Below are 208,346 nucleotides of genomic sequence, written 5' to 3' on the forward strand. Positions count from 1 at the left end.
CTCACTAAAAGAATGTAACTGAGCTATCGCCTCATTTTAATGGGACAATACAATGATAGCTGAGCTGCCATTCATGGTTAGCAAAGAATAATTGTTTCATTGGTTTTGCCCCTTCCTTTACATGGCACATGGCATGCACTTTCATAGCTTCCCCTCAACGGCACTGATTATTCTTTCCTCCCTTTGCTGCCTCTCATCCAAAAGTGTCTTGGTGGTCAACCTGATGAAAATTGTGGGCTCTCTGCTGCTTCTTCTATTATTCTGCTGTCTTCCTTTGAAGTGTCTGCCAATCTCCTATTGTAGAAGTACCGTAACATTTAATATCAACCATAATGCATTTACTGACAATCACTGTAGTTTAGGAAACTGTTGTTAATATCTTCTGCCATTCTAGATTTCAATTTCCTTTCTCCCAACACCATAATCCTGTGCTACAGAGAACTGAATGCAACTATTGCAATTAGCCTCATGATGTGCCATGTGGTCAGTGCTGGAGAAGATTGATGATTGGAAGTGCCACTTCCACAGATCAAATGATCTGGTACAGTTTCATTAGGCTTACTTGAATTATGAAGAGCACACAACAGTTTGAACAAAGATTTTGAGAGACTGACTTCAAAAACAGAAAGCCAAGTTGAGACGTTAATGGCAATTAATGCTAACCCACTCTATTCAGTCCAGCCTCCACCTCTTAAATAGAAGGTGCATTATAGTTGGAGCAAGCACTGAAAGTCATCCAGCAACTGAATCTGATCTGGAGAAGACAGAAGTGTGACACTACATGGGAGAACGTGGGCTACAGTAATTTCAGACACTGCACTGAAGTATTTTGTGGAAGAGGTACAAAGAAGAGACAGTCCCATATTCACAAGGGCCAGGAGACCATCCTGATTCAAATTAAAAAGGTAGTGGATGTAGATAACCATGGAAGGCAATTCTAAGTGTCAAGGTCTCAGGACCAAATGGAGATCAGATGTGATAACCAGACTGGGGTGGGGCAGCAGGGGTTGGGGGGTGGGGGAGATGCGGGGATGTGGTTTTGAAGCACCCAGTGGCTGGAGACTTGGCTGGGCATTACCCAGCTGGCAATGTCAACTGTCGCCCTGGTGGTGCACTGGTACTCTGGATACTGCCAGTGCTAGGGCAGTGCCAAAGGGGTTGGGGCATGAGGGGGTAGTCATGAAGGGAGCATGAAGGAGAGGATCATGAAGGAAGGGGTCATGAAAGGATAGATCATGAAGGGGATCATGAGGAGGTCATAAAGGGTGTGCGTTCATGAATTGGGGGATCATGAAGAGGGTCATGAAGGGCAAACCACTGAGAGGGCCCTTATGCCCTGGTGCCAGTGATCTTTATGGGAGGAAGGGGTTGGGTAAATATCCCTTCAATGAGGGGAGAGTGGATGGGGGGTGGGGGTGGGGAGGGGTTCCTCACTTTCAATTTGACATCATGATGCCCTTTACCAATCTAAGGAAGCTGGGCTTACTGGCATGTAGAGGCCCCACCTCTTTCAGAAACTGTGCAACACCCACCACTCTCTCAAAAAATGGTTAAGTGTAGGAAAATTGTGACTCACGCAAATCACATTGGTTTTTTCACCCAAAATGATATTTGCACCCAGCCTTCCTTCATCAGGAGGATACAGTGATCTTAACCTGTTTACTGTGAAACTCGCCAGGCCCTGTTTGTTGTTGTCTGAGTCTATGCCCAGATTTACGAGGGTGCTGACTAACTCAATGTGTTTCATCTTGCAATAGAGTGCATTCATATCCATATTAAATGAACATCTGATGGGAAAACCTTTACCACAAACTTCAATTGCACAGAAACGTAGATCTGCAGTCATTGTTTGTGAGGATGTTTCACCAACATCTTCTCGAAGCGAACTTTCCAAAGAGAACTGACAGATTCCTGTGTACTCTGTTTCACAGAGATGTGACTCACTCCTGCTTCACTGGACGGTGCCCTACAACCAGAGGGCTTCTCAATCTATCGAATGGACCGTACAGCAGCCTCAGGCAAGGCTAGGGGACATGAGGTCTGCTTCCTAATCAACACCTCATGGTGCTTAGACTTAGCAAAACTGGCAACTTTCTGCTCCCCAGATCGAGAAGACCTTACGCTAAAATACCACCCCTACTACCTTCCACGGAAGTTCACCTCCATTATTCTGATGGCAGTTTACATCCCACCACACGCGGATGTGAAGATCGCACTAGACGCAATATACACCACTGTGAATAGTCTTGGGACAAAACATCCCGAGGCCTTGTTCATCGTGGCCGGAGACTTCAATCAGGCCAAGCTCAAGAACGTACTACCAGGTTATCACCAACACAATTCTGCTCCACCAGAGGCCCAAATATCCTAGATCACTGTTACACAAATATCAGATATGCCTACCATTCTTTTCCCACCCACACTTTGGCAAATCAGGCCACAAGGAAGTGGGAGAATCCATCAAAGAAAGTTGTGCATTATTGGTCTGAGGAATTGGATGATCTCCTATGGGACTGCTTGGAGTCAATGGACTGGTCTGTGACCAGTCTAAATGAGTACGCCACCACAGTAACTGACTTCAAGAGTAAGTGTGTAGAAGACTGCGTGCCAAAGAAACAAATCCATGTGTTTCCCAACTGGAAATCATGGATGAACTGTTTGCTGAAGTCCAGGTCTGAGGCGTTCAACTCAGGTGACACTGACCTATACAAGAAAGCCAGATAGGATCTAAGGAGATCCATCAAAGATGTCAAAAGACAATATTGGATCAAGCTAGAGTCCCAGGCTAGCTGCACCGGCACCCGTCGACTGTGGTAAGGTCTGCAAGACATAACAAGCTACAAGATGAAGGCATGTAAAATCGCTGGCTCCAACCCCTGATGAGCTTAATGTATTCTATGCCCGTTTTGAGCAAGAGGTCAGTGACAGCGTGCCCTCCACCCTGGAAGCCCTGGATGAACCTGTATCTGAGGTCACCATTGCAGATGTCGGAGCAGTTTCCTTGAAGGTCAATCCATGGAAAGTGATTGATCCGGATAGGGTACCCGGGTGTGCACTCAGATCCTGTGTGGATCAGCAGACGGGGATAATCACAGGCATCTTCAAACTCTCTTTACAAAAATCTGAGGTCCCTATCTGCTTTAAGAAGATGACCAACATAAGAACATAAGAACATAAGAAATAGGAACAGGAGTAGGCCATCCAGCCCTTCGAGCCTGCCCCGCCATTCAATAAGATCATGGCTGATCTGTCGCTGCTCAGTTCCACTTTCCCGCCCTCTCCCCATAACCCTTAATCCCCTCTCTTATCAAAAACCCATCAACCCGCGTCTTAAAAATATTTAGCGAGGCAGCCTCCACCACTTCAACGGGCAGAGAATTCCAGAGATTCACCACCCTTTGAGTGAAGAAGTTCCTCCTCAACTCCGTTCTAAACCGCCCCCCTTTTATCTTGAGGCTGTGCCCCCTAGTCCTATTGTCTTTTTTGAGCGGGAAGAGTCTCTCCACCTCTATCCTATCCATCCCATTCATCATCTTATACGTCTCAATGAGATCTCCTCTCATTCTTCTAAACTCTAACGAGTACAAGCCCAGTTTATTCAGCCTCTCCTCATAGCTCAACCCCCTCAACTCCAGTATCAGCCTAGTAAACCTCCTCTGCACTCCCTCCAAGGCCAAAATATCTTTGCGCAGGTGCGGCGCCCAAAAATGCACACAGTACTCCAGTTGCGGCCTCACCAATGCCCTATACAGCTGCAGCAAGACCTCCCTACTTTTATATTCAATCCCCTTCGCTATGAAGGCCAGCATCCCATTCGCCTTCCTGACCACCTGCTGCACCTGCAAGCTGGGTTTTTGCGACTCATGCACAAGGACCCCGAGGTCCCTCTGCACCGTCGCCTGCTGCAGTTTTTCGCCCCGTAAGTAATAGTCCTTGCTACCATTCTTCCTACCAAAGTGGACCACCTCACACTTGCCAACATTAAATTCCATTTGCCATTTCCTGGCCCATTCGCCCAGCCTATCTAGATCCTTCTGCAGACTCTCCACACCCTCCGCACAATTTCCCCCGATCTTGGTGTCATCAGCAAATTTCGACACTCTACACTCGGTTCCCTCCTCCAGATCATCTATATAAATGGTAAAAAGCTATATAAAAATCTATATAAATGGTAAACATCCCGGTATCTAAGAAAAACCAGGCAGTGTGCCTTAATGACTATGGGCCGGTGGCTCCGACATCCATCATTATGAAGTGCTTCGAAAGGTTAGTCATGTCATGAATCAATTCCAGCCTCCCAGACCACCTGGACCCACCACAGTTTGCCTAGCGCCGCAACAGATCCATAGCAGACACCATTTCCCTGGCCCTGCACTCAACCCTGGAACACCTAGATAACAAGGACATCTATGTCAGACTCCTAGTTATTGACTAGAGCTCAGCCTTCAACCCTATTATTCCCACAAAACTCATCTCCAAACTCCGTGTCCTGGGCTTTGGCACCTCCCTCTGCAACTGGATCCTGAACTTCCGAACTCACAAACCACAATCAGTAAGGAACGGCAACAACATCTCCTCCACGATCATCATCCTCAACACCAGTGCCCACAAGGCTGTGTTTTCAGCCCCCTACTTCTTATACACCTATGACTGTGGCCAAATTCGCCTACAATTCAATTTTCAAGCTTGCAGACGACACCACCGTAGTGGGTCAGATCTCAAGCATGACGAGACAGAATACAGGAATGAAGTAGAGAATCTGGTGAACTGGTACAGCAATAATAATCTCTCCCTCAATGTCAACAAAACAACGGAGATTGTCATTCAGGAGGTGTAAAGGAGAACATGCCCCTGTTTACACCAATAGGGACAAAGTAGAAAGTGTCGACAGCTTCAAGTTTTTAGGTGTCCAGATCACCAACAACCTGTCCTGGTCCCCCAAAGGCGACACTATAGTTATCAAAACCCACCAACGCCTCTACTTTCTCAGAAGACTAAGGAAACTCTGTGACTAGTGGTGTGCCGCAGGGCTCAGTACTGGGACCTTTGATATTTGTAATATACATAAATGACTTGGAAGAAGAAGTAACTGGTGTGATCAGCAAGTTTGCAGATGACACGAAGATGGCTGGACTTGCTGATAGTAATGAGCAGTGTCAGGCAATACAGCAGGATATAGATAGGCTGGTATGTTGGGCACAGAAATGGCAGATGGAATTTAATCCAGATAAATGCGAGGTGATGCGTTTTGGAAGAAATAATGTAGGGGGGAGTTATACAATAAATGGTAGGACTATTAAGAGTATAGAAACACAGAGGGACCTAGGGGTGCAAGTACACAAGTCCTTGAAGGTGGAAATACAGGTGGAGAAGGTGGCGAAGAAGGCTTATGGTATGCTTGCCTTTACAGGAAGGGGTATAGAGTATAAAAGCTGGCGTCTAATGTTGCAGTTGTATAGAACGTTGGTTAGACCGCATTTGGAGTACGGCGTCCAGTTCTGGTCGCCTTACTCCCGGAAGGACATGAAGACCTTGGAGACAGTGCAGAAGAGGTTTACCAGGATGCTGCCTGGTATGGAAGGACTTAGCTATGAGGAGAGATTGGGCAAATTGGGGCTGTTCTCCTTAGAAAGATGGAGAATGAGGGGAGATCTAGTAGAGGTGTATAAGATTATGAAGGGTATAGATACAGTGAACAGTGGTAAGCTTTTTCCCAGGTTGGATACAAAAATTACGAGGGGCCACGGGCTCAGGGTGAGAGAGGCAAGGTATAATTCAGATGTTAGAGGGAGGTTTTTCACACAGAGGTTTGTGGAGGCCTGAAATGCACTGCCAAGTAGGGTGGTGGAGGCAGGCACGCTAGAGTTGTTTAAGGCTTATCTAGATAGGCACATAAGCAGACTAGAGATGGATGGATACAAAAGACTGTTCTAAATAAGGATCAAGAACCTCAGGACGTTCCTGGGAATCAATAGATTCCTATGGGCAATCCAACATATTTTATGGCTCACCTGTCTTACGTTTGAGCTTCTGGGGATTCTGTGAATGTCTGTATAAGTTGTGTATGTTGATTGATGTCTTTTTTTTTACATCCACAGGTGATTCGGTCCGCCTTGTTGTCCAACAAGGGGCATACACGCGGTGGGTCGTGCGAGGGCTGCTCTTGGATGTTGCTTCGAGAGTTGCCTAGTGCTTCACGTCGTTAGTGTACGCTTAAACTGGACCATCTGACAGGCAACATGACAGCTCAGTGACTATCACTGTTTTCTGTGCAGATACATGGATTTGGGCCGGTGTCTGTGGGAGTTTGCACATTCTCCCCGTGCTTGCGTGGGTTTTCTCCAGGTGCTCCGGTTTCCTCCCACACCCCAAAAACGTGTTCTTAGGCTGATTGGTGTTAACAAATTGTCCCTAAATCAGGCATCCCTCAATCTGGTTGTAATTCCTTTATTGTGGAGTCCAATAGGCATAGACAAAAGTCATAGGTAGAAGAGGGCACTCACAATGTTAAAATGGCGGAGCGAGCTTGTTGGGCCAAAGGGCTTGTTTTCTGTGCTGTGTTGTTCTTTATTCTTTGCTCTTTGAAATTTGGCATGTCAGTTACGACACTCACCAACTTTTACAGATGCACCATAGAAAGCATTCTTTCTGGTTGTATCACAGCTTGGTATGGCTCCTGTTCTGCCCAAGATGGCAAGGAACTACAAGAGGTCATAAATATAGCCCAATACATCACGCAAACCAGCCTCCCATCCATTGACTCTATCTATACTTCCTGCTGCCTCAGCTAAGCAGCCAGCATAATTAACGACCCCACGCACCCCGGACATTCTCTCTTCCACCTTCTTCCTTCTGGAACGAGATACAAAAGTCTGAGGTCACGTACCAACTGACTCAAGGACAGCTTCTTCCCTGCTACTGTCAGGCTTTTGAATGGACTTACTTTGCATTAAGATGATCTCTCTCTACACCCTAGCTATATCTGTAACACTACATTCTGCACTCTCTCGTTTCCTTCTCTATGAACGGTATGTTTTGTCTGTATAACGTGCAAGAAATGATACTTTTCATTGTATGTTAATACATGTGACAATAATAAACCAAACCAAATCAAAAATCAAATCAGGACAAGAGTCTGTATTAACCAGGAAATGTTAGAAATACTCAATAGGTCAGGCAGTATCTATAGTGAAAGAAGCACAGTCCAAAATCTTCTGTCCTCATTCGCAGCTGGGATTTTCCGGTGCTGCTGAGAGTTAATGATATTTGGCCAGAATACCAACTTTTTCTGGTCTTGCTCGCAGTGAGTGCTGCCATGGTTCAGACTGGAGAAATCTGCCCAGAGTTAATATTTGTTTAATAACCTTATCATAATCAAAAGACGTTACAGACTCTCTAATTTTTTTGAGTTCTGACGAAAGGCTATTGACCAAAAACGTTGGGCTGAATTTCACTCTGGGCCTTAGGACCCCGGTATTGGGACTAGTTATGGGTTATGAACTTTGCACTTGGCAGCAACATGCCCACAGGTGTAATCTTCCCAGAGGCAACCTCCTGATAGGCAGCCTTCTCCTTCACTAGCCCTACAAGCTCTCAATGTTGTAGACCAATCAGAAGTCAACAGCCCTGGAAATATGGATTGATATATATTAAGTAGTGGCATGATTGCTTTAAGAGCAGATCACATGATTTAATGTTGATGGTATTGGGGTGTTTCAGAGACTCCTGCTTTAAGTTTCAATTTATGCTCTATATAAGCAACATCTCTTTCAAAAAACCTGTTGTGTGCTGCTCTGAATCAATATTTGCTTTTTGTTTAAAACCCACAGCTCCTAACATAATTCGGACATTGTGTGGTTGCTGCTAAGTCAAGCTGGGGACCATGAGGCCTTCTCAACCTGGAAGCACTCGTAGACAAATTCATGAAATTCATAAGTGGTGAGTACCAAAATAGGAAGGCTCTCTGAACCTTCCCTGGAGTAATCTATCAGGCCCCAGGTGCATACTTTGCTGCCCACAGCCCTGACATTGAGGTATGGAGCTTCCGATTCTGATGGTTAACCCGTCTGCCAGAGAGAGGTCACTTTGTCAGGGCTGGCGGCTTACATACATGGTAGGGCAGGGGTGCCCACTCTGATGTCAGTAAGAGAACTAAATCAGACTTAATTGGGTCTTTAATCACCTAATTGACTATCTGCCTCTGGAGTGGGTAATCAGTCTGGTTCCACACACAACCCTGGGAATGTTGGGAATTCATTCGGGAGATGTCCCAAAGCAGGATCCTCTGATCAAAGCGCATCCCAATCTAGCGCCCCTTCTCCATTGGGATGTGAAAATTCAGTCTGTCCTTTTTAACAGAGACTGCCAGACATGCTGAGTATTTGCAGCACCTTCTGTTTTCAGATCAGGTTTCCAGCATCCCAAATACATTACTTTTGCATTAGATGAAAATCTGGGCAGTGTTTAAAATGTGTACACATACTCTGCCAGCTGCTCTTAATAACTTGCACGTATTGGAAGGAGGAGATGTCATCTTGTCCTCTACAGTTACAATATTCAAGAAGATCTAACTGGAGCCAAGAACATCCAACCACATAGCAAGTCCAAAATGCAAGCTAAAAAGATGTTTACTGACCCATTCCCCTGATGACTTAGCTCTGGTTATTTTCTACTTTGAAGTATGCACCAATGAATGTCCTTTCAGTAATCTAATTAATTCTCTTCCTCTTTAAGAAAACGCACTTAATGGTCACTAGTTGGTAAAATCTCAATTTATCAAGGTTTCCGCAGTATTGATGAGCAGAACCTTTGGGGATGTGATCGAGTCACTTTGGAACAGTCCTTGTTTTATTATTGAGTGTGAATGTTCTTCTTTCTGTTTTTCCCCCCAGAAGACACGTTGCTTCCTGTCTTTTGATGCCTCATGACATAGTTTTCTTTTATCTGACAGTCATGCAGATCTCCGCTGTCAAGGTGCTGGAGGCTCAATACAGCTGATCTCAGCACCCCTGGGGTAGGAAATAAAAAAAGAATCCCAGCTTGGATTTCTGCTCCTGATCAATGTCTAGTGGTCTTTGTCAGAAAGTGCACTCCTTAGAGGTATAGATATTGCTGGAGTGATAGAATCATAGAAACCCTACAGTGCAGAAAGAGGCCATTTGGCCCTTTGAGTCTGCACCAACACAATCCCACCCAGGCCCTACCCCCATATCCCTGCATATTTACCCGCAAATCCCTCTAACCTATCCATCTCAGGACACTATGGGACATTTTTTTTTAGCATGGCCAATCAACCTAATCCGGACATCTTTGCACTGTGGGAGGAAACCGGAGCATCTGGAGGAAACCAACGCAGACATGAGGGGAATGTGCAAACTCCACACAGACAGTGACCCAAGTCGGGAATTGAACCCAGGTCCCTGGAGCTGTGAAGCAACAGTGATGACCACTGTGCTACCATGCCACCCAAAGTTAGAGCCATAATGAGAAAGTCAGTTAGAGCCATAATGGGAGAGAATCTAAATCACACCTGCAGCCGTTGGTTATTTTTGCCACCTCTGGCACTCAGAGGCACCAGACATTTCCCGTTTTTAATGTGCAATTTTGTGTGACTATCAGGTGAAAACAGGATTGGATCAGACTTGGCTATAATCGTGTACCTCGGCTCTCCCCCGAATTATATCAGAGCCCTCAGATACTGTCAAGCCTCATTGAAACATTTCAGAATTATTTTTTAACTTCTTTAGCAAAAATAATGTTTAAAGGAGTGCTGGAAGAAGCACCCCTGCTCCTTCAGGCTCCATTTTAATCTGAAAAGATATCTATTTGCTTTTCTGCTGTCAGATGATATTTTGCCATTGAAGAATCCTTATCAAGGTAGGCCTCAGTGACATCCAATTTAGAACAGAAGTTTGAAAGCAGACATTCAGTTCTTAGTTTATGTATTATTTTCATTAGGTACAGGAAACAGAATGAATTTGAGTTGAATAAGTAATTCAAACTGATGGTCTAAATGTCCATGTGCATTTTTTATCTAGCCTCATCTGATCAAGTATTCACCTGGTTAACTCCTGGTGAATTTGAAGGAGTACATGCATGAAAGACATGAGTACATGAAGGCTTAAATAGGGCGGCATGGCGGCACAGTGATTAACATTGCTGCCCCACAGTGCCAGGGATCTGGGTTCGATTCCCAGCTAGAGTCACTGTCTGTGTGGAGTCTGCATGTTCTCCCAGTGTCTATGTGAGTTTCATCCAGGTGCTCCAGTTTCTTCCCACAGCCCGAAAGACGTGCTGGTTAGGTGCATTGGCCATGCTAAGTTTCCCTCAGTGTACCCGAACAGGTGCCAGAGTGTAGCGACAAGGGGATTTTCACAGTAACTTCATTGCAGTGTGAATGTAAGCCTACTAGTGACACTAATAAATAAACTTTAATATCCAGTCAGGATCATAATCCTTGAATAACAATATCATCCAAGTGTGAGTCAATATATTCAGGCTGCTTATAATGCTTGTGAATCCTGTTCATTGGTATTTGTGAATATGAGGTGAAAATGGGATCATGTTTCACACATCCCAGCAATCCACATAACCCCTCTCCACCAATTCACGCCTGAATCAAGAGCCCCGTGGTTCTTAAGGGAAAAGTGGAGCTCACACAACAGGTGGGAGAAGGGCAATGCTGGCTAGGTAACATTGTTAAAAATCTGCAATCCTTCATTAACCTGCTTTGAAGGTGACAGTTTCTGATTTCAAAAGAGTTGGTTTTGGGTTTGGGGGGGAGATGGGAAAGGATTGGGTAACTGGTCCGCTTTTAAGAGACAGTCAGTCCCTTAAATATATTGATGGGGCTGCATGCTTCAAATATTAATACACTTTTAGATTTAATGACTGCAGACAAGAGTATCTAGGGTTGGGAAATCCAACAAAAACTGGGTAAGGCTGGATCCAGCAGTTAACTGGCCTGCAGGATGGTCGGGGGGCCTTGTTAACCTCAATGTGGGGAGGTAGCCCATGGTTGATGAGAAAGGGAGATGTATCAACAGTACTGTTGTGAAAGGTTGCATCATTATAACAGATGTGATAGTGATGAAGAAACTGGGAGAGTGTAATGGATTCCTTATAGCGAGTAGGGTGTGAGGAGGTATAGTCAAAGTAGTTATGGGTGTCAGTGGGGTTATGGTGAATGTTTGTTGAAGTCCCCTGAAATGTAGCCAGAGAGGTCAAGGAAGGAAAGAGCTGGAAATAAACCAGGTGAAGGAGAGAGAAGGGCACATATTGGAAGCAAAAATTAATGAAATATTCTGATTCATGGCAAGACCATGAGGAAGCACCAGTATAGTGATTAATGCATTGGAAAGAGATGAGAGGGAGGGGGCCTGAGTAGGACTGGAACAAAAGATGTTACACATATCTCTTAAAAAGGCAGGCATAGGTAACGTTGCGTCTTTATAATGATATAAAGCCACCAACCAACTTGGGCAAATACAACATGGGTTCATTATTAAGTCTTGTCACATGAGAGCAGATATATAGACAGAAAACTTGAAGACATCAGAGCTGCAGAGCTGTGCATATGTGCTCTGTTGAAAATCAAAAGTGAAGTTGAACAGCATCGCATAACATACCTCCCTCCTAGTGATATGATGCTCCTAACCCTTAACAGTACATTACAACAGCCAGGACCAATGCAATACCCATAGCAACAACTTTTATTGGGAAGAATTGAGTGGAGTTAAAGGAGAAATTATTCAAGGTGAGACCAATTTGGACCAGTCCAAGGAGGATGATGGTGGATGGACATTAGTTTGACCTTTGTTCAAGGAAGAAGCAAAGAGGTCACAGGCAATATTGGTGAGGGATAGAGATGTGGGAGGATTGAACATTTATAGTGGAGAAGGGACAGTTGGGACCAACAGCTTGTGAAGTATTGAAGTGAGAAGGATCGCAGAAGGATCATGGATGTAAATGGGCAGTGACTGAGTGAAGGATGAATAGAGCTGAGATAGGAAGAGATCAGTTTAGTGTGCCAGTAACATGCTGAAACAATGGATCCACCAAAGCAATCCTGTTTGTGTAACTTGGGAAGGAGGTAGATACTGGCTGTTTGAGATTGGGATCAGTTAGGTTAGAGGCTATGGAGAGAAGATCTTGAGAGATGAAATCCCTGACAGTCCTGAATACAATGGCTTGGTGTTCAGTAATGAGGTCATGGTCCAAGGAAAAATAGGACAAGGTGTCAGAGCATTGGTATTCGGCCTCATCAAGCCAATTCACCAGACAACAACAACAACACCACCCTTGTCAGCAGATTTGATAACAAATTTAGAATTGGACATGAGAGAATGCTGCAATTTCAGGGAGAGACAGGTTAGAGTGAGTGAAGGGATCAGATATACTGAGATGGCTGACATCATGTTGGCAGTTCACAATGGGTAGATGCGAAAGGGTAAGAAACCAATGAGAGGAAAATTACTGGAGGCGGTAAAAGAATCCTCTGTGTGGAGGCAAGACTCCTGATCAAAAAACTGGGCATGGAAGGGAAAATGACTGGAAGTTCATAGAGATGAGGCTGTAAGAGGATGAAGCTAAGGCCTTTGCTAAGGCCATGATGGGCCAATGGGCTTTTTTCAGTGCTGTATACCTCTATGACTCTATGACAGATTGTTCAGTTCAGAGATTGAAGGTTCAAAGCTATTGTGAATACAAGGTGAAGGGTAAGATGAGAAGAAAAGATGGGGTTCATAGGAAAGTGAAGGCAAATAATGTACCAGAGAGGTGTTGGGTTGTTAAAGATTGCAATTATTCAAATCTAAAATAATAGTGACAAAGCTTCAGATGAGACAAAGGATGAGGTGAAACAATGGGCCAGGATATCTTTGAATAGAGTGAGTGTAGCGCTGCTGCAGAGGTAGTGTGCATGTGGTGCTACATGGCACTGAGCTTGAATCTTAGAATTTTGTTTTATTCTCAGGTTTTTCTTGATTTTGCTTGCAGATGGCAGCTTTTCATTATTCTGCCATTTATCTGTCCTATGGCCCTTCTTTTGTTTCTTTACTTGTCCAATTACCACTCTGTTTATCCCAACGATATAAACCTTTTAAGATCATAAGGCCATAAGACATAGGAGCAGAATTAGGTCATTCAACCCATCGAGCCTGCTCCACCATTCAATCACAGCTGATATTTTTCTCATCCCCATTCTCCTGTCTTTCCTCATAATCCCTGATCTCCTTATTTATTAAGAACCTATCTATCTCTGTCTTAAAGACATTCAATGACCTGGTTTCCACAGCTTCTGCGACAAAGAGTTCCACAGATCCACCACCCTCTGGCTGAAGAAATTCCTCCTCATTTCTGTTTTAAAGGACTGCCCTTTAGTCTGAAGTTGTGCCCTCTGGTTCTAGTTTTTCCTACAAATGGAAACATCCTCTCCATGTCCACTCTATTCTAGCCTTGTAGTATCCTGCAAGTTTCAATAAGATCCCCCCTCATCTTTCTAAACTCCAAAGAGTACAGACCCAGAGTCCTCAACTGTTCCTCAAACAACAAGCTCTTCATTCCAGGGGTCATTCTTGTGAACCTCCTCTGGACCCTTCTCAAGGCCAGTACATCCTTCCTTAGATACGGTGTTCAAAACTGCTCACAATACTCCAAATATAACAGATTTTCCCTTTACATCTTTTTCTAATTCTCCATACCCACATGCGCCCCCTCCTCCCCCCACCTCACCCATCCTCACTCTTCCACCCATTCATTTACTTGAATCCTGTTACATATCTAACTTTTCCTGGTTCTGATGAAAGGGCTTTAACTGACCAGAAACATTAACTCTGGAAATTAGTGCCTAAAATTGGTGGTTGAGTCTGAAACGCTCACCTCATTGAAAAGGTACTTGGATCTGTATCCGAGGATTGTCAAAGAATACAACAGGATATGGATAGATTGAAGACTTGGACACAGAAATGGAGGATGCAGTTTAAGCAAGACAAACGCGAGGCGATACATTTTGGAGCATCTAATTTAGGTGTGAATTATACTGTAAGTGGTAGAACCCTTAGGAACATTAACATACAGGGGGATCTGGGCGTGCAGGTCGACAGTTCCCAAAAGGTGGCAACACAGGTGACCAAGATGATTAAGATAGCATATAGCATGCTTGCCTTCATCAACCAGGCCATTGAGTACAAGAGCTGGGAAATCATGTGGCAGCTAAATAAAATAAAAACAAATTGCTGCGGATGCTGGAATCTGAAACCAAAAGAGAAAATGCAGGAAAATCTCAGCAGCTCTGGCAGCATCTGTAAGGAGAGAAAAGAGCTGATGTTTTGAATCCTGATGACCCTAAGGGTCATGTACCCAAAGGGTCATCTGGACTCAACATCCGTTCTTTTCTCCCCTTACTGATGCTGCCAGACCTGCTTAGATTTTCCAGCATTTTCTCTTTTGGTGGCAGCTATATAAAATCTTAGTTAGGCTACATTTGGAGTATTGTGTACATTTCTGGTTGCCACACTATCAGAAGGATGTGGAAGCTTTGGAGAGAGTGCAAAGAAGGTTCACCAGGATGTTGCCTGGTCTCGAGGATGTTGGCTATGAAGAGGGGTTGAATAAACTAGGATTGTTTTCACTGGAAAGAGGGAGGCTGAGGGGCAATCTGAAAGAGGTCTACAAAATTATGAGAGGCATAGACACGGTGGATAGTCAAAGGCATTTTCCTGGGCTGGAAATGTCAATTACAAGGGGGCACAGGTTCACAGTGAGAGGAGGAAAGTTTAAGGGAGATGTACAGGGGAAGCTTTTCAAGCAGAGAGTGGTAGGTGTCTGGAGCACACTGCCAAATGAGTGGTGGGAACAACATTTAAGAGGCATCTGGATGGGTTCATGAATAGGGGGATACGGACTGAGTAAGGGCAGAAAGGTTTTTTTTAGTTTAGTTAGAGCATCATGATCACCTTGGGCTTGAAGTGCTGAAGGGCCTGTTCCTGTGCTGTACCTTTCCTTGTTCTTTGTTCTTTTGTATATAAAGTGCTGTAATCTGCAAGGCTGTTGACCAAGTGCTAGAAAGTGGGATTAAAATGAGCAACTTGCATTTGTTTCTCTCCTTTGGCCAGTGCAGACATGATGGCCTGAATGGCTTCTTCCTGTACCATAACTTTTCTATGGTTCTATGGTATTAACTCTGTTTCTCCACAGATGCTATTGATTATTAGATGCTCTGAAAAAGATACAAAAGTCTGACGTCACATACCAACCAGCTCAAGAACAGCTTCTTCACTGCTGCCATCAGACTTTTGAATGGGCCTATCTCGCACTAAGTTGATCTTTCTCTACACCCTGACTACGATTGTAACACTACATTCTGCATTCTCTCATTTCCTTCTCTATGAACAGTATGCTTTATCTGTATAGCATGCAAGAAACAATATTTTTCACTGTATACCAATACATGTGACAATAATAAAATCAATTTTAAAATTTCCAGTATTTTGTTTATTGTACAGCCCTCACCATGTCTGGCTACTTGCCAAGGAAATGGAGATCAAAGAAAAAGAATCAAATTAAATTCTGCTGTTAGGTACGCTAACATTTCCACATTAGCTGCACTTCTAGGTTTCCCAGCAACAAACCCCCCCCACCAGCCTCCAATACCAACTCTCCACTCACTCCTCACACCCCATAAATAATGAAGCGTTATTGTCAGGGTATACGCACAAGAGAGATCACTTGGATGGAATCCACTGGCACATTTGGAATCGTGAGTCAGAATCTTTAGGAGAGAACAGGGTGAAATTGGAGAAAAAAATACAAGAAATTAAATTTATTTTGCAAAGCATTTATGTATATATATCACATAATTGCTACATGTAGTTCAGAATAACATTCATAACTAATTTTTCTTCCAATTCTCTGAATTTGCAATATACTTAGTTTTGAGAAATAATCCATTAATTTAAACCTGTGTCCAGGAAGTGAGAAGATCTGCTTTCCTCAAGCATGTTATTTTCCCATTGTACCAAAGGAAGCAAAACTGGGTGTCATAAATCACTTTGTGGAAGAAAAGTGCAGAGTACAGTCCCACCGATAACCAGTGGCCTGCCTTACGGAGCAACCCATCTGATTTAAAGAGTGTCGCTCATTCTTTTTTTATCTCTAATTCACAATCTTCCACTCTGATCGAATAATCCATCCAAATTACTAAAATATTGGCAAAATCTCACTTAAAGTTTATTTATTAGTCACAAGTAAGGCTTACATTAACACCACAATGAAGTTATTGTGAAACTCTCCTAGTCACCACTTGTTTGGGTCAATGTATCTAACCAGCATGTCTTTCAGACTGTGTGGGGGGGAAACTGGAGCACCCCTGGAGGAAGCCCACACAGACATGGGGAGAACATGCAAACTCCACACAGATAATGACCCAAACTGGGAATTGAACCTGGGTCCCTGGTGCTGTAGAGTAGTAGTGCTAACCACTGTGCTACCATGCCGCTTGACATTGCTCATGAGTGCACCAGATCTTGACAACATGGAGCAGTCAAATGCAGCAAGGAACAGAGTTAGGGCAGTGAAGTGATGCCGAAGAAAGGGGGCTGAAGATATGATGTCAGGAGGTATAATGATCTCTTTCTTGTTATCTGGAAACTAGCAGCAAAAAGTACCATGGTTCTAAGATGAGCAAAAGCATCTTCTTAGCTCTGCTCAGATCTTCAGTTCAGGAATAATTCCAGTTAAAGTTTAATGTTTATTTATTAGTGTCGCAAGTTGGTTTACATTAACACTGCAATGAGGTTACTGTGAAACCAATTGTCAGTCAAGAGCAACAGCTTCCTCCAATCTCAGTACAGAAATGCCTCCCATGCTTGGTCTTGGCCCTTTGCTTCTATTTGAGCTAGTATGGTTTTTCTCAATAGTTCTAGAGTTTAATCCACCTGTGATCAGAATCATGATAGTCACTGGCAGCAGCAAGTCATATTTGTCAATACTAAGTGGTTAGAAGGATTGGAAAAAAATCTTTCCAATAGAAGTTACGTGTCTTTACATAGCAATCTTCCCTTTGGTTTCCCACGTTGCCACAGATGCTGCCCTCATTATTGCAAATAACCCTGGAAAGTAAGTCTGAGCTGCATATTTTAACAGCAGAAAAAAGACCCATTGTTCAGTCTAAAAGTCTTCTAATCCTCTTGAACCTAGAAAAGAATCCAGTCCATTGGAGTCTGCAAAAAAATCCCATGGGAATTGGGGATGAGGAAGATCAAATCTAAGTAAAGGCAGTTAACCTTTTAGTTAAAAAGATAACCTTCATTGACAATGTGCCTGAATTTTTGAAAAAACATGTTTGAGGATCGATCTTTGCCTCAAACCCTATTTTTAGCTATTCAAACAATGAGGTACAGGAAAGCAAAATCCTTAAAACGAAAGTGTTTCTAAGATATTAACACAGACCTCAATCACAATATAGCATTGTTTTCCAAAGAGTACGTTCATTAATAATGCTGCTTAATAGGTTTGGCATACAGCACACTGCTTACTAGTAACTGCTTCTCACCATTTCTAAATTGGGAACTCTTGACCAATTTGGGAAGCTGTCACACGCAAAACTGATCTTAATCATTCTTCCACAGGATGGGAGATCCCTTCCTGCTGCCAATCCCATGCTTCCTTTCCCAGGATGGCTGATTTCAGTTGATAGCCCCCAATTTTTCCTTCCAAATGCACGGAATATGCGTAAAACCCTGTGGAATCATTGGCCATGCTGAGGGCCCACCCCATGTCACCCATCCTGTGCGTATTTCCTTTGTACGTACCAGCACATGGTCAACCAAGCCATCATCAGTAAGTCAGGCGGTCGCTATCGGGAATAGTTGACTTCTGCACAGTTGAGCTGGGTTCAACTCAAAAAGACTTTTAGGACAAAAAACCAAAGGTATGTCATTTTTTCTGCAACCATTTATCAGAAATAAGTCATGCTTATTTTTAAATCAAACATGTGTATATACCAATAAGCTCCAAAACAAGGTGAAGCACAGAGATGTTCTGATGTGTGCAAGGGTGTGATCAATCTATGAAATGATTATTATGGAAGAAGCTGAATTTTAAAATAGGATATACATGATTTCAAATCATTTGGATTGGAAGTAAAGCTAGGTTTTAACAGAAAGCATGTGGTTATGGAATTTAGATTTTATAACCCCTCCCGCCCCAATATTTGTTGTGTCCTTTAAAGTTCAGCTTGTTGCAGTATTGGATATTTTATACATTCTAAAGGAACTGTTAGAATCTTCAATGGGATGACCTGATTGTTCAAAGAAGTCCCAGATAATTATTTTGGACCAGATAATTATTTTGGTTGGCACTGCATCCTCACAGTCCAAAGATGTGCAGGTTATGTTGGCTGGCCATGATAAATTGCCCCTTGGTGTCAGGGGGATTAGGAGGGTAAATATTGGGTTATAGGGATGGGACCTGGGTGGGATTGTTGTTGATGCAGGCTCAATGAACCAAATGGCCTCCCTCTGCACTGTAGATTTTATGATTCTATGACCCATTGTCAATCATGCAGAGTAATAGTTTTTTTAAAAATTAGCGTCACAGGTAAGTTTACATTAACAGTGCAATGAAATTACTGCGAAAATTCCCTAGTCACCACACACTCTGATGCCTGTTCGGGTACACTGAGGGAGATATTATCATGGCCAATGTATCTAACCAACACGTCTTTTGGACTGTAGGAGGAAATTCATGCACACAGTATTGTGTCGTAAGTTATGATACAATCATAAAGTAAGCAACAGTACTTCAATTTTTTTATAAAGAACTCATTCCATCTACTTTGGTCCATTTTCATTTCATAGAAACTAGAAACAAGAGTAGGCCATTCAGCCCTGATGCTTTTTATTCCGCTTTTTACTAAAATCCTCACGTTATAAACAGATTTTATGTTCAGTTTGGTTTTAAAATGCTTTGGACTTCAAAATAAAATGTCAGGATGGAGGGTGGAGAGGAAAACATAGGAAGGGCAGCTCTTTCCTGTGTTGCACACTTGTACAGTTTCAGAAAGGGATGTACTTGGTCTGGGACAGGCGAGCAGAGTTAAACGCAAATTCTCAGGGTTTATACTGGACATAATTCTGGCCCAAAAATCTGCTCCAGGAGATATCAAATTAACTGCCTGCTGCATCCTGTAATATATCCGGTTTAAGGATTTACAAATTGAGGATTTACACGTTGATTATTTATGCAAGTTCCAATTTACCACTTGAACCTGCAGCAGAGTCAGAGCTGGAAGTTTTTCTTTAAAGGTGTAGTTGTAAAAAAGCCCACACCAGTATCCCAGGTGATGTGAGGTGCATCAACTGTAAATAAGCCAAGAGACTTTGCATCTTTCTTCCCCTGTGGCAAAACTGAGCTGACCGAATGACTTTAGCTCAATTTTCATTAATATCAGGTGGCAATCTATTGATTGAATATTAGAAATAAGTGGGTAAAGCTTTGTTTATCTTGCAGTTTCTGCAGATATTTGAGCACTGCGTTCTGCCATTAATCATCTGAGGGAGCCACAGTATGTGCAGGGTGGATCTGCTGTGCAAACACTAGTAGATTTTTCTAATTTACCATATCCTGGTGGGCTGATAATTTCTATTCTGAAATTGAGGCTTGGCTGATGGGGAGTCTTGCTGTGCATGACTAACAGGTGCAGGCACAGATACATTTCAGTACAGAAGTTATCATTACAGAGATCTCTCATTACAAAGAGTCGTACAGATTTGTCATTCTGAATAAGTGCATTATGCACGTGAAGAACGAAATGGGATCACTGGCTTACAATCTACAATGGCAAGTAAGAAAAACCATTAGAGGGAAATGTCTGTATGCCCCTGCATTAAGTATTGAAATAATTAAAATGGCTGCTGATACATTAAATGATTTGTAGTTTTTATTTTGATAATTACCTAGCAATGATGAGGTCATTTGATGGGAGCAAGTAAAGGCTGAGAGGGCTATATCTGAAGAAGAAATTGATTGTTAATCATTTATTCATCAAAACGCAAGAGAAACATAATACATATAAGAGCTAGAAAATTGACTGTTAGTGTAGAATATTTGAAGTTTTAAAGAAAGAACTTGAGAAATTTCGACTCTTCAGGCTTGAGGAGATTATAAAGCTCTACAATACATTTCATAATATAGAAAAGATACATGCAGACGACTTAATTTGTATCATATTGTAATACTGGAACAAGGGCTCAAACTGATAAAAAAGCAGACTTAAGATTTATGTCAGCAAACTTATCGACTTAAAGTGATTAGCACATAGGAAGAACTGCTGGACAGGATCATGGAAGGAAACCATAAAGTCATTTAAGGGATATTTGATGGTCAGGGAGCTGGGATAGTGGATTAAATTTTTCTCACAGAATTTGATTCCTCAACTATCTTCCAGCATTGATTATTCTGTTGTGTTTAGTACATTTAGCACTTCGACTAGTGTCACAGCATTTCCTGCAAGTGGAGTCGTACCTTGAAACAAGAACAGGACAATTAGTTTTACATGTTGAATACATTACTTAATTGATTAATTAACACTATTCAGGTCACTACTCTACTGAATTTAATATGAATTCTGTCATTTCAAAATTAAGACTTAAGCCAAGAAAAAAAATAGTGCGTTGAAAAACCATTTACAAATCTATTAGGATATGTTCAAACATTTGTCTAACGATTATGCAGCAAAGAATTTGTTGGTTGTCTGCCACAGCAGGAGTTCTGCAGTGAAGGGAATAATATTTGTGGGTTTTTTTTGCTGAGTGGTTTCACTGGGGAAACTATTGTTTGTAAACAGAAGGCATGGAGTAGAGACTTGATTATTTTTTTACAGCACCGCTCGATTGCTGTAACAGTCCTTTTTGATTATTAATGCTGGATGCCAACAGCATTTTACCTTCAAGCCAACATATTCATCTGGACATGTGAGACAAATGCAGGAAAGGCCATCGTTAGAGACATTGGGGGTGATTCTCTGACCTCATCACAACTGGTGCAAATCATGCCAATCCCAAAAAATAGTGTGCAGGTTAAAAATCAGTTTTGAACCTCATGCCAGTTTGCAATCACCCTGGTCCCTTTCCAATGGCACAAATTATATTGCGCCCAGAAAGGGCACAAAGCTTATTAGCATATTCAGATTAGCATTTAAATATGAATAGCCCCTTCGATGCCAGATTCTCCCAGTTTCTGGGATCTCTTGATCTTTGGGCACAGCAGGAATTAGTACTGGTCTCCGTTAGCGAAGATCAGGTATGATGTCCACACCAAGGGCATTCGGAGGATATTGAAGCCTGTGATTGGCTGGAGGCATCACCAGGAAGTGCCCATTGGGCACACTGGTAGTGCCTATTAGGCAGCCCAGCACCCCAACGATGCCCACCTGATACCTTGGCAATGCCGGTTGCGCACTGCCATGTGCCAGGGAAAAACCAAGGTGGTGGGGTCTGAGTGGGGGCTATGATGGGGAGTTATGATGGGGAGAAATGACAAGGGGCTATGAATGGGGAGCCAAAGTAAAGGATAGCAAGGGAGATTGTGCAGGGGTGGAGCATGAAGGGGTCAGGCAGGATGAACCATCGGGAGGGCCCCAATTCTACAATGCCAATGACCCATGTTGGAGAGTGGGTGGAAAGCATGCCACCAATGAGGGGGATCCTGACATCTGGGGGAAGTGGGGAGAGGGGGGTGTCCCTAAGATCAGGATGCCCTTGTGAAATAGCAAAATGGCAAAATGGCTCTGCGGCCAGGGTCAGTGACATGTTTAGGCCAACCGCTTTCCTCAGTACCGGCGCACAACTCACCGGGGTGGGAGATTGTGAGGAGTGGGAATTGGAGGGCCTAATATTCAACCACAGAACTCAGAAAAAAATTCTCAAAGCATCAAGCCGTACCTTTTAACCAGCCTGTCTCATTACTCAGCACCACTGTGACTGCCTCCAAATTGGTTCCAAGGCTTGACTCTAGCACGTATCCATGTCCCAGAATGAAAATCCCAACTGCTCGGAGCACTTTCTCTTGAGTTGAGTTTGCAGAGTCAGAAATCTTCCCAATTCTGTGCTCCTGTGTCTGACCTGCTTTGGTGGCCACAGCATTTATGTGGCTGGTTCAGCTCAGTTTCTGGTTATTAATAACCCCCAGGATGTTGATGCTGTGGGATTCAGCAATGGTGATGCTATTGAATATCAAGGAGAGTTGGTTAGAATCTCTCTTGTTGGAGAATATAATTACCAGGCACAAATTGTGTGGCATGAACGTTTCTTGCCACTTATCAGCCCAACTCTGAATATGGACTAGGTCTTGCTGCATATGGACAAAGACTGCTTCAGTACCAGATGTACTGAACAGTAACACAACCACAAAGGGTTCTATACTCTTAATGTGCAATTAATATATGATTATGTTCAACATATCATGCAGATGAATCCCTGTTATTCTGACAGAAGTCATAACGCCTTTCATTTGCACCAGTATTAGAGCCCACATATCAGTTCAGAGGATGGCCACCGGGTGATAAATTCTATCCTCTGACCACTTGGCTCATGACTCTAGAGCACAACTCATGCACATGTGGGCAGAAGACATAAAATGACAGTCTCTGTCATACAAAATCTCAGCAAAAGAACCATAAGGTTGCTTAAACAACACTTCCATGAATTGAGTATCTCTTGAGTAGCCTGGCAGCAGACAGCAGAGTTTGTGTCACCAAGCATTATGGTCGGCTGCATCTTACATAAGCTCATCATCATAAGGATACAATACTTATCATCAGGCTTTTTTAATTCATTTATAGGATGTGGAGTCACTGGCTAAGCCGGTATTTTTGCCCACCTCTAATTATCCTTTAGAAGGAAGTGGTGAGCCAATTTCTTGAACCACTACAGTCCATGTGGTGTTAGCACACCCAAAGTGCGATTAGGAAGGGAGTTCCAGGACTTTGACCCACCAACAATGAAGGAACAGTGATATATTTCCTAGTGTTATGATCAGTTGAGGAGACGTGTGTTGGTTCCCATTCATTTCAGCCCCCTTGGTTAGCCACAACGAAGATCTGAAAAATTTCCTTTCCCCATGAATACCTTTTCCAATCCAAATCAATTCCTCGTGAATAAGGAGCTGATCAAAACTGGTTTTCTTGAGTCACACAAAGTTTATTAGTTAGTAAACCCTAGAAAAATAATAGTTACAATTATACATACAAATCTCAGAAATAGGAAAGTAAAGTCCAAATGCAAGGTTTTATGATTGAGTCCTGTGCTTGTCTTTGAGGTTTAAATTATTGAATGTTGTAACCATTTAAATTTAGCGGGGTTCCTGTACAATCCTGGAGTTGGCTTTTTTCCAGTGAGCCCTTTGTTGAAGACACCTTCTAGCTTCCAGGGAGATAGAGACAGAGAGTGGTCTTCCTGCTTCCTTTCAGCAGCCTTTTCAGATGATTATGTTATTTTTCCACCCGCTTGCTCTTTATCTTTTGGTTGGCAGAATATGTTTTAATCCCTCTCCCTTTATTGAAGGGAGTTAAATCCATTGTTGTAGGTCCTTGCCTCTCCGAAACCTTCAATACATTTGAAGATATAAATCAACAGGAGGTGAGATTATTTCATCCTCCTCAGGGGGATATCTGACAAGTATCTGATCAAAGTCCAGCATTTTGCATTTTTCAAGTCTTACTTTAAGAGTGTTTCGGTTTGAAGTGGATCTTGACACCCTACCAGATATGAAATTTCATCTATTCAGTCAGCAATGCAATTTATATAGACTTTTCAGAGATGTACTAAACATTATAGTATAGACCATCAGATGACTCATGGCAGCTATTTTTGATCAGTGTCTTTACTTTCATTTATTAAAAGAAACAGGTCTTTTTTAAACATTCCAATATGTTAGTTAGTTGGTGAAGTTGTGGGTGACTGTCACTGGATATCTAAAAGAATAAAGGTGCATGAATTGGACACAGTGAAAGAAGAGGAGAAAGCAAGATGCACAGTATCCTTTCATCATGACACAAGTCAAGAAGGGGAACTTGCAAATGGTGGTGTTCCCCTGCATCTACTGCCCTTATCCTTCTAGGTGGAAAAGTCAAACTTTTGGAAGGTTCTATTAAAGAAGCTTTGGTGAGTTGCTGCAGTGCATCTTGTGGATGATATACTGTGTAACAGTGATGTAGGGAATGAATGTCAAAGCTGGATGCGGTGCTTGTCAAATGGGTTGCTTTGTCCTGAATGGTACAAATTTGTTTGTGTTGTTGGAGCTGCGCTCAACCAGTTAAGTAGACAGTATTCTAATCAATTCCTGATTTGAGCATTGTAGATGGTGGACAGGCTTTGGTAAGTGTGGAGGTGGATTACTCACTACAGAACTCCCAGCCTCTGGTTTGTTCTTGGAGTGATGTGGAGATGCTGGCGTTGGACTGGGGTAAACACAGTATGAAGTCTGACAACACCAGGTTTAAGTCCAACAGGTTTATTCGTTTGTAAACTCACAAGCTTTTGAGGTGAAATGTCACCTGACGAAGAGTTTAACCTCGAAAGCTTGTGAGTTTACTATCAAATAAACCTGTTGGACTTAAACCTGGTGTTGTCAGACTTCGTACCTTGTTCCTGGAGTCACATTTTCATATGGCTAGTCCAGTTCACTTTCTGGTCAATGATAACCACAGGATGTTGATAATGGAGCAACAGCAATGGTACTGTCATTGAATACAGTAAGAAGTCTCAGAACACCAGGCTAAAGTCCAACAGGTTTATTTGTAGCAAACGCCACTAGCTTTCGGAACTGACCACTCCTTCATCAGGTGGGTGGGAGTTCTGATCACAAACAGAGCACATAAAGGCACAAACTCAATTTATATGAATAATGATTGGAATGTGAGTCTTTACATCTTATCAAGTCACAGACAATGTGAGTGGAGAGAGCATTAAGCACAGGTTAAAAAGATGTGTATTGTTTCCAGACAGGAAAGTTAGTGAGATTTTGCAAATCCAGGCAAGTTGTGAGGGTTATGCCAGACCATAATCCAATTCTCAATTGAACAAGTGCCCAGCACCACCTTCCTTCTGTTACTGCTCTTCAAAACAATCTCTTAGCCATAAAACTCAAATCAAAGCCACAACAGAACAACTATTTTGAAGGAACTTTACTGAGCAGACTATCTAACATTCCATTAAAAAGTCAATTAATCAGTCTTGTGTAATCTTAGTGCTTATCTTCCAAGTGCTTTAGCTTGTTTTTATGTTCCTAGAGTGCTATTTCAGAGGCTGCAGCATAGCTTTTGGAAGGCTCCTCATTTTCAGCGGAGGGGACTGCATACTACTTTGCAGCTTAATCTAAAACAGTTCATTTTATACCTCAGCATGGACAGCAACAGTCCTGGTTAACTTTGAGAGAAGACGGCAAGGAAGTAGTGTCATGTATGTGCATTTCCCCAAATGCCGCTTGTGCCCGGTGATTTGACAGGTTCAAATTTTATATTATCTTTTACAGTAAGCACAGCACGAGCATCTGAGCTGATGACTGAGAGCATGAGATTGAGTACAGCGTTTCATCATCATCAGCCTCTTCTGTCTCTCACAGTTCATGCTGCTGCACATCTGCCTGGCCAGATGCCAGTTCTCTTGGGTATCTGAAAGAATAAAGGCACATGAATTGGACACAGTAAAGGAAGAGGAGAAAGCAAGATGCACATGCTTCCACCATCTGCAGTGGGATTCAGAAGAGATTGTGGGATGAAAGGATTGTGAAAAGGAGGATTAGATAGAAACATACCACCTTCAATTCTTTCAGTCCCTGACATTCTCACTCCAATAATGGCAAAAATTTTCTCTTCCATTGTGATAAGGATATGCCTGCCCCCCGCCACCCCTCCCAGTTAGCTGTTGCTGTCTTCACTAATGCATTACATTATTCTGCAAGGGAAAGCAATGTGCGTCACTGGGCATTATACAATGTCTTTGGGATGTATTCGTCATGGTTGAAAAACTAACTTTATCAGGGGACAAAATAACGTGGGTTGTAAAACAAGCATCTGTTCCAAACCTTTCCCCTCCTGCTGAATATTTATTCTGAAACTTTCCTGCAGGGATCAATGGATAAGGAACAGACCCCACCCAGAAGTATGGGAGTGTGCATATGGGTGAACATGGAAAACGTTTACTTATTATGCCTCTTCCACTTCTGGTTTAAGTAACCTGCCAAGACTGATAGCTAAAGCTCACATGAGCAGTGGGTAGTAAGATGAAATACTCGAGGATTATCTGAAGCTTATGAAACCATATTCCAGTAAAAGATAAGCATCTTCTCAATGCTGAAAGAGGGAACAAAGTTCACAGCAGAAAGAAAATTAATTCCACACTTTAAACAATTCCTTCATGAAATTGTGCAAACAAACTTTTCTAAAGCAGAGCTACATAGTACATTTAACACTTTTGTGGTCAATTGTGACAGATGCTTCTGATTAAAGAATAAAGCATTCAAAGCTTTTAATTCTTTTAACAATTACTTCAAAATCAGAAATAATTAAAGCCACCAGCCAGTTGGTTTAATTAGGAATTCAGTCAGTTTTGTTCTACCAAAGACTTGGGTTTAGTCATTGATGAATTTGGCATATTTCTGAATGAAACCAATAACCAAAAGAAAAGGTTAACAATACCTTTAAACTAAGAGTAATGTACAGTAACAATGCAACAGATGTGGTTTTTCTGACCATTATAATGGGATTGACTACAGGGACTTTTTTTTCTATTCCTCTACTGTTTCTCTCAGCTGGACAGAGACAAACAAGTACATCACCCACAGTCTTTAGTAAAAAATACTGAATGCAACCTGATGGACAATGGAATGGACAAGTTCCGGACATGTGGCAGTCCTGTCCACTATTGTCTTGACATGAAGGGGGCTTGGCTTGGTGACATGCAATGTTCATGGAAAATGTGAGTGGGGGTAGCAGGAAGGGGAGGAGAGGAAAGACTCAACAAATCTCAGTGAAGGTATCTGGGAGATAATGTGGGAGAGAAGGTTTAGGCCATCCGATAAACTGTGAGATAATACTTTAACTCTTAAAGGAGCAAACTCAAGTTAATAGTACATTTTATTTTCACTCTTTCCTGATAATCATTAATCTGGACCTACTGGCAATGGACTGGGGATGGGAAGGCTGGGTAAATGGCACAGGAAGGTGTTAGAACATAAGAACATAAGAAATAGGAGCAGGAGTAGGCCATCTAGCCCTTCAAGCCTGCCCCGCCATTCAATAAGATCATGGCTGATCTGTCGTGGCTCAGTTCCACTTTCCCGCCCTCTCCCCATAACCCTTAATCCCCTCTCTTATCAAAAACCCATCAACCCGCGTCTTAAAAATATTTAGCGAGGCAGCCTCCACCACTTCAACGGGCAGAGAATTCCAGAGATTCACCACTCTTTGAGTGAAGAAGTTCCTCCTCAACTCCGTTCTAAACCGCCCCCCCTTTATCTTGAGGCTGTGCCCCCTAGTCCTACTGTTGGGGAGACACTTGATGCCTAACAACAAGAAAGAAGGCTGATTGGTTGTCCTTCGGGGGCCCAGCTGAGCCACATAGATAGCTAGCAAATGACCACTTCCCAGCTCCATGGGTATTTTACCATGGTTGGGAGGGACTGTTGTCGTGTGGTGAGAGACTGTGAAGCAAGCCCTGGCAATATCGCAGAAGGTCTTACAAGGTCTGGGGGTTCTCCTTCTTGAACAATCCATAGCTCACAGTAAGATACTTGGTAGCAATGGCTGCCTTTGTTGTAACAGCATCACCTACTCTCAGCAAACCCCAACAGCTCACTAGTACCGGCCAGACTAACTCCAACAACCCCAAATCCCATATACCAGGGTATGTGGGTGCACAGCTATCAATGCACCTTCATCTTTCAGATGAAGCCCTGGCAGTGCCCACCATTTGTTCCCTGATGAGGCCGTTGAACAGCAAATACTCAGAATTTTTTTTATTGGCTCACCAGATATGGACATCATTTACTATGCCAACACTGGGGGTGGCACGGTAGTACAGTGGTTAGCACTGTTTCTTCACAGCTCCAGGGACCTGGGCTCAATGTATGTGTAGAGTTTGCACATTCTCCTTGCGTCTGCGTGGGTTTCCTCCAGGTGCTCCGGTTTCCTCCCACAGTCCAAAGATGTGCGCGTTAGGTTGATTGGCCATGTTAACATTGCCCTTAGTGTCCTCAGATGCGAGGTTTGGAGGGAATGGTGGGTGAATGTGTGGGGATGTGGGGGTAGGGCCTGGGTAGGACTGTGGTTGGTGCAGACTCAGTGAGCCGAATGGCCTTTCTGCACTGTAGGGTTTCTATGATTCTATGATTATTGCCCATTCTTAATTGCCCTTGAGAAGGTGCTGGTGAGTTGCCTCTTGAAACACTTAATCCACATGTGCAGGTGCATCCACCATGCGGTTAGAGAGGATTTTCCAAGATTTTGACTGAGCGATCGTGAAGGAGCAGCGATAAATTTCCAAGTCAGCATGGCAAGTGGCTTGGAGGAGAACTTCCAGGTGTCAGTATTCCCAAGTGTATAGTGTGCTTGTCCTTCTGAATAGTAGTAGTCATGGGTTTAGAAGGTGCTGTCTAAGGAGCCTTGGTTAGTTCCTGTAGTGCATGTCCTAGATAATACGCACTGTGCATTAATGGTAGAGGGAGTAGATAGGGTGCCAAGCAAGTGAGCTGTTTTGTCTTGGAAGAGTCAAGGCTGAAGCTGCACTCACTCAGGCAAGTATTCCAGTGCCCTCCTCCTTGTGCCTTATAGGTGGTGGACAATTTTGAGGGGGCCAGGAGGAGAGTTACTCACAACAAAATTCCCAACCTCTGACCTGCTCTTATAGTGACAGTATTTACATGGCTGGTCCAGTCAATGGTAACTCCTCAGGATGTTAATTGTGGGGGCTAAGCAATGATATAGTACTATTGAATGTCAAGGGACAATGGTTAGATTCTCTCTTGTTCATTGCCTGGCACTTATGTGGTGTGTAGATTACCTAACACCCATTATTGGTGAAAAACAGGTGATGGGATTCAAATTGCTCTGAATCCTAAAAGGAATGAAACTGAACACACCAACTGGCATTGACCTAGGCCAGGATGTGATGGACTAGCCAAAAGTCCATTGTCTTCCAGTCCATGGACCGGGAGATCCTGCCAGTGGGTAGGGTCAGAAAATTCCTAGGCATCGAAAAACAGCAAAACCTTCCCTATAAACCCTGCAAAGCTTACTAACATCTGTGGTTTGTACCAAAATTAAGCTATCTCACAGATTAGTCAAGCAACAGCCAAACATTGTCATACTCCAGGAATCATACCTTGCAGACAATATCCTAGACACTATCAGCACCATCCCTGGGTATGTCCTGCCCCATCAATAGGACAGGTTCACCAGAGAGGGTGACACAGTAGCAGTCAGAGGGAGTTTCACTAGGAGTCCTGAACATCCACTCTGGGCCATCATGAAGTCTCATGAAAGCTTGCCACCTACTAATCCCCCCGCCCTCAGACAATGAATCAGAACTCCTCCATGTTGAACACCACTTGAAGGAAGGACTGAAGGTGACAAGAGCTTAGGGTTTATTTTGAGACTTTGGATGGGGGCCAGCCATGTCATTCACCAAGACTGGCTTGGTAGTAACAAAACTGGCTGAGTCTTAAAGGGCATAGATGCTGGATTGGGTCTGGAGCAGGTGATGAAGGTACCAACAAGAGAGAAAAACCTACTTGACCTTACCCTTACCAATCTACCTATCGCAGATGTAATGTCCCTAACAGTATTAGTAGGAATGATCATCATACAGTCCTGGTGGAAACCAAGTGTGATCTTCATATTGAAAGTACTCTCCATCGTGCAATGTGACACTACCACCATGTAAATAGGAAAGATTTTGAACAAGTCCAGCAATTCAACTCTGAGTATCCATGAAGGGCTCTGTACCATCAACAGCAACAGAATTGTACTCAAAGATGATCCATAACCTTCTGGCTTGGCATATCCTCCACTATAACATCAAGTAGAGGGATCAACACTGGTTCAATGTAGTGTGCAGTAGGGCAGGCCAGGAGGACCACCAGATATACCTAAAAATACCTAGTGAAGATACAACATGGGACTACTTGCACACCAAAAAACTAAGCAATATCACAACCAATGGATCAGGTCTCAGCTCCACAATCCTGCCACATCCAATCTTAATTGTTCTGCAAAATAAGTCTGTTCACCTTCCAACTTGAATCAGTTAAATGAAGTTGAAAGTTCACAGCTCTGTGCATTTATATCTGCAGAGGCTAGTCAACATCAGATATTTGAACATTTTTTCCAAAGCATAACGCTGATTTTTTCTTTTCCTAATCTATTGGCATTGAGATCAGTGGCGATGCACTGTTACCCCCACACGTGAGATCAGCTCAGTGATCAAAGGTGGTTCCATGGTCAAAGATGGCCTCTCCAGGCCTGTGCACTTTAAATCACAATGAGCATGTGTTGTTACCCTCCAGACAATTGGGGAAGTAAGCTTGAATTATTCAAGTTAACAAAAAATTCAGGTTTAGGTTCAGCTCGCACGGGGTAATTTGATTAATTTGACTCTACTTCTTTTACAATGAATAGTTTAGGTCAGTCATATATTGACGTTATAAAATATTGGACATGACCTTTTTAGAACTGGTCTCTAACATGAATGTATTTTAGTGGTGTGGTTGTCTATCAAAATTCTATGTAGCTCAATAAACATCTAGACAGAGCTTGGAATTTGATTTAAAAGTTTCAAGGCCCAAGTCTTTACTGAACCTAAATTCTACCTCACACGATACTCCTATGCCTGACCAGTGAGGATTTGTAACACACTCTAATTTTTGCCAGATTCAGAAGCTTGTCTTGCAATTCATTAGAAAGAGGCCTGCTTTTAGAGTAGAACGCCAGATTCAGATTGGGGAGATATAAGAATGTCAAAGAGGATTCATTAGGGAAGCAGGAGCTGAAGCACGGAATGATCCGAGATCTAGGAAAACCAGTCAAGTGGCAGGAAGAAGCATTATGGAAAAAAAGGAACATGCTCAAGGGAACAAAGCGTATGGATGAACACCCGAGGATAATTGATAGTACCAATGGGAACATAGTAACAGCTAGAAGCACCTTAGGAAGACAGAACAGAATAGCAAGGCGGAGCACCTACAGGGGATTGGTAAGTGCCACAGGGAGCAAAGTGACTTTTAAAAATTATTTAGTTAGTCGTCACAGACATATTCCAGTTATGAGGAGAGAGCATCAAGAGAAATCCTCATTTTTACAACAGGGTATTGAGAACCACAATACTTTGTGGTGCAATATAGAGTCACTGATGCTGACGTTTCCAATACTATACACATAATGTGCCAGAACCAAGCATATCTCCAGGCTATATTTCATACTTTGTCCAACTAAAACAGAAAGTTCCACTTTGCAGGAAGGAAAAGTGCAATCATTTTCAGGAAGTGCTGATGGAAAGGTTAAAAGACCATTGTATGACCCAGCCAATGTGATGGGTTCTGTGACACTTCGTACTGAACCGCTGGTGTACCGAGGGAATATCACATTGTAACATAGGTACTTGCATGATCAGCACAAACATTAAAATAAATGTGAACTAATTGCCAGTGAAAAGAGAGGAGCTTAGAAAAGCTGCCAGTTTTAACAATGTAGCAAATTGGGCTTATTAGATGTATTGTGCAGGAATTTTTTATAAGATTTTGTTTTCCTGCCCTGATTATGCACACTTGCAACTGCTCTGTGCTTTATGTACCTAAAAGCTGAAAAAAATGTGTTTGCAAATCCTCAAACACATCATACTCTGAGGATCCCTCAGCAAACCAGGTGTTACACGTAAGTCTTACACCCGCCTTCACTGTTTAATTGAAGAATGTCTGTCTCTGCTCCCCTTGGAGTTTATTCAGTGACTTGTGAGACCTTGCAGACTGAATAGGTTCTCGACTTAAACCTTGCAATCTCCAGCTACGGAATTGGAAGCAGTACTACAATTGACCTTAACGCTCATCGAAGTAGATTTTTGTCACTACTACCTGGGTAGTAATCTAATGGTGCAAACTACATTCTCTTCACAATGATCAATGGAGTGAAAATCAGAAAAACCTTGTAAAAGCTGTGAAATCTTACCTATTGAGGATGAAATTCTATGTCATAGGTCAGGAAGAATAAATTTGGCCAATTATTCAGTGATTTCTGCTGGAAGTGTATCGAATTGTCAGGTGAGTACAGGACTGGAATAAGTTGTAAAGCTTCCTTGCTCATATACACACAAAGTCCACAACTAAGTACTTGGCCATGATAATGGAGCATCACTATGGAAGGTGGCAATGTCTCCAGCAGATGCGCTAGCGGAGAAAATAGCATAGAAAAAGATACACCTGTCTCCTTCTGGAGACAGCCCAAAATGCTTTTAATGGAACAAGAAAGGTAAGCAACAAGATATGCAAACATAAAGAAATATAAGGCAGAATTTTCCCTGAATTTGGCAAAAGCAGCAATAAGTTTTTATCCATTTGATGCTGGACATCGAACAAACCTCACAGCATGGGTCTCACATCATAACACTGGTGGGGGCAGCACTGATTTTCCCACCCCACCAACAACTTAGTCCCTTGGAGATTGGGGCACCATTTTTAAAGGCTACCCCAGCAGTACTTCTGCCTTCCTCATTCTGGCCACACAATCACTGGGGACGAAGTTGCAAGTTTTTAGGTGTCCAGATCACTAGCAACCTGTCTTGGTCCCTCCAAGCCGACGTTATAGATACGAAAGCCCACCAACACCCCTACTTCCTCAGAAGACTAAGGAAATTTGGTACGTCACTACGACTCATACCAACTTTTACAGATGCACAATAGAAAGCATTATTTTTGGTTGAATCACAGCTTGGTATAACTTCTACTCTATCCAAGACTGTGAGAAACTACAAAAGGATCATGAACGAAGCCCAGTCCATCACTCAAACCAACTTCCCACCCATTGACACTGTTTACAACTGTTTACACCGACAAATGCCAATGTCCAGGCACAATTCTACGACTCATCCGCTTCATCCTGGACCACAACATCTTCACCTTCAACAACCAGTTCTTCATCCAGACACATGGAACAGCAATGGCGACCAAATTCGCATCTCAATATGCCAACATCTTCATGCACAGGTTCGAACAAGACCTTCATTGCACAGGACATCTTCATTGCACAGGACCTTCACCCGACGCTATACACTAGATACATCGATGACATTATCTTTCTTTGAAGCATCACTGAAACAACTACATGATGACATCAACAAGTTCCATCCCAACATCAGGCTCATCATAGACTATTCTCCAGAGTTGGTTTTAGTTTTGGACACATGCATCTCCATCAAGGATGGTCACCTCAGCACTTCACAATACCATAAATCCACAGATAACCTCACAATGCCCTGCTTCTCCAGCTTCCACCCTAAACGTGCTAAAGAAGCCATCCCCTATGGACAAACACTCCGTATGCACAGGATCTGCTTAGATGAGGAAGAACACAAGAGACACCTACGGACACTAAAGACACCCTCGTAAGAACAGGATATTGTGCTCAACCCATAGACAGTTCCATCATGCCATAGCGAAAAACCGCAAACCTTCGTTCCTCCCTGCCTAAGGTGCAAACTGACCCACAACCCCTCGCTCCCATTGCTGGGGTCCCTGATTATTCCCTGTCCAAAATGCCAGACTTAATTCCCTTCAGTGACATGTCCTCTTCTTGTGTTCTAGAACCGCTATAACAGCTGCCAACCTATCAGATTGGCTAAGGGTGCTTGAGGATTAAACTTGCTCTTACTGAGGGTTGGGATCCCACTCACGCCTAGTTCACACTGCCCACACGGAGCTACTACTGCAGGACAACCTCATTTAACATGGATCCACTGACGTCCAGTGTTTTTTCTGGGGTGGGCAAACAATACCTCCAACCATCCCCCACCATAACATTCAACCCCAAGTTACAGAATAATTCTGCTGCCTCCAACATGGGGCATCAAACCACTTAACATTGCAGGGTAGCCATCAATTGTGCTGTTGCCTCAGGAGACAATCCTGTAATATAAAGGTGGCATTAGTAATTTGGCAATTCCATCAACCCTGTAAGAGTGTTATTCAATCCCCTCTACATAAAATGACCTGCAAATTATATTTTAATCTCAGCCAGTGTAACAACAGGGTCACTAAAACCGGTGAGTTAATGGAACTGTATCACAGCAACAATCGCTACATCAGGAGTTGTAAAAATAAGGAAATAATATTCTTATTTATTCATTGGATTTCAAATTCTTGCTCTGAACATTTATATTTTAAAGGTTACCTTTTTCATTTCCTTTGAGGGCTATAGTACCATTTCTCTTCAGATGCACAGCATATACTCTAGAACAGTGACATATTACATGTCATTCAAGGCCAGCCTGCCATCTTCAAAAGAATGAAAAAATCAGCTTTGAATCCCAGTCTCTGAAGTGGCTCAAAATATTGTCAGTGTAACGTCAGACAAAACAAACACAGATGGTGGTGTGTTGAAAGTAAAGAGACTTCCATTAGAAGGCTTGCTGTTAAAATCTCTTCAATCTTAGATTTCTAAAGGGCCAACCTCCGAATCACTGCAGACGAAGCCCCATTTTCACCTCAGCTGATTTGTATCTGCTGATTTGTATCTGACACAAGTTTCCTGCTCATTGACAGCAGAATCGACGGTCAAAAAATACGAAACTTATTCACGTAAATGGCGGTGACAAATAGAAATTATAAAACATTGTTAATGTAAATGGTAAATGTTACTCATGTTATCAAAGTTGTTAATGGAAATACAGATAGCTATTCATGTAAGCAAATGAATCACCTGCGATGTTGCTCTCAGTTAAAATGAATGCATATAGTTTGCCAATAGTTTGTTGCTCTCATGTTTCAGATACATAAAGAAAGGAATATATTGGTAACCGCATACCAAAGTTAGAAAATGGATCGGTAAATCAATAAAATGGACAGGTAAATCATGTGTCAAAATTACAGAGGTGTACCCCTTCTGTTATGTAAATTTTTTTTTCCACATTGCTTAACTGTAAAATTTCCTTCAGTGGGAAGAATCTTCTCCCCTCTTTAGTGGCATGTTTGGGAATGGGGGAAAGGTTTAATCAGGATGAAGGGTGACAGTTGAGAACCGAGCCATCTTCCCAATTCCACCCTAATTAAGTCCAAGGTGGGAAGGCCAGTGGTCGACCTTTCTGTTCCACCACCAGTTGAGGTCCTTAAAATAGACAATTAGTGACATCTTAAGGACCTTGTTCCACCACCACTGATACTTATCTAGCTGCAGGAGGGTCTGTTGTTATATATCAAATGCGAGAAGTACAAGTTGCTTGTTGTCGCCAATGGCTGTCATTCCAGGAGCAGCTATCACTTCCCTAGTGGTGCTGCAGAGCAAAAACACTGCCAGTCTCTACTTGGCTGGCAGGTCTCCACAGGCAGGAATTCTGCCCCTGAGGTCCTGATCCCGGAAAAAGGCCCAGTTTTGGCCTCCTGGCTGCCTGATCAACTCATGGATAGACAGACCTTCCCTAAAGGAGGCAATGAGGCCCTCCTTCCAGCCCTCCGAACAGCCCTCCACAAGATCCCGTCTAATAGTTAACAATCTGTTATTAAAAATTGTACTTCAGAATAACAAATAATAAAGGGGATTTGCGAAGGCTTTGTGATTGATTTTGTAAATGCAGGCTTTCAAAAAGTTCAGCAAACATGATAGACTTACTGGCAAAGTTAATACTATGGAATAAAACCAACAATGGCCATGTGAATATAAAATTAGCTTTGGACAGAAACAAAAAGTGGTGATGAGGTATGGTCTTTCAGAAGCACAGTAAGGAGTCTCATAACACCAGTTAAAGTCCAACAGGTTTATTTGGTAGCAAAAGCCACCAGCTTTCAGAGCGCTGGCTGCCCCTTTGTCAGGTGAGTGGGATTTCAGTTCACAAACAGGGCATATAAAGACACAAACTCAATTTACAGAATAATGATTGGAATGCGACTCTTTACAGCTAATCAAGTCTTAGAGGTACAGACAATATGAGTGGAGAGTGCGTTAAGCTCAGGTTAAAGAGATGTGTATTGTCTCCAGACAGGACAGTTGGTGAGATTTTGCAAACCCAGGCAAGTTATGGGGGTTACAGATAGTGTGACATGAACCCAAGATCCCGGTTGAGGCCGTCCTCATGTGTGCAGAACTTGGCTACCAGTCTCTGCTCAGCGACTGTGCGCTGTTGTGTGTCATGAAGGCCGCCTTGGAAAACGTTTACCCAAAGATCAGAGGCTGAATGCCGCTGACCGCTGAAGTGTTCCCCAATAGGAAAAGATCAGTCTTGCCTGGTGATTGTCGGGCAGTGTTCATTCATCCGTTGTCATAGCATCTGCATTGTCTCCCCAACGTACCATGCCTCGGGACATCCTTTCCTGCAACGTATCAGGTAGACAACGTTGGCCGAGTTGCATGAGTATGTACCATGTTCAATATCTGTAACCCCCACAACTTGCCTGGACTTGCAAAACCTCACTAACTGTCCTGTCCGGAGACCATACACATCTCTTTAACCTGTGTTTAATGCTCTCTCCCCTCACATTATCCGTACCTTTAAGGCTTGATTGGCTGTAAAGAATTGCATTCCAACCATTATTCTGTAAATTGAGTTTATGTCGTTATATGCCCTGTTTGTGATTAGAACTCCCACTCACCTGACAAAGGGGCAACCAGCAGTCCGAAAGTTAGTGACTCTTGCTACCAAATAAACCTGTTGGACTTTAACCTGGTGTTGTGAGACTTCTTACTGTGTTTACCCCAGTCCAACATCGGCATCTCCATATCATGACTTTCAGAAGCAGACAGTGGTGTTCCCCTGGGAACAATATTAGCACTACTGATTTGTTTCATATACTATAATCAACCAGACTTGAGTAAAGAGGGCTTAATTTCAAATTTTGAAGGAACACAAAACTCAAAAACATCGTAAGCATAGTAAACATAGCGAGGAAATAGTGACATATTTCAGGAGGACACAGAAACACTTGTGAAATGGGCAGATGGTTATGTCCATATTACATGCCAGTGAAGATATGAAGAAGATGGACATTTTGCTGTTAAAATACAATTGGATTAGACAAGATGGACTGCAGGAGGTCAGCTGGCCTTTTGTGTTTCCTGTATAGCAAGAACTGACTAATGTCTAGGCATTTCTCTGCAAGACCACTCAATACGCGAACAACCTTCCCAGGTGCTGATGGCTGTCCCTCTACATTTCAATTGATGAGATTCAGAGTGACAATTGTTGATAGACTTGCGGACTTTGTGAAGATTGAAATGAAGATAAAGGTATTCAGAGATTATTTATAACTGAAATGTTATGGGAATATCAAACATTCTCCATGGTGTGACAAATGCTCAGCTCATCAACCTATTGGTGTGGACAATCAGAACATTAATACTGTGGTCAAATGATAGAAACAAACTTATGATAGAAAACACCTTTTGTTCATAAGAATAGCTCCTAGGCAGGCTTTCTGGAACACAAAGATTATAGAAGCATTCTCAGCCAGAAAAAGAAATAACCCTGCATAGAAACTCACCCACAGATTCAGAAGTAGGACTAATTCCACAGAACCAGAGAATGCTTACAGTGCAGGAAGAAGACATCCAGCCCATTGAGCCTGCACCAACTCTCCGCAAGATCATCTTTCCTAGGCCTATTCCCTCATCCTACCCCTTAACCCTGAACATTTACCATGGCTAATCCACCTAACCTATATATTTTTGCACATTAAGGGGCAATTTAGCATGGCCAATCCACCGAACCTGCAGATCTTTGGACTGTGGGAGGGAGCTAGGGCACCCAGAGGAAACCCACACAGACATGGTGTGAACATGCAAACTCCACACAGAAGACCAGAATCAAACCTGGGTCCCTGGTGCTATGAAACAGCAGTGCTAGCCATTGTACCACCATGCTACTCTGCATCTGCAGAACTATATGTTCACTACAGGTACTTGACCACAATTTTGACCAGAAAAAACAGAAACATGCTGTTACTTGAAGTAAAACCACTGTGAATTCATAACTAGAAATACCCAGCCTCCATTGTCTTCAGGGAACTAGGAGAGAATCCTCAGACCTCTAGTGTTTCCAATTACCTTCTCAAGGACTGACAATAGAAGTACTTTTTGATTCTTTAAGTAATCTAAATGCATGTTACGCTTTTTAAACTATTCTTTTCTTTCTTAACCATTGTTTCCTGTGTGAGGGTCTTGTGTGAATGAGACAAGGGGCAGGATTTATCTTCAACTTCATGGTTTGCTTTGCGGTAGCAGGAGATGGCGTGCACTCGCTGGTGGTGGGATCTTACAGTCCCACTGTTGTCAATGTGATTTCTTACTGAATGCACCCCTTGACACCACTGGGACCACTTCTGTGCCACATATGCAAAATCTAATACATTGGCGTTATGGAATAATGCCCAGCTGGAGTATTTTGAACAGTTCTGTGGACCAAGTTTTAGCAAGGTTGCCAAGGCCTTAGAGGTGGTGCAGAGGTGGTTTAATACAATGGCACGAGGGATGAGGGACTTCAGTGATCCGGAGAAACTCGGATTGTTCTTCTTAGAGCAAAGAAGGTTAAGCAGAGATTTGATAGAGGTGTTCAAAACCATGTTGGTTTTAATAAAGAAGAATCTGTTTCCAGTGGCTGAAGAATCAATAACCAGAGGACGTTGAGTGAAGGTGATTGCCAAAAGAACTAGAAGCAACATGAGGAAACTTTTTTAAAGTAGGCTGTCATGATTCAGAATGCATTGCCTGAAAGGGAATAGATTGAATCATCACTTTCAGAAATGGAATTGGATAAACACTTGAAGGAAATGAAAATTACAGGGTTATGGAAAGAACAGAGCGCAGGATTTATTTTTTAGGTCTTTCAGATATCTGAGATGAGCATGATGAATGGCCTCTACCTCTGCTCTATTATTTTATGATTTTATAATTTATTGATTGTCAAACCCAATATTGTACACATTATTCTTTGCAATATCATAATAAAATTGGAAACATTAAACCCACAGGGTAGATTCATTGTTCCTATAAATGATATTACACTTCACATTAAATCCCCCACAGATATGTGAACCCTACAATGGTTAATGCTTTGCTTTTGATGGACCTCATTGAATCAATCATCAGGTCATTGGTTTCATTTTAAAGCTTCTAATGAGATTCAATGTATAGAAGAGGAGAGATATGGCGCTGAGCAAACTCCATGCTGCCTACTCATGACAAACAGCAAAGAATACAATAGGAGCACTTGCGGTAGTCTATAGAAAGGAAGTGCAAAGCTAGAGCACTCAGGACTGGCCTGGTAAAAGTAGGGAAGAACTGGGTCTGGAAGACTTGATTAAAGTTATGTTGGGAAGAAGTAAGTGGAACATTGGGCTGGCATGTGGACAGCTTATCCAGAGCAAAATGATTAACAAAGCAGAAACTGAGAATTAGCATGACAAGCAAAACAGGTTGACATGTTTTATCTGGCAAATTTATTGTTCTGTTGTGGTTTGATAGGCTGTGTGGTATGATTGGTCCTTCATGTCACATGGCATGACAGAAACATTAGAAACTTCCTACAGTCCAATATGACAGATGCACAGATACAGCTTTGTAGTAATCCCCAGATAATATAGATATTGATGTAAATATCAGATAGCTACCAATGTAGATGTTGCTGAGTCATGAATGTAAATGATATGAAGCCATGATTCAAGCCTGGATCATTCAGTGACTAACATGGCCGCTGTCACTGGTTATTGATACAATAGTGTTTAATAAATGGAAAGATATAGACTACCGATAAATGACAGAATGGGGATATAGGGTATGAAAGGAAATTAATAAAGAAAATGACAGGATAGTGATGAAGGGAATGATAGGATTGAGATAGGGATTAACAGGATTGGAGCATAGGGAGTGACAGGATGGGGATATAGAGAATGGGAGGAAAATGAAAAACAGAATGAAAGGCTGGGAACATAGAGAATGGCAGAATAGCATTAATGGGCATGCTGTGATAGGAATATGGGGAAAGTTGGGATAGAGGTTACAGGAATGACAGGATAGGGATATTGGAAATGACAGGATAGTGATGAAGTGAATGATGGGATAGGAATATCAAGATTGACACAATAGGGGTAGAGGAAATGACAGGATAGCGATAAAGAAAATGATTGAATAGGAGTTTGGGTAATGGCAGGATGTTTTAAAAAGGAATGGCAACATAGAGATACAGCAGATCAGGCTAATGGCCACTAGTAATTGACGAGATGGTGAAAAAATGAATGATAGGATAATGAAGTGAAAAAGTGAATGACAGAATAATGAAATATGAAATTATAGGATTATGATTACCAATGAACAAGTGCAGAGTAAAATGAGTGCACTTCTGCTGAAATTAGCATTTGTTAATTAACTATCATTATTTGGCGTGAGCTAGCTCACATCCTTATCTTTAAATACTTTGAGGTCTCAATCACCTAGCTGACTCCATCTAATATTAAACATAGAATGGAATATGACCAGCTACACTGCAGTTATCATCAAAGAGTAGGTGAATAATTATTATATTACACTTTATATAATTATATAATATATTATGAATATATATTAGACATATAAATGTATGGAAAGAAGCAGTTACTGCCAAGGAAGAGCAATTGAGTTACCAGCAGTGAAGAAAACATGGTTTTTCATTGCTGTAATCAATTTGTTGTACTGATCATCCCAGTTGTCAGTGCTGCAACATTGACAATAACTCCATTGACCAATCAGATAAGTGAAAGAACAAGCATTGGCCTTTCACTGTGTAAAGAACTTTACCTAGATTTTTAGAGTCATGGAAACTTCACACCTTATCCAAAAGGATGCCAGGTTCCCAGATGTTGAAGCCAACACTTCCCCTGCACCCCCTGCTCTGCCCCCACCTACTCCCGCCTCACCCTGCTTCCAATAGATCTGATTTTTGCCAGTTTGAGAGGGTGGGATGTGATACATGAACATGGGAAACCTACACTCAACAGAGCCATTGAACTTAGTGCTGAATTTAAACAGACCCCATTTTTGCTGGAGCATGATCCATTTCCCACAGTGTGTGACTTAAGGCTAGACAAGAATGCTTGTAAAAGATAGATTAGATCTGTGGAACTGTAAAGCTGTCAAGTTATTTAAATGCCCTGCCGTTTAAATTTTGGAAAAAGCCTGCTTTGTTTCTGAGTTGGAAAAATAGGCACCTACCGTTTCAATAGCAGTTTGTTGACATCATGCTAAGGTCTATAATTCTACAATTATTATTTCAGGATGCATTCCACAACTTATCATTATCACAATGTGGGGTGTCGGAGAGGTGAGGGGGCAGGGGGGTTCTGTAAATTTACAGTTTGATAGCTCCAAAAGATTATTTAGAATTAGTTGCCTTTGATGCGGGCTATGAATATTAATGGTTGTTTTAAAAGATATTAAGCACTTGAGAGGACTTAAATGTATTAAATAGTCTTTATTCAATTTTTTTTAATATTATGAAGTATAATACATGCTTCAAACTGTATTTTATTTCATCTCAGCATGGCTCCTCAAGTATGCCCATAGTGGTTATTAGATGCTTTGGCATGGAGGATGTAAAGTTAATGGAGAACATGGATTGCATGAGTTAGCACAAAGCCAGATCAGAATTATTAGAGGTCACATGAATAAATGGGGATCATGGAATGGCATGAGTTGGCTTTAAATTGGCACAGGGGCTGTAAAGGGCCATGGAATCATTAGTTGGCATGGAGGGCATGACTGGCCGTTGGGGTAGGTGGGAACACAGTTTGGCATGACATAGGATGGTGCCTGGTGAGTTGGTTGGGATGGGAGTTTGGATAAGCAAGAGTAAGGTTTGAGGGTTAGAAAAAGTAATATTCAATCACAGATCTAGTACAAAATCCCAGAATACGGAGGCGGTGGCCCTTTCGATCAGCCTCACTCAGCACTTGGCAATCTCTGTGGCTGTCTCTGAACTGTTCCTGGACAGCAAGCCTGAGTCCAGCATAGACCCCATTCCACTTTCTCACCCCTCTACCTTTCAGTGAAGGGGTAACTATCAAAAGTTTTATGTCCATGATGATAAGAAAAGGCTAATTCTAATATTATTAGCTATTTTGTGATCTCTTAATAGTTACAATATCAAAATTCCCAGTCAAACAAGTAATAAAGATTAGACATTGCAATTCTTTCAAATATCTAAATTTCACATTTTTATCGACAATTTTAGCTGTCCTGGCCGTAAATGTGCGTGAGAAGTATACTTGAAGGAATAATGACAAGGGAGAGTCAGAGCAGCTGTTAATATCTCTGCGCTCCTCCAGTTCTGGCCTCAGTGATTTTAATTGATTCACCATTGATGGCTGGGCTTTCAGTTGCCTAGGGCAGGCCCTCAGCTCTGGACCACCCTCCTCAGGCCTCTACTACCTCCACCTCCTTTTCCTTTGTAATGTACTTTCAAATCTGCTAAGCATTTGGGCACCTGTTCTGATGTCTGCTGATGTGGGTCAGTGTCAAATTTAGATTGATGACACTCCTGTGAATGGCCTTTGGCTTTTTTGTTATGCTAATGGAACTACATAAAATCAAGATGTGGAGATACCGGTGTTGGACTGGGGTAGGCAGGATGAGAGGTCACAAGGCACAGGTTATAGTCCTGGTAGTTTATTTGAAGTCAGAAACTTTTGGAGGGCTGTCTGACGCAGGAGTAACAGGCTTCACCTGATAAAGGAGCCGCGTTCCGAAAGCTTGTGATTTCAGATAAACCAGTTGGACTATAACCTGGTGACATATGACCTCATATAAAATCAAGTTATTGTTATTGCCTGTTATGTGAAGGGGTTTCCACATAAACTCAGTAAACTTGTTCCTTTTGCTATATTCAGGTGAAGTACTCAGAGTTTTGAAACTGTCAACCTATCATTGGGATTTCTATCAGTAATTTAATTCTCAGTATCTACTTGTCTATAGCTGTTAATTTTTTATTTGGTGAGTCAAGTGCAATTTTAATTCATATTATTTGGTTAAGTGCTAGCATAATCCTAACAGACTACTGCTTTGTGATTAATTAATATGCATGTCTACTTTTTATCCAACCTTAAATGAGAGCATCTATTTACCTATCAAACCAACAGCTAGATTGCTCACAGCCAGCCATCACAGGTGGAAATAAATATAATTTAAATGAGAGAAGTATGGTTTGTAATTGTCGTCAGTTTTTTTGAATTTGCAGTATTCTTTCATAATGCACATTAAATTATGATGCTTCTGCTTAGAGCTAATGATGCAATAAACTTGACACCAATTAATTGAAGTCATATACAAAAGGCTGACTGAAAAAAAATTCAATTCAGTCAAATTACCATTATTTTAGAGCTGGAAAAATGGTACTTAAAAGGATGCTGTCTGCAAAATAAATGTTTGGCAACACTCCCAAGATGGCTCAGTTGGAGTAGGCTGATCTCACCCACAGTCCTGCACATTATAATTGGCCTCAATTCTCCTCAATAGATCTGAAATCTAAGAGTGGTATAAAATGCAAACATGTTTAGGGAAGGAATTCCCTGAAGGAATTAGGGCCGTGCCAATTGAAGACCATCGGGGCGGCAAGGTGGCTCAGTGTTAGCACTGCTGCCTCATAGCGCCAGGGACCCATGTTCAATCCTGCCCTCAGGCCACTGTTTGTGCGGAGTTTGCACATTCTGTTTGTGTCTGCATGGCTTTCCTCTGGGTGCTTCGGTTTCCTCCCACAAGTCTAAAGGACGTGTGGGTCAGGTTGATTGGCCATGCTAAATTGACCCTGGTGTCAGGGAGATGAGTAGGGTAAATGTTTGAGGTTACAGGAATAGGGCCTGGGTGCAATTCTGGTCAATTCAGGCTCAATAGGCTGAATGGCTTCATTCTGCACTGTAGGGATTCTATTAAGACATAACCTCGAATGATAGCATGATTAAAGTCAGGGATGCTTAAGAATTGGTAATGAACAAGTATTTTGGAGGATTGCTAGGCCTGAGAATGTTATAGAGATAGGGAGAAATGAGGTCGTGGAGGGAGTTGAAGGATGAGAACTTTAAAATCCAGAAGTTGTCAGACCAGCAGCTGATAAAAGTCAATGAGCTCAGGGATGGTGGGCAAGATGGACTTTGTGCAAATTAGAATACAGGCTACAACTTTTGGATAGATTCAGGTGAGATACTGGTCAGGAGATCATTAGCATAATCAGGCCTGAGGCTAACGAAGGTAACATAGCCATTGGTTTTTACTGAAGTTTATGAAACTTAGCTGCTTAAAAATGTTTTAAGAAAGAGTAGGCAGTTCCAAATTAGGATAATGCATAATACTTAGACAGTGATACTCTTTGATTTTTTAATATATATGTAGCCACAGATTAACTGAAACTGTTGAATATGCGCAGTGATTTTATCTCATTGTTTAACATCTCTTTTCTAATGTTCTTCCTTCCTTTACTAATCTTATCAAAAGTATTGCCTCATGCTGAAGTAGCTTCAGCAGAAGCCTGGCGATACAATAGTTACTCTTATATGCAATTCAACTCAACAGAGTAAACATGGTTTTCACATTTGTAAGACTAGAGGCCCTCAAAGGATTGATTTTAATTACTTGGAAAGGCTCCTTTGTATTTCTCTTATGCCTATGCTTTGTGTTTCATATCTGCTGCAGGGCTGATGAAACGCTTCCTTAGGAGCATACCCACCCTAACATTCTACACTATTCTTGCAAACGCAACAAACCTTTGCTGAACTGTCACCAGTTTTAAGCCTCTGTGGTAGAACAGTCACTGACTGTTGATGAGGGATCCAAATACATTTACTTTGCCTTTCTCAGAAGAGTATGAAAAATCTCCCAGACATTCAGTATTGAAAATAACCTGGCAGTAACAAGTGATTGGAGACAATATCGTTTTTCAAGGCATGTTGTTGATGCTCCCAGACCCATACAGAGACAGATACTTCTCACATTTATCTTCAGTGCCTTTATTGTGCTCGTTTCCTGTTACAAATCAGTGAGCTCGTCTTTGAGAATTTATCAAATCACTGGAATAGAGAAAGAGAGCTGTGCAGTACCAGGCAGGTCACTAAGTACTGAACAATGAATTCAAGTTTTCTCTTAAGGAAAGCTGCTGATTGACCTAATCTGACCAAGTATTATATGTTGTGTTGTCATATGCTGTTAACACTGAATAGTCCTCAGCTGACATTTCAGAGATCTGAACATTTTAGACATTCTTTTATCAATAAGCAGAAGTACAAATGTTCGTGTAACAACCCAAAATAGTTTCTTAATTGTAAAAAATTCTGATGCCAGACAGTCTGGTGTTATGCTGAAAGATAGGAACGATGTAAATAACTATAGATTTCAAAGGCAGCAAATTCTCTGTGTACTTTTCGCTGTACACTAATACATGTGACAATAATAAATCAAATCAAATGCAGCAAAAATTTCAGATTATGTAATAATCCACGGGAACAATGTAATTAAATGGATCACAGTTATCACCTGAAGTCTAAAATAATCTCTCACTCTTTCCTCTTCTTTTCCTCCAACTCTGTTTCCTTGTCCTCCCCTGAATGTGTTGATCCTTTGCCAGAGTGATTTGTACCAGTCGTGGGCATCAAATTAATGAGTGATGATATCTTACTGAAGGGAGGAAAAGAGGAACTAGGTTTCACTACAGACTTGTCAGTTTAATATCCGTTGTGAGGAAATTACATGAATCAACCAAGTAGCTGAGCACTTGGACACATTTGAGCTGAGCAGAAAGAGTCAGTGTGGATTGTGATGGACAGGTTGGGACTGACTAATCTACTTTAACTATTTGAAGACCATACTATCATGGTGGACAGGGGGATTTCAATGGATGTTTGTTCAAATGGACTTCTAGAAGGAATTTGATAAGGTTCCACACAAGAGTTTATTAACAAAATTTAAAGGGTGGGTTCTCCGGCCACTGCTGCCAGCAGAATCTCCCAGTCCTATCAACGGTGACCCCTCATCACAGGTTCCCCAGCAATAGAGGTGCAAACAATAGGAAATCTTGTTGACAGGGGCAGGAATGGGAATTTGCAGGTGATGGATTCCCTTGCATCTGCTGCCCTTGACCTCATACGAGGTAGAGGTCCCAGGTTTGTAAAGTGCTGTCGAAGGAGCCTTGGTGAGTTGCCGCATTGTATTGTGTGAATAGTACACACCGGTACTACTCTATTCCAGTGGTGGAGGGACTGAATGTTAAAATCATGAATGGGATATTTTAAAGTTTATAGTTTATTTATTAGTGTCACAAGTAGACTTACATTAACAGTACAGTGAAGTTACTATGAAAATCCCCTAGTTGCTGCACTCCAGCATCTGTTCGAGTACACTGAGGGAGAATTTAGCATGGCCAATGCACCTAGCCAGCACACCTTTCAGACTGTGGGACGAAACCAGAGCACCCAGAGGAAACTCATGCAGACATGGGGAGAACATGCAAACTCCACACAAACAGTGACCATGGCCAGAATTGAACCCGCGTCCCTGGCACTGTGAGGCAACAATGTCATCATGTTGATCAAACAGTTGCTTAGTCTGTGTTGCTGTCAAACTTCTAGAGTGTTGTTGGAGCCACAATGATCCAGGCAAGTTGGGAGCATTACAACACATTTCAGACTGGTACCTTATAGATGATATATAGGCTTTGAAAGAACTTACCTGATGAATGTACCCTCTTTCAGCTCCCTGACTTGCTGGGATTCCCTATGCCAGGAAAATCGCACTAAAATAAGTTAAATATAGATTTTTTTTCTTTTCAGTAGAAGCACACAGCCTCCTCAAAAGGTTTCAAAAGCATATCCACCTCCTGAGAGCAGCTTGATCACATGCTCTTCATCCTCTTGCCTGTACAACCAGAAGTTGGCAAGTCAAAGATAGGTTGCCATTATTTTCTTCTACAAAACACAAACCCACCCATTCTTCGGGATTAAAGCCACCTCATGTGGCCTGGGTTTTCATTCTTAAACTGGATAGGAGAGTTTGAAAAATTCCAGGCTTGGCTGCTTGCTCAGGTGAAAGTGCCTACTTTGGTGGGATCTTCATTGCTGGGGCTGGGTGCAGGCTGAAGTCAGGCCAGACAACCCAAGAGGATGAGCGCAGGTAGCCACAGAGTAGGTCAGGTGTGGAGGTGGGCTGTTTAAAAGGCTTGCTTCAGCCCTCATTCTTCACATCTCCTGCACCCTCCAAACACTCCCCATGCACAATCATTATACCTCATGACCCCCATCAATCCTATATCCCCTCTTTCCCCATATTCCGGCCTCATTCCCCTGCCCCTCCCCCACCTATCCCTATTTCTCCATGTGCCCCATACACTGATCTCTGCCCCCTACTCATCCATTTGTCCCCTCATGGCACCTATGCAAGTATCTGCCCCCTACTCACCTCATTGTTCCCTGATAGCACCAATGCCAGGCTTTGGAATTCCACCTACTCCCATGTTCCCTAATACTCCTATTCTAGACTTTATGCCTCCACTTAATCCCTCAGGTTCATCATTGTCCCATATCAAATCGAATGCCCTCCATGTCCATTCTAGAGACAACGAACGCCACAGTGAAAAGTTATTTGTGTGAAAAAAAAGCTTTAAAAATTATAATTTGTTGATCATTTTGTTCTATGAAGGAAAGGCTGGGTGAAAGCTAATAAATGTGAATCATCCAGGTCCTTTGAAGTTTCAAAAACAATAGATATGTCAACAAACATTGTGAAATTGACTGCAGAGATCAGAGAGCTTACATGCCAATCAAATAATGTTTCCTCTGGGGATCAGGTGTTCTGTTATTCTAACAGATGTATATAGTATGTTTGGGGGCATGTGGGCCTGAGGGGGTGGCTAGAAGGGCAGAACTTGCCATAGGTTGAATGAAGGATATAGGTGTAGGTGTGGGAGCAGAGCTTGGCATCAGGTACTCAGGGGATGTGGGGGAGGATAGGAAGGTCAAAGATTGGTATATGGATCATGAGGGGATATGGGGGTATGTGGGGAGAAAGCGATATACATGAGGGCATGGGAGGTTGGTGGGGAGCAGGGGTTGGCATAAGGGAAATTAGGGAATATGGGAGTGGATATAATTTGCATAGGGGGCATGAGGGATCATTTTGAACTTACCTTTTAAAAGGTACACTCATGTTCACAACTCCTCCAAGAGGAGCAGGTGACATCAGGTGTGCAGGATGTGGACTTCTGACAGGAAACAGCCTACACCCTTTAAAAGCTGTATCAAAAATCGCACAGACTAAGAATGGGTCTGAAATCCTGGAATGGGACCTGCCTGTCAATTTAGAAAGGCTCCTGAATCAGCCCAAATTGATATAAATCTAGTACTAGGTTACATTTACATAGATCCTTGGTCGGACATCTAGAATTTTGCATTTGGTTTAATACAGGAGTGGCAAAACCACGGCTGGCATTAAGCTGCGTGCGGCTCTTTGACACAGAGAGTCCAGCTCATTTGCTGTGCTGTGAAATTGCACATTGGAGGATTGTAAACAGCTGGGTGTAGTCTTGACCACAAACATCATCATAGGAGAGAACCAGAGAGCAGGCAGCAGCACTTGGGGGAGGGACGGAGAGAGAAGTGTTAGGATCAATTCAAATACAACATCATTGCAAGATTTATTTCCTAGTTTCCTGACAGTCCTATAAAGGGCCACATGACTCTCAGTGCCATTCTCTCTGGCTCCTTAACCCACCCTCTCACTGCTTTGCCACCAAATGTCTGAAAAGGTAGGAAAAACTTTAACTCAGAACACAGTTATAAGAATCTGTTGCATTGAGACATGCATTTGATTCAAATTTGTTGTGCAATGATGATTACAATTTTTTTTGAAGGCAAAAACCAGTTTCTTTTAACTCTCTGAACTGATTTTTCACATTGGAAGTGCAAGGCTGTCAATGTCAGTTAAGCAGTGAGCATTTGGTAGCTCTGATGTGCATCAATGAAGCAAGCTTGTTTTTTGCCATGATCTGAATTGTGTGCAAAGGAAGCCTGGAAGATGAGAGAGCTAAAAATTAAAGGTTTCTGCACAGAAGTGTACATGAAAGTAATTTGTGTGTAATGATTGTTCATGTCTTGCGGCTCTCAAATGTCCGAAGATTATTGTACATACATCTAAGGTTCAGAAGGGTTGGCTACCCCTTGTTTAGTCAGTAAACCCAGGAAAGATATCTTGGTCTTGGAAGAGGTGCAGCACAGTTTAACCAGAAGCATATACAAATTAAAAGATTGAATTATGAGAACAGATTATAAAATTTAGTTTGTATTTCATTGCATTTAGACAGTTGAAATGTAATTCAATTACGATACTTTAAAGGACTAAAAAGAGGATATATTGAGAAACTGTTTTCTCTGGTGAGAAAAACCAAAACAAGGGGATATATTTCAAATATTGGACAAAAATCAGGAAGAATCCTCATACAAATTTAGGTTGTGTAAATCTGGAATGCACTCCCCTAAAGGGCTGTAAATCCTGGGTCAATCACAATTTGTTAAGTAAGGATATCAAGGAATATAGGAAAGAGACAAATAAATGGAGGTGAGTATAAATTGGGTAAAGTAGCCATATTCCCAACTGACTTAGGTTGCTCTCCCCTTTGAAAGGGAGAGCTGACTGATGGTGAGTCAACCTGAAGATCATTATATCTTAGGCAAGACAGGCCTTCATAACTTCAGCCGATACAGGAATTAAACCCATGCTGTTGGTATCACTGTGTATCATTAACCAGTTGTCCAGCCAACTGAGCTAAACTGAATAGCAGAATGTGCATTAGAGACTGAATGATGTAGTATTGATGGTATGTTGCTCGTCCTTAATAACTGGTTTCTGAATTAACCCAGTAATAAGTTTGAAATGACTCATCATTAAATATTACATTGCAAAACGAGGCACCAACATTGATGTTTCAGACTCAATATCTCCCATAATATTGATAACCCATAGGTTAACCCATTTGAGAATTCTGCCTCATTATTTTCATACCTCAGCTCAAAATTAAGAAAGCACCAGATTTGTTGAATGTAATATGTAACCCTTTAATTTCAACATCTAAGTATGCACACAAAATCCTATTTGGTCTGGTGTGAGACAGAGGAAGGATATACTATTAAAGTCAGGAAAGCAGGTTAAATATCTCAAAATGTTTTACAATGGTACAAGTAATATTTTTAAAAATTAATAGCAGTGGTGTGGGGTTGTGGGGGAAGTGGGGAGGGAATAGTGGATGGGCATTTAGCAATACATTTGTGGAGCTGAACGCAATAGAATTTTTTTTTGAAGTAACCTGCTGAATCTTAGCCAATTCATTATTCCTTACCTGCAACGATAATTAAATCGATGTCAGAACAATATTGGCTGATCGATGGGAAGCCAGACCAAAATTGGAAGCATTTTTATGACGTTGTTTGTTCAGTACATGTTAACTTGAAACAGTGTTTGGCAGCTCTTTCCACGTCTGCTCACAACACATGATAGAAAAAATTTGCATTTATATAATGTCTTTCCCAACCTTAGAACTCTGCCAATTACTACTTTTGAAGTGCGGTCACTGCTTTAATGTGGGAAACGCAACAGCCAATTTGCTCAGAACAAACTCCCACAAACAACAATGAAATAAATGAATAGATCACTTGTTGTTATTAAGCGCTGGTTGAAAGATTAGTGTTGGCTAGAATGCATGGACATCTCCTGTGCTCTTCTTCAAATAGTGCCATTAGATATTTTGCATCCGCTCAAGAGGATGGACAGGACCTCAGTTTAATGTCTCATCTGAAACTGGAACGTGCATGAGTGCAGCACTTCCTCCACACTGCATTGAAATAGTAACCTAGCTTATAAAGTTCAGGTTTCAGGTCAGGGACTTGAACCCAGATCCAAGTATTTGAGAGGTGAGAGTGTTACTACTGAGTCAAACAACTCCAAATATTATTATGCGACTTCATAGAATCATAGAATGTTTACAACACAGAAAGAGGCCATTCAGCTGGTCAGTTGTCTACACTGAAGGAGCAGTTCACCCTGTTGCCATTCCCCTGCCTTTTCCTTGTGGCCCTGCAGATTTTTCCTTTTCAGGCAATGATCCAATCCTCTTTTGAAAGCCTCAATCCATATTCTGTGCATTTCAGACCCCATGTGAAAAGGTTTTTCCTCATGTCATTGTTGTTTCTTTTGCCAATTACCTTAAATCTGTACCCTCTGTTTCTTGTTTTCCCAATCAATGGGAACAGTTACACCCTGTCTGCTTTGACTAGATCCCTCAAGATTTTGAATACTTCTATAAAATCTCCTCCCAACCTCATCTTCTTCATGTAGAACAGTCCTAAATTCTCCAATGTTTCTCATCCTTGGAACTATTCTCATGAGTCTTTTCTGCACACTCGCTAATATTTACACATCCTTCCTAAAGTGTTGTGTTCAGAACTGGTTGCAAATACTCCATTTGAAATTGAATCAGTGTTTTATACAGGTTCAACATAACTTCCTTGCTTTTGCACTTTATGTCACTAGTGATAAAGTCAGCTTCAATGATTTATGAACAGGGGTAAGATTTTCCTCCCTCTCCACATATTGTTTCGCAGCAGCGGGAGGTGGTACACTGCTCACTGGTGATGGGATCTTAACCTTCCGCCATTGTCAATGGGGCTTCCTGTTGAACATACTCCTCGCTGCCAGGAAACCCGTGATGGGGGTACACCATCAGCGGGACTGTAAGATACCACTGGTGTCAACGGCAGCAACGTTTCAGCACACATAAACCACACTTGAGTTAAAGATCTACTTTATTTCCCACTCCCAATGAATAACAGTGCAAACATAATTTTTGCAGAATATTTTTTCAGTTACTCTGAAGATTCTGCAACATACTATTTATCCAACTTTATCTTTGGCTTTGGTTTACTATTCTTATCTCTAGCACTGGTGACCATGTAATTTCCTGCATGATCATGAAGGGTTGATTTTAATTCTCATATGGGACGAAGGGGAAGGTAATATTTCAGAAATAATTAATAGTTAACTCCTACCTTGCCAAATAAAATAAGAATCTAAATACCATTTGCACCAGCCATTTGATGACAAGTTTTCTGAGGATATACAGTGGCAGGCATCAAATGCGTTTATTCAAAATGAATAACATTTCTCCCAGTGACTGAGTTTAGTTAGCTGTTGTCAGCTAGGGTAACATCAGGACCTTGCAATTGGCTTCACTTCCCAGACCTAAGCTAAAGAGGGAAGTGGTGTTGGTAAGGTGGGGTGACAGCAGGATTTGGTAAGCAATCAGGAATAATCATCGTAATTTCTCCACAGGGATTCCTGCTGGAAAGTGCACAGGTATGGATGTGGGTGGCACGGTGGCACCGTGGTTAGCATTTGATTCTCAGCTTGGGTAACTGTCTGTGTGGAGTCTGCATGTTCTCCCTGTGTCCACATGGCTTTCCTTCGGGTGCTCTGGTTTTGTCCCACAGTCTGAAAGATGTGCTGGTTTTGTGCATTGGCCATGCTAAATTCTCCCTCAGTGTATCCGAACAGGTGCTGGAGTGTGGTGACTAGGGGATTCTCACGTAACTTCATTGCAGTGTTAATGTAAGCTTACTTGTGAGACTAACGAATAAATAATGACATGGGGTGAGAAGGACATTGGACTTGGGAATGATTCTGAGATTAAAGAAGGATTAATTGAAAACCAACAAGTATTTTTGAGTACTCATGTCTATAGGTGCGTGTGTATGTGCGCATTTGTCTTTGTGTGTATTGTGATATATGTGCATGTAAGTATTTGTGTGTGTATACTTGTTTATGTGTGTGTATTTGTGTGTGTATATTTGTGTTTGTGCGTGTGTACTTCTGTGTGCATACTTGTTTATGTGTGTGTATTTGTTTATATGTGTGTGTGTGCATGTGTGTTTTTGTTTACGTGTGTATGTGTGTGCATGTATCAGTATGGAGGATGATGCAGCAGGGGTGGGGTGTAATGGGGATAGTAGTATTCAGAAGTCGGCAGTGTAGTCAGAAAGTTTATAAATTGTGCTTGCTGTGTCTCGGCATTTCATGTGGTTGCAGGAAAAGAGCAATCAAGGAGACTATTTCACTGATGTGGCAAACTATAATTTCCTTTCCTCATGAACAGACCTTGTAAATAAGTGCAGATGCTCTCACTCTCCTCTTTCATGATGCTTTAATTATTATAGTTCCTCAACTAAAAAGAACTATATCAAATCTTTCTACATACAGCAAGACAGGCCAGTAATCCTTTCATGTAAGTATATGGAAACAGTGAAAAAGATCCTGTGGGTAGAAGCTAAAAAGTACTAAGAAGGTACTAAGGAGGTACTAAAAAAACCTACTTAAGCCTTGCATCCTACTTAATATCTAAATGAGATACAGTTTTGCATGTGAAAAGAACTGATTTTTTTTACAAATATTGCAAACAGTATATGTGTCACAGAAATCTAAGATATCTGAGGTCCACTGGTGCCCTAGGAGACCATAGGAGTGGAGCATTGTCATTATTTCTGCTTGCCCAATATATCTTTAGGTTGACAGTTTAATGGATTATGGAAGAAAATTTGACAAATTGCTTAATCTCTCAGTGTAGAATTTTCAAGGACCTCTTTTAGTTTCCCAGCATGTATAAAGTTCTATGGGTTTTGTTAAACTTATGTTTATTAAATCCTTGTACATTTAAGCAAAGAGCAGACTCATCATTACTGGCACATATCTCGCACATTTGTATTGCACTATTCAGTAACAGAACTTAAAATTCTGTTGCTTACGCAGGTAACACCAGGTGTATTGTGAAGAGATTTTGTACATGTTTTTTTTCCGTCTAACATAACTATCATTGATAGGTCCATTTTAAGATTTACTATTCCAGCAGGATATTCAGAAGCTGAGCTTTTGTGCAGCCAAAGGGCAGCTGCATGACTTTTTCTTCATTAATGGACTGAAAATCATGCGGCTGTGAATCAGGTGCACTGACCCCAATGCTCAAATTCTTGATTTATATCACATTTTGTGAAGCTCTGCACTGGGAGTACTAAATCATCACCTTCTCCTAATGTATATTCTATCAACATTGTTGAAAATCAAATTGAGTTACTTTGTAGCAGGTGAGAGATGTCAGTGCTGTCTCACAATGTCACCATCAACCACATTCAGATCAGCTATAATGTGATCAGATGTAAAGTTCCCTTTCAGTCTGCTCAATAGCACAGTAGAATCTCTCTAGCAATAGAATGGATAGGAATGCAAGGGCAAATGACAATTACTATGAATATGTCATACACATACTCAGGATTTGGAGGAGGTTTGTTTCTTTCTCAGCTTCTCTCAATCTTAGGATAGTGTTACACAGACACCAGCAGTTCTTGGTTATTTAGCCAAATAGTTATTCTTCAATGTTGAAGTCCAGGATATTAGTATTGAGTTTGTCTATGACTGTGAGGTTGGGGCCACCACAACAAAGACAAATCATGGCCTTCATTTGACTTCCATACACATCTTTCTGGAAAGTATCATGGTGTAGTGATTATTACAGGAACAAAGTTGTGTTTCCCCCCCAATTCCAGCATCCTCCATTACTGTCTTAACTTATGTTCGCCTGACTCAGTAAAGATCATGTGTGGGACCTCAGGCTTGCCTGGTTAATGTTACAGCATATTGTTACAGAAGGCTGAAAATTTAAAGGTTTACCTAACAAAGCTGATTGATATAGATGGGAGGGAAAAGGGGGTGGGGTAGCTCTGCTGATTAAGGATAATATCAGGGCGGTAGTAAGGGAAGATATAGGCTCCAAAGAGCAGAACGTGGAATCGTTGTGGGTGGTGATAAGGAACAGCAAGGGGAGGAAGATTCTGGTGGGTATGGTCTTTAGGCCCCCAAATAATGACTTGGAGGTGGGGCAGGCTATAAACAAGCAAATAAATGATGCGTGCAGGAATGGAGCGGCGATAATTATGGGGGATTTCAATCTGCATATTGATTGGATGACCCAGGTCGGACGCGGTGGGCTTGAGGAAGAGTTCTTGGAATGCTGCCGGGATAGTTTCCTTGAACAGTGCGTGTTGGAGCCGACGAGGGAGCGAGCTATCTTAGATCTGGTGTTGTGTAGCGACGCAGGAAGAATTAGGGGTCTTGTTGTGAGGGATCCTCTTGGGACAAGCGATCATTGTATGGTTGAGTTTTTGATGCAGATGGAGGATGAGAAAGTAGGGTCCCGAACCTGTGTCCTCTGTTTGAACAGAGGGGAGTACGATAGGATGAGAGAGGAATTGGCAAATGTAGATTGGGGGCGCAGATTGGTTGGTAGGACTGCTGAAGAACAGTGGAGGATCTTTAAGGAGATCTTTTTCGGTGCTCAGCAGAAATATATTCCAATGGTATAGAAGGAATGTAGGAGAAGGGATAACCACCCGTGGTTATCGAAGGAAATAAAAGGGAGTATTAAATTAAAAGCTGATGTGTTCAGAGTGGCTAAAAATAGTGGGCGAGTAGAAGATTAGGAGAGGTTTAAAAATCAACAAAGAATGACTAAGAAGTTGATAAAGAAAGGAGGAATAGACTATGAAGCTAAACTAGCACTAAATATAAAAAAGGGCAGTAAGAGTTTTTACAAATAAAGAAGAAGAGGCTGGCTAGAGTGAATGTTGGGCCCTTAGAGGATGAGAGGGGGGATTTAGTGGTGGGAGATGAGGAAATGGCTGAGGCCTTAAATAAGTTTTTTACCTCGGTCTTCACGGAGGAGGATGCAAATAGTTTGCCGGATATTAAAGATAGAAGGATAGTAGGAGTTGAGGGCCTGAATGCGATTACTGTCACTAGAGAGGTAGTGCTTGATAGACTAACGGGACTGATGGTGGACAAGTCCCCAGGACCAGATGGAATGCATCCCAGGGTTCTGAAGGAAATGGCAGAGGTGATAGTAGATGCCTTAGTGATTATTTACCAAGCTTCGCTGGATTCTGGGGAAGTGCCGGAAGATTGGAAAACGGCTAATGTTACGCCGCTGTTTAAATAAGGTAGCAGGCAAAAGGCAGGGAATTATAGGCCAGTTAGTTTAACATCTGTAGTTGGAAAAATGCTTGAATCCGTCATCAAAGAAGAAATAGCGAGGCACCTAGAAAGGAATGGTTTGATAGAGCAGACGCAGCATGGATTCGTTAAGGGGAAGTCGTGTTTGATGAATTTATTGGACTTCTATGAGGATGTGACTAGTGCGGTAGACAGAGGGGAACCGGTGGATGTGGTGTTTCTCGATTTTCGAAAGGCGTTTGATAAGGTGCCGCATAAAAGGTTGCTTCAGAAGGTTGGGGGCATGGAGTTGGGGGTAAGATGTTAGGCGTGGATAGAGGATTGGTTGTCTAATAGGAGGCAGAGAGTTGGTATCAATGGGTGCTATTCTGATTGGTGGTTGGTGCCGCAGGGATCGGTGCTGGGACCTCAGCTATTTACCATTTATATAGATGATCTGGAGGAGGGGGCTGAGTGTAGGGTGACGAAATTTGTTGATGACACAAAGATGAATGGAAAAGCAAATTGCACAGAGGGTGTGGAAAGTCTGCAGAGGGATCTGGATAGGCTGAGCGAGTGGGCGAGGACCTGGCAGATGGAGTACAATGTTATAAAGTGTGAGGTTATCCACTTTGGCAGAAATAATAGTAGGAGGGATTACTATTTAAAGGGCAAAAAGCTGCAGCATGCTACAGTGCAGAGGGACCTGGGGGTCCTTGTGCATGAGTCGCAAAAACCCAGTCTGCAGGTGCAGCAGGTGATTAAGAAGGCGAATGGAATGCTGGCCTTTATAGCGAGGGGGATAGAATATAAAAGCAGGGAGGTCTTGCTGCAACTGTACAGGGCACTGGTGAGGCCGCAGCTGAAGTACTGTGTGCAGTTTTGGTCGCCGCACTTGCGCAAGGATATTTTGGCCTTGGAGGGAGTACAGAGGAGGTTCACTAGGGATGAGGGGGTTAGACTATGAAGAGAGATTAAATAGACTGGGTCTGTACTCATTGGAGTTTAGAAGGATGAGGGGGGATCTTATAGAGACGTATAAGATAATGAAAGGGATGGATAGGGTAGAGGTAGAGAGATTCTTCCCGCTCAGAAAGGACAGCAGGACTAGAGGGCACAGCCTCAAGATAAGGGGGGGTGCAGTTTAGAATGGAGTTGAGGACGAACTTCTTCACTCAAAGGGTGGTGAATCTCTGGAATTCTCTGCCCGTTGAAGCGGTGGAGGCTACCTCGCTAAATATATTTAAGTCACAGGTAGATAGGTTTTTGACAGACAAGGGAATTATGGGGAGAAAGCGGGAAAGTGGAACTGAGCCACTTCAGATCAGCCATGATCTTATTGAATGGCGGGGTAGGCTTGAAGGGCTAGATGGCCTACTCCTGCTCCTATTTCTTATGTTCTTATGAAAATTATTTTCACAAGTAAAAATTATTCTTTTTAACAGATGTCTATGATGTCCAACTTGGAGCTGAAGGAGAAACTATTTATTCTGTAGTTATTGTTATTTTCAGAATGTGCCATGTTAATCCACCAATGTGAATCAAAACCCAATCAACCACAGTCCCAAATGTAAAATGGTAATCAAACAATATCTCCATGTGTCTAGACTTCCATGTAAAAATGAAACAGACCTGCTCGAATTCATACTTTAAACAGAACCTATTAAACATGTCCCCAATCTGAAAGGGAATGCCATATGCTTGATGGCACAAACACATGCAATCTCCCGTTTTAACTTGCAGAGGTTTGTGGGTGGATTCTTTGGTGGTCTTAAACTTCAAATGCTAACTCATTATCAACCTTACCACCAGAAATGGGAAATTTGAGATAGTGCAATGTGGGCTGGTGATGTCATCATTTTAAAGCTTTTGATGGTTGACTCAGTAGTCTTTGAAGAACATTAGTTCAGATGTAGAGATTTATTCTATCTCAAGCTTTGTCAATAGTATTCAACTCAATCATGGGAATCACAACAAATTCAACTGAGCAGTGGAAAGTTTATCCTCATTACAAAAATATTGTATCACTACTTCTCATGAAAGTATCTTTGAGTTAGATTAGCCAGTTTGGATTTAATCACTGTCACTCCTGGAACTGATGAGAAATGTAATTTGCAGGCTCAGTTGAAAACTGTTAACTATTAACTAAATGTTTTATCATTTTCACAGAGTCATGATGCCCTGCAATCTTATACAGCAGTGAACAAAGGGCTATTATTTCTAATCAATGTTGGTCCATAGTTATATACTAACACTTAAACTGACATGCAAAGTTTCTGAAAAGTACAATTGGAGGTTTTTCTTGGGAAAAAAAGTGAAAGAGGTTGTTTAGAACAATTAATGAAATGTTTAATTGAAAGAAGATCTAGAACTTGCTGTTTTTTCTGATTATCATTTCAATTTAATCTGCAAAAGAAAGTACTTCAACATTATTTTAGAATTTAAAAACTTTCTTTCGTCCTATCCTGAGAGCACACCTTCCTTGGATACGCTTGTATGTCAGCAAGTAAACAGCAAATGTTGACTGTGACAAGGATTGGAATGTCATAGCTGTGCCTAATCTTGTCACACAAGATTAACACACAATCGTGCTTTTATTCAGGGTCACTGATTAGCAATCAGACAGGAATCCTCATTCACCATTTTCCATTCTAGAATTGAGATGCAACACCTTTGTCACTATGTCTTCTGAGTTCAGCTAAATGAGACCAGACATCAGACCTGGAATCTTCCTGGTCTAATTTGGTTCCATAATGGGCAATGCATTATCATTTGGAACCATCAAAGCCACTGATTCCAAGAGACATTATAAGTTTCCCTTTGTTGTTGCAACCTGTGCTACAAGCTATTCTTGTTTTATTTCACAAGGGAAGATTTTATCATAGAATCATAGAAACCCTACTGTGCAGAAAGAGGCCATCTAGCCCATCAAGTCTGCATGACCACAATCCCACCCAGGCCCTACCCCCATATCCCTACATATTTACCCACTAATCCCTCTAACCTACGCATCTCAGGACACTAAGGGGCAATTTTAGCATGGGCAATCAACTTAGCCCACGCATCTTTGGACTGTGGGAGGAAACTGGAGCATCCGGAGGAAAGAAACACAGACACAAGGAGAATGTGCAAACTCCACACAGACAGTGGCCCAAGCCAGGAATCGAGCCCAGGTCCTTGGAGCTGTGAAGCAGCAGTGCTAACCACTGCGCTACCGTAATATATTTTACCTTTGCTTTCTTCATGCCCATGAACAAAGCATTTACTGGTCGAGCTATCGATGAGAATTTCCACCTGAATTACATCTTGTCTACGTTAATACCTCAGCTGTAATGTTTAAACTTTTCTTCAATTCACCTCATTCCCTGAAGATTCTGATTGCCCTACAGAAGAATAATTACATGAATGGTGACTATTCCCAGGTACCTTGCTTTTACTCTTGAGACCAAAGGTATAATTTTGACATTTGTGGATAATGTAAAACATGCAGTATCATTTTGGCCACCCTTTAAACAGCTCCCTTGATTTTCCTTTCTGTTGAAATTAGAGGAACCATCTTGGATAAAGCCTGAAAGGATGTCTCCTCTGCCATCTGCTGCACATCCTCTGAGGAGATTTGCAATGCTTTGATATGGTTTTGATGCACTGCAAGCAATTGTTTTCTGATTTTGCATTTCTGCTAAATACAAGAGACTCATCCAGAGTGTGAGAATCAAATAAAGAGAAATAATATCTGATCTTTAACCATTATCAGTTAATCAGTACAATCTTGTCCCAGGCCTAACACCATTAACTTCTTGTAGTCAGTTCTTCTCAGAAATCAAATGCAATGTTCCCTGCATGACAAAACGTTTATTATCAGAAATAGACAGTTAAATTTGAAAATTATCAGTGAATTCTCATCATTTTTCTTAAACACATCTCCCATCTGTTTCGACAGTATATGCATTTTTGGACGTTGTATACACAGATGTTTAGTGTTAAGGGCCATGCCCTTTGAGAAATGACTGCGCTTTCAGGATAAATATAATTTTACTGTCTGAAACATCCCAAATATACATTAATAACAGCTTGCATCTATTATACTTATCTTTACTGACCTTGCAGGTCACTAAACTTCATCCTAGTAGTTAGGAGATTGCCACTCATTGCTTATACCACTTCCTTTACGTGGAACTGTCAAGTCTCTTAGCACTCAGTCCCATTATTGCATCCTCACCCCAATCCTTTGTTAACTTTCAATAAGAAGGATCTCTCTGACATTCTCTTCTTCTTTCTGTTAAAGCCATGTCTTCATGTTGCAATATGCTAGTTCAGCTTTGATAGCACCCCTGTTTGAAATGCTGCAGCTGTGTCCTCGCAAAGGCTTCCTCATAAACTACCTTAACATATTTTCTAAACATCACAGGCACAGTGCTCAAATTGTTAGTGCAACTCATGCTTTTGTTCCAGCAGCCATCAATACTGTAACAAGAAAAGAAAGTGCTGAAAAACTCAGCCAGTCAGGCAGCATCTGTGGAGAGAGAAGCCAAGTTAATGTTTCGAGTTCAATATGACTCTTCTTCAGAACTGTTGTAAAAAGCTAACCTCGTCAGTGACCATTGGCATGGTCAGTGACGGAACTATTTAGGGATAAGTCCATGCCCTATAGCATCTGTGGGAGCATTTCAGAGTCCCAGAATTTATCAGTGCACAGCCTCACAAAATGTCCTGTTAAAAACTAAGGAACGCAATTCTCAGAGCCCGCTAGAGCAGTGCAACGAGCTGGGAGACGTCAATGGAGGTCATGTGACAGGCTCCCCGCTGGGCGCCACAACCTCCGCATGTCTCTGGCTGCCAAATTTCCAACATCAACAGGTCCACACAAACTGGTGCAGGACTAAATAAGTTATTTAAATGGAGACATATATCTCACTAGCAGGCCTGGGACTGAAGCCTCCGGGCCCGCTCGCATCTCCCCCCATCAGGAGTGTTTCACTCCAGAGCGGTTTACAACAGCTCGCCACTAGCGGAGGGCTGATGGCCAGACCCCGTTGGAGTGAAGATGCTCTGTAGCACCCCAAGCAGAAGGGGATAAGGGGGGTGCCCCTTGGCATTGCCAGCTTGGCAGTGCTAGCTTGGCCCCTGGCATTGCCAAAGGGGCAAAGTTGACATGCTTGGGGCACCTTGGCACTGCCCACCAGGCAGTGCCAAGGGAGTGGAGCCTAATGGAGTGGGGCTTCTGGGGGGAGATCGGTGGGGGTGGGGTGTCCTGCTGCCACTCTGCATTTTGGATTTGTGACAGAGGGAGGGAAGGGCTGATCAGGGCGAGCCATCAGAGTGGGGAGGGGCGGTTGGCCTGCCAGGCAGGTTTGAGTCTATGGGCTGCAGCAGGGGGAGGGGGGCTGGATGCGTGTTGGTACCGCGTGCAGTAGGGGTGTGGGATCAGGAGATCAGGACTACTGGTGGGTATGGGAAGGAAAACGAGTCAGGGTGTGGGGGGTGGGGGGCGTCGAATGGCCAATGATGCAGGGATGTGGGGCTGGCCAGGGATTGAGCTGCCCAGCGATCAGGAGGCTGGAGACTATGGCGATCTCGGCACTGACAGATCAGCGTGTGTGCAGTGGCCCCGGGCTGTCCAGCTGGAATAGGCCCCAGCCACTGATTTTTAGCATGATTCATGCTAGGGCATTCTGTGATGCACAGAGTACGGGAGATTCATTTTGAAAATCCCATTGAAAAAGCCAGCCTGCTTTATTCCAGTTTTTATACAAATTCGGCACTTAGAATTTTTTTTGGGAGAATCCCACCCTCAGTTTAGGCTGTAACTCTCAAAGGATTGAAGCACTAAGAACGTGCAGAGCTTTGTTATATATATATCAGAGAGCGCTTATACAATTAAATAGCTTTTTCCAAGATTTAAGCAGCCTTAAAAGCAGCTGTTGTGAAATGTTGTGATTTATATTTGTCAGAGAGAAACATCAATCTAGATCTAAGAGTAATGTACATTCAGAGTGAAAGAGAAACATTGGTTCCAATGTTTCAAAATATTTTTGAAGGAATCAGATGCTCAGTTCCATTTAGTACTGGTTGAAAGCCTGATTGTGCATTTATAATCTAACACTGCTAGTGACTCCAACAGTTATGTTGTAATACAAATGAGGTAAAACTAGTTTCTGGCAACACAAAGTGACCACATCAAGACTTGCTTTCTCCTCAGGCTGCCAAAAGCATAGCATTCCTAATAGCAAACATAAATGGAACTGAGGGGAACTGAGAGGAACAAGGGAACAAGAGTAGTTCATTCAGCCCTCGAACTTGCTCCGCCACTCAATTTCGATCTTTGCTGATCTATATCTCAACTCTATTGATCCATGTCCATTGTACCCTTAGCTAACAAATATCTATCATTCTATCAGTCTCGTAAATTTCAATTGGTGCTGTAACCACAGCCTTTTAAGAGAGTGTTCCATATTACCCCTACACTTTGTATGAAGATGTGCTCACTGATATCTTGCAGAATTCTGTGTCTGTGGCACCACCCTGTCCGAAGGCTTGTGTTACTAATGCAACCCCCTTTCTATCTATGGGTGGCACGGTGGCACAGTAGCACAGTGTTTAGCACTGCTGCCTCACAGCACCAGGAACCTGGATTCAATTCTGGCCTTGGGTGACTGCCTGTGTGGAGTTTGCATGTTTTCCCCATGTCCATGTGGGTTTCCTCGGGTGCTCTGGTTTCCTTCCACAGTCCAAAGATATGCTGGTTAGGTCGATTGACCAAGCAAAAGAAAATGCCCCTTAGTGCTGGGGGGACTAGCCGGGTAAATACGCGGGGTTACGGAGATATTGCCTGGATGGGACTGTTGTCGGTGCAGTCTTGATGGGCTGAACGGCCTCCTTCTGCACCATATAGATTATAAGATTTATTATTATACATATCACATCTCAAGGGCCTAGCTCTATTTGTATTTGTTCTGAATTCCCTTAACAAATGAAATAATTTATCCACATCTGCTCTATCAAATTATTTTATTATTTAGAGGGATCAAGAACCAAAGGACACTGATTTAAAGTGATTGGCAAGGGAAACAATGGCAACATAAGGAAAATCTGTTTTAATGCACTGAGTGTTTAGGATCTGGAAAGCACTGCCTGAGTATGTGGTGGAGGCAGAGACACTCATGGTTTTCAAAAGAAGATTGGATAATTATAAGAGAAAATATTTGTTGGCTGATGGGGTAATGGCAGTATAGTGGCACCAGGTGAGTTGCTCTTGTTCTCACAGAGAGACAGAGAGACAGCACACATATGATGGACCAAGTGGCTTTCTTCTGTCTGTCCATTATTCTTCTGTGATATTACAATTTTGAACGTCACAATTAGATCACTCTTCAGACTTCTAAGTTTAATTTTTTTGGGCTGGAGGAAAGTCTGTAGTGGCGTTCCCCATGGTGTTGATAATGAGAACCTTGCTTTTCCTGATATGTATGAATGATCTAAATCTTTGTGGACAGGGAACGATTTCAAAGTTTGCAGATGGTGCAAAACTTGGAAATATTATAAACCATGAAAAGGACAGTGTTGAGCTTCAGAAGGACATAGAGTGGAGTGGGCAGATAGGTGGCAAGTGAAGTTCAATGTGGAGAAGTGTGAAGCAATGCATTTTGCTCGGAAGAACATGAAGTGATAATATAAATTAATGGGTAAAATGCTTAAGGGCTGCAGGAGCAGCAGGACCGGGGTGTATATGTACATAAATCATTGAAACTGGTAGAACTGGTGGACGGGGCAGTTAATAAAGCATATAGACTTCTTAGTTTTATTAATAGGGGCATAGAACACAGGAGCGAAGAGGTTATGCTGCACTTATACAAGACACTGATGAGACCTCAGCTGGGATATTGGGTACAGTTTTGGGTATCACACTATGGAAAGGATGAAAATGCATTGGAGAGAGTGCAGAAGAGATACACAAGAGTGTTTTCAGGATTAAGGAACTTCAGATATAAGGGTAAATCGGAGAGGTTGGGACTGGTCTCCTTGGAGAGAAGAAGGCCAAGAAGAGATTTGATAGAAATGTACAAAATCGTGGAAGTGTTGGACAGAGTAGATAGAGAGAAAATGTTCCCACTCGTAAAAAGATCAAGGCAGAAACTCTACCACCTTGTCCGCCATGGAATTGGCATGGCCAGTGTCCGACAATGGAAATCTCCGTTGACCTTGGATGGAAATTTCTGGTCTCGCTCGAGTGAGGCCATAAAATCCCGCCCCAAGAATGAGAGAACATAGAATTACGAGTGATTTGCAAAAGTTGCAAATATGACATGAGTTTTTTTTTAACACAAATGGTTCAGGTCTGGAATGATGGGTGCTAGATGCAGGTTCAATGATGACATTCAAGAGGGAATTAGGTGATTACTTGAATAGAAGCAGAGGTGTGGGAAAAAGGCAAAAGATGGCATTAAGTTATGATGCTCATTTGGTGCATGTACAATGGGCCAAATGACCTCCTTTTGTGTCAAAACAATTTTATTTCTTGAAGAATTAAATGACACAGTGAAACATTGCAAGCCATATTTTACTCTAAGACTGTACCTCTTTTTAAGTATGATACATTTTTTAAAACCTCTGATGTAAATTGTTTTTGCTAAATTGTATTGATACTAATAATGTATCAAATGCTCCCGTTATGCTGTGTTCGAGCATTCAATCAGATCAGGAGTTCCATGTAATCTGACCTTCAAAATTCAGCACATCCAATCTTTCTTATGGATTCAAAAGGTACCAGTGCGAACTATACCAGCCTCACCTGTGAATTTTTGCCAGATTTGCACAAATACTGAGATGACATCACCAATCATATCTCCCTCCCCAACCCCCCATCTTTTCCCCTTTATTACCTCTTCTGATATTGTGTTCTCCACGCAATTTGGGAGCTGTCCTGCTTGAATTTCACCTTTATTAAGATAAAGACTGACTAAACAGTCAGCGGATTGATCGCTTTATCATAACTGGGACACACCATTTCACTAATTCTTGTATTGTTGAATATATTTGAACAATGTCATTATATCAGACAAATTCCTACTTTTTGGTCCATTAGCCAAGCTGGCAATGGGGAAACTGCAATTACTGCAGAATTCTGAGCTTGGAATCAGCCAGGTTTCCCATATCTGACTGGCCCAGCAAACTGCTACTCACCATCTGTGATCGTACATTAAAGCTACTTTAATGCAGTCACTGTTTTAGTTCAGATTCCAGGAGGCAGTTGTCCTCGGACATCTCTTAGCATTATATTAGTAAATCTAGCTCCCTTGTCAACTAACCAGGCATACTCATAAGTTCAGCTTCTTCTATGCCAGTAATTCTGCCGCTGAGTTAATGGAGCTTGATTTAACAATGTAAACTTTTAGCTACCAGTCGTTCAGAATTCAGTGAAAATTCCACTACAATTGGACTCTGGAATGTAGCATCTGTAGACAGCTCCATGTGACTATCATCATTCCTTAAGAGATAAAAGAGAAAAAAATTGGAATATTGGAGGGAAATTACCTAAAATAATAACTCTGAATGTTATAAGGCCACATCGATTAGAGTGAAATTAGATCATGTCACTGATGTAGCCAAAATATAAATATGCCTCGTCCAGGATCTTAGTCCACTGCTAGTTTAAAACCAATATTTCTTCAACATCATTCCTATACAGGTCAACTAGAAAGCTGGCAAAAGCTGACCAAGAGCCTCAAGGTACTAACACAGCCTCCAAAAGGCTAACAATTTAACAATAATACTGATAACAAATCGTTGATAGAAAGCTCTGAATCTATATAGACTTGTTCAAGACCTCTGGATGTCTCAAAGCACTTTACACTCAGTGTTGAAAGTTCTGTCATCACTATTGTAGCGTAGAAAAGACAGCAGCCAGTTTGTACACAGCAAACTGCCACAAACAATGTGACAATGAACAGATAATCTGTTTTGGGGATATTTTTCCCCTTTTACAGGGTATGTGTGTCACTGGCTAGATCAGCGTTTATTGTTCATCCATTATTCTGCATAAGAAGGCAGTGATAAGCTGTCTTCTTAACACTGCATTCTATGTGGTGCAGTTAGCCCATGGTACTAATAGGAAGTGAGTCCCAGATTCTTAACCCAATGATGGTGAAGGAAAGACAGTGAAGGAACTCCCAAGTCAGAATGGTATGTGGCTTGGAGGGGAACTTTCTAGTGGTGGTGCTCTTATGCATTGTGGAGGTGATAGGTTAGCCGTGTTATTGCTAGACTATTAATCCAGAAACTCAGCTAATGTTCTGGGGACCTGGGTTCGAATCCTGCCCTGGCAGCTGGTAGAATTTGAATTCAATAAAAAATATTTGGAATTAAGAGTCTACTGATGACCATGAAACCATTGTTGATTTTTGGAAAAACCCATCTGGTTCACTAATGGCCTTTAGGGAAGGAAATCTGCCGTCCTCACCTGTTCTGACCCACATGTGACTCCAGAGCCACAGCAATGCAGTTGACTCTCAACTGTTTTCTAAAATGGCCTAACAAGCTACCCTGTTTCAAAGGCAACTAGGAATGGGCAATAAATGCTGGCCAACTAGTGGTGCTCATGTCACATGAATGAAAGAAAAATCTGCTGCCCTGTCCTTCTAGATGGAGGAGGTCATGGATTTGGAAAGTGCTGTCAGAGCGACTGGTTTTCAGATGGTGTGCTGTGCCCATGAAAAGGGTGTAAGTGTGTTGCAGCCACTGGCACACCCACGTGCACACCTTTGCATCAAGCCACCTGACAAACTCCAACCCTTCAACTGGTGGTGCAATCACACCAGTTATTTCTCCCCAGTGGGAGCCATTGGTCTAAGGAGCATAGGTGAGTTGCTGCAGTGCATTTTGTAAATGGTACCCATTGCTGCTACTGTGCATTAGTGGTGGAGGGAGTATGTTAGTGAAAGGAATGAAATCAAGCAGGTTTCTTTGTCTTGGATGATGTCAAGCTTCTTGAGTGTTGCTAGAGTTGCATTCATCCAGGCAAGTGGAGATTGTTACTATCACACTCCTGACTTGTGCCTTGTTGATTGTGGACAGGCTCTGGGAAGTTAGGAGGTGAGTTATGATCAGCAGAGTTCCCCACTTGCCCTTGTAGATACTTGGCAGAACCATTCCAGAATCACACTAAGTGTGGTAGTGGGAGGGACAAAAGTCAGTTAACCTGATTGTTCCAATGGTGGGTTTCTGTGCTGTATTGCCCATCTGCTTCCAAGAACTAGCTGGTTCATTAATAATGCGTTAACAATAAACATATCAGTGGAAGGCCACTGCAACATCCCCTATCCCTGCTGTGGCCACAGGAGATTTACCAGAATCACCCAACCAGGAGTCTGGAAAGAGTCATCCAAACTTTAAATGTCAGTTCTGTTCTCTGTCCACAGATGCTGTCAGATCTACTGAAATTTTCCATCATTTTCTCCTTTTGCTTTACATTCCAACATCCACAGTAATTTATTTTGTCTTATATGAGACCATGAGAGTTTAAAAGGGAAACCCAAATGCTGAAGATACAAGATCAGTGATGTTTTGTTTTTAGGGAGTCCATAGGAATGCTCCAACAGCAAATTCCACTGGAGTGGTAATTGAGTCAGATTGTACTCCACTCACAATCATTTATCTTGAAATCCAGTTACTCTTATCTCATTCAGTCTTCCAACTCAGGGTGGGGTAGTGGGAGATGGGGGTAAGATAGGATCCTATGGAGTGGGGGGAAGGTGAGGTAATAGGGGAGGGATAGTGGGTGAAGTCCAATCAGGGTTGGGGAGAGTGGGATGCACCCTTGATGTTTGGGATGTTCAGCACAAGTTACTGAGAAGCTAGAAGTGGTTTAAATTCTTTTAACTTTCTCTGGCTAACTATTTTATATGACAGTCAGAAACATCCAATGTCTGGAAATTTCAATCACATTTTTGATGGTTCCTAGTGCAGGGCAATTGCCCTAAAAGAAGTTGGAATTTCCCAGGAAATTAACAGTGCAATCCTTACCTGGCACTGTCTGAAGTGAAGTGGAAGTGGAGGGTGGTAGGGGGGAATGGTAGTTTCCCGGAGCACCTTTGAGGGCCACCCCAGACACACTGCCCTGGAGCTCAGGGGTTATTGCCCACATCTAGAATCACAGAATCCCTACAGTGTAGGAGGAGGCCATTGGGTCCATCAAGTCTGCACCGACCATAATCACACCCAGGCCCTATTCCCGTAACTCCACATATTTACCTTACTTATCTCCCTGACACTAGGGTTAATTTAACATGGCCAATCAATCTAATCCACACATTCAGAAACCGGAGCACCCGGAGGAAACCCACACAGACACAGGGAGATTCTGCAAAGTGACCTGGGGCCAGAACTGAACGCGGGTCCCTGGTGCTGTGAGGCAGCAGTACTAACCACCGTGCCATCATGCTGCCCTAATATTTCAAATCCTATGTTAAGGCTTTGAACTGTAAGTGAACCAGATGGATTTTTATGAAATGGTTTCATGGTCATCATTATGCTTTAATTCCAAATTTTTAAAAAATTCAAATTTCACTATCTGCTGCGGTTTTGAAGCCAGTGCCCAGAGCATTATCCTGGATCTCTGGATTGCTAATGCAGTGTTAATACTACTTCTCCACTGCCTCCAACTAGTACTTTTACTTTCTAGTTCATTTTAAAGACTATTGTTTTTCAACATTTCTGAAATTATTTAATTGACAAAAGAAAAATCAGAGTCACTCCTGATACTCAAACTTCTCTGGGGGTTGGCATTTTGATTTATTCTCATGCATTTTCCTTTTCCCTCTGTCCTTGTCTCACCTGATGAAGGGGCAGCGCTCTGAAAGCTAGTGGCTTGTGCTACTACATAAACGTGTGGGACTTTAACCTCACGTTGTGAGACTTCTTACGGTGTTTACCCCAGTCCAACACCGGCATCTCTACACCTTGTCTCATGGCCATTCATTTTTATTTCCTTGTCCTTTCTGCGCCACTCCAGCCTGAGTCCTGGACCTAATTCCAGGCACTCTTTTGCTCCCTAATTCATGTGGTGGGTGAGAACTTCTACCTACAGTTCACAATGGACAGCATCATTAGCAGCAACTTGGGGCCAGAGGTTCTGATCTATGTTGGTCTTTGGCACAAAGCACCGATGCATATCGAATGCATGGGTTATGAAGCTGCCCACATGTATGCATAATTAACCGATGTCTTCCTTGCAAATACATATTATCTTTGCATATATGTGTAATGAATATTTCATTCCTACCAAATAAAGCAAAAAAAGGCTGTGGATTTGCATTGAAAATAATAGAAATTCCTGCTTATTCAAGAATGCCAGAATTGCATTGCTTGGTATCTGTACATGCATATTTGAAATTTTAAATTGCCCCAAATTAAATATCGCATAGCAATGAAAATGAAGTTTTAATAACTAAAGAGGTTCAGGGAAAGTTACCAATCTGAAGATTAAATGTTTCTCTCTCCACAGTTGTTGCCAGGCCTGCTGAGCATTTCCATAGAAACACTACAGCGCACGAGGAGGCCATTTGGCCCACTGAATCAGCACTGACAACAATCCCACCCAAGCCCTATCCTTATAACACCGCAAAATCCCCTTGACCACTAAGGGACAATCCCGCCCCGACCGGTTTCCTTTAACCCCCAAGTATTTACCCCACTAATTCCCCTAACCTACACATTTTGAAGCACTAAGGGGCAATTTAGCCAATACATCTAAGCTGCACATCTTTGCAGTGTTTCCTGTTTTTATTTCGGTTTTGTTTTAGCATCCGCTGTATTCTGTTTGGTGATTGTAGTAAGAAGTCTCACAACGCCAGGTTGACACCGATACGGCAAACATTTTGTGTTACTGCAGCATGTGTGCTTTTCACTGTTTACCAATGCAGTGCAATAATAAATCAAATCAGTTTAAATGTAGAGGTGTATTTCTGTACTCGGTCAGTTACCCTTGCTGTGTGCTACAATCCGGGAAAGCGGATGCCTTACAGCAGTTTGAAGTGACCGCGGCCAGGTACCAATACAATGAGAACAGCGGAAGGCGAAACTATTCAACATTTACCAAGAGTTCTCTCCGCTGCAAAAAGTACAAGTTGACATAAGTATGCAATTTCGGGTGTGCTGAATTTGCAGTTTGCCGATTTGCGCTCTCTTTCTGTCGATGCCATTGTCTCCCCTGTCTTTCCACCTTTCATTATTTGCCCAACCTCCCGTTTCTCGCCTCATTTTTTGTCTGAAGCAGTCCGCAAGTCGTTCACTCATTTATCGCCCTGTTTAACCCATCCCCCCTCTCCATTCTTTAAAACCTAATTGAAACGCCTGGTTAGGTTTGCAGTTTGAGGAAATGTGCTGCATCCAAAGTGTAAATTGAAATAGAAACAAGACAGGAATAAAGTTAGAGGGATGTTTGCTAATTACAGTCGCTGACTGACCCTCTGTTTGTTTTCTCTCTGTTTTCATTTCGGATTTCCAGTCATTGAAGTTCCGCCCCAAGTTTACATTAGATCTCTTCTGGTGGATATCAGAGGAAGGTCCGGATTTGAAGTCAACCAAAAAAAAAGCCCAGCTAGTAAAAATATACAAACCAAATTAAGGGAGGGTTGGAGAAAAAATTGATGGTTTTTGTTTGTTCTTCGACGTGTATGAAAAAACAAATAAAACTTTATTTTGAATGAATATATGTAATTATTTGAGGAGGGATTGTTGCCCGTACCCTGAAATTAAGAGTCTATTATTAATAGAATCGATCCTGACCGTTCAAAACGGATTGGCTCTCGGGCTAAGCCCAAGCTGGCAGTCGTTTCCAAAATGCCAGTGGACTATCCAGGATCTCTGATTATTCTCTTGGCACCGAGTGAGTGTTTAATTCTCAAAAACGCCGCCCCATAAATGTTTGAGCTGACGGCGAATGGGATGTGGGTGCGACTCCGGAGCGGCGGAGCCCACTCCCGGGTGCCTGAATAAAGCGAAGAAGAAGCTGCAGTCCCGATCCCGGGGAGGAGTCCAGGCCAGGATTTGAGTGTTGCCTGCCTCCAAATCGGATAGGCAGTGACAGCTGGAGTTGGGAGGCAGGGATGGGGGTAGGAGAGGGGGCACTTACTGGCTCTGCCTGCCCCGCACTGCTCCACATAAGATGAGTCGGAGCTGGTGTGTGTGTAGCCAAGCCCGCGGTTGCCTGCTGTGACAGGGAACCCCCCGGGCCAGGAGGCTTCTTCATAACCTTATCCAGCAGCCTTGGAGGAGAAGAGAGAAGCCGGGACTTGACCCAAGTTCTCCCCCCACCCCACACACACACATACACTGCCTCCCCCCTTGGTAATCGGGTGGAATTGCTGATGCTTTCCTGAGTGGATTTCTGGGTCATTGTGAAAAGAAAAGAGGGTTTTGTTTTGTTTGGAGCAGCAAAAGTTCCACATGTTTGTTGGGCTGCTTGGGGAAACAGCCGAGTTACTCTGCCCCTTGTCAAGACCAGGCACATGTACCTTCAGAGCGGCTGACAAGCGCGGTGTGTGTGGATCAAATTGGCCAGAGATAGCCTTAAATGGATTACTAATGAGACAGCCGGTTCGTTCCCCTCGCTTGCCTTTGCAAAGCCAGAAGGTAAGAGTGCTGAACGCGGCTCGGCATCTTTTTGTTTGTTTCTGCAGGCTGCGAGCACCGGTTCTTTGTTATTTGTGAGTGCCCTTTCCTTGGGATTTGTTCTTGCTAATTGTTCACCCTCGGCAGTGAGCAGATCCACAGGGAGCCCGAGTGTATGGAGCTGGGGCTGGAACCTGGAGTCTGATTCTCAGCTCCTGTGGATTGCTGCTCACTGGTGTTAAATATCGCTTCTGGATTCGTGTTTTCTCCCGATAAATGCTGAGTCTGGTTTTAACATCAGAACCTCAAAGCATAAATCACAGTTTTCTATCTGGTAGACAATGCATAAACCACATCATTTAAAAAAAACTGTTCCGACGGGCGGTTTCTTGCTATTTATTGAAGTTGCCTTCAAAATTTTTGTATCTTGTTTGCTTCTTTAAATTAAAATATTGCCTTTTTTCAACTGTTTTTACCGCCCGGGCGTACAAAGATGTTTTGCTTGGTAACTCTAGTAAGCGGCTCGAGTGTATTTACAAAGGGCTTTGCACAGACGTACTTACTGAGGCTCCAGGATTTGGTGGAGCAAGCGCTCAGATTTGTGCTGTGTGTGTATTTACTCTCTGCTCTGAGAGTAGGGGGTGGGTAAGGGGCTGCAGCAGCAGACCCTATTGCTGTGCTGTGTGTACCGAGCTATTCCCCTGATCAACATTAGAAACAGTCTGAAAATTCCCCACGTGTTTTTTTTTGGAGGGGGAGGGCGGTGGATGGTGTTCTGATCTGACAGCAGTCTAGTTGGAACATTAAACACCTGGAAAGCAGAGGAGGGTCGCCTCTGTGAGGGGGGCAGGGAGAGAGAGGGAGAGAAGTTTGGATATGCAGCTGCTAAAAAGCATATAGGAGCTGGTCCGTTTTCTCTGCATGACAAGGGTACGGGAGTGTCTCTCTCGGAGTTGGGGGGGTGGGTGGTTAGAAGCGTGGAGCACGGGGGTCAGGCCAGAGGTTACAGTCCAACAGCTGCTTTAGCGGGAAGGCTGTGTGGCAATAACACCCAGCAGATTTCATACAGTGGCTGGCGGAGGAGACCCTTCTTTTGGCCCTCACCGTTTATCTGTTGTGAAAGGGGAGATGAACCGCGTTTACTGCTCAATATGTAGTGGGTTACACAAATCTGCATTTTAAGTGTGTCTGTGTGGCTGGCGGGATACCTTGACTGCAGTGGAAATAGTCCCCAGAGACCCAGCTCCCCATGCATCACAGAGCTGGTGTCAGAATTAAATTGGCCTGAGCCAGTATATATTTCTGCTTGTTGGTCGTGTGGTCGCGCAGATGCTTATCAGTGCGCGTACAGAAAGTATAAATGCATATCGTGGTTAGGCCTGTCGGACCACAGAAATAAAATGCAATCACTGAGTGGGAAAAAAATCTGTACTTCAAAATTGGCTTTGTGTGCGTGCGGATCCTAGTCTTGAGTTATGGCTCAGCTAGGGATCTTCATCTATTAATCATGGAAGCTACTTATTTATTCAGTTTCCATAGTTTCAAAGCCTCTGATAGTGTTTTAGTGTCTTGGGAATGGCTTGAAATACAGTAGGGCCACATGCTCACAGCCTTTCTGTAGTATGGACCTTTTTTATTGAAAAAAGGCTTCAGTGTTTGACGACAGCTTCCTTCCTTCTGTTCCTGCCTCTGGTGTGAACTTTGGGTACAGAGACTTTGCTCAGTGTTGCTGCTGCTGGTTTAGTTTGGGCAGTAGAAGCTTTCTATTTATCAAATGACACATGTAGAGTAAAATGATGGCCTCTCCAATCAGCATTGAGTATTTGCAAATGCCAGTCATGATTTCATGATTATTCATCAGCAGATGCTATGTTTTCTCATTACAACCTTATGCCGGAAACAAATATTCCATATGGATGTGTCTGACACTTGGAAGTGTTAACCCAGTTTTTTTTATATATCAAACTGCTCTGTGGCTTTCCCATAGGCCACGACCGAGTGACAGACTGCCTCGTTTTGTTAAGCAGAGCAACGTAGGTGTCTATGAGTATGTTGATGTTTGTGTACACGAGAGGGTGTTTATATTTTCTACACGTTAACGTTCTTGTCACAATGCTGGTCTAGGAATCGCGATTCCTCTTTCAGAAAGGGCTGAGTGACAACGTGGGGGGTTAGGAGCATCCAATCAGTCCCAGCAGCATCCACAGTCCCCCTCAGCCCCTTCCCACATACTTCGCAGGAAGGGATGGGGCTTGCTGCTCCTTCCACTTTTCCCTCCTTTGCCCGCTTTTTGTTCTGTGCTCCATCTGGTGGCCTGACCAAGAATTGGAGCAACCAGTAAGGCCAGCTGAGTTCAAATCTCCGCCGAGATGAGGATTCAAAGGTGGGACCCTCTTTGAGAGTGGGATTCGTGCATCGCGCTGTTTTTGAGATATCGCCTTACCTTCGGAGTGAAAGGTGTTATCCCAAGCCTGGCATTGTGCTAATGTATCGGGTTGCAGAGGCGCAATAAAAATGTGTCCTCGTAAATCCTTCCATTGTGATTTGCTGGGAGGAGAAGTGTAATGTTGTGATCTGATATGAGTGAAACATTACTGGATCAAAGGCTGGTCATGCTCACAGGACTTGCTACACAAACCTGATTGTCTGCCGCTCCTGGCTCTGCAGGATAAGGACTTGGGCTGGCGTTGGAATGTAACAGGGCAAACAAAACGCTGTACTGTCTCATCAGAAAAAGTAAGTTGAGTTTTTGTGTAGCTGTGATTTGGATTGAATGCCTTTTCACTTTGAAGCTTACAACTGTTTGCCAAACATTACGAATGATTGTTGGATGCATCTTTATTTTGCTCTCTACATTTGACTGTAATTTGGGTCTGATCCGTGCAACAACAATTTTCTGTGATGAGTGAGGTGTCTGCAAATGTTAGCTTTACTTTTAAAATATCTTGATTTGCTGATGATTTGTTGAAATGCAGCCAGTGGAGAGTTTTAAAATTTGAACACGTTTCCTGAGTACTTCCATGTCTTCCAGTCCGGTATTTCACAGCTTACCTTGAGGTGCCCTGGCGGATTTCCTTTGCCTCCATATACCCCACATAATCATCTTCAGTGAAAAATGTATTTATTTTTTCATGATTAGCCATAGGAAACTTGTTAGTTTTGCTTGCTTGTTACATAACACTGCAAGAGTACTGCTGAGTGTCAGCACTACACTCGGAGAGTTAGGACTGGGGAAACTGCCATCTGTAAGCAAGGTTGCAGAAACCCCTTTAGCCTAGAGATGGAAAGAAAGCCTATGGCACTGCCTCTGAAAACAGCACTGAACGTGTGAAAATGACTGGCTAATGTCAACATATGTTCTGTTTTGTTGAGTTTTTTGACGCTTTATTTACTAGTAATAATGAAATTGCAGCATATGGTCTAATATTAGAACTATGTTTCTTTGACAAACAGCAGTATGACTAATTTATCTTATTGTGTACCTTTCTTTGTATAAATCAGCTTTTGGCTTCCCTTCCAAGCAACACTAGGAGGATCAGATTTAATCAAAGCCTCTGTGACTGTCTGCACTTTGTTCATTTGTTAAATGCTGAATTTTGGCACCAGATAACTTTTAATCAAATGCAAGCATCGCTAAATCAGATTTACCAAACATCAACAGGCAGAATCCTTAGCAGCAGAGCAAAGCTTTTTAACATCCCACTGAGTGAGAATTTTAATCAAATAATGAACTCGAACCAATTCACTGGCAAGATGAAAGAATTCACCCCATCTGTGCGCGAGATGCTGCAAAGTCACTGCACAAGAAATCTTAAACACATTTTTTTAAGTGCTATGCACTTGAGTTGGTATTGCAAACACGTTGCAAATGCTGTAACTAATGTAATTCCCATCTAGCACAGTAGGCATAAAATATAGGTCGCACAAAGATGGTAGAACAGGAAGAAAAGTCACAACTTTTCCAACAATTTATAGTTAATCTTGTAGGCTTTACAAGGAAGGACGGTAACTAAATGCAGCCATTGACAAGACTAACAAGGAAACAGCACATACATAGAAGGCCACTAAGATCAATTATTAGTAGCAGTTTTATTGTGTTGTCTTGAAAATCAGCTGAATAAGTGCACCCATTAATAAAACTACATTACACAGGTTTTTGTTCAGATTTTATTGAAACATGATGACGCTCACATTGTCTCAGCTACTAAAAATGGAAATAACAATCAAGCATCCAAGTAACAATCCAAGAAAAGCATAAATTTATGTATTTGAAGTTAGGATCAGGTAAAATGTTCAGGTAAAATGTACAGTGGTTCAAAAGACCAATTCAGTTCAGAAGTTCAAAAAATGTAAAGCACAAATAATTTTCCTAATAAATTAAGCTTAATGTCCTTTGAAGATGTGAAGGTTAATTGCCTAATTTAAACTGAGTTAACTGAGCTCTGATGAGGGGTAGTACAGTTGTTACAATTGGCCTCAATGTCTCCGCGCTGAGAAGAGAATATTCTGAAAGGGTGCATTGTACAGGATGGTGGGGTTGGGACTGGATTAGGTTCAGTTGCGATGTCTCCCATGGCCAAATATCATGCCAGTGCTTGCTCTCAGGAGATGATTTTGATTGATGGCTACAAAGCATTGGCACATGTAAATTTGTACCAGTGGAAATATCTGTTGAAATCTCTTTTCACACAGGGGAAAGAGGGAAAGAAGGTAGTATATACATAAAGGGCAGAAAATGATAATCTGTAGGTTTGATGCATCTGTCTATTCTGTACATTTCAGAATGAAAATTGCAAACTTTATAGAATGCTATGTGGTATAAGTACTGGAACACAATTTTTGTAAATCATGAAGGCAGTGTTGTGTATCTTTCTACAAAAATACAGTTCCCTAGCTTGTTGTGAAGAATATAATGAGTAAAATGTCAAAGATGTGTGTCTGGTTTGCAGGTTACTCGTGAAAGAGGAAATTTCTCAATTGGTACTGTTCACAATAAAGATGTCAGACAAATGTTAGTTACACTTGTAGCTATTAATCAAAAGTATAGACCTTGAGAATTGGAAGCAGTAAATGAAAAGAGATGGGAAGGGATTTGTAATACTGATTGAACTCTGCTAGTGATCACACTGCCCTCTAATGTTTGAATGTTTACACTGCAGCTGATTGCAGGGACACTTGGCGCTGAAGCTGTTACAAAAGGTTGTACACGTTGATTCTATCCTAACTTGTTAAATCAATAAAATAAATTACATTACAACAATAACGAGGGAATCATTGTGCACGAATTGCAGAATGGCTGTCCTGTTTACTTACATAAATCACTCAATTCAGGAAAGTAATTTGTTGGTACGCTTTGAGATGTCTCTGCAAGATACTTTGTAAGTCAGTACAGTGTTAAGTGAACACTTGTTACATTAAAAGGACTGGCATGAATTCCCAATTCCAATCATGAACATTACTTTTGCAATTTCTTTAAATATTAGCAATTACCAAAATGCATACTTCCTGAAAATGGTTATGCTACAAATTGATTCACTTTGATTTCTAATATTCTTATTCTTGCCCCAGCAACCTATTTTTTCCTGATTTTGATGTTGGGGTTTGGGGGAACTGCAAGGTGTTAATCTTGGATTGCCTTTCTGGTTATAATACTTTTCTTAAGGAACTGTTGTTATGGGATTAGACACAATGGGTGTTGTGGGGTGGGGAAACCAATCAGACTTTCACCCAGTGGCTACATATGAAGTCTTGCCAGTAAAAGTCCAAAGATGTGCGGGTTAGGCTGATTGGCCATGCTAAAAATTGCCCCTAAGAGTCCTGAGATGCATAGGTTAGAGAGATTAATGGGTAAATATGTAGGGATATGGGGGTAAGGCCTGGGTGGGATTGTGGTCGGTGTAGACTCAATGGGCCGAATGGCTTCCTTTTGCACTGTAGGTTTTCTATGATTCTATGAAGTCATTGGATGTTGATTTTGTGTGAACCTTGGCTGACTGCCCCCCACCCCCTGCACAACTCACACCAAGTCCCTTCTTCGCCACAGCCAACAGACCGATGTCAACTGTAACATACCAATACTAGGTCAGAAAATTGAACACATATCAGTTCTGAATATGGGGCAGTCTTATTCTTTAAGGCTCAGTAGTACACCAACAGTGAATATATCCTTAAAACCATCTGAGAAATTCCTTTATTCTTATCTATGAAAAACTAATTATACCCCCACTGGGGTATTGCTGCAGTAGTGTTAAGTACCAGCCACTTAAATGTAGAGTAGGTTACAGTTGGGGTTCCTGGGCAACAACAGCCCAGATTAATTTGGTGGTACTCGGAGAAACACTCCTGCTTCTTTAGCTTTCACAAAAATAATTTAAAATGTAAGTTTGCGGTTGTCCCTCCCACTCTGTTGCCTGTAGAATTGATCAATGTGCATGGGTCATGCTACAGTTTCAACCTAAAATGGAAGTCATTGTGCTCAGATCCAGCATTGTCATCTGAAATAATCAAGTGTTTTGACAGCTCAGCCACATTAACACCAGCAAAACAAATTGAAATTGACCCCATTGAGTTTTAAATAAAGAAAGAACTTTCAGGGAACTGAAAAATAAAAGTTACCATTTGACAGTTTGATAAAGTCCAGATTGAAATCATATAGGATTTATTGTGATTCTTTCAGGATATGTTTCTGTAGGCAAATAAACATGCAAGTTGATCTAAATTATTTTAGTTCTTTTAGAAGTTTAAATTTATCTTATTTAACTCAACCAGCTTCAGCTCACTACCAATTTGCAATACTATGATAAGCAGTTGGATTCCTTTGCTCAGGCACTGGATCCTAGATTTTCTGATTACAACCATGGTGCTAATCTGTTTAGGATAGATTGGTTAACACTAAGCTGAAAATCTAGTCTTCAGTGTCAATATCTAATACTACAGACAAGTATCCTTTTATAATTAACACCATTCTGGTTTATTTTGAAGAGACTAATTCTCTCTGCCTGACCTCTGAATATGTGTCAGATTCAAACTGATTACATATAGGTAAATTCATCCAGGCAATTAGTGTGCCCTCTGAAGTGTGGCAACTATAGAGTTAAAAGGTTGTTATGGTTGCTCAGAGCTGGAACTGCTGCTCCATCATAAATCCATCAATTACTGAATGACACAAAGTTAATGAAGGGGAGAATAGAACCTGCAATTAATTCAATCTGCACCCTATCTGTGTTTTCTGAGGTGATGTTTTGGGCATCGGATTTGGGCATTAAGTGCTGACCTGAATTTTGATTTGTGATCAGTCCGAATTGGCCTTGCTCAAAAAGATTCAAACATTAGAGGATTTGGATTAAGATAAATGTGCCTCTTAATCCATTGATTGCAGTCCCTCATGCATGCACACTTCCTTATTTATTGCTCACATAAATGGCACCTACTACATTGACTGTATACTGCCCGTGTACTTTCATATTTCTGAGATTTCTAATGCTGGCAGCTGGCAAGTCTCTCTTTTGAGGAAATTTGTCTTGCAAATGAGCACTTAATTTCAGTGGTTGTGCAGTGTCTGGGGGAGAAGTCTTCATCCACTCGTTTATTCTTTGTAGTTTAGAAGCTGATGCTGCTTTCCAGTGATTTTCTCTAGGAAGGTTCTTCTCTCTAGCCATTTATTCACTGGCTGTGTTTTCATTGGGTGGGTGTCAGAGCTTGAACAGCAGCTAATCGCAATTTATGAGGAAAGGAGCCTGATTATGACCTGAATTTTAAATGAATCTGACTTTCATTCCTAGCAACCACTTGGGATCTGAAGACATCCCGAGAGCTAGCTCAAAAAATCGTCCTGTAATTGCCTGGGCTGAACACAAGATTTTATGAGTTGGAAAACGTGTAGAGATTGTCCAAATGTCAGCAATTTAAGGAAATATGAAATGTGAAGTGGCTGCTTGAATCTGTTTTACTTTATACTCACTCAACTTGATCACGTCTGCTAGGAATTCTCAGCTGGTCAGACAGCCTCTATAGAAGAACATGCTGCCTGACCTGCTGAGTATTTCCAGCATTTTACGTTTTCATTTTAGATTTCCAGCATCCACAATTCAGCTTATTGATAAGGTCCGCATTGGTTGTCAAAATATTATTCACGTCTTGTGTAAAATTTCACTTCCTACTGATGCAGCCATCTGAATGTGTATACGGGCAAAAATGCCCTTTTGTGTGCAAGCTGCGGTGAAATTATAATGTGTTCTTTGTAGATGCTTTTGATTTTGCTACAGTTATTGAGCAGGGGGAAACTCCTTATGTGTAGCTGATAAAATGCTTGCATACTTGCTTTATGTTTATGTACCAGAAACACTTTGCACAAAACAGTTGCTGCAGTATTCTGTCATGAGGATGTTAACTCCTTGCTGGTATACTGTAATTGACCTCTGATACCTTGCTGAAGTGTCCATTATTTGTGTGTAAACACTGATTTTTTTTTTAAAAATTGTTTCTTTATATATTCATTGGATATGGTTATCACTGCCAAGGTCAGTATTATTCCCCATTCCTAATTTTACTTGAGTGGCTGATGGTGAGCTGCCTTCTTGATTCACTGCAATCCATGTGGGGAAGGTACTCTTTTGGTGCTCTTTATAGAGCGATTCCAGGATTTTGACCCAGTGACAATGGAGGAACAGCTTGGTGGCTTATTTCTAAGTCATGATGGTGCATGACATGGAAGGGAGATTGCAGATGCTCATGTTCTTCGTGTGCCTGCTGTCCCTATCTTAGATGGTAGCAGTTCCAAGTTTGAGAAGTGCTGTTGAAGAAGCTTTAGCAAGTTGCTGCATTGCATTTGTAGATGGCTCACATTGCAGCCACAGTGTTAAGTGGTGTTTGTTCAAATAATGGATGGAGTGCCAATCAAATGGGCTGCATTGACCTGGATGGTTTTGATCTTGAGTGTTTTTGGAGATGCAATCATCAAAATAAATGGAGAATATTCCTTTTCAACCCCTGAATTGTGCCTTGTAGATGGTAGAAACACTTTGGAGAATCAGGAAGTGAGTTACTTGCCACAGAATTCCCAGCCTCTGACCTGCTCTTGTAGCCACAAAAGTTTTATGACTGTAAGTTTCTGGTCATGTTGATCCCCAGGATATTGATGGTGGGGAATTCAGTGATGGAAATACCATTGAATGTCAAGTGGAACTAATTAGACTCTATTTTTGGATTTGGTCAATGACTGGCACATGTGCCACACAAATGTTACTTGCTATTTATCAGCCTAAGCCTGAACGTTGTTGAGATCCTGTTGTAAGAAAGGAGTACTTAATTATCTGAGGAATTTGCTACATTCAGTGCGCTCAGCTGTTCCTTGATGTCACATGGGGTAAAGATTCAAATTGGCTTCCGCAATTGTGGGGACTCTTGGAGTAAGCCAAGATGGATCATTCACTTAACTCATTTGGCTGCAGGTGTTTGCAGCTGCTTCAGCTTTGCATTTTGTACTTGTGTGCTGAGTTCCATCATCACTAACATGGTGATATTCATGAAGTGCCTTCTTCTTTTAGTTGTTTAATAGCCCATCACCATTCATTATTGAATGTGGCAGGACTGCAGAGTTTTGATCTGATCCATTGATAAAGAAATTGATTATCTCTATTTATAGCATACTGATTCTACTGTTTAACATACACATTGTCCTGTGCTGTAGCTTAACCAGGTTGGCACCTCATTTTTCGATATGTATAGTGCTGCACTTGGCATGTTATCCTAACTCAACGAATCAGAGTTGATCCATTAGTTTAATGGTACTGGTAGATTGAGGGATATGCTAGGCCAAAAGGTTGAAGAATGTGGTGATGTACAGTCTTGCCACTGCCAGTGGCATATTATCCTTTACGATTAGCGAGGTTTCAGTTGCTGGGTCTATTCTGAATCTGTCCCAATTAACTTAATAGTGGTATCACACAATATGATGGATGATATCATTAGTGTATAGACAAAGCTTTGTCTCCAATAGAACTGTGCAGTGGCTACTTCTACCCATCCATCTGTGACAGGTAAACTGGTGAGGACAGGGTAAGGTAGGGTTTTATATAAACATAAGAAATAAGTGCAGAAGTAGGCCACTCAGCTACTCAAACCTGCTCTACCATTCAAAAAGGCCTGGCTGATTTAGCTCCGTTCCACCTTCTCTTATTCCCCATTGTACCCAAAAATCTGTCAACAATTGTCTTTAATGTATTCAATCTCTGATTATCCACAGCTCTCTATGATAGAGAATTCTAAAGGTTTGCAGCACTTTGAGTGAAGACGTTTTTCCTCATCCCAGTGCTAAATGGCCAACTTCTTATTCTGTGACTGTGATCTCTTGTCCTGGATTCCCTAGATAGGGGAAACATTTCTTAGCATCTACCCTGGTCCCTTAAGAATTTTATATGTTTAGATGACCTCTCATTTAAGGGAATTTGGTCTGGTCTACACAAGCTTCTCCTCATAGGAAAATTCCCTCATTCCAGGAACCTTCTAATGAATCTTCATTGCACTCTTTTAAGGCCATGTATAATTTCCTTAAGTAAGGAAATCAAAACTGCACACAGCACTCCAGATATGGACTCACCAGTGTCCTGTATAATTCCTTACTCTTATACTCTAATACTTTTGTAACAAAATATAATATATAAGTTGTCTACTTAATTGCTTGCTTCATCTGAAAGTTAACTTTGTCTGATTTATGAACAAGGATACCCAGATCTCTCTTAATGCAGATATTTCCCTGTCTCTCACCATTCAAAAAATATTCTGTCTTTGTTTTTCCTACCAAAATGGATAACTTTATACTTCTCTATGCAGTGCCTTGTTCTTACCTACTCACCCAACCTATCTACATCTCTCTGCAGCCACCTTATGTCCTCCTCACTGCTTACTTCCCATCCTCACATTGCATTATCAGCAAACTAGGACACATTACAACCAACCTACATTGACAGTATAGATTGTCAATAGCTGAGGCCCAAGTACTGATCCTTGCAGTAAACCACTAGTTATAACTTGTCAATCTGCAAATGTCTTGCTTATTTCAACACTCTGCATTCTGTCCATTATCAATTCTCTGATATATTGATGCTAATATATTATCTCCAATCCCATAGTATTGTAAAATAGTCTTTTGTGTAGTACTTTATATAGTGTTTTTTGCAAATTCAAATGTACCAGGTAGACTCCCCTTTATTCATCCCAGTGGATCTTTAAAAAATGCAAATCTTTTAGTTTGGGTTTTTTCTCTGACCGTGTGTCACAAAGTAAGAAGTCTCACAACACCAGGTTGAAGTCCAATAAGTTTATTGGATAGTAAACCCACAAGCTTTCGGAACACTGTTCCTTTGTCAGGTGAGTGGAAAGTTCTGATCAGCGCGTTCCGAAAGCTTGTGGGTTCACTATCAAATAAACTTGTTGGATTTTAACCTGGTGTTGTGAGACTTCTTACTGTGTTTACCCCCGTCCAACACCGGCATCGCCACATCATAACTACCATTGACACCGCATGTCACAAACCCAGTCTGACAGATATGTCCTTCAGAACTTGGCCAACCTAGTCAGAAATGGTTATTCTGAATCAATCTTGGTGAAACCCCCTCCTTACCACCCTTGCCCCCCGCCCCCACTGACCTCCACCTATTTCTTGCTGTCCTCAGTGCTTCTTTCAAGTGGTCTTCAATATGGAGAGGCACTAACTCATCAGCTGAGCGAGGTGGTAATCAGCAGATGTTTTTCTTGTCAGCGTATAACCTGATGCCAGTTGACTTCATAGTGACCAAAGTTAATGTTGAAGACACCCAGGGTCATTTCTGTACTGTATATCAGTGTGCTGTCACTGCTGGTGGGGCTGCACAGCCAATATAACAGGACACGCCAGGCATGGTGATGGAGACATTGGCTGTGAAATATGATTTTCGTGTACGACTATGTCAGGTTGTCACTTGGGACAGCTCTCCCAATTTTGGTACAAATCCCTAGATATTAGTGATGAGGACTTTGTCGGGTTGATTGAATGGGTGTACCTTTGCAATGTCTGAATTCAATGCCTTAACCAATGTCAGGTGATTTGTCTGGTTTTACTGTCCTCTGTTGTCTGTACTTTGTTGTAGACATTTGGCAGAACTGAGTAGCTTGCCTTTTTGAGAGGGTAGTTAAGAGTTAACCCCATTGCTATACACGTGAAATCACACATCAGGGCAGCTTGAGTAAGAATGTTAGATTTGCTTTCCGAAATGACACTCACGAGCCAGACAGTTTTTTTTGTGGCAATCCAACAGTTACATGTCATCTTTACTGATATTAGCAATTTATTCTCAATATTATTCAATAAATTGAATTTGAATTTTCTCGATAACAGGATGGGATTTGAACTGGATTACTAGTCCAGTAACTTGATGACCACTTTTCTGTTCCTATTGAATGGTGCTTGTCAGCAAGCTGATTAACTACAGTAGCAGGACAGTCAAGCTTGGTCCATCCATTTGTGGTTCAAGTGAACTTTTAATAGATGTTGCTGGATAGTTAACTAGAGTGGAAATGTTAGCTGACTGCTTCATCTATGGTCATCCAGACGCAAACTATTGATCACTTGACTGACTGAAAGTTGAAACACTTTAAAGTGAAGCTGGGGGCTCACATGACCTATATAGCTTGGTTACTCGCTGGTTCAATTGGTCACTGTGGGTTAAAGTGACCATTTTACACTGACCAGAATAATATGGGATATTCTGGTCTGTGGCCTGATGTCACATGGCTACATAGGCCCTCTCTATGGCTCTATTCTGTGGTATCTTTTGCATCCTAATTGGATACTACAGTTATGTAAACCAATATTGAGCAAAGTGTAAACTTGTACTTTGATTGCTTGAGAAATTATTTATCAGACAGTGTCTTTGCATGAAAGCATGATGTGATTATGTTTGAGGAAAAGTTAAAGTCTGTTTATAGGAAGCCACATGTGCATGGGACAGGAAGTAACTGCAGGCTAATAAAATATTGCCTTGGTGTGTGTCTTTTTATGAAGTATTTGCCTTGTGTTAAGACACTTTCAAGGGGCTAAATGTTTTTGTTTGGGACCATGATGTCATGCATTTTGGGGTCTTGACCCCTTGTTACATTGGTGCTTGATGCCAAATTTGGTTTTTGATAAGCAGGCCAATTAGTGACCATGGTGCATGCCCACAGCCTAATTATGGAAGCTGGCAGGCATCTGAGGGAGGGGGGCAATAGGAACCGCCCCACCAAACCCCCCTACCCCCAGCACTAACGGATCGGAAACCTCATTGTCAAAGATGGTGCTGCCAAAATAGGGAGGAGAGTGAGAGAGTATGCCAAAATGGAGGCATCCTGTGAAAAGCTTTTTTTAAAAAGTTTGTACAGCAAATCCCATGTTTGGCAGAGCAACCCTCAACTGGATGGCAATAGCCACAGCTGCATCTCGATGGCAGGTGCCAGTTGTCAGAAGGCCACCTCCATCTCTGGACCACTTTTCACCCTCACTTGCAGACTGGAAAATTCCAGTCAGAGTTTGGGCAAGTGGCCTTAAAAAACCCTTTAGTTGTCCTAAAGGGAGTCCTGCTTCAAGTAGCAAGTAGTCATCTGGTGGGTAGTCATCAACCGCCATCACCCCACCCATCTTTCCAGAACTAAATAGTTCAGAGGCGGGATCATAGGGGGAGACCAGTGGCAGGAAATTATGGGTCCTCTGCTTTTGAAAATTCAGGGCTGGATTGTACCACCCCCAATCAAGCAGATTTTCAGCTAAATCCCCCCTCCTCCCATTCTCGCTACACTCTCGTCCTTGGCTGCCGGAGCTCTACCCACCCATAAAGGTCTGAATTTCCTGATTCAAGAGTCCATCTCCTTAATGAAGATGCTTAAAGTCCCCGTGGTGTCAACTATTGAGGTCTGGTGCTGCTGTGACTGTGAGAGCTACCAACCTGACTGATTAGCTGGCAGCTCTTGAGGGGCACAAGTCCTGTTTAGCCCACTGGCAGCACCTTATACGACTATGGGATGGGCTTTTTGGGGTGTTGGCTGCCAATTGACTATTGTAATGGGGGCCAATCAGTACAGGCACCCTTCCCTGGACCCCCACCCTCCCCCACTTTTTCAGGAGGCTGTCCAGTCTTGTATTCCTGAAGATAAAAGCAAAATACTGTGAATGCTGGAATCTGAAACAAAAACAGAAAATTCTGGAAAATCTCAGCAGGTCTAACAGCATTTGTGAGGAGAGCTGACCAAGGGTCATCTTGACTCAAAAAGTTAGCTCTATTCTCTTTCATAGATGATGTCAGACCTGCTTAGATTTTCCAACATTTTCTGTTTTTGTTCCTGCATTCACCAGCACTCACTATTAGCAATTGGCATGATCTAGGTTGTAATCACAAGTTTGGATTTGCCAGCCTAGGTACAGGAACTGCGCAAGTCTTGAATGATCCAATTCAAAGCAACTTTACATAGTGCCATAGGTATTGTAAAAGAACCCAGGGCACTTCACAAGAGAGTTACCAAACATACTTTGACAAGGATCCACTTAAGGGAATGTTAGGTCGAGTGACTAAAATCTCAATCAAAGCGATGGATTTTATTTTAAGGAACATTTTGAAGGAGAGGAGAGAGTTAGAGAGGTTTTGGCAGGGAATTTCATAATTTAGGGCCTGTTCAGCTGGGTGAGACCTGAAATAGGAGAGAGCAAGAGTGTGGGCTGTGTGTGTGGTTGCAGGTTTGAGGATGTGAAGGGAATTGAATATGAAATGGACACACATTGCTACACTGAACCATACCCACCCTGGCAGTTTCGACTAGCAGTCAAATGGGCAAATCACCCCAAATGAGATTCCACCTCCCCTCCCATTTCACTTCCTGAAGATCAGTGAGTGCAATTCCACAGCACAACAGGGTCAGCAGTTTCTGGCATGGAAGAGGAAACACTGAATGAGAACCTCAAACTCCTGAGTGCCTTTATATGCTCTGTGTGTGACCAGAACTCTCCACTCACCTGACAAAGGGGCAAACCCCAAAAGCTAGTGGGTCTCCTATCAAATAAACCTGTTGGACTTTAACCTGGTGTTGTGAGACTTCTTACTGTGTTTACCCCAGTCCAACACCGGCGTCTCCACATCATGTCTCCAAAGACAGTAAGAAGTCTCACAACACCAGGTTAAAGTCCAACAAGTTTATTTGGAGCAAGTGCCACTAGTTTCAGAATTGGCTGTGCCTTCGTCCGGTGAGTGGGGAGTTCTGTTCACAAACAGGGCATATAAAGACACAAACTCAATTTACATGAATAATGGTTGGAATGCGAGTCTTTACAGCTAATCAAGTCTTAAAGGTACAGACAATGTGAGTGAAGAGAGGGTTAAGCACAGGTTAAAGAGATGTGTATTGTTTCCAGACAGGACAGTTAGTGAGATTTTGCAAGTCCAGGCAAGTTGTGGGGGTTACAGATAGTGTGACATGAACCCAAGATCCCGGTTGAGGCCGTCCTCATGTGTGCGGAACTTGGCTATCAGTCTCTGCTCAGCAACTGTGCGCTGTCGTGTGTCGTGAAGGCTGCGTTAGAGAACGCTTACCCGAAGATCAGAGGCTGAATGCCCGTGACTAGGCTGACAGCATTCACATTCTATGTTATAAGAGTGGGGAGGGGAGGGGAAACATTCATGGAGATGTGGAAAAGACCTGCAAAGGGAATATCCCACAAGTGGTGCTGGGTCCAGTTTGGGCTGTTGATTGCTCTGCCCCAATGTGTATTTCAACTCTGTGAACTGTTCCTGTGTGGGGGTGGGGGGACGGGGGGGGGTTTGTGGGGAGCGGTTATTGAGCGCTCAGAGCGGGGCTGCAAATTGTACTGGGTCTAAGTCTTTCACTCAGGACAACAAGAAGGTCTTATCCCACCTTATGGGGCGGGATGAAGTCCAGTCGTTGTTTTCTCAAGTCGCCTTGTGTGCTGGAGAGAATTTATTTGAGGAGGAAATGTTTCTGAAGGCTCCCTTTTCATATGGTAATTTCTGATCATTTACAAACCAGCAGCATCTTCTAATGTGCTTTGTGTGATCCGAGTTGTCACTCTGGGAGGGCAGTGCTGGAGGCAGTGTGACAGGTTTGCAATGGGAGGGTCTCCCTGGGAGGACAGCACTTGCTGGGGATGGGGAAACGTGCTGGCTTTTTGTAGCACTGGGCGCTGCCGCTTCCTTTGTTCGCGGCTTTGCTGAGAGCCTCTCTCGGAACGTGAATAGCACCAAAGTCTGAAAGCTGCCAGGACTGAAAGCAGCAGTGGAAGGTCGCAGTTTGGCACCAAGAACAAAAAGAAAAGCTGCTGTGACTGGTTCACTCATTAATTATTGAGAATGGAGGGGATTCAGTAATAACCCCGGCCTTGGCTTGTTTTCAGAAATAAGAACGATGGCACATCACCATAATCCCTTTTTACCCAATTTTTTTTACAACGATACCAAAATGAAATGAATTTTGTGCTTCTCTTGATTCTTGATTCTCTGCATTCATCAGATAATCCAAACAATTCAGCCCGCCTCAGGCCCCTCACCCTTCCACTGCAGAATCCACTGCACATTGCAGAATCGCCTGATTAAAAATCACAGTGACTGAGAGGGTGTCAACAGTGAAACCGACTGGGTGACCTTGGCTGGGTCCTTTTTTTGTACCAACACTATTCATATCGATTTGAATCGACTTGATCCGGCAAAGCTGCAAGGCGGAGGAGAATTGAAGAAAAACGCAGTCGTACTGTCCCTTTATTTAAAGGGAAATCATTAGAATGCCTTATGGTCCCTTCTGAGTGCATTTCACCAGCCACTGCTCTTCCTAGGGTGCTTCCCAATTAACTGTTAAAAGATTTTCAGTTCCAAAAAAAGCACTGCTTCGGAGACCTGTTGGAATTTAACTGATTTGAAATTGACAATTGGCAGCGGGAGGGGGAGAAGGAGAGACCTGTAATCAATCCTATCAAAAGTTTATTTATTATTTATTAGTCACAAGTAGGCTTACATTAACACTACTGTGAAGTTACTGTGAAAATCCCCTAGTTGCCATCTGGCACCTGTTTGGGTATACTGACGGAGAATTTAGTATGGCCAACACATCTAACCAGCATGTCTTTTGGACTCTGGGAGGAAACCGGAGCAAACCCATGCAGACACAGGGAAAACTTGCAAACTCCACACAGACAGTGACCCAAGCTGGGAATCAAACCCGGACCCCTGGTGCTGTAAGGCCGCAGTGCCAACCACTGTGCCACCCCAGTTGTCATCCTAGACTATCGCTGAAAATCCCACATTGGCACACATTTTGGGCAGCAGATGTGAAGATCAGTGGTTTAACTTTGGGCTAAGATAAACTGCTATCGATGGTTACTGAGTTTGGACACTACTGAATCTGGTAGAGGTTTTAATCAAATGTTCTGTCGCATCCCTCTACCTGACCATTTACCACCGCACTGGTTAACAAACAAGTCAAATTGGGGGAAACCCAATTGTAAACCTTAAACAATAGGCCAAGTTCACCTGCTTTTAGGGAAAAGCAGACTATCAATGGATTCAACCCTTCTGAATCAAGGCAGATTGATTTTTGCCAATACATAATTTAAAATCGACTGAGGCAAGTACAATAATTACTTGTGGCAAGGACAGGTTTAGAGGTTAATATGCTTTCAGTTGATGCAACATGTTTTTCAAACATCTAATCACATTAGTAACTAATTTGGACTCCTGTTAAATCATTAAAGGCAGCATGCAATAAGAGACAGCATTGCCTTAGAACTCCTTATCTCCACAGGTTCAAGGTTCCACTCGGATTCCCAGATCTGGAAAGAGATTTGAATGCAGTTTTTTAATGAATGGGTGCCAACATGAAGAGACCCTCAAAAGAGGGTGGGCGAGAACTGACTGCTTTTTTTAAATAAACATGCATCCTTTTCCTTTGAGTCCTAATCACTTATTTAGAACGAGCAGGGTCAACTGGACAAGGTAAAGTTCCCTCGATCGGCGAGTACACCACCAAACGTCTGCAAGGCAGTAGCACTGTCAGTACCAGTAACTCATTATGCATCTTTGTAGAGCTCTTCCTGACTTTGTCATTAATAATTAGTACTCTAGCCTGACAGCTAAATGCAATTTGCAAGTTTAAGTTTGTCACATGACATGGAAGACCCGGACAGTAAAACATTGACAAACCTTGTATGAAGATACCCCTCCCCCCACCAATGAGAGGCGGCCATTAGAGTACAGTAACGTGGAGCCTTTAAGTCCAAAGCGTTAGGTATTGCTGACCTAGATATTCATTCATGTGTAAGTTGTACCTGGATTTATTTATAGCTCTGCACTTAGTGTAGTTACCGGATGGTGATAAGTGCTGTGTGTACAAGTATTACTTCTGTTTGATTTTACAAAGTAATATTACACATCAAGTGCTAGTAGTTTTTGTTTTTCCTTTTGCTTTCTCGGTCTCTAAGATTGATTGATTAGAATTGAAATTTTAATTACTGGAGCTCCTGTTCTTTTTCCATTCATTTATTATGATGTGATCTAATGAAACATCATTTACTGCCCCCAGGACATCACAAAAGTACTTCCCAACCAGGAATTATTGATTGAAGCACAGCCACAGTTATAGAAAAATGCAGTAGCTCGAATAGCAGATGAGGTAGATAACCACATCTCACTTTTTAAAGGTAGTTGAGCAGGGGAGTTAAATCTTGACAGTGCTGTGGGATCTTTTAGGGCCATTAGAATAGGTGGACAGGACTTGAGTTTTAATATTTCATCTGAAGAACGATGCCTTCAGTTGTCCAGCACTCTTCCACCTACTGTGCTAATGCTAGCCTAGATTCTGGAGTGAGCCCTGAACACACAGCCCAACTGAGCCATTTCATGTAAAAGTAATTACATGTGTTATTGTGGGGCTTCTCCAATGGCTCAGAGGTAAAAGTCGCTAGCTGTGTGACCCATGCAGTGGTCAGGGTGCACACAATTCGATGTATTACGAAGCTCAATGCATGACGTGTGCAAATCAATGCATGGCTTTTGTGTCTGCTTCAAACCCAAACTTGCCAAGCACTTTTAGTATTATTTTTACCCATTGATTTTGGAATGGTTCCTTTGGATCCTGAAAACCTGTCTTCTAATCTCTGTGGAATTTCACTGACCATGTTGGGAAAGGTACTCATTTCTTTCATGTGTAGTGGGATGATTTCTTACATTTTCTGTTTACTTACCATCGAGAAGGCCTTACGTGTGTGAATCACATAACCTCACAGTCAAATGCTGTTTCTGCAGCAGCATTTGAGAACGCAATTGGTTTTGGGAGCCTGTTTAATTCATTGTGTTGTGGCTTTAAATCAGACCTGTTATACTGCTTGTCCATGCGCCAGCCAGAGAAATAAAAAGTATTCAGTATTTCATTACAGTTTCAGAAGCAGTACATTAGCACTCTCACTCCACTGTCTTCAATGAGATCATGATGAACTTTGATTGGGTGCTATCCATGCAAGTTGCATAATGTCATTCCCATCACAGAGGTTTGCGTGTTCTGAAACCTGGGACAGGAGGGCTTATGTTCTTTCTGAATTCAGGACTGGAAGTAGATGGAGAATTTACAATCATGTTAGGGCTCGTAGACTGGCCAAAACTGTTAACTGCTGCTGATGTTTGGTAACAGTACTGTTGGAAGCCTGCCTGCCTATTATTCTGGTAATGGCTTGGGGAACACATTTCTAACCAGAGAACCGTGCAAGCGGCTGCTGTCATGCTATCTGCAACAATATATTCAACAGCTGATAAGGCATTGCTATTAACCAACTGGACATCTAAATCCAATAACTAGTGAGAAGCCAGGAAATAAGCTTTCTTTTTTCAATTAGTTTATTTGAACAGCCAGAATAAGACATGACTGACATTCTGTTCTAAGTATAGTAGACTATTTTAATGGTTGAGAATTACTGGTTAACTCTTATCTTGCTTTTTGCTGGATTCAATGCTGCTTAATTTTTTTTGCTGCTGGTGTTTGCTTGAATATATTCTCATTAATGTTAGGGGTTTGTTATAGTAAACTGAATTTTATGTGATTTCGGCAGTTTGATGTGGAGCAGGTCATATAGAAGCAGCTGAATCATGCTGAGCACTCTTGGCTTATTTGATGGCACCATCTGGCTTGTCAGTTTCAGCCTGGATTATCTTCCTCTGATATTCCCATTTAATGTCACAGTTTATCTGGATAGACACTGCAATGTAATGATACTCTTCAGTCAATATTGCATATGCAATGGTTTGCAAATAACTTTATGTGTGTAACATTATAATACAGACTTTTAAAATAAATAGATATTCACTTTTTGAAACATATGAATTTGTATGGTTTATTTTAGAGACATTGAAGATTCACATCCAATGCTTTTTGTTAAGATAAAATTACTCAGAGAAGAAGAAATGTTCTGGAATTAAAGCCCTCGATCTGTATTTAACATCTTCAAAGTTGATTTTGTTTTTCTTGTTCCCCTCTTGGGTTCAAAGCTTCTCTTTCTATGCAGCGTCTTTTGGGAGAAGGTTTGCTCTGGGCAGTGGACTCTTCCTCCTCTCCCCCTGCACCTCCACTGCTAATGGTTCGGTTCTATCATCCTCTTGAAAACAACGACATTCTTTGATGAGGCCAGTCAGTCACTGTGTATCCTTCACCTGCTGGTGTGGCCAACAACTGCCAATGCTTGTCCCAACTGCAGGAGGCAAATTGGAGCGACTGGCCTCCCTCCTGTTTGACCCGCAGCCATCTGCTTGAAGAAAAGAGAATTTTGCTGCCAACACCAACAAACTTCTTACAACTTGTCTTTTTTTCAGGGAAGTGTCTATTCAAGGCTCAGTGTAAAACCAATCCACATTATACATTTCTCTGCATTTCAATAAAAATAGGAAATCTGCAACCAGAATCAGGTCTCAACCAGAAGCAGGACTAAGTGCAACAAATTTGACAGAATAGTGTAAAACTATAAGCAAAGAGGAAAAATACCTTGGCAGTCAAACAGGATCTAAAGAGAAAGCGAGGTCAGTTGGTCTAAAGCCTTTTTGCTCATAAGATTTTGATAGGCTCACTTCTTTTTCCCACTGATGCATTCTAAATCTTTGACTATATACAGACTACTGGATTTTCTTTTTGTGTTATGCTGCATATTTTAACAAAACATTTATATTTGGAATTTCCAGCAGATGGATTATTTTGCTTTCTTTGTAAAGCTACGATAGATTATCAGGGATTCTGAATTGCAACAGTCAGCTTGTTCTCATGTAGAAGACATTAACATTCAGATCTGTAAGAGATGTACGTCAAGGTTTCTTTGGCAGTTATGGAAATTTATAGCAGTGCAATGTTAGCAGGAACAGTATCAACTTCTTTTACTGGCCTGATATATAATACAAGATCTCCACAATCCTCAAAATGTTTCATGTTTATCTCTTTAAACAATTGGAGTGTGCGGAAATGTTTAAGTTGACTAAGATAGCATAAATGACACATCCCAAAAACCTCTCTAATTATACTGCTTTGGTAACTCCTTTAAATTGTTATAAAATGGCTAAAGTGTTGGAAACTGGCAAATATTTGCACTTGGATGAATCAGAAACACTTTTCAAACAAGTCAACATTGCGCAGATTTTTACGGAATTGTAAACGGAAATTTATCTCGGGTGGTATCAGGTTGGCCACCCGTCCTACTCAGTGCCTGAATCTTTAATTTCATTGACAGCGATGGAATTGAATATCGAGCATTGTGTTTAACAGCCAGCTGATCCAATACTGCGTGTTTTGTGACATTTTCCAAGACAAGTTTCTATTCTCACCTTCCAAATAAAAGCTAATTTCTTACTGCATCAATTTGGTTAATTGCTGCAATGGATGTGAATTAAATAGATGTCTCCAAAACTGATCTTTAAATAATTCATTATCTAATACTGAAAAATGCTGAACTTGCTGCACTGACAGTACTCAGTGTAAAACATTACAATGCAATTAATTGTGAAAAGTAAGTTCTGTTCATGGGAACATTTGAATGGATCAGCAATTTTACACAATGAAATGCACTGGAAGGAGGATTGGTGCTTTTTGATTCTGCACATGGATCAGAGGAATGTCTATATGCAGTTATTGTGATGTATTTTCACAATGCATGCTAACATTGAAGTTTTGTGGAGATATTAGTGATAATGCTGAGTGAGTACCAGGGAGAAGATCAGATGAAAAATCCTGTGTTCCATGGGTGGTGTTACTCCACTCCTCAGTACAGTAGAAACCAGGTCATTTGCAATTATGTTAATAAATTGCAGACAGTCCAGAAATGCCATGTTTCAGTAATGAGGACATAATGTCAGCACTGTTTCCTACAGGCTGCTGAAGCTTTTATTGTGGATACACAGTGATGTGTGTTGGCATACCCCTGATTCAATCTGAAAAGACATACTTTAGGAATAAGCATATAGTGCGGATTAAGAGAATGTCCCTGACTTTAGACAGCATCCTGATAAAGGTAGCATTGTTTAGAGGTTATTTTACAATCTGAATCTTATACCACAGCTAGACCAGATTGCCTATTTTGTTACTCTGTCTTTACACAGTGCATAGTAAACTGTATAGATGAATTTATGTATTATTTTGTGAGATGTTGGTGTCAGTGGCAAGGCAGATTTATTATTCTTCCCTAATTGCCCTTGAACGGAGTGGCTTACAAGGCCATTTCAAAGGGAAGTTAAGTTGCTGTGGGTCTGGAGTCACAGGTAGGCCGGATTGGGTAAGGATGGCAGATTTCCTCCCTAAAAGAGATTAGTAAACAATTAGTTTTTACAAAAATCAGTGATAGTTTCATGGTTACCAGTACTGAGACAAGCTTCCAATTCCAGTTTTATTAATTGAATTGAATTTAAATTCTGAAAGCTGCCATGGTAGAATTTAAACTTGTGTCTCCAGAACATTAACCTGTGCCTCTGGATTATTAGTTCAGTGGGATTACTACTATGCCATGTCTACAATATAAGAGGCTCCTTCTGGTAGACCCAGTCACTGGTATAAATGAGACCAGGGACTGCACATTATGGTGGAGGGGGAACCAGGGGCTCTATATTATATGGGGAAGGGCAAGCTGCATATTATGGGGAGGTGGATGGCTCCCCCTCCCCAGCTCCTCAGAAGCAAAGTGGGTGAGAAGCTGACTCACTCCAAACTGCCCCTCAACCGTAATGTGCAACAGGCAGGATACATTGCCTGACAATGGGACTCTGCCCTCACTGGGTGGTGGGGGAGGGGGAGGTATTCCTGCCCACCAGAGCTGCTGGCCAATACAGCAGGCATGACAGCGCCAAGAGTTCTGTAGGAGGTGCCACCAGAATTGCAAGCAGTCCCAAAAAGAATACCCAATGGATCCCAGAGTAAGGTCAGGAGGCTTCAGCAAGTGTGGGGATGGTGAGGAGGGTGGTGGGTTTTTGCTGAACAGGTGAGTAGGAAGAAAGAGGAGTCACCAGCTTATTCTCCAATGGGTGACAAATGTGGCATCTGCAAACCACTGTGTTATGGGAGTGAGCAAGGGGGTGGATGGGAAGGGCAGTCAGATGGGCACTCGGCCTATTTCATGTGCACCCCCCGCCCCCACCTGCAAAAAAATGTTTGGGGACTTCAGCAGCCGGTCCTCTTGGAAATTGGGTAACATTCAGCTGCCAGCTGACAACTTTTGTGGGAAGCTGGAACTGCGTATTTGCACTTTTTTTTGTAATAATGGAAGAGTGCAATGTACCAGAAGATGCTGGTATCTGCTTGAAATAAAAAAGCTGAACTCTGGTGTATGCAGTTTGTTTTCTCAAAATTAGGTGCAACAAGAAAGCACTTTATGCCAAATCATTCTTCTGGCAGCTTTGACACTTGAATAAGAACTCAAATCTGTAAAAACAGCATAATCGTACATGGTGGCATGTAAGCATGAAGGCTTAGGGCATCACGGTGGCTCAGTGGTTAGCACTGCTGCCTCACAGCACCAGGAAACCCCGTTCATTTTCAGCCTTAGGTTTTTGTCTGTGTGGAATTTGTACATTCACTCCATGTCTGCGTGGGTTTCTTTCTGTGTTCCAGTTTCCTCCCACAGTCCAGAAATGTGCAAGTTAGGTGGATGACTATCTAAATTGCCCCTTGCTGTCCAAAGTAGGTCAGGTGGATTAGCCATGGTAAATCGTGAGGTTACAGGAATACGGTGGGGGGGGTGTAGATTCTGTGTAAGATGCTTTGCGGAGCGTTGATGCAGACTCGATGGGCCTCCTGCACTGTAGGGATTCTGTGATTCTGTGACTGAAGCTGAATTTTATTGAAATAGTTGTACAGATTAATGCCTCTTTCAGCTCAAATTGGAAACTTGCTCTTAAAGTTTTGCTTACTTAGGAATTAAATGAAAAATTCTAATGTATGAATAAATTGCATTTGTTCTTTAAAGAGCCACTCTTCAGGAATGCTTTTCAGCAATTTTTACATCGAAACATGGAATGGAATACGACTGAAATGTATCCAATGTTGTCATCCCCCAAATCAAATATTACCCAATTGTTGAAGGCAGTGACATTACTTTTTATTTTCCCTCACCTAAAGAGCAGAATCATAGAAGATATTGCACCAAGGAAAGAGGCTATTTGTCGCTTAAATGGCTGTGATAGTGTTAATTGTTCAACTACAGAACTGAAAGAAAATATAAGGACTTTTGTTTATACCGTGCTTTACATGACAACAGGATTACATGTTAGATGGCACAGAAACAGGCTCCTTCATCAGGTGATATCACTCCAGGCTATTCATTGAAGCTGTAATGATTCTTGCCCTTCAACAACTTGAGTCTTATACATACCTACCTTCTAGCTTATTGCTTATGTGGACCACACCTCTTAATTTGGTAATAATGTAAAGACTCACATTCCAACCATTCATCACATTCCAATCTGTAATTATCTTGCAATTGTGTCTTTGCCTATATATGCTGTGTTTGTGAACTGACCTCCATTCACTTAATGAAGGAGCTCTGAAAACTCATGATTCCAAATAAACCTGTGGGACTTTAACCTGGTGTTGTGAGACTTCTTATTTTTGGTAATATCAGAAGCCTCAACATCACTGTTCATTATATCTCTGTAAAAACCATGTATGTATAAACAGGAAAGGAGAGAAGTCCAGCCCATATTTCCAGGAGACCATTGAAGTATTCGTAAACTGAATGGATCAGAAACAGCTTCCACTGCAGGAGGACTTTGGGTTGGCAAGTAACTTGAGTCAGGAAATTTTTACATGTCTGACCTTCCTCAGTAACACGTGCCCAGAATCGCTCCATGGACTTAAGGGACACGAGGTGATATTGAGCCAGGCTAACCTAGAAACAGATGCTAAGAGGACACAGGAATGACTGAGTGCTGATGTGGGCTGGTCAGAAGGTCTACCTTTGTTCTCTGAGACTTAGTTGCAGTTGTTCTGGAAGATTTTTCAGCCCTCTAGTCCTCACCACCTCGACCCCCAACCAACTCCTCCCTTTGCCCCAAGCTTGACTGTCAATCAAAATATTCCAGCATCTTTTAAAAAAATGACAGCTGCAGCCAGCTCTTTTTTGCAGTTTAAAGAGCAGGGGATTTTAAAAACAACTTCAGATCATTAAAGACCATCAAACAGACCTTACCACTCTCCAGGAGCTTTTATGTATACTACATCAACTTTTGCTCCCAATCTGTGGTGAAGGCCCTTGGGGTTAGTAGTTACTTCAGATGGCCTTGCTAAGTTCAGGTTTCCCTCCTCTTGAAAGTCACTCCCCTCCCTCTTCCTCCTCCCAGCAAAAGCAGAACCTGTCGGAAATGGGGACAGGATGTCTGCATCTCGGGCCTCCCGTTAGTTTTAAAGGCCCTTGCAGTCATCCTAAAAGAAACCCAGTCATGTGCTTTTTTTAACAGATCTCATGTTTGTATGTAAATAGTGCTTTGTGTACATTTAAACCACAAGGTAAAGCTGGGATTAAGATTTGTGGAAATGCAAACAAACTAAAGAGCTGTTTACACACATCTCTTTGAGTTTCAGCACTGCAGAATTCTGTTGGATTCCTGAACTTAGCCTGGTTGTCTGTGGAAAGAGATTCCATTATTAACTGAAGGAAGTGGTATAACAAGTTGTAAAAATGTTGATGAGGTGGGATATTTCATCCGACTTGCCGAGGGGGATTTTGAGAGAAATCATTGAAGTGGGTATAAAAAGATCCCTTCCCAATACCACTATTGACTTTACACTTCACAAATCGAAATATGTATTGCTTGAAATGACGATTTGTGTGCTTGATTTAGAGAATGGACAATGGTTTGTTAAAAAAAAGAGGAGAATGGCAGAAGTAGGAAGAATGTGCAAAGACAGATCCAGCAGGCATCTTGATTCTGTGACCAGAATTTTTACTAGCCCTTTGGTGATGGGCTGAAGGGCAGGAAGGCTGGAAAAGTGGCATGGGAAGTCTTCCCACCACTACTTTGCCACCAGCAAAAGTATTGGTAGACCAGCCAATCACCGGGGCATGACTTTTTGGGAGGTCCATTACTCATGGAGGGGCCCCCCAGATGTCATCAGCACTGCTGGTACTTATGGAGCTCTCCCCAATTGTTGGAGCCTGCCTGCCTGACCCCTGGAATCTTAAAATTCCACATAGCACTCTTTAGGCCCCTGCTTATTGTGCTATCCTCTCCCTGCAGTTGATTGGGCTTTCGACCCTGGTAGCATGTCCTCTGCCCTTCCAGTAAAATTCTTAGTGGCTGTCTGTCTTCTTTAGCCTGTTTACTAATGCAGCAAATTGAACTGAACAGGTGTCCTGTGAGATCCCAGGGGGACCATTTGCAGTAAAGGTTACAAACAGAATTGATTGGCTGACTGAGCTTCTCTGCTAGAGCAGGGATATTGGACTTCAATCTAACGGACCATGCCGTAACAGACAGTTTCCTATTTAGAGTGTAGTTATTAAAAGTGTTGTGTAGGTCAGGAGAGGGTTGGTTCAATTTAAACATTCATTTGTGCTTCAAAGTTGTGCTAACCCCTGGAGCGATATTGGCCCAGTGGATAATGCTGATGTGTCTGACAGGTTTACAGTTTTGTATTGTAATGCTTGTACCCTCCAGATACAGCATTAGACCTTGTCAGATTTCCCTCTCAGCTGCACTGGCTTATGATTTGTCGAAAAGGATCTCTCTGAAGCTTCCTATTACCTATATGGTAAGATGAAAACTATCTTTGCACCACTGATAGTGTCATTCAAAAGTGCTAAGATCAAACCATAAATGATTGTTTTTTAATTCTTTAAAAAATCCTTTTTAAAAACATTTTTATAATGACCAAACATGCCAAAGTGCAGCTGTCATCTGTTTTGGCTTAATTTGTTTCAAATTCTTTGAAGTTTCTGAAAAGATTGAGATAAGAGCGAAATGTATAGAAAGCCTGGTGCTGCCAAAAGATGGTAACAAAGGCGGCATTGTCTATTTATCTACTTCTTGTGAGGATTAACCCTCGTGTGATTGATTCTGTTTTTCTTGCTGCTTTTGAATGGCTTGCGTAGTGATGGATTGATACAGTACTTACATTGAAAAGAAAGGTGTTCATCTGCTCGTGTACATATAAACACAGAGAGTGGCTTATAGAATGCCAAACTAATGCAACAACCCAACACTTTGGGCTCTGTACTGATTTCACTGCCAGTGGCTCTTAAGTATAAAGTGATGCGTGAATCAGTGGAAGCAGCAGAAAGTTACTCTGCCTGGGACTTGCAGCAGCTTGAAATGAGACAGCTATAAATACTAGTATGAACTGTCTGGAACACTGGCTTAGAATTATGTCATTGAATGCTCATTTGTTAAATGAGAACTCAACCAAACAGATCAGGTAGGTCCCAGCTTCTGTTCTTGGCTTAAAATTTCATGCTCCGCAACAAAACTTCATTTGTCTTCTTTGTCTGTAGATCAGAGTTTCTGCTCTCAATCATTATTCATTAACCCCTGCTGAGTGTGGCTATTGGATTAGAACAACATTAGGTTTGGTCTTGTTGATGCCTCTATAGTTCAGTTGCCCATCACCATTTGTAAAGCAAGTCAGGTGGCACCTGGAGAAGCTTTGCACGAGTGAAAAATAAATTAAGGGGGAAGGGGAGAGAAGTAATATATAATTAGTTACAGTTTTAAAGGACTGTTAAAACCATAATCGCACTGTGGAGTGATGATTTTAAAAAAACACATAAGACAGCGGAATTTTAATGGGGATAATTCTTAACTGTGAAGTCTAGACAGTGACCTCTGCCTCTGTTGTGTAACGTATTCTGTGGTATCTCCTTTGAGGTCTGTTTCTCAGCCCATTCCCCCCACTAGCTTCAGCTGCTCTCGCATAAGTGCTGTTTATTCCCGCTGCTCCCAATCTTCTGCAAAAAGTAATTCCTACAGTCCTTGCCTGAAAGTCATGTTTCATTTATTGGTGATTTAAAGTTGGAATTTTAACACAGGAGGAAGACCCAGCAACAACCTTCCCAGTTAAATACAACAAGTACAACCTCGCTCAACCCGAGACTGGAACATCCTGCAGAGGTCAATGGACACTTCCATTGTCCGTCCCTCGCCCACTCCAATTCCATGGCGGGTGGGGCAGTAGAATTCCAGCAATGGTTTTTATTTGATGTGAAGGGTTGAAAGAAGAAGCACCCCATAGATATAGAATGAGGAGAGGAATAATATAGGAGCTGAAGAAATACTTGAAAAAAGGTTGTTGAAACAATTGGACAGGATGAGGATGGGGTTGGGTGTGATAGTAGAGAATAACTACAATCTTTTATCTTCTGAAATGATTAATGATTCATGGTTTAGACACACAAAGAAGAAAGATGATTGCTGATGTAAATGTAGGAAGAAACTGATTCTGAATTCTCTTCTGTTCGCTATCATTATAGGAAGGATGTGGAGGCTTTGGAGAGGGTGCAGAGGAGGTTTACCAGGATGTTGCCTGGTATGGAGGGGAGGTCCTGTGAAGAGAGACTCAGGGATTTGAGGTTGTTTTCGTTAGAAAGAAGGCAGCTACGAGGGGACCTTATTGAAACATATAAGATGATTAGAGGTTTAGATAGGGTGGACAGTGATAGCCTTTTTCCTCGGATGGAGAAAGCTAGCACGAGGGGGCATAGCTTTAAATTAAGGGGGGGTAGTTATAGGACGGATGTCAGGGGTAGGTTCTTTACCCAGAGGGTGGTGAGGGATTGGAATGCTCTGCCTGCTGCAGTTGTAAATGCGCCTAGTTTGGGGGCATTTAAGAGATCCGTGGATAGGTTTATGGATGGTAAGAGTTTGGTTTAGGTTAGAGGGTCATTGTTTTTTAACTGGTCGGTGCAACACTGTGGGCCAAAGGGCCTGTTCTGCGCTGTAATGTTCTGTGTTCTATGTTCTATCATAATATTATCATTGTTTGCATTCATTCACAATTATCAAACACCTTTGAATAAAGTTGTAAGGTATTTCACAGAGGGGAAACAAACACTGAGGAATGGTGGAAGAATGAAGCAGAGTTGACAAAAATTATGGTGGAAAAAAGTGGCAAGGCAGGCTTCATGGATCGGAGAGAAAACAAGAGTACTAATGATATGACTGAATTCAATATTTCAAGTTACTGGTGGGATTAGAAGTAATTTGCAATCAGAATTTAGTGCAGGATGGGATGTAGGCAGAAAATTACAAGTTACTGTTTGTTTCTGGAGAAACTCAAAACAAGCGTTGGAAAAGTCAAATCTGTCAAAAACAAAAATGCAGACAAGGCTTCATGATACTGGAGGTGGGATGAGGGTGGTACTGGAAATAAACAGCCGCATTGATGAATAGGCTATGAAATTTGAAAGTCAGCTCTGGAACAAGTAGCACACAGCAGATTTTTTCAAACCATCTGCTGCAGCCTGAGCAAGTAATTGGAAGGAAGGACATCACCAGACAAAGGTACAGAATTTGTAGCAGGAAACCAATAAGATGGTTTCAACTTTCTTGATGCTAATTTCTGGGGCATTCTGGCTCCTTCAGTAGGACATTTGGGGCAATGAGTGGTGAACTTTCTTTAATGAATACAATTCATCTACTATTGGAAATATTACCAATTAAATGTTTAAAATTTATTTTATGGTTCTCAAATCATGATTGTATGCTAGAGCGATGATTTATTAAAATGGCCTTAGGAATCAATCAAGATTCATCTAAGAAAAGTAAATGCTATGGCAACCCTTGAATACTGATGGTTACCAGGAAGATAGCCTTAAATTTTCACTAATTATACTAACAAAGCAAAGAGTAAAGTACATTAAGATTAATAACTTTTGAACAGAATTCATTTGTAATTAATGTAATGCTCCATTAAATGAAGAATGATTATAGTACAAAGTTGGATAAAATTATCATTTATGTATCCAAACTGCGGCAACCTCTACTTAGAAATTTAAGCACAGAAGGAAGTAATTCAGCCCATTGTATGATACCAGTGCTGCTTTTACAATAAGGTTATCTAAACCAATCTCATTGCTATCCCTTTCCCTCAGAGTTGATGTGTGGTGGTGGCAAAACGATGTGTGTGTAGTCTATGGTATTCAGCACCAGAGGAAAGCCTGCAATACTAGTCAAGCTGCCTGCCAACTGTCCCTGCTTTTCTCATAGAAGAGAGAATGAAGTTTGGTTAGCTTCCGATGAATAGACGGATGGCCTCAGTGATTTGTTGTAAGACGTTGCAGCTATCTCTAAATTCAACCCGGCAGGAATCACACACATGAAAGCTTATCACCACTGTCACTGTCACAGTAATTGGTATAGGAGTTCTGTCCTATTCAGAATCTGCAGTTGTAGCCACTGTCGGGTCAGATTTCATTGAGGACCGAATATAGAAACACAGATGCCCCACATATTAACTCTCACTGAGGTTCAGGTCGGAAAATTGCTCACTGAACATCCTCGATGAGCATCTCCTACCAAGACCGCTTCTCCCACTTCCCCTCTCCCCACTTCTAGTATCTTGCCCTGCTTTCCATGGCTTCTGTTCATTCTCCATTCCATACTCTATTCCCGAATGCCTATAAGTTCGGCCATGTCTGAAAGTAACTGATTAATTCCAAAACCTTAAAGTCAGCAAAAGATTCATCTGCCGCACCACTTGCTGGAGACATTTTGCAACTTGGAAACAACTATGGACAATACCAAGCACTTTTAAAATCATAGCAGGAGCCAGAGAAATCAACTGCGTCTACTCTCTAGATAGTTGATGATTTCTTTAAATAGTGCTGGTGTGAAGTCCTTCCTGTTGCTGAATGTGTATTCAGCTATGCGGGGTTAAGAGAAGGTGTTGGTTGGAGTGCTAAGCTGTTATTAAATCACCATTGCACAACCTCTGGTGGCCATTCACTGCATGGGAAGTAACACCTGCTCCAAAATAGATCTGGCACAATTCGCCCCACAATATGCACACACGCTGTGTCCGCCAGTTCGGAACTCCATCCAGCATACTCTGAAAAATGTAAGAGAACACTCGCAAAGAGTATAATTTTATATATTGATTTCCATTATGTCAAAATTTGGGTTTGAAAAGGTATTTGCCCTTAAAACATTAAGATGAATAACTGGTGTTGCAGGAGTACCACTGATACCAAGTGATTTCAGATCCTCACCATCAGGTCAGGTGAGCTGAGGTAGAATGCCTCCCTTCTTTTCCCACTCTGTGCTTGACTGTAACAGGGTTTTTTTTAAGGATGTGCATGTCAATTCATTGAGTCTTTAAATGTTTATGTGCCATGACAATAAAAAGCACACAGAGACAGGTTTCCTTGTAACATTTTAAAAGGAAAAAAGAATCATAGTTATTGGACTTAACATCCAGGCTAAAGAAAATAATAAAAATACTCCAACTTTAATGCATATGTTAACTAATGGATTCACATGTGCACACACACATATGGGAGTCAGATTAAGTAGCTTTTTAAAGTCTAGTATTAATTAGTGATATGCAGATCTTGTAGATTGATAACTTGGATAATTTCAGATTGGGCTCAAAGGTCCCTCAGGATTCGACATCGAGGTAGTTTAAAGATACTGTTAGACAATCATTGCTTCTGGAAACAGCAGCTGCTGGGTTAATTTGTAAAATGATGCCTGTGTCATTTTGATGGTTGGACAGCAGTCAGGGCTCTGGTGTGCAGGATGGATGAAGAGAAAGAGAGAGAGAGTATGCCACTCTCAGGGTCTTATCTCTTCAGTCTCTCATCTGCTTCTCCTTATGGCCTGGAAGAAAACAATTTCTGGAAGCAAATAACTTTCTTTTATGTTCATCACATGCTCCCTTCTCGCCGCCTGACCAATTACCCAAACATAGTCATATCTAGTTGATTCCAGTCTGCGGTTTACAGGATTGGATTCTGAACAAATTTCTTTTGCAGCAAGAGTCCATTGTCCAAAGTGATTACATATAATGCTTGGTCATCGTCCAGTTGAATACACAGGTGATTGAATATTTTATGAATGGATCGAGAGAAGATCCATTCACACTCCACCAAGGTGATTGTCTCTGGGATTTTCTAAACAGGCTGAGTCCATTTTAATAGCTTTGGAATTTTTTGATTTGATTTATTATTGTCAAGTGAATTAGTATACAGGGAAAAGTATTGTTTCTTGCGCTCTATACAGACAAAACATACCATATAGAGAAGGAAAGGAGAGAGTGTAGAATGCAGTGTTACAGTCATGGCTAGGGTGTAAGGAAAGAGGTACAATGATGCAAATGTTCAGCCTGTTTAGGAGCTGTTGTTTTAAGTTACTGCAATGCTGTTTCAGTCTTTTAAAACTCAACCAGTAATTCTCAGCCTAAGAACTACCTAAAGTAATTTTTGATTTAAAGTAGAGCCTTGTAAAGAGATTGTTTAGAATATTACACAATGTTGGAATATTGGCTTAAGTGATTCTTATATTGTAAACAATCTGCTAGCACAGGCCTAGTGACAACATTAAAAAGCATATTGATATGGCGATAAAAAACCTTTTATTTCCCATTATGTGTTGCTATCATTATGTTGAATAAACCTAGTGACAGCAATGCTTCACAATTGGAACCTTAATAATCTATGAATGGCAAAAGTAGAAACCTTGAACAGCTTTCATTCCTTTTTCCTGTTCCAGTATAAGCTGTTATGGAATGTTTATACCTGATTACTGCTTTAAATTGAGTTGTATTATCTCCTGTCATGCAAGGCAGATCTGAGGATGTGAATATCTTTACCCAGCTCGATACACTGTGCAATGCTTGCACATGACACACATATTGATCTTCAGTCATCATGTTCCTGTACCCAAGGCCTCCCACAGTGAAGTAAAACTGCCTGATTTTGGTAGAGGTGAGATGAGGCCATATCTTTGTGCCTCCACAATTACTGCTTGTATTTATCGAGCAGCTAAAATGAACCAATTCACTTGCCAAGGGCAAAACCAAATAAAATGTGACACTGAGCCACAAAAGGAGATATTAGGTCAAATAAGGTCATACAAAATAGCAGATGTTTAAAAACTTGTTCGAAGGTCTAAATGTTAAGGTGTGCCTGAGAAGTTTAGGAAGAGAAATTATGTTTATGACCATGGTAGCTGAAGCCATGGCCGCCAGTTGTGTGGCAGTTAAAATTGGGGATATTTATGAGGCAAAAATTGGAGAACTCAGATAACTCAGAGTGTTTTAGGGCTGCAGGAGATTAGTCAGTGCCGCTTGCCAGCAAACTAGCCTTGATATAACTTTCAGGAATTTTCAGAGAGCAATTTGTGATATGATGGGTATTTAGTTGTGTCTTAGTGATAGTACTCTCACCTTTGAGTCAGCAGGTCATGGTTCAAGACCTTCCAGAAAATCATGAATTTATGTAAGTGACAAATAAGAAAGGACCCATTAGAGCAGATAATCTCAATGCAGTGCAGTATCGAGGGAGTTTTCCACTGTTGGAGGTAATGAGATGCTAAACCATGGCATCATCTGTCTCTGACATGGATATAAGGAGTCTTATTTTCTATTCTAAGTACAGGGGAATTCTCCTGTTGGCCAAGCCAATATTTATTTAATAACCAACATAAATAAAACATATCATTTGGTCATTATCGCATTTCTTTTTGTCAGGCCTTGCTGTGTGCATCTCGGCTATTGCATTTCCAACATTACAACTGTAACTATATTGTATTACAGCAAGTACTTAATTAGTAGTGAAATGTGTAAGATCATGGAAGGTGCCATATAAATGCAAGTTCTCTGTTTCTGTCTTCCCTTACGATGGTGAGTTGAAGATGACAGAATTTTAGCACACTATTATTATAACATTTTATTGTAATTCAGGTTTGAAATGAAAATTTGGTATTGAAACTCTATTAATATGCAAATCCATAGTGGGTTTAGAGGAATTTGCATAACAATCTGATACTTGTGTAATTAACAGCTATGGGACATTGCCCTTGAATGGCCGGTATTGTTAGAACCAGCTACTGGTAATAAATGGCCATAATTTTCCTGACTACCCCTGCTATCAGCTTCTACAGTGATCATGTGGCTGTAGCAAATGAAGTATAGAATTAAAAATACATTAGAGGAAAAACGCAGAAACATATAAATGTCAACTACATGCATCCACAATTTTGCACTCCTTTTGTTTTCTCTACATGTGTGCAGTAGGAAGAATAAGCTTACGGAAGAGAAAACAAGGGTTCTTTGGGAATCTAGGAGCAGTGATTTGGAAAAAGAGCAGCCAAGATTTTGGCTGCATCATGGAAACTTCATGACCTATCAAATGGAGGATGGACCCAGGTCAAGTTGTACTGACAATGCGCTTGGCAGAAACCATTTTCCTTTGGGGGAAGGATGGGATTGCTATTGTAGTGGGAAGTCATTCCCACATGTGGGAAACTCAAGTTCAACAGTACCATTTGAACTCAATGTTGGACCTTTTTTTGCTGGAAAATGTATCATTTCCCACTGTGTTTGAATTACAGATTTTTGGAACTGTAAATGCCCTTGAAACATGCATAAGATGTGCAGAACTGCCTTGCATTCAAGGTATTTAAGTCCTTGGCCCTTTAAAGTTCAAAATAACACCTGGCTTCATCTGAGAGTTTAAATAAAATTTCTTCCAGCAATTTCGGTCGCCGTTTGTTGACATTACTCTAAGTGCCATCATTCTTGCATTATTAATGGTTGACTGCTTTTAGCAACCTATCATCACAAACGGTGAGGGGGGGGAGGTTGCAGTTTGATTGACATTTCAAGTAGGCTATTAAAGGATTAGTTTTTGTGGAGTCATGAATACAAATGTTTGTTTTCATAAAGGATTAAGTGATTGATGGGATTTAAATTTATTAAATGGGCTTTCATGAATGAGAGTTTTTTTATATAGTGAAGATATTTAGAACTTTGTTTTAATTCATCCCAGCACAACCCCTGAGATCTGCCCATGGTACATACTAGTTAAGTTGGCATAGATGTTGTAAGAGCTTGGAGTGTAGGGAGGGAGAGAGGTGTGCCATGAATTGGCACAAAATTGCCATAGGAGCCATAATAGGCAGTGGGGTGGATAAAGAATCATGAGTTAACACTAAGTTGGCATAGGGGCTGTAAGAAGCCATTGAGTTGGTTGGGGTCATTGTTTGGCACAGGTTGACATATATGGGCATGGAGAGTGGGCAGTGGGTGAGGGGATGTGAGGGGTGTGAACCAAAGAGCTTAATGTTTAAGGATATAACTGGAATTGTGTCCCAGAGAATCAAATAGGCCTTTTAAGCAGCCCCCCTTGGAATATGGCAGCCCCGTGGCGAAGTGCAGCTTGTATTATATTCCACCTCTCCCCCCACCACTGGAACAAAGATATACCTGCCTCAGAGACACTGTCCCCACATACCTGTCTCAGGAGCAAACATCCAGGCCAATGTTTTCCTATTTGTGGGATTTGAGAACTGAGTTCACACACCTTTTTAGTGTTCAAGAATTAGAATAGTTTGGGTGTGAAAGTCAGGGGTGAGGTGGGCCTGTGCCAATTTAGGAGTGTGTCTCCTGATGTGTTTTTGCAACACTAAACGGGTTATTCAATGAATTCAAAAAGACCTAGTTTACATTATTAACCACTGACTGCTGGCCTGAGGTCTATTCCGGGTGTCATTTGCAATAAGTATCGGATCTGCCCTCTTTACAATAGTCCTTGAAATGCAGGAGGTCATATGACAGCGATTGAGCTGTACTTGCTTATACTGCTTCAAGATAATTGCATTGCAGCAACATCAGAACACACTGCCTTGTTAGCATATTTTATTATCAGATGATGGAGGTTATAATCCTTGTCAGAGTAGCATTGGGCAGTCTCTGATGCTGGCTCAATAGTTATCCTAAGGCAGATAGGTAAGTTTGTGTGCAGACATTGTTCTGGACTGCACAGTTGTCAACCACGGCACAAGATTTGAATGTGTAATGGATTAATTGTTGAATATATTGCAGTGTTGATTTTAGGTATGCAATTACACAGGGTTCAGCAGAATGTAAATTAAATTCTATTTTGGAATTGATAATTAAAAGTTGGCACAAAAGGACATTTGAATAAATTTTTTCCAGGCCAGTTAGTGTCAGCAAGACATTGATGCCAGGTTTGAAATCTTTGGTCCATTTAACTCCATTCTTACTTGTTTACTCTTTTCTGTTTGATTTATTTTGCAATCCAGAAGATTGTGAATTGTCCAAAATAAAAACAACTGAGTGATTTTGAAAAGCATTTGGAATATGGGGATAAGAATTTTTCCAATTTCTATCCTGATACATTAGTTGGAAATGCTTTACCTAGATACTCAAATGAATTTTTGAATGTAGGCAAAGCATTATCTCTTTTTCCCTCATTTCTCTTTTAGTCTTGGTCTCTTCATTCTTTCTCTCTATTCCCCTCTGTCTTGATTTCTGAACAATGGATGTATATGTGAAATGCAAAATAATGCTATTTCTCATTACCAATCTTTCACAGTCATAGTTAAAACCCCTGATTGGATACAAAGTTGACATTATTTTCCTTCCTCCGCAGGCTTAAGTGAAAACAAGACGTGAGCTAGCTGCGCTACTATGAAGTCTGAGGCCTTGCTGCTATATTTTTCGCTACTACATTTTGTTGGGGCTGGTTTCCCCGAAGACTCTGAGCCTATCAGTATTGCACATGGCAACTGTAAGTTTTCGAGTAAAATTTGTTATTTGCTGACTTAAGTGTAAACTCCAAAAATAAAAGGGAGAATGTTGTGAAATGGTGCATCTGTACGGAGTTAGTTAAATGTCTTTAACACAGAATAGTGGATAAAACAAATGCAATTTCCTTCCAAGTGAGCATTTTTCATTTTATGATGAAATTAGTGTCCCTGCTGGCTTGTAACAAGGATTACAGGAATGAATGCTTGTGAAATCTGCTGTGATATTACTTTACTGCCTTGGGGTACAAAGAGTGAAGGGCTAAGTGTGAGAATTGCAATTCAGGCTGATGTAGTTACATTCTTTCTCCTCTAACAGATACGAAACAATATCCGGTATTTTTGGGTCACAAACCAGGTCGAAATAGCACACTAAGACACAAGCTGGACATTCAGCTGATTGTGAAAATGAATCGAACACTCTACATTGCTGCTAGGTCAGTATTGTTTCACTAACTTGTCCTTATTGACCAGTGTTCTGAAATGTCCCAACGAAAGTTGTTCTAATTCTCGTGTAATCTCATGAAGAGATTAATTTAAGTGAGCAGTTTTAGGCAACAGGCTTGTATTTGCTTGCAGATGTAAGAGATGGTTTTGTGTCCATTGAATCATTTTACAGTGTTGTTTCATGTATAGGCACAAAATACATGGAATAAAAGTTGGCCATTCAGCCCCCGTGATCGTATTCTGCCATTCAGTTAGAACCTTAGCTAATCTGTACCATAACTCCTTACAGAATAGTACTGGGAGGAGTTAGACACAAGGACACCTGGACATTCCTTGGATTGTAAGTGATGTTGAAGTTGAGTCTTGCTGTCAGGGCATTGTAGCTTTGAGTTGATGCTTGCTATTCCTACATTTGTAATTAGGGACAGTGGGGAGTATTTTGACCTGTGTTGGTGTAAAGCAGATGATGACAAATTAGCAGCATGTTTTATATCTGTCCTCATTTTTCTTCCTATTGAAGTTAGGTAAATTGGAAGAGATATAAAACAGGTGGCTGATTCACCAACACCCATTTCCCACTATTACATTATATAAACTTTAACCCTGTGAGTCTTGATTGTTTTCATTCCATAGTCTGCAATATAAAATATTAATATATAAATCAGTAGCCTGCCACCTTTACAAATTGAGCATAACAAACATAACTAGACAAACTTTGCAATAGGATTGCAATCTGAAATTAGAAGTCACTGTTTCCATGACAGTGATTTGGAAAATGTGTTTTTCCTTGTTGGTTCACAACAGATGATGGTGTGAAACATGTTGTTTCATTTGTATTGAGTGTTAGAATGCCAAAAATAACTCTGCACTCCATCCTCCCAAAACGTAAATACGAATTCCACTTAGATCCTGCCCATTTAGAGGAGGGTATAATACTATTTTTACACTTACCCTAATGTAGAGGGATCATGTTCAGGAAGTAGAAGGTCATTTTTGCACAATGGAATTAATTTACTGCCTGAGATAAAATTATGGAAGCTAAATCCAATTTTGAAGCTGGAGACTGCAGAAGGAAAGTTATTTGGACTCTGGGAGCTCCTATAACTCAATTAGTGTTGGACAGCTAAAAAGAATATCAAAAAGAAAATGGTGGAAAGGAAGATAGAGAATTCATCTTTCTGTCAGCAGGATAGTAATCAGGTTTATGCATGGGTCTGCTTTGTGATAGTTTGGAAAGGTCTTTCTTTTTCAGTAAAGTTAGTACCCATTTGGCTTTCATAACTTTTAAAGCAGAAGATTTAAGGGAAACCTTTTTATGGCGAAGATAGCCTGTTGTATGTTTTCTATCTATGAATAGAATGGTATAGTTTTTTTTCCAGAGAGAAACATGCTATTTCATTTTCGTTGCAATGGTATCACCTGCAAGGAGGTGCTATTCAACTTAATTTGCAGCACTGTTTACAAACCATGCTTATCCGACAAATATTTGTGAAGATGTCTTTATAAGTTTATTGTTTTAGCTGCCTTGGCAGTTAAGTACTGGCAGAACGCAAATTAAGGAAATCCAATTCACCTTAATCTCCAATATACTGTGTATTGGATTATATTCTGAAGAACAGGTTCCTCTTCAATAATTTGAGTGATGCGAAATTACCTTTTGAAATGGCTTGTGTTTCATCCAAAAGGTTTTGATGGGATAAAAATGATGTTTAGTTCAATAGCTGTGAGGAGAGGAGCATCCCGTGTTGTTTTATTCTCAACCAAAGGCATGATCCACTGTGCCCATTTTCCCTTCCATCTTCCTCTGGAGAGTTAGCTGAGGCACCCTCCATGGATACTAATCCCCACCCAATATCTCACCCATGTGCCAATTCGTCATTTATGAGCAGTGGTAGGAATCCTAACAATTTCCTCTTCTCTTTCCCCGATCTCCCTTGCACTAACCACTAACCTACACCAGGATGCAGACAGCAATTTTAGCAACTTTGCCACTGCTTTTACTAATAGCAGAACCAGGACTCTTTGACCTTGTTTGTCATCATGTGTACATGTTTAGGGAAAAAAAGCTTCTGTCTCAAGAAGATGGTGTCCTTTAAGTTTTTCCGATAACACAGTTCCATGTAAAAATAATAGTATTTTTGTTGAGACAACGTATTTAATAAATTGCTTGTGCCATATAGAACTGGCCATTTCAATAATTGGCTGTACTGATTACATCTACCAGAACATAGTAGACAGTAGATGACATGAGAACAACAAATTAGTATACCCAAAATCAATTCAATTTCTAAATAGTTTCTATTGAAATCAGTCAAGAGTTTGCGCAGATGTCCATTTAATGGCACCTAAATAGAAAATAAGGAAATGGGTTTAGCAGCTCAAGATAACTACTCTCTCCCCTCACAGCAAACCTTCCTGCCTATTCTGTTCTCACAGAGGGAGTGTGTGCAGGAGAATTTAAAAATAGCCCTGCATCTGATGTACTAATGGTTTCCCCCTTAGGAAGATTGGTGGATATTTGTAAAGAAAGTGCAGTTCTCAGCAACATGTAAGCAATTTGACATTTCACAAAGGAAAACTTAGCAAACACAATGGACTATTTGTCTGCATATGGTTTTGAATGAGTGAATGAAGTGCATTAGGCTCAAAGCACTATTTAATGCTTTGCAATTGTCGACATTGCAATTTCATTTTAACATTTACAGTGAAGGAACGTGCCACTTTGAGCATGTCCTTGTCAAGTATAAACAGTGTTTTGTTTATTGCTTAAAGTCAGATGATATCACCTCTAGGAAGGTTTCAAGTTAAGGGTATATGCAAGGGTGAATTTTAAAAATGCACAGCCAAGGGTTTCAAATTTGCTGTTTGTCTTTCTTTCAGGTTGGTGTCTTATGTCTACCTCTCCATATACAGTTACATTAAGGGGATCTAATTGTACTTGTCAGTGTTCTGTAATGGAAAGACCTGGTGTGCTTTAGGTGTGAGAAATTGTATCTCTGGCAATTCTGTATATGATGTACAGCTGTATACTGACTCTCCTTTTCTACTATTACATTGGTAGAAATGATCTTATCAGCAGAGGCTCTGTTCAACCTTCAGAGTTTAACACCAAAACTTTCTGGAGCCTTCCAGCAGTACTTAAGGTTTCTCATTTACTTGATAAGGACATACAGATCATTTGGTTCCATCAGTATAGATTGGAAATGGCGGCTGGAAAAAAATGGGGAATACTTCGGCTGGGTTTTCTGTGAAATCAGCAAAATCAGAAAGCAGGCGGGGAAATCGATTCAGAAATTGATCTGTCAGTGGCAATGGTGGCCTTTTCAGGAATTTCTTGCATCACTTTGTTGAAAAAAATTGAGAGGCAAGAGTTTTATATTGGATCGCTGGCGGGGTGGCCTCTGATTCAAATGCCCCACTGTAACTTTGGGCTTTGTAGCCCAGGTGCCATATTAAAGGGTGCCCTGCCCAGAAGCAAGCATTTTCTAAGGGATCAAGTGGTACCAGAAAGTCATGGCTTCCAAATGGAGGAAACATGCTGCCCAAAATTCAGTGATGTCTCTCTCGAGCACCTGCTTCACGGAATAGAGACCCTCTGTGAAGTCCTCCATTTCCACTCTGGGTGAAGAGCTTCATCCAAGGTGACAAATCCAGCATGGGAGGCAATGATCAGCATCAGTGACCTGCAAAAGAGGACAGCCTCACAGTGCAGGAAGAGGATGAATGTTCTCCTCCGTTCCACAGGGTAAGTCACTCTTATCACTCTCAACTCACACACTCATATCCATCACAAATGCACAGGGATCTCACCACTGCCAGCTCAAGGGACATTACCACCCACTCTCTCTGACTCACAACCAGAGAGGCCCTAGACTGGTGATAAAATGCCCAAACTGAAAACCCTCACCAATTTTTAGAATTAAGCCATCCAGCTGGCCAGCAAGGATGGATGAGGGCTGTTCCTGCGCTGACAGTGAGGTCAGTGGCATTCAACTAAGTGAGGATCCTGCACTACAACATCCATCAGACAGCCACACTGTGAGTGATGTCTCCTGTTCTGAAGCATCCTGTCATGTAATAGTGAGCTCTCCATTATCTCACAGGCACACCTGGGAAGCAGCCAAGGATGTCCACAAGTCAAGCCCTTGTCTCAAGGTCCAAAGACACCTCAGAAGGTGAATCTGATGACGAACTAACTGAAGACCCATCACAGTGTTCACCCACGCCCTCCATCAGTGCAGAGACACACAACTCAGTGGACCTAGTTCTAGAGTAGAGTACAGTCTGGCGAGTACATCGCAATGACTGAATCACAACAAGTGGAGGCAGGGACCTCCCATGGTGCTGGCACTGGGAGGATTACTGGAGGCCAGGAATCTGCTGAAGCTGAGTTAGATGAGGATTCCCTGCACTTGGTGCTGCCTCAGTTGCTGGAGCTGCAAAGACAAGCTGAATAACATTGGGAGGGTTGTCTGCTGCATTCCTTGAATTGTAAGACAGTGTGAAGAAGTCCACCTTCAGACTGAGGCAATCGTGCCAACATGCCAACGCACCAAGGTCAACATCAGTCGGCTGGTGATCGCCATGGTGATCAAGACATTGGTCTTGCACTGCACTTCATCACTGAGGTATCTGCACAAAATGAAGTTACAAGGTGCACCCCAGGGGCCTGTCCTCTGTGTAGTGCAGAACCTTTTGACCACAGTGATTGTCCTATTTCAAAGTCATTGCCCACATCAGTGATGTCTGCACCATGATGTTGATTGTGTTCGCTGCAAGAACCTTGATATTGTTGGGTCACATGATGTGGTGTGTGAGAACCTTGGAGTTGAGGCTGCCTCCATCCTTCCCTCCTGCACTCTGGACAGAAGTGGGTGTGATATGAAGGGGACAGGTAATTATTGACAGAAGTAAGTGTGAAATGAAGGGGAAGGTGATTATTGATGGATGTGGATATAATGTGAAGGGGACAGCTGAGTATTGACATGTGGGTATGAAGGGGATAGGTGATTATTGGTAGATGTGGGTGTGCAATGAAGGGGATGGGTGATTATGCTGAGAAAGGATCATGCGCATTAGAAGTCAATGTTCCTGCTGTATTCTGCCACGCTTTGCGTGAGATGAGACTCTGCACAGTGTGTGAGTGCACTGACTCTTGCCCAACTGTGCTGGACACTCCCAGTTGCTATCTTGTCCTCTCAGGAGAATCCTAACTATCCTCCTTGCGAGAACTTGTAGCTCTTAGGACTTCACAACAATGCCTGCCTCTTCTGGCCAGAATAAATAGCCTCATCACCAACAGGGCTTCCAGGACTTCATCACCCTCCTCCACTTGTTCCTCATCGGAGGAGACATCTCCACCATCTCCTCATCATCCAAGGCGTCCCTCCTTTGCATCGTCAGGTTGTACAGTGCGCAACAAGCCAGCCTCAGTGAGGCATGGCACTCTCTGAGGAGTGTACGGCAGAGCTCCACCAGATCTGTCAATGTACTAAAAATTCATTTTCAGGATCAAAGTGGTGTGCTCCACTAAAGTTGATTACGGCATGAACTCTGTTATACCTTTTCTCAGCTGGAGTCTCAGGCCACTGCACAGGCAATATCAGCCACATCCTCCATAGGTGGCCCTTGTCCTGAGGATCCAGTGCTTAAACTTCTGTGGATCCTGGAAAATATCAGAGATCTGAGATCTGCTGAGGATGTATGAGTCATGGATGCTGCCACAATATTGTGCACAGACCTGGATGATCTCATTATTACAGTCGCAGACCAGCTAAAGGTTTTGTGAGAGGAAGCCCATGTGGTTCACACACTTGACTGATGGTTGCCACAGCGATCCTAGAGCCATGTGAGTGCAGTTGATGGCACCCTGCACCTGTGGAAAATCCCAACGAATCTCAGTTCTCTTGCTACAGGCTCAGCTGGTCTCGAATCAAAATTGACAAAAGTTGTATTTCTCAGTGAAGATATTGTCCGTGATCACCTGGATACATTTGTGGGTGAAGGTTTGAGAGATCCTGCACAGATCACCAAAGGTGTTCTAGAAGGAACCATTGATGTAGAAATTGAGCATTGCAGTCATTTTCAATGCCATGGGTAGTGGATGACCCCCAAGTCCCTGAAGCACCAAATCCTGCAGAAGGTGGCATACGTGAGTAACCAATTCACTTGCAGTTCGAGTAAGTGCCACTTATATAGCCTGGATTTTGCAAGGTGCCTACAAATGACAGCCCTTTGTAGATCTTCCTCTATGTGCAGAGGAAGTCCAGCTGCCGCTTGCTCTTGAGGATTCTGCTCCACATTTGGGCACTACCAATGTGCCAGTTGGGCAGGACTATCTGTGTGCCAGGAGCAGTGTCAGGGTGTGAGGCCTGGTGGGGGCCATGGTGGCAGGTGAGGGGGGAGTGCGCTATGTGTAAGGGCTAGTGTAGAGGCGGATTGTAGAGGTGTCCTTACAGGAGGGCACGTCGAGGGAGCCCTGATGCAAACAATCTGTGTCTTGGAGGGGGCGGGTTGGTGGTCACCCACTCCACTGTGAGATCAGTTTCACTCTTGCATAATGGCACCCAAGCTCTTTGCAGTCACCTCCCCTCCCCTCACTACCAGCACACAACTCACCACTCTCCGAAAAAATGACTTGTGTGACAAAAGATTGCGAAGCGGAACACATGCGAGAGATCAGCGCATTTCACCCCATTTTTCTCGCCATCATGACTCTCTGAAATCTTTCACGAAAATTCTGCCCATTGTTTTCAACGAATGTTTTTTGTTCAATGCACACGTAACCCTCCTCTTCTGAAGCCGATGATCCTTGCTATGACAGCTGTCTGCGTATTATGGGTGCTGTCCTGACCCAAAGGCACATTGCTCATTATGGTGACCATTGCTAAGCACTTTTGGCAATGGGGAGAGGAGAGAGATTTGAGTGCATTGTGGGGACACATCACAGGAGAAACTGAAGCTATCCCCAACTGATTCTCCACAGATGCTGTCAGACCTGCTGAGATTTTCCAGTGTTTTCTGTTTTTGTTTGATGCCAGCATCCGCAGTAATTTGCCTTTATTATACTGATACCCATGTGCGTTGACTCCTAACAGGGCTTGCTGGCTCCCAAGCAGGAGCAGGAGCCCCAGTAAAGATCAGGGATCAAATCTGAGCTCATTTCTGTTCAGTATTGCTCAGCTACTCACTGACTAAACGTAGCAATTGGGAAACCAATTTGCTTCCTCTTTATGAATAATCCATTGACCAAAATCTTTTCCAATGTATTTGTAATAGTTGTATTATTATGTGGTGAAGCATTTCAAATTGAATGATTTGCTCCTCCTGGTTTGCTGTCTGTTTTTTGCGATAAGATTCTGAAGTCTGTGGTTGAAGCCTGAAATGAACATGTATATTCTGTGTTCTATTTATAGAGACCATATTTACACGATTGAAATGGATACATCCTTCACCGAGCAGATTAATTTTAACAAAGTAAGTAGCATGTGTTTTCTTTGTTTCTGTAACTATGCTGTTTCAGTTTAAACATGAAGCCCCATATGCAGAACCCAGATAAGACTTGACTACTGTGAGTTAAAACAACTGGCAGGAAAGTAAGGGCTAGACGGAGACAGCTAAAAGCTTTGGTATAAGCAAGGCTTAAATGAATCCTGACTTTAAATTTCAAAGTACCATTCCCATTAACTGCCATTATGGAAAGGTTCTATTCAAGGGAGCACATTTTGTGGAACAAACGAACTATATATTTGCAAATAAATGTCTCACTTGGACTAGTGCTGTATTATAATGCTAAATAGTTTGTTTATACGGCACAGGTCTACATACTTCAAAGATTATTTAATCAGTTAAGTAAATCTTTGATTTGATTTATTATTGTCACATGTATTCACGTGGAGTTAAAAGTATTGATTCTTGCGCACTATACAGACAAAACATACTGTTCATAGAGAAGGAAACAAGAGAGTGCAGAATGTAGTGTTACAGTCATAGCTGGGGTGTAGAAAAAGATCAACTTAATTCAAGGTAAGTCCATTCAAAAGTCTGACAGCAACAGGGGTGAATATGATGCTGTGTATTCTGTAGTGATAGTCAATAAGATGTGTAAGATGCTACCTGGTTCTAATGAGCTGGTTCTGTTCCTCATCTCAGAAATTAACATGGCGATCTAAACAAGCTGACATAGACATATGCAGAATGAAGGGAAAGCATAAGGTAAGCAGGTATTATTTCCCTAATGGGTGTCACTTTAATGTAGATTCGCTGTGTCTGTTATCGTATGACACCATCTCTGATTGACCTCTGATTATGTCATTAATGTGATTCATTGGCTTTATCAGTTATCTGCTAATTAGTTCCCCTGTTGATAGCTTTATTTGTTATACTGGTGAATGATTAAAAGAGGAAAATTCCTTTCTGTTGTTCAGCAATGAAGATGTTTTAGCAGCACAGTTCACAGTAGTATTTGCGTAATGAAACATGTACTGTAAACCAATAATAATAATGCGATTTTTGTTTTGCTGGTCTAGGATGAATGTCACAATTTTATTAAATTGCTTCTGAAAAGAAATGATAACACCTTATTTGTCTGTGGGACAAATGCTTTCAACCCATCATGCAGAAACTATAAGGTATGTCCATTGAAATGCTTTTCCAAGTGGAATTATTAGTACTCCCAGTGTTATGCTGGGAGACATTGGGTGATCATAACCTTAATGTGGCTTATCATTTGAAAGTCAGTTGTTTGTTTCCTTAATAATGTTTTTCAAAGAAAACTACATCCTGTACATAAAACTCTTGATCATATAAAACACAACAATGATAGGGATTCAACTGAAGCTGAACTTGTATACTATTCAAGATTTACACCCTTGCTTTATCTTGTACTCAACTGGGGAAATACATTGGCTGCCATTCTCAGCAGTGTCACATACTGTTGATCATGTTTTTAATACAGATCTCTCTGGGTACCAACTAAAAGATGCAGTAGTTAAGCTATTTCAGCCAAACCCTGGATCTTCGAGTGACAGAATAAGAGAATGTTAGCAACCAAGCCATCAATTTAAATGCACCCGAGAGCTATACACAGTGAGAGTACTGCAGAAGCACAGTATTAAAGTGCCCTGAATAGATGGAGGAGGTATTAAAGTGCGAGAGATGGCTTGCTGTTTGTCATTCTCATCCAAATTACAATAGGGTGAGGCGGTCAGTTGGCAACTTTCTGCCTGTAATATTCTTGATTGCTGTGATAAAAAAATTACATGGTAATTCCTGGAGTTTTGATGAAGTAGTCACACAAATTTAAAAAGAAATGGATCAAAACAAACTGAACTAGTCACACTAGTATATATTCAGTATGTATATGAAAATTCTGTTTGCCAAGTGAAGAAGTCTAGGACTCACTGAGAACTTCCACATGTTTTTCCCCAACTGGCCATTGTATCTTCAACAGGAATCAGGCGTGTGATGGAATAATCCACTTGCCTGGATGAGTGCTGCTCCAACAACACTCAAAATGCTCCACATCATCCAAGACAAAGCAACCCATTAGATCGGCACCCCCATCCACCACCATAATCCATTTAATCATTCCACTATCAGTGCACAGCAGTGACAGTATGTACCATCTTGATGTAGCAACTCACCAACCATCCTTTGATAGCACCTTCAAAACTTGTGGTCTCTGCTGCCTAAAAAGGCAAAGGCAGCAGACCCATGAGAATACCACCATCTGCAAGCTCCCCTCAAAGACCCCACCATCCTAACATGGAACTAAATCGCTGTTCCTTCACTGTCACTGGGTTAAAAACATGGAACTCCCTTTCTAATAGCGCTATGGGTGCACTTACACCACCTGGATTGCAGCGGTTCAGGATGGCAACTTACCACCACCTTCTTGAGGGCAATTTGGAATGGGCAATAAATGCTGCCCTTGCCCATTATTTTTTCACCCCAAGACCAAATTTTTAAAATCTTATTTATGCAATTATCTGAACTTTCCATCAAAATTATGGCTCTCGATCAGGAGGATCCTTGAGAAAATTTGCAGAATGTGTTCTTGTAAATGAAGATCTTTAAAGGGACATTAGATAATTCAGTACTAAAAGTAATTGTCAAAAAAGGCTGACTGTTTGATCTGCCAGGCACTATATTAAAAGTTCACCTAGATCTTAAGATAAGTGAAGATGCTGTCAAAGTTTTAATGAATTTACACTTGCCCGCAAGAATGATCTAAGGAAATAAATAATAACCTAGGGCAATAAGGTTTAGCAGTAATCCAAAAACTGAGCTGATGTAGAAAGGAGAATGATTGCACGGAGTATTTAACTTTCCTTGCTAGAAACAAGATTTTGTATTAAGTGGTCTTGGATAACATTTTCCAGTTAGTACCTCCAGTTTTAGAGTACATATGACCTTCACCAAATTTATATTCCTGTAATATATTTTCCTGATTGATTTTCCAAAGGGCAGAGTAAAAGGCTAGCATCAGTTGAAATCAGAAAGATCTCCTTTGACGTGATATCTTGAGACACGGATTACATAAGTGTGTGTGCAGCTGCTGCCATTTAGCAATATGGAAACTGAGGAGAGAACACGTTCTGAATAGCTGATTTTTGCGCTTGGGTTCAAAGCTACCCTTCACACTCTCAAAGCAGAAAATCGAGCTTTCTTCTTCGAATATTCAACTTAATGTGACGAGAGTGCAAATAAGAACATCGATCCATATCAAAGCTCTGGAGTTTACGTAAGGATTATTTTCAGGGAGATTCCCAGGGATAGGACGAGTCTGAGGCATAGTTCAACAAGTGTAGCCACAAGTGTTGCTAACTGGATACCATCACCATGGACAAAGGGAACTGATAGGGAAAATGGGTGCAAACAGTGATTTGTGGCTGTTAATCAAAAGGCTGTTGAGCAGGAATAATTGTAATGGCAAACTTTCCTTAAAAAGCTGCTTCACTCAATGTTCAACAGGCACTGGGTTTTTTGTCTTCAATTAGTGTGTGATGAGTAATGGAACACGTTAACTTGGTTTTGGCTGATCAATGATCCTGATAAAGACAGTGGATAATCTTAAGTGTCTTGTTTACTTATCCCAGTGTAACATGAGATTCCTGTTTAGGTTTCTTTGAAACAAGTTAAAATTGAACTAATTAAGCATGTGATTAGACTCCTTGGTTATCTTAAAGGAACTGTCCTTCGAAAAAGCAGTTTGACAAAATACATTAATTTCTCTCTATGCCAGAAGCAGTGCATGGATTCCTGCATACATTAATAATTATGGCTTATGATAAGATTAATAGAGAAATTCTACATGTTGAATCATGAACAAAAATCAATCAGTGGAGATACAGCAGATTTTCCATATTTCTGCTTAGATGAACAGCTGGCAGAAATTGGAATTGGTGTTCCATAGGAATTCGTGCTGGAACCATTGTTGTTCGCAATTTATGTAAATGCATTTGGGAATCGGAATTTCAATTCCAAAATTCGCAGGCAACACCAAATGGGGGCCAGTAGTTAATAAAGAGGAGGACTGTGACAGGATACAGGAAGACATTAAGAAATGTGCAGAATGGGTGTGCAAATTAACTTCAGCATAGGTAAGTGTGAGATGGTATATTTTGGTAGGAAGATTAAAAAAGCTACACACTCCTTGGAAAATGTTTAAATGGCAGAAAGGAGCAGAGGAACCTGGGTGCACAGAACAAAAAGTAGTGATGGAGGTTAATAAAGCCATTGTTAAAAAAGCAGACAAAAGCACTGGGAATCATTTTTAGAGAGATAGGACTTATAACAGAAAAGTTATGTTAAATGTGGTTGGAAGGTTGGTTAGGCTGCACTGGATGTTTTAGGCTGTACTGTGTACAGTTCTGGCCCCTAGATTGTATAAAGCAAATTGCCACTTTCTCAGATGACCAGCAGCTGCCTTGTCCATTTGAAAGGGAGAACTGACTGGTTGTGATTTAACTTGAGGGGCAACACACCTCAGGCAAGGGTCAAGGTTGAGAAGGCAGGCTTTCATGAATAACCTTAGCTGGTACGGGAATTGAACTCACGCTGTTGGTGTTGTTCTGCATTACTGTTCAGTCAACTGAGCTAAAGCAACCCCCATGCTGTAGAGGCATTGGAGAAAGTGCAAACAAATGTGCAAAGCTGATGATAACAGAACTGAGAGTTATACCCATCAGGAAAGGCTGAGCAGCCTGAGCTTTTTCCTCCGGAAATGGGAAAACTGAAGAGTGGCCTGAGAGTGTTCTTTAAGATTATTGATTGGGTATATGTAGAGAAAATGCTTTTCAGGAGCAGGGGAGACCAGAACAAGGGGCTATAAACATGAGATAGTCATTAATAAATCTAATTGGAAATTCAGGAGAGCTTTCTACACGGAGAGTGTTGTCAGAATGTGGAATTCGCCAGTACACTGAGTAACTGAGACAACCAGCTTAGATACATAGGGAAAGCTAGATGAGGACATAAGAAAGAAAGTAATAAAAAATAGTAGGATATGTTTATGGGGGTAAATGAAGAAGGGTTGGAGGAGGCTTATCTGGAGGATAAATAGTGGCATGATTTTGTTGGGCTGGTTGACCAGTTTGTACATGATTAATAATATGGAATTAATTTTACAGGGCTGGGAGCTATTCCCCCACCCAGTAGAAGTCAGCCTTGAGCTGATCAACCGTAAAAATGATTGGCCAGCAGCTGAAGGGAAGGCTATGTCTTAGAGCCTGAGCTCCCGCAGGAGTGGGCTGGCCTCCTAAGTTCTGCCTTCCCCAACCACATGTATTATTGTAGCAAAGGCAGAAACAGGCCCTCAATAGGCTTAGGGGCAGGGCAGGCTGACTTAACTGCCCAATATATTGTGGGGGATAGCTTGTGGAATGCAGTGGAACATTCTATTTTGCAAGCCCCCTCCCCACCTCTGCCTACTGTAAAGCTGAAGCCGGCCCGTAGATAGCTAAGATGCTAGAAGGGTGGATGCCAGGCGAGGAATCCTACGATCAATCTAAAATCTCACATAATAACTGATTTAAATTTCCAGTGAGGAGATTCTTCCAGGTCAGGTGGATGGGAGAATACATTGTTCTTTGCTTCCTGCATTGTTGGTGAACACTTGGTGTCCCAATTCTCCTTTATTTTGAGGCCAGTGTAGATACAAGAAATGATTGGAAAGTTGGCAGGGGTGAGCTTTGTCTCAGAACCTCTGGTGCAGTACTGACCAAGAATTATGCTTAGCTCAGCCTTTGATCTGTAGCACTCCAACAGCAGAAAATGTCAGCAAGCAGACATTTCTGCACTCTTGTGGCATTCAAGCAATAGAATCTAACCATACAGGAGGATAGCAAATTGCAGAATTACCTGGAGTGAAGCCATGGCAATTCAATTACCATTACTGGTTTAATTTTCCAAGATTACCTCAGGAGAAGAGACATCTGCAGTCAATGTCATCTTCCTATCAAGAGAGCAGCAGACAATCCTCTTAATCTCATTGGTTTGCCAGCTGTTGAGTCTTAATACCTAGGAGCAGCTCCAGCACATGGTTCCTTCAGCTTGGCTTGCATTTTGCTTTCCTACTCCTACTCAGTATACCCAGATGAGTTTTCTGTTTCACACACAGGCAGCTTTCCCATTAATCAGAGTTATCTGATCTGGTGGAATGAAAGTCAGTACAAAAGCTCCTCCAAAAGGCCTCCCACACTAACTACCTTGTTCCTGCTTCCTTATTTCAATCCAGCATTAACTATTTTATCATTGTTTTACATTCAACTGTACATATCAGAAAACCTGTCAGAAAAATGGTGCCAAGAGTGCGCATTTCCAATGTCACAACTTATTGGGGCTGGTTTTTTATTGACAATTATACATTTTTTTCATGCTTTCTGCATCTGCCTCGTATTAACTGTGTAAGGGATATTGATTACTGCACCTGTTCATTTGCCTTTTACACACATGGGAATCATGTAGACTCTGCAAAAATTCTTTGGTCAATAATGCACCTGTAATGAATGTTCAAATACTTATTTTTGTTTTGCACCATTACTAATATCTCAAAAATGTCTCAGGCTGGCTAGCCAGACAGTAATTGTATCTGCCTGCTCTTTTGGAACTTGTCTGTATTCTCACTTACATAAGTGTAGCAAGATGCATAACCAAGTTTATAGTCAACCAGGAGGGACATTATGGAAATAAAAATACTTTTTCCATGCGTTGTAATCATACAGTGATGGAACTATTTAAACACTTTGGTATGATAATTAACTTTCCACATTTCCCTATTTTCAAAATGAGACTAAAAGAATGGACATGCATTTTACACAGAATTTTCCGTACCCAATAACATATCCAAAGCATTTCATTTTTCATGGATAATAACCATGGCAATCTAGTGAAAAGTGGCAGACAACAGGAGAAATTTTACCATCCTGCCCGCAATGGGAATTGGAGTGGGCGAGGGACAGACAATGGAAAGTCTGTTGACCTCGTGTGGAATTTTCCAGTTTTGGGGGGAGTGAGGCCAGAAAACCTGTCTACAGCAAGCTCCCACTACCAGCAATGACTAGATAATCTGTTTTTGTGGACAGTATTTGAAGGATAAATATTGGTTAGGATCAAAAACCCTGCTCTTCTGTGAATAATCTTTTGATACCATCTGAGAGGGCAAATCGGACTTTTGCTCAAAGCTGTATCCAAAAGATGGCTCCTCTGACAACTAGCACTTGCTGAGTACTGAACTGAAGCACTAGTCTTTATTATGTGATTGAATCTTTGGAGATGGGTTTGAACTCATAGCCTCTAAAGCAGAGGCGAGTGTTACCATCTGGCTGGCCAGTCTGAGCCAAAGCTAACACAAATAAAGATTTTTTTTAGCTGATGTAGCACCAACAGTTTTATTTTTAATTTTAATTTCTTTTTTTCTTCTCTGATGACTCATTAATTGTTTCTTGCAGTGACAAAGTTCTACAGACATTGACTGCGCTGTAGTATCTCGCTCCAGGTGACAATTTTTATAATTGGACTTGGCCAACGAGTGGCAGTAGGTTATTTTGACAAGAGGGAACATGACAGACAAAGTCTCACAATGTACTTTGATATTTAGATGTATGCACTGTCCAACAGGGGATCATTGGATATAAATAGAAGCTAACACCAGGGCTGTTTTTTCCCCCTGCAGAGAGGTTCAGAGATCAATTGAGTTGTATTCTTGCGCCAGCTGAGGTCACTAACCTCACAATGCAGGCAACAAATGTGCAATCTTCTTGGTTTGTGTAGCTTATTGCAATATAAGCTGGACATTTATTCTGATACCACTTAGGAAGTTATAAGCATCATTCAAGTTAGTGAAGTGAAAGCAAGTTTCAAAGCTCCGAGAAGAGCAAGTTAGAATATTGCAGCTACTGGGGGAAGGACAGTAGAAATAGAATCTTTGTTGGATGTTGGCCACACTTCCAGGTAGCATTCTTTCCTACCATTACCCAATTGCTAAAGCAATAAAAGCAGAAACTTGCAAGCTGCTTTAAAGAGACACCTGTGCAGTATATCAGGACAAATTATTAATTTTTGCTCTGCCTACAGTTTTCAAATTTCCTTCAAGAAAAGACAGTGGACGAGCTTCTTCTCAAGTCTTTTATTATGTGTTTGTAGATGGATCACGCTCTGAAGTACGGCCTTCTTTGTGGAATTATTTGGGAAACCGCAATTCCTTAAACAGTAACATATTACTGTTATGCTATTTCAACATTTTACTGTTTTGATATGTTCATTCATACGTGCTACAAATCTTAATTTCATCTTTTATTCCATTGCTGGCGTCTTTCCTCTATAGTGCTGCTTTGTTCAATTAATCCTTTCTTCAAATGTGCAAAGGTAGTGATATGAGAAATCTATAGGATAATTTGAAGGTTCACAATGTTCGTATTGGGAGAACAGTGCTCATCAGGAATGGATCTTGGGAACATTTTCCAGTCTTTTCTGTTAACTTTAATGAAGGGAAAATCATAGGCTATGTCCTCCCTCGTAGCGTCTCTGTCCCACTGAGATTACTGGATTGTGGAACCATTCCTTTAAACTGTGATAAGACCATTGCAGTGGTCTTACTGAGTACAATGTACATAATTGTGTAAGTTAATAATATTTTTCTTAAATAATATCCAAGAATTTGAACATTAATTCTTCCGATTGGTTTCAGTTGGACACATTGGATGTGCTTGGAGATGACAACATAAGTGGAATGGCAAGGTGTCCTTATGATCCAAAACATGCAAATGTTGCACTGTTTGCTGGTAAGCATTTGTCTAGACTTTGTGTTACATCCAGTGGGCACAGTGTGATTTCATTAAATATTCAGTCAGGAAGAATTGATTCCTCTGATTTCCCTATTTCCACCATCTCACAAAAGAGTAACATATTTTCTGAATATGAAGAAGTGCAGTGCTGTAGCAAAGCCTTGTCACCACTACAGCAGTGTATAATTTGGAAGATTGACAATGGGGGCTGCTAAATATTGTCCTTCTGATCAATCATTGATTATTTGTCCCAAGACTTCATCTTCAACTTCAAATCTGTCAGAGGCTGCACTTCACTCTGTTTCAGCAATTATTTCAAACCCTGTTTTCTCTTTCACCTCATCCCAAGATTCTGTTTCTCTGACTGTAGCCCCTTGTGTATCCCTCTGTCTTTTATGCTTAACAGCCGAGCTAAAAATTTCATGAGTTCTGTTTGCCAAAATTCCTTCCCTAAATCCCACCAACTCTCCACCTGTCTATTCTTTGAAACCTTCTCAAATCCCATTTCTTCAGCCAAGTATTTGGTCATCCCTCCTAATGAGTCTTTTTCTGGCTCAGTGCCCATTTTCCATATACCCATCTGTGAAATGCCTTTAGAAATTATTTATATTCGGAGTGCGCTATTAAAGCAAGTTGTTTACCTCTGTGGTTGAAAGGAACTTGCAGGCAAATCCCTGTTTGATTAAACACTATATTTCCTGATTAACATTATTTTATTGTGACCTTTTATGTCTGTCAACTATTTGGGATTTATGAGTTTACTACCAGTTAATGTAACTTAGGTTAAAAATACTACTATTGCATTAAATATAGCTCAAAAGGGGTTGCAGTTACATACAGCAGAGCTGGAAAATATAGATTTAGATTCAGACATACTTTTTGAACCAGATATTGATAATTTGAAATACCAGTGAATATCTTTATTTATTGGCCAGAGATCAGGCACGGGGTAGAGATGCTTCTCATTTATATGAGACCAAAACTAGGGCTGGAATTCTCTGGCCATTCACATCCCACCACCGCTGTAAGTGAGGACAAAGAATGTGGCGCTGAGCCAAATCTCCTTTCCCTGCAGTGGGACCAGAGAATCCCACTGGAGCGAATGGCCAGAGAATTCCAGTCTACAATTCCACTGTTGGGAAAAGAGTTGACAGGCCCATGCAGGTGGAATCTGATGCGTTAACCTTCCATTTTGTGTACACACTCAAGAGTGCAGAGAAAAGGTATGTGGCCAGCTAGCTAGGTTCTTGCGAAGAAGTCAACCCCAATTAGAGGAAACTTGTTATTTGAGTTCTGAGTTAGTTAAAATCAGAAAACTGACCACACAATGTTAGGCAGTTCTGCTGATGGTGATAATGTGTAGTTTTTAAATTTTTTTTGAATAAATTTGAAATTTGTTTAGATTTGCTATTCTTAAAATACCCAGTTCAAAGTGCAAGGAGATCCAGTCGTCAAACTCCTTGATTCTGCTGGTATACACACTGGAGACTTTAAGCTGCATATTGGAGCTATATCGGAGAGAGTATTTCAATCAGACTTCCAGGTTATGACAGATATCTTATACATATCTTGGGATTCGTAGGAAACTTCTGCACTAATAGTATTGTTGATTGTTGTGAAATGAATATGTTAGTGGTCACTATCGATTTGTAATTATTGGTTAGTAGTCTGACTGCCAACTTATATGAATAATTTAGAGCTTATCTCAAACTTGTTGACCAAAGTTAATTCTTGTCTGACATACTTGAGATGAATATGAACCTGAATCAAAGTAGTAACTGGTGCAATTTTCTGGTTTTAATCTTTCATTGTTTGATATGTGTGAAATCTAATGTTTTTACAATGTATTTCTCATAAAAATTAAACCACTTAATGCTGAACATCTCTTTTTTATTGTACCTTTTTCAGAAGGCAAGCTTTATTCAGCAACTGTAACAGACTTCCTTGCAATTGATGCTGTTATTTATCGGAGCCTTGGAGAAAGTCCAACACTACGGACAGTAAAACATGACTCAAAATGGTTGAAAGGTAAGGAAACAAAGATGGTGTTTTGATGACTATGTTGTCAAGATTCCAAAATATCATTATCTTCAACTTCTAAAGATCTTGTGGTTTACATTTTCCTCGAATGAGACAGGGTTTTATCTTTTGTGGTTTAATTTGAGTGAACTCCAAGTGAAGTCATTGAATATCTGTAGTGCACACCTTGGGTCATCATAAGATATAGAAACACTCCACAGGCTCCTTGTGAATGTTTTCATATTCTCGTTTTACTTCTTTGGTTTTAACAAATCCATTCTTTAGCACAGAAGCCCTTGGAGGAGTTAGGGATGATATTGCGCACATTGGGATAGATGTTAGAAGCCTACCAAAGGCGGGTGTGCCTGGAATTTCTCAGCTCCAGTTGGTATGATGATTTGCCAACATCTTCCAACCTTTGGTTTATTTTTAAAAGGCAGATTGGGTTAGCTAAAATAAACTGGCATTCAAAATCCACAAAAAATTATTATCTATTAGGAGCAAATAAAACTGTCAATCTAAATACAGCTCATAATTTTCTTCATAGTTATATCGTTAACCCCTGCTGAGTTATATCCATGTTTGGTATTTGGACTTCAGCCAAGCATTCATAATAAAATTTTATTTCATAGTTGTGTCAATTGACACAAAATCTCCATTGCTGGTTATATTAAAGCCCTTGACGTGGTATAATAGATGGTCACATTACTTCAAAGACAGAACAAACAGCTGACCTATCAGTCAATGAAAGTTCAAAGTACAAAGTGCAACTGACTAGAATAAAATCTGAACCTTAATATGGAAGAGCACTGTATTTACTGGCTAAATTAATTTAAAACATCAAAAGGCTTTGGTGCTTAAACTATATTTACAGATGAAGTATTTAATATATGCTTCTTTATTCTATTACAGAACCTTATTTTGTCAAGGCTGTGGATTATGATGATTATATTTACTTCTTCTTTCGGGAAATAGCTGTAGAATACAACACCATGGGAAAGGTAGGGATCAAGGCTTTTTTGAATATCATGAGATTATGATCTAGAAAAGATGTAGAATTAGTAATCTCATCCATTATAAGGCTGTCTTGATGTATCATGTTTATTTGTGTTTTTTTTAAGTAGCAGAGAAATATTCAAAATCACCTTTCTATCAACCACCTGGCTCCCTGGCATGGTAGCTGGACAGATCACAATGACTCATCCATGAGGGAAGATTACTTTATGTGTATTAATCTGATGGTCTGGCCAATCTCTCCGGAATATTTTGACTCTTGTTAGATATTGTTCCATGGACTAACTGACTCTCATGGTCTGTGTACTTGAACAGTATCAGCAGCAACCAGAGAGCAGAGGTTGAAGGCAAATGTCAAAAGTATCAATGGTGGCATGAAGAAAAGCATTTTTATGGAGGGAATGGTTTGGATCTGGAACATGGTACCTATAAGAGTGTGATGGAGACAGCTTCAGCTGTAGCTTTTAAAAGGGAATTGGATAAGAACCCAAAGACTAAACAAATTCAGGGTTCCAGGGAAAGGGCAGCAAAGTGGAACTAGTCATGTTGCCCATGGGCAAGGTGAATTGAATAGCTTCTTTCTTTGCTGTAATTGACCAGTGATAGTTGGATTCTAATGATGCAGCCGTGGCAGGTATCACAGCTAAACCCAACCTGATCACACCCTATGCCCAGTAGGATCAGGAGCAGAAACCATGACGATTTTTGCTCTATAACTTTTAGTCAATCCAAATTTGCTATAGCACCCTGATTCCTGTTTTACTCAGCACACTGGGGATTAATTCTGTAAATTTAATAATTTTAGAGCTTTTCACTTACTAGGGGAGACAGTGGTGTTGCGATATTGTCATTGGACTAGTAATCCAGAGACCCAAGGTAATGCTCAGGGGACCCAAGTTGTAATCTCACCACAGCAGACGATGAAATTTGAATTTAATAAAAATCTAGAATTAACTGTCTTAATGATGACCATGAAACCATTGTTGTAAAAACCCAGCTGGTTCATTGATGTCCTTAGGGGAAGGAAATCTGCTGCCCTTACCCAGTCTGGCCAAGATAGAAACTAGAAATACGAGTGGCCATTTGGCCCTTCAAGCCTGTTCTGCCATTCATGCTAATCATCAAATTCAATATCCTGATTCCCCATTCCCCCCAAATCCCTTGATCCCATTAGCCCCTAGAGCTATATCTAATTTCTTCTTGAAATCAGATGTTTTGGCCTCAACTACATTGTGTGGCAGTGAATTCACACATTCACCACCCACTGGGTGAAGAAATTTCTCCTCACCTCAATTCTAAAAGGTTTACCCCTTATCCTCAAACTATGACTCCGAGTTCTGGACACCCCAGCCACTGTGAACATTCTTTCTGAATCTACCCTGTCTAACCCTGTTAAAATTTTGTAAATTTCTATGAGATCCCCTTTCACTGTTCTAAATTCCGGTGAATATGATCTTAACCGACTTAGTCTCTCCGCATATGACAGACCCACCATCCCAAGTGGCTCCGTGTGACTCCATATTTACAGCAATCTGGTTGACTCTTGAATGTTCTGATGATGGCTCAGCCAGCAACACCCACATCCCATGAGTGAATAAAAAACTCTGACATCACAATTTTAAGTATCCTGCTTTCACTTTTTTTTACCTTTGTTGAGATACTTTGTACATTTCTTATAGAAAATGTACACATTCCTCTCACTGCATAGAACTATATTGCTTATATTAAGTAATATTACAGAAAAATAACTTACATTTATATATTGCCTTTCATGCTGTGTGGGCATCCCATAATGCTCCAAAATCAATTACTTTGTAGTAAAGTTAAAGTTTATTTACTAGTCACGAGTAGAGTCACTAAGATTGCAGATGTGCTTTTCCTTTTGCTGTTTGGTGTGTTTAGTTGTCAATGTTAATCCTACGTGGTGGGCTGGGATTGAGTTGGGACTGGACGCAAATTGAAAACGAAGCAATCCACATGAAAATAATTCCAGCATTTGAAACTAGGCAACTACTGTTTGTACTAAAATATCAACCTTGAGGAGCTGCAGCATCCTCATGGACTTCTGTAATGAAGAGGAAGAAGGTTCCGACCACAATTGAAACAGCTCATTTTTGTCAGTGTTCAAAAAACAACAGTGAATTGAATTAACTTGTTTCCCTGGTATGTAAATATGAATCAGAAGGAACAGATTTGTAATATCATTAACGGGTAAATGAAAGGATGATGAAGTACTTCTGTGCTCATTAACGCAATGGATGACATTATAAAGCATTCATACCTAATTTGTTTTTGCCCTGAGAATTGGTAATAAGAATTTCTAATTCATTAGAGATGCCTTCAAATAATGCCATCCTTACAGCATGCTCCTGTCTGATGGTTATATCTACGTCTGTATATTTTGTTGTCTATTAACCATGAGCTCTGCATAGCATGACAAAGGGAGAAATTTTCTGCAAAATTTTAATGGCAGGAGAAATGGGGTGAACCATACCAGTCTCTCAGACATACTCCAGTAAAATTATATTTAACCTAGACTTAACAGCAGCCTTCATTTTAAGTGTAATAATTTATACAAGCCCTTGGAGGGCTAGTGATGCCTCCTGGGGAGGTCAAGGGCATGGCTGGGCGGTGCCCAATAGGCACCCTGACAGTGACCACCAGGCACTCAGGCAATACGCCAGGAGTGCTGCCAGGGGATGGGGCATGGGTGGGGGCTGTGACGGGGGGTGGGAGGTTGTGGGGGGGGGTGTTGGGTGTGCGAAGGGGGATTATGCACGTGTGAATCTTGGAGGAAACCATGATGGGGGCATGTTGAGCATCCAGCAGGGGCACCCATCAGAAGGGCCTAATGCAGGTGACCTGTGTCAGAGTGGTGGTGGTGGTGGTGGTGGTGGTGGTGGTGGTGGGGGGGGGGGGGGGGGGGGGGGGGGGTGGCGGGAGGGGGGGGGGGGGGGCGCAATGTCTGTGTGTGTTCAGGTGGGAGGGGGGTTTCCCAGTCCACTGAGAGATCGGTGCATCCTTGCAAAACGGCACCCAAGCTCTCTGCAGCCGGCTGACTATTCCCGTTCCCCTCGGAACCGGTGCACAACTCACCACTCTCCAAAAAAGTGACTGAGCGTTGACAGACTCTGATGCAGAGACAGAAAGAGGGAGAGATACCTTTTATTTCTTTCAGGACTAAGTAGAAAGCTACCTGCTTTTCCCTGTACTCTCAACTCCTTCCATTCACATGGCTCTACCTCCGTCAATCAACCTAATCAAACTCTACTCTGAAACCCCAGGGGAAAAACCAGACATAAACAAAAATGTATTAATTCTAATTAAAACAACCACCCCATTAGGTAAGATCAATTATTAGCCTGCATTCTCAGCATGGGGCTGCCTGTTGCAGACAGATCAGTACAATGTAAATAGAGTTGAATTCTAAACATACCCCTTCTGAGAAACATGATATAAATATATTTCTTAAAGGCAGAGTATTATTTCTAACAACGGTATTTTAAGATCAGTACTTTTTTAAAGTAATTGATCCGCTATATTGAGTCTGCAGTGCATGTTCACTCAAGTAAAAATCTCAGGAGAAGTACCTAACTTTGAGGTCACATCTTTTCAGATAATATTAACAGAAATTGTTAATATAATTTGCAGCAATCCTCAGAAGCTGAATTCATAAAACACTCTTTGATTAAGCATAGCTGTGAACTCTTATGCTGTCCCACTGGAGACTTGATTCAATTTGCGTAATATTTTTAATTGTGAGCTGATGTATTGAAGGTCAGGGATTGGCTGTTTCGGAGCTGAAAGGAATTTTAAAATTCTTGCCTACGTTTTGTTTCAGGTGCTTTTCCCAAGAGTTGCCCGGGTCTGTAAAAATGACATGGGAGGTTCTCAAAGAGTATTGGAGAAGCAGTGGACATCCTTCGTGAAGGCCCGTCTCAACTGTTCTGTACCTGGCGACTCTCACTTTTACTTCAACATCTTGCAGTCAGTGACAGACGTTGTCCGTATTAAAGGCCGTGATGTTATTCTAGCAACATTTTCTACCCCTTATAATAGGTAGGTGTTTTCTAGAGAGACTTTGAGATGTCAGATTAAAATTCTTTGGAATGAATATCTTGGAATTACGTTGCTTGTTTAAATTACTACAATGAATTGAAGGCTGCTGTTCAGTGCAGGTCAAATGTAATATTACTGGGGTCCCATAATACATTTTCTGGACCCATGATAATCATGTTCCATTTCTTTCTTCTTCTTCTCCTTCTGGGTACTTGTTATTTTAAATTTAAAAAAATAATTGTATGCATTTGCATTTTCAGAAAAAGGACATGTTTCTGAATTCACATTGTTCAGTTCATACCTGTTTTATAATTCTCATAATTTTATAATGACTCTGTGAAGTACCTTGAGACATTTTCTGACATTAAAGGTGCTTCACAAATATAACTTGTTGCTTTGTGTCAGTAGCATTCAATCTCTGAGGATTTTTCTTAGGCTGCATTAACTGCTACAATGAACAAAAGCAATGCATCTGTTTCCAAGCGTGACTAGAATCTAAAATGTTTAGACTTTTTATTGCTGCTTTGTTCTGTTTTGTTTATAGAACTAGCAGCAGTTTATCTTGTTAATTTTTTTTCCATTGCTTAATTGGCCATCATTTTCTGACCGAGGGACAGATAAAGTAAAAGCCTAAAAGACTGGGAAAGTTTGCAGGACAAGCAGAGCCTGTCACAACGTATGAACCATTGCAGTACTCTGAGGTCCTCTGCATGGGGCTGTGTTAACAGGAGTAGGGGAAGGGAAGGGGGGAGAATACTCAAGCTGCATGAGGGGTCATTATGGAGTAATTATTTAGTAGCAGAACAAGAAGCTAACTTTAGAGAATGTGTTTAAGGATTGATTTACTACGTGGCTATTGAATGAATGGTGTTTTTATGGTAAACGTCTCATTGCAGTATCCCTGGCTCAGCAGTTTGTGCTTATGATATGGAGGACATTGCCACAGTTTTTACTGGTCGATTTAAAGAGCAGAAATCCTCTGATTCCACGTGGACGCCAGTCCCTGAAGACCGAGTTCCTAAGCCAAGGTACACCGGCTGTCTTTAAGAAATATTTTAAAAGAAATTTTTTTAAAAAGCAGCTGGAAATATTCAAACTGTATAAAAACCTCTTGTCAATGACCCTAAGGTTTTCTCATTTTCCAGTAGAATGAGTAAATGAGATAATACAAGTATTTTGTTTGAAGAGAGAATACAAGATTTTTTCCATAATTCAATAAGCAGCTGATCACAATTCTCTCCATTCCAATACATGTTTGCAATGGACATGACGCGACCCTCAGCTTTCAACAGTTGAAAGGACAACATTTTCTCACACGAAAGATACTGAACAAAAATTAAGGAATGGGGCTGCAGATTTGTTCACTGTTTTGTCACCTGAACCAAGCTTTGCAGTTGGTTAATTTTATCTGGGTCCTTTTAGACTCCTGCACCAGTCACAGAAAACAAATGATCTGCTTCCATCGTCGTTCATGGACTTTGTTTAAATGTAGAGCTGAACTGCCCTTGTGATTCTGTTTATCTGATGAAAGATTAGCCAGATTGATTTGATTTTCAAAGTTAGGTTTGAGGGCATTACTGCACAGCATAAAACACTTCTTTCATTTATTACTGATAAACATATTGTTGCATATACACAACAAAGATTTTTTTCACCATACCGCATAAAAATAAACCAAACATGTAAAGAAATAACATATCACAGATCATTGAGACGATGTGAATTCAAATTGTGCATAAAATTTTTTTAGGTTACTTCCACTTAAGCTGCGGTCTTTTAGATGAGGTGGGTCAGAATGTAGGCTCAGTGACTACTGATGATACCACACCATGCATTATTGATGGGAATTGCATTCCTCTGTGGCTGAACTGTGCTCTACTAATTTGTCTTCTTGCTTGTAATAAGGTTCTTGGTTATTGTGCGGCACACTATGTCTGATGACTGAAAGCTATAGAACCCTGCCTACACAAGAGAATGGCAGTCAAAGCAAGAGTTCAGTCTATGTTCTCTGTACTTTCACTGGGAAAACAAGGACCTCTAATGCAACAAGAAAGAACGTGGCTGGGATTCTCCTGGCCTGCTGCACTTCTCGAGTGGACGTCGGCGGGTAGCCTTTAGCGGGATTTGTGACTGGCGTCTGGCTGATCACAAGTCTCCCAAGCCCTTTTTTTTCACTAACTCAGCTCCACACTAAAAATGGGTGCAGGGCCGATTACTGGATGGAAATAGCCATTTCTATATGATCAGTGGGCCCAGGACGATAGTCTCTGGGCCTGCTAGTGTCTCATCTCCTGCCGGGAGGGGTTTACACTAGTGGGGTTTACAACAGTTCTCCACCAGTGGGAAAGTGACATACTCACCCCACTGGTGGGGACAGAGGCCAGTGAGGCTCCCCCAGGATTTTGGGAGCAAGGAAGATGCCCCTTGGGCAGTGCCGGGCTGGCAATGCCCAGTGGGCACACTGGCACTGCCCACCGAGCACTGGGTAGTCTCAGGGGGGTGGTGACAGAGGGGACGGTGCCTACTGAGGGGGGGGGGAACAGAGCCTAATGAGGGGACCTGCTTCCATTCTGCAATGGGATCGATGGGGGAGGGAGTGAGGAGGCAATCAGGATTGATCATGGGAGGGTATCAGGGATACCCATCAGGGATGGGGGTGGAGTGGATGTGGGGGGAGGGAGGGGGAATGTCAGGGCTGGCCATGAGGATGGGGGAGTGGGCTTGTGGGATGAGGTCCCATTCCCCCACCTCCCACGTACTGGCACAAATTCCTCTGAGGCACTCTGTTGAATAATAGTTCAGGTAAGTACGTGCAAAATATGGGCAGGAAAGTCTCCTGTTATTCCTCCCGTTGGGCACTTATTTGACTTTGGGAGAATCCCGGCCCATTCGTCTCATGCCTTTCATGGTCTTAGGGTGTCCTATATGCTTTTCAGTCAATGAAGCCACTGCTATAGTATAGGGACTGCAGCAGACAATTTATGCACAGCAAGATTCCACAAATAATATTGAGATAAATGACCAGGTAATGTCTTTTTTAACAATCTTGTTGAAGGATAAAATGTAGACCAACATTTTCAGGGTTTTAATAGTATTTTGACGAAACAAAAAAATCCATTAGCTTGTATAACAAATGTAAAGCAATCCATAAACAACTACATCCCTTAATTAGGCTGCAAAAGTATATTGTGGAGAAGGCATACACAAATGCTCGGTGCACGCTTAAAATTCTTCTCTGATTGTTTCTTGCAGTGACATTAGCCTATTTAACTTAATAAAGGTCATTGCCTGCTATTGGATAACAGAGCAAAGAATTGATAAAATTCCATTAATGAGAACTGGTGTTCCACAGTATTTGACAAGCAATCAGTCTCTTTATTTTCAGCTTCATATGTAAAATGGGTCATCAATTATAGTTCACAATGGGAATCATCTAGTTTATTTGATAAATAATTAATAGTATAAATGATGACCTGGATAAATATTTTAAAAGAACACGGTGTACATCGTGGTTGGAAGTTTAGTAATTGTTCACGAGAAATTCCTTGGGTTGGAGGCTTTTTTCTTGAGCACAGCCACCGCAGTGTGAATTAGCTGAGCAGTTGGTAGGGTTCCAAGTGCAACAGAAGAAAGCAGTCTTCAAGCCCCATTGAAAAATTAAAACACCCAAAGGAAGTGCATGAATAGTTTAATGGGCAAGACACACTGTTTAATTTCCTTTATCACCTCATCTTAGAATGCCACCATAATCCTCAAAAACTTTACCAAGCACCTATTTTACAAAGTTGTTGCTTCTGGCTGCCTTTTCCCTCTTTAACAATCCTCATCTTTGTTCCACAGGCCTGGATCTTGTGCAGGTTCAGTATTGCTGGAACGATTTGGGACCTCCAACGGATTCCCAGATGATACGCTCAACTTCATTAAAACCCACCCTCTTCTGGATGAAGCGGTACCTTCAATTGACAATAGGCCGTGGTTTTTGAGGACAATGGTCAGGTCAGTGGTTGCTCATATTCAATATTAACTTAAAAGTACTGCAATCTCTTTTTGCTGTTCTGGCATTATTCCCCAAATTAAGAACTAGCTTCAGTGCTTGAAAAGAGCTTACCCTTCCTGCAGTTAATTATTTTTGTTTTATATACTCTATGAAATAGGCAGTGCACGCCAGGAATCACTGAGAATTGCTGAAGTGCTTGCTTTGGGCAGCAGCAGTGGCTCCATGGAGCATGAACTTGCTGCCCTCTTTCAGGTTGACTGCATTCATCCTCCAACCACTCCCCATGCTGTTGACTATCAGCCAACCAGTCTAAACTGATGGTGCCCATGTAACGTTGTTTTAATCCACAGATTGCCATCTGCAATCTCGTCCACTGAAAGTCAGCACCAGCTATTTTGCAGCCACTGGAATAGCACTGCTTAGGAGCATTAGAGTAGATAAAGGGAAAACAGGCAGTCATAGAATCATAGCCTACAGCTCAGAAGCACACCCTTCGACCCTGCTCCAACAGAGCATCCCATCTAGACCCCAACCATGTAACCTCACATATTTAATCCACTAATCCCCTTAAGCTACACATCATTGGACGCTAAGGGGCAATTTAACATAGCCAATCCACCTAACCTGCACATCACTTCGAACTGTGGGAGGAAACTGCAGCACCTGGAGGAAAACCACGCAGACACGGGGAGAATGTGCAAACTCCACATAGTCACCCAAGACCAGAATTGAACCTCGGTCCCTGGAGCTGTGAGGCAGCAGTACTAAACACTGATTAGTTGATGCTTATATGCAAAAGAACATGGCTTGATTGATAAATTTGATTTGGAATATTTATATTGTCGTAATTTTTATTATTTCATTATGACCAAGTGGATGCTTTGATGGTTAGTGAGAGAGTGAAGGTAACATGTGGGACAGTTAGTGAATGGGGAATTGGGTTTGCAGTTACTGCCACTTGCTTGCTTTGCCTGTTTCAGTAAGAACAAAACCTGGTTAGCTCTCAATGAATAGTGTTACTGGTGTATGTTACACAACTGTAGATGACAAACTGAAAGATATTGCCAAGAACTCCAGACTGAAAGGAGCTGGGTACATAAAGAATTCCTTCCCAGTGTCACCTTCAAAACCATGAGCATTGCTGTCCTTGCCCAGCTCTGTGGTTGCAGTTATGGACACAGCGGGTTTCAATTTCAGTGAACGTGTCCTAATGGAAGTACAGGCTTCTCACACAGTGTCGCTCACCAAAGTCCAGGTTGGAGAATTGCTCGCTGAATACCCTGGATGGATATGATCTCCTGCTGAGAGCCCTTCTTTTCCTCCTCCTCCTCCTCATGCTCCCTCTTCCAGCAGTTTGACCAGCTTTCCAAGGTCTCTTTTCATCAAGTCATACTGATTCGAAGGGAAGTGCATGGTAGTGCACCCATGTCTGGAAACAGCTGGTTGGCACAGGTGTCTGAAGTCAGCAAAAAGTCCTTCAACACCTGCCGCACCACTGCCTGAAGACTTTTGCAATTTGAGGCAAAGATAGAAAGCACCAAACACTTGTAGAATTCTAGCAAAACCCAGAAGAAATCAACGAAGTAATGATGATCCCTTTCATAAGCCATAGTAGGATCATCATTTGTTCAGCATTAGTTGAAACAATGAGCTCCAAACTATCTGTGCTGGCACCAAACCACAGTGATTGCTATCTGAGCCAGAATTCTCTCGATATTCGTGCCAGCAGGGTTCTCTGTCCCACCGGCAGCACACACCCATATGTGGGTTTCGCAGCTGCCTGGGGTAACATTAGTGGAAAATCCCATTGACAGCAGCGGGATCAGAGAATCCCACTGCTAGTGAACAGCACACCGCCTTCCACAGCTGGAAGTATGCAGCTGGGAGGTGGGAGAATCCCTCCCATGATCTGCCTGCTCTGCGACTCCTTGTTCTACCTGCCCACTTACAGTGGCTGTTTACTGCACTCACACCAACACCCTCACCAAGTTGGCATCTGGTACAACTCACCCCAGAAACTTGCTTGCATGCCTCGGACCCTATTTCAAACCTCAAACAGCAATCATGGTGCCCAAACAACAGCTCTACCGATCCACATTTCCCAACAATTAATCTGTTTCCCTTTTGAGTCTGTTTGACCTTTGATACATTTCTGATGTTTTCATTTTAATTTTTTTCTAAGGGGGTTCTGTTGTTCTGGCTGTGAGCACAGATCCTGGTTTCAGCTGATTTGTGTGAGCTACTGTTCATTGGTAGCAGTGTGGGTACTGGGGAAATGTTTGTTTAATGCGTGACTTTCTGTGGAGTTTGGTTGAAGGCAGAACAGCTGGGAAGAGTTTAACAGTGAGTGCACTGTTATGCCCATATATAGAGAAAGAGCAGTTCTATAAAAATCATATTTCATGGGTTGAACAATGCGGCCCTTGATATAGATGTATTCAGATGTTTTAAAGAGAAGCTTTCTTCTTAAGTTCTGTCGGTCTGCCAGTGTAGGTGAACAAAAGAAAGCTTGTCTGTTTCTTAAGTCTGCACATTACTGTTAAATGGGAACTAACTTGGTTGGAAGAATGAACTTGATAGTTTATACATTAGCAAAAGTTCTCTGTTACATTCTTAACAAATCCACTTCATTTTGGTCTCATCATCGTCAACTTGCTGTTGCTTATCCTTTTTCCATTGCATTCTAGGCTTTGTATGTTTTTACTTAATTTCTGTGTAATGATAAAAGACCAAATTTGAAAGGATACCACAATATGCTTTTTAAAAATTAGTTCCCTCTTCACATCCTGTACAGTTAGGTTTACAATGCAGCCCAGTGTAATAATAAATGAAACCAGCTGATTTTTTTTTTCAACAGGTATCGATTGACCAGAATTGCTGTGGATACTGCTGCGGGCCCCTACCAGAATTACACTGTTGTCTTTCTAGGGTCAGAAAAAGGAATCATCTTGAAGTTTCTGGCCAAAGCAAATATGGGGTCCATCAATGACAGCATCTTTCTGGAGGAGATTAACATCTACAATGTAGAGAAGTAGGTCCATCTCAAGCTCACAGTTGGGACTGAAGCAAAAAAAATTTTTAAAAACCCACACCTGACAAGAACAGGGCAAGTAAAATTAGGCAGTGTTGTTTGCATTGCACTCCTGTTCCACACTATTTTAACATGCACACTTTGGGAGTGCAGTTGAGACCTATTTTAGGCCCATAGTATTTTGTTACTTGCACTCCAGAGCAATTTTTAACAAGCAGTCATGCCTTGTCTGCAAAACCTCACTAAGCAGGAGCATGCTGGGAAGCTAATTTTATTTAAAGTTTATTTTCTTTGTGGAGTGGAAGGAGCCTGCCTCCCCTTCCACACCACCTCCCCACCCCACCCCTGCCCCCTACTCTGATCAAAACCAAATGCTCCCCAACTCACACAGCTTCTGCCTGAATTCCAGGGACCATTCTCCATTGATTCCCAGCAGTGTCTGGTCATCTCATTGCAGCCCGATAGCCAAGGATGGATTTATGTCAGCATTACGTCAGGGATTTACAGCCAAGATTGGGATGAGGCCTGGGAGGTAAAATGATTCGGGCCCCACCCCAGCTTGGCAGTCACCCTGCCACCCACTTGCAGGACTTGTGCTCTGAGTTAAAATCAAGGCTTTGTTCTTTTAATCAAAATAGGAAAGCTCATCAAACATTATTTTACTGCAACTGTTTTTTAAAAAATCTTTCATAGGATGTGGGCACCACTGGCATTTTAGTGAAAGCGATCACAACCTGGTACAATTTAAGCTTGTTATAGACAAGGAAATAGACAAGCTGCAAAAAAGGTTTTGGGTTAGGGGAGAGCGGATTTTAATTAAATAAGATAGGATCTGGCCAAGGTAATCTAGGGACAACTACTAATGGAAAAATCTACAGTAGAGCAATGGGGGGCATTTAAAAAGGGTGCAAGTCCAGCATGTTCCCTCCAGGGGGATAGGTAGGAATAACAAGCCTAGAGAACCATGGAAAATCAGGGATATTCAGGATACATTTCGAAGGAAAAGTAAGACTTTTAAAAAGTACAGGGGGAGCAAATCATTAGGGGCATTTGTGAGATATAGAAAGTGCAGGGTGGAGCTTAAGAAAGCAATTAGGGATGCAAAGAGAAGATATGAGAAAGCTCTGGCTGATAAAAGTACTGATATTCTATAAGTATATCAATGGAAAGAGAATAACCAGAGAAAGAGTGGGGCCCATTAGGGATGAAGGAGGCAATTTGTGGGTGGAACCACAGGACGTTAGTAGTGTTGAATGAATATTTCATATCCATCTTCACCAAGAGAATGAGGACAATGGCATAGAATTCAGGGAGAGAGACTGTGAGGTTCTTGAGCAAATTAACATAGGGAAGGACAAGGTTTTAGAGGTGTTGGTAGCCTTAAAAATGGATAAACCTCCAGATCCAGATGAATTGTGCCCCAACCTGCTGTGGGAGGCAAGGAAGGAAATTGCAGGGGCTCTGATCAAAATTTTCAATTCCTCTCTGGCCACGGAGGAGAGGTGCCAGACAACTGGAGAACAGCAAATGTGATTCCACTATTTAAGAAGGGTTGTAGAGATAAACTAGGGAACTACAGACCAGTGAGTCTCATGTCAGTGGTAGGAAAACTATTAGAGAAACTTCTGAAGGAGAGCATCTATCTCTTCTTGGAGAGGCAAAGCTTGATCAAGGATAGTCAGTGTGGCTTCATCAGAGGGAGGTCATGCCTAACAAACCTGATTGCATTTTTTGAGGAGGTGACCAGGTGTGTAGGCGCAGAAAGTGGAGTCAATGTAGTTTGTATGGATTTCAGCAAAGCCTTTGACAAAGTCCCACATGGGAGACTTGTAAAGAAGGTAAATTCACCTGGGGTACAGGGTAATTTGATAAAATGAATTCAAAATTGGCTCCGTTGTAGGATAATGTGGAGATGCCGGTGTTAGACTGGGGTAAACACAGTAAGAAGTCTCACAACACCAGGTTAAATTCCAACAGGTTTATTTGGTAGCAAAAGCCACTAGCTTTCGAAGCACTGCTCCTTCATCAGGTGAGCAGTGCTTCAAAAGCTAGTGGCTTTTGCTACCAAATAAACCTATTGGACCTTAACCTGGTATTGTGAGACTTACTGAGCTGCAGGAGACAGAGGGAGATAACAGAAAAATGCTTCAGAGACTGGAAGCCAGTGTCCAGTGATGTACCACAGGGATCTGTGTTGGGTCCCCTATTACTCATCATTTATATAAACAACATAGATGACAATGTGGAAGGGTAGAATTAGTAAGTTTGCAGATGACACAAAGATTGGCTGGATGGTTAACAGTGAGGCGGAGTATCTTAGGCTACAAGAAGATATAGATGGGGTGGTCAAATGGGCAGATCGGTGGCAGATATAATTTAACCTTGAAAAGTGTGAAGTGATACACTTTGTAATTTGGCAAGGAAGTATTCAATGACTGGTGGGACACTAGGAAGTTCTGTGGAATAAAGAGACCTTGGCGTGTTTGTCCACAGATCTCTGAAGTGAAAGGGCATGTTAGAGTTCAGGTGTTTCTAATATGTTGGTACGGACTTGATGGACTGAAGGGCCTCTTCTGCACTTTATGGTTCTATGACTGTATGAAACCTGACCAGGCAACTGAATGCATAGTCCCTGAGATTGAGGAACTGGAGTGTTACGACTCATTGTTCCCAAAAGTTTGAAATAATCAAACACATTCAAAGTGCTGGAGCTTCAATCAAGTGTGTTTCTTGCTGTTCTTGCTGGTGGACTGATCAGCTGATGCAATGATACGTGACACGTGACTGCAACGCAACAGTCAATGTGACACCCGGGATATATAATCACATAACAATTGGTTCCTAATTCTTTACAAATAATATAATATAAGAGCGCAGCTAATACCCAGGGAAATGGAACCACTGAGTGCTTACAGGCGAGAAGAGGTGAGAATTATGGCAAACCTTGTTTAAAAGCCTGGAATACTTCTACAGATAAATGTAACTGTGTGCCAAGTGCTGCATGAATGCTTGTAACACTTGGAAGTAGCAATGCTTTAATGGTGGCAGAGATATTTTGTGAAAGGTTAGGTTGAAGACTGACATATTCAATCACAATTTCTATGTGTGGGGTGTAATTCCACTAATATCAATTTTGCCCTTCTGTATTAGGTGCAGCGTTGATGGTGTGGAAGATAGAAGAATTGTCGGTATGCAGCTTGATAAGCCCAGCAACTGTCTCTTTGTGGCGTTCTCCACTTGCGTTGTGAGGTTGCCTCTCGCTCGATGTGAACGTCACAGCAAATGCAAAAAGTGAGTTGAGGATGTTCCACTGGGACGTGTGATTTTTAAAAGTTTGCTTTCCAAATGGCAGGCAAGTGGGTTTTGAAGCAACATGAAAGCCAGATGTCAGGATGAAGTTATTTGGGGGAGATGGGGCAGGTTTTCTCCTTCTGTGACTTTCATGAATGATGACCAGAATATGCATTTGAAGTTTTTTTGTCTCTTCCCCAGGACATGTGTCGCTTCTCGAGACCCCTACTGTGGTTGGTTGAAGGAGGGATTGTGTGCACAACTAACATCTGCAACTAAGTAAGTGATCCCTTTTAAAGAACAAAAAGGTGAATGAGCAAAACTCTTTGACCAGAGAAGTTAAGCAAGTAACAGCCAGGCTGACCAAACAAAAGCTCAAGGTCTTTTTAGCAAGGGTTCACCTTCTGCAGTGAATAGTGTAAAAGTGTTTGTTGTATGTCCCCAGACTTCTCTTGGAGTATAGAATGTCACCCACTAATAGCAGGAAATTAGTTGGTTGCTCTCCCAGAGTACTGAAGCAGTCCATATCCATATGCAACAAGCCACAACGATATTCAGACATAGGCTGATAAATGGCAAGCAACATTTGCACCATACAAATGCCAGGAAATGAACCTCCAGCAAGAGAGAATCAAACCATCTTCCCATGACATTCAATGACATTACTATCACTGAATCCTTCCCCCCCACCCAAACCATCATCATCCTGGAATTACAAAAACTAAACTGGACTAGCCATATAAATACTGTGGCTACAAGAGCAGGTCAGAGCCTGGGAATCCTGTGGCGAGTAACTCAACCTCCTGACTCCCTAAAGCCCGTTCACCATCTGCAAGGCACAATCAGGAATGTAATGAAATACTCTCTACATATGTGGTTGAGTGCAGCTCCAATATTCAACCACATTCAAGAAGCCCAACATTGTCCTGAACAAAACAACTTGCTCGATTGGCAACCCATCCACCAACTTAACTATATTCACTCTCTCCACCACCAACGCACAGTGACAGTAGTGTATACAATCTACAAGATGCACTGTAGCAATTCACCAAGCCTCCTTTGACAACCCCTTCTAAATCTGTGACTTCTACCATCTAGAAGAACAAGGTCAGCAGACTCATAGGAACACCATCACCTGCAAGTTCCCCTCCAAGACACCACCCTGACTTGGGACTATATTGCCATTTCTTCGTTGCCACTGGTCAAAATCCTAAATCTCCCTTCCTAAGGATACTGTAGGTATCTACTATTTCTACATCATATGGACTGAAGTGGTTCAAGAAAGCTCACCACCACTAAGGACAATCAAGAGTGGGAAATAAATGCTGGTTCAGCCAATGATACTCACGTCCCATGAAAACATTTTTAAAACATTTTAACAAGCTTTTATTGTGAGTGTCATACTCCCAGTCTCTATGGATGTATTCAGCCTATACTCCACCTGTAACAGCCTGGTAGGCGATACATATCCTGCAGTATCAGGTCATAGCACTGCTGAAACAGTATAGTGGACTTTGCCACTTGATTTTACACCCTCCAGTGGGTAAGCACACAAGTTTTATTTAGAGCACAGTTGAAATCAGGAGCTTGGCAAACTGACAGCCCACAGACACAGATCCAACACTGACCACAGGAGTTTTTCCAACAATGCATACACAATCAAATGAAGGGCAAATTTCTGTATGTTAATATGTAACAGTTCTAAATGGCACAGTATTTTGTACCATGACTTACAGCAGTAACCAAACATTCCTTATCTTGTTATTCAATCCTTTATTATAAATTAACATTTTTATTAACCCCCATATTAGAAGGGCACAAGTACAACATATAAGCCCAGAAGTTTGATCATGCCTATTTTTGGGAACACAAATGGAGCAGGAACCATTCCTTAGTGCTTGAATGACGAGGCACGATATTGGGCTTTGAGATTCACTTACATAGAACCAATGAGTTGTCAAGAGTAACAGACTGTTAGCATATAAGGGCCAAACTCCACACTGATATATAAACCTTGATCAGAATGGTTGGTGATGCACTCCCTGTTCAGAGTGAGCATTGATTTCTTTGCTGCAATATTGCAGGCTTAGAGGCTGTTTAGCATCCTAAAAGCAAATGATGTCCAGCCAACATTTTAAACATATGCACCAAATTTAATTTCCAGGATTTCTCTGGTGCTTTTAGCATGTTAGCCAATTCAATTCTTTTTCCCATGAAAACATTACATCAGTGCCTCAGTTCTGGCCTTGACTATAAGCCAGTTCTTTAAGATTCTCCTGTTGTATGTGACATTAGTGTATTTCCATTTAGATGCAGGACTTCTGGCAAGTTGCAGTGTTTAGGATGTAGAATTTATGGTGCATATTCTACCCTGAAGAAAACAAACTTATGTTCTAGCACACTGTGCCTTGCTAGTGATGCTGCACGCTTTATTTAACAGTTGTATGAATCAGAAATACGGTAGAGATCTATAATGCAGAGTTGTTTCAATGCATACCCATACTAACCCCACTTTAGAGCTTGGAGGCAGGACACCATTAAGATCCAGTCACAAATAATGATCCTACCTGGTTCATTCTGCCCTTTCCCCACAATGCTCTCTCCAGCCTAGAGACAGGGAGAAGAATTTTGCTCTTACCTTGACCTCAGTTGACATCACCTAACCAGCACTTTCAGAGGTCAGATTATTTTGATATGAGGGTCCCTCATGCTGGACGATGAAAAATTACAACCAAAGCATGAACTGAACACCACATTTCAGTTTTGTGTGCTAATATGTATCATTTTACTGTTTGTAACTATTGGATGTGCCTCCCTGTTTTATGTAGGTCATCATTTGAGCAAGACATTGAACGTGGCAACACAGATGGTCTGGGAGATTGCCAAAGTAAGCTCACCTGTATTTTTGTTGGGTTAATATACTTTTTGATGTCCCTGTTGCAATATTATTTCAAAAGGATAGTGTTTGTGTTATAGATCATTTTGAACAGTGTGAAAGTACATTAAGGGAAATATCTTAATGTGTAAATTGCAATCTTTGAAAATCGCTACTCACTCACTGACACAAGCCTAGTACTTGGCTCTTACTACATTATTATAAGGTGCCAAGTACAATTTTAACTGTTGTTTTTGCAGTTCATTGGACAACACAGGATAGTTTATTGTTAATTCTGACTAAGAGCACTCCCACAAGAGAATAACCCATTATCTGCAATTTATTAGATAATTGTCTCAAGAGTAAAAATAAACTATACGATGACAAAAAAATTACAGACAAAATGCTAACCTTTCTTATTTTTGTAAATATTATGCCTTGACTAAAGGAGATTGTTTGTTTGAGAAGGTCTTAAATATAAATACTTTTTACCAGCTTACTGTATTCAAAAAAGTAATCAAAACCTTATTATAAAGGGGAGATTCTCTTCTACCTTTTTTTTCAAAATACCTTGGTTTAGAAAGGATTCCTGTGCATTCCCTTGTTCTGTATCTCTCAGACTTTGTTATTTGGTAGTTTTTGGTACATAAAGGATATACAACAACGAGACTAGAAATAGACAACAAAATCTTCGATCTTATAAAAATATTTGTATTATTCACTTAGCAAACTAGCTCCTGATGAAATGATTGGCGTTTGTGTGGTTTAGGCAAGTTTTAAATATATGAAGCAGTCTGTTACAGGCATTGACTTCCAAACAATGCTGTTCCCTCTTCCTTTTACAAGTTCTGAATTGTTATATTCCCTGTTACTTTTGAAATGCCTCATGTAACACAGTTCTCTTTATAAATTGCTTTGCAAATTCTAATTATTTCACTGCTTTTCATTTGCAAAAAGAAACCTTACAAATTGTTAACAAATATTATGTAATCCTGAATGAGCCAATTGTGTTGAGGTTGCCATTTTGACACCTTTTCCTTCTTGTTTTTGCAGACTCCTTTGTGGCACTGAATGGTAAGTCTGCCTTGATTCTGTTGTTTGATTAATTGGTGACATGAGCATTTAGTTCATGCTGTGCCTTTCCCAATTCCTGATTATATTTTATCCATGGTATTTATGTTCAAGATGCTTTATTGCTGTTACCTTTTATTCCCCTTCCTTTTTTTGAGGCATTTTGTTTTCATTTCCGCCATTGTTTTCCTCTTAGACTTTTCAACCACTCCACAAGGCCATGAAATGTCTCGTGATACAATACATGGTCAGTGTTTTTTTTGTAACCCAATTTTATTGACTTTATTCTAGAATGCACATATTTTAACCTTGAATCAATCCTTCCTCCAACGTAGATCATTTAGCTATTCGTTACTTTGTTTTTTTTTGTCTGTCTTTTGTATGTAATGTTCAACTTTTCTAATTAGCTTTTTGTAGACAGTTGCATGACATTAGACCCAAGGTTCTACTGATTAGAGCATTTGTAGTGCTTTATCATAGTGGCTGTCCTTGATTGATGATAAACAGCACTATTTTGTCTAATACATTGCATATGTACATACATGGGCATGCTGATTATATGCTATCCTAAGTTCTACAACATTGGATCCTTCCTTGTGTGTGACGCCGTTCTCAAATTTTTAGAAAATATATGAACCTCTAAAAGAGATTTATTTAAGTCAAAACTTGCTACAAATAGAGTCCTGGGAAAGACCATACCTTTGGATTGTTCCGGACATTAATGGAAGAATATGAAGTGAAGCCATGAGTTCTGTCTGTCAGCAGCTGAGATTGTAATATACTAAGCCACTAAGCTTTATTATCCCTCCTCTGTCCTATTGATTTCTTCCCTTTTCCCTGCTGTCTCTCCTGCAAGCACAGATTCTTGCTCAAGTGCCTATACTTCATGTGTGAGTCCAGACAGTTGGCAGGCTATTCATTCATGGAGAATAGCAAAGACGATTCAATGCTGTCTCCACGGACATTCACACACATTGCACTGTTTTAGGAGGGGCTGCTGGATAATTATCAGGAGCAAGAAATCTGCCTTTTGATTCATCGCCTGCCCTCCAAACCCAATTGCAATAAGATGAATTGTAGCACTGCAAATAATAAACATGAACTCAGCTGGACAAAAGACCTACCCTTTGGTCTGTAGGGCTCGATACCATATCCCATATTGGCACTTGCTGATTAAGGAAGTTAAGAGCTGAACAGTTTCAAAAAAAATCATGGCTTTCTTACCTATTCTGTTGACTTCTTATTGGAACATCCTTTATATTGTGTATTGGAGGTTTTTGTGTCTAAACAAATCAGCATTTTGAATTTCTTAAGTCATTTTTTCTGAATTTTTGACATATTAATGGAAGGGCTAAAAAGAGGTGGACAGATTCCCATATAACATTGGGAGAATTAAAGGAGAAACATTGAGCAACAGTGTTAAAGTCAGATTAATTTTAACAGTTAATCATATTGCCCTTGACCTCAAGTAATTGTTCTGTGCTGTTACAAAGTAGAATTTATGCGTGCTGAAAATTTTAATTTACAATCCACAATAGGTGAACATTATAACATGTTTGTAGGAAGGCAACACTTCAGGCAATTGTCTTTTAACCAGGATGTGCATTTTTCCTTGTAATTTGTTTCCCAAAGAATGGTCTACCTCGTAAAACGAGGCATTAACAATGCAAGCTGTTCCACCCACCCCCCGATTCTTTTTCCTGTAATATAAATGCACCCTCGAGTTACACTAATAAGGTCAGCTGCTAAAGCAATATATCCTGTCACAGTTGATGGTCATAATGAAATGCTCCTGTCAGAGTGATCTTTCAGCCTATAGCACAAAGCAAAATAAATCCCTTTTAATGATTAGGCCTGGTGGACTGGAGCACAATTATGTGGCAAAATCATAGTTAACAATCTTTAAAGTAAGCAGTTCTCCGTCTTTCAAAGAGAACTTCTATTGCTGTCATTGTTACTCTAAGCTTCTGTCACACTGATACAATGTGCCGCAGGCTGGGTATAAGTTGTCACTGTTGCCTACATTCCTCACTGCAGATTCGATGTGAAAGAAGAAAAGTAGATTGAGTTTATTTGATGTAAAATAAAAAGACAATTGAGTTGTACTAGAGCAGATGTTGCTTCTTTTTTTCCTGACTTAACCGAAAAGTTCAGATTCTTAGTCTGAGTAGAATAGAATGACCTTGACTGTGTTTACAATAATGACAGGCCACTTCAGTTCTGCCTTTTCCACTACCACCCCTCCTACAGCAATTAAGGAGGGTTATGATGCCCATGGGCGGATGCTGGATCAGAAGAATGTTGTTGCGTCCTCAGAAAGCATAGACCCGTATATGGCCAACCCTCCACACAATCACCATGATACCAACGGTAAGGCCTTGGAAGCACTTATTTCCTGTGATGGGGATAAATGGCAGGGTAGCTGCTTCCAGCTGGATATAATTAATTGATACCTCATTTAAAAAATATAAGAGTTGAATTGGTTCTTGGTGTCACTCCCAACTATTCATAACCAGGCAGCTCATGCATAAGACAGATTCTTTTAAGAGCAGTATTTTATACATCAATTTTATATATTCCAGAATTTTTATGAGTAAAGATTGAGCACCATTAATATTTTAAAAAGGAAATGGAGGTTGCTTGAACTTCTTTTAAAATACTTTTCTAAGATTAGTTTCCAGTTCCCTCCCCATCCCCCACTGCAAAACATTGCATTTTACAATTGATCGTAATATTTGTTTCTAGTGCTCTTTTTCATTCATTCGTGGGACATGGGTGTCGCTGGCTGGTCAGCATTTATAGCCCATCCCTAGTTGCTCTTGAAACTGAGTGGCTTTTCAGAGGGCAGTTAAGGGTCAATCACATTGCTGTGACTCTGAAGTCACATGTAGACCAGACCAGGTAAGGATGGCAGATTTCCTTCCCTAAAGGACATTAGTGAACCAGGTGGATTTTCCTGGCAATCGGCAATGGTTTTATAGTAATCAATAGATTCTTAATGCCAGATATTTTTTATTGAATTCATATTCCACCAACTGTCATGGTGGGATTCAAACCTGGGTCCACAGACATGAGCTGAGTTTCTGGATTAATAGTCTAGTGATAATACCACTAGTTCCATACAAAAATGTGCACAAATTGGAGTGATATGCACTTGTTAATTTCTTCTTTACGTCCCATCCTTCCTCAGTGGTGGGTTACCTGGGAACTGGAAATGTTCATATTCATGCCTCAGTCACTCCACATTTGAGCCCCTGTCAAAGTGAGGAAAGTGCTATTTTCCTTAAAGATGGGGCTCAACACATTGATAATTGCACCTTTCTTAAAAAAACACATTGTTTTGTGTTAGTTCAATTTATTACATTAAAAAGAAATAGTCCAAGTGCCTGTAATAAATTTGTAGTTTAATCAAAATGTTCAAGTGAGCATAAACAGGATGGCGATAAAAGTGAGTTAAGCCAAGTATCTTCAAATTATAATGAAATAAAATGTACCCGTCAAATTTATAGCGAGGTGTAAGCTAGTCAGTTTGAAAACTAACCTCAGGGTAGGCAACACAAAGCAGAGCTTAGTATTGATTTAAGACAGCTGTTAGTCATTTTAACTCCTTTACAGTCATAAAGATAAAATTTAAAAACTGTTTTAAAAATTGCTTGTACATTTAGAGCTAGACAGAGTCTGCTTTAGTGACTTGGCACAGGGACTGCCATAGGAAAAAGTAAAACTAATGCCTTTAAAAAGGGTAAGTTAAAGGAGGAGTAAACATTGTTCAAATGACAGGAAAAAACACCCTGTTGACAATGAAGTCCTGGCTTTGATTCCTGATCTATATCCAATAATTGATATCAGTTGGGAAAGTGGTTGGGACACTTCAGTTTCCCTCAGTGTTTTGCAACAAAGAGGCTGAAAATCAGTCAGGGTTTTCACTCACTTGATGCAATGCCTGCTGCTATAAAGTACCTGCTTGTGGGCTAAACACCAAAAATGTTTGAAATACTCAACAGGTCAGGCAGTCACTGTGGAGAAAAAAACAGAACTGATGTTTCAAGTCAGTGGCCTTTCATAGGGGGTCTTCATGTGAGAACACCCAAGGGCTGCTCTGTTTTGCCCTCCATAGATTATTAGCTAATTGACAGTTAAAGCCTAAAGAAGAGTGACTTGTCAGGCTTTACATCAGCAAGATTAAAAGCAACCAGGGTGGAAACAAAGGAAAACTTGCATTAAAAAGTAATTCTGCTGTGAATAAAGAGAAAGTTGACCCACGGATAGGATTTACTAATAACTGTCCCTAGTCCAAATTGATTTCCTTTCAAAGTTTTCCATTTGCTTAGATTTAATTATCTTTAGGCTTAGTTATGATTATTACAGAGAATGGCAGTGACCCTAGAGCCTTATTCACACCTAACAAGGTCAATTTAATTTTTGGTGCTCTGTGGGGCATCATTATGATTCACACTGACAGAGCTGGAAGCAGTTTACCGCTTGGTGAACAACAATGGTAGCAGAGGTGACTGCATGGATCTGACATTCTGGTGTGTGGGTGTGTGCTTTTAATATACTAAATGATTGGTAAAGCTTGGTATTGACTGCACTCAATGGTTTTATTGGAAAATGGGTTGGTTTATTTGTTTATTTCTTAGTTTTTTTTAAATTATTACTGTGGTGTGATTTTTCTGTTGGCACTTGAGAGTTCTGTTCAGTTTTATTTTGCACAACGCCGCATGAAGTTCTTCGGTGTTAGAACTTCACGTTTCTTACTTTGCTAACTTGCTTCCTGTCACTATTTATCACAAAACAAGCACGTGCAACAAGTCCATCTCCACTGCTGAATCTGCGCCTCTGCTGCTTTGCTACATCTCGCTCTTGTTAATCGCCTGCTTTCTGGGTTACACCCTGGCTCCTTGGAGATGTCACACCCACATGATCAGCTTCCATTTGAGTTGTGCTTTTTTTAAATTAAAAAAAAAAGCATTTTCCTTGCTGCTGAATTAATGGAATGATCTGACAGGTAGATTTCATGTAGGCGAGGCATGATGTGTGTGCAGCAGCTTCTGATATTAAATATACTCTGGAATATTTTCAAATCAGTTTCAAAAATAGCAATCACTTTCATTTCTTCAAATGCAATCACATTGGCTGGACAATTTCCATTTCTGTTTTAAATCTTTCAGAGTATGCTGCTTTCTGCCATATTTTTGTGTGCTAAACTAACTGTGTGACTTACCATTGCGGAAGATGAATTTAACCCTCCAGTCTTACCTTCCCTTCTGCTGCCATTGTATTGAAGACCTCTCTCCCACTGAACATTTCATCTCCCTGTATGGAATGTTCCAAGGCCTTACAGTATGTAGTATGATTCATTACTAACAACAGAAATAGAGGAGCAAACAATCGCTCATCAGTATCGTAGAAAGAAAAACTCTCCTTGTTTTTCCCTTTAGGACTTGACCCTTTCCTCTTTCCTCCTTGTGGTTTCTGTCTGCATGTCCTTGCGACCCTTGTTTAGCAGTTCATGATATCTTTCAATTGCTTGAGTCAAGGATAGCCCCTGTGTTCTATTCCCCCTTATCTCAGCTACCAGATGTCTGGAGCCAGTGCAGCCTCTGTCTAGGTGATATGAATAATATAGTTCATACAGGCAATGGTTCCGAATCGCTGGTTTACCAGATTAACTTGAGAAAATGTCTTTTACACTTACAGTTTTTATCTATGTGTCCCTTCATAATTAGACGGTTTTTTTTTGGTTTCCAGATAAAGTTCCCTCAACTGCAAAAGTACCATAATATTTTCATCTTATTTTAGCTTGAACTCTTGTCATATCTGCATTCTGAATTACATTGCCGAGCCATCTGTACTTTATTATTCAGACAGACACGGGAAACTGCTTCTTGCCACAGACGTTGCTTCATCTTGTGCTTGATGTTAATAGTTCCATACTGATTAGGAGGCTGGTGAAAGTCTGGGCAAAGTTTAAAACCTCTCTGGCCTCAAGGTTGAGAGCAGTGTTCCCACAAATAAGGGTTTTGTATGCATTGTGTAGTCTGCACTATTGCTCTATGACAAAAATATTCTTTTGCAGCAGCATTTGACAAAATGTGTTCATATTATATTCAGCAAACTGTAAACTAAGAGGCCTTAATAGTTTTATTATTAGTCTATTTGGGCTTTTTTTGTGTTTTACAACTTTCAAATTTAATAAATTTCTGTTCACTGGATCTGTGCATTCACAAGCTCAATTTTGTGCACAACCTCAGGCGCCAAATATTAGTTAAGGCTGTCAGCCTCAATCATTATGAAGAAGTTTAACAAAAATGCACTATTATTTTAGTCTTAGATTAATCATTACAGTCATTACAGGTTGTCACCAGAACAGTGCTTCGTGAGTCAATGTGTATATGATCTATGATTCAAATGTAATTTGCTAGTAAACACAAAAGTGACAATTCTGCTTACCTGCTTTGATTTATTTTATTTGTAACACAATGTAAATGTAAACAATGCAAGTGTATATAGGCTGCCAGCAAGCCCATATTAACTGTATGGCAGGGATAGCCTGCCCTCCTGCTCCCCCACAGGAAGCAATTTATTCCACTAAGTGCCTTTTCTTGTCCTTTTTGGCTTTAAAAGTTGCAACTTTGCGCCTGACAAATAATCTCTGCTCAGTGGCTGACACCAAGATGGAGTGGGGTCACATTTCTTCAGATCTCTCTGACCTACCCTCAACATCAGCCTGTTCATCATCCAATGAGTTGGTGTTTAATGGACTGCAGATTTTGTTAAATAAGTCTTAACAGCAATTAGACGGTGCTTCAGCAAACTGTAATTTAGAGAAGAATTCATCACGTGTGCTGGAATTTTAGCTGTTGGGATAGGAGAAAGAAACTTTTGACTCAGGGCAGGGAAGAAACTGAAAATCATTGGGCACATGTTTCGGGCAAAAGATCAGCACTGGCAACCTAAACTTCTGTTTACAGTCACTGCCACTCAATGGTCACAATGGTGGTCATGACCAGCAGCTGGAGAGCCATTGGCAACTCCGACATGGCCATTCCCAAACACTGCAACGCAATTAAAAGTGAACCAGGCACATCTTTAGTTACCATCAGGGTCCCCAGGTCCTGCAAACTGAATGTCTGGCTGCCACTGCCAGTACTGAACATAAGAACATAAGAAACAGGAGCAGGAGTAGGCCATCTGGCCCTTCGAGCCTGCCCCGCCATTCAATAAGATCATGGCTGATCTGTCGTGGCTCAGTTCCACATTCCCGCCCTCTCCCCATAACCCTTAATCCCCTCTCTTATCAAAAACCCATCAACCCACGTCTTAAAAATATTTAGTGAGGCAGCCTCCACCACTTCAACGGGCAGAGAATTCCAGAGATTCACCACCCTTTGAGTGAAGAAGTTCTTCCTCAACTCTGTTCTAAACCGCCCCCCCTTTATCTTGAGGCTGTGCCCCCTAGACCTACTGTCCTTTCTGAGCGGGAAGAGTCTCTCCACCTCTATCCTATCCATCCCATTCATCATCTTATACGTCTCAATGAGATCTCCCCTCATTCTTCTAAACTCTAACGAGTACAAGCCTAGTTTATTCAGCCTCTCCTCATAGCTCAACCCCCTCAACTCCGGCATCAGCCTAGTAAACCTGGAGTAGATCCAAAGAAGGGAGCAGTCATAGAGCTCCAGAATACAGGGAAGCAGGGTGGCCCCGTCAGGGCCAGGTTGGAGATGAGGGTTGGTTTGAAGGACGGGGGAGTGGAGTGGAGTGGAGTCTTCCCACAGGTGAGGCCCTTGACACCCTGAGTCCCTCCAAGCAGGTGGAACTGAAACCCCAACTACTGCCAGGAATTCCAGACTATCTGGCAGCATGCACACATGGCATCGGTACCATGCAGATTGAGGCACTTAAGTAGCCCTTATTTGGCCATTGAAGAATCTCAATTGATCTTCAGGAGGGAAGAACATCCTCAAATCTTCCTGCCTCGGACTTAATTGATGGGAGTGGGGAAGGTGATGCACTTCATACATTACATTGCCCCTTGCTCCTGGCGGATTAAATTCCATCCGATATTCCCGGGCAGTATGTCAGCTGCCAGATTGAATGCTGTGAACAATGGCTGCTTAAAACAGGCATGGAGAAATGAAAACCAAATGCTGGGAATTCTCAGCAGGCCTGGCAGCATCTGTGGAGAGAGAAGAGGTGGCTAGATATAGCACTTGGGGTGAATGCGATCAAAGGTTATGGGAGAAAGTGGGGGTAGGCTATTGAGTTGGATGATCAGCCATGATCATAATTAATGGTGGAGCAGGCTCGAAAGGTCAAAGGGCCGCTTCCATCTCCTATCTTCTGTGTTTAAACTGAGTTAGAGTTTCAACTGAAAATTGCAGAACTGAGCATTCTTAATATTTGGGAACATTGCTTATATGACTTAAAGTCTTAATCACAATTGTAGAATCCTCAAGCAAAATTGGTTATTATGAATGCTGAGCTTGCACTGTGTCCAGTTAGTCTGGGCCTTTAAAGAGACCACTGATGGCCACCTATAAAATGCCTCTGATATAGTGTGGCTGCTGCTGGCCCAAGCCTTTCTTCACCATTTCCCTTGCCATTCCCCCACTGAGGTATGTGAGGGCTACCGCAACTTTGAAACCAAACTTCTCAAGTTACTAACTGTCAAACTGCATGAGAATGCTTTATTGCTGTCCACATCCCAGTTTTTGCTGTATTAGAGATTAAATGTAGGTTATTGCTGTCAGTTATTTTCCACCCTATTTTTATAAGGCCATTCAGTAAGTGGTTGCAAAGATTGATACTGCCCCTCCCCGTGGTCCAATCTCTCAGGCATTTAGGCCTCTTCCTATAACTGCGGGAGTGAGGGTGTCTGGTCAGGGCGGGAGGGATTGGGGCTTGCGTAGCGGGTTCCCACTGGTCTGGAGGGAGGGAAAGGGTAAGGCCTGAGGATCGGTGGGAGTTCCAGTCAGGTCAGGCCTGTGTGGAGTCTCCTCTTTTGGTCATAGAGGGAATAGGAAATACTGTGGTGGTGGGAGGGGGGTTCCCTGGGGAGGGGGACGGGGAGGTGAATGTGGGTGGGAGTTCTGTGGGAATTCCATCTGGGTCATTACAATAGCTACCCAGAAGTTTGCTATGCAAACCCTTCGCTGAGAACTTCTGAAAGAGATTCCCCAGTACAATTTTGGGAAATACTTCCAAATCCAAAGCTGTCAAGCTCTGAAGTTGTGGCCCACTAATTGAGCCCAAGCATTGGTATTGCCCAGGTCTTGCTGCACGCGGACATGGACTGCATCGGTATCTGAGGAGTTGTAAATGGTGCTGAACATTGTGCTATCATCAGCGAACATCCCCACTTCTGACCATATGACGGAAGGAAGATTATTGATGAAGCAGCTGGAGATGGTTGGGCCTCGGACATTATCCTGAGTATCTCCTGACTGAGGTTATTAACTTTTAACAACCACAACCACCTTTGAGCTAAATATGGTGTTTCAGCTGACATTTTGTCTAGGGGCAGTTACTCTCATGTCATCACTAATGATGGGGGAGCTTGTGAAAGAAGCCAGGCTGAAGCATTTGCAGCCATCTGCAGACACAGTTGAGAGCTTTGCAGATTAAAGCTGTAAATCCTGCTGACTTGACCAAGCTAGTGAGTAGCTGAGAGGTACAGACCAGGAAGGCCCTAGGCTCAAACTCCTTTTTGTTCTGAGTTAGCTGAACACAGCAAATGACAGAACACATCTCATTTCAATGAAGTTCTTGGAATTGGATATTATTTAAAGATTGGTTTGAAAATACAATCTGTTCAGCCATACAAACCATTGAAAGGATTATGCACATATTTACATATATTAAAAACTTTAGTTAGCACTGCTGCCTCATAGCTTCAGAGAGCCAGGTTCAACTCCAGCCTCGGGTCACTGTCTGTGTGGAGTTTGCACGTTCCCCCTATATCTGCATGGGTTTCCTCCGGGTGCTCTGGTTTCCTCCCACACTTCAGAGATGTCTAGGTTAGGTGGATTGGCCACACTAAATTATCCCTTAATGTCCCAAGATATGTAGGTTAGGTGGATGAGTCATGGTAAATGTGTGGTGTTGCGAGGATAGGGTGGGGGAGAGGGCCTGGGTAAGATACTTTGTCAGACAGTCGGTGCAGACTCAATGGGCCGAATGGCCTCTTCTGCACTGTAGGGATTCTCTGATGATTCTATGATTAAGATTTATTTCCTATTTTAATTTTTTTCCAGTGGAATTGAGAGGTCATCTGCAGCTCTCCACTGCCAGTTAGGCCGTGGCGCGGAACTCTAGCAGTGAAAAATTGCTTTTATTAATGATTTCCTTTTGTTTAAATAAAGAATTATTGCAATACAATTAGAATTAGTATTATTGTTCATGTACAGGATAGCTTATGAAGATTATTTAACACTGTGTAAAAACAAAATAAATTGCAGGTGGTCGAAAGAAGATGACAGTCTTGCACTAAATGTTCTTTCCAGTTTTAAGTATTTGGAGCAGTTAATTACTTGAATCGAAATGGAACCACATTTGGTGATTTTCACGTAACGTTTTTGCGTCAGTCAGCATTGATTATAAACTGTGCTTGTTGTGAAAACCCTAAAGGTATTGAGTTTTCCTAGATCCAGTTGTGATGTTGCTTGAAGAAAGAATTATTGAATTAATAGCATTGCTTTAACATTTTTATCACCCCTTCATTCAACTGCAGCCATCAACAGTTTGAAATTTTGAAACTATACCCTTATTGCAAAAATTACTTTGCTGTTTGCGTAAATTATTTAACCAGATAATTTGCAAAAAGGCCCTAAACAAGAAACATTGCAGTTGCATTGACAGTACATTCGATTGGAAGAATTGACAACAGTATACATTTAGATGAATTTACAATGCCAGTGTAGTGTTGTTGCTACCAGTTGCCGTGCTGCGACAAACCTCTGTGGTTTTGATTGGGGATCTCCAACCTTTTGATCCTTGGGGTCATCCCATTTCCAATGAATGAGTGGGGTGATTTCACAGAAACAGAAATCCTGGTGCATGCAACATTTCAAATACAGAATTTCAAATTCCTCTAAGCTGAGTGCTCCCAGACTTGGAAGCAACCAGGCATCTCCCTGCATAGGAAAAGCTGGAAAAGATGTTCAAAGCACACAAAAATCTAAACAACAACTAACATAAATTGTAGGAGCTTGAATGTCTTTCCTTTGCCAGCAGCATCTCCCAGTCTCTCTTCCCTTAATGCTAGTGTTTTCTCACTCATTGACCCCTCCCTACACTTCTTTCCCCCCACCCCACCCAGCCAGGCCTTGCTTTCCTCTGATACAGCCCCTTGCTGAAACGTGAAAACAGCAAAGAGTCAGCTCTGTAAACATCCGCGGAGCTGATTGGTGCAAAAGACTGCACTTTTCCTTAATTGAGGAACAACCGTTTCTCGTTCTTCAGCTCCATGATCTTTGAAAGCCTGTTGCTCAGCAGCTCACCGTGCAGAAAAGGTTTACAGGAATGGTTCCAGAGACGAAAGCCTTCATGTTATGAGGAGAAATTGGAGAGAATGGGAGTGTTCTCCTTGCAGAGAAGAAGGCTGAGAGGAGATCTGATGGAGATGTTCAAAATCATGAGTGGGTTGTAAAGATAGGGAGAAACTGTTCCCACTTGTAAAAGGATTATGAACAAGAGGGCACAGATTTACAGTGATTTGTAAAAGAAGCAAGTGTGATGTGGGAAAAAGCTTTCTCACACATCGAGTGGTTTGGGTTTGGACATGTGGTGGAGGCAGGTTCAATCATTCGAGAGAGCGTTAGATGATTACTTGAATAGAAACAATGGGCAGGATTTTACGGCCTCGCTCGTCCCAAGAACATAAAATCCAACCAAGGGCAACAGACCTTTCCATGGTCCACCCCTCCCTCGCCTGCTCCAATTCTTGTGCTGGGTGGGATGGTAAAATTCAGGCCAATGTGCAGGATTATGGGGAAAAGGCAGGGAAATGACAGCAAGTCATGATGCTCATTTTGAGAGCTGGAGCTGACATGATGAGTAAAATAGCCTCTTTCTACGCCATAACAATTCTGTGATTCTGTGAGTGTGCCAAGTCTTTTTCTGTTTCCAATGGAAGCAACGATAGTTGCAGCCAGAATTTGAGAAGTTTTGGCTGAATTTGGATGGCAAATTGCTTGTTAGGCCCTGCCAGACTAAATGGTTGAAATTGTTCCCTCCTTGTGGTGTACCTTTGGCCATTATTTAACATAGAATCATAGAGACCCTACAGTACAGAAAGAGGCCATTTGGTCCATCGAGGCTGCACCGATCACAATCCTATCCAGGCCCTACCCCCTTATCCCTACATATTTACCCATTAATCCCTCTATCTATGCATCTCAGGACACTAAGGGGCAATTTTAGCATGGTAATGGTGGCCTTGCTCACTGGCTAAAAACTCAGGGACAAACCCACTTCCACTGGCCCTGAACTGCATGACTGGATTTTGGACAACTAGTGGCCAGGGCTGGGAGTGCAACAGGCCCCACACCAGGAACAGCATTGTAGACCCAGAGTAGAGGTAGATGGGCACTTTTGCTAAAACCAGTGGAGCAGCAGGGTTGCAGACCAACGTGAGGAGGATGGTTGGGGAAGGCGTGGTGGTCTTGGGGACCTAGTGGGGTGTGGTTCAGGCAGGCATGATCAAAAGGGCAGGTAGGAGGTGGTTCTTCAAGCAGAGAAGCATCTTTGCTACTTGGAGGTTTCTCATGAGCACAGGATTTCTGAAGAGACGTGAACCCACTAACTCAGTCACCAAGCCCACAGTCAGACCTCCAGGATACAGATGTTTGTAATGCACATAGGTTCTGAAGATGTATCACTAATAGAGGCAGCGGAATATTCAGCAGGTAAGAGTTGCAGTTACATTCAGACATATGAGTCAGGGGAAAATTTAGGTGTAGAATGGGGCAAGGCCACAGAGATGAGATTTTGAAATCAGTAAATGGAAGAGAAGGGAGTTAATAGTGATTAACGGGGAAGATGTTTGCAACAGGGCATAGGTCACATCAGTCTGACTGAGTTGGGAATTTGTGTAGCTTTGAGACGAGCAAGTAGAATGCTGGAGAAATTATGCAATAATAAAGATTGGATGGCTATTTTAGTGAAAGTGGTGAGTAGCAGTTCCCCAGAATGGTAAGGAAGCAGTTGTGGGATTGGAACCTCTGGTTGCCATCGAACCACCTTTTCCCTACAGCCTGTCAAATTGCAGCAATATCGGCTGAGTCTCTCCACAACAAAACAAGTGTTTCTGTCTTCCCCTTCCCCGAATAATGACTCACATTAAACAATAGTTGGACAGATACAAACAGTTATCCGACACCTTACCCAAGTGATTAGCCTTCAATTGTGAGCCACTACGGAATGGCAGGAGCCAAGTCAATTCCCTTCAGGTCAATGTATACAATACAGCAAAAGGCATTAAATAGCTGTCAGTGGTTAAACCCTCACCGATAATGTTTCTGATGCTTCACCAGTCTAGAAGCAGCAAAGCCAATTGTCACATTTTGATGGTTGCCCATTTGAGATCTGCTAACTCAGCACATACCAGTGTTTGGATCCTGACCTTCTTGGTCGGTAGGACAAATCAATTGTACACTACAAAGCACTTTGGGTTATGCATTTACCCATTATATCAGCAGGGAGCTGATTTCTAGATATTCGCAATTTAGTCTTTGAATTTTCTTCTGTGCACTTTGCTCAATTGCATAAAAAGCTTTTCAGCTTTTCACTGGAGGCTTCGGATTGCCCTGCCAGATATATAAGTCTGATGGTCATTCAGTATGGTATGTATATCTGTTATAATAAAACTATTATTTTCCATTCAGGAGTTATCCTGATGGTGCAATGTATTGTTTTATAGTTACAGTATCATTTTGTACATATTAAAGTTAATGATGACCTCTATGATTATAAAGTGATAGAAATAGTTTTCCTGGTAACTAAATTCTATCTACTATCTAATATTTCAGGAGTTATCCGCGAAAGTTACCTCAAAGGTCATGATCAGCTTGTTCCAGTTACCCTTTTGGCTATTGCAGTTATTCTCGCCTTTGTCATGGGGGCAGTTTTCTCAGGAATAATCGTTTACTGCATATGTGATCACCGACGCAGAGACATTGATGTAGGCCAAAGCAAAGAGAAAGACTTGCCTCGTTCTCGCAGGGGTTCCATGGCCAGTGTCACCAAACTCGGTGGTCTGTTTGACGCTCAGACAAAGGAACCCAAGCCAGAAGCGCTGCTGACTCCTCTGATGCATAACGGTAAAATAGTAACGCCAAATGGGACGACTAAGATGCTGATAAAAGCTGACCAGCATCACTTGGACTTGACAGCTTTGCCCACTCCAGAGTCAACACCAACCTTGCAGCAGAAACGTAAGCTCAGCCGTGGGAGCAGCCAGTGGGAAAGGAACCAGAATTTAATCAATGCCTGTACAAAAGATCTAGCATCCATGGGATCGCCAGTGATCCCCATGGATCTTCCTCTCCATGCTTCTCCCAACCACATTCCAAGTGTTGTCGTCCTCCCAACTACTCAACAGAGTTTCCAGCATGAATATGGAGATCAAGGAATCCGACCAATGGATCAAATTACTATTGAAGATCAGAATGCCACACTAGAATACAGGAGTATGAAAAGTCCCTGTCACGGATTAGTTGCAAATCTTGATCAGGTGCCACCTAAAGTTCCTCAGAGAGAAGCCTCACTTGGATCCACTAATTCTGGACTGCCTCAGAATACTGTGGGCAAGCGATTGGAAGTTCCTTCTCCTTCATATGCAATGGAATATAAGAGAAACTATCCCAGCAATTCATTGCAAAGAAATCCTCAATCATCTGCATTCAAAAGAAACCATAATACTAACTCTTCCAATTCCTCTCACCTTTCTAGGCACCAGAGTTTTAACAGAGGGGAGAATCCCCCTCCGGCACCACAAAGAGTAGACTCTATGCTAGTGAATGCAGGTCAGTCTCAGACACAGGCCAGGAGATCCAGCATCACTGCACCATACAACTCTCTGCCAAGATCTGGGGTCAAACGCACACCCTCCATAAAACCCGATGTTCCACCAAAACCCACGTTTGTTCCCCTTTCAACTTCCATCAAGCCAAATGACACATGTACATAATCACAGTGGAAGGTAGAAAATGATCTGGACCCTGCTTCCTGAGTCAGTGCTCTGCAACTGCAACACTAGATCTGTGTCTTTTTGAAAAAAAGACTGTTGTTAAGCTGAGGATATTTACCCCTTCTCCCTGGGAAAAGTGGAATATTTTTTTTACGACTGCTGCAACTACTGAACTCAGCGTTTGAAAGGCGGGGTTAGCAGCTCTTGGACTTCTATCAGGGGGGTTAATGATTGATGCACATGAACAGGATGGTGGAATGATGAGCCAAAAGCACAAAACTGTGGCAAATGTGTGATGTCTCCTTGACTTCTGCAGCCTATTAATCTCTAGGGAGATGAGTTTTAAAAACAAAGCACTGAAGAAGGTGACTCGGACTTAACACTAGCTGAAGTTTACTGTTTGCAGATACTGTGAAATGCCTCTCAGTGTTACATCCGCTTAAGCAGCAGATATCTGCCGTTCAGGCAAGGCTTTGGCCTACATCTCTGCTATTGTCCTTCTTGTAATGATTAATGTGACTATTAACACTAATAGCTCCTGGTATTTATTATTTAAGTGCTATTTCAAATTATGACTGACTCCTTCAAATGAATTTATGGATATCTCTTTAAAAAGAATCAGAAAGAAGTCTAAAAATGTAATGTTTGTAATTATTTAAGTCAAGTCAATTAACTGGAGACATTCAATGCTTTTTTTTAAAGTAACTGTCCACTAACAATATGGAGGTGGAAAACTGAGCTCAGTGTTTGGACTCAGCTGCTGACAGGGTTATCAAAGTGCTTGGGGAGGGGAGAAGAAAAGGAGTGGGGGAGGGGGGGAATATTTATTTTATTGTGAAAGGTTCATTTCATGATCCACGACGAGCTGAAAGGAGGGAGTGCATCAATGAAAATGTTCAGGTTTGTTCCCCTGAGGACCAGGAGAGGGAGGGAAAGAAACTCTGATATCATGCACACAGGTGGAATCACAATCTATTCTAAAGAGGATGTATGAGGATTAAACAGTCCTGTTAGTTTTGTCAGTAATTGATATTTGCAATGCAGGCAGTGGCACATCATGTGCCAGCCAACTCAATTTTGCACATGGCACAGCTAATGATAGTAATGGATGGAGTGTGCTGATAGGCAAGCTGTTACCATGCATAAATCATACTCCTACCGTGTTGATTCTAACTGGGAATACATCTGTGTGACAAGTCTCTTCTTCCATGTGTAAATTTGTGCCTTACAACATCAGTTGTGTTACATTCTAGCTAGTAATCTGCAAATGTTTCCCCCCATTTTCAAAAAAGAATCTAATTTCTGCTCAATATTTTGTTCCCATTTGGAATAAATGCTCCCTGAAAGGATATACAAGTTCTGACTCCTCAATCTCCGGGGAAATTATATTTGATTAATCATCTCATAGACGTGCCAATCTTGTCCTCCCAGCACCATGTAATTGCGGAAAATTTGAAACACATCCGCATTTCTCTGAGAGTGTTTCCTTTCATTTTTACTTTTTCTCAGCACTGTAATTTGATGTATTCCCGTTGACTAATTCCGAAAAACAGATGTGCTTTAATAATGTTTTTACTTGTGACCGGTGGGCAATTGCTGTGACGTGATATGTTCTCCAATTGGCTAGTGCCTCAGTTGAAGGCACCAAAAAAAAACCTACATTGTAAATGTTAGTGAATTGGCAAGGCAGTCTTAAAGCAGGCTGGTTCCTGCTGGAATAACACTGCTATAATATGTGTAGCCAGAAGGATAGTCAAAACCTTTTGGCACAATTGTTTCTAATTATTGTTTTTCTTTTACATTTTTCAGTTTATCATGCACGCTGAATAGAATATTTTTACCTGTTAAATAATTGTCAACATATTGTAGAAATAAGGTTTTTATCTATTGAGCTGTATGAATTTTCTTTTTAAAGTTTTTTTTTACTTATTTGTTTTTGCAGTTTTCTTTTCCTCAGTTGGACACTTACTTGCAAAGTTGGCTAGTCTTTAGAATGGTAGCTGGATAATTCCAGAAGGAACTAGACCAAAGTTTGTAACAAGGGTGCATACACATTCTACTTCGGTGTCTTCCATTTCATTACTTCATTATGGTGACTCGCGTTGATGCATTCCTTCAAAACAGTTTTTTTAAGTTAATTGTGTATGGTTCAGGAAAAGGATATGTTTGGTGTTTTCATGCCTTTTTTTATGTTCATGCTGTGTGATTGTTTGTAAGTTAACGCAGAGTGCAATGTTAATATGTTTTTAGGATTTTAACTTGAGAAATTCACCATATTTTTTATGCAAAAAGAATCCTGATATGTTCACATTGAAAGGCCAATATAGTATTCACAAGAATTGAATTGATTCAAAATGTAATGCCCTGAGGTAAATGAATAGTAGTATACTGTTTGGTCCCTTTTCTTTTCTGGCAGTTTCTTTATGGACCCCTCTTTGCCCCTTCGCGTGCCTTTGAAGCTCACCCTTGATATACACTCTTAGATACAACAGTTGTGTGATATGTAAAATATTGTGATGTTGACACAATCTCCTTCCCTCAGCTCCACATCCCTAACATCCAATTCACAACTTCAATGTATGTTGTAAAAAAAAGACTTTAATTATTACATAATGTAATAAACAGACTGTTCTGCTGTAGTTTATTGGTTTGAGCGTCGTGATTCTTCGAGAGTCCTAATAGGCTGTTACATTAACTTCTGATCGATTTAATGCTTTAGAGTGCACTTAATCTGTTACAACACATCTGTATCCCATTTACTATGAATTACTGTGCGGGGTGATGGAACAATGCTCCATTCTGCACTATTTTGCCTCTCAACTTTGACTACCCTTGTCCAGGTGCAGAATAAGATCCTTTACACAAGAACACCATTATATTTTAAATATAACTTACAAAGATCAAACGTAACCACATTACTGTGTTTTTTTTTCAATTTCTTACAACTGATCCTTTATTTTCCTTCTGAGTAAAATTACCAATTTTTCATTGAAATGTGGAGAGTTTTATATTGTGGACTGGCAACGTCCCTTTCATTCTGTGAGTCTGAGCTGGAATCAAGCAAAGATAAACGGAGAATGTTCACTTTCTGAAGGTCCTTTGCTCCTTCTTCCTTCAACAGCACATTTTTTAATATTATCACAGTTCATTCAAGAGACCTCAATACCAGGTTTGTATAATTGATAGCATGACTACATATTCACTGCAGTCTACAGAAATGCATTTCATCTTGTTTCCTTTGAAATGCACTGTCTTAAGGAGTGGCAAGTGTCAGTTGAAGATGGAATTATTAATGTTGTGTTTCTGCCATCAAAAGTAGAGAACACAAATAGTACATGGATACTATCTGGATGTGCAAATGAGACTGTAATAACTTGTTCTTGCTCCTGTGTATCCAGACCATTATGGGTGTCAGACATGATCATCATGGCTCTGTCACTTCTGAATATCTGCAGTTTTATTTAATTTAATCATGGGATGTGGGTATTGCTGGTTAGGCCAGCATTTATTGCCCTTGCGAAGGTGGTGATGAGCTACCTTCTTGACCTGCTGCACCTCACGTGTTGTAAGGATGGAGTTTCAGGGTTTTGACCCAGGAACAGTGAAGGAACAGCAATATATTTCCAAGTCAGGATAGCTTGGGGGGAAATTTCCAGATGATGGTATTCGCATGTAACTGCTGCCCTTGCCTCTAGATGTTTCTGGGTTTAGAAGTTGCTGTCTAAGGAGCCATGATAAGTTCCTGCAGTGCATTTAGAGACAGTACACACTGCTACTAATGTACCTTGGTAGTGGAGGGAGTGAATGTTTATGCATGGGGTGTCAATCAAGCCACTTGCTTTGTCCTGGAGTTCCAGTGAGTTATGCAGTAGCACTGAAATACAGCAAAGGGTTTGTATGAATGCATATCAGGTCAAAAGGATTGAGATGAAGAAGGCCCTTTTGATCTCAACCATCCAGAGTGCCAACTCCTAGCAAGCAGCTATTTCTTAAATTGGTTTAATGGTCCATTTTTAGACACTTTTCCTGACAACCTAATCTAGCTGCAGCTCAGTCCTTGCAAAAGAAAGGGAAAGAAGATAACACTGGGGACAAAAAATGACTAAGTTTATTTATTAATGTCACTAGTAGGCTTACATTAACATTGCAATGAAGTTTCTGTGAAAATCTCCTAGTCTCTACACTCCAGTACCTGTTCGGGTATACTGAGGGAGAATTTAACATGGAAATAAATACCATACTTGAAAGGTCAAATGCCATACAGTCACTATGGCACAGAGTTGGCCCATCTGAGTCCATGCTTGTTCTCAGTACTACAATCCAGTCAGTCCTATTCCTCTCCCATTCCTGTAGCCCTGAGGTTTATTTTCCTCAAACACCAATCACATTTCCCTTTGAAATCACTGATCATCTCCTGTTCCATTAACTTCCTAGGCAACCAGTTCCAGATCTTCACAATTCACTGCATAAAAATGTTCTTTACATTCTCCCCATATCTCTTACTCAAGACCTTAAATCAGGATCTTGCAGTCCTTCTACAATCAGCTAATTGGAACAACTTTCTTTTATCAACATCTCTAAATGTTGCTGAAAAAAGAGACACCTTATCAAGGCCAACCCAAACATATATGTCTGTAAGTCCACCAAAAGAACTGGAATAGTCTCCATTAACAAATGTGAATAGCGTCATAGAAATACACAGCCCGGAAACAGGGCCTTCAAACCAATTCGTCCATGCCGACCAGGTTTCCCGAAATGAACTAATCCCATTTGCCTGCATTTAGCCCATATCCCTCTAAACCTTTCCTACTCATGTACCTGTCCCAATGTCTTTTAAATGTGTGATTGTCTCCACCTCTACCACCTTCTCAGGCAGCTCATTTTTTTACATGCACCATCTTCAGTGTGAAAATGCTGCCCCTCAGGTCCCTTTTAAATCTTTTCCCTTTCACCCTAAACCTATGTCCTCAAGTTTTGGACACCCCTACCCCAGAGAAAAGACCTTGGTTATTCATTTTATCTATGTCCCTCATGATTTTATAAATCTCTATAAGGTAACCCCTCATTCGCCTACGCTTCAGGGAAAAATGTCCAAGCTTATCCACCCTTTCTTTATAATTCAAACCTTCCAGTCCTAGTAACATCCTTGTAAATCTTTTTTGCACTTTTTCCAGTTTAATAATATTCTTCCTTTGGCAGGGTGACCGGAATTGTATGCAGTACTCCAAATGTGGTCTTAACAATGTTTTATGTCACATAACGTCCCAACTCCTGTACTCAGTGCTCTGACTGATTAAGGCAAGTGTGCCAAATGCCTTCTTTGCCACCCTGCCTACCTGTGATGCCACTTTTCAAGAACTATGTAGCCCCAGATCTCTCTGTTTGATAACACCCCCCAAGGCCCAACCATTAACTGTGTAAGTCCTGCCCTGATTTGTCTTATCAAAATACAAACTCCATCTGCCAATCCTCGGCCCACTGGCCCAGTTGATCAAGATCACGCTTCAGTTTTAGATAACCTTCTTCACTGCCCACTACACCACCAATTGGTGGTCCGCAAACATACTAACTGTGTCTCCTATATTCTCAGCCAAATCATTTATATAAAAGGCAAATAACTGTGGACCCAGTTCTGAGCCCTGTGACACACTGCTGGTCACAGGCCTCCAGTCTGAAAAACAACTCTCTACCACCTTCCTCTATCTCCTACTGCCAAGCCAATTTTGTATCCAGTTGGCTAGTTTTCCTTGGATCCCATGTGATCCAACCTTACTGACCAGTCTACCATGCGGTACCTTGTAGAAGGCCATGCTAAAGTCTATGTAAGCAACGTCCTCATATAGTTTCTTGGTCACCCCTTCAAAAAACTCAATCAAATTTGTAAGACATGATTTGCCATGCACAAAGTTATGCTGACTATCTACAAACTGCCCTTGCCTTTCCAAATTACTTAGTTCCTGTCTCTCAGAATCCCCTCCAACAACTTACCCACCACTGATATTAGGCTCACTGGTCTGTAGTTCCCTGGCTTTTCCTGGCCTTTTTCCCTGGCCTTTCTTAAATAACGGCACAACATTTGCCTCCCTCCAATCTTACAACACCTCACCCGTGGCTGAGGATGATACAAATATCTCCGCTAGGGGTCCTGCAATTTCTTCCCTAGTTTCCCACAATGCCCTGGGATGCATTTGATCAGGTCCTGGGGATTTACCTATCTCTATGCATTTTAAGACCTTCAGCACCTCCTCTTCTGTAATGTGGATGCTTTTCAAGACATCATCATTTACTTCCCTGAGTTCCCTAGTTTCCATGTCTTTCTCCATGGTAAATACTGACAAGGAATATTCAATAAAATACACAATGTTATTCATGACAAGTCAAAATTTGTATCCATTGAATCTATGGTTAAGCATGACTACACAGCTCTCAAAATTACAAAACACACTTGTTGGACTTCTGTAAGAGTGACAAAGAATTACTATGGCACCAAATGAGGCCCTCATGTCTGCACTGACTTTCTGAACAACTATCTCCTGCCTTTTCTCCATAATCCTGCACTTTGTTTTCTCCTCAGTAACCACCTAATGCTCTCTTGAATGTTATTATTGAACCTGCCTCCACCACACTTCCAGGCAACGCACTGCAAACTCGAACCACTTGCTGTGTGAAAAAGTTAACTCAGATCATTTTAGCTTCTTCTGCAAATCACTTTAAATCTACCCTGTCATTCTTGATCCTTTTACAAATGGGAACAGTTTTTCCCTATCTACTGTGTCCAGTTCTCTCGTGATTTTGAACAACTCCATCAAATTTCCTTTCAGTATTCTTCCCTTCAAGGAAAACAGTCCCACTCTCTCCAATCTGTCCTCGTAACTGAAGTTTCTCATCCCTGGGACCATTCTTGTAAAACTCTTCTACACTCTCCAATGCATTCACATTCTTCCTATAATGTGGCATCTGAAATTGTACACAATACTCCAGATGAGGTCTAACTATTGTCTCATACAAATTCAGTATGACCTCCTTGCACTTGTACTCTATGCTCCTATCAATAAAGCCCAGAATACTATATGCTTTTTAACTGGTCTCCCCACCACCAATGATTTATGCACATTTACACATAGGTCCCTGTTGTCCTGCACCCCTAAGAATGTTACTCTCTGTGTTCTTCCTACCAAAATGCATCACCTCACACTTCTCCACATTGAACTTCATCTGCCACCTACCTGCCCACTCCACCAACTTGTCTATGTCCTTTTGAAATTCTATAGAGTCCTTTTCATCATATGGAAACTTTGAAATTAAATTGTCCCTGAATTCCAAGATCTAAATCATTAATAGATCAGGACAAGCAAGGGTCCTAATACGAACCGCAGAGAACAGCACTACAAAACTTCCTCCAGGCCATTACTCTCTGCTTCTTATTCAGCCAATTTTGTATCTACATCACTATTGTCCATTTTATTCTATCGGCTATAACTTTTTTCACAAATCTGTGTGGCACTGTATCAAATACTGTCTGAAAGTCCATGTACACCACATCAACAGCATTAATCTCATCAACCCTTTCTGTTACCTTCTCAAAAACTCCAGAAAGTTCATTTTCTTTCCTGATTAACTTTCCTGATTATCTTTCCTGATGCAATATACCCCAGAAAACTGAGACAGGCAAGGGAAGAAATTGCTGGAGCCTTGAGAGAAATCTTTGTATCCTCACTGGCTACAGGGGAGGTCCCAGAGGATTGAAGAATAGCCAATGTTGTTCGTTTGTGTAAGAAGGGTAGCAAGAATAATCCAGGTAATTACAGGCCGGTGAGTCTTATATCAATGGTAGGGAAATTATTGGAGAAGATTCTTCGTGATAGGATTTATTCCCACTTGGAAATAAATGGATGTATTAGAGGCAACATGGTTTTGCAAAGGGGTAGTCGTGTCTCACAAGCTTGATGAGTTTTTCGATGAAGTGACGAAGATGACTGATGACGGTAGGGCAGTGGATGTTGTCTACATGGACTTCAGTCAGGCCTTTGACAAGATACCTCATGGCAGCTAGTGCAGAAGGTGAAGTCGCATGATCAGAGGTGAGCTGGCAAGGTGGACACAAAACTGACTCCATCAAAGAAAATAGAGGATAGCAGTGGAAGGGTGCGTTTCTGAATGGAGGGCTGTGACAAGTGGTTTTCCTCAGGGATCAGTGCTGGAACCTTTGCTGTTTGTAATATATTTAAATGACTTGGAGGAAAATGTAACTGGATTGATTAGTAAGTTTGCAGACGACACAAAGTTTGGGGGATTTGCGGATAACGATGAGGACCATCAGAGGATACAGCAGGATATAGATAAGTTGGAGACTTAGGTAGTGAGATGGCAGATGGAGTTTAATCCAGACAATTGTGAGGTAATGCATTTTGGAATATCTAATACAGATAGGAAATACACAGTAAATGGCAGAACTCTTAAGACCATTGATAAGCAAAGGGATCTGGGTGTACAGGTGCATAGGTCACTGAAAGTGGCAATGCAGATGGAGTAAGTAGTCAAGAAGGCATAGGGCATACTTACCTTCATCGGCCAGGATATTGAATTTAAAAATTGGCAAGTCATGTTGTAACTTTATAGAACCTTAGTTAGGCCACACTTGGAATATCATGTTCAATTCTGGTCGCCACACTACCAGAAGGATGTGGAGGCTTTGGAGAGGGTACAGAAAAGATTTACCAGGATGTTACCTAGTATGTAGGGCATTAGCCATGAGGAGAGGTTGGAGAAACTTGGTTTGTTCTCACTGGAGCGACGGAGGTTGAGGGGAGATTTGATAGAAGTCTACAAGATTATGAGAGGCATGGACAGAGTGGATAGTCAGAAGCTTTTTCCCAGGGTGATAGAGTCAATCGCTAGGGAACATAGGTTTAAGGTGCAAGGGGCAAGGTTTAAAAGAGTTGTACGAGGCAGATTTTTACACAGAGAGTAATGGGTGCCTGGAACTCATTGCCAGGAGAGGTAGTGGAAGCGGATACAGTAGTGACTTTTAAGGGGCGTCTTGACATGAATAGGATGGGATTAGAGGGATATGGTCCCTGGAAGAGTAGGGGGTTTTAGTTAAGTCGGGCAGCATGGTCGGTGCAGGTTTGGAGGGCCGAAGGGCCTGTTCCTGTGCTGTAATTTTCTTTCTTCTTTGTTCTTTTATTTCCCCTTTGACTCTTCCTAATCAATCCATATTTTCCATGTGACTACTAATTCTGTCCCAAATAATTCTTTCTAGAAGCTTTCACTGATGTTAAACTGATGGACCATGGCTGACAGGTTCAGCAGGAGGTCATGGAGAGAATATTGAAGTGGAAGGTCCTAGGAACTCTGGAGTTAGTTTTGGGATTTGGGATAAATGGGGCATTGAGAAAGGAGTTCTTGATGTCTATGAATATTAATGTTATTCTTGGAGCTCTAGAAATGGGTGTGAAGTCGAGGTACTGTCTTCTGGTCAGGATTATTTCTGGAGAGTTGCCAAAAGATTCCAGCAGGCGTACAGAAAAGTTTTGAACATGAGCTGGGCTGTTTAACAGTATTGGGTTCTGCTTGGCTTTAGAAATACGCAGAATATTGCAGCCCTGTGAGAATGGGAAGATATGTATAAGATGTTGAGAGGTATAGACCGGGTGGATTCTCAGAGGCTTTTTCCCAGAGGTGAAATGGTTGCTATGAGAGGACACAGATTTAAGGTACTGGGGAGTAGGTACAGAGGAGGTGTCAGGGGTAAGTTTTTCACTCAGAGGGCGGTGGGTGAGTGGAATTGGCTGCCGTCAGTGGTGGTGGAGGCAAATTCGATAGGGTCTTATAAGAGACCCCTGGATGAGTACATGGGACTTAATAGGATTGAGGGTTATAGATAAACCTAGTAGGTAGGGATATGATTGGCGCAACTTGTGGGCCGAAGGGCTGTAGTTTTTCTATGTTTCTATGTTTAGGAGAAGGAGACTCGCTAACATTGCCCCTTTTTGAAACGTTAACCTCCAACTTCCCACCAGGCCCCTGAGCTCTTCTCAATTCATTTCTACACCCACAAGGTATCCCCATTCCTGTTTTCATGTTCCTTCCTTCAAGCATTTCAGTATATATTTCCTGTTTAAAATTAATGGCCAGAATCTAAAAGCCTGCATGCACAATTTCCTGATTAAGCTGAAAATAGGCTGGACCAAGTTTTCCAAATTGTCCGGCCTTAAATAAACATAAGTTTTCACAAAGAAACATGACCTCGTAAAATGTGCAAAGATTTGACATTTATATAGTTTTTGTAATGCTTAAACCTCAAAAATAGTTCAGAAGAGATTTATTGATTGAATTTCAAATGTGACGCAGAACCATCTGCTCTCCACAATTAATTTCTTTGCTTTCCTTACTTCAATCAAGAAACCATGATCACATGCTGCTGTTCACTGTTGACCAGTGAATTTAAGTGAATGTGCAATGTTTGGAGATAAGGCTTTGCCATTTCAAGCTTTGAAAGTCTGAAGAAAACTCTGAAATCCTGACAGGATTTACTCCTCTCACTTCTTATGAGCTCACTGATGCACATATTGTATGTTAGAAAATTAGATCAAGGCTTCAGCCTTGAAGTAAAATCTTTAATGGAAGTCTTTCAGTGTTAAGTGTTGACATAAATGTGACAAAATTTTGATAACAAGTGAAGACTGCAGACAGGATGTGCGTGCATGCACAATATTAGAGTATATATTTGAAGATTTGTTGAAAAGGGTACTGTCAACATTACGTGACCTATTTAATAGCCAGAAGGTTAGCAATGAAACGTAATATTCCAAAAAGGGAAATTAAAATATTCCAAATAAAAAATACTAGTGTAAAAAGGAAATGGAATTGTGTGGCATGTTAAATATAAAACCAAGAGATTATTAAAAAGTATATAATCCAAATGGAGAATGAAGGAATACATAAAAATTGTTGCTGTCTTTATTGTAAGCAGAATATGAAATATGCAAAGCATCTTGGAGATCTCAAAATGACAGAATTGTGCTTGCTGTATTAAGAATGGCTGGTGATTCCTCAGAATTCATAAGAAAAATTGAGCTTACTAAGTGAAAGGTTAGCTAAAAGGAATGAAGACTAACAGGAGTAAATTGAGTGAAGCCATAATGTAGGGGAGAAACTATTTTGAAGCTTGTTAAGCAAAGGTACATCACCAGCTAACTGGAAATATTCCAATTACAAAATCTGAAGCATTGCCCTGGGAGTTATAGGGCTTTTAGCCTAACATTGGCAGTTGTAAAGATATCGGTCTGTTACAAAGTAATAGGTAAACTTGTCTATCATAAAAGAGCAGTTCAAGAGCAATGCCAGTAATTTGAAATCAATGTAGATTTATGAATGGCAGCTCATGCTTAACTAATTTATTGGAATTCTTTGATGTTATAGCATAATTTGGTACTAATGACGATGTTGCGTATCTTTGACTTTCAGAAATAATTTGTTAATGAACGATACAAAACCAAATATTCTTAATAAAGAAATAAATTAGAAGCAATAATAGGAATCAATAGTTATCATGATAGTAGTTCTAATTGAACTGCAAATTTGGGATTTGTCCTAAGACCTCTGGGTTCATAATATTTGCAAGTAGCACTGATGAATGTATTAGAAGTAGGCTTTTCAATTCTAATAAGTTTTTTGGGAATTGCAGGGTGTGTAGGGTGTTATTTCTAATTAGAATCCCATATTGAGAATTGCATGATTATACTTCAAAGGATAATATAAAAAGCCAGGAAAACTATTGGGCTTTAATAGTGGATAAAACAGTAGATGTTAATGGAGCCAATAGCTGCTGAGAAACTCACAAAAGGACACATTCTCATTCCTTCACCTGATTTCAGGCAGGTTAGATGCTATCAGCCTTAGCTTAATGGAATACTGCTAGAATTTCATATCATACAGCCTACCATCGGAGACTATTAGCAAGCTTCCTGTTGCTTATCTAGTCATGTGAACTATGTGTGCAGTTCTACATATTGGGTTTCTGATCTTAGATCGCAATCAGGTGGGATATAAGGTGTGTAGCAAATTTCACAGATGGGCTCTTGCAAGTAGCTTGTCCTGCATTGGTCCTCACCTTCAACCAGCAGTCCCCTATAGCTCCACATAATTTTTAGTATGCCACAATGGCCACACTCCAGCAAACCGCTTGCACAGGCTGGCCAAACTGAGTGAGAGCACTGGTTGAGTTCCCTACTCTTGCTGATCAATTGATTTATCAATCCTGATGTGTTAAAACTGATTCTGGCCGAACAGGCGGATGAGACTAATCCAAGATCTAATGGTCTTGATGGATGGTCAGCATCATGTTGTGGTACCCAGTTGAAGAAGACACAGAATACATCCTTCTCATTCACTGCATCTTCATCTGTCTCCACCATCTAGAATCGTCCTGTCAAGATAGATCAGGATTGGAGACGGAGGCTGGCAATATACAACCCTACCTCACTTTAGTCTATTTGCATGTACCTCATGTTCACCATATTTCTACCATCTGTCATCCATCATTGTCACAGGTCCCACAGGCAAGTGACATGGCAGCAGTTGTAGGTTTAGTGAGAACTGTAGAATTTAGCTTCACTGGGAGCTGTGGACATATGGATTTATGGGGTGCTGCAGATGTATAGATTCAGTGGAAACTGTAGAAACATGGATTCATTGGAATTTATAGAGGTATGGATTCATTGGGTACTGTAAAAGAATGGATTCACTGAGAACTATAGAAGTATAGACTCACTTAGAGTTACAGAAGTATGGATTCACTGAACCTGTGCACAGGCAAGGATCCCATTGATGCAGTTGTAAGTCAATCTCAAACAACAAGGGAAAGGTGACATTCAACAATGCTTCAGCCAATAGACCTAAGAAGACTGCTTTTGTTGATAAAGAGCTATCTAGGTACAATGTCCAGATTGCAGCCATTGGAGCCAAGGAGCAGAAGGTGGAATCGTTGTGGGTAGAGATTAGGAACAGCAAAGGGAGGAAGACGCTGGTGGGTGTCGTCTATAGGCCCCCCAATAATGATCTGGAGGTGGGGCAGGCTGTTAACGCGCAAATAAGTGCGGCGTGCAGGAATGGGACGGCCGTGGTTATGGGGGATTTCAATCTGCATATTGATTGGTCGACCCATGTTGGACGCGGTGGGCTCGAGGAGGAGTTCTTGGAATGCTGCCTGGATAGTTTCCTTGAACAGTGTGTGTTGGAGCCGACGAGAGAGCGAGCTATCTTGGATCTGGTGCGATGTAATGAGGCGGGTAGAATTAGGGAACTTGCGGTGAAGGATCCTCTTGGGGAGAGTGATCATTGTATGGTGGAGTTTCTGGTGCAGTTGGAGGAGGAGAAAGTGGGTTCCCAGACACGCGTCCTTTGTTTGAACAGAGGGGAGTACGGTAGGATGAGAGAAGAATTGGCGAATGTGGACTGGGGGAGCGCGCTGGGAGGTAGGTCTGCTGAGGAGCAGTGGAGGATCTTTAAGGAGATCTTTCTTGGTGCTCAGCAGAAATTTATTCCGATGGTCAAAAAGGACCGTAGGAGGAGAGGTAATAAGCCGTGGATAACGAAGGAGGTGAAGGAAAGTGTTAAATTATAAGCGGAGGCGTTTAGAGTAGCTAAGAGTAGTGGGCGAGAAGAGGATTGGGAGAGGTTTAAATGTCAACAAAGATTGACAAAGAATTTGATAAAGGAGGGTAGGAGAAACTATGAAGCTGGGCTAGCGCTTAATATAAAAAAGGATAGCAAGAGTTTTTATAAATATATAAAAAGGAAGAGGCTGGCTAGGGTGAATGTTGGTCCCTTAGAGGATGAGAAGGGGGACTTAGTGGTAGGGGATGGGGATACGGCTGAGGTCTTGAATAACTTTTTTGTTTCTGTCTTCACGGAGGAGGACGTGAATAATTTGCCGGATGTTAGAGATGGAAAGGTGGTAGGACTAGAGGGTCTCAATGACATTACTGTCACTAGAGAGTGGTGCTCGACAGACTGGAGGGGCTGATTGTGGACAAGTCCCCAGGACCGGATGGAATGCATCCGAGGGTCCTGAAAGAAATGGCAGAGGTGATAGTGGATGCCTTGGTGGTTATTTTCCAGACGTTGCTGGATTCCGGGGAAGTGCCGGAAGATTGGAAAACGGCTAATGTTACGCCGTTGTTTAAGAAGGGTGCCAGGCAAAAGGCGGGGAATTATAGGCCTGTTAGTTTAACGTCTGTTGTAGGTAAAATGTCAGAATCCATCATCAAGGAGGAAATAGCGAGGCATCTTGAGGGGAACTGCTTGATAGAGCAGACGCAGCACGGTTTCCTTAAAGGGAAGTCGTGTCTGACAAATTTACTGGAGTTCTATGAGGATGTGTCTAGGGCGGTGGATAGAGGAGAGCCGGTGGATGTGGTCTTTCTGGATTTTCAGAAGGCGTTTGACAAGGTACCTCACAAGAGGTTATTGCAGAAGGTCGAGGGACATGGAGTTGGGGGTAGGGTGTTAGTGTGGATAGAGGACTGGTTGTCAAATAGGAGGCAGAGAGTGGGGGTCAATGGGTGCTATTCGGATTGGCGGATGGTGACTAGTGGAGTGCCCCAGGGGTCGGTGCTGGGGCCTCAGCTATTTACCATTTATATAGATGATCTGGAGGAGGGAACCGAGTGTAGGGTGTCGAAATTTGCTGATGACACCAAAATTGGTGGAAAGGCAATTTGTGCGGAGGGTGGGGAGAGTCTGCAGAAGGATCTAGATAGGCTGGGCGAATGGGCCAGGAAATGGCAAATGGAATTTAATGTTGGCAAGTGCGAGGTGGTCCACTTTGGTAGGAATAATGGTAGGAAGGATTATTACTTATGTGGAGAAAAACTGCAGCAGGCAACGGTGCAGAGGGACCTCGGGGTCCTTGTGCATGAGTCGCAAAAACCCAGCTTGCAGGTGCAGCAAGTGGTCAGGAAGGCGAATGGGATGCTGGCCTTCATAGCGAGGGGGATTGAATATAAAAGTAGGGAGGTCTTGCTGCGGCTGTATAGGGCATTGGTGAGGCCGCAGCTGGAGTACTGTGTGCAGTTTTGGGCACCGTACTTACGCAAGGATATTTTAGCCTTGGAGGGAGTGCACTGGAGGTTTACTAGGCTGATGCCGGAGTTGAGGGGGTTGAGCTATGAGGAGAGGCTGAATAAATTAGGCTTGTACTCGTTAGAGTTTAGAAGAATGAGGGGAGATCTCATTGAGACGTATAAGATGATGAATGGGATGGATAGGATAGAGGTGGAGAGACTCTTCCCGCTCAGAAAGGATAGTAGGACGAGGGGGCATAGCCTCAAGATAAAGGGGGGGGGCGGTTTAGAACAGAGTTGAGGAGAAACTTCTTCACTCAAAGGGTGGTGAATCTCTGAAATTCTCTGCCCGTTGAAGGGGTGGAGGCTGCCTCGCTAAATATTTTTAAGACGCGGGTTGATGGGTTTTTGATGAGAGAGGGGATTAAGGGTTATGGGGAGAGGGCGGGAACGTGGAACTGAGCCATGACAGATCAGCCATGATCTTATTGAATGGCGGGGCAGGCTCGAAGGGCTAGTTGGCCTACTCCTGCTCCTATTTCTTATGTTCTTATGTTCTTGTCTACCTGAGGAGAGTCAACTTAGGGGAATTGGTGCAAGTTAAACATTCTTTTACAGTAGCTATGGAAAAAAAGAACTGTGTGAAGCTGGCATAGGCTTTGTTGTCATGAACCATCTCACTTGTAAGTTGACTTGCCTTCCCAGGGTTGCTAATGATCATACGGTGTTGTTTAAATTCACTCTGCAGGACAACACACAAGCAACTTTCATTGTAGTATACATTGCTATCATAACCAACCCAAATAAATTAAAGGCTAAATTCTATGATGGCCTCCACTTGTTGATTGCTACTGTACCAAAATCAGACAGGCTAATCAATTTTGATTACTTCAGTGCAAGAGTTGATGGATATCATCAGTCATCAGAAAAAACAGATCTGATCATTGTAACAGAAATGGTCTCTTACTGAAGGTATGTGCTGAGAATGAGTTCTTAATCTCCAACACTGCTTTTGGTCTCCCTAATCACAAGATGCTTTGGATGCACCCATTCTGTTCATTGGCATCCAATCAACTGTCATGACCAGGCAGCAGGTTGTGCTTATAAAGAATGCTATATCATTTCAAAATTAAACATCATGACCGATCCCTTAGGTGCCCTAGGGCTTAAAGATCCGGGCAGTCATAAAGGAATTATGAAGGAATCTCTCTCGGAGAAACTCAAGAGTTGCCAGTGTACAATGAAAATGGGCACTCACTATATTGAGGATGATTGGGTGACCTTCAAGAATACAGTTTACTCCACTGTTCCAGATGCCTTTGGCTCTACTTCTCATTAACGTCAAGATTAGTTTGATGAAAAGAACGAAGTGATCCAGAAACTATTGTTGGAAGAAGATCACCTCTACAGACTTTACCTCAATGACAAGTCATCATTGTCCAAGCACGATGCCTACATCTGCAGGACTATCCAAAACAAGCTCAGGGAGATGCATGACCATTGGCTGAATAAGAACACAGACAAACTTCAGTCATATATAGACCACAAAGATTGCAAGAGATTCTACAATGCTCTGAAATCCATCTACAGGCTACGGTCTTCTGGTTCACCACTAATCTTCAGTGCCAATGGGGCATCAGCGCTCATAGATAAAGCCCAATTTCTAGAAACATGGACAGAAGCACGTCCGCCACATCTCAATCAGCCTTCACTTATCAGTGAAGAGGAGATCAATGGCCTGCCACAGGTTGTCATCAACTAGTATCTTTTTGATCCTTCCACATTGATGAGCACAAACTCATATCTAGTGGTAAAGCTCCAGGGCCTGATGCTAAACTCTGTCGACTCTGGTAGAGATAACATTAAGATATACATAAACTCCTAAATGCAATAAAATGTTATTTAACATCTGCCTGTGTTTGTACATCATGAATGTGCAATAGGAACCCGCTCTGAATTGAACGGAGACCTATCCGTTTCAGCAAACTTAAAGAACTTTGTTCACTAAGCTTTCATTCTAAGAGCATCAATACTTTCCCCTGGTGATCTTAATAAACATATAGACATGCTGGCTGTGCAGAGGATTTATATCAATATAATAGTTATGCATTAAAGGCCCACATGCTGCATAGCATTTTCGACAGATTTAAAGTTGTACCATAAAACCATATGAAACACGGTGTGCTCTAATGATTGCATCTGGTCCTCAAAAGCATAGCTTTTGTGAAACCCAATTAAATGCGCAGTAATTTGCTACAAATAAACGTTACACACATCTTCCCCAGGGAGTTTGTTGAAATAAATCAATAGGCGTCACGATATAGCAGCTTCTGAAACTCAGTGAAACAATTACACAGACGTTGCTGTAAAAATATTTTACGTTGCTAATGAGAGGCCAGGCAGACCTGTTAGGACTCGTATTTATTAGCCATCACTAAATCCCGAAATGGCATCAGGTAAAGCCAGTCTAGTAACATTAACTCCGTGGAGATTGATGTAATGTCTGATTCTTATAAATAACGCAGGGGGAAAATTAAGATAGTCCCCAAAAACAGCTTACAGAGATGGTGTTATCAGATTAACTGGTGCCCATTCCTCTGACAACTTCACTAAGATGATTGTAGCTTGAAATCAGTGCTGTATATGCAGTTGAGTGGTTTGCACACCTCAGCAGAACCCTCAAGTCTGGGTGAGGCTTGCACCATTTAAAATCAGCCTGCGCCTCTTAAAGGGAAGTTCTGTTTGAGCTTCAGTGCATACTCGAGTAGCCACATTGCCCAAATACATTGCACCACATTCGCTAACATACCTTCTTCTCTTTCCTGCAGGATGAGGTGACAGAAAATAGCAGGCTGGGGAACAGGTGGGATTGCATGTCCTCACCCATGGAGATTATGCTCACCGTAGAAACCCTACAGTGCAGAAGGCCCATCGCACCTGCACTGACAACAATCCTACCTATGCCCTATCCTCATAACTGCACATATTTATTCCGCTAATCCCTCTATCACTTCATCATTGGAGCAGCCATGACTGAGGCTGTGACGATTCATGAGGCTGAAATCAAGATGGATTACGTATACTCATACTTTATCCTCCAACTCAGACCCCACTTTCTCCTCAGTCACCTCCTGATGGTGAACTGAGAGCTGTTAGAGATGCTGCGTGGGCCAGTTTGGCAGGGTCTCAATGAAAAGAAGTTCATGGCTATGTTCACAATCACTGGAACATTATCCTCATCCTGCCCTGTGATTCAGGCATGCCTGCAACATAGAACCATAGAATGATTATGGCACAGAAGAAGGTCATGCAGCCCATCGAGTCTATGCCAGGTACCAGATTTAGTGAGCAACTCCTTAGTTAAGCCGAGATGAATTGGCCTGAAGGGTTTGGGTGGACATGGCCTCTGGCTGAGAATCCTTTTCCCTTTCTTCATTCCCCCTCTTCCAGCAGCTTCTCCTCCTCCTGAGCCCATTTTCCCTGTCATGCTGCAGACCAAAGAGGATAGAAACTGTTGCACACAACAGAGGGAGCAAGTGATCTGAACAGAGCCCTTGATGTTAGGAACAAGGCCTTCACTTGCCACCCTGTAGACTTCAGCAGCTTTAGGTAACAGTATAAGCAACCAAATATTTCTCTAAACTCAGCAGCAGTCATTAGAAATTAATCAGCAACTAAACTAAAATTCATTGATAATTCCTTTCAATAGCCTGAATGGAGGATCCTTCCTGTTGCTGAATTCAGTGACTGACATCGCAATATGGTCACTGTGTTTATTTCGGATGCAAATATAGGCAAAAGAGATAACCTCAAGAGTTGAGGTGAGAATGACTGTCTTTGACATCATTGTTGCATTTGGCTAAGTATAGCATCAAGGAGCCCTAACAAAACTGGGGTCAATGAGATACAGGGGGAAAACCCTTCGCTGGTTGGAATCATTCCTGGCAGGAAGAAAGGTGGTTATTGTTGTTGGAGATCAATCAACTCAATTCCAAGACATCACTGCAGAAGATCCTCAGGTAGTGTCCTTGGCCCAACCATCTTCAGCTGCTTCTTCAATCCAGGATTCTATGGTTCTATGTTGCAGGCATGCCTGAATCACAGGGCAGGCTGAGGATAATGTTCCCATGATTGTGAACATAGCCATGAACTTCTTTTCAATGGAATCCTGCCAAACTGGCCCAGGCAGCATCTCTAACAGCACCCAGTTCACCATTAGTATAAGGGAGGTGACTGAGGGGAAAGTGGGGTCTGAGTTGGAGGATAAAGCATGAGCATACATAATCCATCTTGATTTCATCATAAGATCAGAAATGGGGATGTTCATTGATAATTGCACCATTTGCAGCTCATCAGATTCTGAAGCAGTCTATGCTTAGATGCAGCAAAACATGGACAATATTCAGGTTTAGGTGACAAAGAGCAAGTAATGTTCGTGCTACACAAGTGCCAGGCAATGACCATAGGATCATAGAATTATAGAATCCCTACACTACAGAAGGAGGCCCTTTGGCCCATCGAGCCTACATCGACAACAATCTCACTCTGATCCTATCCCTGTAACCCCACATTTCTACTCTGTTAATTCCCCTGAAACCAGGGTCAATTTAGCATGGCCAATCCACCTAACCTGCACATCTTTGGGCCATGGCAGGAAACCAGAGCACCTGGAGGAAATCCACACAGACATGGGGAGACTGTGCAGACTCTGAACAGGCAGTGACCCAAGACAGGAATCGAATCCGGGTCCTTGGCGCTGTGAGGCAGCAGTGCTAACCACTGAGCCACAGTGCTGTCCCTACCATCTCTAAGATAAGAGAATCCAACCATCTCTCCTTGACATTAAATGGTATTACTATAACTGAATCACCCTCTACTATCATGCTGGTGGTTATCACGGACCGCGAGCTGAACTGAACCAGCCACATAAATCCTGTGACTACAAGTGCAGGACAGAGCCTGGGAACTATGTGGAGAGTAACTCATCTCCTTACTCCCCAAAGCCTGTTCACCATCCAGGAGGCACAATTCAGGAGCATAATGGAACATTCTCCACTTGCCTGGATGAGTGCAGCTCGAATAGCACATAAGAAACTCAATATCATCCAGGAAAAATAAGCTAACTTGATTGGCAACCCACCCATCAACTTCAACTACCAACCTAATCAACATCCACTGATACACAGTAGCAGCAGAGCTTACCATCTAAAATTTGCATCGCAGCAAACCAAGGCTTCTTTGACAGCAACTTCCAAACCCATGCCATCTACCACCTAGAATGACAAGGGCAACAGTTGCATGGGAACACCATCACATGGAGGTTCTCCTCCAAGTCACACACCCTCTTGATTTCTAAATATATCACTGGTCCTTCACCGATACCCAGTCAAAATCCTGGAACTCCTCTCCTAACAGCACTATGGGTGGACCTATTCTGTAGCGGTTCAAAAAGGCGGCTCACCACCACCTTTGCAAGGGCAATTAGGGCTGTCTAGCCTGCGATGCACATGTCCCATGAAAGAACTTTTAAAATCCCAGCACCCATGCTCAAGACCTACTTAAAATGGCATCTGCATGGCCTACACTGAAACAACTTCCATAGTGCCGAAACACGGGTGCTCCCCAAACAAATGTTGTGGCCCCAACTATTAAGATAACTTTGAAGTTGTATCAATTTATATTGATATATCAATGCAGCTGCTGGAACACTACTAACCAGGTTCGTATTTACTTCATCAAAACATAAGCGAATGTTCCCATTTATACAGGCCTCTCTGTTCTGATAGGTTTCTGAAGCAAATGCAAAAGAAAGTTTACCTCCAGTGGCATCATATTCCAGTTGTCACATTATCCAGACCAGCAGAATGGATGGAAGTTAAATGCTTCAGAGATGAAGAAGCTTGTAAAATTTATACCGCAGTGAGGATATTACAGAAACAGATCTGGTGACTCTGGTTCCTCTTGAGAACAGAGGCTTCTGGTGTAATGAAGTTTCTTAACACGTTCACAGCTGATGTCAAATGTCAGCCTTTACAAAAACAAGCAATTACTTATAATGCTTTTTCAAATAAAATCAGATTATTAAGTTTTGTATATTGAATTACAGTATATTCTGTCTACGAGATATTTTAAGGTGAGATCCAATATCCGTAAGAAGTCAAATCCAATATTCTAAGATTTTACTGTTCAGATGTTACATTTTTTTGAAAGAGGAAATAACTGGAGCCATTTAAACAACGTGGACCCTGAATGGGTTCAGTTGGAAAAAATAGGTTAGCTACTGAGAAAGTTATCTCTGTCAGATTGAGGTAAATGGATAAGCTGTTAACATATTCATATGATTCTAGCCTGTATCCATGCATGGTACATCAAAACCTTTGCTGTGCTGCAACCATGAGAGAGATTGTCTGGCAAAGTTCCACTACGAGGAGGCAGAGATGGTGTAATCAGCAGCTCTACTAGCCAACATCCAGAGACAAGAGAACATTCAGAGGCCCTCCCATCAAAACACAGATGGGCGAAACCAGTTCAATTAGATCTGGAAAGGAAGCTTGGCTTAATGAGGGAAAAGGTGTGCATCTTAAACGCAGAGCTGATCAGAACCAGTAAACTAATCAAGAAAATGTAGTTAGCTACTAAATTGTGATAGGGTGGCATGACTTATTACTTTTCCTTAGAAAGGAATTGAAATCAAATGAAACACTGTGTGTCGATTATAATCGAACATCTGCTTCTGAAAAGTCACATGCTGTCTGTAAAATAAAGTTGCTTTTCATTTCATATCTGGTATTATCTCACAGGATTGCTTGCAGTCAACTTGATAAGCAATTAGAAAAGTTATGGGCAAAAGACACTCAGTTCAGATTGCAAAAGCGTTCATAAAATTAGATACTGGGCAATTTAGATATACGTGTAAACATGAGGCTAAGTTATGACCCGAGGCATTAGACCAGGGAGAAGATATAAGACAGACTGTAAATTTGTAACATAGGATGCTGAGGACAATTTTTAAGAAAAAGGAATACATGGATATATTTTATAAAGTCACTGTACAGTCCTGTTCCACATCATATGACCAGTCACAAGTGAGGTTCTGCAAAAGTTGTTGATCTGGACAATACCCCTTGATTTACCACTTTCCAGTGGAGAATATTCCCAAATTGTTACAAACCTGAATGAGGAGGGATGACTGGCTCTTAGTCTTCATTCAATCCACCAGTAACAACAAGGTTCCCTTTCCCTTGGATACTTTTTCTGGACCCAGTAGTTCTATTTAAAAAGGAGACAACACACAAGAGCAGGAAATGATGGAAAATCTCAACTGCTCTGACAGCATCTGTGGAGACAGAATAGAGCCAATGTTTCGGGTTGGGATGAACCTTTATCAAACCTAAGACAATAGGAAATGGGATGAGATTCATACTGCGGGTGAAGGTGGAAGAGGTAGATTGACAAAGATATTATAGACAAGAAGACAAAGGGAATGTAAATGGTGGTGATCAAGGCTAAGAAGGGTGCTGATTGCGGCCATTGAGAGATCAGAATGTGTAAAAGGCAGATCAAAGTTAAGGGAAGAGTCAAAGGAAAACCTGGGACATGTAACAGATGGCCCTAGTGGAGTGAGGGGAGTGGAGATAGTGGTAGGGAAAAAGATGGAAAGCAAGATTTAAAAAAAATTGGAAAAATTAAACGATGGAAGAAATGAAAAATTGAAAACAAATAAGATAAAATGAAATAAAATAAAACAAAAAATAATTGGAAATTAGGTGAAGAGAGTTCATGCCAACAGTGTTGAGTCCGGAAGGCTGTAAAGGGACTAGTTTGCATTAGGTTTCACTGGAACCAGCCAAAGATGGACATGTGGACATGAGGATGGGATGGAGTGTTGAAATGATAAGTGATCAGAAGTTCTGGGTCCCGCTTGCGGACAGACCAGAGATGTTCTGCAAAGTGGTCACTCAGTCTGCGTTTGATGTTTCCAAGGTAGAGTAGACAGCATTGGGAGCTGCACATGCAATAGACCAGATTAAAGGAAGTGCATGTGAAACATTGCTTCACCTGAAAAGTGTTTAACCAGGTTTCCTTAAGATAGAGTTTATTAAATTTACTAACAACTAAAATGATAAGGGAAAATGGTAAAATACATGCACCTACATTCATATGGATTAGAAGTAAGAATTGAGTCCAACTATAAGTAAATATAAATAAAATGTTATGGAATGGTCCTTGACCTGTGGGGATAGATGATGAAGCGTGTGGCTGTTATTATTTGACCTCAGTATAGTTGACTTCTGCTGGTGAATAGTTGATTCTTCAGTTCTGGGCTGGGCAATGATGCTGACAGTGTGTGTGTGTGTGTGTGTGTGTGTGTGTGGCACGGTGGGGTGCAGGGCATGATGCCAGCAATGGGGGAGGTGTCTTTAACTTTAATTTGATATTGGGGTGCCCTTCACCTGTGGAGCTGAATGTAGCAGGTATCTTTCGGCACTGCCCCTTTTCAGTGACAGTGCAAATATGCCCCTCTGCAAATAAATGACAAAATGTTGGAAGATTGCAATTGGGATCACGCCACCTGAGCTGACAGGAATTGTGTCAGGTTTCTCGCCCAAGGTGACACTTTGTCATTTTATTGGGAAAACTCCGCTCTTAAGGTTAGCTGGTGTGGCAGTGAACATATTAGGAATAGTGTGCTTGGCAGATTGCTGGGGAAGGGTGCTTTCAAGTTTCCTATGCATATACTGGATAAGACTAGGTGGCATTATTAGTTTGTGATCACTTTCTGATCTTACAACGTGATCTGAATTGTTCAGATTTCCTCCCTAATATTCACAATTCCTCCCTAATATTCTCCAATTTGCTTCCTTCCTTGAAGATGCTCCTTAAAACCTATTGTTTTGATGAAGTTTTTGGGGTCACCTGCTCTAAAGATCATGCTGGGTAAATGTATGAATTTCCTGAGGCAACGCAGTCTCTTGTGATAAATATAGCTGACTGCTCCATCCTCACACTGGAAAAGAAATGAGCGTACAATGCCTGTAAAAGGGGTCTTTTAAGGTGTTAGAGTGGCCATCCTGGCAATACTGATGCTGTAAGAAGTCTCACAACAGCAGGTTAAAGTCCAACAGGGCATATAAAGACACAACTCAATTTACAAAACAATAGTTGGAATGCGAGTCTTTACAGGTAATCAAATCTTAAAGGTACAGACAATGTGAGCGGAGAGAGCTTTAAGCACAGGTTGAAGAGATGTGTATTGTCTCCACCCAGGACAGTTGGTGAGGCTTTGCAAGCCCAGGCAAATCGTGGGGGTTACAGATTGTGTGACATGAACCCAAGATCCCGATTGAAGCCGTCCTCATGTGTGCGGAACTTGGCTATCAGTCTCTGCTCAACGACTCTGCATTGTCATGTGTCGTGAAGGCCGCCGTGGAGAACGCTTACCCGAAGATCAGAAGTTCAATGCCCGTGACCGCTGAAGTGTGCCCCAACTGGAAGAGAACAGTCTTGCCTGGTGATTGTCGAGCGGTGTTCATTCATCTGTTATCATAGCGTCAGCATAGTCTCCCCAGTGTACCATGCCTCGGAACATCCTTTCCTGCAGTGTATCAGGTAGACAACATTGGCCAAGTTGTAAGTCTATATATCGCGTACCTGGTGGATGGTGTTCTCATATGAGTTAACGGCATCCGTGTCGATCCTCTGGCATGTCTTGCAGAGATTGCTGTGACAGGTTTGTGTGGTGTCGTGGTCACTGCTCTCCTGAAGACTGGGTAATTTGCTGTGGATAATGATCTGTTTGATGTGGTGCAGTTGCTTGAAGACAAGAAGTAGGGGTGTGGGGATGGCCTTGACGTGATGTTCGTCTTCATCAATGACATGTTGAAGGCTCTGGAGAAGATGTCGTAGTTTCTCCTCTCTGGGGAAGTACTGGACGACAAAGGGTACTCTGTCTAAGGTGTCCCATGCTTGTCTTCTGAGGAGCTTAGTGCAGTTTTTCACTCCAGACACTGAAAGATGCCTTTATAAGAACAGGATATGATGCTCGACTCATCGATCGACAGTTTCAACGTGCCACAGTGAAAAACCAAAGCCTTCAACCGCAGCAAACTACTCAGCCTTCAGGAGAACAATGACTGCGATACCACACAACCCTGCCACAGCAACCTCTGCAAGAAATGCCAGATCATCGACACAGATGCCATCATCACCAGTACATGGTACATAGACTTGTAATTCGGCCAACGTTATCTACCTGATACGCTGCAGGAAAGCATGTCCCGAGGCATGGGACATTGACATGGCAACAGATGAATGAACACCGCCCGACAATCACCAGGCAAGACTGTTCTCTTCCTGTTGGGGAATACTTCAGTGGTCACAGGCATTCCGCCTCTGATCTTTAAGTAAGTGTTCCCTGAGGTGGCCTTCATGACACATAACGCAGAGTCACTGAGCAGAGACTGATAGCCAAGTTCTGCACACATAAGGACGGCCTTAACCGGGTTCATGTGACACTATCTGTAACCCCCACAACTTGCCTGGGCATGCAAAATCTCACTACCTGTCCTGGCTGGAGACAACACACCTCTCTTTAACCTGTGCTTAACCCTCTCTCCACTCACATTGTCTGTACCTTTACGATTTGATTACCTCTAAAGACTCGCATTCCAAGCATTATTTTGTAAATTGAGTTTGTGTCTTTATATGCCCTGTTTGTGAACAGAACTCCCGCTAACCTGATGAAGGGGCAGTGCTCCGAAAGCTAGTGGCTTTTGCTCCCAAATAAACCTGTTGTTCTTTAATCTGGTGTTGTGAGACTTCTTACTGTGTTTATCCCAATGCAATGCCGGCATCTCCACATCAATCCTGATGCTCACAGGGGAGGAGGGGATTAACATTGGAAGGCCAGCACAGTGCAGTCGATGAGGTGAGATCTGTATGCAGCAGAGGGAGGGTGAAAGTTTATTGAACGCTCCATGGATGCCCCTGGGAGAGACTTACCCCTCTATGGAGTTGTTTTCAGTAGATGCCACCTGATAAGCTGACAGATGTCTCATCTGCTGAGACAAAAAATGTCAAGTAACAAATGTTTTCTCTCTGATACAGAGCCACTGCCAGAGGATCAGCAGCAGCCAACTGTGAAGGGACATGACTGCCTCAAAGGATGACTTGTACCCTGAGGAACAACAAGCACAACAGTCAAGTGCACCCTCCACCATCTGGCAAAGGGCCACTTCAGGGAAGGTGGTGGCAATGAAATTAGCAGTTCCAATAGCCAATGTCTGTATAAGGGATAAGTCAAGCTCTCTCAATTCCTAGACAAAACAAAGCAAAAACACACACTGACTACAACAGTTCTGGGAAGGACACAGCTTAATGAGGGAAAAGTTGCTCATCTTAAGTTCAGATCAGAACCAATAAACTAACCAAGAAAATTAAATTAGCCACTAACGGAGGATAGCATGAGGCCTCTGGTGGCTTCATGGCATAGTGAGTATCATGATGAATATCATGGTGAGTATCATGGTGAGTATGATGACATTTGTGAACAGGAACAGATCTTGGAGGCAGAAACTGCTTTGGGCATTCCCCAAAAGAGAATAGAGGATAGCTCCAGGCATCCTTATCCAGCTACAGACACTGAGCCTTGGGGAAATGTACAAAGCAGATACTGTGGAGAAGAAAAGGGACATGTTTGAACATCTGTATGAGTTTCCTGAGGCAATGCAGTCCCTTGTGATGAAAATGGAAGTGTGCATTCGTTTATGAACACTCATTCATCATGAGCTCTAAGTTCCACGAGAAGTGTCTGTACCCTTTGTTATACATTTAAAAGGACTGCTTTAAGAGCCAGTTACATGCTTTGATGATGATGTTATTAGGGTGTTGCAGAGGCTGCTGTTTTACTTTCAGTTTGTCCTCTGTACAGACAAGAGCTTCAAGACTAAATCAGTTGTTGTTAGTTTGAATCTACATGTACAAATTATATTCCTTTCTTTATGTTTAAAACCCACAACCCCTAACATAATTCGGAGATTACACTTTTGTATCCTTGAAAGCCATCGATAAACTGACAATTGTTTTCCAATGGAGGATACGTATGCTCAAGAGAAGCATTCCTGGTTCAGTTCATTTCTCAGCTTCCCTGTTATCATTGTTGATGTGTTGTTCACATGAGTTTGATCTCTGGACTCATAAGTTCATGAGAAATAAGAGTAAGAGTAGGCCAGTTGGTCCCTCAAACCTGCTTCGCCCCATTCAATAAAAGCATGGCTGATCTGATAGTGGCCTGAACTCCACTTTTCTACTGTTCCCCATCATCCTTCACCCCCTTGTAAATCAAAAATCTGTCTAACTCAGACTTGAATATATTTAATGATCTATTCCATTGCTGTCTAAGGGAAGAAATTCCTCATCTCAGTTTTAAGTGAGAGACTCCTTAGTCTTAAATTGTGCCCCTCATTCTAGTTTCCTTAAAATCCTAGATCCTCTTAGATCTATCCTATATTTATTTATTTATGTATTTGCCACAAGTAGGCTTATGTTAACACTGCAATGAAGTTACTATGAAAATCCCCTAATCGCCACACTCCAACACCTGTTCAGGTACACTGAGGGAGAATTTAGCATGGCCAACGCACCTAACCAGCATGTCTCAGACTGTGGGAAGAAAATGGAGCAAATCCACTCAAACATGGGAAGGGCTGCAAACTCCACACAGACAGTGACTCAAGCCAAGAATCAAACCTGAGTCCCCGGCACTGTGAGGCAGCAGTGTTAACCACTGAGCCACCATGCCATCCTAACAGGCCCCCTCAGAACCTTAATATGTTTCAATTACTTCTCTTTCTTCTAAACTCCAATAAGTGTAAGACCAACATGATTGCCTTATGAGGCAAAGTTAATCATTTCACCACAGGAATCAGCCCAGTGAACCTTCTCTGAACTGCTTCCAATACAAGCATGTCCCTCCTTCAATAAAACTGTGCACGGTAGTCCAGATGTGGTCTGACCAATGCCCTACACTGTTGAAGCAAGACTTCCCTAATTTTATACTCCATTCTCTTGTAATAAAAGCCTACCTCCAATTTGCCTTCATAATTACTTGCTATACCTTCATGCTAAGCTTTTGCAATTCATGTACATTCTGTACCACAGCATTCTGCAGTAACTGTCCAGTTAAATAGTATTTAGCTTTTCTGTTGTTCCTGCCAAATTGGACAATCTCATATTTTCCCACAATACTATCCATCTGCCAGTTTTTTGCCTAATCACTTAAATTAGTTATATCCCTTAACAGGCTCTGAATCCTGCTCACAACTGGCTTTCTTTTCTGTATTGTCAGCAATTTTTTAATACATTACAATCAGTCCCTTCATCCATTAATATAGTTCATGAATAGTTCAGACCCAGCACTGATTCCTGTGGCACTCCATTGGTTACATTTTTTCAAGTTGAAAATTATCTATTTATTCTTGTTATTTAACCAATCCTCTGTCCACATGAAAGAACTCTCCTAACGTTATGAGATCTTATTTGATTTTGCAACCTTTTATGTGGAACTTGATTAAATGTCTTTTGGAGATGCAATTACAATATGGGTGGGATTTTCCATCCCCCGCAACGTGTATTGCAGTGCTGGCCCACCATTGGCTGGTGGCGGGATCTTCCTGTGCTGTCACTGTCAATGGGTTATTCTCGCCCTTTACTGGGCATCACCATTAGTGGGACCGGAGGATTTCACCAGAAGGAACAGTCTGAAAACTTTAGCTTTTTAGGTTGCTCTTTATCTACCCCACTTTTTACACCCTCAAAGAGTTTTAATAATTTGACAAATATGATTTTCTTTTCATAAACCATGTTGACACTGCCAGATCGTTTTAGTCTTCCTAATGCTCTGTTATTGCTTCCTTAATAATGGATTCCAGCAATTTCCCAGTGTCAGATATTAGACCAAGTGGCTGATAGTTTCCTGCTTTCTGTCTCCCTCATTTCTTGAATAGAAGCATTACATTCGTGGTTTTCCAGGCTGCTGGGACCTTTCCAGGATTGAGGCAATTTTAAAAGGTTGCCTGGTTGCCAGATTGAACCTCATCCAAATCCTCATCTCCCAACAAAGGTGATGTGTTCCTCTCCAGGAACCTTCTCTAGTTTCACTCCTCTCTGCTTGTCATGTTGTGCAGAGCACAGCAGACCACAACAATGTGGGAATCCAGTCAGACGATGCCTTGCAGGGTGCCTCCCAATTGATCAAAGCACTGGAACCGCATCATTAGTGGCTCGTGTGCTGAAATGGGAGCGGTTACATTGCATCTGTGCATCACCTGTGGGGTGTCATGCTGGGGTCGACAACCATCTCATTATCGGTTACCCCACCAGGAACCATCAATGAAGGCTTGTGTGGCGGAATGAACAGCTGCAGTAAAACGTCTTCCAACACTCCACACCATTTTTCAAGGGAGAAAAGAGCGTGAAGATGCACAAAACAAACAAGCCAGTGACTGCGTCAGGGTGAATACATTATGACAGCTGCCAGGAATCCCTAAGAACAGCTGCAGGCATCGCTTACAATGATTGCATACCAACTGAACATCTATTGCATGGAAGCCCTACTTGTTGATGAATCCTTGGCCTGAGACAATGGGACTTTGATGGCAACATCTGTACAGTTGATCATGTCCTGTAGCTGTCATTGAGGTGATTCCCATTCTCCTCTTTTGTATTTGGCTGCAACTGTGCTAAAGGTAGTGGATCACATGTCTTAAGGCACGCATTCGTTATCTGAGATGTGCGTCTGTGGGTGGCAGATTGTGAGATCCTAGACTTCCTAATCCACAGATCACAATCTGTAAGGATAGGCAACAACACTTCCTCCATGATCACCCTCAACACCGGTGCCCCACAAGGCTATGTCCTCAGCCCCTTACTATATCCTTATACACCTATGACCGTGTGGCCAAATTTTGCTCCAACTCTACTTGCAAGTTTGGTGATGACACCACTATAGTAGATCGGATCTCAAACAACGATGAGATGGGGTACAGGAAAGAGATAATGAATCTGCTGAAATGGTGCAATGATGATAATCTCTCCCTCAATGTCAGCAAAACAAAGGAGATAGTCATCGACTTCAGGAAGCATGGTGAAGGACATGCCCCTGTCTACACCAATGCTAATGAAGTGGAAATGGTTGAGTGCTTCAAGTTTCTAGGTGTCCATATCACCAACAACCTGTCCTGAGCCCTCCATGCTGATACTACAGCTAAGAAAACCCACCAACACCTCTATTTTCTCAGAAGTCAAAGGAAATTTGGCATGTCCACTACAACTCTCACCAGTTTTTACAGATGCACCATAGAAAGCATTCATTCTGGAAGTATCACAGCTTGGTGTGGCACCAGCTGTGTCCAAGACGACAAGAAACTACAAAGAGTCATGAACGAAGGCCAGTCCATCATTCAAACCAACCTCTCATCCATTTACTCCATCTACACTTCCCACTGCCTTTGAAAAGCAGCCAACATAATCAAGAACCCACACACCCAGGGCGTACTCTCTTCCACCTTCTTCCATCGGAAAAAAGGTACAAATGTCTGAGAATATGAACCAATCAGCTCAAGAATAGCTTCTCCCCTACTGCCATCAGACTTTTAAATGGACCTACCATACATTAAGCTGATCTTTCTCCACACCCTCTCTGTGACTGTAACACCATATTCTGCACCCACTCCTTTCCTTCTCTCTATGTACTCTATGAATGGTATGGTTTGTCTGTATAGTGCAGCACTTTTCACTGCATCCCAATACATGTGACAATAATGAATCAGTAAAATCAATACACCCTCAGCCCACCCAGACCTCTGATCCTGCATTCCAATATCTTCCCCATCGCGGTTCCCAACTCCCACAATCCCAGGGCCACAGGATCAACCCCAACTCTGAGATTACCCCCTTTTTATCAACCTTACGCATACTGGGTTCCCTTGTTCCCTTCTGCTTGGATTCACTCTCTCACCTCCCATCACATCATCTTTGATTCCACCTATCCTCCACTGGCTGGAAGCCCCCCACCCTACCGCCCCACAACCTCTCTCCACCCCACTACGTGCAGCCTGCAAAGATTTCTGGGTTCCCTGCAGCTGACCAATCTTACCTTAGCATTTCCCAGGGGATTGGTTTGGTTAAAGTTCAGACCTCAGAAACCATGCTAAGATGAACTAAAGTTCATCATATAATCATTACAGTGCAGGAGAAGGCTATTCAGCCCATTGAGCCTGCACCAACATAAATCCCATCCAGGCCCGATCCCCATTAATTTAAAGAGCTGGGGATTTTAATAACTGGGTAGCTTGATATTTCCACAGATGGTATCCACCTTTTATGCACATTCATGTATACTTTTAAAGGTCATTGTGCTTATACATGTGCAGCTATTGGCGCTTTGAAATATTCGCTGCATAGTGTGGCAATCGCTGCATTTTAAGTGGCATGATGCCATAAGAAGACAAGTGTGAGTAGAATTTCAGAGCTCCAGTGTATGAAAGGCTACTGCAAATTTTGAAAAGTAAGCTTCAGTTGACAAATAGTAGAAAAAAGATTATGCATTAGTGTTGTACTTTAGTCAGAGGCTGATAAATATTATGGGCGGGCCTGTCAAGTGGTAATTATCTCAACTCCTGCACGTCCTGAATTGCAATTGTTTAATCAAGGAGCATCCTGGAATTATGGCATTGAGGACCATCCATTATTGTCACGGCAAGAAAGGAGCGGACGAAATGAGAAGTAATACACATATATAAAAGTTATGAACTTACATATTTTTTAAAAGTACAATATCAGCACAGGTAATAGGGAGGCTAATAATCCTATGAAAAAAATACATTAATAGCAAATCTCTTTGTCCCTTGCACAGAGTGGAAAACTGTTGCATCATAGTATACTTATTCTTTATGCAACCCATCTCAGTGAGGAGTGGAAACTGCAACATACTAACAGTAAACAGCCCTGGGGCATAAATCAGATGTGGCCAGCTGATCCAACTCCAAATTGAAATGGGATGACCCTACCTCCTTTGTTCTTGTTTTTGTGTTTTATCAAGCCTATCCCCATAATCCCATGCATTCATCCTAGCTAGTCCCCCAGACACTAGGGGGCAATTTAGCATGGCTGATCCACCTAATCCGCACGTCTTTGGACTGTGGGAGGAAAACCACACAGACACAGGCAGAATGTGCAAACTCCACTGGACGGTGACACAAGCTGGGAATTGAACCCGGGTCCCTGGCGCTGTGACGCAGCAGTGCTAAGGATTGTATGCTTTTGGATCTGAATGTTTTTTCTATGATACTATTCTGGAGTGAAATGCATAGTTTGTAATTATGAAGTGGATTTCCTTTGAACCCACAAAGTCTAATTGTTTTTAAGCAAATCACAAGTTTATTTCATACACAGGTATTTAAGATGCTCCTATCATTCTATCAATCACTCACTCCTGTGTATGTATATGCCAAATGATGGCCATTGTTTCTTTATGCATTTTGTCTTTAAGTGTAATGGAGAAATTTATGTTAAGTTATGGGCGGAATTCAATGTAGGTAAAAAGGACTTTGCTCACTGGCTGGAGATCCAGCAAGGTACTTTTTCAGGAAGGCACATTTCATTGAATGCCAGTCAATGGGTTTTTGATAAGAGAGGGGATTAAGGGTTATGGGGAGAGGGCGGGAATGTGGAACTGAGCCACGACAGATCAGCCATGATCTTATTGAACGGCGGGGCAGGCTCGAAGGGCCAGATGGCCTACTCCTGCTCCTATTTCTTATGTTCTCATGTTCTTTTTCTGAATTTAAGCTGTTATATTAAAACTGCTGCTTTGTTGCAAAGTGTATCCATTTCAAACTGATAATATTCAGACTATTGAAGTTAAACTGCAAATTAATTTGCTGTGCAAATTAGATCAGGAGGTAGGCTAACTTCAATGGGTTGAAAAAAGGTACGGCCCAGGTGGATTGGGAATAAAAAATTGATAGGCAAAAGAGTAACTGCTCAGTGGAGGGGGCTGCCAAGAAAGAGATGGTTTGAGTTCAGTGTAGAAACATTCTCATGAGAGGAAAAAGAAGGGCATCCAAACTAAAGTTCAGTGACAAAAAATATAGACGTTAAATAGGGGAGAAAAGCTTATGATAATTGGAAGGCTTTTAATACTGTAAAACAAAATGAGGCTGAATACATAACGTATGGAAGAGACCTACTAAATGGAATAAAAGGAACAAAAAGCGAATATGGGAACAGAATAGCTACTAACATAAAAGGGGACCAAAAATATTATATAAATGCACAACGTTTAGAAGGGTAAGTTTGTCCTCATGAGAGAAGAGAATGCTGCCAATGTAGCAGTAAAGGAGGAAGCAGTAGCAAGATTTGAACAGGAATACTGTTTTTTGAAGCAACTACAAATGTCATGTACTAAAAGCTAGTTTTCTTGTTTAACTCAAAAGAATCAAAATTCAAACATATCAATTACACAAGTTTCTGATCTTGAGCATCATCAAAGGAGATATGTCAGATATCCTGACCTTTCTGTAGTATTGCAGTTTTGTAATTGTGAGCTGTCTTGGTGTAACTGCCGAATTTGCTACTTTTTCATGTGAGCAAATCATATATGTATGGTCCTACAATCTTATTCACCTTTTAACAATTTTGCATGTTTAACAACTTACTGGCAAGGTTATCCTTGACCCGTCTGTTGCAATCCCTCCTCAGCTGATAGAGAAATATCAGCAATCTGTGCAGGTGTCTAAATTAATAAACACTGTATGCAACAAAGGAAAACAGGATATTTGGTTCAAGGTTAGTATATCTGCAGTACATGAAACTGAATCACTTGACTGTAACTGTTACATTAACGTTTCTGGGTGTGAAAGTCAAAACAATACTGTGGATTGTTCAGCAAATGTGAAGAGATGATGTCACCAGGACTCCCACTCGACTTCAGGATTTGCAGCGTAAACAAGACCTTCCAGTTTTAGGTTTGCTGCAGAAAATTATTTCTTTGGCATCCATATATGAACAGTTCGCCTTCCTATTGTATTTCTCTGATTTTTCTCTCCACCCGGATAAAACAGGAAAAAGCTCTTTCCCAAATGTATGCAATTGGAGTCATTCAGGGTTCAACTTGTAACAAATCTTTAAATTTGAAAAATGTAAAAATGCCTGCAGCAAACAGAAACCCAGCCATGTGGTCTAGGAGGAATTGAACTCCAAATTAGGGGAAAGTTACAGGCAACATTCCAGTACACGAGAAAGCAGATTCTGGGAACAACTTGTGTCCCACTGAATCAGCAATTCTTCATTCTATGTAGAAAAGCCTGCATAGATCTCAACTTTGCAGGAAAGTGAGTGAAGTCAATCAGCGAAGATCCAGGTGTGATTTCAGAAAGGACTTTCTGAAATTATTTGCTGGTCTTGGAAGACTTCAAACTTAAGGCTGGCAGCATCTCACATATTGGCCACTGCTGATCCAGAAGTATTCTCTTTGTGGATGACCCTCAAAACTCACCATCAAAGTCCAACTGAGCATTGTTTTGAAAGTCCTGTGTCCTCTGTTGGACACTTACCGCTGTCTCCAGTAACACTTCCTACTCACGTAATCTGCACTTCACCATGTAACAAACTAGATACCTTTATTGTGGTACTTGCCGAGGTGTGTGTATCTGCATGAGTTGGGGCTGCACATGAGCCATGTGACCATGCATCATCAGAGTATTCACTCTCTTCCTGAGGACTCCTCAGCCTCCTCAAACTACAGCTTACCCATCAACCTTGATGGGCCAGTGAGAGATAAAAGACGTGATTTATTGCTGAAATGGGCAATGGGTTCAAACTCTTCATTGTGCACATCATGACATTTTGATTAATGGTGATATCAATTCAACATGTGAATGCCATGATCAGGAACAGATGAGAAAGACACTTTAGTTGCACAAGGGAACTCACTTCTATTTTTGTAACAGTATTTATGGCATTATGTGCAGGCTTATTTAAATGAATGGAACACTTGATTTAAACTCTTCATCCTCCTGGCATCTAATGCTGTGACCTTATAAGTGGGAGATTTCTATCTCTCCATTGTCTCTGTTCATGGACTGCTCCACCTGGCTGATGTCTAATGCCAGTTCCTCTGCAACAGTCAATGTGGCTTTAACTGCATGTCACACCCCTACCCTTACGTACCATGCAATAATCCATGACTTTCAAAATGCTCTCACTCACTGATTCCCTTTCCTGAGGGCACTGCAGATGAGCAGAAAGGCATTTAAATGAATCTAGTGATGATAAAGAAGATTACATACCTCATTAATTAACCAACGTTAAAGTGAAACAACATTAAACAGGGCAACATTAAACAGAAATTTATGGTAGTCCATTGGCCAAGGAAGGTGCATACATAACACAGACAACAGATTGAATATCAGTTTGCAGCAAGCCAATGGCTGACAGTAAAAGTGGGAGAGATTGATGGTCGTGCTTTAAGTGGAATAGTGCCCTCAAGCTATAAGCCTCTCGTAACAGACTAGCAACCTCTTCCAGGTAAAACTCACTATGGGAACAGATGAAGTTCTGCTTTGTGCACCACTAGGTATGGGAAGAGAAACAATAACGACTGTAGACCACTGTTACGGCTTCACATTATTGGCTTCCATTCTAAAGAATGACTTGCAATTCTTGGCATTTGGTAAGGCTTTGATGGTAAGGGGTAAAGGATATGCTGGTTATTAAGGTTTCTGATGTGATGATATACAATTCAGCTGCAATTGATTACCCAGAATAGTTTTCAGATTAGTTAACTCCAGCTGAGTTAGCTGGTCTCAGCAATTGGGTCTCAAGTTGGCCTGTGTGGGGTGGGTGGGAAGTTAGCTAAAAACAGATGAGAAAAGAAGCGGACTTATCTGTGATACCTCATGATTGAATACAAAGCTGACACTCATGGCCTTACATCATGCATGAAAATAATCATTTATTTGATGTCTTCAAGGATTATAGATACCTGTGGGACTGTATTGCACTAGAAAGTCATGGGGAGCTGGAACTCAATTCCTGAAAGGACATTAGAGACAGGAACCCTCATCACATTTAAAAAAATACTACTTGGATATGTTTTTGAAATGCAATGGCATGCAGGGCTACAGACCATGAGTTGGAAAATGGGATTAAACTAGATTGTTTGTTTCTCTCTGGCAGGTACAGGAGACTGAATATCCCTCCTTCAGTTCATGAATTCCAACGAGTCTATGATTCTAAAAGTTGCTGTAGGTGGAGGGCGGGCTGGAAGAAAATAAAATATAACATTTCCCAGCACCCCTCTTAAACTATTGTTTAAAAACTGTTGTAAGTGTTGGCACAGTAAACAGATTCTTTGCTGAACTATTTCCCACAAGAGCACTAAAACTGTGTAAATTTAATAGTTGTAGGTCAATGACCAGTTTCACATGAACACGTTGGCCTTCCTCATAAACCACAGCATGAACTACCATTTCCTTTATCACTTTCCATGCGCTTCCTCCTCAGTTCCCACACTGCTAATGTGCACAATGCATAGCAAGCAATTCACGATAAAATCTTGGTCACCAGCATTGCTTAGATTTCATTATGGTAAAAATGCCATCAAAGTCGATTAATCTCATTTAATTGATGGTTCATCTTTCACATCCTCTCACTCTGTTTCTGCAATAGCATTGAGCATCCTCACCACTTAACTAAGAAATTGAGAAACAAAAGCTGAAAAATGTTAGACGTGCAGGCCGAATTATTTCAGTCGATTTTTCATTCACAAAATCTATTTCAATTATATTACTACCAGTTTACTTACCTGTTTATTTTACATCCCAAGGATTCTTTACACTCATAGCAAATTATAGACCTTAAAACAGAGAATGAAGATGGAATTTTGGCCTTTACTTAGAAAATATGAATTGAAGTTGCCGATAGTTTGATTCCCTTTAATTTTGTTTTACAAACCTTTTACTCTTCAAACAACAATTTTGACCATATAATTTGTTATGTTTGAATATTTTTCTTTGTAAATGTGCCAAGAATTCAGGGAAATAAGAATGTGAATTACTAAAATTAACACTGATGAAATAAAGTCTAGAAGACAATTAAAGGGTGAAGAATTCCACCTGCATCAAAATATAATAACAGTCACAGGACAGATGGAAACTGGAACTGTCTCATTAAAAAGACATTAAGTGCTTTTGAGCAATAGCAATGTGCAGTTTGAGGACAAGACAGGTTTCCTATTGGTGGGCATTCTTTCATTCACAGGAGGTTGGGGTTGCTGACAAGGCCAGTATTTATTGCTCATTGCCAATTGACATTGGTAAGGTAATGGTGAGCTGCATCCTTGCACTGCTGCAGTCTGTATGGTGGAGGTACTCTCAAATTCCAGTTAGGTGGAGTATTCCAAGGTTTTGACCCAGGCAGGAAGAAGGTATAAGTTTATTTATTAGTGTCACAAATAGGCTTACATTAACACTGCAATGAAATTACTGTGAAAATCCCCTAGTCGCCACACTCTGGCACCTGTTCAGGCACACTGAGGGAGAATTTATCATGGCCAATGCACGTAACCAGCATGTTTTTTGGACTGTGGGAGGAGACAGGTACAGCCAGAGGCATATATCAGATTAGAATGGTATGTGACTTGGAGGGGAATTTGCAGGTGATGATGTTCCCGTGCATCTGTTGCCTTGTTGTTCTGGTGGTAGAGGTATTTGGGTTGGGCAGTACTGTTGAAGAAACCTTACCAAGTTGGTGCAGTCCATCTTGTCGTTAATAAACACTAAAGCCACATTACTCCAGTTGTGGAAGGAATAAATGTTTAAGATAGTGGTTAGGGTGCTGATCAAGTGGGTTGATTTATCTTGGGTGCTGATAAGATTTGCCGGTGTTGTTGGAACTGCACACATCTAGGCAAATGAACAATATTCCAGCATGCACCTTGTACCTTGTAAATGATGGATAGACCTCAGATGATCAGGAGATGAGTTACTTACCGCAGAAATTGCAGGCTTTGACCTGCTCTTATCCACATTATGTTTCTGTTATATTGTCTAGTTATGTTTCTGATCAATGGAACCCCCACCCCACCCCTCACAATATTGGTAGTAGGGGATTTGGTGATGGTCACATTGTTGGATGTCTTTGTGAGATGGTTAGATTCTCTTCTGTTGAAAATAGTTGTTATAATAATTACTTGAATATTGTTTATGTCTTGCAGGATTAGGTACTGACTTCTTCAGTATATAAGGAGTTGTGAATAGTGGTGAACACTAGCATCGTCAGACAAAATCCCCAATTCTGTTCTTAATGGTGGAAAGGTCATTGATAAAGTAGTTGAAGATGATTGGGTCTATAACACTGTCAATGAAGAACTCCTGCGTCAGGATGCTGGGGCTGAGATGATTGCCTCAAAGCACACAGCCATCTTCTTTTATGCAAGATACGATTTTCCTCTGTGTTAGTTATGACTCCAACCAGTGAAAAGATTTCCCCTTATTAATTTCAGTTTTGCTGGAGCTCTTTGGTGCCATATTCGGTTAAATGCTGTGTGGACGTTAACGGCAGTCACTTACACTTCATCCCTGACATTTGGCCCTTTTATCCATGTTTGGACCAAAGTATAATGAAGTATGGAGCTGATTGATCCAGGCTGAATGCAAAATGGGCATCGGTGAGCAGATTGTTGCTGAGCAGGTGCTGCTTGATAGCACTATTGATAACACCTTTCATCACTTTGCTGATGCCTGAGAGTAGATTGATGGGGTGGTAATTGGCCAGGTTGGATTTGCCCTCCATTTTGTGGACAGGATACACCCTGTGTCATTTATCCTTTTCTTAAGAATATGCCGGTATCGTAGCTACATTGGGACAGACTGGCTAAAGACGTAGCTAGTTCTGAAGTACAATTCCTTAGCATTGCAGTCAGGATATTGTCAGGACCCAGAACCTTTGTCATATTTACAAGTTGTGTGGTAGTCACTCCTACCAGTAACATCAAGACCAGTTGCATTTGTAACAGGTAAATTAGTGACGATGAGGCCAGGTAGGTTTTTGCACCTTATTGGTTCTCTCACCCTCAAGCCAAACTTGGCAGCTATGTCCTTCAAGACTGATCTTGCTCATTTAGTAGTGATGCCACTTGAGCCACCTGTGGTGATGGATGTTTCGTGTCCTTGTTTCTTCCAAGTGTGTCCCACACGGAGGAGCACGGAGGGAGTGCAGTAGGTGGAAATTGGTAGGAGGTATCCTTGCCCATGGGGTCCAAGGTCAATACTAAGGGTTTCCAGGATCCACCTTCACATCTATATACCACTGAATTGTTACATCTGGATGGGTGATGGAGCAGTCTGGGAAGCTGACAGCAAGTTGCAATCCTGTGGAAAGCTCTCTGAAATTTTGTGAAAACCCCTAGATGTTCATGAGCAGATTTGGGGTGTACTTTTTTATGTCTGTTTTGGATGCTTAGGTCACTGTCATGTGGGCAGTCAGGTGTTACCCTTATATTTTTTCATAGCAGTTCAATATAATTGATTGATTGTGATTTGGTGGTCACCAGATTTACTCAATGAACTGAATTCGCTTCCTCAGATGCTCAGATGGGATTTGAACCCATTGCTCCAGTGTACTCCTCTAGATTATTACCCCAATAATGTAACTGCCATGCTTCCATTCAGTTGTATGATGAAGTAATATCTGTGCACACTTCTGGAAACCAGGAAAACTTATCATCTATTTTATACCTGCAGGGAGGCATCCTGTAGCAAAATTACCTGTGGGTAACAAAACTATAATTCCCTATCATTTTCTAAACATCTAACCGCTTGATTATCTAACTGAGGAGCAGCAATGTTAGAAATAATCACCACCAGGCCAAGAATGAGGTGAAAAAAAATCAGAAAAATAATTTAGGTGTCAGAGATTACAAGGCAAGGTTTGTATGAACAGTGTGACTTTTCCCATAATAGGAAATTGACCAACGTTTAATTGAAAGATAAGGTTGTATTTATAAAGTGCTTTTCGTGACTATAGGATATCACCGTGTGCTTTTCAGTCCACAAAGTACCTTTTAAGGTGTAGTCATTATTGTAACGTTGGAAATGTAATAGATTGGATGTGAGATTTGAAGGTGCATTCAGATTTAACCATAGTGCTAAATATGGGCAACAGGAATCTAGAACCCAGATTTCCCAGTAAATGAAATGAGAGAAGTGATATGAAAATAGAAAAAGATGGAAAGAATCAGAATAAGGTAGTTAAATAAACCAATTTCACAAGTTTGATATAGCATAGTCTACCATTACTGTGTACACAAAAGACACAATCTAGAACCAACCACTGAGGCAGTTGCGACGTTACCATTGGTCTCAACAAGTATACATACACTGGGAACGGAAAGAATTGGCCAGGACACCTTCTCCTTACTACCTTACTACTATCTACTGACCTTTGCTAGGAACAGCATTCAACCAGATGCCAGCAGCAGGCAACACTACCTGTCAATACACCCTGCCTACTCTTTTAAATTCAATTTGAACACACTTATCATGTTATTTATTGCAAGGAGGCAAAGGTAGAGAAATATTTTAAATATCCATGCCAAAATATTGCATGATAAGCATAAGAACCTACTACTTGGTTTTACTACACTAATGAAAACATTTCAATTAGCACATGGCTTGGTGAAAACGTGGAGGTCCATAGCACATGGATTGCTGATAATGTGTAGATCGATATATCTTGCAGTTCTTTAGAAATTGTGCATCAACATTTTTACTGAGGAATATTTGAAAATCAAATCTGTTTATGACATGTATGTTAATGAGTTTAGCTAAAGCTTTTTTTCAGTGCTACATCAATAATTAATCATTGGATCACGCTGCAGGGAATATTGAAGCTGATAATCACCAGCAAAGACAGCAATGCATTACCACTTGAAATATTACATCAATTCTGTAAGAATAATCATGTCTGTACACATGTGGTCCTTAATTTAATCTTTGCTTTGACCTTTGCTTCAACTATTCAATAAATGAGTTTTCTCAATAATGTCAACGCAAGATTTAACTCAGCTCTCTCTCAACTCAAACACTGAATGACATCATCCCAGTTTCATGCAATGATTTATGTACTGGAGAAATTAACATCTCAAAGTGATCCCTCAGACTGGAGTGGATAAATGTCAGCTGGTAATCTAATGTCCATAACCAATTAACCAACCTTTAAAAACCTCAAGTAAGATTAACATTGAAGACAACTTCCTCTCCCCCCACCACAGCCCCTTGAATCATGATTTATAGAATGAAGTCCCAAATAGAAACCACTTGTAATGTTGATTAAGGGTTTTAAAAGGAATGGACAAATATATGTATATGAGGTAAAACAAGACTATACGATAGAATGTAGTTAGGTATTACCACTTAGATGATTCCAGTATTGCTGGGATTGTGAATATAGAAACAGACTGTGGAGGAAGAATTCAAGTTAGATGACTACTGTGGAATTTTGATTGATTTATCTTTGCAAAGTTTGTAGAAATTTTGCAGAAAATTTTCAGCCAGGCATTAAATATATTTGGAGCTGACACGTTTGAGGGGATTAAATGCGGTCCAAGGAAGAAGGGCTGAATAACCTTGTCACAGGCTTTTTTCAATTTTAGAGCTTATGAATTTGAAATAATTTCCGCCTAGATTTTGTCTACACCAATAACAGCCAAACAAGAGTTGTATATTGCACAAAAATGCAAAGCTAAATTTCAGTAATAAAACAAGCAACTAAATTTGCTAATGGCAGGTTTAATAAATTGGTATCCCTGGCATATCAATATACCAGGACTTTGAGGGTATACTTTTGAATCTTAGTTGGAGGAGTCAGTGAGCCCTGCAGTATTTACTGTCAATACATTAGGGACTGAATAGTCCATAGATCTCTCTGATTACACAGCTCAAATTCACGATGCATGCCTCTGACCTGAAAAGTTATTTATCGTAAGTGCAAATTACATTTAATCTATATCACTATTGTCCCTGGACCTTACGTCCCTCCAGTTCAGTGTCAGCAGCGAAGTGTGGATAGGCCATGAGATGATTGATGGGAACCCATAACGCCCCCACTGTCCGTTCAGTGAACATTTTACTTACTGTCTCATGTCCTGATGGCTGACTCAACTTCTGTATAAGTGTAGGTGGAGCAATCTCCTGCAAGACGCCCAAAGACTCCAGAATCCAGAGGACATCAGTCAAGAGCATCACAGCAGTCAAGAATATATTTGAGCAGCCTTCCTCTAGCTCTGCTGAAACCACAAATATAGCCCCAAGGAGCAGTGCTAAAAAGAGGCACGGCGATTTATAGTTGCACAAAGATATGCATATAGATGTGTAACATATTGTTAAGATTTTATATGCGAGGCACATTAATATTAATCTTTTGACCACTTTCTTGTCTTACCCATTCCTGGTTGCTGGTTGGCGAATGTTTTTTTCACAGTAAATGGGATGACATGAGTGGACACATGTCAACCTTCCACAACATGAAGGTTGTGGAAGGTTGAGGGACCTCTTGTTTTTTGCAGGACTGCTGTCAAAAACAGCTTTACATGTGGGTGAACTATCTGGCACATTATATCTAATTCCATACTGAGCATTACGTTGCTGTTTTGGGGAGTTTGCATGCATAAATTGACTGCTGTCTTTCCTACAACAGTGACTGCTTCAAAAAGTACTTCATTTGTTGTAAAGTGGTTTGGGGTGTCCTATGGTCATGAATGGTGCTATATAATGCAAGTCTTGCCTTTTTACCTCCAGACAGGTATCAGACAACTTGTTTGAAATTAAGTCCCCGATAGTCATCTATGTTAGTTCAACACAATGCTGGGATTTTTTGTGTTGTGAGTAGCATAGGATTCAATTCCTGGTACATGGAAAGGATTGTACTGGATTCCACTAATCTCCCGATCCCAACAAAAAGAAAGAAATTTTTGGGTCATATCTATGCAAAGTGCAGAATGCTGTTTGATCTGGCACATTCTATCTAATTTTAAATCTAGATATGACAGTTGTAATAAATGCACAATGTCAGCAATTGCAGCCAACACCACATTATGTATGTTATTCAGGTAGCTTGACTATAGTTAGAGGCATTAACTGATAACAATCACACTATCATTTTATTCAGCCTTGGGGCAGTTTCCTTCTGCTACCATAGCTGACGGCATATTTGGATCGCTCAGAAACAACCTGGCCTTGGTGTTAAAAAGAATTACAGTTTGATTATGAGCAAATCATTTGGAATTCAGGTGGAGAAAACCTCAACAAGGCTGAAAAATGATTACAGTGAACTCAGACTTACTGAAAAATAACATTAGTTTGAGCCAAGTTCCACACAGCAAGCTATTGTCCTGCATTTAGTTAACCGGTGTAACTTCAATCTTTCAGACCCAATCCCTGTTACAATGAGAGGTGACTACATTTCCTGTCCCTACTCAAGATTCTCTTACTTGTTTTTGAGCTGAATACTCTGAAAGAGTTGTGATTAAAATATTCAGCACTAACTCTGAATTTAGCAGAAGCCTTTAAGGAGGCACCCTTTCAAGTTTGGTAACAGGAAAACTGTTCTTCTCTGCTTTCCCAGTTAATTTACCGGAACAGCAAATGGCTGGCATGGTGGCACAGTGGTTGGTACTGCTGTCTCACAGCGCCAGGGACCTGGTTCGATTCCCGGTTTAGGTCACTGTCTTTGTGGACTCTGCACATTCTCCCTGTCTCTGTGGGTTTCCTCTGGGTGCTCTGGTTTCCTCCTGCAGTCCAAAGATGTGCAGATTAGGTGGATTGGTCGTACTAAATTGCCCCTTAGTATCAGGGAGATTAGCAAGGTAAACATGTGGGGTTACAGGGGTAGGGCCTGGGAGGGATTGTGGTCAATGCAGACTCAATGGGTCAAAACGGCCTACTTCTGCACTGTGAGATTCTTTGGTTTCTAAGTGGAATTCCTGGTCCTGGGATTTCTCAACCTACAGTTCCACAGTCAATTGGCTCTAATGTGGAACAACAACACCACTATCAAAATACTTTCATGAGCAGGAACAGAAGATATACATAAAGATGCAAAAGAGCTAGGGCATAGTTGGTTTAAATTATTAAATATTTCTGCTGATTATTTAACTGAAATGAGCTTTTTGGTAAGCTTACTGCTCAGTACGAAGTAAAACTATCAGAATTGGAATTGCTCAAGACCTATCATGATGTGTAAGTTAGCTGATCTCAGCTGGGACAACAGCAAGATATTATTCCAGGCCCTTGAATGATGAAACCAAGTCAGCCAGGGTCCTGCTCCTGATAACTACCATATAATCCCTACTGCCAGCTATATGACATATCTGTTTTCCCATATAACCTACCAACAATGTCAAGACTTATCAATGGAAAAAGAACAAATTTCAAAACAATGTCCATTTATATGGTGACCTAGTAAATAAATATTTCAAGGCAATACACAACAGTTCTTATCGAAGGTTGTAATGTATAGGCAGGCATTTATAAAATGCAGGGCCAACATAACTAAAGCTCTTCTATTAATTGTGAAGCAAAGGCTGGAAGTCATATGCAAATCAAAGTCAATGGAACAATGCTTGGGGGAAAGACACAAAGCCTAAATCTAATTGCTTGTAGGTGGGGGATGGGTTTTAAATGAGGTAGAATCTCACTTATAGTTGGGAGGAATTTGCAGAGCTAAGCTGGGGTGAAGCCATAGACAGATAAAAGTACTAGAACAGTGACTTTAAATTGACAGCAGAGCGGTAGGAAGATAGTGTAGGTCAGAGAGGGAAGAGTGACCATGGATAGAATATACAGCCATTTTGGCAGATGGAGTTTAACATGTCTGAAAGTAATGGATTCTGGAGGTGAAAAAGTCATAGTGCCTCAACAAGGACAGGAATAATGTAGTGGAAAATGTGGAGGTAGAAATAAGCAAGATTGATAATGGAAAGTGTGTAGGGGTTAAAGCTCAACTAAGGATCAGAATGCTAAAGATTGCCAAAGTTCCAAAACAGGAATTGCGGTTAAGGAGGAAGATTGATTCAGTGCCATGAAAGCAGTTTCTGATAAGAGTCAATGACTTTAGCATTTCTAATGTTGAGCTGGAAGATAGGATCCATCCAAGACTTGATAGTAAATAAGTAATGTGATAACATTAAAGGGAAGTCGTGTCTGACAAATTTACTGGAGTTCTATGAGGATGTGTCTAGGGCGGTGGATAGAGGAGAGCCGGTGGATGTGGTCTTTCTGGATTTTCAGAAGGCGTTTGATAAGGTACCTCACAAGAGGTTACTGCAGAAGGTCAGAGGACATGGAGTTGGGGGTAGGGTGTTAGCGTGGATAGAGGATTGGTTGTCAAATAGGAGGCAGAGAGTGGGGGTCAATGGGTGCTATTCGGATTGGCGGATGGTGACTAGTGGGGTGCCCCAGGGGTCGGTGCTGGGGCCTCAGCTATTTACCATTTATATAGATGATCTGGAGGAGGGAACCGAGTGTAGGGTGTCGAAATTTGCTGATGACACCAAGATTGGGGGAAAGGCAAATTGTGCGGAGGGTGTGGAGAGTCTGCAGAAGGATCTAGATAGGCTGGGCGAATGGGCCAGGAAATGGCAAATGGAATTTAATGTTGGCAAGTGTGAGGTGGTCCACTTTGGTAGGAAGAATGGTAGGAAGGACTATTACTTACGTGGCGAAAAACTGCAGCAGGCGACGGTGCAGAGGGACCTCGGGGTCCTTGTGCATGAGTCGC

General features: G+C 41.6%; 1 protein-coding gene across 9 annotated transcripts; it reads left to right on the top strand.

The window, feature by feature from the left end:
• Positions 1-17,854: 17,854 nt before the first annotated feature.
• Positions 17,855-165,080, top strand: sema6a (sema domain, transmembrane domain (TM), and cytoplasmic domain, (semaphorin) 6A). 9 transcript variants are annotated; one of them, XM_080188973.1, is made up of 20 exons: positions 17,855-17,929; positions 109,005-109,142; positions 109,478-109,595; positions 117,021-117,081; positions 117,757-117,819; positions 118,134-118,235; positions 125,795-125,888; positions 127,800-127,919; positions 128,823-128,911; positions 132,766-132,983; positions 133,880-134,011; positions 136,824-136,979; positions 139,838-140,011; positions 143,162-143,302; positions 143,504-143,581; positions 146,131-146,189; positions 147,231-147,251; positions 147,445-147,495; positions 149,457-149,618; positions 161,282-165,080. In XM_080188973.1, exons 2-20 carry the CDS (start codon positions 109,043-109,045, stop codon positions 162,439-162,441), a joined length of 3,099 nt encoding a protein of 1,032 aa, XP_080045099.1. In that variant the 5' UTR covers positions 17,855-17,929; positions 109,005-109,042; the 3' UTR covers positions 162,442-165,080. The 9 variants fall into 9 exon arrangements, with proteins under 9 accessions (XP_080045099.1, XP_080045097.1, XP_080045103.1 ...); XM_080188971.1 differs by lacking the exon at positions 17,855-17,929 and adding an exon at positions 71,404-71,902; XM_080188977.1 differs by lacking the exon at positions 17,855-17,929 and adding an exon at positions 71,405-71,902 and having other exon boundaries at positions 149,499-149,618.
• The last annotated feature ends 43,266 nt before the right edge of the window (positions 165,081-208,346 follow it).

Source organism: Carcharhinus amblyrhynchos, chromosome 5 (genome assembly GCF_965287045.1).
Source record: "Carcharhinus amblyrhynchos chromosome 5, sCarAmb.v2.hapA, whole genome shotgun sequence".
Taxonomy (NCBI): Eukaryota; Metazoa; Chordata; class Chondrichthyes; order Carcharhiniformes; family Carcharhinidae; genus Carcharhinus; species Carcharhinus amblyrhynchos.

What these genes read in the sequence shown, in the direction of transcription:
- sema6a (XM_080188973.1), top strand. Translation starts at nt 109,043, where the DNA reads ATGAAGTCTGAGGCCTTGCTGCTATATTTTTCGCTACTACATTTTGTT. An exon ending in AAATGTTGCACTGTTTGCTG is followed by an intron (nt 125,889 to 127,799) that starts GTAAGCATTTGT and finishes TACCTTTTTCAG; the next exon opens with AAGGCAAGCTTTATTCAGCA. An exon ending in TGACTCAAAATGGTTGAAAG is followed by an intron (nt 127,920 to 128,822) that starts GTAAGGAAACAA and finishes ATTCTATTACAG; the next exon opens with AACCTTATTTTGTCAAGGCT.